Below are 288,358 nucleotides of genomic sequence, written 5' to 3'. Positions count from 1 at the left end.
GAAAAAAAAACAATGTGCATTAGAATACGACATCTAATATTGACATGTAAAGGTGTGAAAATATTTTACATTTATCTTTCTAAATGTTGCAGTCTCCTCAGCAGACTTCCCAAACACTAAGGGGCGCGCTTTTAAAGTTTATTTATTAGGGTCATAAGTAGTCTTGCATTAACACTGCAATGAAGTTACTGTGAAAATCCCCTAGTTGCCACACTCCAGCACCTGTTCAAGTACACTGAGGGAGAATTTAGTATGGCCAATGCATCTAACCAGCATGTCTTTTGGACTGTGGGAGGAAACCCATGCAGACACAAGGAGAATGTGCAGACTCTGCACAGTCACCCAAGGCGGGAGTCAAAACTGGCTCCCTAATGCTGTAAGGCAACAGTGCTAACCATTGTGACACCATGCCATCCCAGCATGTGAAAATAAGTTTCCTGTGGTCTTCCAAATGGAGATTCTGACCATGGAAGAGGTGCATTTGCATTGCACAGAATGTTTCTGACCTAGGAAAAGGAGAAGTGGTATGATGTTGAAAAGACAGAGGAAACTTGCTTTTTCCCAGCAAAGTTTAGCATTCCACAATCCAGCTTCCATCTCCTCCGGAAGATAGCAATCTGGCCCATTCATTTTCAAGTGAGGAGCTTTAACAAAGAGACTTTCCTCCCTTTAAGACTCAGGTTGTCTCCCATTCCAAGACATTTGTGAGAAGTTGGTACCAGCCAAGCCTCCTTTCTATGCAGACCTCCCCTTTCTGATTGTTTGACCTGGAATATCAGAGGAAAGCATTCTAATGTTTTGAACCATGCCAAGGACTTGGCTAAGTATCTTACATGTTGCAACCATTGTAAGAATACGTCCAAACTGCCCTTGGCTCAGATTGGTAGATTTATAGGCATGAATCAACATCACACTGTAAGTGGAAGCAAGACACTAAATCACATGCAATTATACTTCAATCCATCACTAGTGCCAAATGTCAGATTTGTGTCTTCGGATTAAGAATGTAAACAACAATTCTTACATAAATATTTCCCAAGCATTCTTTGCTGCTTAGAAATATCTTGCACAGAAAGTAAAATAAACAGACCGGTGCCTTTCTCAAAATAGTTGGCAAAATATTATCACATGAGGCATCTCTCAGCAACCAGATTGTCATCGCCTGGTTGAATTTATTTGACCAATTCTTGAAATTTTAAAAAATATTCATTATTTGGTCACTGGAAATTATCAGTTTTGCACTTTTATGAAAAAGAAACATCAAGTCCTTTCTTCATAATGGGAAATATGACATTCATCTGAAGATTAAGACCAAAACGCTAACCCCTGACCACAAAAAAATGTAGCTCCTAACTTTATAAGTAAAGTTCAGTGCTACTAATCAGTTCACATGAACAAAAATAATAAAACTCTTGCTTTGCTCATTTCTGTAGATGGTAATCTATTAATTCATGAAGCAATCTAATTTATACAGAAAGTAATCTATTAATCTATTAAGTAATCTACCTTCTATCAAAGGTCTTATCAAGAGCAGCCAGACAATAATTTGATTTTAGAACATTGATTCAATGCCAATTAACTGAGATCATGAATTGTCAGCTTACTTTGAAACTGCTAAACAACAGTAAATGAATTGTTAACTTAGAAAATAAACTCAAAGAGTAGTTGTGTTGTACGAAGCCATGTTATGAAAATCAATCACAATTTTAATTGGGAACAGTGACCCAGATTTTCTGTTCCCCAAGGGATTTCTGGAACTACCCCAGAAGATGTGCTGTGGTCCCACACCCATAAGACCGTAAGACCATAAGGCGTTGGAGCAGAATTAGGCCACTCAGCCATCAAGTCTGCTCTGCCATTCAATCATGGCTGATATTTTTCTCATTCTCATCTTCCTGCCTTTTCCCCATAACCCTAGACCCCCTAATTAATCATGAACCTATCTACCTCTGTCTTAAAGACACACAATAAATTGGGTTCTACAGCTTTCTGTGGCAAAGAGTTTGATAGATTCACCATTCTCTGGCTAAAGAAATTCCTCCTCATCTCTGTTTTAAAAGATCGTCACTTTAGCCTCAGGTTGTGCCCTCAGAAGTCCTCGCCTAAGGACTGTACTGGGAACCATCCGAAACTCCAATTTCAATCAGGGACTTTAGATGGTTCAGACTCTCTTAGCAGAATAGTTATCCCAGAAAAGTTAAAAGGATTAAAACCACTTTGAACTCCAAGGGAAACTCCCCTGACTACTGCTCCATGCCCTGTCCCCTGGCTTTCTCCCCACTGACTAACCCCTCCAACTACCTCTCCCAGCCCCATGTCACCCAAAGCTCTCCAACCCTTCGACCCCAACGACCCTCCTGACACCTGTCTCCCCCTCCCCCCCTCCTCCCCTCAAGAAATGGTCCAGCAGTGAAAATAGAATAGAGATAAATCTTTTCCTAGCCCCGAGTTAAAGGCTTCTGTCTTAAATATGCTATAATTTGGCATGGCTCTGAGTCTTCGCATGATTCTGCTGAGTATGCATGTAGGCCTACAGGTAACAGCCCCTCATATAAAAAGGCCCACCAAATTAGGCAAAAGGGCAGGGCAATCCACACTGGGGGCCATTTTGAGATGCTTGCGTTATGGTGTGAAGAACCAACATGGTCACCAGGACTGCCCAGCAGGAATACTTGCAGTATGGCAAAACTGGACTTTTAAAGCATTTCTGAAAATCCAACAACTTTAACCGAGGTAGAAAACAAGAGAATAGTTATCTGAATAAAGCTATTTGGAACATCTTTGGAATGATAGATCAGAAAGCAATGGAATCCCAGTAGTCCAGAAAGAGGCCATTTGGCCCATTGACCTGCACCAACAACAATCCCATATCCACATAACCCCATGTAATTGCCCGAAGGAGTAATTTTAGCATAGCTAATCAACATAACCTGCACATCTTTGAAGTGTGGAAGGAAACCCACTTCTACAGGTTTAGCCAGTCACCGCACTGCTGCCTCACAGCTCCAGGGATCTGGGTTCAGTTCTGGCCTCAGGTGACTGTCTATGTGCAGTTTGCACATTCTCCCTTTGTCGGTGTGGGTTTCCTTCAGGTACTCTAGTTTCCTCTCACAGGGGCAGCATGGTGGCACAGTGGTTAGCGCTATTGTCTCACAGCACCAGGCACCCAAGGCCGGAATTGAACCCAGATCCCTGGAGTTGTGAGACAGCAGTGCGTTGACTAACTAAACCTGTAGAAGAATAAAAACTAAATAAGGAGGCTCTCGGACAAGTAAAGGACAGAATGACAGGAACGAAGGAGGATGTCGGCAACAACTCCTCATTGTAGAGCGCTCTGTCTGAGTGAAGGCAATCATGATGTGGAGATGCCAGCGTTGGACTGGGATAAAGCAGGCAGTGAAGCAAATCTCTTTCAATAAATACTGGTGCATCAAATCACAATGGGGCTGAAAGACATTTGCCGTGAAGTGACTGGGTGAGCTTAGGCGATGATGGCAGAGAGTGGCGAGCAGGGTTTGATAGAAGCTCTAATGAGAAAGGAGACAAAAAAGAAAGCAAGCTTCCCCAAAACAATCAAAATCAATTCAAGTTTGCAGAACTAAAGGTGTTTTTTTTATTCTACGACTTGCTCAACATGTTTTCATCATAACAGGCCATGTATCTTCTTTACTGTCTATTGGTAAACATGAAGCTCTGCATTTTCTGCACACCACAAAATATGAATTCCCTGATGAAGGGTCACGTTTGCTGCGTTCTCTCTTGCCTTGGAGAATGTGCCAATCAGCAAGTGAGAAGTTGTGATTAGAGCTGTAGAGAACCATTCCTAATTACAAAATGTTTATATTTTTTGGGGGGAGGGGGGGGAGACGCTAAATGTGAGCTTTATGAGGTGATTATTTCTGGTTGGTTTTCAAGTTAATACTTAAAAATGGGATTTTGTGTCAGCCTCTCAAAAAAGCTGAGGCTGCAACAGCATATTTTCATAATATCAAACAGTAATAACTAGCTGGGAAGCACACAATAGTGCATGAATGGGTCTAAATGTAATTTTTAAGGTTATAAAAAGTGCTTTAGAGCATGCTTTGTTAAAATTCAATGTGTGAAACTGTATCCCAATAACAATAGCAATTTCCTGTACTTTCCAGCCTTTGAATACCATACCACGGGGGCTGAATGCTAAAGGGTTGATATACAGTCAGAATAATGGATTGAGAGCTCCCTTGCTCTGACAGTTGTGGGAGTTCTAATTGAGGTCAACATGGAAGCTTTGAGCCAGTTGCCAGCAGACATGAACCACACTAACCAGTTTTAAGCTGACAGTTATTGAACTTATCAACATTTCACAAGAGGAATCAAGGTGCTGAAATTAGGCTTTGCCAGCAGCCTGCGAAAGATAAAACTGAACACAAAACAGAGCAAGTTGTAGGCAGCACACACAAGATCAGCCGCTTTGTGTCCACGTTCTAGTCCAGCTTCACAACACAACCACCATCCCGCAAACCCCCCCCAACTCCCCCTCCCCCCCGCCCCCGACCCCCCCAACCCCCCCACCCCCACCCCCAACTCTTTAGCATGAAGAGGTTTGAATGTTGTCAAAAGCCATGAATAAAAGATAGTCACCTTGAAGTGTAGGAGGTTTAGGGGTGATCTTATAGAGGTCTATAAAATAATGAGAGGCATAGATCAGCTATAGATGTCAATGAAATAATGAGGAGCATAATCAATTAGACAGTCAACATCTTGTCCCAAAGGTAGGGGAATCTAAAACTAGAGGGCATAGGTTGAAGGTGAGAGGGGAGAGATACAAAAGGGTCCAGAGAGGCAAATTTTTCACACAGAGGATGGTGAGTGTCTGGAACGAGCTGACAGAGGTCATAATAGAGATGGGTACAATTTTGTCTTTTAAAAAGCATTTAGACAATCACATGGATAAGATGTGTATAGAGGGATTTGGGCCAAATGTGGGCAATAGGGACTAGCTTAGTGGTAAAATAAAAGTGGCATGGAGAAGTTGGGCTGAAGGACCTGTTTCCATGCAGTAAACTTCTAAGAATCTAAATCCAACAGGGTATTCAGAAGAAACATCTTGACTCAAAGAGTGGTGAGAATGTAACACTCTTTCACTGGGAGAGGCTGAAGTAAATTCAGTACAAAAGATATATTTAAGGAAAAGCTTGACAAGTATATGAGGGAGAAAGGAATAGAGAGTGACAATGATAGATTTCAATGAGAAAGAATGGGAAGAGGCTCAAGTAGAGCATGAACACTGGCATATATGGCTGCTTCAACGCCATGCATCCAATGTGACCTGATGTAATGTAGACCAATCACTTAGAAGGCATGGCTGAAGTCTTCGAACCAATCATACCAATTAGAAGGCAGACAAAACACAGGCCAATCATTAGTGGGTAGTCTGTGCCATCAGTTAGATTTCTCGTTGGAGCCACCACATAAACCTGAGGCAAAATAATGAGAAATGAGTGGCTGGTTACTGGGCATTAATGTCTTTCCATACAACCATGGCATGGTGGCACAGTGGTTATCACTTCTGCCTCACAGTGCCAGGGACCCGGATTCAATTCCCAGTTTGAGTCACTATCAGTGTGGAGTTTGCACATTCTCCCTGTGTCTGTGCATTTTTCATCCAGGTGTTGCGGTTTCTCCCACACCCCAAAGATGTGCGGGTTAGGTTAATTGGCCATGCTAAATTGACCCTCAAAATCAGGGGGCTAGTAGGGTAAATAAGTAGGGTTATGGGGATAGGGCCTGGGTGGAATTGTAGTCGGTGCAGACTCAATGGGCCAGAGGGCCTTCTGAACTGTAGGGAATCTATGATTCAATGATTCAACAACAACTTGCATTTATCTAGCACCTTTAACATAAGAAAACACCCCTTGCTGCATCACAGGGACAAAATTAGACAACAAGCCACTTAAGGATTTATTAGGACAAGTGATTAAAAGTTGTTTTATAGAAATGTCAAACAGCAAACAAACAGCAAACTTAAAAAGTTTAAAAAGAGGCCCATGTCCACTTATTTTCTTCAACAAAGGTTAAATTTCATCAAAGATAGCTACAGTTATAAACTTTACTGTTGTGTAAATGACTTTTTGATTTGAATTGATTTGATTTGATTTATTGTTGCCACGTGTATTAGTACACAGTGAAAAGTATTGTTTCTTGTGCACTAAACAGACAAAGCATACATAGAGAATGCAGAATGTGGTGTTACAGTCATAGGATGCAGAGAAAGATCAACTTGATATAAGGTATATCCATTCAAAAGTCTGATGGCAGAAGGGAAGAAACTGTTCTTGAGTTGGTCGGTACAAGACCTCAGACCTTTGTATTATTTTCCTGACAAAAGAAAGTGGAAGAAAGTATGTCCAGGGTACATGGGGTCCTTGATTATGCTGGCGGCTTTTCTGAGGCAGAGGAAAGTGTAGACAAAGTCAATGGATGGGAGATTGGTTTACGTGATGAGCTGGGTTTCATTCACAACCCTTTGTAGTTTCTTGTGGTCTTAGACAGAGCAGAAGCCATACTAAGATGTGATACAACCAGAAAGGATGCTTTCTATGGCGCATCTGTAAATTGAATTTCCTTACCCTCTTGAGAAAGTAAAGGCATTGGTGGGCTTTCTTAACTATAGTGTCAGCATGGAGGGACCAGAACAGATTGTTGGTGATCTAGACACCAGAAATTTGAAGCTCTCAACCATTTCCGCTTCATCCCATTGATATAGACAGGGGTGTGTCCTCCGCTATGCTTCCTGAAGTCGATGAGTACTTTTTTTGTTTTACTGACATTGAGGGAGAGACTATTATCGTCACACCAATTCACCAGATTCTCCATCATTTTCCTGTACTCCATCTCATCATTGTAGGAGGTCTGACCCACTATAGTGGTGTCACCAGCAAACTTGAAGATTGAGTTGAAGGGGAAGTTGGCAACACAATCATAGATGTATAAGGAGTTATAGAAAGGCCTAAGGACACAACCTTGTCCAGTGTTGAGGATGATTGTAGAGGAGGTGTCATTTCCTTTCCCTACTGATTGTGGTCTGTGAGTTAGGAAGTCTAGGATCCAGACACAAAGGGTGGAGCAAACCCCTAGGTCACAAAGTTTGGGAATGAGTTTTGTAGGAATAGCGGCATTGAAAGCTGAGCTGTAGTCAATAAATAGGAGTCTTATATAAATGTCTTTGTTATCCAGGTATTAAATGTATTATCTGGTTTTGCTTTAGTATGGCTGTGCTTATGAAAAGACCAGAGGATGGGAATAAAATAGAAAGTAGGACTGGGACTTTTACTTACTGTAGAGTCTTTCAGAATCATTATACGCATTAAGAAATGCAGCAAATCAAGGATATAAAATACAGTGAATATTGATACCATTGTGGCAGCCAATAGGTTTGAAACAGAAGCAAGATTATTTCAAATACAGATCCTCAAACTCGTAGAGAATCTATCTAATGTCTGCACATTCCACTTACGTCATTTTTAAATCCACCATTAGTGCCAACTCTGTCCTTAGGTCCCTTACTCTGCTATAACGCCCTTAATCAGGTTTGCTGTTTTGTCCGTTCTTCTAGAGTTGTGCCAATGTTTGTGACGTTGTTGGTCTATTTTTGTCACATATCCAGATTGCAACGTGTGAAGAATTCACACCAAAAACACCATAAAATTAGATACAAAATTGACCCAAATTGGCAATCTCCCACAGAGCGACCACAAAGCTTGCGAAATAGAAATTTCATAAAAGTGTAATAGATGAGGTAAGATCTTCTCCTGTAGTAATGCTGTGCAGGAAATGAATTGGGAATGAGTTTCTGCCTGCCAGTGTGATCACGCTCTAACACGACCGTATTTACCTTCTGTGGATGAATCAGCATCTTCATGGCAGTCTCCCAGTGCTCTGTGAACTCTCTTTTAGAAAATGAGCTCTGGAAAGAGGAAGACCCTGTAATGCTGCAGTGTTTAGAGTGGCACGATGGCCACAGAGCAATGGCAAGTAGACACCTGGAAGAGTGAGAGCTCAAGTTCTCACACTCATCTATGAGGGGGTTTTATGGATGCCAGGTCTGAAAGAAAGGTTTGAGCACAGAAAAATGAAAAAAGAAATCATACAGGCCCAGTGGAAGAAAGGATCCTTGATAATCAGAACACCTAACATGGCCTTTCAGTGTGAGAAGAAGTTCAACAGTCTCATTTGCCAAAAGAAGGCAGTCACACATAGAGCAATGCATGTTAGTAAGAATAAGACCATAAGGCCATTACACATAGGAGCAGAATTAGGCCAGTCGGTCCATCGAATCTGCTCCACCATTCAGTCATGGCTTATTTCTTTCTCATCCCCATTCTCCTGCCTTTTCCTTGTTTTATATTTCCACAGTTTCCTTCCCTGTGTTCTACATCATATACTACTTACCAGAAATCAACAAAACCACTCAAACACTTTCTTTTCAGTGCATGTGTTCCTTTCCCCACATCGAATCATGTAGAAGAGCATTAGAGGCCTCAGGATTTGTAGATTCACACGATTTATTATTCTCCTGTTAAGAAATGCTTACTGATAACTGGGCTACAATTCCTAGCCTAGCAAAGGGCCTTCACACCATCTGCATTCATCTTACAGGAAAAGATTTGTCCATAATCAGTGCCAGGAACACCCATTTTCAGATTCTTAATCTCCACACTCTTGATGTCAAGCAGACTCTTGAACAGGAAGGTGCTAGAAGGAGCGAATGGCAGATTGCAGGGCAGAGGCCAACTTCAGGTAAGTCACCAATTTCAACCTCTTTGTTCCTGTAACACACATATTGTTTGTCACTGTCACATAGGAATTGGTAGACAAAGAAAGACCAAGATCCATCTAGTATGCTTGCTACAATCCTGTGGGAATTGTCATCTCCTAATCCATTGCCTATTGATCAGGCTAAAATACAAGTGCTTGACTTTGTATATATGAACACATGGGCATCAGTAGGTGGCAGCTTCATCTACCCTGTTGATCCTCTTAGGATTTATTTCCCTAAATTGATATACAAAGTAACATTGTTTGAATATCTCAACAAATTAACAAAGAACCCTGAGGGCACAATGTGCGATGCTAAACCTATCATCAAGGTTCAAATGGAGACATAAGATCATAAGGGCATAGAATCCCTACAGTGCAGAATGAAGCCATTTGAGTCTGCACTGACTCTCTAACAGAGTATCTTACTTAGGCCCAACCCTCCTCCTCCCCAACTCAATCTCCATCTCCTCTAGCTGAGAATCCAGCTCCCACTCTGTGTAGTAACCCTTATTAAGTTTCTATGAACTTTTATTTCCCTACATTTTAAATAGATAGTATTTTTGCTGAAATGTATTCATTTTGGGAGTTCAAGGTTCAGATAGGAATTCTGAAGAGCACTTTGGATTACAGTACTCTTTCTTTCTACATTTCAAGTTGATAGCAGTCCCTTCCTTTCACTCCATTCACAAGTGACTTCGACAATGGTGGGTTTGGACATTCCAGGAATTCACAAATTGATCAACATTATGGAATGGAAGGATATCCGTTCGCTTAATTACTGTCCCAATTACATCAACCACAGGTGTTCCCAGCATTATTACAGCACAATTTTACACACTGTTACAACTTGATTCCATTAATTAACCTCTCCTTAGGTACTCATTGCTGCTGGGATATAGTTCCTTGGAGATTTCCTCTTCCCATGCCAAAGGTCGCTGATTCCAATCCTATTGCACTGACTGATATCAGTTAGCTCAGTGCAGATTAGCAATAGAATCTAGGACCTTGTAGCTGAAAGCTTAGTATCAAACCAAATAGTATCTTGATCCATTGAGGATGCTCTAGAATTAATACAGCTTTAACATCACTGGCAAAAGAACCAGAGGATGACTTGTGGAGAACTCTTTTTACACAGCAGATTGTTGCAATTTGGAATGCACTATCTGAAGGAGTGGTGGAAGCAGGTTCAATAATAACTTTCAAAAGGGAAGTACATAAATACACTGTACAGGTTAATCCCCAATGGACATTGGTTCAAATCCCACCACAGCAACTGGTGGAATTTAAATTCAATTATTATAAAGCTAGCCCAGTAATGGTGACCATGAAACCATCACCGATTGTCATAAAAACCCATCTTGTTCACTAATGTATTTTAGGGAAAGGAATCTTCTGCCCTTACTTGATCTGGCTTACATGTGACTCCAGACCCACAGCAATGTGGTTGACCCTTAACTGCCCTCTGAAATGGCCTAGCAAGCCACACAGTTCAAGGGCAACTAGGGACGAGCAACAAATGCTGGCCTTGCCAACAATGCCCACATCCAATAAAAGGATAGAGAAATAAAATAAATAAATATGTGAAAAGAGAATGAAATAGCAGGGACATGCAGAAAGGTCATAGGGAGAGGCCAAGAGCCGATGTGGGCTGAATGGTGCTGTAAGATTCTCTGATTCTTTTAATTTTAATGGAAATGAAAATAATACCCAAAGCAAATAAAAAGAGTGAGATTTTCTGATATTAGGTCTGAGATAAGTATCCAACCAATGAGTATGTAAATTATTCAATGCAATTTCACAGTGATTCGCCAAATAGCAGATGTTGCAGCTTGCTTTCAGGACTCATTCAGAGAAGGAAAAGCTCTTCTTGTGATACTGTGACATCATGACGTCAAAGACTAGTAATTGTTTTTTTCTCTGGTGTATCTAATGATACAACAAACTTGTGTCAATATAATGCTTTTGACCCGGCAAAATAGCTCAAGGTGTTTCATGGAAATATTATCAGGGAATATTTGATAGTGCGTTACATTTGGATTTAGAAAAACAGGTGGTCGAAATGACAGTCAAAGCAGTAGGTTTTTAAGGTCCAGGAAAAGGAGAGAAGCAGAGAGACAGAGAGGGAATTTCAGACCCGAAGCCATGGCAGTTTTCAACATTCTCTAATACTTGTCCTCGTGAGAGAAGGCTAGAGGGAAGTTAATTATCATTTTGGCATCCTTTCTACTATTGTTGAAATTTGTCCTGTTCCCTTACTACCCTGATTCTTTTAAATTCAATATGAAATCAATGCATGATTATCCCGTAGTTGTATCTACATTGTCATGCGTAGATTATTCTCTATCTATAACTATTGTGCCCTTGAAATTACTCTGGGATATTAACACTAGAGCACTAACACACATTCAGACAATAATTTCAATGGTTGATTTGTTTACTATACGTTGGTAAAATGGCACTTGAAGGAACAAATATCACACACATCCATGTGGTAACATTGCAGTGTGTAATTTTAAGGCGATTATCATAGAATTCTGACAGTGCAGAAGGAGGCCATTCAACTCCTCAAGCCTACATCGACCACAATCCTATTCAGGCCCTGTTCTGTCAACCCTACGTATTTACTCTGCTTATCCCCTGGACACTAGGGTCAATTTAGCATAGCCAATCAATCAAACCCACACATCCTTGATATTTGGTTTAAGTTTTTAATTGGATCTCAACTATTGACTTTCACGATCAAATTCCCTTTAGTAAGAAGATAGATCCAGTGTACCAAAGATCAAAACTGGACAAGGGTTACTACATCACAAATAGACTTTAATGCTTGTTTAATTGATGATAATAATTCATAGCAAGAGTAAATAATGAAATCCTCCCTCCATATCACAGGATAGGCACCTTCTTTTTTATCATAAAAAGCGTTTTGATGTTTGGCTTACAAGTTAGAATTTTTCAGACAGCGTGTTGCAAAACCAGACTATCCAAACCACAACTGGATAAATAGGCTGCAGTCCCAGGTCAAACTGTCTTTGGCTGTAGAATTTGTTCTAGTCTTTGTCAACACTCACTCGTTAACAGCTGAGCCCCAGTTCATATGGGGAACGGTGCCATCAGTATTTCCTCCTCCCCCCCAACAGTATGATAGTGTTTCATTGCGGTAAACTGTTCCACCTAGATGCCAAACAGAGATACTGTAAAGTTCAGCCTAACAAAGGAACAGCATCAAGTGATGATCAAAAGCAATCCCTGAATTTGTGCCTTCCGCTTAGATTTTAACACTTAGAGAACTCACATGTGACATAATCATTGTCATTTTAAAGCAAGATGACATATGAGACCTAACACATTGATTCTTATACCTCAGGCCATACCAGGAATGTTTGTGAACTGGATGGTTGCTGAGTAATAAAGGATACTCGCTGCAGAAATGTTCCTTGACAGCGGTTCACAGTCCTAAGATTGAAGTTGAGCATAGCTATAATGGGAGATACAACATGATAAACAGGACCAGTGAATTCAGACTCAGTTGACCCAATCTCTCCTCTTACGACAATCCCGCCATCCAAGGAAGTCTGGTGAATGTTCACTGCACTTCCTTTATGGCAGGCATAACCTTTCTTAGGCAAGGAGACCAAAACTGCACACAGTACTCCAGGTATAGTCTCGCTAAGGCCTTGGACAGCTGCAGTATGACACCTTTGTTCCTACACTCAAGTCCTTTTGCAATGAAGGCCAACATACAATTTTTTAAAGTTTAAGTTGTTATTAGTTACAAGTAGGCTTATATTAATAGTGCAATGAAGTTACTGTGAAAATGCCCTAGTCACCACACTCCGGCACCTGCTCGGGTACACTGAGGGAGAATTGCAGTGACTGATATTCAAGGACACCCAGCTCCCCTTTGTATGTCAACAAATTCTCACTTTCTCCAATCTAGGAAGATCCAGTGACATAGAAACATGAAATGGCCTCATTGCCATTGGTAGAGATGGGTTAATGGTCATGGACCAGCAGCTCAAGATATTGATTCTGGAGGGCAGCAGGATGTGTAATCATTTTTCAAATTGTCATCTTTATAGCCTCAAATACAAAAGTCTGGATCATTGTAATTTAAGGTGTAAATAGCCACATTGTGCTGTGCCAGCTCAACCTCCTAATAATCATTCTTTTGATCTTTATTTTCATTCTGTTGGTGAAAAGCCACAGGGCTGCAGAGGGAAACTCCACTGAATAATGAGAACCTCACCAAAATTAATCAGCAGAATTTAGTTTACATTCGTAGGGTGACACTGTGGTACAGTGGTTAGCACTGCTGCTTCACATCACCAGAGACCCAGGTTCAATTCGCTGTCTTAGGTCACTGTCTGCGTGGAATTTGTGCATTCTCCTCCTATCTGCGTGGGATTCCTCTGGGTGCTCCAGTTTCCTCCCATACCCCAAAGATGCGCAGATTAGATGTATTGGTCATGCTAAATTATTCCGTTGTGTCAAGGGGACTAGCAAGGTAAATTCATGGGGTTATAGGGATAGGACCTAGATGGGAGTGCGATCAGTGTAGACTCAATGGGCCAAAAGGCCTCCTTCTATACTGTATGGATTCTGTGATAATTTTTGGTGACAAACAAGCAAGTGCCTCCTGTATGAGCCTTTAAAAAAGAATGAAACAAATATTTTCAGGGCAGCAAATTAAGAAGTGCCCCTGGTTCAAGGACCACCATACTGTGTATCACCATGACAGTATTTCTTGTTGACAATAAGAGGCAGGAAAAAGGGATGCAAGAGGAATTTATGCCCATTATCCTAGCTTAGTAGTCACACTTTCACCTGTTCCAGCCACAGGAACATAAGAATAGCACTGGCCTTTCATCATCGAATGCATGTATGTCAATGATATATTCTGCAAATGATGCACACTCTATTTAATGCAATATATGAACCTGGATGTGCGTTCATACCATTTTTCCGGACTGTGAATTTCCAGTTCCTGTTGAAGAAAGAGTCATCGCAAAGGCCAGGTGTTTCCTTACACGGGGAAGGATCAGTGGAGGATGAATCACCCAGCTAACCTCCCGAGTGGTTAGTTATAGAATGTCACATTCGCTTGCCCTCTTGACTGATAAGAGGAAGAAAATACATTTAAACATGTTTATTTTGGATGTTATTTCAGAAAGTTTGTTGTTCCAACTCATGCAACACAACGACTTGACAATGCAGAGTTGCATATCAAAGTCATGATATCGAGCTTTTCTATTTATAGCAAAGATGTTCATAGACTTACCATGACTGAGGTACTTGCTTACACTGTGAAATCCACCTCTCAAGCAAGACAAGGATTATCCTGTGGATTATCCTACCTTCCCAAACAGGATAGAGGTAATTGCCAAAGGTAATCTCTGGAAAAGTTGAGGAATTGCAAATATCGCATTTTCAATATATATGTTAAATCATTCGATATGGTTTGATGACAACAACAATTGTACAACATTTCTCGTGCAATTCAACAATTAACATTGGGCTTGAAGGAGCAGGGGAAGAGAGGTTAGAGAATATGACCTTAAGCCCAGTCAAAGAGGTAAGTTTGAGAAGTCCATAGAATCATAGAATCCCTACAGTGCAGAATAAGGTCATTCAACTGATCAAGTCTGCACCAACCACAATCCCATCCAGACGCTATTCTCATAACCCCACATATTTACTCTGCTAATCCCCCTAACACTAGTGTCACTTCAGCATGGCTAATCAATCTAACCTGCACATCTTTGGACTGTGGAAGGAATGATGTGCTTTATATGCTCTGTCTGAGGCCAGAACTCTCCATTCACCTGACGAAGGGGGTAACCTCGAAAGCTAGTGAGTTTACTATCAAATAAATTGGTTGGACTTAAACCTGGTGTTGTCAGACTTTTTATTGTGGAAGGAATCCAGACGAAACCCACGCAGTCGCGGGGAGAATGTGCAAACTCCCCAAAGGCACTAACCCAAGGCCAGAATTGAACCCAGGTTCTTGGCGCTGTGAGGCAGCAATGCTAACCACTGTGCCACTGTGCTGCTAACTTTTTGAAGAAGACAGAAATATGGCAAGGAGATGAATTTTATTTTTTCGCAGGAGGTGGCCATTTCTGACAAGGCCAGCATTTGTTGCCCATCCCTAATTGCCCCTATAAACTGAGTGTCTTGCTCAGCCATTTCAGAGGGCAGTTAAGAGTCATCCAGTGCAAATCATTTTGGTTTGGTGTCAGCTTAGAACCTGAAACAGTACCTCTGGGGCCAAACTGAGCACAAAGTTTCTCTGGGTGAAAAAAAGTCATGTAAATTCTAAATTATGCAGCAACAGCACCATCTGCAGTTCACAATGAATGCAGCACTTATACATCTTAAAGGAAAGGTTGAAGAGAGTTCCTGCATTGCATTTTCCCTTGTCTTCCCATTTAGATCAATTACTCTGATATCATGACACTACTCATGTCATGAACAAAGAGAAAGCAGATATTATATCACAGTAACTCTGGGATGTATTTACTCGACTCAGTACTTGCTCTGAAGTTAACTTGAGGTTGTTTGTTTTCATAGAATCATAAGAATCTCCACAGGGCAGAAGGAGGCTATTTGGTCCATTGAGTCTGCACTGACTACAATCCCCACCCAGGCCCTATTCTCACAACCCCACACATCCATGCTGCTAATTCCCCTGACACTATGGGGCAATTTATCATGGTCAATCAACCTACCCACACATCTTTGGAGGAAGCCCACGCAGACACAGGGAGAATGTGAAAACTCCACACAGACAGTGATCTGGAATTGAATCCAGGTCCTGGCTCTGTGAGGCAGCAGTGCTAACCACTGTGCCACTGTGACATGGGGCATCATTACATGGATCTGTCCTGAATGATTTTGTACACTGTAGTCAAAGTCTTAAACCAGCAAAGCCAAAATACAATTTAGGGATAGTCACAGTTTTTATTTATATGTGTATGAAGATTCTCACATTTTCTGAAGCTGCATTTACCTTTTATTGAACCTGGATACAATGATACTGAGGTATTTGGTCCAGTTAAGGGTAAGTTAAGAGTGAGCTGGGAACCATACACTTTGGGAGTCAGGGGACGTTTTGACCTTATGCAGTACAGCGGGTTCGAAAGAGTCTCAGGGTCCTGTCTGCACAGGGCTGCATCATTGCCTTCGACAGAGATCAGATTGAACACAGGAGAATCATTGAGTCATAGATAGAGGTTTACAGCAGAAAACAAGCCCTTTGGCCCATGCTGCCCAGTTTTTAACCGGTAAGCTAGTCCCAACTGCCAGCGTTTGGCCCATATCCCTCAATACCCATCTTACCCATGTAATTGTCTAAACACTTTTTAAAAGACAAAATTGTATCCGCCTCTACTACTATCTCTGGCAGCTCATTCCAGACACTCACCACCCTCTGAGTGAAAACAATTGCCTCTCTGGACCTTTTTGTATTTCTCCCCTCTTAAACCAATGCCTCTAGTTTTAGTCTCCCCTGCCTTTCAGAAAAGATATTGACTATATAGCTGACCTGTGCCCCTCATTATTTCATGGACCTCGATAAGATCACCCCTCAGCCTCCTACGCGCCAGGGAAAAAAGCCCAAGTCTATCCAGCCTCTCCTTATAACTCAAACCATCAAGACCCGGTAGCATCCTAGTAAATGTCTTTTGCACTCTTTCTAGTTTAATAATATCCTTTCTATAATAGGGTGACCAGAACTATACATAATATTCCAAGTGTGGTCTTATTAATGCCTTGTACAACCTCAACAAGACATCCCAACTCCTGTATTCAATGTTCCAACCGATGAAATTAGACATGCCAAATGCTTTCTTTACTACCCTACCATCTGTGACTCCACTTTCAAGAAGCTATGAACCAGTACTTCTGGATCTCTTTTTCTATAACTATCCCCATGCCTAACATTAACTGAGTAGGTCCTGCCCCGATTCCATCTACCAAAATGCATCACCTCGCACTTATCTACATTAAACTCGATCTGCATTCATCGGCCCACTGGTCTAATTGATCAAAATCCCATTGCAATCCGAGGTAACCTTCTTCACTGTCCATTACACCACCAATCTTGGTGTCATGTGCAAACTTACTAACCATGCCTCATAAATACTCATCAAAATCATTAATGCAAATAACAAATAACAGTGGACACAGCACTGATCCCTGAGACACTCCACTGATCCAGTTTGAAAAACTCTCTAAAACGACCCTCTGTCTTTTGTTGTCAAGCCAATTTTGTATCCAATTGGCTACCTCACCCTGGATTCCATGAGGTTTAATCTTATGCAACAACCTACCATGTGGTACCTTGCCAAAGGCCTTACTAAAGTCCATGTAAACAATGTTAACTGCAAAGCCCTCATCTACCTCCTTGGTTACCCCTTCAAAAAATTCAATCAAATTCGTGAGACATGATTTTCCACTCACAAAGCTATGCTGACTGTTCCTAATCAGTCCTTGCCTCTCCAAATATCTGTAACTCCTGTCTTTCAGAATACTTTCTAACAACTTATGGGTGGCATGGTAGCACAGTGGTTAGCACTGCTGCTTCCTAGCTCTAGGGTCCTGGGTTCAATTCCCACCTCGGGTCACTGTCTGTGTGGAGTTTGCACATTCTCCTCATGTCTGCATGGGTTTCATCTGGGTACTCTGGTTTCCTCCCACAGTCCAAAGATGTGCGGGGTTAGGTCGATTGGCTATGCTAAGAAATTACCCCTTAGTGTCCAGGGATGCACAGGTTAGAGGGGATTAGTGGGTATAGTATATGGGGGTTGGGCCTGGGTGGGCTTGTGTTTGGTGCAGACTTGATGGGCCTCTTTCTGCACTGTAGGGTTCTATGATCTATGAACTTACCCACTACAGATGTAAGGCTCACTGGCCTGTAGTTCCCAGGCTTTTCCCTACTGCCCTTTTTAGATAAAAGGCACAACATTTGCTAGCCTCCAAGCTTCACTTGTGGCTATTGGTGATTGAATTCTCTGCTAGGGGACCTGCAATTTCCTCCCTAGCCTCCCACAAAATCCTGGGATATGTATCATCAGGTCCTAGGAATTTATCTATCTTGATGTGCTTTAAAGCTTCAAATGCCTCCTTCTCTGTAATACGTACACTCCTCAGGACACCATTATTTATTTCCCCAAGTTGCCTAACGTCCATGCTTTTCTCAACAGTAAATACTTTTGAGAAATATTCATTTAGGATCGCACCTTTCTCTTGTAGATCCACACATAGATGACCTTGTTGATCCTCAAGAGATCCTACTCTTCCCCTAGTCATTCTTTTGCCCTTTATATATTTGTAGAAGTTCTTTGGATTCTCCTTTGCCTTATCTGCCAAAGCAATCTCATATCCCCTTTTTCCTCTCCTGATTTCTCTATTAACTCTATTCTTACCTCTATACTCTTCAAGGGATTCACTTGATCCCAGCTGCCTATACATGTCATGTGCCTCCTTCTTTCTGACCAGGGCCTCAATATCCTGAGTCGTCCAGGGTTCCCTACTTCTACCAGCCTTGCCCTTCACTCTAAAAGGAATGTACTTACCCTGAACCCTGTAAACACACTTCTGAAAGCTTCACACTTACCAGATGTCTCTTCGCCAGCCAACAGACTCCCCCAATCAACTTTTGAAAGTTCCTGTCTAATACCATCAAAATCGGCCTTGCCCCAATTTAGAATTTTAACTTTTGGGCCAGACCTACTGTTCTCCATAGCTATCTTAAAACTAGTAGAATTATGGTCACTGGTCCCAAGGTGATCCCTCACTAACACTTCTGTTACCTGCCCTTTCTTATTTCGCAAGAGGTCAAGTTTTGCCCCTCTCTAGTTTTGCCATACACATACTGAATGAAATTCCACCTGAATGCACTCAACAGATTTCTCTTCATCCATGCCCCTACCACTATAGCTGTTCCAATCAACATTGGAAAAGTTAAAATCCCCTACTATCATCACCCAATTTTTCTTGGAGCTATCTGTAATCTCCTTACATATTGGAGGCCTGCAGTGCAATTATTTTTCAGTACTACTCATTGACAGAAAATAAAAACAGAAAATGGTGGATAAACAAAGCAGGTCTAGCAGCATCTGTGAGGAGAAACAGAGTCCAAATCGGGGCCCCCTCATTTTTTTGCTCCAGACTCCAAGGTGCAAATGACCCTTGCAAAGAATCATTGATCGTTTGTGGCCACATTCCCAGTGAAGCCATTCTTTAAGGTTGACCAACCTTTACTGGAGAAAAGTATTAATGGCCATTCAGCAAAGTCAGGCAGATCAAATTAATGGTCTAAGAACCACAGCTTTTTGAGTGGCACAGAGACTGAATGGCCGACTCCTGTTGCTACGTACTCATGAAGCTTCTAGCTATATAGGTGGGAATGTCTGCATTGAGTATGGATTTCTAGGAAAGGAATCAAAACTATCTACACATAACCCACCTACCACATGTATATCACCTATCTGTGTTATGGGGAAGGTTGTGTTAGGGGTAGGGACAAGGAAGGAAGAAGGCATCTTTGTATGTCTAGCAGTGACTGCTCAATTGTTTATGGGGGGAGTCCCATCATCACCGGGCAGTTTTGAAAGCACCAGCATATGCCTAGTGCTGCAAGAATTGAGAATTATGGTTTTTGTAAGCGCTGGGGTTAATCAGAATATGCGTAAGTGTGCTTTTCTGACCACAGCTCCTCAAGGGCTGAATTTGTGAAGTGGTTGTGTAGCCCAGTGCATCCAATATATTGTCTCAAATAGACTCCTTTGCCTTCTGCTGCAGGTTTGCTTGCATGGTTGTCACCATCCATCTGCTATCCCCCACTCTCTGCAAGCATATGGCAGAAGATTTGTTCCTAAGCTTCCTTTAGATTTTTCTGTGTTGTCTAATGGAGTGTGAAGCAATCCACTTTGGTGGGAATAAGAAAAGGCAAAATAAAGGGTACAATTCTAAAGGGAGTGCAGGAACAGAGGGAATAGGAGGTATAGATGATCACATCATTAAAGATGGCAGGAAAATGGTTAATAAGGCATTTCGTTCTTTGTTCTTACGTGGGATGAGGCCAGCACAGGCAAGCCGAACATTTGTTGCAAAATCTCTAATTACTTTTGAACTGAAAGGCTTGCTAGGCTATTTTAGGGGACACTTAAGAGTCAACCACGTTACTATGTGCCTGGAGTCACATGTAGGCAAGACCAGGTAAAGATAACAGATTCCCTTTCCTAAAGGAAATTAGTGATCCAGATGGATTTTTACAACAATTGATAATAATAAACATAACTGATAATAGCTACCATGGTCACCATTACTGAGACTAGCTTTAGATTCCAGATTTTAATGGAAATTAAATTCCAGTCAGAACAGATGGAGAGAAACTGCCCCCAGTGGAGACAGGAGCAAAAAAAAAATGACAGGACACCGATCTAAGGTGATTGGTAAATAAGCAATGGTGATGAGGAAAATTTTTTCATGCAGAGAGTTTCGAATCAGTTAGCTCAATTGGCTGAATGGCTAGTTTATGATGCAGAGCAGCACAAACAGCATGAGCTTGATCCCTGTACTGGCTGAGGTCATTCATGAAGGCCCTGCCTTCTCAGCCTTGCCTCTCGCCTGAGGTAGAAATATAAAATCACTACAATGCAGATGGCCACTTGATGGCCATCAAGTTTATACCAACTCTCCGACAAAGCATCCTACGCAGACAGTACCCCTGTAACCCCATGTATTTACCTGGCTAATATCCCTAACCTATACCTCTTGGGACACTATGGGATGATTGGATGGCCAATCCACCTAACCTGAATATCTTTGGTGTGGTGATCCTCAGATTAAAATCAGTCAGCGTATAGTCATTTGGGATTATAGTAACTTTTCATTAAGGGGGTGGCACAGTGGTTTTCACTGCTGCTCCAGTAACCCGGGTTCAATTTCAGCCTTGGGTGACTGTGTGGCATTTACACATTTTCCCTGTGCCTGCATGTGCTTCCTCCAGGTGCCCTGGTTTCCTCCCACACACCACAGATACGCAGACCACTGTCCGCTAGTGTCCCAAGATAAACTGCAGGATTACAGGGATAGGATGGGAGCGGGGGACTGGGTAAGATATCAGAAGGTCAGTGCTAATCTGATGGACTGAATGACCTTCTTTTGCACTTTAGGGATTCTATTATTTAATGAATGATTACGCTCTGGAATGCATTGCCTTAGAGTATGCTGCAGGCAAATTCAATCATTGATTAAGTTTCAGGGAATTGAATATAGTTACCTGAAGAGAAATTGCAGACAAAGGAGCAAATCTGCAGAGATGAGCAAGAACTATACAGCGGTAATGTAAGAACATAAGAAATAGGAGCAGGAGTAGGCCATCTAGCCCTTCGAGCCTGCCCCGCCATTCAATAAGATCATGGCTGATCTATCGTGGCTCAGTTCCACTTTCCCGCCCTCTCCCCAAAACCCTTAATCCCCTCTCTTATCAAAAACCCATCAACCCGCGTCTTAAAAATATTTCGCGAGGCAGCCTCCACCACTTCAACGGGCAGAGAATTCCAGAGATTCACCACCCTTTGAGTGAAGAAGTTCCTCCTCAACTCCGTTCTAAACCGCCTCCCCTTTATCTTGAGGCTGTGCCCCCTAGTCCTACTGTCTTTTTTGAACGGGAAGAGTCTCTCCACCTCTATCCTATCCATCCCATTCATCATCTTATACGTCTCAATGAGATCTCCCCTCATTCTTCTAAACTCTAACGAGTACAAGCCTAGTTTATTCAGCCTCTCCTCATAGTTCAACCCCCTCAACTCCGGTATCAGCCTAGTAAACCTCCTCTGCACTCCCTCCAAGGCCAAAATATCCTTGCGCAGGTGCGGCGCCCAAAACTGCACACAGTACTCCAGCTGCGGCCTCACCAATGCCCTATACAGCTGCAGCAAGACCTCCCTACTTTTATATTCAATCCCCCTCGCTATGAAGGCCAGCATCCCATTCGCCTTCCTGACCACCTGCTGCACCTGCAAGCTGGGTTTTTGCGACTCATGCACAAGGACCCCGAGGTCCCTCTGCACCGTCGCCTGCTGCAGTTTTTCGCCACGTAAGTAATAGTCCTTCCTACCATTCTTCCTACCAAAGTGGACCACCTCACACTTGCCAACATTAAATTCCATTTGCCATTTCCTGGCCCATTCGCCCAGCCTATACTGGGGGACTTAAATTACGCAAATGTTAGTTGGAAATATGTTAAAGGATAAGGAGAGGGAGAGAACTTGATTTATCAGTGTGTTCTCAGCCCACCTAAAAAGGAGGCATTATTGCATCTGGTACTGGGACAGGAGGTGGGCCAAGTGGACCAAATGTCTGTGGGGGAGCACCTGGGTAAGAGTGATCAGTATATCAAAGTTTAGATTAGTAAAAGAGAAAAGTAAAGAACAATACAACATCTGGATTGGAAAACAGCTAATTTCAATGCAATGGGAATGTACTGACCAAGGTAAAATGGAATAAAGATCGACATGACAAATTGTAACGGAACAATGTGATCTTCAACAAAGACATACTTCAGGTACAAGTTGGGCACATTGCAACAAAAGTGAAGAGTAAAGAGAAGGAAAAACATGGCTCTTTGGATGACAAGGGGGATTGAGATTATGATGAACAAAAAAAAATGCATGTCAGGTGAATTCATCAAGTGAGAACTTGGTCAAGTACAATAGGCTGAGAGGAGAGGTGAAGAGGAAAGTAAGACTGGCAAGGATGCCAAGAATGGCAGTCAACATAGACATCCTCCCAACCCAGGAATCAGTCTGGTGAACTTTCGCTACACTCTCTGTAGCAAGTATACCTATTCTTAGGTGAGTTCCAAATGTGACCATCTGGATTGATACATTTGTCCTAAATTATAAGCAGTGGATTATTTGATAAACTAGAATTTAAAAAAACATCTCTGACATTGATAATTCCACTTAACTATGAGAAAGTCTTCTAGAACCAATAGATGCGCTAGTGAAGGACTCAAATGTTAGGTTTGTGATCTAACTGACAGTATCTGAAAAAGAAAAGGGGTGGGGAGTGAGGGGGGAGGACAGTGCTTTCATTTCCAATATCCTCAATATTGAAAAGGACAATTACCAGAGTTTCTCTGTCCAAGATGGAAGGAGGGAAATTTTATACCAGTAAGCCAATGCTTGGTAGTGGAAAAACTTCCAGAAGTCACAGGAAAAAGAAAACTAATCTTCACTTAAAATGGCATAATCAAAGATGACCAAGAAATTCTGTAAAGACAATTCACAGTTGCAAAATACAACTGAATTTAGAAAATATGCATGCAGTTGATGTTGTGAATATCGATTTTCAAAAGGCATTTGATACTGCAAAGGTTTGTTGATAAATATGAAACACTTGATGTTAAACATTAGAGGTTAAAGGACATTTTTTTCAGCCCGCAGGATCATTGCTCTCAATGTGCGTGTTCTGGACATTATAATGCAGAATCAGCAGACAGAACAAAACTGGGGAAAGTAATTGAGACAAAAGAGTGAACATGTCAGGAAGGATGCACAATGATTGGTAGATCAAAATCAGGTTTAATGTGGAGACATTTGAGGCAATCAACTCTGAAAGCAATAATAAATGGCAAAACTTAACAGATTAGAGAAACAGCGACTCTGAAGTGTTCGCACAAATACATCTTAAAAGGGGACAATAATATAAAGCTGAAAAAAAAATTTAATATCTTAACATTTCATAGAGCATAGGGTTCAATTGCAGGGGTAGTCATACTTACCCATAGTTACCAGGATAAGGTTGTATATATTAGTCAGGCTTGGAATGGTCACAGGGATGCTGCAGAAAAGACTGATTATGATAACAAAAACAAAGACTGATTATGATAACTCGGTGCTCTGGCAGCATTTGTGGAGACAGGAATAGAGTTAATGGGCAGGATTTTATAATGTGGGGTGGGTGAAAGGATTGCCCTAATGCTTTTGAGGTAGGAGGGGTCCTCTGTGTCCATGATGTTGGGGGGAGGGAGGGGAAGTTGACATTTCAGCACATTTTAAGGTGCCCTTAAAAGATGGCACCCTGTGGCCAGTTCAGTCAGGCCCTGCCAGACTGCCTGCACAAACCACGTCCCCAGATTCTCTGTGCACTGAGTGTCAGAAAATCTGGAGTGAAAACTCAGCTGAGCTGTCGGCGAAATAAATGCCAGTTTTCAGCCCAAAACTGACACACTGACAAATTTTGGAACAATTTTACCCAATGTAAACTGAGGAAGAGAGTGTAGAACTTCAAAAGGCATAGACAAGTTGGTGGAATGGGCAGATAAGTGGCAGATGAAGTTCAATTCATTTTGGTAGGAGGAACATAGAAAAATAGTATAAATAATATACAGGAGCAGAGGGGCCAGGGTGAATATATGCATTAGCCATTGAATGTGGCAGGGTAAGTTAAAAATGCAGTTAATAATGCATACAGTATCCTGGGCTTTATTAAAAAGGGTTCAGAATACAAGTGCAAAGAGGTTAAGCTGAACTTCAATAAGACACTAGTTAGATCTCAGCTAGAATACTGCCTACAGTGCTGGACGCCACACTATAGGAAGGAAGGATGTGAATACATTGGAGAATTGCAGAAGAGGTTTACAAAAATAGCTCCAGGAATGAGAAACTTCAGTTATGAGGATAGAGAGGAGAGGTTGGGACTATTCTCCTTGGACAGCAGGTGAAGAGATGTGAAAAAGATGTTCAAAAATCATGAGGGGGCTGGACATTCATAAAAGGATCTAAGACGAGAAGGCACAGAGTTAAAGTGATTTACAAAAGAAGCAAATGTTATGAGAGAATAAATTTTTTCACATAGCAAGTATTTTGGATCTGGAATTGTGGCGGAGGCAGGTTCAATGAGGCATTTCAGAAGGTATTAGATGATTATTTGAAGAGAAACAATGTGCAATGTTGCAGGAGAAGGCCATGAAATAATAATGATCATTCTAGAGCAGACATAGTGGGCTAAATGGTTTCCTTCTGCACTAACAATTCTGTGAATTGCAAAATACTGTGGAATATGACAATCTCATGTCCACAACAATAAGATTCCTGCATTAGGGCTCTACAAATGTCAAAAATATATTTCTACAAATTCTTGTAACATCTCTGGAAAATGAAAAAATTACTAATTACGGGCTACAACACCCATTTTAAAACATTGTCCTGGTGTTATAAACACACCTACTCATTTTTAAAAAATACATCAAGCCCCAACATTTTAGAAGGCATTAAAATAATGCCATACATCATTGTAACTTATACAGTGGACTTTGCAGCGTGCTTTTAAATTGGTATTTTTTTTATCCTTTACTCCTTGTTTCACACACTAGTTATCTCACACAAAGATAACTGGCAAGACAGCTTCTTTTGATATAATCCAATTATAAATAGGCTCAGCCCTATTTTACTTTGACTGGTTTATAGATTAGTGTCTCATCTTCATGCACAAAATCCCAGCTAGTTTTAATGAAAGTCAATCACCACTTGTGCTTGAATCAATCTGCTTAAGACACTTTTTTTAATGTTGTGTTAGATCATAGCAGTACAGATTGAAAGTATCTCCACATTGTTTATCCTTGCTATTCATAAGGCGTAGTCGATAGTTGACAATGTGTGATTAACAGTGCATGACACGGCAGTGACTCAAAGACATTCAGAGGACATCAGATCATAACAGTAAAACTCAGATTTGTTATCAGAACTGCTTATATTGTCCTTTTGGCAGGTCTGGAACTGTTAAGGGAAAATATTTCCTTTTGGCAGGTCTGTTTTTTCTAATACTGCTGATTGATGTTGTAACATCCAGCCTCACTGAATAGCAAGCTGCGAGATAGGAAACCAACAGTGGAATAAAATGCAGGAGGTGCTACTAACATTGGTCCAGGTAATTTCTGTTGACAGAGAAAAGTAAACCGATAACCCTAACAAAAAATAAATATCAATTGCTCAAATATAATTGCATGTATATATCTTAAACAGTCAAAATTTTGTACAGCACAATGGACCTGAATGTATATGGACCTTCTTAAAATCTTTTCTGTCACACACAAGCCATTGTTTTATATTGAAACTGATGAATCCAACTAAGATTAACACTGAATCAGCCATTATAGCTCTTCAGCTTCATAATGAAAGCAACAGGCAAGACCATGAGACACCTTTAAATACAGGACATATCCCCTGAGACAATGCAATTGTGTTTTTTTTTGCAGAGATTCAACACATTTCTCTCTTTTGGAAATATAATCTTCACCAGAATAAGCTGACAAAACAAACTAGGCTCATCGCTGAAACTTCCTCCGCCTCTTTCTACATTGTTTGCTGTCCACCTCCTCGACAATGTCTGGTGGCTCTGGTACAACAAACCCATTGGTAAGCTGATAATACACCACGGTCGAGTCCGAGTCAACAATGGCCAGGGTGAATTCCTTTGCACTTTGGTCACAGATGCACTCCATGATTCTTCTAATCCTAAAAACAAAAGCAACAAAATGTTAAGATACACTGCTTGCTTAGTCCATGCTAGAAATTAAAACATAGTTGTCTTAGAATCCTATGAAGGCAGCCATGCAATCCATCAAGTCTCACTGACCACAATCCCCATAATCCCATGCATTTAACCTAGCTAGCCCCCCGACACTAAAGGGCAATTTAACATGGCTAAACCATCTAATCCGCACATCTATGTGGAAGGAAACTGGAGCACCCAGAGGAAACCCACTCAGACATGGGGAGAATGTGCAAACTCCACATAGACAGTAACTCAATTGGGAATCGAGCCCAGGTCCCTGGCGCTGTGAGGCAATAGTGCTAACCACTGTGCCACTATCTACCCCTTTTTGTGTTTTTATAATCATACAAAAAGCACTAGGGTGGTCAGGAAAGCATCCATTAAGATACTTTCATGATGTTAAGACATGTTAAGCTTCAAAAACCTGAGACCCTCTTTCTTGACCCAAATAAATGGTGACAAACCTCTAACACACCCCAGTGGGAGAAACGCTCGGAACACAGTAATCTTCAAATTAACCAAGCTCAGATTTTTTTTTAACCTTTTTGTTAAAATCATTCATGGGATATGGCTAAAAAGTGAGGAGAAAAAAGTAATTCAGTGTATGTTCCTCAAAAATACGGCCATCTGGATTGATATATCTTTCCTAAACTATAAGCAGTGGAATATTTGGTAAACTAGAATTAAAAAACATTTCTGATATTGATAATTCCATTTAAAAAGAGAAAGTTCTGCACAGGTTGTAGAATCTTTCATTGATTTCAGAAAAGGCAAAACCATTTGCATTTCTTATAGGATTGACAGTGCAACACTTATACTGGAAGGGTACAGACACTGCATTAAAGGCACGGGCATTAGAAAAAAAACTGTAAAAATGAGCTCGCTGGACTGACTCCTCTGACTGACAGAATTTACTGGTGACAGATGTTTACAAAAGCATTCACAAGAGATGGATCATAAGAATGACAGATGTGAGAAATTGAAATTCCATAATTAACAATATGGTCTCTCGTGTTTTGATTCTGATCTCGTCTGCATCATCAAATTTCTTCTTTTATTGTTCAGGAAGGAGAAGGGAAAACATACAGTGGGATGTCAATTATAAAGAAAACATTTATTGGTTTACTTTACATGAAGTATTGTACACAAGTGAACAGAATACAGTTTAAGATGTAAAGTGAAGCAGTCGAGGCTTCCTCATTGAATGTTTTTAAGGCAAGGATAAATAAATATTTGAACAGTAAAGAAGTTAAGGGTTACCGTAAGCAGGTGGGTAACTGGAGCTGAGTCCACAAAAAGATTAGCCATGATCTTATTGAATGGCAGAGCAGGCTTGAGGAGCCACTTGGCCTACTCCTGCTCTTAGTTCTTATATTCTTAACTTGAGACAATCATCCATTCATTCTGACCATTCCAAATTCAAAAAAACTATTTAATTCTGCCTTTTCCCATAGAGAAATTGAGAGATTGAAAGAGGTAAAAAAAAAGAAAGTAAAATAATTAACTGACTCTCCACAGCTCCCTGCATTATGATTGGCTCACCAAGCTGTCAATCAAATACTACACAAAATAAAAAACATCCATTTTGTATTGTCACATATATTAGATTACATTGAAAAGTATTGTTTCTTGTACTATAAAGACAAAACATACTGTTTGTTGAGTAGATAGGGGAGAAGGAAAGGAGAGTGCAGAATATAGTGTTACAGTAGTTAGAGTTCAGTTTTAAGAGCATAGAATGCGAGTAAAAGATAGAATTGGGAGTATGCTGAGGACAGCTCACAAGAAGTCACCTTGCTCTGGCACCATCTTGAAAGTGGAAGCTAAGGCAGCCATTGTTAACTTGGCCCCCTGCTAATCCCCAAGAATTAAAAGTATTCAGACATTAAAGCTGCAAATATTATGTTGGACAACCCTCACTGAATCAAATTGCTTTAATGTGAGAGAATATACAATTCAAAGAACTTGTTCTTCCTGTATCCTGATTAATTTCTCCTATAAATTTCTGCACATCATGTTTTCTCAACGTAAGTTACTTTGCAAACCATAGTTAATTTTATGACAACACAATATAAATCAAACCAAATTCTCTACTTGGTGAAATACGCAAACATCTTGAAGCATTGCAGCTTAACAACAAAACAAAGTCTCAGCACCTGCTCTGGAATTCCCTCTTTGGACAGCGCCACCTTTTTCTACAAAATAACCGCTTCAAAACCTACCGCTTTGATGAAGGTTTTGACCACCTTGTTTGACGCATGTTTTCAGTGTTTTTTCCCCAGATTAGGTAACATGCATCGATTATTGCATTCCAAAAACAGGCTGACTCTTTATCTTTTTAGAAACTGAAAAAGGTTAACTTGCTTCTCATTTTGCAGGGTATTCCTCTTCCTACAACCCTCAACAGGTTTGCTGCTTTCAAATTCTGTTAGTTTAAAACAGGCTTGTCCAACCCATAGCGTACAGGCTCCTGAAGCCTTTGTAACCAGCTCATGTTCAAACTACAGATAGGTTCAATAAAAGATTCTGCAAGAAGTTATTCATCCAATAGGGTTGTACTATAGGCCCCTAATAGTCTGCGGGAAATTGAGGAGCAAATATGTAAGGAGATTACGGATAGCTCCAAGAAAAATAGGGTGATAATAGTTGGGGATTTTAATTTTCCCAAAATTGATCGGGACAGCCAAAGTAGTAGAGATTTGGATGTAGACAAATTTGTTGTGTATTCAGGAAGAATTTCTCATTCAGTATGTGGATGGCCTGACTAGAGAGTGGGCAAAACTTGACCTTTTCTTGGGAAATAAGGAAGGGCAGTTGACAGAAGTGTTAGTGAGGGACCACTCTGGAACCAGTGACCATAATTCTATTGGTTTTAAGATAGTTACGGAGAATGATAGAACTGGCCCAAAAGTTAAAATTCTAAATTGGGGCAAGGCCAATTTTGATGATATCAGGCAGAAACTTCAAAAGTTAATTGGGGGAGACCATGGGAAGGGAAAGGGACATCTGTTAAGTGGGAAGCTTTCAAAAGCATATTAACCAGTGTTCAGGGTAAGTACATTCCTCTTAGGAGTGAAGGGCAAGGCTGGTAGAAGTGTAGAACCCTGGATGATTCGGGATATTGAGGCGCTGGTCAAGAAGGAGGAGGCACATGACACGCATAGGCAGCTGAAATCAAGTGAATTCCTTGAAGAGCATGGGGGTGTAGGAGTAGAGATGAGAAAAATCAGGAGGGCAAAAGGGGACATGAGACTGTTTTAACAGATAAGGCAAGGGAGAATCCAAAGAGCTTCTACAAATATATAAAGGCCAAGAGAGTAACTATGAAGAGAGTAGGGCCTCTTAAGGATCAACAATGTAATCTAAGTGTGGATCCAAAAGAGATGAGCAAGATCTTCAATGAATATTTCTCATCACTATTTACTGTTGAGAAAAGCATGGATGTTAGGGAACTTGGGGAAATAGTGATGTCTTGAGGAGTGTACATATTACGGAGGTGGTGGTGCTGGAAGGAGGTCCTTGGGACCTGACGCATATCCCAGAACATTGTGGGAGGCTAGGGAAGAAATTGAGTGCCCTCCAGCAGAGATATTTGAATCATTTATAGTCACAAGTGAGGTGCCTGAACATGGTAAATATTGTGTCTTTGTTTAAAAAGGCCTGCAGGGAAAAGCCTGGGGACTACAGGCTGCTGAGCCTCACATCTGTGGCGAATAAGTTGTTAGAAGGTATTTTGAGAGACAGAATCTACCGGCATTTATAGATACAAGGAATGATTAGGGACAGTGAGCATGACTTTGTGAATGGAAAATCATGTCTCATAAATTTGATTGAGTTTTTTGATGAGGTAACCAAGAAGGTAGATGAGGGCAGTGTAATCCATGTTGTTTACATGGACTTTAGTAAGGTCTTTGACAAGGTACTGCCTAGTAGGTTGTTGCATAAGGTTAAATCTCACAAGATCCAGGGTGAGATATCTAAATGGATACAAAAGTGGCTTGATGACAGAAGCCAGAGGGTGGTTGTAGAGCGTTGTTTTTCAAACTGTAGGCCTGTGAACAGTGGTGTGCCTCAGGGATCGGCTCTGGGTCTACAGTTGTTTGCCATTTGTATTAATGATTTGGATGAGAGTTTAGGAGACGTGGTTAGTAAGTTTGCAAATGACACCAAGATTGGTGGCATTGTGGACAGTGAAGAAAGTTATCTTGGATTGCAACGGGATCTTGATCAATTGGGCAGATGGAATTTAATTTTAAATAAGTGCAAGGTGATGCATTTTGGTAGATCGAACCAGGGCAGGGCTTACTCAGTTAATATTAGGGCGTTGGGAAGAGTTACAAAACAAAGAAATTTAGGGGTACAGGCTCATAGTTCCTTGAAAGTAGAGTCCCAGATGGACAGATTGCTGAAGAAGGCATTTAGCATGCTTGGTTTCATTGGTCAGAACACTATATGCAGGAGTTGGAACGTCTTGTTGAAGTTGTACAAGACATTGGTAAGGCCACACTTGGAATACTGTGTACAGTTTTGGTCACTCTATTAGAGAAAGGATATTATTAAACTAGGAAGAATGCAGAAGAGATTTACTAGGATGCTACCTGGACTTGATGGCTTAAATTATAAGGAGAGGCTGGAAAGACTGGGACATTTTTCTCTGGAGCGTGGGAGGCTGAGGAATGATCTTATAGAGGTCTATAAAATAATGAGGGGCATAGATCAACTAGATGGTCAATATCTTTTCTCAAAGGTAGGGGAGTCTAAAACTAGAGGGCATAGGATTAAGCTGAGAGGGGAGAGATATAAAAGGGTCCAGAGGGGCAATTTTTTCACACAGAAGGTGGTGAGTATCTGGAACAAGCTGCCAGAGGTAGTAGTAGAGGCAGGAACAATTTTGTCTTTTAAAAAGCATTTAGACACATGGATAAGATGGGTACTGAGGGATATGGGCCAAATGGGGGCAACTGGGACTAGCTTAGGGGTTTGAAAAAAGGGTAGCATGAACAAGTTGGGCCAAAAGGCCTGTTTTCATGCTGTAAACCTCTGTGGTTCCAATCTAAAGCCAGTTCTTTCCCAATTTTACTGCTGATCAACACACAGGAGTAGAACAGTTTCGATTTGAGGAGCAGAGACAGGATACATGGCTTGTATGTTTCCAGAACATATGTTCTCTCTCTAGCACATCCTCCTCCACAAGCACCAGCTCCAGAAAAGATCACAGTAGTAAAGATGGCAGGCTGGACTAGGGAAGCTAGGAGCAAGAGCATCAGCCCTGTCTGGGGCAAATGGGGTCCCAGACAGGGTGGATGCTCTGGTCGAGAAAGCTTGTCTCCTTTCAGTATCCAAATTCATCTTTGGCAGAAAGACGTCCAAACCTCCCGGACCCGGGTGACGAGTGAGTGAGGCTATGCAAGAGAGTGTGTCTGGGTAAGTGGGTGGGCGAGAGTGAGAACCCAGAAACTGGAAGTGAGCCTGTAACACACACACATAAACCCTCTTGTCCTCCTGCTCCCTTTTATTAACGTAGCCACAAAGCAGGCTGGATGAGGAGGAAAGGCCAAACTGAAAGACAATCCACTTCTGATCCCCACTTTCATATGAATTCCACCGACGCTAGCTCAGAACGTGTGCCACCAAGGTCAGTGTGAGTTAAATGTAACTCTTCGCTTCATCCCTGGTGACCAGGTCTTGGGACCTAATCTGTCTTTTTAGCCCTTCTTCTTAAGCTAAAAGGCAAAAAATGGTTTAGTGGTTAGCTTAGGTGCTTAGCACGTCAATAGTCATTTTTATTAAATTACTTTTTTTTTTCCAAATGAACTTATTGCTTTGGCTTTTTTTTAAGTTCATGTTTGAAATGCCAAACCTCATCTTCCTGAAATTTGCTCATCAGGCTCTTGAGTGAGAAGAAATATTGAACTTTGATCGTTTCTCGCACCCCCCACATGGAAAGGCTTGACAAGCCTAGTTTAAAAGTGCTCTGCAGGCACGATATTGGGTATCGAATTTAATTAAAGATTAGCACCAGAGTGATGGGCATGTCCCAGTGCACTGGGTTTACTACAGAGCAGATTGCCTGCCATTAATATGCATTTCACAAGAACCAGATGTCTGCTCAGTTATGAAATGTATCATCCAATTTGATATCAAACATCAACTTCTTTTGACATGTAAATATCCATCTGCTGTGCTTGGCATTGGCCCAAAACTAGACTAGCACAAAGCTTTGAAATCTTATACAATTATTTAGTGTTTGCAACACAAACAGGCCATTCAGCCTGACTGGTCCATGCTGATTTTATGCTCCATACAACCCTCCTTTTTAACCCTTTTTATCTAATTCTAACAGCATAACCTTCCATTTTTCTACTTCATGTGCTTAAACACAGGAATACTGTTCATCTCAAATCGGAATTCCATATTGTAATCACTCTCTGGGTAAATAAGTTCCTCCTGAATTCCTTACTGAATATTTATAGCCCTCCATTTCGTTCTCTACACAAACTAAAACAGTTTCTTGATCTATGTCCTATCAACCATCTTTGTAATATTAAAGGCCTCTTATCACGCTGGCCTTACTCATGGGTCTACAATGCAATACTTTATCAAAAGTGTTTTGGAAATCCAAATATAATCCAGGTGAAGCAGGTGTTTCAAAAAGACAATGGGGCTCCAATCTTTGGCATTGTTGTGTATTTATATTAAAAAAATAGTATATGCAATGACCAAGATGAAGGCTTAATTGTTGGACAATGGATAGTTGTTTTGTCAAGTATTCCCAGGTCAAACATAACAGGTTAAATTAGAGCAAAGCCTTCTCTTTGTCACCTCTAATAGTGTGTCCATCCAAATTTAAGACAACTCGTACATGGCCTGAGTGAAATTTCTAACTCTCTACCAAATGTGGCACATTATTACATTCACTATCATACAAACCTTTTGCCTTTTGTCCTTTCCTATCCCCTTTCTCTGGCAGAAGTTCATCTCTTGCATCTTCCAGCATCAATGGAAGGTGATTAACCTGAAATGTTGATACTGTTTGACCTGATTATTTCCAGCATTTATCTTTTATTTCATGTTTCCAAGTGTTTGGTGCTACATTTATAGATGGTTTTGGAACCATATTCACTATAAAATTAAATCCACCTTTCTAAGCTTTATAGTCAGTGGAAAGATGAGACTTTATATGCAATATAATGTGGATAAATGCAAGGTTATCCACTTTAATGGCAAAAACAAAAAGATAGATTATCTGAATGGTAGCAGTTTAGGAAAAAAGTGCAACGTGACCTGGGTTTCACGGCAGAACAGTCACTGAAGATTGGCATGCAGGTACACCAAGCAGTGAGGAAAACTAATGGCATGCTGGCCTTCATAGCAAGAGGATTTGTGCATAGGAGTAAGCATGCCTTGCTGCAGTTACATAAGGTCTTGGTGAGGCCACATGTTGAGTATTGTGTGCCGTTTTGGTTTACTAGTCTGAGGAAGGACATTCTTGCTATTACAGGAAACCAGCAAAGGTACCAGACTGAATCCTGGAATGGCAGGATTGACATGGGAGAGACTGGGCTTGCACTCACTGGAATTTAGAAGAATGAGGGGGGATCCCAAAGAAACATAAAATCCTGATGGGATTGGATAGGCTGGATGCAGGAAGAATGTTCCTGATATTGGGGAAGTGCAGAACTAAGGGTCACAGTCCATGAATAAGGGGTAAGCCATTCAAGACTGAGATGAGGATGAGCTTCTTCACTCAGAGTTTTGAACCTGTGGAATTCTCTATCAAGGAAAGCTGTTAGGACAGTTCATTAGTTATATTCATGGCCCTTGTGGCTAAAGCGATCAAGGAACATGGAGAGAAATTGGGATACTAAAAAGTGCATGATCAACCATGATCGTATTGAATGGTAGTTCAGGCTCGAAGGGCCAAATGGCCTACTCCTGCACCTATTTTCTATGTTTAAAATCTATCAAGCTTTTGGTCACCTCATATCGTTTCATGGATTGATATCAAACTTTGAAGCTAGTGTTTCTGTGTACCTTACTGGAACATTTATCACATACAGTTCTCCATTCCATACATTCCTTGAACACAAGTTGGAAAGTAGTAAGGGAACAGAATGTACTCTGGGTGGAGGACTTCAATGTTCATCATTAAGAGCGGCTCAGTTGCACGATTATTGACCAAGCTTCGAAAAACATACCTGTCAGACTGGGTCTGCAGCAGGTGGTGAGGGAACCAACCAGAGGGAAAAATATACTTGAATCACCCTCACCAATCTGCCTGCCACAGATGTATCTGTCCATGACAGAATCGGTAGGAGCGACCACCACACACCCCTTATGGAGACAAAGTCCCAGCTTCACATTGAGGATACCCTCCATCATGTTGTGGGGCACTACCACCATGTTAAATGGAATAGACTTAAACAGACCCAGCAGCTCAAAATGGACATCCACAAGTTGCTGCAGGCTATCAGCAGCAGCAGAAATGTATTCAACCGTAACCTGTAACCTCATAAGGTGGCACATCCCTCACTCTACCATTACTATCAAGCCATGAGATCATCCCTGGTTCAATGAGGAGTGCAGGAGCATATGCAAGAAGCAGCACCAGGCATACCTAAACATGAGATGCCAACCTGATGAGGCTACAACACAGGGCTACCTGCAAGAGACAAAGCAATACAATCCCACGACGAACAAATTAAATCAAAGCTCTGTCACCCTGCGACATGCTGTCACAAATGGTAGTGGACAATCAATTAATTGACGATTCATTTTGGCCTCTTCCAGAGTCCCCCAACATCACAGATGCTACAATTGGTTAAATTATGCCTTAAATGTTACCTCTGGTATGAATCATTCACTTGACATTACTAGTTGAGGATGGCTGCAAATGCTTCAGCCTAATCTTTTGCACTAACATGCTGAACCATCATCACTGAGCTACCTCCTTTCATTGCTTGTTCAATTGTTCATCATCATTCACGACAGGATATGGTAGGACTGCAGAACTTTATCTGACCCACTGGTTGAGGGTATTGCTTAGCTCAGTTTAAAGCATGCTGCTGCCACTAATTTCATCAGGTTGGCATCTAAATTTTTAAGTATGTCTTGTATTGCTCAAGGCATGCTCTGAACACTCCTCATTGAACAAAGTGTGGGCCACTTCCTTGATCATAAAGATAGAATGAGGGATTTGCCAGACTATGAGGTTACATAAGAACATAAGAAATAGGAGCAGGAGTAGGCCATCTAGCCCTTCGAGCCTGCCACGCCATTCAATAAGATCATGGCTGATCTGTCGTGGCTCAGTTCCACATTCCCGCCTTCTCCCCATAACCCTTAATCCCCTCTCTTATCAAAAACCTATCAACCCGCGTCTTAAAAATATTTAGCGAGGTAGCCTCCACCACTTCGACGGGCAGAGGATTCCAGAGATTCACCACCCTTTGAGTGAAGAAGTTCCTCCTCAACTCCGTTCTAAACTGCACCCCCTTTATCTTGAGGCTGTGCCCCCTAGTCCTACTATCCTTTCTGAGTGGGAAGAGTCTCTCCACCTCTATCCTATCCATCCCATTCATCATCTTATATGTCTCAATGAGATCTCCCCTCATTCTTTTAAACTCTAACGAGTACAAGCCTAATTTATTCAGCCTCTCCTCATAGCTCAACCCCCTCAACTCCGGCATCAGCCTAGTAAACCTCCTCTGCACTCCCTCCAAGGCCGAAATATCCTTGCGTAAGTACGGCGCCCAAAACTGCACACAGTACTCCAGCTGCGGCCTCACCAATGCCCTATACAGCCACAGCAAGACCTCCCTACTTTTATATTCAATCCCCCTCGCTATGAAGGCCAGCATCCCATTCGCTTTCCTGACCACCTGCTGCACCTGCAAGCTGGGTTTTTGTGACTCATGCACAAGGACCCCGAGGTCCCTCTGCACCGTCGCCTGCTGCAGTTTTTCGCCACTTAAGTAATAACCCTTCCTACCATTATTCCTACCAAAGTGGACCACCTCGCACTTGCCAACATTAAATTCCATTTGCCATTTCCTGGCCCATTCGCCTAACTATCTAGATCCTTCTGCAGACTCTCCACACCCTCCGCGTGGAATACAATTCTGCCGTTGCCTCAATAGTATAATTTCCTCCTTTATGGCTAAGGCCTAGATATTAACATTGGCACAAAGTGAAAGGAGCTAGCTGGCTGGTCGGGTGCCAGAGTAAGCTTTTTCTTTCCTTGGAACATCGTCAACAAGGGACAGTACTGTAATGATTTAATACCAGTGCAAGGAGTGCCTTTCCTTCCAATTTCAGAGTTGAATTTTCAAAAAATTGAAGCTAGCTGGCACAGATTTTTAAATACATTTGTATAAAATGACAGTAAAAGTTGACAGTGAAATCACAACCTTTCAAAGTTTTTACTGTGTTCCCCAGCCAATTTAATGCATTTCAGTGGGCATCAGGTGAATTATTGGTCCAGATGTTCCCATCAAAGGCAACATTGTGGTTAATGGTGCACAGAACTTGAGGCAGGAGCAGCAGCAGATGGGAGGTAAAAATATCCAATAGCTGCAGTCTGAGCTGCACCACTCCATTAGCTTCACAAAATGGCATCTCACTGGTTTATCACTGCCATGCACTGAATGGCATGAAGTTGCTGTATTTGTGTGGTAAATATAAAAGTTGGTCTGTCCATTTCAATACAAATACCTCTTTAAAAATACAAACAAAGAATAAAATCAGCTCGGGAAACAGGCCCTTCGGCCCAACGAGCCCGTGCCGCCATCTCAACACCACCAGTCCACCTCTCTACCCACGACCCCTGTCTAATGTTTTATGGCCATCTAGATTGAGGGAACCTGAATTAGGGACAATTTATTCCTGCCAATCAGCCTAACAGCACATCTTTGGGGTGTGGGAGGAAACTGGAGCACCCAGAGAAAACCCACGCAAGCACGGGGAGAATGCGCAAACTCCCACAGACACCGGCCCAAATCCATGTGTCTGCACAGCAATCAGCGATAGTCACTGAGCTGTCGTCTTGCCCAGTATCGGCACACACTAACGACATGAAGCACAAGGCCAATCTCGAACAACCAAGAGCAGCCCCAGTACGACCCATCGTGTGTATGCCCCTTGTTGGACACGGTGTGTGTTTATTAGAAAATTCCTTTAGACATTAATTGCCATTGAAGTTTGGAAAATATCAAACATTTTTTTTAATTTCTCTCATCAACCAATCTTGTTTTCCCCCTCACTATTTGTATCTAATTTGACATTGAATTCCCCTACTCTAAAATACACTTCCTTTTTAGTCCTTGCGCTGTTCCTGCCACAATCCTCCAATGTGATTCATTAAGATGATACGCGGTTACTTTCCCTCTTCAAGCAGGTCCCAAGTACCATCACTATGACATTCATAGCTTACGCTTTCAGGAACATGCCTCACTAAAAGCTTAGACTTTAACATGCAAGGGCAAATCTAACTAATGGCAGATATCTTTAGATCTACCATGGCAGAATCTGTCTCACTTAACAGAACAGCAAGAAAGAGGTTTAAAATCAAAACCATCTGATGTAGGTCTAATTCAGGGAAAAGTGTATATTGCATAGACTTTTTTTTAAGAAAGGAGTGGAAAGAGGTTTACTTCAACTTGAACCTGTGAACGGAACAAACCTGACCCTGTGAAATAAAAATCAGAGGCCACATGGGGTGGCACGGTAGCACAGTGGTTAGCACTGCTGCTACACAGCTTCAGGGACCTGGGTTCGATTCCCAGCTTGGGTCACTGTCTGTGTGGAGTTTGCACATTCTCCTTGTGTCTGTGTGGGTTTCCTCTGGGTGCTCCGGTTTCCTCCCACAGTCCAAAGATGTGTGGGTTAGGTTGATTTGCCATGCTAAATTGTCCCTTAGTGTCCTGAGATGCGCAAATTAGTGGGTAAAATATGTAGAGATATGGGGGTACAGCCTGGGTCGGTTTGTGGTTGATGCAGATTTGATGGGCCGAATGGCCTCTTTCTGTACTGTAGGGTTTCTATGATTTCTATGACTGAATAATCAGAGAGGTTCTCAGTTCCATGACACCTGTTGCATGCAATACAATGGACTGAGTCTCCAGATGGTCAGGAAGTTCTGGGAATTGGGAAGGACATTTTACAAAGAAACTCGGGGGTGGGGGAAAAAAAACAAAGGTCACAACCATAAAGAGCAAGAAAACAGCACAATTTAGGAACTTCAAAAGGGGAAAAAAAACTCACACGCAGTCGTGATTCACCGGGAAGCTTCGTAAAAGTTAAAGAATGAATGGCTTTAAGATTTCTTCCTGAATTGATCAGATCCTGTATCAAAGAATGGATTTAAACATCAATTAAGAATGCAGGACGCAGTGGCCTATCTGGAAACAGAACATTTAAAGGAATGCAAAGCCTCACTGGGCTCTACAAAGCACAATGTCCAATTGTGGATATATTCTATGGAGCAGCTACCTTAGGCTGAAATTAAAACCAGTAGCTTGAAGAGGCATGCTCACTGTGCAGTTAAATAGACTACCGACTGATCGTAAACCTCTTAGTGAAATATTACATGAATCTTCTTCTGTTACACTATGTCTTTATGCTTCCAGCTTCAAATATTTGACAAAAGCATACTATGTCTTACTGCTTCCAACTGAAAATGTTTGACAAAAGCAACTGCTTTCAAATTACTGTGGACTTAAAAATATTGTAGAAATAAATCATGTTTAGACAGAACTGAGTGGGACACGTTCTGGAATGAAAGCATAGTGCAAATATAAAGTTGGAGGGGAAAAGAGATGTTTCGTTTAAGAATTCCATTCCATCTCTCTTCCCATACATGGTAGTGCACTAAAGCAGATTTTCATCTGGGTCCATAGTAATTCCTGGAGCAGGTCGCTAGGCAGTTACCAGGAGCTTACAGCTTGAGGTGCCCCACTCCATATTAAGCGTACCTGACCAGGAGTCTCTCCCACTCTTACCACCAGCCACTGGCACGTTGGAAGGTTTTTTCAGGTTGAAACACTCAACCTGTTTGACCACGTTATGAACACATATTCCTTGGCCATTAAGTCCATCAAGGAACCAGAACTTCTGGCTCAGAGCTAGGGACACTATCCACTGTACCAGAAGACCTCACTTAAAAATGCAACAGCAAAATTACTTATTAATGAGATGGACACAAATAAAAAGTGATTGGGCTGAATGAGGTTAGGATAGTGTCCATTCACAGTCTTTCCGTGCATACAGCTGGCAAGCTTAGATGTGGTCTTCCAACAGAATGGTGTACAAGCTATGTTGCACCTGGAGCCAGTCACTCAAAGTTTGTACGTGGTGAGTTTTGGAACATGAATCATAGGAAGCTGAAAGTGATTGTGGACTGATTGCCATAAGGATAGTAATTACATGGAGATAAGTATAAAAGGACATTCCTTTTTGTGATTTAAAGTACAAGTTGCGAACAAAAGTAGCATTTAGTTAATAGTGTTTTTAATCATTTGCTACAGCAAAAAATTTAAATTGTGAAATATTGTTGTCATATTTTGCAGCTAATAAGTGGAAGTTCATATATCTTTTTAAACATTATTGATCTCTACAAGATAGTAATAATACAGAGCAAGACAAAACAGGCTGAGTTAGAGTCTGGAACAAGTGCTGAAGCTGAAGGAGGAAATCTTGCAAAGGAATTGGAGGCTGGAGAAGGATTTTAAAGAAAGTGAGAGTGTTGGAACATGGTGAGATGTCTGACGAGTAAGAGGGAGGAGATCAATAAGCGACTTGGGAATATGGTTCACGTCACTATCATGGCGGTTTCAGCAGAGCAGGCAATGGAAGTGTAGGCAGGCGGAGAGGGTTCATTAACAACTCATGTTTATATATCACCTTCAATATAGTAAAAATTTCCAAGGCCCTTTACCAGGAGAATGATCAAACATTATGACACTGAGGCACAAAAAGAAATATGAGAACAGCTGGTCAAAAGCCTGATCAAGGGATTTTAAGGAGGACCTTAAAGGAAGAAAAAAATGTAGAGGCCCACAAGTTTCAGCCAGAGATAAAACGTCAAGAGCCTTGTTCACAAGTGAATGGACATTTTGAAGGCAATGTCAAAAGTTGATTAAAACTATATAACTACAGCATTCCTACAGTGCAAAAAGAGGCCATCAGACCCATCAAGACTACACCGACTCTCCAAAACAGCATCCCAACGTGCCCTCCCCTCTGCCATAGCCCCCTAACCCCACACATTTGACATGGCTTATCCACCTAACCTGCACATTTTTGGACAGTGGGAGGAAACCAAAACACCCAGAGGAAACCCATGCAAACAATGGGAGAACGTGCTAGCTCCACACAGTCACCCAAAGCTGGAATCGAACCCAGATCCCAAGCACTGTGAGGCAACAGCGTGAACCATTATGCCGCCCAACCAGACATTTTTTTTCACTGAATTGAAATTTAGCTGGAAATTGAATCTGGTCCCCAGAGCATTAATTACTTAATCCTGTGACAATACCACTGCGCCACCACCTCCCAAATAGATTAGTGATTGTTGATTGCCTGAGAGGCCAAAGAGGTAGTGGCAGGAGAGCAAAACGTCTAATATTTGTTGCCTCCTATGTATACTTGGGGCCTATGCTCCCTGACCAGAAATCTGTTCCTTCATCTCCTTAGCAGAGTTCCTCACATTTTCATAACATGGCTGGTAAAGTGTCCTTTGGTCAAATGTCTTTAAGCTAAGCTCTCCCAAATCTGGCATTGTATTAACAGACTTTGATGTTTATATTTATATCAATTATAAACAGCTCATTAGCTCCTCACAAAGCACTAATGAATCAAACCAGAGGTGCACTATGATTAGCTGTCATTTTATCTCCATCACCATTAATTAAATTGCATTCTCATAAGTCAAACTTTTTGAGACAGCAAAATAGGGCCCTACCTAGCTGGGAAGACAGATTAGAACGTCACATCGCATAACATTTTGTGTAGAAATCTTGTTCTGGATTTTAGTTATTAACTATGGGTGGACATAGATATGAATAAACAATTCGGAACAGCAGTAGGCCATTCAGCCCCTTGGGCCTTAGAAAAGTACGGCTCCACTCAGTGATATAAATATACTGTGCAGCATTTCCATTGAATGTCAGTACCTGACCACCACCAAAATTCATCCTCAATGCATGGTGTGAAGGAAAACAGTTGTATTATTCAACACAATAGGGTGGTATTAATTCTAATAGAGCAAAGGGGATTTACACCATATAAAATTTATTTGGATTTACTAGTATTTTGTTTCTGTTTTGGTGTTTAATTCACTGTCACACCTCTTCCAGGAATATCCATCTTGAAGTTCTATTTCTTCCTCCAATGGAATTTCCATTTGCTGCTTATTTAATTTTGTTCACCTTCATTACTTTTGGTTTCTCTACTCATGTTTGATCCCTTTGCTCAACACCACAGTATTTTGTTCACTGGAATTTAGAAGGGTGAACCTGGCCTCCCAGTTTGTTTTGTTAACTCAATTAATCTTTACCCAACACTGCTGGAAATTCCAAACATCAAAATCTAGTCTAATTTCAAACAAAATATTTTTGTAACCCCCCCCACCCTCAATTAGACTCCCCCTCCCGATATAAACCATGCTGAGAAACAAGAAACACAGACTATGCTGAAGTCTCTTGTAAAGTTTCAATATTTTCATGTCACTTTGAGCCAGAAGAGCACTGCACCATGAGTATTTAAGAGGTAGAGACTAGCATTTCTATTACATTTTTCACAACCATTGGATGCCTTTGAGGCAAATAGCATAGCTTTACTAAGGAAACGCTAGAGAAGCACTGAAGGGAGAAAGAAATGGAAGGACGTGTTGATTAAGTGTGAATAAAAAGATTAAGGAACTCAGTGTGGAGCAGCATCTCCATTATGGATCTATTGGGCTGAAAGGTCCGCTTTTGTGCTGCAGATGCCTTGCAAACTCATGTTATGTTTTTGCAACAGCAGCTCGGACATGTGTGAAGCTTCATGATATATACACAACAGCATCCTCCAATGAATTTAGTATGCACACGAATCATATAGTCTAATAAGCCAGAAATAAACTTGGCTGGGAAGACTGGACATAATTACAAACGTACAAATAAGCAGCAGGAGTAGGCCATTTAGCCCCTCCAACATTTGGTAAGCTCATCTGATTGAGTCCTCAACTCTACTTTCCTATTTACTCTCTAAACCCTTTGACTCTCTTGTCGATCAAGAATCTTTCCAGTCAGCCTTAAAACTATTCAGTGACCCTACCACCATTGCATTCTGGGGAACAGCAAGCTGTTGCACATGATTGAACCATTATTCAGCAGTACTCAATACCCAGTAGATACGTATATAGCTTTCAGCCCCAAAAAAGTGAGGCTAATAACTGATCAGGATTGATAACCATTATAAACAGTTCAAGCCATGTTAAAGATAATGATTTTACAGCAGAAATATTCATAAATCAATGTGTTTTGTTGTAACCAGAGTCGGACCTCCGACAAAAACAATAAAGCACTGCGAGCTTCTCCCCAAATGAAACACTGGCTTAAACACAAAGGCCAGTGCAACCAACAAGCAGATAGTACTATACAAGGTACTTACATTAGGAAGCTTAGAATTAAAAATATAACCTTTACTAGGTACTGATGAATTAGCAATGGCAAAGATCCAAAGGCACAGATTCCAACAAATTAAACATGCATTATAAATGCATACCCCGTGTCCAATTTCCCTCTGCATAGGTGAGCAGGCACATTTGGAGTATAAGAGGTTTGTGCTCCTATTGTGTGTGCTAAGTTCAGATTACTTTAATGGACCAGTAATTGGATCTTCAGAGATCTAAAGATTGTTAAAATCCCCATGGGGAACCCATAAACCAAAATAACCAAATTTACTGATTGACCTCAAAGAGCAAATCTCCAACAAGATTTCACTTTTTGTAGTTTTTACATCAACACAAACCAAAGCCAATAAAAATTTCTCACGGTATTAACAGGCAAATGATACCTTGAGGTAAATTTTAACTTAAATACTTGATACAACAGAAGATATGTCTGACCACAAGCTTTCGTTTGCACAAATGTGGCACCATATAGCTACACAGTTCCACAATAGGCTGTTCTTTATTCACGCAGGGCAGGAGAAAAGTCCTATCTGACACAGCTTTCACCTTTTAGTTTCAAGAGTCCAATTATCATCAGCAAGATACATTTCTACGAACAATCCCTACTTCTGATTGTGACAGTCAAGTAGGTGCAGCTCTCTAAAGTTAATTTTCTATTGATCAATCAATAATAAGCTGGTTCGAGGTTTAGCCGCTTCTGGGGAAACACCCAGCACTTTAACATCTGAATGCTCATACAGCTTTCCAGGATTTAGGCTATTTTAACCTGCTCGCACAGTGCCTCCGATATGTCCTGCGGTCTTTTCTGATCCCTTCCTAAGAATGATTTGTTGCTTCTCCTCAGAAGTTGTGTGTTGTCCTTTCTATCTGTCAGCTTTCTCTTTGTGTCTGCATCTGTGAACTGATAGCCTTCATCCACCAGCTCTTTGTGCTTGTAGCACTCCTTTGCATACGAGTCACACGGCTTCTGGTCATAACTTTCTTCCAGTTGGTATTGCTCCTCGGTCAAAGATTGCCAGGTCACATGGACCATTATTTATTATCCAAGAAAACTGCAATTGATCCCACTACAATTTGTGCAAACTCTTGTGGCCAAGTGGCTGAGCAACTCAGCCCAACATAAAGTTGGACACTTTTAATAATTCCAAAGCTAAACAGCTTCTGCAAGCAAAAAGGCCTAATGGAACACGGACAAGATCTTGTCTGTCAAAAGCCAACAGGGGCCCACCCAGGCCTGTCTTGCGTATTGAACAGAGATGCTTGAGCTTAATAATGGGGGAGTCATTATGATCCAAAACCCATCAAGACATACCCAGCCAGAAGAATAGAGAAAGACAATATATTTGTGTATTCAGCAACTGTGGGGAGAGAATAGAGCCAATGTTTTGAGTTTGGATGACCCTTCATCAGAGATCTTCACCAGCTCTGAAGATGGGTCATCTCGACTCAAAATGTTGGCTCTATTCTATCTCCATAGATGCTATCAGACCTGCTAAGATTTTTCAACATTTTCTATTTTTGTTTCAGATTCCAGCATCCCACAGTATTTTGCTTTTATGTTTGCGTATTCTCCAGTTTCAGCCATGCTCCCTTCTATTAACCACATTGTGAAAGGGAATACATACACCCAGGATGACCAGGCCAAACCTCACTGGATGCTGTGCTCCGATTGGCTGAAAGCCAGAGAAATGCCAGAAGGGCTCAGAGAGGGGACTAAACTGGACATCTTGAGACAAACCCCAGTGAAGACTTGACTGGCCTGATGCGGCCCATGATAATAGAAGAGGGCATGGGAGATCCACCTTCGTACCAAGAAAACATTGAGTTCATCCATCGGCTCCAACAGCCCAGTCAACTTCACCAGAATGGGTGGTACATGTGTTTTTCAGGCAGTCAGCCTAGTTTGGAAGAAATAAGTTAATTTATTGTCTAACAGTTGTTTCCTTACCTGCGAGTGTCTTAATAAGTTTGAGATACAGTCCTTTGTCTCTAAGTAAGAGCACTTGGTAGACATGTTTTTGAGTATTAAAAATGGTCAAAGTGTCTGCATAGAGTATTTCACAAGTAATACTCTTCAAAGTCTTTTTCAAAAATTCTTAAAAATAGTTACAGATTCCACAGACATTTTAAAGATTATCCTTACTGTTCTGCTTCAGGCGACAAAGGTCGTCACAAAATTTGTTTTGAACAGTTTTTTCACAATTCATCACTTTGAATCAATTAATGTGATACATAGCTGCCAAGGAGAAGATTAAGGTTTTTCCCTGAAACAATACTCCCCCATACATTGGAGAATTAAAATACATGGTGAGTGTTCCATCCCAGGGAAGATTTTCAATTCATTTACCAATGTAAATATAGAATTTTCCAAATATTAAAACAGATAGAGAAATGGAAGGCTACAGCATCACACAATCATTATGGCGCAGGAGGCCATTCGGCTCATCTTGTCTGTGTTGCCTCGCCAAATGAGCATTACAATTTTGTGCCATTCTCCTGCCTTTTCCTCATACCCTTGCACGTTGTTTCTGTTCAAATAATCACCTAATGCCCTCTTGAATACCTTGAGGGAACCTGCCTCCACCACACTTCCAGGCAGTGCATTCCAGACCCCAAACTACCCTGTGTCAGGGAGCTCTTTTTTTCTTGTATCACATTTGCTTCTTTTGCCAGTCACTTTAACTCTGTGCCCTCTCACTCTCCTTTTACAAGCAGAAACAGTTTGTCTACTCTGTCAGCTCTATCGTGATTTTGAATACCTCTATTAAATCTCCTCTCTTCACCTTTTCTCCAAAGAAAACAGTCCCAACTTCTCCATTTTTTCCTAATTTCTGGAACCATTCTTGTGAATCTCTTCTGCACTCTCTCCAATCCTTCCTACAGTGTGGCACCTAGAACTGTACACAATATTCCAGCTGCGATCTAACTAGTGTCCTGTATGATATTGGTCTTTCTTTAAAAAAAAGTGTTCCAAAATACTGCTGATATTATATTTGACTTGATTTATGCTGCTGTGCTTTGAAATGCATAATGAATAAATTGCGTTTATGATGCTTTTATTCCCATTTATGCTGCAGTATATGTTGAATTAAATCAATGCTATAACAATGCCATAACCTGTTCATCCTGCTACTTAATCTGATAATTACATCAGATATATAGAAGGAAATAGATAATAAAATCGGCAAAGTGGAAATCTGCAACATAACTTCTGGTGTCCATTCAATACTGAAGTGCTATAACTTATGTTTAACATACTGCATTCCTTGCTGCCAGAACTTCTGTGGACTAAAGCTCCAAAGCCAATAACAGTAAGGAGGTTACGCTGAATATGCAACCAAACATGACACGTGGAATGATACAGCAGAGAAAGAGGCCATTTGGCCCACTATGACACGACAGATAGCTTCTGTCCCATTTCCACATGTTGTGTGCTGACACTCCCCAATGTCTTACATTTGTTTTGCTGCTGGAACTCCAGCATATACATTTTTTCCAATGAGTAATTTCAGATATTTTATTTCTGAATGAATCAAATGAAAGGTGAAAAAAAAACATCTTGCTGGTTTGTAAGCAAGTACCAATCTATTCACCAATCATATCATTTAGCTTTCTTTCAGTGAGCTTTGTGACTGGTTACAATTATCAACTTCCAGCCACCATCAATAGTCTAGCAATGTTACTGCCTTTTAGAATTCAGTTGCTCTGGTTAACATTTGAAGAAGAAAAAGGATACACAGCAGTACAATGTGAAAATTCCATTCCACGGTGGATTATTGTATGTACTTACATGCATGGAGACATTTTTTTAAAAAGTCACCTTTATTTCTGCAAACCAAGTCCTACTTCAAAAGGAGGATGAAACATCTTTTCCCAGGTTTGTTTCATTGGTGCTCCACAAGAACTTGCTCACAGGGACTTATTTCTAACATTGGCCCAGCATTACATTTCTATCCACATGTGGTAGTTGGTGGGGGTAGGGAGAAAGAATATGTACACAAGATTAATTGGACAGCAATTAACTGGTCAGCTTCAATCATTTATGGTTTGGTGCATTTTTCAAATACCACAGAATGTCTCATTTAACTGCAAAATTAAATAATTGACGGCGTGCAAAAATTGCACAGGTCATCTGCTATGTAAAGTTTGCACAGTGTTTGCGAAATATTTCTAACGCAGATGAAAAGCTAAGAGATTAACCTTGCTGCTGCTCTTCCTCCTTGTGCAGTGCCTGAAGCACCTTTTCAGCCTTGTTCAACCACCGGTTCAGCGCAATCCTGAGAAGAAGCTTGCTGAATATAAAAACATTATGGGTCACATTCCAACAATACATACCCAGTATCTGACGAGTAAAACTGAATGCCAGCTATTCCCCAAGTGAATACATTACAACAACCAACTCTTGTGCTCCAAGTCCTCATAAGTCCTGTATTCACTGTGTCAAATATTGAAGCAGGAATCGTTCAATTTAATGCCTTTCTAAATATTGCACACTCATACTTAGCTAGTATTAGCCAAATAACTGAATTATGTAAAAAGAAAAATACCTCCTTGGAAGCTTGCATTAATGATTTCAAAAAGCAGGACTCTAATTAAGAATTTTCTTCTAAATTCCAAAGCGGTAAAATAATCGGATTACTCAACTTAGAGAATCCAAATAATCAAAGTAATTGGTTATTTTGCTAACCGATTCAGCAAACAAGGTGAATAGCTCAGTATCCTTCATTCTTCTTCTTCAGATTATTTGAGAGCTGCTGAAACGCAGCTTATGTTATGACTATCTCACAAGGCAGACCTCAAGTCTACTTCAGCTAGAATGGGAATTGAACCCCATAATACTGATCCACCACTACCCATCTAGCCTACTGAGCTAACAGGCCCTCCAATTCGTAATAGAGTTGTTAACATTAAGTAGTTAAATGTGGAACTTCCCTTCCACTTCTCTCTCTATGGCTGCATTGTACTCTTCCTTGCTTTTTATAAATTCAAGCAAGTGCAAGGAATGAGGTGATAGTATCGGCTGAGGTAACAGAACATGTCCAAACTGAATTCATACTGAATGCAGATCATAGTTTATTCCAACAATTCAGGAAATTGCCCAGCTCAAACCGTTGCATATCAATTGCAAGGCCACACTGCATTAAACAAACCAAATCCATAGAAACAGATGTGGTTTAGTTATTGAAGAAGCCTAATATTCAATTTGAACAGGAGGATCTAATTGATTTTTTCGAGTGGAGCAAACAAAATGGATTTCACCAAATTTGTGCTCTCGAGATAGGAAAATACAGTGCTGTTAGGTAAATAGAAGACCATTACTCAGCGAAGTACCAAAAACGTGTAAGCAGTAAAAGCACATTACCATCATTGAATCCGCCAACATCAACATTGAGGATTATTGTTGACTAAGAAATAAACTGTACTGGTCATATAAATAACGTGTCTACAAAAACAGGTCAGAGGCTAGGAATAGTGCAGCAAGTAACTCACTTCCTAACTTTCCAATGGTCTGTCAACCATCTACAAGGCACAAGTCAGGAATGTGATGGAATACTACGCACTTGCGTGGAAAACTGCAGCTCCAAAAACATTCAAGAAGCTTGATACCACACAGGACAAAATCAGCTCATTCGATTGGCACCCCATTCACAAACATTCATTTCTTCCTCCACTGATGCACAGTAGCAGCAGCTTCAGTGGCAAGATGCACTGCAGCAGGCTCCTTATGCAGCATCAAGTCATGACCACTATCATCTAGAAGGACAAGGGCACCAGATACATGAAAACACCACCATCCGGAAGTTCCCCTCCAAGACACTCATCATCCTGACTTGGGAATATATTGCCATCCATTGTCCTTGACACCATCCAGGACAAAGCAGCTCGCTTGATTGGCATTACGCTCATCATTTACAACCTCCACAATGGCAGCAGTACCACTGCAGGATGCATTTCAGAAACTCACCAAGGCTCCTTCAATAACACCATACAAACTCACAACCTCTGCCACTTAGAAGGACAAGGGCATCAGATGCATAAGAACACCACAACCTGCAATTTCCCATCAAAAGCCATTTACCATCCTGACTTGGAACTATGTTGTCACTCCTTCATTGTCATGCGGTCAAAATCCTGATGCTCTCTCCCAGGAAGCACTGTGGGAGTACTTACACCACACCGACTGCAACGGCTCACTACCACCTTCTGTAGAGCAATTGGCAATGGGCAGTAAATATTGGCCTAGACACCAACATCCCATGAAAGAATAAATAGCATTTTTAATGTAATGTCCCATGACGTTTCATGGGAACATTATAAAACAAAGTATGACACCGAGCCACATAAGGAGTTATTAGATCAGATGACCAAAGCCTGGTCAAAGGTTTAAAAAGTGTTTTAAAGGAAGCAGGCAAGACAGAGGGGTGTAGGGAGTGAATTCCAGAGCTTGAGGCTGAGATGACTAATGTTGGAGCAATTATGATTCAGAATAAGATGTTAAAAAGAACATATACTTACAAAGTTACTCGCAAACTGTGGGAATATTCTATAATTTCAGGCTTATGAGTGGAAGCATGTGGGCAGGATAAAACAATTACACTTTCTAAGCCAGATTCTCAGGTACTAGAGAGTGCACTGTCTCAATTTAACACATTCTCCAACCCCATCTATGGGCAGTTCTACATTTGTCTTTAAAATACTTGCCCAAGAGCTGAAGGCATAAGATCTTAAGAGCTATTGCAAAATATCTCTCAAGCATACGATACACAGAGTACATATAATGCATCTTAAAAACTGCACTGCATATTACTGAGGAAAGAATTGAGGTTACGGTGCCAGTGATTAGTCCAGCAGTGGCACGTCACAAGGGGCTGCATTCAGCAGTTCGATTTACCACAGACCCCAGGAAAACGCTAAAATAACATTAAAAACTTACCCAATTCAGAATATTCCCATTTCCTCAAATGGTAAAAATGGTCAAACTAAACAGTTCTTGAAACTTAAAACGCACATGACTAAAATCGCAAGTCAAAAAGGCAGGTTACCAAACTTTGTGCAGACTAACAAGTTCCTAAACCAAAACAAATATGAGGCCCATGTCTAAATCCATATAAAGTAGCATTACATAATGGAACAAGCTCATTTACATTCTAAATAAGCACCCTGGCCATCAGTACCTCACAAAATTCCAAAAGAAACTTTGATTAAATAGCTTGTTTACAGGTACATGGGCAATAACTTCAGAGGAACCACCTTTTAAAGTTAGTGAGCTGAATAAGTTAAAAAAACTAAGATGCATATTACCAGGGTTGCCTCAACTTACATTGTGAGCCAGATCATAGCTAAAGAGATGAGAAAAGCTCAAGTCTGGAAAAGTCCTGACTCAACAGGCCTCCAAGGAAACGGCCCCTCACATACTGCTAGAATACAGGAGGGTGACGGGGGTTCTGAGATCCTGCACATTGAGCTGAATGACTCCAATGAAGTCAATGACGACAAATGACGAACACAAATGTGTGTGTCTTTCCTTGGAATGCTGAGAATGTGATACCTGCTGCTACCTGGAGTGCGTGTTGTTAATAGATGGTTTTATTTAGTTTTCACTGAAGTATACAAGTAAGGAGAAACAAAAGGATAAGTAAGGTGAGAGGAGGCTTGTTGAAAAATAAAAATCAACATAGACCAATTGGGCTGATTAGCCCCAAAAGAACTCCCATATCAATTAATCGGTAAGTTCAGAGTGTGTGGATTTAAACTGCACAAAGCACCACAGCCGCTGATTTGTACTTGTAGAACATTTTTGCATGAGAGGTCCCCAGTTCCATTCCCAATTGGTCTCAGCTGGGGCAGCAGTTGGAGTGGTACAATTAGTTTCAGCAGCCTAGAGTGGACAGCAAAGAATCAATTATGGATCACGTTATCCAGGGGTGCCTGGTGGACAGTATTCCAGTTTGTTTCTGGTGTACCATGTCCAAATAATTTACCATAATATACAATCTCAGATTATGCATTAAGTACTTTTTAAAATTCATTTTATGGGATATGGACATTGCTGGTTAGACCAGCATTTATTGCCCATTCCTACTTGCCCTTGAGGTGGTGGTAGGGATTGAACTGTTGCAGTCCATTTAGTGTAAGTACGCCCACACTGCTGTTAGGGTGGAAATTCCAATACTTACATCTAGTTACAGTGAGGGACAGTGATATATTTCCAAATCAGGATGACTGACCGACTTGGGAGGGGAACCTCTAGGTGGTGATGTTCCCACATGTCTGCTGTCCTTGACGTTCTAGATAGTAGATTCAGTTAGGAATCTTGCAGCCTACAGCACGTGGTTTTTTGTTTGTTTTTAAAGTGTTGGAGATTTAAATAACTTAAGACACTTATTGAATGCTGATCTAGACTCTGAAACAAACTTTTCCAATTTCCATAAGTACGTATGCCTCCTCCATAAATTCGCCACTCTCCACACTGCAGGAAATAATGGACTTCTCCTTGAAAGGAAATCAATGTACAAACAAAAGCATCACCCCAAAAATGAGAAATCCAAAGCCCTCGAGCCAATACATTACGTCCCACTCTCCCCCAAACCAACCATAATATCAAGCAGCCACCATGCCCCATCCACATCTAAACCTCCTGGTAGAGAAATCCTAGAAGTAATTCATCCTTCAACCCACTTAATGAAAAATTTGAACATTCCCTTATCCACTGAGGGCAAATTCAGTTCTCTCCACCATTTGTATTGCTTCCAATGGATGTATTATATTGTGTAAATATAGTATAAATACATCCTTCCATAGTAATCTAAGCACTCTGGCCATTTAGCGAGAACCTGCAATCTCCAGAGGACAAAACTGGTCTACTAATACATTTCCAGACAGCAAAGACATTCTTGTCTTGCTCCAACTTCTTGCTCCAAACACTCAATAATGATGCTCAGCCTTCTCCCATTCCAAAGAAATAACTTTTCCATTTACTCTCTATGTATTGCTCTTTCCTGCATAAATGTGACCTTTTCCTTTCCTACTCAAGATGACCGTCCCACGCACATGCCCGAATTGAACTCTGCCACTATGTCTATCCCTAACCATGCTCAGTAATTGGCCTCCACCCACTGGAGAAGTGGGGACACACTCAAATGCACACACATATACACACTACCCAAATCTAACCCAGAACAGCTTCCCTTTTCCAAAAGGAAAACTGGCCCAAGCTCACTACTGCCCCTTCAAAATCTGCCCCTCCACTGCCCTTGAAGGAATGGAGCCTGGTTCAGTCCTTCACTATCTTCTGTTGCTATATCTTCTCCTGCCCTATCCCACTCCTTCTCTCATCTGCTTCCCCTCTCATCCATCCCATTGCCTTCTAACCTGTTTGGCTCAGGCACTGGATATGGCTTAGTTCCCACAGAATATCAACATACTGTCTTTTATGTATAGTACAAAAATATACTTCCAGCATAGTCTAACTAATCGAGCCATTAGAACCAATAAAATACCTACAGGACAGGTCATAAGGGAAAGGAGTTCAGAAGAAGCACAATGTTGCCTTGCATACTATCAAACTGAGGAATGCTACATTTATTTTCCTAAAAAACTATCCTAAATAAAGATAGCTTTCTGGTGCCAGCTTTGCATTGCCAAACTCTTGAGACAGGTTACAGATTCCTTCAAGAATGCACCTATTTGACAGCTGCATTTCATTATAAATTACTGCAAAACTGATTGATAATTGAAAATACTGTTATCACTAAGTCAAAGCGGCTGCTCCACACATATTACTATTTAAATGAATTTTGCACATCTAAGCATCTAAATGTAGGCACTTATCCAGTTTAAAATAGTAACCTTTTCATTCTTTGAAGGAGAAGAAACGTCCATTTACTGAGATCTGGGAAAGAATTCATTGCATGTACAGACTTCTCAAATGACAGAAATAGGATTCCTCTGAAGTTGTTTTTGTGCCTCAATGGACTGATTGTTTGAAAGCAAATAACGATGAGGGAGCATTCGCTTTATCAAGGTTAATGCATATACAAATACACTATAGGAGGCATTAAGTTTTCCTGCATTTTCATTAACAAACGATCTGTGTATTCAATGGTTAGCCTGAATGGATCCAGCTTTCAGCACCAAGCGAACACTCTCCCCAAGCCTGTTTTCTCTTGTCATTACTTCATATAAACGGATACACTGCTGAGTTTGATATTCCAGCGTTTAAAACACACAGAACAGTGGATTAACATAATAAACCACACAGAACAGTGGATTCTTCAAGCTTTGCAGTAATTGGTAGCTTGCGCATCTACACCAGAAACAGCATGAAACCAGGTCTCAAGGTGACACAAAGCATGTGATCACAAGAGGACCGGACTTCACATGCCACTCAGTTGACTTAGCTCCCAACCAGACTGGTGAGTGACAGAGAGAGTGACAGAGAGAGTGACAGAGAGAGTGACAGAGAGAGTGACAGAGAGAGTGACAGAGAGAGTGACAGAGAGAGTGACAGAGAGAGTGACAGAGAGAGTGACAGAGAGAGTGACAGAGAGAGTGACAGAAATAAAAGGAGAAAATAAAAGAAAAGGTTCCTCGAGTAAGACAGAAAGGAAGTAAGTGTGAAAAAGAGTGGTGCACCTACTTATTATTTAATGGACTAGGACATTCTGCAACACAGTTTGTCCTTTCTGCCCACCTAGAGAAGGACACATGGCAGCAGGTGGTAGCAATGAAAACCCAAACAGTACCTGTTTCTGCTCTGAATGCAGTTAAGTTGTTTAGGGCGAATAACGTTCTATCAGCAATTCAATACACAGGAGCTAAAATTCAGACAGTTCAACAGAAAACTACATCAATTCCCTCTTCAAAAATCTGACATTTATAGAAAAACCCATCATTGTTGCTGTGAAATATGCAGCACCATGAAGAATGACGACAAAAAAGGTGATACGAACAAAGGTATCTTTCTACAATATAGAGTATCGATCTCAAGTAGAACCTGCCCCAGAAGACCTTTTTAATTATATACGGTAAAAGATTTCTTTTTTAAAAATGTTCTCCTTTTGTTTTAACTAAATAAATCAAACTTCCACAATATTACTTCATAATCTATTCTAACAAGAACAAAATATTCCAGTTAATATAAAAATGGTCAAACTTACAAATGATAAAAGGATTTCCAACTGGCTCATTTTGAAGGACTGCCTAGTAGGTCAATAATTATATCGCAACAACTCCATTACAAAGCATATCTGAGATCCTCACTGCCTAGACTAAAATAGACAATTATACACTCAGTATAATATTGATTTGGATTGCACAGTTGGAAGATAGTGCTGAAACTTCAAGATATTCACAGAGTGGAAAGTATTTGGAATTAGAATTTTTTAAATCTATGTTTTGTCACCGGGCATTTTTCTAACCACTGTGAACTTCTGTTCACTTCTAGGACTCGTACTTAATTCTCAGTGGAAATGTTACAATCAATTAAATTCATAAACATAAAACCTCAGCAGTCAAGGTCAAGTCTTTCAGAAATTGGTTTCATCCGGCGAAAAACTGCTAGCTTGCATTTCTCTTCAACACCAGTGTTACTTCTTAGTGTTGCAGAAGTTCTCTCAGGGCACCATGTCCTATGGGTACATCAAGAATTTTCTGCATGGCAATGAGGCAAAATGATGAGAAGCTGTCAGATTTTTGTACCCCCATTACATCCAGAAAATTCAGAGGCCCTTTCCCAAATTTAATTTTGCAATAATCGGTAGTAGCGTGCAAAATTAAGAATTAATGCTGTAGAGTTGTAAGAAGTCACAGCCCAATTACGATTCCCCAGCTGACGTTATTACTGGGCAAATAAGATTCCAGGATGGAATCCAGCCTGATAGATTTTAATTTTTTTTTGTTTAGATACATGAATGAACAGTCACAGCATTGCCAGTGAATTGTTAACAATAAAACATTCATTAAACAAGATCATCAATAATACACGACTCCTTCATCCCAGTTACACTGTTGCATATACAGATGTGTAAAGATAAAATAAGTTACAATATCAACTGTATAATGTTCTAAGCACAGTCCATATGAAATAAAGTTGGTCAGGGCACACTATCTGAAACCAAATTACAGATGCCACCCAATAAAACTGGCTCATTTTGAAGGACTGCCTGGGAAGTCATTAAGTATTTTGTAGCAACGCCACTACAAAAGCATATCTGAAGGTGGCACAGTGGTATAGTGGTGAGCACTGCTGACTCACAGCACCAGGGGCACGGGTTCAATTCTGGCCTCGAGTCATTGTCTGTCTGGAGTTGGCACATTCTCTGTGTCTGCGTAGGTTTCCTCCTATAGTCAAAAGATGGGTGTGGGTTAGGTTGACCATACTAAATTGCCCCCTAATGTCCTGGCATGCGTAGGTTAGAGGGATTACTGAGGTAAATACGTGGAGTTATGAGGTTAAGGCCTGGGTGGGATTGTTGTCGGTGCAGACTCGACAGGCGGAATGACCTCCTTCTGCACTGTAGGGTTTCTACAAATACAATTTTTGTGGATTTCTCATCAATACCCTCTTGAAGCTTGTCACACTGTGAGCAAACTGGGTTCCTTGGAGTTCTTTCTTCCATATGAGGGTTTCTTATCTCTGCACTCTAAGAACATGCCTTGGAATCTTCTTCAAAACAATGCTTCCTCTTAGATGCCTTCACAAAAGGATCCACCTCCAGGATTTCAACCTCTCCTTTCACTATACCTCTGCCCTAGATCACCACACGCATTCAAGCTTCTTGTACAATCCTTCAGATACCCAAGCATGGCAACAGAACACCACTGCTTTGCAGGCTTCGTTAAAGGCACTGACCATTCGATCACTTAGAATAAAACCTCATTCTCATATGACCAACTTTAAAACTGGTTCCTGCAACTGTCCCTTTAATTCATAATTCTCTCTCTGCAGCTTATTTTAACTTCACTGAACAACACCTTGTTCAACGTCTTATCCTTTGTTTCTTTGGCTTTACTGTACTTGAGATATTTTCTGTTCTCCAGTTCCTGGGACTATCTACTCTCTGCAGCTTGTGGTCTTGCGTCCAGCTTTTTGTGGCACTAGCAAGGACGTGCAACTGTTTGTTCGTCTCACATTATAAAGTTAGTTACCTGGCGCAGACGTTTGTACAATACATATAGAACGAGCAAGTGACTACCCACTAATGCAACGTACGATCTGCCACCCTGTCACACTCACAAATTTGGAGAGAAATTCACCAGTAGGCCTAGTTTCAGAGCAACTCCTCACCTTTCATGACTCAATGTCATATGAACTGGCATTGGCACTACCACTTCCATTTCCTCTTGCTCTCCTGGGCAACCCTGTAGATAGATCAACTGAAGCTCTTCTGATCCCTTGTACGTCACATCTTTCCAGTTCCTGGCTTCAAAAGCACAAGAGATGGGTTAGCTTAAAAACAAAGATAGCAATCACCTGTTCCTCAGAATGAAACCTTTGCATAAAAGGGAAATATGAGAACAATAATTTTCCACATTTGGTAAGTAATGTCAGCATCAAAGCCAGCTGCAAGATGTATCTCATTCTATTTACCTTTAATGTGGTGATCAAGTTCAACCTTGGAAAAACCTCAAGTTTAATTTGCTACTTACATCTTTTCCATTTCAAACAACTATTGCCTCTGCATCTCCAAACAAGAATATCAGTTTTGTGCTAAGTATAGACAATTCTGTTCTCATCAACAATTGCATTAAAGGGAAAAGAATATTGGTCAGGAGAAAAATTAAAATATTAAGTGATTACAAGATTCAGATTTGAAAATCATATTCCAAACTACATTTGGGGTGACAGACTTGTTAGCACTGTTGCCTCACAGCGCCAGCAATCCAGGTTCAAGTCTAGCCTGGGGTTTGCGTGGAGTTTTCACATTCTTCCTGTATCTGAGTGGGTTTCCTCTGGTTGCTTTGCTTTCCTTCCAAAGTCCAAAAATGTGCAAGTTAGGTTGATTGGCCATGATACATTCCTCCTTAGTGTTACAGCGACAAATTAGGGCAAGGAAAATTATGTGGGGTTACAGAATAGGAGCTGGGTGGGATTGTCATCGTTGCAGGTTTGATGGACCCAGTGGCCTTTTTCTGCACTGGAACAATTCTGAGATTGTGAAGGCGCTCCCCAATTCAACTAAATCATGGCTGATTTGCGCATCAGTTCCAATTACGCTCCTTACCTTCGTATCTCCTGATAGTCACACCCATCAACCTATTAAGCTTAGTCCTGCAAGCTTCAACTAACCCAGCATCCGTAGCACGGGGAGAAAATTTGCAGAACCCTCAGCGTGATAAATTGTTTTCTGATTTCCCTCAAACTGACTGGCTCTATTTTTAAGATCGCGTCCCTCATTCTATTTTCCATTCCTCTCCCTCCACCCCATCCAAGCACCTGTACTCACTTAATCAAATCTTAACATTTTAAACACCTTGTTCAGATCAGCCACCTGCTCCGTAACCCCTCTTCCGCTGCCCAACTTAAGGGGCCATGCAATCCAAGTTTAACCAGCCTGCCCCTTAATTTGTCCTTCTAAATATTGCCAATTTGCATCTTCGTTGTCTTTGACTCACTACTTTCAGGATTTATTCAGCAATTTGATTATGGAGAAGACTTGAGGGGGAACATTTTGATGCTACACCATTACAGTCTTTATAAGAAACACACAGGGATTTTGGTGCTCCTGCTCACAACACTTTTTCACTGGGTTTACACACAGCAAGCAATGCTAAATGTAAAAAACAACAAATTCGTAACAGTCATTTTGGAACTAAGGACATAAGCATTATCAGGTGGTGTTAGGCCTTCTATTTTAGTCAGCCCAGGCAAAAGTGGTTCTTGCTGTGACAAAGCCCAGACAAGCACACCTTATTTTCTTAAGGCTTCACGTTACATTCAAACATTTTCCATGAAGGTTGCAGTGGTTAGAAAGATTGACAACTTCAGTACTTTGCAAAGAGCATTCGAGATAGAGCAGATTCTAATGTACAGGAGAACAGAAGGATTACGGTGTCATAAAAATACCAAACACAAAAGATAATAATATGGCTGCGAAAGTGTTTCTTGTCACTCAAAAACTGTGCAGTGTTAAATGCTGCTTCCAACAGAAGAATGTCACACAACTGTGAGCACTGAAACCCTGCCATTTCGGTCTAATAGTTGTGAAAAGATAGCAATGCAAATGATTCTGAACTAATTCAGTATCAAAATCAATTCTCTCAAAGTTGTTTGCTCATCTCCCCTGATTACTTCAGCTATATCAGGGTGCCATGTGCTGCAGGTGACAAACACTCAACTCTAAAATGGCAACACATGTTGTAATGATCAGAATTCAATTAGATAGAATAGTCACATCGCCTCCCCTTCCGCCTCCTAAGATAAACTTAACAAGGGTTAATGGATGCGATTTCTCCCTCAGTTGAATGGGGAGGAAAACTATCAGACATTTCCACCTAAGATGCCAAGATGGATGGTTACACCACAACAAATATTTGCTGGATGCTTCTGCAAAAGATCACCACAACAGACTTACGGATGAGGAATATCATTGGCCCATCTTAATTCATTCATCCAATACTATCCCACATTTCCCTCATTCCTGCATTCATGTTAAATAATTCCAGAGATCTGTCACTCTGCCCAGAAGTCCATTCCAAGTATCGATTACACTGCTTGTCAAGAACTTCATGAAACTGGTTCCTAAAATTTGAATCCTTGACTTTCTCCCCTGGGTTATTGTGGAAGAACATAGAACATTACAGCGCAGTACAGGCCCTTCGGTCCTTGATGTTGCGCCAACCAGTGGAACCAATCTAATGACCCTCTAGCCTAAACTATTCCAATGTTATCCATATGCCTATCCACTGACCATTTGAACACCCTTAAAGTTGGCAAGTCCACAACTACTGCAGGCAGGGCATTCCACGCCCTTACTACCCTCTGAGTAAAGAACCTACCTCTGACATCCGTCCTATAAATTACCACCCCTTAATTTAAAGCTATGTCCCCTCATGTTAGCCATCACCATCCGGGGAAAAAAGGCTCTCACTATCCACCCTATCTAACCCTCTGATCATCTTGTATGCCTCAGTTAGGTCACCTCTCAACCTTCTCCTTTCTAACGAAAACAACCTCAAGTTCCTCAGCCTTTCCTCATAAGACCTTCCCACCATACCAGACAACATCCTGGTAAACCTCCTCTGCGCCCTTCCAGTTCCAGATGAACAATATTATATAGCTCCATAAAATCAGCTCTCGAATACTTTTTGTGCAGGCTGATAAAGTCCAGGCCGCCACAAAGAAGAAAATGACTAGGATGTACATAATGTCTGACAACTGTAGGACAGTTCAATGCACTTCATAACTAATGAAATACATTAATCATGTAGGAAACAAAACACCCAATTTGAAATCATACTCTGAAGACAACAATTAAAGAAATGATCCGGTCGCCTATTTCAGTGATAGTGGTTGAGGGATAAATACTGGTGAGGATACCTTGTTTTTCTTTGAATAGCGTCACAAGATCCTTTACTTCCACCTAAGCAGGATGACAGTGTCCCAGTTTATCACCTCATTCAAAAGTAAGCACCACTGACAATGCAGCATCACCTCAGTGCTGCTTACTATTACAGTGCTGGAAGATTAGAGAAAGCCTTGTGGTTGATCTCTGCACTTCAGTGCTCTTACGTCTCCATAAACATGATGTCTGACAAGAGCACTGCAGTCTGACCATGACGTTCTCTCACTTGTACTCCAGTAGGTAGTTTAATGTTCTGCTGACTTTTAAGTGGTGCCAATCTAATAAACTTTTTTTTATATATTGTACTTTGAGTGTATCAGAGAGTCTGGGTCTCTTTCAACCAGATCATTTCAGCAAAGCTTCTGCACGGAATTTAAGAAGTACGTTACACATTTTGTGCATACATGCTAAATGCGCTGATGTGGTTCAGTGCAAATGGCTTCAAAAGAGTAAAGTTAGACATACAAGGCAATCTCCATTGAACAGACCTTTCATACAGACCAACACTTGCATTTCAACAGTTTAAATATGCAAAATTCAACATGGAAAAATTCAAAGACAAACAGATCATATCTGACTTTCATCGGGATGAATGCTGAATACTGATACCTATCATGCTCCAAGAATGCTGCTGCCCTGTATAACATTGTTCTATCCTCAAAACATTTGTAGACTGATCACAAAACAGAGTTCTATGCAGCATCCTTGCATAGTTCCTCCTAGCCTTTAGAAAATTATTTTACTCTTGGAATTCCCTATTATGCTCTCAATAAATGAAAAATGCTGCTCAATCTCATCTCCTTGCCACTGGTGATTTAGTTATAAAACTAAACTGGCCAGGAAATCCTCATTTCCATTCTAGTTCTATGATCTGTAGTCCAATCTCAGGAGGACTGTTACAATTGGCGTCAAGATCCCCGGTCTTGAATTTGGAGCATTTTGGGGTGGGGCCGGGTAATGGTAGACAAGGTATGAAATAACGTAAATAGTTACAATTTCATGTTTGAAGGGTGTAGCTTCATGCAAGAAAAGATCTATTGAGAATTCAGGATAGGAAGTCAGCATATCCAATTCACAGCTCGCACATGCAATGATCTGAATATCTGGAACTTCCTCCCTGTCACTAACCATTTCAATTCCTCATCTCACTCCCACTATAACCATTAAATTGCTTCAATGAAGGTGCATGCAAGATCAAGGAACTATGCCTTATCTTTCAATTTTCAACCCTCTAATCTTAATATTCAGACCTCAACAATGACAACCACTTTCACTTCAGCAGTTGGATGTGTCAGTGTACCTGAGTTCGAGCAAGCGTGGTAGTTGGGGGGGTAGGGACCCTCTATTTGAATATAATGCTGGTCAGTGCCCTTAGTTCCAGCATGCTTTTCTTTCCTTCTCCCAATAAAGCTTTTCCCAAATTGCAGTTTTTATTGCTTCCAAAACCACTTACCTCATCTGCCCACGTTCTCCGTCCTCTAAAAGCTTTGATTTATTTTATTGTGCCTATTATCTCAAGTTAATATAATTTCTGTACTTTGATCATTATCCCTTTGTCAGTCATGCATATTACAGGCTGATCTTTTGTGTATATTGGTACATGTTCTCGTCTTCCTTTGTTCAATTTATTAGCGGTTCATCCAGTTGTGATAAAGTGTGCACATTTGAAACATCCACTATTCCTCTCACCACTGTTGCTGACTTACCTGTTGAATATTTCCAGCATTTCCTACTACTGTTTCAGGTTTGCAATACTTTGCATTTTGTTTATCTCTGACGTTGAGCCAGATATGGATAGCTGCCACATTTTGTCAAATCTGGTACTCAAACAGATCTGAAAACATTTTATAAAGTAATTTGTGAACAGAAAAACTATCCTGCTTAGCTAGAATTTGTAGTAGCGAGGCAAAAGTGGAGGCTTTTGACATCAAGGCAGCATATGAGTGGGTACACCAGGACTGGAATCAGCGGAAATCAGAAGGAAAATTCTCCACTGGTTGGAGTCATAACTGGCACAAAAGGAAAATGGTTCTGATGATTGGAGATCCATCATCTCAGTTCCAAGGCATCACTGCAGGAGTTCCTCAGGTTAGTGTTCTTGACCCAGCCACTTTGGTTGCTTCATCAACATTATTCAGCACCATTCATAACTCCTCAGATACTGAAGCAGTCCATTTCCAAATGCACCAAAACATGGACAATATCCATGCTTGGGCTGGCATGTAGCAAGGATCATTTGCAACACACAAAGTCCAAGCCATCTCCAACAAGAGAAACTAACCATCACTTCATGACTCAATCATCACTGAATCCTCCACAATCGACATCTGGTTTCACTGACCAGAAACTGAACTTGACTAGCCATTTAAATACTGTGGTTATAATAGCAGGACAGAGACTAAGAATCTTGTGGCAAGTAATTCACTTGCTGACTCTCCAAAATCTGTCCACCATCTACAAGACACAAGCCAGGAGTGTGATGGAATACTCACCACTTGCTTGAATGAGTGCAGCTCCAACAACACTCAAAGTTCAACACTATTGAGGAAAAAGCAGGCCACTTGATTGTTTGTGGAAGGGGTGCCAATCAATCCTACCATCATCGAACAATGACAGCATTGTGTACCATCTACAAAATGCACTGCAGGAACTTGCCAAGTTTCCTTAGACAACACCTTCCAATCCCACAAACACAACCATCTAGGTGAACAAGGGCAGTAGACACATGGGAACATCATTGTCTGAAAGTTTGCCTCCAAGTCACTCACCATCCTGACTTGGAAATATATCACCATTCCTTCATTGGGTCAAAATCCTGGAATTGCTCCCTTCATCCCCCCTACGCAACAGCACTGTGGGTGGATTTATACATCTACATCGCATAGACTGCAACAGTTCAAGAAGGCAGTTCACCTCTCAAGAGAAATTAGAAATGGGTAATAAATGCTGGCCTTGCCAGCGATGTTCACGTCCCATAAAGGGAATTGAAGAAACATCACAGACTTACCAACCTCTCCAATTATGGATTGTTAACCATCAGCAAATTTGCAGAATGTTATTAAATATTATTTCATAGCACAACATTTATAAATTTAAATTATAGTTTTTGCTATACAATCCCCGCACCCTGAGAATGCAGCCATCTAGGTCCAATGCTCTGGAATGCTTCTCTGAAATTCTTCGCATTGCTATTCCTTCGCTTCCTTCATGGCCCTTCTTAAATTCCACCTGATGACCAAGCTTTTGGCCACCCTTTCTATTATTTCCTATGTGGCTGTTCATAGATGGAATTTTTTGAAGTGTTGTGTCGATGGGAGAAGCAGGAGGTGGCGTGTCACTACCTTGCTGGGTTTTCCTGCTCCCCAAAATATTTATTTGTGGCTCAGAATAATAATACTTCATCACTAGAAGCTCCAAAGCAACGGAACAAGATTCCAGTCTCTCAGATATAAGGTTTCCAGCGAAGTAAGAGTGGGCCATATCAATCATCTTCCCAATGACGACATGTCAACAGCATAGAACTGTGCAACAATTAGGAAGTAATTAAAAATATCACCCGCAGCTGATGTGTGAAAATAAAATAAAAATGATAGGTATCCTTCCGAAGGTAGGATTATATGCATTGTTGAGAGGAGTACAGAAAGTGTCATTCTGCACCTCAGTAGTTGAGTAAGCTATTAACTCTGACAAAGAGTCATCCAGACTCAAAACGTTAACTCTGTTCTCTCTCCACAGAAAGTTATCACTTCTACATTCCAGACTGGATACAGTAACAAATCTGGTTCGTCAACAGATAATTGGTCCTTCAACTCCACTCTCCATCCTCTTCCTTTCCTGCCTCCACTTTGTTGTTACTTTTGTGGTTAGTGTTGCTCTGAAAATGTTATGCTCCCTATGGTCAAATGACCATATACACCCTGCTAACCCTCATGTCAAGAATGGCTTGTCAGCAGCCAGCCATGCTTGAAGAGTGGGTCAGGAAGATTCAGTGTTCTCAGGATATGAGGAAGATAAAAGAAAGGGAGAAAATAAGTGCAAAGACAGATAATTAATCACACACTAATTACCTTGAAAACTACCTGAAAAATGGCAAGAAATTCCAAATACATTATCTTACCTTCCAAAAGATCAAGGAATACCAGAAATGCCGTATATACTTGTGCACTATCTGCAACGTCCAAAGCCATCATCTCAGTGTACTGAAAATAAAAATAAGACAATGATGAGTGGAGAAGTCGGTGTTGGACTGGGATAGGGCACAGTAAGAAGTCTCACAACACCAGTCTAAAGCCAACAGGTTTAGTTGGAATCATGAGCTTTCTGAGCATTGCTCTTTCGTCAGGTGAATCTTGATGAATAAGCAGTAGCACGCAAGATTGTGATTCCAACTAAACCTAAACTAAATCCAGCTAGCATCATCACTTTTCTTTATAGTATTGGTAAAACAAGAAGAACAGAAGCATAACTATATAAAAAGGGGCACAAAGCTCAGATGCATCAAGCATGCCCTAACTAGACCTGAGCTACATGTGCTAGCGATCCATCCTTAAGTCACATAATCTCCTGGAATGGGAACATGAAAAAAATAGAAAAAAAAACCTACAGTCGATTTTGGAAAAACCCGAAAATTCATCTTGTAATTGCTGAGAACGCTCGTGCAAATCTCCAAGGTGCTACTACAGCAACACATCGATCCTCCAAATCCTACCCAATACAATTGGAAGTTTGCATTTCCTTCAAGAAATTGTCTAGGTCCCTGCTGAAAGACTCCAGGGAATCCATACGTAGGCAAACTGATCTGGGGAATGATTTCTCTTTTAAGAGATCTATCTCCAGAAAACTAACCTCAGTAATTGTACAAAATTTGACACCAAGTCACAATCCAACAATCCCTGTTTATCTCAATTAAATCATCTAACTGGAAAGACTCGCTCTCCTTCATTTTAAACAACTCAATCATATCCCATCAAAGTTTGTACTTCGGTAACAAAAGTAGTTCCAACATCTTATCCTGACAATTAGGTGCTCAAAGACCAGGGACAATCTTAGTAGTTCTTGGCTCAGCCTGTATTGGATCTCTATATAACTGGACAGAGCACCAGCTCTAACAACACAATACTCCATCCAAGATGCAGTGGAGTGTTGGCCAACATATTTTTAGATCAAACCCATCACAATTTGACCAAACCACACGTGTGCTGTCAATTAAGCCAGGCTGACATAGGAAAAAAAGTCAAGGCAATCAGAAAAGAAAATCATGTTTAACCAATTTATTGGAGTTCTTTGAAGGAGTCACATGTGCTGTGGATAAAGGGGAACCAGTGAACATACTATGTTTAGATTTCACTTAAGAGGAGAAATTGTTTCTTCTCAGACGATTGAGAGTCTCTGGAACTCTCAAAAGCAGTGGAAGCAGAGTCTTTAAATATTTTTAGACATAGCGAGATAGATTCTTCATTAACCTTTCACCCACTGTTATCGGGGGTAGGCAGGTTTGTGGACTGAAGGTTACAATGAGATCATTCACGTTCTTGTTGAATGACGGAGCAGTGGCCTACTCCTGTTCCTAGTTTGCATGTTTGCTACACCATTGACACTTCTGCAAGCCTGACATTAGTGCCTGCATTATTCATTTAAATTCCTTACTGCTAGTTATAGAACGAGGGATGAATAACACTGTATTCAAACAAAAAAATGGCCAGCCTGTCTAATGTAACCTAGACAGATTTTCCTTTCATGGATATGCAATTCTCACAAGGGATCCAATTGAAATAAAAGATGGTTTTTATATGCTAATATTAATCAAGTGCAGAAACCCAGGGCTGCACCTGTTTTAGTACATCTTTGCTGGCTTTCCAATTATTAGTTATTATTAAACTGGGGACAGATTTTTTTCTGCAACTGATTATGAATGACAGCTGAGTGAACGAACAGAGGGGAATATTTTCTTTTGCTCTGACAATGTTCAAAACAGTTGGCACATGTCCAAGTATCAAACTACCGAGATCATGAATCATTGGTTGACAGCTTTATTTGAGGTGACGACATCAGATTGGTGAACATGGGCCAGGTTATTGCTCTTATTGACAGCTGACTGGAGTTTTTGGGACTGCCCCTGACTAGCCAGCCCATCCACAACACACACAGAAAGGGAGTTAGATAGTTTTCAAAGCTGTACAATGCATCAAAAAGACAGATTTAAAGGTGATAAGTGGAAGGAACCAGAAGGGGGATGAGGAAAATTATTTTTGTTATAAAGCAGTGAGTTATGATCCTGAACGCACAGCCTGTAAGGATGGTGGAAGCTTTCAGTAGTAACTTTCTAACGGAAATTGGATATATATTGCACTAGAAATCCAGGGGCCCGGACTAATGCTCTGAGGACACAGGTTCTAATCCCACCATGACACTGGTGGAATTCAAATTCAGTTAATTTTTTAATCCCAAATTTATTAGTGAATTATCATAAAAATCCATCTGCTTCATCTGATGTCTTTTAGAGAAGGAAATTACTTACGTGGAGAAAAACTGCAGCAGGCGACGGTGCAGAGGGACTTCGGGGTCCTTGTGCATGAGTCGCAAAAACCCAGCTTGCAGGTGCAGCAGGTGGTCAGGAAAGCGAATGGGATGCTGGCCTTCATCGCGAGGGGGATTGAATATAAAAGTAGGGAGGTCTTGCTGCGGCTGTATAGGGCATTGGTGAGGCCGCAGCTGGAGTACTGTGTGCAGTTTTGGCCGCCGTACTTACGCAAGGATATTTTGGCCTTGGAGGGAGTGCAGAGGAGGTTTACTAGGCTGATGCCGGAGTTGAGGGGGTTGAGCTATGAGGAGAGGCTGAATAAATTAGGCTTGTACTCGTTAGAGTTTAGAAGAATGAGGGGAGATCTCATTGAGACGTATAAGATGATGAATGGGATGGATATGATAGAGGTGGAGAGACTCTTCCCACTCAGAAAGGATAGTAGGACTAGGGGGCACAGCCTCAAGATAAAGGGGGGGCGGTTTAGAACGGAGTTGAGGAGGAACTTCTTCACTCAAAGGGTGGTGAATCTCTGGAATTCTCTGCCCGTTGAAGTGGCAGAGGCTACCTCGCTAAATATTTTTAAGACGCGGGTTGATGGGTTTTTGATAAGAGAGGGGATTAAGGGTTATGGGGAGAGGGTGGGAATGTGGAACTGAGCCACGACAGATCAGCCATGATCTTATTGAATGGCGGGGCAGGCTCGAAGGGCTAGTTGGCCTACTCCTGCTCCTATTTCTTATGTTCTTATGTTCTAAATCTGCCATATGTAACTGATCTGGCCTATTCATGACTTGAGACCAACAGCAATGTGGTGGACTTTTAAATAGCTTGACAATTTATTCAGTTATATCAAAACCACTAGAAAGTCTACAAAAAAGGAATGAAATCAGAAGGATCAGATAGCAAACCCAGCCCTGCAAAATCCTCCTTACTAACATCTAGAGGTTGTGCCAGAATGTGAAAGCTATCAAGTCAGTAACAGCTTGACACAGTCATACCTTACAGAAAATGCCCCAGGCACCACCAACCCCATTCTTGGACAGACCCATCAACGATGACAGCACAGTGGTACGCAGTCAAGACAGAGCTCAACATGATATTAATGATCTGGACAACAATGCGGGAGGTATGATCAGTAAGTTTGCAGATGACAAAAATTGGTGATGTGAGGAGAAAAGCCTTAAATTACAGGACAATAGAGGCGGGTGGATGTGCAGAACAGCTGCAAATGGAATTTAACCCTGAAAAGTCTATAGTGATGCATTTTGGGAGGAAATTCACAATGAACAATAGGACGCCAGGAAATACAGGGGACCAGAGGGAGCTTGGGGTGCAAGTCCAAGGATCCCCAAAGGCAGCAGGACAGGTAAATAAAGTGGTTTAACAGGCACATGGGATACTTGCCTTTGTTAGCCAAGGCATGGAACACAAGAGCGGGGGTTATGATGGGGCTGTATAAAATATTCTTTCAGCCATGGCCAGAGTACTGTGTGCGATTCCGGTCACCACATTATAGGGTGGATGTGATTTCACCGAAGGGAGTGTGAGGAGATTCACCAGGATGCTGTCTGGGCTGGAGTATTTTAGCTATGAAGAGAGGCTTAGCCAGACTGGGGTTGTTTAACTTAAAGCCGAGACAGAGAAAGCTGAAGAGGTCCTGACTGAGGTGCACAAAATTAGAAAGGGGTGATATGAATAAACATTTCCCTTTAGGGATTAATAACGGGCAGCACTAATCAGGAGGAGATTTATAGGGGGTCTTTTTCACCCAAAGGATGGTGGGAATCTGGAACTCACTGCCTGTAGAGCTAGGAACGCTCAACATTTCAATGTCAAGCTACGGACCAAGTGCAGGAAAATAGGATCACAATAGATGAATGTTTAAAGGCTGGTGCAGACAAGATGGGCCAAATGGTCCCTTTCAGTGCTGTAAAACTTTCAGTATGACTCTGGACTCCATGAAGTTACATGGCATCCGGTCAAACATGGGCAAGAAATCCGCCTGTTGATACCACCTACCACCCTCCCTCAGCTAATGAATCAGTACTCCTCCACATTGAACACCACTTGGAGGAAGCAGCAAGAGTGGCAAGGGTGCAGAATGTACTCTGTGTGGTGTCTATCACCAAGAATGACTTGGTAGCACCATTGCTAATCAAGTCCTGAAGAACATAGCTGCCAGCCTGGGTTTGGGTGAGGAAAGAAGAAGGAAAAGCCCACTTGATCTCATCCTCACCAATCTACCTGCCGCAGATGCATCTATCCATGACGGCATTGCTAGAAGTGAGCACTGTCCAATCGCTGTGGAAATAAAGTCCTGTCTGCGCATTGAGGATACTCTCATTGTGTTGTTTGGCATTACCACTGTGCTAAATGGGATAGATTTCAAACAGATCAGGTAACTCAAAACTGAACATCCATGAGATGCTGTGGGCCATTGGCAGCAGCAGAAATTAATATAATCACAATCTGTAACCTCATGGCCTGGCAAGTCCCCGTTCTACCATTACCACCAAGCTGGGGGCATCAACCCAAGTTCAATGAAGAGTGCAGGAGAGCATGTCAGGAGCAACATCAGACATACCTAAACATTAAGTGTCAACCTGGTTTAAAACAAACACAGGACTATTTGCATGCCAAACTTCGAAAGCAGCATGCAATCGGCAGAGCTAAGCAATCCCACAACCAACACATCAGCAGTCTAGCCACATCCAGGCATGAATGGTGTTGAACAATGATAAAAACGGAAAAGAGGCTCCACAAAAACCCCCATCCTCAATGACTGGAAGCCCAGCACATCAGTGCAAAAGACAAGACTGAAGCATTTACAACAACCTTCAACTCAAAAGGATGAATGGATGATCCATGTCATCCTCCTGTCCAGTTCCACAGCAACACAGATGCCAGTGTTTAGCAAATTTGATTCGCACCAGGTGATATCAGGAATGGCGGAAGGCACAAGATACTGCAAATATTGTCAGAGCCAGTAGGCCCTGACAATATTCTACTTGTGCTCCTGAACTAGCTGTGTGTTTAACCAAATTGTTCCAGTACAGCTAGGACATGGCATCTACCTAGCCATGTGTAAAAATTGCCCAGGTATGTCCTGCACACAAAAAGAACAAATTCAACTCAGCAAATTACTGACCCATCAGTCTACTCCCAGTCATTAGTAAAGTGACAAAAGGGATCATGACACTGCATTCAAGCACCACTTACTCAACAATAACCCACTCACTAATGCTGAGTTTGGGTTCTGCCAGGGCCACTCAGCTCCTTTTGGCAGCATGGTGGCACAGTGGATAGCACTGCTGCCTCATTGCCAGGGACCCAGGTTCAATTCCAGCCTTGGGTGACTGTATTGAGTTTGCATGCCCTCCCCATGCCTCCGTGAGCTTCCTGCAGGTGCTCCAGCTTTCTACCACAGACCAATGATGTGCAGGCTGGGTGGATTGGCCATTCTAAAATTGCTCCATAGTGCTGGAGGATTAGTGGGGAAAATGCCTGGGGCTACAGGATTGGGGGGGGGGGGGGGGGGGGGGTGGAGAGCTTGTGTAAGGCAGCCTAGGTAAGATGCTGTCAAAGAGTCAGTGCAGACTTGATGGACTGAATGGCCTCCTTGTGCATCGCAGGGCTTCAATGATTACAGCTTCTCTACTAGTTGGAGTTATACCTGGCACAAAGGAGCTCCTCAGGGTCGTGCCTAAGATCCAACCATCTTCAGCTGCTTTATTAATGATCTTCCTTCCATCATAATGTCAGAAGTAAGGTTGTTCGCTGATGATTGTACAATGTTCAGCACCATGCACAATTCCTCAGACACTTCAGAAGTCTAGGCCCCAAGACCTGGACAACATTCAGGCTTGAGCTGATAAGTGGTAAATACCATTCGCAACAGAGAAGTACCAGGCAATGATTATCTCCAACAAGACAGAATTCAACTATCTCCCCCCGACATTGAGTGGTACTCATGATATGGAGTTGCCGGCGTTGGATTGGGGTAAACACAGTAAGAAGTCTCACAACACCAGGTTAAAGTCCAACAGGTTTATTTGGTAGCAAACGCCACTAGCTTTCGGAGCACTGTGTGAGTGCTGACGTCACCAGAAGAAGAAGCAGTGCTCCGAAAGCTAGTGGCGTTTGCTACCAAATAAATCTGTTGGACTTTAACCTGGTGTTGTGAGATTTCTTACTGAGTGGTACTGCCATCACTGAATCCCCCATTATTAACATCTCGATGGTTACCATTGACCAGAACCTGAATTATACCAGCCATATAAATACTGTGGCTACCAGAAAAGGTCAGAAGCTAGGAATCCTGTGGTGAGTACCTTCACTTCTCGCCTGCCCACCACCTCCAAAGTACAAGTCAGGAGTGTGATGGAATATTCTCCATTTGTATAAGTGCAGCTTCAACAACACTTGAGAAACTTGACACCATCTGGAGAAAAACAGCTTGTTTGATTGGTATAACACCATCTCCAACATCTACTCCCTCCACCATCGACGCACAGTAACTTCTACAAGATCTACTGTAGTAATTCATCAAGGCTCCTTAGCAATACCTTTCAAACCCATGACTTCACCCAAAAAGTAAGGGCAGCAAATGAGTGGAACACCACCACCTGCAACTTCTCCTCCTCCAAGCCAGTCAACATACATCACCATTCCTTTACTGTCGCTGGATCAAAATCCTGGATGTTCTTCCTAACAGTACTGCGGGTTACCTACACCACACGGACTGCACAGTTTTAAGATGGCACTTTCTCAAGGGAAATTAGAAATGGGGAAAAATTTCTGGCCCAGCTCTTAACAACTCTTCAAAACAGTGAGCAAAGATACAATGAGTCATATTACCTTGTCCTGAGGGTTTCTACATATCATGAAGAATGCATACATTTTTAATATCTATTAATTTGCACAGCATGAACTGGGTTGCACAGAATGAGACTTGTGGGACAACACAAGCAGCGTTTTGGTCAGTTACTGATGCAGCAGGAAGTGTCAGAGAAGTCAAGGGTGAACACAGACCACCGAGGTTCAGTGAGACAGTTGAAAATGAAAACGCTAAATGTTAATTCTCTAAAATGTTTGCTTTCAGTGGAGCTCAGAAAAGGTTAGGGTGATCCAACTGAGGACATTGCCTGCAACAATTTGTCCTCACATTTGCCCCTGGGTCATGAAAATCTCTCCCCCAGGTCTCTGAGCCCCCAGCCCACTGCGCACCCCCTCCCCAGGTCTCTGAGCCCCCTCCCCACTCCTCCTCCTCCTCCCCCAGGTGTCTGAGCCCCACCCCCCGTCTCTGAACCCCCTGCCCTTCCCGGGGCTTCTGAGCACCCTACACACACACACACACCCCCTTACTATGGGATGATGCAGCGGCCGCTCCTTTCCCGGTGCTGTCCCGCGGATCTCCCTCTCCTCCGAGTCCGCCGACTCCCCGCTCTCTCCCACCGCCTCCATCACCGGTGCAGCTCCGACTTCACTCCGCCGGTGTCACATCAAACCCCGGCCAACCGGCCGAGGAAGCTGCTGCCGCCTCTCTCTGGTTCCGGGGACTCAGCACAGTTGCTGCTGAGTGAAACATCTACACCCAGTATCTGGACTCTCCTCACTCTCACTGCTGAGTGTTGCTTCTTCCTGCAGCTCTGGTACATCTGGAATTAGATTTATCTTTTATTCCCATTCTGAAAGGCACTGGTAATTTTCACATTCATTTAAATCGTAATCTCAGTTCTATCCACCGCCCCCCAGACCAAGGTGGGGACATGGAGTTTCAATGTTACAGCGGAACATTTTAACACAGTTCCTGGTTATTAACCCTTTCAACACTTATGCAGTTTTCATCAGGAGGTCCATTTCATAAGAACATAAGAAATAGGAGCAGGAGTAGGCCATCTAGCCCTTCAAGCCTGCCCCGCCATTCAATAAGATCATGGCTGATCTGTCGTGGCTCAGTTCCACATTCCCGCCCTCTCCCCATAACCCTTAATCCCCTCTCTTATCAAAAACCCATCAACCCGCTTCTTAAAAATATTTAGCGAGGTAGCCTCCACCACTTCAACGGGCAGAGAATTCCAGAGATTCACCACCCTTTGAGTGAAGAAGTTCCTCCTCAACTCCGTTCTAAACCGCCTCCCCTTTATCTTGAGGCTGTGCCCCCTAGTCCTACTGTCTTTTTTGAGTGGGAAGAGTCTCTCCACCTCTATCCTATCCATCCCATTCATCATCTTATACGTCTCAATGAGATCTCCCCTCATTCTTCTAAACTCTAACGAGTACAAGCCTAGTTTATTCAGCCTCTCCTCATAGCTCAACCCCCTCAACTCCAGTATCAGCCTAGTAAACCTCCTCTGCACTCCCTCCAAGGCCAAAATATCCTTGCGCAGGTGCGGCGCCCAAAACTGCACACAGTACTCCAGCTGCGGCCTCACCAATGCCCTATACAGCTGCAGCAAGACCTCCCTACTTTTATATTCAATCCCCCTCGCTATGAAGGCCAGCATCCCATTCGCCTTCCTGACCACCTGCTGCACCTGCAAGCTGGGTTTTTGCGACTCATGCACAAGGACCCCGAGGTCCCTCTGCACCGTCGCCTGCTGCAGTTTTTCGCCACGTAAGTAATAGTCCTTCCTACCATTCTTCCTACCAAAGTGGACCACCTCACACTTGCCAACATTAAATTCCATTTGCCATTTCCTGGCCCATTCGCCCAGCCTATCTAGATCCTTCTGCAGACTCTCCACACCCTCCACACAATTTGCCTTTCCCCCAATCTTGGTGTCATCAGCAAATTTCGACACCCTACACTCGGTTCCCTGCTCCAGATCATCTATATAAATGGTAAATAGCTGAGGCCCCAGCACCGACCCCTGGGGCACCCCACTAGTCACCAACTGCCAATCCGAATAGCACCCATTGACCCCCACTCTCTGCCTCCTATTTGACAACCAATCCTCTATCCACGCTAACACCCTATCCCCAACTCCATGTCCCCTGACCTTCTGCAATAACCTCTTGTGAGGTACCTTGTCAAACGCCTTCTGAAAATCCAGAAAGACCACATCCACCGGCTCTCCTCTATCCACTGCCCTAGACACATCCTCATAGAACTCCAGTAAATTTGTCAGACACGACTTCCCTTTAATGAAACCGTGTTGCGTCCGCTCTATCAAGCAATTCCCTTCAAGATGCCTCGCAATTTCCTCCTTAATGACGGATTCTAACATTTTACCTACCACAGACGTTAAACTAACCGGCCTATAATTCCCCGCCTTTTGCCTGGCACCCTTCTTAAACAACGGCATAACATTAGCCGTTTTCCAATCTTCCGGCACTTCCCCGGAATCCAGCGACGTCTGGAAAATTTCCTTCAATTATTTCACCCAAACTGAGGACGGTACATTCCAAAGTATCCTGCAGCTTCTGAAGTACTTTGGAAGTATAGACGTTCTTGCAATAGGAAGGAAACACGGCAGTTTACTAGCTCACTGCAATGTAGGACAAGATTATGAAATGAATGACCACATAATTCGTTCATTGAAGTAAAAGCAAAATACTGCGGTTGCTGGAGATCTGAAATAAAAACAGAAAGTGCTGGAGAAACTCAGCAGCTCTGGTAACATCTGTAGAGAGAGTCAGTGCTTCAAGTCTGTCTGTGACGTCTTCAGAGCTGACAAAGGATAGAAATGTAATTGATTATATAGTTGGGAGGGGGATGTTGGAGAAGGTGGAACAAAATAGGTCAGAGCCACCATTAATATCCACTTTATCTTGCGTCCGTGACGTCTTTGTCAATCTTTCCTCAGCCTGGCCTGACCTTCTATTCTGCTCCATCTTTCTCTACAACTACACAATCAATCACATTTCTACCCCACTTCAACTTTGAAGAAGTCATAAGGACTTGAAACATTAACTGTGTTGCTGTCTTCACAGATGCTGCCAGATCTGTTGAGTTTATCCAGCATATTCTGTTTTTACTTGTTTCATTGATCTTGTTTGATCTAAATTGGGCAGGACATTGGGGAGAATCTCCTTGCAGTTCTATAGGTACATGGGACAATGTGATCTATTCTAACACCTGAAAGGGCAAACAGAACCTTCGTTTAAAATCTCTTTGGAAATGTAACATGTCTAACAATCCAACAATCTTTCACTGCTGTATTGAAATATTAGCCTAGTTTATGGGCTCCAATGACTGGAATAGGATGTAAACATACAAATATTTATCTCAAAGGCAATAGTGCTACCGCTAAGCCAATGCTAAGTATAAATGTCTGACTGGAAGGAATTGCGCAACATTTCTAGTTTTAAGACTTCACTGTAGCAAACAAACTAATGACAACATTGATTAAACATTACTTAGTAGACAACTCATTTCTAACATCCTTATTAGTGCCTTAATGCGTGCAATAATGTCCCCTCCTGACACACACACACACTCTTATATATACTTTTCAACTCCACAGGATCACAGTCTTTAACAGATACAGTGCTGAGTCATTCCCAGCTCCCTTTGGGTTCACACTCCCCGTTTCAACATCAAGTGACCATCAAAAGACACTTTCCTCAGTTTTCAAATCATTTCCAAACTGACCACCAACAGTAAAGCCCATCCTAGCAAATTGTCCCCCAGCCTTGCCTAGACAAACCTCTTTGTCTCTATGACAATAGACTATTTTTGCTCTTCCATTCTGCCTGTTGTACACTCCTCCCTGCCGACCACACCAGCTGCATCCATCTGTCTTTCTCTCTGTCTAAAAAAGCTCATCTGAGGTAGAAAGTCTGCCCCCAGTTATCCCAGCTTTTCCTGTCCTTGTTTCAGGTGTAAATGTTCTGCACCTTGCTTTCAGTGAGTTTCAGTCTGAGAGAGCCTGTGGATTGTGCCTCTTAAAGACAGTAATAATGGTTGTATTATCTGTAGTTTATGGGGTCCTCGATCCCTCTGTACCCTTAGTAAGCAAAGCATTGAGACTTGTTATCAGGCAGAATTTGGAACAGATCATGTCTCTCTCTTCACTACGCTATTTTATCTTGAAGTAAAAACATAATCCCTAAACACCTTCAAAAAGCTTATGTTCCTAAAACTTCCCACATAAAAGATGGAATTGATTGTGGTAATAATTTTCTACACCATGACCAAAATAGAATTTACTACATACTGTACATGTGATCTTATTTCTCTTGTTGTCATATTTCAGCTTTAAAAAATTCATCTTGGCAGCATGATAAAGCCTAACCCATCAAACCCAATTTCATGTGACAGTTAGAATTTGAAATTCAATTTAGATCAGTGCTTAGAATTCCAATTTTCTTCCAAAGTAGAGTTCATTGTACTAGTGGCGTCACTTTCTATCATTTGCCATTGAAATGCCCCTTGTTCATTTCAAGTAAGCTTTACAGCTTTCTCATGCCCTGCATTAGAAAATCATATATCTGGGTCGGACCGGTTAACTTTGTCAAGGATAATATTGGTATCAAGGTGTTCGCCTTTTAACACAGTCTTTGAACTAACTTGATCAGATTTTAACTCCAAATCTCCATTCTCTTTCATGGCCACAGTGTTTTTAATGCCAAAATCTACAAGGAAAGTCTCAGCCAACCATATATATGGGTTCTTTCTTTAAGTTCATTCCTATAATTTAAATTTGTGTGTTCTTCTTCTGGAGATGTAGGTTTAACACTGCCTCCTTAGCTGATTAAGAATTTCATTAAGCTTACATCAATGTTCAGCATAAAAATCTCAATATTCTTTCTTAGTCAGTTCATGAATTCTTGTAAACCTGTTTATTTTTTCTTTTCCCAATTAACACAAACTTTTTCCAATTCTTCTCTTTCGAGAGAAATAATTTAATCATTTTAAAGTTTTAATTTATGTTCAAGGAAAAACCTTTCTTTCCTCGTAGGTCTATAGTATCTGTATCAGTTACAGCAGAGTCATTTGGTTTTAAAATATTGCTTTCATTTGTTCCATCATCAATTTTGAGTGCATCTGCTTCAACATTTTTTGCTGGACATCTGCATGCAGGTTTGATTCAGACAGCTTTAATTCATTGACAGTCACTATTAACTCTTTGCTGTAAGTCTGATGTTCCCAGTGTCTCGTTAACCTCAGAAGTCTTAGTAGTCAAACTTAATAGCAGTTTCCACAATGGACATACAGATATTCATGGATTTCTGTACGACAATTGATTTATCTTGTACATACACAATTTCAGTAGTTGCATTAGACTTCCGATATCAATGAAGATGAAAATACTTTATATCCAGTGAGATCATTTCCTTGTATGAGATCAATAGTCTTAAAAGGCAACTTCAAGGCAATTCCCACACTATAATCCCAGAAACTAAACCACATTTTAAACTGACTTTATTCAACAGAGCAGTTAAACAACTCCCATTGATACTTTCAATCAATACATTCTTAAACAGTGTACCTTCTAAATCCCCATTTATACCTTCAATACATTCTCAAACAGTGTACCTTCTAGAGGGAGTTCCTCTCCATCCTTATACTCCAGTCTTTTCCATTAGAAAATACGTTCAAAGCCAATGGTTTGTCACAAATGTGACATGTCATGCTATACATGCCCACAAATGAAACTGTTTCGGTTTTTATTTTCCAACAATCTGACTTGTTTTTCTTATGGCAAAAATAACTTGTTTGATCATACTGATCCTCTATAAGGCCTTTCTTACTTCGATAAGGAGTACTTGTTTTTACATTTCTCCTATCATCTTTACTGTTACCAGCATTCTGTTAACTATCAGACCTCTTATCTCTTGAGTTCCTGCTTGGGTTTGCATTCTTTCATGACATGTAAAGGTGAAAAGGTAGCAACGAGTTTCATTCTTGAACCGCTGCAGTCCACCTGGCACAGGTACAACCACAATGTGATGACGAGAGCTCCAGGATTTTGACCCCACAACAGTGAAACAACTATTCCAAGTCAGGACAGTATATGGTTTGGAAAGGATCACACAGGTGGTGTTGTTTCTGTGCATCTGCCGCCCTACTGGTAAAGGAGTCTTGGTAAGTTTTTGCAATGAATTTTGTAGATGAGACACCCTGCTGCCACTATGCATCAATGGTAGAGGGGGTGAATATTTAAGTAGCTGGATGAGGTGCAGGTTGAGACAATTTGCCAGCTAACTCTCCTGTCCATAAGATTTGCTTTACTTTTGGAAGACCACATACATTCTAATGAAGTTCCAGAGATGTTTAGGCCTGCTCAGGAGCAAACGCACATCGAAGAGAGTACACAAGCTGGAACACCACCTACAGGAAAATAATTTCCTACAGTAATAGCAGGACAATCATCATCTTTTCTAGAAATATTCTTCATCCTTCTCCTCTTCCATCTGATTTATTATGGCTGAATATTACTTAGTACTGTGTTCTTTGCAGCTATAGTGGTTTGTAGACATCATGCATCTTCACAGGAGCTGAATGAACTTCATTCTTCTCAACATGAGCAGTAAGCTTTCCCCAAAGTATAAAGAAAGAGGGAAACAAAAAGAAGAGGGAAAGGAAGATTTCTGTTCATCGCCTTTATACTGTGGACCAGAACAAAAATCACAGTCTGACAAGGTTGGACCCTTCCAAGGAGAAGATTTGAAAAAGCATACATCCTATACATCTCCCAAGACAGCCAAGAACATGGTGGGAGATGGACACCACCAACACAAGAGATTGTGAGGGCGAGGTGTGGGAGAATATCGCTATAATAGTATCGGGATAAAGACTTGGGAGATGCAGAATAAAGGATTAACTCAAATGACAGGTATTGAGTATGTACGTAATGAGATACATCTCAGTGTTGTGTGTCACCGCGGAAATGAGTATAAAGTGTCTCAGAAAATAGCTCCAGCAAGGTATGGGTCTTGTTTAACATTTATAGTTAGTACATAAATAAATGTTTTTGAAGAAAATGCCATTGTGTCCAGCAAGATCTCTTCCAGAGCAAGTAGCCAATGAGTCCTGAGGAAAAAAAAACACAATAACAAAATATTCCATCACAAGATGTGTGACTCATGGACAGCCTTTGGGGAGTCAGGAGATGAGTTAATTACCTCAGAATTTCCAACGTCCAACCTGCTTTTGTAGCTACAGTATTTATATGGTTGGTCCAGATCAGTTTCTGATCAAGAGTAGCACCCAGGAAGTTGATAGTGGAGGATTTGGAAATGGTATTGTTATTGCATGTCAAGGGGAAATGGTTAGATTCTCTTTAATTGGAAGTGGCACTTTTGTGATGTGATTGTTACTACTGCTGCTGCTCATATGTTTCTGAGACAAGTCATAGTGATCAGCCATATTTGCAGCAGCCCTAATCTTAGAAACCTTGTGGCCTTCTATGTGGGACCTTATTCCTAAAAGGCTATTATTTTTAAATCCTTCCATTAGCATCCCACTTTTAAGGTTTTCAAAATCTGGCTTAATCTTCATCGCCTTCATTGGAAAAGCTGACATGGTTGTGGTCTAATTTCCTGGAGAAAAGGAAATGACAGCTGACAAAACAATGTCTATAGACCTTCAGATGTGTCTAAATGTCCCACTGAAGTTACCTAGCATGTCGGAAGCATTTCCTAACACAGAGATGGCTCTCATTGAATCAGTCTATGGGTAGTCTCCAATGTTTTCCTCCCAAGTCTCAGCGTTTGTTCATCATCTATAAGGTATAGGACAACTGCCTTCAGCATGGTGTTGGGATTACATTGGGCCAATGAGAGAGTGTTAGCCACCTTGATGTTCTCGCTGTTTCAATCCACTTAGCAGGCTCACTCGCCCACCAACTACAGCATGGCAAATGGCAGAGGATATATTCATTTTGGGATCAATTCTCCTTCCTGGTTACACAATCACAGTTTGCCTTTACACAACATCTTCCCTCCGTGAAACAACTTCCTTTCCTGACTGAAATCTACCTCATGCCTTGGTGATGGATATGATAGACCTTGGTCCATACCTTTTCAATGTCTTAATTTTTTAAAAAAATCATTTGTTGAGCAGGGACCATTTTTCTGTGAATCTCTCCCTTGAGTGGTGTAACTTTTAGTAATGCAATATTGACTTGATTCTGATAATTCTACCAGTAAGGGAGGCCCACATTAATTCCACATGTATGAATTGGATAAAGTTAGTCAACAGGTCCTGACAAAGAATCCTTTGATTACATATTTAGGAGTTCAGAGACCCCCCACCCCACCTTGGCCCCCACCCTTTGCGAACGTTTTGCTTAACACCAGCAACAAGCTTCACATTAAAGGATAAAATGAAAATAAAAATGAATCTATATGTTAAATTGCTTAAAATTGTGTTGCAGGGTGAGTGGGATTTTTATAGCGGGGGCAAGAACCCATGACCTACCCCTTTGCAAACAGGATCATGGCTCTGATAATCTCTTCTGTTATCCAGTTGTGATTTTGCTGACCTCACTCTCTGACATATTCATGGCCACTTAAGTGAAGTGTTAGGTGATTGCCCTATGCCAGTGAATCTCAGTACAACAAGAGCCTTAAGGTGAAGAGAGAAAGGATGGAAGGTTAGAGGAGGAATACAGAGACCAATCTTGCCTCTGGTTTCTGTTTGTAAAACACGAACTACCTGTTGCACTGTGCTGTTGTTGTGAGTTAAGATTTCTGGGTGATCGGGCAAGTGTGCATTCTAAAGAGAACGTTGGTCATGCAAGGCCTGTTTGCTCTCTGAGCAGTAAGACGTGGATTATTGGACAGACGTGCATCCATGCAGCTTAGCATACCCATGTATGCTATAAGGTATATATTTATCAAAGCCCCCTGGTATTTATTGACAACATTTTTTGCTTCTCTCAGCACACCTGAAGTTGCATAAACAACAACATAACTTAATAGGCCCATATCTTTTTGTAGCAGGACATCTAACAACGTCTGCAGGTGGTTAGACTTGCCCTTGCATGTTGAGATCTTTAAGTTTTTTGCATAGCATGTTGAATACAGGCTAAAAACATCACTGTGAGGGAAACAGAGCTTCAGAAACCTCTCCGAATAGGGAGGACATGCAACTGCATCAATCAGATTGAAGGATCATGAAATTAAGAGTGGGAATCTGAATAAGGAAGTGTAAATTAGATTCAATATTACTTCAAGTGCAAAAAGAGAAATGAGACAACAAGAAAAGCTGGATTAAAAGAAAAAAGAGACAGGAAAATTGAAAAAACATAATTAAAATTCTACACTTTTAAAATCCCCGACAACTATTAAAACTCAAACGACCGAGGCTCGGCAATTGTAATTGTAAAAGTTCAGTGCCGTACAGGTTGATTGTTATAAGGGTCCTTCAGCTTGTCATGTTAAGAAATAATTTTCTGTGGTGCGGTTAGTTCATATCAACCACCCAAATGCAACAATTTCTTGCCATTCAATGCATTTCAAAGATCAGGCAGACAGCAAGATGCTGTTTTCAAGAAGCAAATGGAGCAACTCAGAGAGCAACTTTTGGATTTCCACATTTTACTGTGCGCATGCTTGCCCTCAAAAGTTCATTGAAGTCATGATGAGTGTTACATGAACTTTGCCATTATTTTGACAGCAAATTAGAGGGCAATGTGATTTTTTAAGTGAATAAAGATAAACACTGGATTAAGCAAGAAATTTCAACAAGATGTTGGAGCCAACCGATTTGTACAAGCCTTGTTAGATAGAAATAACTGATCCTTGACTGGTAATTTGTGGTATTCAGTTTTTATAATTGCAAGAATCACAAACACTGTTTGAATTGGTAAGCACTTCATGGGTGAATGTTTTCACAGTGGAAAATGGAAGAATCATGTGACGTCTGTAGTTAATTAGAAAAAAGCGAAAATGTGACATTTGCAATTAGCTTGGTCCCATGATTTTGTTAGAAGGCTGTTGTTTTTGTAAAACAGTACAGGGGTGCACAGACTGACAGGCTGCAATGTGAATACATCTTCTATAGCTGCAGGCATCGTTTTATATCAGCTGATGGAGCGGTTATGAGATACAGTGGGCTTATTTAGTAGGCTTCCACAACTCACCAGATGCAACTGTTGGATGTCAGCCCGGAATGTGACCAGATGTTGATTGAGGAACAAATATTGGTCAGGGGACCAGGGAGAACTCCCCTGCTTTTCTCTGAATAGCACCATGGGATCTTTTGCACCCACCTGAGAGGACAGTCAGTGCCTCAGTTACATCTTTCACGCAAAAAAAAAGAACCTCGGATACTCCAGGATTCCCTCAAAGTACCAGCATAAATTTTGTACTCAGGTCTCTGGAGTGGTGGTTCGAACCTGGGACCACCTCACTCAGAATCATAGAATCCCAATAGTACAGGAGGAAGTCATCGAGCCTACACCAACCACAAACCCACCAAGCTCTATTGCCATATCCCCTGATATTTATCCTGCTAATCACCTTGGCACTAGGATCAATTTAACATGGCCAATCAACCTAACCCACACCTTTGCACTGTGGGAGGAAATCCATGCAGACATAGGGACAGAGACATGTGCCATGACTGACACATCATTTTTCAGGTAAGCTACAGATTACAGTTCTCATTTCCCCGCCTGCTCAATTCCTCAAAAGATTTGGCTGCAGAGCTCCCTTACAGCTGCAGTGCTTTTCCCCATGTTAGGCCTTGTGTTGGGAAGGTCACCACCTGTGGCTTTAGCTCTGTGAGAGTTCCGTGGCCATCTTTCACTGTAAGTCATATAAAGAAGACAGGACAATGGAATTGAAGGCTGGTCAGTATCTTTCATAGACTAGGTTATATGAAGCCTCAGCAGCAGGGAAAGGTAGCTATATCCAGTTAGAATGACTTGTTTTGTGATGGACAGAAGCTTTTTTATTCATTCATGGAGTTTAAGTGCAATTTGGCAATGCCAACATTTGTTCCTGATCCCCAGTTGCCCTTGAGCAGATGGTGGTGAGCTGCAATCCCTGTGATGTAAGTAGACCCAGTAAGAAGTTTCACAACACCAGGTTAAAGTCCAACATGTTTACTTGGCAGCACAACCTTTCAGAGTCCCGCTCCTTCATCAGGTGAGTGAGGACTTGTGTTCACAAACAGGGCATATACAGACACAACTCAATTTACAAAATAATAGTTGGAATGTGAGTCTTTACAGGTGTTTACAAGTCATCACTTCAGAGTCAGACTTGAAGGTTCGACATAAGAACATAAGAAATAAGAGCAGGAGTAGGCCAACTAGCCCTTTGAGCCTCCCCCGCCATTCAACAAGATCATGGCTGATCTGAAGTGGATCAGTTCCACTTTCCCGCTTTCTCCCCATAACCCTTAATTCCCTTGTCTATCAGAAACCTATCTACCCGTGACTTAAATATATTCAGCGAGGTAGCCTCCACCACTTCAACGGGCAGAGAATTCTGGAAACTCACTATCCTTTGAGTGAAGAAGTTCCTCCTCAACTCCGATCTAAACTGCACCTCCCCCCCCTTATTTTAAGGCTGTGCCCTCTAGTTCTGCTATCCTTTCTAAGCGGGAAGAATCTCTCTACCTCTATCCTATCTAGCCCTTTCGTTATCTTTTATGTCTCTATAAGATCCCCCCTCAGCCTTCTAAACTCCAATGAGTACAGACCCAGTCTATTCAATCTCTCCTCATAGGCTAGCCCCCTCATCTCCAGTATCAGCCTAGTGAACCTCCTCTGCACTCCCTCCAAGGCCAATATATCCTTTCGCAAATGTGGTGACCAAAACTGCACACAGTACTCCAGTTGCTGCCTCACCAGTGCCCTGTACAGTTGCAGCAAGACATCCCTGCTTTTATATTCTATCCCCCTCGCTATAAAGGCCAACATTCCATTTGCCTTCTTGATCACCTGCTGCACCTGCAGACTGGGTTTTTGTGATTCGTGCACAAGGACCCCCAGGTCCCTCTGCACTGTAGCATGCTGCAGCTTTTCGCCCTTTAAATAATAATCCCTCCTACTATTATTTCTACCAAAGTGGATAACCTCACATTTGCTAACCTTATACTCTATCTGCCAGGTCCTCGCCCACTCACTCAGCCTAGCCAGATCTCTCTGCAGACTTTCCGCGCCTTTGCTTTGCTTTTCCACTCATCTTCGTGTCATCAGCAAATTTCGTTACCCTACACTCAGCCCCCTCCTCCAGATCGTCTATGCAAATGGTAAACAGTTGAGGCCCCAGCACCGATCCCTGCGGCACTCCACTAGTCACCAACTGCCAACCAGAATAGCATCCATTGATTTCCAACTCTCTGCTTCCTATTAGACAACCAATCCTCTATCCACACTAACACCTTACCCCCAACTCCGTGCATCCTAACCCTTTGTAGCAACCTTTTGTGAGGCACCTTATCAAACGCCTTCTGGAAATCTAAAAACACCACACCCACCGGTTCCCCTCTGTCAACCACACTAGTCACTACTGTTTTATTCGGACAAAGCTTTGGGAGAAGCGCTGGCACTCCGCACTACAGGCAGTCACTTCTCAACTACACAACGGTAGCTGAGCATCTTTTATACGTTGTTAGATAATAGACAGTATGGACATTAGCCAGTAGCACATCGTTACATGTTGAGTAGGCCATACGCACATCGACAGTTAGCACATTGTTGTACATAGAGTAGATATATTTATGCAGTTATGTCCCCCCATCAGTGGCTGATCTTGTTATCAAACTCATTGTTCTGGGTCTGCTTTTATCTCAAGTTTAAGGTGCCTCAAGGTCTGACCTGTTTCCTGCAGTAATTTAAACAATACAGGTTTTAACTCTTTGTGTATTGTCTGTGCCCAAAGTCAGTGCCTCTTAATGTCTTTTCAGGTAACCATTTTGTGTCCTTTAACTTTGGTTTCACTCCAACACAGGTAATCAAGTCTTAAAGGTACAGACAATGGAGAGAGGGCCAAGAACAGGTTAAAGAGGTTTGTATTGTCTCTAGCCAGGACAGTTAGTGAGATTTTGCAAGCCCAGGCAAATCATGGGGGTTACAGATGGTGTGACATGAACCCAAGATCCCAAGATTGTAAGTAGACCCACAGTGCAGTTAGGAAGGGAGGGCCAGGATCACCCAGTAACAGTGAAGGAACAGTGACATACTTCCATGTCAGGATGCTGTGTGACTGGTAGGAGAACTCACAATTAATGCTGTTCCCATTTGTCTGCTGTTCCTGTTCGTCTTTGGAAGGTGTTATTGAAGAAACCTTGTCAAGTTGCTACATTACATCTTGTAGATTGTGCATATTTTGCAAATAGCCAGTGAAGTAATGACAGATGCAGGGGTCAGTGATTGAAAATCCATCCTGGAGCACCATATGGGTGATGACCCATTTAAAAGGAGAAGAAATGAGAAAATTTACATTGTTTTAATGTTTCAAAATATTCAGTCAAATTATGACATTTTTGAACAATTTGATACAATAAGTGTTCATGAGAAAGCTTTGAGTGACATTTCTGACTTTTCTGCAGTAAAAGTTCTTATCCTGATATATTTATTCAGGATAACATTATTTGTTTTTTGGCCTTTTCTCTTACTAGGCTGTGTTTCCACAGGCGCCAGCAGCCTTCCCCTACACTTAAGAACATAAGAAACATAAGAAATAGGAGCAGGAGTAGGCCATCTAGCCCTTCGAGCCTTCAATAAGATCATGGCTGATCTGTCGTGGCTCAGTTCCACATTCCCGCCCTCTCCCCATAACCCTTAATCCCCTCGCTTATCAAAAACCCATCAACCCGCGTCTTAAAAATATTTAGCGAGGCAGCCTCCACCACTTCAACGGGCAGAGAATACCAGAGATTCACCACCCTTTGAGTGAAGAAGTTCCTCCTCAACTCCGTTCTAAACCTCCCCCCCTTTATCTTGAGGCTGTGCCCCCTAGTCCTACTGTCCTTTCTGAGCAGGAAGAGTCTCACCACCTCTATCCTATCCATCCCATTCATCATCTTATATGTCTCAATGAGATCTCCCCTCATTCTTCTAAACTCTAACGAGTACAAGCCTAGTTTATTCAGCCTCTCCTCATAGCTCAACCCCCTCAACTCCGGCATCAGCCTAGTAAACCTCCTCTGCACTCCCTCCAAGGCCAAAATATCCTTGCGTAAGTGTGGCGACCAAAACTGCACACAGTACTCCAGCTGCGGCCTCACCAGTGCCCTACACAGCTGCAGCAAGACCTCCCTACTTTTATATTCAATGCCCCTCGCTATGAAGGCCAGCATCCCATTCGCCTTCCTGACCACCTTAACCTAATGTGAATGTGAATAAGTGAGCATCGGGATGTTGCATAACCATTGCCCAGTTCAATCTTCCTCTTACCCAATGTCTATGCACACAATCACATTCTGACAGAGATCTTTGGACAGTGCCATAGAGTGAAGGAAATTTCCAAGTCATTGCCCTGGCAGGGATCAACCAACAACCAGGAGTTTCTGGCCTCTTTGCCTCTGCACCATTCTGGGACACAACCTATGCAATGAGTGCTACCAGAGGAGTTTGGACAGTGCTTGAGTAAATTATCCTTTCAATGGGTCTTTGAGATTTTCCATTCAGATGGTGTAATATTTAATTACCAGTTGACAGATTAATTATTACAGGTTATGCTCCAGCCTCCCATCCATTGACACTCTCTACACTTCTTGGAAAAGCAGCCAACATAATCAAGGACCCCATGTACACTGGACATACTCTCTTCCACATTCTTCCATCGAGAAAAAGATACAAAGTCTGAGGACGCGTACCAACCAACTGAAGAACAGCTTCTTCCCTGCTGCAATCAGACTTTTGAATGGACCTACCTCGCATTAAGTTGATCTTTCTCTACACCCTAGCTATGACCATAACACTACACTCTGCACTCTCTCCTATCTTTTTCTATGAACGGTATGCTTTGTCTGTCTAGCACGCAAGAAACAATACTTTTCACTGTATACTAATACATGTGACAATAATAAATGAAATCAAATCAAAAAAATCAAATTGATTGAACAAAGAAGAGCTGATTAAAGACCAGTTTTCAGTTTGAATGGAAATACAGGATGTCACCTTTGGAATGCAGTTGGTCATGCATGAATCATGAGAATCATAATGTTACTCAATGTGAATGTGAGAAACGTGTGTTTACTTGCGGGTACGCACCTCCCTCAGGGGATTAGTGCTGTCATTTCTCTGCGATTTTCACTCCAAAATAACCTCACTGCAACAAGTATCCTGTTTGAAAATCATAGCACTGCACCTATACAATTGGTGACCTTATCCATCAAAACACATCCAACTTCAGCAGTACTGCCCTCATTCAGACCCACTCAAAAGGGTGGGGACTGAACATTAGCAGGGTATTGGATTTCAAGGGTGTAATAACCATCACTGATTAGTCTCCTGCTCTGTTTTTACGCAAAGTGTTTTATTATGTTTGTGTTCGTATTGTGTTCACAAAGCAACTCCACCAACGGTTCATTATATACTGGCGGGAATGTGGGTGATATTAATCAGAAACCTCCCAGATCTGGGTCAAGTTGAGTTAACTGATCTTGGGATAGACAAAGAAGAAATTCTATCAGGATCTCTGCTCCTACTTGCTATTTTTAGTGATTTATTTACAATTGATTTGGCGTTTGACAAGGTACCTCACAAGAGGTTATTGCAGAAGGTAAGGGGGCATGGAGTTGGGGGTAGGGTGTTAGCATGGATAGAGGATTGGTTGTCAAATAGGAGGCAGAGATTGGGGGTTAATGGGTGCTATTTGGATTGGCGGTTGGTGACTAGTGGAGTGCCCCAGGGGTCGGTGCTGGGGCCTCAGCTATTTGCCATTTATATAGATGATCTGGAGGAGGGAACTGAGTGTATGGTGTCGAAATTTGCTGATGACACCAAGATTGGTGGAACGGCAAATTGCGCGGAGGGTATGGAGATTCTGCAGAAGGATCTAGATAGGCTGGGCGAATGGGCCAGGAACTGGCAAATGGAATTTAATGTTGGCAAGTGCGAGGTGGTCCACTTTGGTAGGAAGAATGGTAGGAAGGACTATTACTTACGTGGCGAAAAACTGCAGCAGGCGACGGTGCAGAGGGACCTCGGGGTCCTTGTGCATGAGTCGCAAAAATCCAGCCTGCAGGTGCAGCAGGCGGTCAGGAAGGCTAATGGGATGCTGGCCTTCATAGCGAGGGGGATTGAATATAAAAGTAGGGAGGCCTTGCTGCAGCTGTGTAGGGCATTGGTGAGGCCGCAGCTGGAGTACTGTGTGCAGTTTTGGTCGCCGCACTTACGCAAGGATATTTTGGCCTTGGAGGGAGTGCAGATGAGGTTTACTAGGCTGATACCGGAGTTGAGGGGGTTGAACTATGAGGAGAGGCTGAATAAACTAGGCTTGTACTCGTTAGAGTTTAGAAGAATGAGGGGAGATCTCATTGAGACGTATAAGATGATGAATGGGATGGATAGGATAGAGGTGGAGAGACTCTTCCCTCTCAGAAAGGACAGTAGGACTAGGGGGCACAGCCTCAAGATAAAGGGGGGGCAGTTTAGAACGGAGTTGAGGAGGAACGTCTTCACTCAAAGGGTGGTGAATCTCTGGAGTTCTCTGCCCATTGAAGTGGTGGAGGCTGCCTCGCTAAATATTTTTAAGACGCGGGTTGATGGGTTTTTGATAAGCGAGGGGATTAAGGGTTATGGGGAGAGAGCGGGTATGTGGAACTGAGCCACGGCAGATCAGCCATGATCTTATTGAATGGCGGGGCAGGCTCGAAGGGCTGGATGGCCTACTCCTGCTCCTATTTCTTATGTTCCTATTTCTTATGATTTGGGTTTGAATGTGCAATTTCAGTTTTTGCGAATGGCACTAAATTTGGGTGGGGTTGGGGGGGAATGTTCGTATATGTACTAGTCAGTGAAATAGTTAGCAGAGTTAGGTATAGTTAATGCAAAGGAGGACTGTCATAAAACACGGGAAGACATTAATAAACTTGCAGAAGGGGAAAGTAATTGGCAAATTAACTTCTATACAGATGGACATGAGGTAAGAAGAGTAAGGAAGTCTCACACTCCTTATATAACTGTCTATACTAAGTAGTAGAACGGAGAGATCTGAAGTATAATGACACGAATCACTAAAAGAAGTGACACAGTTTGATAAAGGCATTAAGAAAAAGTGCACAAGTAACTCGGGTTCATTTCAAAAGGGATAGCATTCAAAAGCAGGGAAGTTAAGTTAAATCTGTATAGAATCTTGATTAGACAACACTTTGAGTACTGTGAACAGTTTTGGTCTCAATGTCATCAAAAGCATATTGAGACCTGGGTGAATGTGCAAAAGTAAAAATACTAAACTGACATCAGAACTGAGAGGTTATATCTTTCAAGAAAGATTGAGTAGCCTGGGAGCTTCTCTAGCAAGGAAAAGATTGAGGGGTGGTGTGATCAAAGTGTTTAAGATTATGAAAGGGTTTCCTTGGGTAGGTATAAAAGATGTTTCCATTTATTGGTGAATACAAAGCTAGGGACCATCAGTATAAGACAGCTGCAAATAAATCCAATAGGAAACTCAGCAGAATCTTCTTTATCCACAGAGTGGTAAGAATGTGGTACTTGCTTTAACAGGTAGAAGTTCAGATGAATAGTACAGATGTGTTCAAGAGAAAACTAGATAAGTAAATGAGGGAGAAAGAAATTTGCTGAGTTCGTTCAAGAGGGATTAGCAGGAGGCTTTTGTGGAGTATAAGCATCAGTATAGACAGAAAGATCTATTTTTGTGCAGTAAATAAGCTGTAACTTTGCGATTCATGCAAGGATCTGTAAATGTGAATGGTGAATGAGGAGAGACTTGGTCTTAGCTATGACTATCTGCATTAGCAAACATTCACTTTCCAGACTCACACACAAAGTCTCGAGTGTAATGGCAAAGAACCGCTACTGACCATGTTAGTAACTCTAAAATGGATGAGAACTTGAAGCGGTTGAAAAATAATGCATGAGCTGTGAAAATCAGCTACAGAATGAATGTCCAACTGTAGATAGTAGGTCTGAGGTTTGTGTGATGTGAATACATGGTTCAGAAGAGAGGAATCCCATTTGCAAGATTTTTGTGGGTTAACCAAGTATTTTGGCTGGCTGTGTGAACCATAAATCTATGGCAAAGCTCAGTACCTTATATCTCAAATTGGAGTGGAAAGTTAGCAAATGTGTCACATTTGTATTCTCTCTGTACATTTCAGTGAAAACTCATGCAGCTGTGACTGCTCCTGTTTCCCATTTAAATTTCCAAACAGCAAACAATTAGCCCAACTACCACAAGTTGAAATGGAGCCACACCTGGTTCTCGTGGTATAGTAAAGTGATGTAGTAGACACTGTGGTGCAGACATTGATGACATTACAATTTTCCTGATCATTCCCACGTGGATTCAGATTTTAGTTTGCAATCTGCTTGATCCAGCCTCTTGTGTGTTTTTATTTAATTTATGCCAGTATTGAAGGAGTGCAGAATTTGATTTTGATTTGATTTGATTTGATTTAATATTGTCACATGTATTAGTATAAAGTGAAAAGTATTGTTTCTTGCACATATCGTTCATAGAGAAGGAAACAATAGAGTGCAGAATGTAGTGTTACAGTCATAGCTAGAGTGTGGACAAAAATCAACTTAATGCAAGGTAGGCCCATTCAGAGTCTGACGGCAGCAGGGAAGAAGCTGCTCTTGAGTTGGTTGGTATGTGACCCCAGACTTTTGGTATCTTTTTCGGAGGAGGAGGACGTGAATAGTTTGCCGGGTGTAAGTGATGGAAAGATGGTAGGAGTGGAGGGCCTGAATGACATTAATGTTACTAGAGAGGCAGTGCTCGACAGACTGGAGGGACTGATTGTGGACAAGTCCCCAGGACCGGATGGAATGCATCCAAGGGTTCTGAAAGAAATGGCGGAGGTGATAGTGGATGCCTTGATGATTATTTTCCAAACCTCGCTGGATTCCGGGGAAGTGCCGGAAGATTGGAAAACGGCTAATGTTACGCCGTTGTTTAAGAAGGGTAGCAGGCAAAAGGCAGGGAATTATAGGCCAGTTAGTTTAACGTCTGTTGTAGGTAAAATGCTCAAATCCGTGATCAAGGAGAAAATAGCGAGGCATCTTGAGGAGAATTGTTTGATAGAGCAGACGTAGCACAGTTTTGTTAAGGGGAAGTCGTGTCTGACAAATTTATTGGAGTTCTATGAGGATGTGTCTAAGGCGGTGGATAGAGGAGAGCCGGTAGATGTGGTGTTTCTTGATTTTCAGAAGGCGTTTGATAAGGTGCCGCACAAGAGGTTATTACAGAAGGTTAGGGGGCATGGAGTTGGGGGTAGGGTGTTAGTGTGGATAGGGGATTGGCTGTCAAATAGGAGGCAGCGAGTGGGGGTCAATGGGTGCTATTCGGATTGGCGGTTGGTGACTAGTGGAGTGCCCCAGGGATCGGTGCTGGGGCCTCAGCTATTTATCATATATATAGATGATCTGGAGGAGGGAACTGAGTGTATGGTGTCGAAATTTGCTGATGACACCAAGATTGGGGGAACGGCAAATTGTGCGGAGGGTGTGGACAGTCTGCAGAAGGATCTAGATTGGCTGGGCGAATGGCCAGGAACTGGCAAATGGAATTTAATGTTGGCACGTGTGACGTTGTCCACTTTGGTAGGAATAATGGTAGGAAGGACTATTACTTACATGGTGAAAAACTGCAGCAGGCAACAGTGCAGAGGGACCTCGGGGTCCTTGTGCATAAGTCGCAAAAACTCAGCCTGCAGGTGCAGCAGGTGGTCAGGAAGGAGAATGGGATGCTGGCCTTCATAGCAAGGGGAATTGAATATAAAAGTAGGGAGGTCTTTCAGCAGCTGTGTAGGGCACTGGTGAGGCCACAGCTGGAGTACTGTGTGCAGTTTTGGTCGCTGCACCTGCACAAGGATATTTTGGCCTTGGAGGGAGTGCAGAGGAGGTTTACTAGGCTGATACCAGAGTTGAGGGGGTTGAACTATGAGGAGAGGCTGAATAAACTAGGCTTGTACTCGTTAGAGTTTAGAAGAATGAGGGGAGATCTCATTGAGACGTATAAGATGATGAATGGGATGGATAGGATAGAGGTGGAGAGGCTCTTCCCGCTCAGAAAGGACAGTAGGACTAGAGGGCGCAGCCTCAAGATAAAGGGGGGGCAGTTTAGAACGGAGTTGAGGAGGAACTTCTTTACTCAAAGGGTGGTGAATCTCTGGAATTCTCTGCCCGTTGAAGTGGTGGAGGCTGCCTCGCTAAATATATTTAAGACGTGGGTAGATAGGTTTTTGATAGGCAAGGGGATTAAGGGTTACGGGGAGAAGGCGGGAAAGTGGAACTGAGCCACGACAGATCAGCCATGATCTTATTGAATGGCGGGGCAGGGTTGAGGGGCTAGATGGCCTACTCCTGCTCCTATTTCTTATGTTTCTTATGTTTTGCAATGGAAGAAGGTGGAAGAGAGAATGTCCGGGGTGTGTGGGATCCTTAATTATGCTGGCTGCTTTGTCAAGGCAGCGGGAAGTGTAATGAGTTAATGGATGGGAGGCTGGTTTGTGTAATGGTCTACGCTACATTCATGACCTTTTGTAGTTTCTGGTTGTCTTGAGCAGAGCAGGAGCCATACCAAGCTGTGATACACCTAGAAAGAATGCTTTCTATGGTGCATTTGTGAAAGTTGGGTGAGAGTCGTAGCTAACATGCCAAATTTCTTTCGTCTTCTGAGAAGGTAGAGGCAATGGTAGGCTCTCTTAACTAAAGTGTTGGTGTGGGGACAGGACATTGGTGATCTGGACACCTAAAAACATGAAGCTGAAGGAACAGATACGGTTGCATAGGAAGGCAAGGCCATAGAGGAATTTAAAGCCAATATTGAAAATGTTAAAATTGATTAAACTCTCATTATATACATTGCTCCATGCATCCACCCTGACTTTGAATGCTTCACATGCAGATTGCAATATGAAAGGGTCAATGGATTTGAAACATTAGCTGTTTCTCGCTCAGCAGGTGCTGCCTGAGTTTGTCCAATTTTTCTGTTTTTATTTCCAATTTCCACTACTGGCAGTATTTTGTTTTTATTACAATATAAAAGCAATCTGGGTAGTGCCTTTCAACTGGGATTGTCTCACACTCACATCTCTGCCTGGTTTTTAGTATCAAACAGGCACATGAAAAGGGGACACCATCAAATAAAGTCAATAGAGTAACCGGAAACAACTCCCAAGCATTCAATTTTACATAGAAGTAGGGCAGCTAATAAACATTAGACAAGGGCTGATTGTTCAGTGTAATAGCTATCCGACAAAAGGACAATGTCCTGGAAAATTCTTCCATCTATTCATTATACCCTAATCCTTTTCCATTCATTGGTTGAGGAGTTAATAACATGATAGTTTTGCGTTTGCTGAATGGACTCAGGAAGGAAACAGATACGCAACCATCTCCACCACTTCAAAACTTGGCTCTGTTCCTGTAACCTATTTTATTCCTGGTTCCACTTCATCTCTGTTCCATTCTCCCTTGTTCACTCTCATGCCACCTCTTATCATTTTCCATTTAGCACTCCTTTTTTCTTTTATCTCACTTAGTTGCAAAAAGAAACTGCATTTTAAAAAAATGTTCTTACTCCAGACCACATACATGACACAACTGAGGTGGGGGTGTGTGAAATGAAGTGCTTTGAAAATCTAGAAATCTAATAGATTTGATTTTAAATTCATTCTCAATTTATGGGCATCGTCAGATATTAATATAAATGTCCTGCAAATTGCATGACTAAGTTTGCGGTTGTAATTTGTGTTAAGAATTGGCAGTGTTTCGCAGCTGGTCTGCGTCCTAAGTGTAAGTTGAAAATATGTATTCTATCTTGGTTTCCAGGTTGCGGCATTTGCTGTAGAGCTGGTGTATGACGTGGTTGTGGAGTGTGAGAGAGATGCGATGGCAAAGTCTCTCAGCATAGTCTGTGTTATAAGTTGACCTTAGTGGGTTCGTGATCTGTAATCCTTTCAGTATCTTATCTGCTTTCTTGCATTTTATAGAAACTTGATGTCTGTGTTGATATGTGCGATCTTCTTGGAGATCTTCCCCACTTGGAGCCAGCAGTTTGCGGTGTCGGTGATAGTCATGATGTGAAGATGCCGGCATTGGACTGGGATAAGCACAGTAAGAAGCCTCACAGCACCAGGTTAAAGTCCAACAGGGTTATTTGGTAGCACAAGCTTTCGGAGTCTCGCTCCTTCATCAAGTGAGTAAGGAGTTGTGTTCATCAGCAGTGCATATACAGACATAAACTCAATTTACAACATAATAGTTGGAGTACAAGTCTTTGCAGGTAATCAAGTCTTAAAGGTACAGACAATGTGATTGAAAAGAGGGCCAAGCACAGGTTAAAGAGGTGTGTATTGTCTCCAGCTAGGACAGTTAGTGAACCCAGGCAAGTCGTGAGAGTTTTCTACGCCACCACACCTGTCCGTCCCAACGTATCAGGCAATGAGACCCTGTGTGAGAACTTCTCCGGCATCCCGAAACCCATTGTATAAAGAACCCCCAGCTTGTCGCAACACTACCAACTTCCTATAGAAACTCAGCACACATGGAGCAGTTGAACCAGGAGCACTCCTCATCACAATGGATGTCTCGGCACTCTAGACCAGCATCCCCCACGACAACAGTATTGCTGCAACTGCCTCAGTACTCAACGCCAACAACTGCCAATCTCCAGATACAATTCTACAACTCATTCGCTTCATCCTGGACCACAATGTCTTCACCTTCAACAACCAGTTCTTCATCCAGACACACGGAGCAGCCATGGGGACCAATTTCTCGCCTCACTATGCCACCATCTTTACACATAGATTTGAACAAGACCTCTTTGCTGTACACTAGATGCTCTACACTAAATAAGATCAGTGACATTTTCTTCCTTTGGACTCATGGTGAACAATCATTGAAACAACTGTATGATGACATCAACAAGTTCCATCCCACAATCAGACTCACCATGGACTATTCTCCAAAATCGATTGCATTCTTGGACACACACATCTCTATCAAGGATGATCACCTCAGCACTTCATTGTACTGCAAGCCCACGGATAACCTCACGATGCTCCACTTCTCCAGCTTCCACCCTAAACACATTAAAGAAGCCATCTCCTACACAAGCCCTCCGTATACACAGGATCTGCTCAGATGAGGAGGATTGCAACAGTCATCTACATACGCTGAAAGATGCCCTCATAAGAACGGGATATGGTGCTTGACTCATCGATCGACATTTCCAACGTGCCACAGTGAAAAACTGCACTGACCTCCTCAGAAAACAAACACGGGAGACGGCAGACAGAGTACCCTTCATCGTCCAGTACTTCCCCGGAGCAGAGAAGCTGTGTCATCTTCTCCGGAACCTTCAACATGTCATTGATGAAGACGAACATCTCGCCAAGGTCATCCCCATGCCCCCACTTCTTGACTTCAAACAACTGCACAACCTCAAACAGATCATTGTGTGCAGGAAACTACCCAGCCTTCAGGAGAACAGTGACAGTGACACCACGCAACCCTGCCACTTCAACCTCTGCAAGACGTGCCAGATCATCGACACGAATGCCATCATCTCACATGAGAACACCATCCACCAGGTACACAGTACATACTCTTGCAACTCAGCCAACGTTGTCTACCTGATATGCTGCAGGAAAGGATGTCCCGAGGCATGGTACATTCGGGAGACCATGCCAACAACGCTTGACAATCACCAGGCAAGAGTGTTCTCTTTCTGTTGGTGAACACTTCAGAGATCACGGGCATTCAGTTTCTGATCTTCGGGTAAGCGTTCTCCAAGGCAGCCTTCACAACACATGACAATGTGGAATCGCTGAGCAGAAACTGATAGCCAAGTTCTGCAACATGAGGACAGCCTCAACCAGGATCTTGGGTTCATGTCACACTACCTGTAACCCCCACAACTTGCCGGGGCTTGCAAAATCTCACAGATGTCCTGACTGGAAACAATACACACGTCTTTAGCCTGTGCTTGGCCTCTTTCCACTCACATTGTCTGTACCTTTAAGACTTGATTACCTGTAAAGACTTGCATTCCAACCATTATCTTGTAAATTGAGCTTGTGTCCGTATTTGCCCTGTTTGTGAACACAACTCCTCACTCCCCTGTTAAGGAGCGAAACTCCGAAAGCTTGTGCTACCAAATAAACCTATTGGACATTAACCTAGTGTTGTGAGACTTCTTACTATAACTGTGGAACAACAGGAAAGAAAGAGGGAGATGCAGTCAACCTCAGAACTGCAGCAGGTTGGCAACTATAGTTTCCCAAATGTAGCAGCCATTTTGGAACCAGAGAATCTCTACTGTGCAAAAGGAGGCCATTTGGTCAACCGAGGCTGCAATGACTCTCTGAAAGTCAATCTTACTCAGATCCATCCCCATCTCCACTCTAGCCCTTTGATCAAGTGCATTTACCATGGTTAATCCACCTAACATACACATTTTTGAACTGTAAAGGGTGGTCAATCCACCCAAACTGCACACCTTTGAACTGTGGAAGAAAACCAGAGCACCAGGAAGAATGTATAAACTCCACACAGACCGGAACACAAGGCCAAAATTGAACTTGGGTTCCTGGTGCTAAGAGGCAGTAGTGTGAATCACTGTCCCTCTGTGCCACCCTATTTTTCTACCAGAGGGCTATTTCCCAGACGTGGCCACCTTAACTTGATTGTGGTAATTATTTGCTGGATTTAGCTTATAGGGAGATTAATATTGGATGTTGTTTGGGAAAAGGGGTGTCTTGAAGCTTGGGTAAAATGTAGATAGTTTTGGGGACCAAGAGACTGTTTCATATAAAATTGTGTATAGCCATCAGTATCCATTAGTGGGGTAGAGCATAATAGTCCTTCTTGTCATGCATATTTTGTTTTCTTCTAAGTTAATAAATATTCTTTATTAATTGTTCACACAATGAATATTTCCTCACTGGGTTATACATTATCCTCACATTATATGAAAACAAAAACCACTATGAACCAGTGTTCTAAGATACACTTTGGGGTTTTGGGATACACTTGCATTTAACATCAATGTGGTTAATAACATTTGTGTTGGAACGATTGCATTTGCACCAATTACATTACATGTACCTGTGCAATATTTGCATGTGCTCAGGCATGAACAGCATTGTACTTTTGTGCAGTTTTATTCAGTCCAGTTATTCATAGGAAAGATCGTAAATGGAAGGTCAGATAATGGTTGAAAGGCAGAAATTGCATGGGGTGCTTCTGAAAGAGAAAGCCAAGGTAACCATTTGGGAGAGAACCCTTCATCAGATAGAGGATCCTAATCAAAAGACTGCATCCTTAAGGTACAGGCTGACTTCTGCAAAAGGTGACCACGTAAAGCCCCAAAAATGTATAAAATGTAACTCTCTTTTCAACTTACTCCAACACTGTATCCCAATTCTTCAATTTGTTCACCCTTGATTCTACTTGACTTACATTTAAAATTATAATGCTCCTTTATAAAAGCAAATTCACTACACTACAAACTTTTGCTATTGCTGAAAAATTACATGTATCAGTGACTCTGAAATCTCTAAAATGATCTGTGCACAAGGCTTAGTATTAGCAGAAAGGCACAGTGTATTTGGAGGAGCATATGTTTGTATTTTGGCTTTATGACTATTAAACAACATTTCACAGGATGTTATGTGTTTCTTTGGAGGGGTGGGGTGGGGGGGGGGCATGCAAGGATTGCAACTTTACCTCAATAAAGGTTTGCAGATTCTGGTTCAGCCAGGGTCAAAAATATTGATGATTTGCATCTGATGTGGAGTACATCTTTTATTTCACTTTTTAAATGGAAGAACTTGCAAAAAGCTGTCTGTTTTTTGTGAAGATTTAACTTTGCTGTCATGAGGGTATTAATCTAGACTGATTCCCTCTGAATTTACAGCATCCCATTCCCTCATATGCAACTCCAGCATTGTCATTAATCCTGCTGATTAAGGGTGGCACAATTTCTACTCCCATGCCCACATGTCTGTCCTTGGCCTGTTGCAATGTTCCAGTGAAGCTCAATGCAAACTGGAGGAATAGCATCCCATTTGCCAGCTAGGCACTTTACAGCCTTCCGGTCTCAACATCAAATTCAACAACTTCAGATGATTAGCTCTACCCCACCTCAACTCCTTTGTTTTCATTTTATTTAATTTTTAACTGTTCTCCACCTATTATTTCTTTATTCTCTTTCTTCATTTGTCTTTCACCCACACTTTCCCCCTATTTTATATCCCCTTTCCATACCCTTTCTCCCCCTTTACTCCTTTTTCTCAATTTTACCTTTCTTCCACCCATCCCACTCCCCCCCGAATCTTCATCTGTCACAGCTTACTCTCTTATTTCTATGACTCATCTTTCATTCCCTCACCCTGCAGTATGAATGTTCCCACTTTCTATGCCCTTTAGCTTTGATAAAGGGTCATCTGGACTCAAAATGTTGGTTCTTCTCTCTCCTTAGCTGCCAGACCTGCTGAGATTTTCCAGCATTTTCTCTTTTGGCACTATAGCTGTTTGGCGAACTGACCTCCACCTTGAGGGGGTTGACCATCAATTCTATTACAGCTCCTCCCATTGTCCTGGGGTCTGTCCTATTTAGACTTGCTTTCTTATCTCTTTGTTTGGCACATTGTATCAATGCTATTTCCTGCTCTCACTGCAAACTGGACAATGTTATCAATTTTCTTGCAATTTCCATTGCTTTCACATGATCCATCTCCCACTCTTCCCTTTACCTTCCTCAATTTCTTTCTCTCTATTTCTGGTGATAGGCTGTTCAATATTTTTTATAAACTCTGTGACTGCCACAGCTACCTTGACTGCACTTCCCTGTCCCCATGATTTCCATTTTCACAGTTCCTCTGTTTCTTTTATATATGTTCTGATGAATGGCGGAGGTTATAGTGGATGCCTTGGTGGTTATTTTCCAGACGTCGCTGGATTCCGGGGAAGTGCCGGAAGATTGGAAAACGGCTAATGTTACGCCGTTGTTTAAGAAGGGTGCCAGGCAAAAGGCGGGGAATTATAGGCCGGTTAGTTTAACGTCTGTGGTAGGTAAAATGTTAGAATCCGTCATTAAGGAGGAAATTGCGAGGCATCTTGAAGGGAATTGCTTGATAGGGCGGACGCAACACGGTTTCATTAAAGGGAAGTCGTGTCTGACAAATTTACTGGAGTTCTATGAGGATGTGTCTAGGGCAGTGGATAGAGGAGAGCCGGTGGATGTGGTCTTTCTGGATTTTCAGAAGGCGTTTGACAAGGTACCTCATAAGAGGTTATTGCAGAAGGTCAGGGGACATGGAGTTGGGGGTAGGGTGTTAGCGTGGATAGAGGATTGGTTGTCAAATAGGAGGCAGAGAGTGGGGGTCAATGGGTGCTATTCGGATTGGCGGTTGGTGACTAGTGGGGTGTCCCAGGGGTCGGTGCTGGGGCCTCAGCTATTTACCATTTATATAGATGATCTGGAGGAGGGAACCGAGTGCAGGGTGTCGAAATTTGCTGATGACACCAAGATTGGGGGAAAGGCAAATTGTGCGGAGGGTGTGGAGAGTCTGCAGAAGGATCTAGATAGGCTGGGCGAATGGGCCAGGAAATGGCAAATGGAATTTAATGTTGGCAAGTGTGAGGTGGTCCACTTTGGTAGGAAGAATGGTAGGAAGGACTATTACTTACGTGGCGAAAAACTGCAGCAGGCGACGGTGCAGAGGGACCTCGGGGTCCTTGTGCATGAGTCGCAAAAACCCAGCTTGCAGGTGCAGCAGGTGGTCAGGAAGGCGAATGGGATGCTGGCCTTCATAGCGAGGGGGATTGAATATAAAAGTAGGGAGGTCTTGCTGCAGCTGTATAGGGCATTGGTGAGGCCGCAGCTGGAGTACTGTGTGCAGTTTTGGGCGCCGCACCTGCGCAAGGATATTTTGGCCCTGGAGGGAGTGCAGAGGAGGTTTACTAGGCTGATACCGGAGTTGAGGGGATTGAGCTATGAGGAGAGGCTGAATAAACTAGGCTTGTACTCGTTAGAGTTTAGAAGAATGAGGGGAGATCTCATTGAGACGTATAAGATGATGAATGGGATGGATAGGATAGAGGTGGAGAGACTCTTCCCGCTCAAAAAAGACAGTAGGACTAGGGGGCACAGCCTCAAGATAAAGGGGAGGCGGTTTAGAACGGAGTTGAGGAGGAACTTCTTCACTCAAAGGGTGGTGAATCTCTGGAATTCTCTGCCCGTTGAAGTGGTGGAGGCTGCCTCGCTAAATATTTTTAAGAAGCGGGTTGATGGGTTCTTGATAAGAGAGGGGATTAAGGGTTATGGGGAGAGGGCAGGAAAGTGGAACTGAGCCACAACAGATCAGCCATGATCTTATTGAATGGCGGGGCAGGCTCGAAGGGCTAGATGGCCTACTCCTGCTCCTATTTCTTATGTTCTTATGTTCTTATGAAGCAACCTTCCATGCTAGAATTTCCGATATATTTTCCTTTTTTCCTCAGCTAGGCATTCCCTTCCATAATGATTGGCAGGGTTCCCCAATGTGCCCATCCCATTCCCATATCTCTACTCTCACTGGTTTGTCTCCACCCTAGAGCAACAATAGCATTCCCCTCACTCTCACCAGACCCTCCATCCCCATCAGCATTCACAGTCACCAGATCATACTCCGCCATTCCCATCACCTCCGATATGACGCCACCACCAAACACACAATCCCTTCCCTTCCTCTTTCAGTATTCCAAAGGGACCATTTCCTCATGGCAGCCTGATCCGATCTTCAGTTATCCTTAGCAATACTTTATGTTCCCTGGCACCTTTCCATGTAAGCACAGGAACATTTGTCCTTTTACCTTTGCCCTTTATAGTGTCCCATCCCCAAACACTTCTTCCAACTGAAACCATGATTTATTCATGCCTTTTTCAAATTTATTAAGCTCAGAATTGAACCTGTCTCTATTGCAGAGACCACACCCTTTCCTGTGTACCTCCATTCAGTTCACAAGCATGACTCTATTTAGTTATCATTTTAATTCTCTGGTCTATTTCCAGTCTGACCTCTCTGTCCTTCGCCTCATGCACTATTCTAATGACATTCAGCATAAGCTTGAGGAACAGCACCTCATGTTTTGATTAGACACTATACAGCCTTCCAGTCTTAACATTGAGTTCAACAATTTTGGGTCATAACCTCTGCTGCCATTTTCTTTTTCAGACAGAAGCTGTTGGTGACAATCCTGCTGTTTCCCATTCAGACCTCTTCAAGACCTTTTTTTTTACTTATTCTATTACCATCCCCTTTTACCTTTTTCCATCATCCATTTTGTCATTTAACCACTCATGCCTCTTATACAAGCACTTTTTTGTTTTTCCTCAAAAGTCTCACTACCACCTTGTCAAGGGCAACCAGGGATCAGCAGTAAAAACTTGCCTCGCCAATGATGAAAATGTATAACTAACTTAAAAAAAAATTTGAAAATGGGACCCCCATGTGATTTTGTTTCTCCTTCTATTGCCTACAGACACTGGGGAAGACTTTAGCAACTCCTGGATAAGGTAACCCACAACCAGCCTCCTGTCCATTGACTCTGTCTGCACTTCCCACTGCCTCTGAAAGCGGCCAGCAGTATCAAGGATCCCACGCACCCTGGACATACTCTCTTCCGCTTTCTTCTGTTGGGAAAAAGGTACAAAACTCTGAGTTCACATACTAAGCAATTCAAACACAGCTTCTTCCCTGCTGTCATCAGGCTTTAGAATGGACTTACCTTGCGTTAAGTTGCTCTTTCTTTACATCCTAGCTATGGCTGTAACACTACATTCTGTTCTCTCTCCTTTCCTTCTCTATGTATGGTATGCTTTGTGGTAATATAATCAAGGCCTAGTTTTAAGGCTGATTAAATTGGATATCCTAAATTAAAGAATTGGGCATATTAAAATCAAACACAGTCAAACTTCAGCTAGGCCAATTGTATAAATACACAAACATGTCTGGACTTGGCCCACCAAAGATCATTGCACTCTACTGAGACCCAACAGGAAATCATTGCACCCCATTGAAATGCACCAGCCTATTGTTAGAAGCCCAGAGCGGGCCAGACTGGGTCTAGAGTTCCTGCAGTTACCTTATTAGGCAACAGTTTACATGTAAACAACAGCACTGAGGTAGACACCTGGGCGTGGTCTCCGGTGTCCTGTCAGACAGACATCAAAAAACCCAGTGGGTATTGGAACCTCCTCCTGGGACCTCCTTGGCTGGAAACCAGAGAAGTTTCTGGAAAGGCAAGGGGATAAAGGTACAAACCAGGAACAAAGACTCGATGAGGGAGGCGACCTTGACAATCCGGAAGATTGACCAGAGAAGGAAGGAAGGAAGAACCTGCCATCAAGACTCATCTTCATGATGACGGACCAGACAGATCAGAGAATAGGGCCTGCAGTTTAACCAAACCATCTTTGCGGGTAGCATACTTGCATCTGGTATATTCTCTTGTTTTATGTGGGTAATTAAGGGTTAGTAGTGTTATTATTAACAAACTTATTGAACCTTTACTTGTGTTTGTCCTTTGTCCATCTTGAATATGAGGGCACCCGGGTAAAACCTTGGAGTAAGCAAACTGGTCAAAAGTGTCTGAGAATTAACAGGTACAACAGCTTTATCTGTATAGTGTGCAAGAAACAATACTTTTGACTGCATACTAATACATGTGACAATAATAAATCAAATTTAAAAGAAGTGGTAGAATAGATTTCTAGTTGACTTCAGGATAGGGAAGAGCAGAGCATGGGAGTAAAGGGTAATTATTCAGACTGGCAGAATGGGAGGTGGTGGTTAACAGGGATCATCACTGCAACCGCAATTTACAACAATTATTTGAACTTTGGAATGAAAAACTAAATTGGGGGAGAGGTTAGACAGGACTGAGGACTTCTACAAAAAGAAGTCTCACAACACCAGATTAAAGTCCAACCAATGTATTTGATAGTAAACTCACAAGCTTTCGGGGTTTGCCCCTTCGTCAGATGAATGGAGAGTTCTGGCCTCAGACAGAGCATATAACAACAGCACAGACAGTTTACAGATTACTGAGTAGAATGCAAGTCTTTACAACTAACCTGTTATTCAAGTCTTAAAGATGCAGACAATGTGAGTGGAAAGAGCATTAGGCATAGGTTAAAGAGATGTGTATTGTCTCCAGACAGTACAGTTAAGTGAGGTTTTGCAAACCCAGGCAAGATATGGGGGTTACAGATAGTCAATTACTGTACTGTCTGGAGACAATACACATCTCTTTAACCTATTCCTAATGCTCTTTCCACTCACATTGTCTGCATCTTTAAGACTTGAATAACAGGTTAGTTGTAAAGACTTGCATTCTACTCAGTAATCTGTAAACTGTCTGTGCTGTTGTTATATGCTCTGTCTGAGGCCAGAACTCTCCATTCATCTGACGAAGGGGCAAACCCCGAAAGCTTGTGAGTTTACTATCAAATACATTGGTTGGACTTTAACCTGGTGTTGTGAGACTTCTTACTGTGTCTACCCCAGTCCAATGCCAGCATCTCCACATCATAACTTCCACAAATTACAGGGGGATCAGATAAAACTTACAGAAGGGTCAAAAATTAGCAAATGAAGCTCCACCCAGTTATTTGTGAGGTAGTACAATTTGTCAGGAAGAATAGCGAGGCCACTTATTACTTGGAAGATGTGCATTTTGCTAGGGTAGAGGAGTACAAGTTCATCAATCACTAAAAGCTGTGCCACAGCTCAGCAAAAAGCTAACAAAGTTACATTAAACCTTGATTAGACCACACATACAGTATTGTGTGCAAATCTGGTCACCCAAATTGTAAAAATTTTTATTGAGATGGGGGAGAGAGTTCAGAGAAGACATACAAGAATGCTACCAGAGATGTCTGGATATGCTTATCAGGAAAGGATTGACTGGCTGATTCTATTTTCTCTTGATAAGAGGAGGCAGAGCCTGAACAAATAGCGATCTTGAAAATTATGAAAATTTGGTGGAGAGAAAATGTTTCTTCTTGCGGGAAAGGACATAACTCGAGACCATCAATATAAGATAGGCACCAAGAAATCCAAGCAGGATTTCGATACCACATTGAGTGGTTGAAACAAATAATATTGATGCAATTAAAATGATGTGAGAAAAGTCTCTTTCACACAGTGAATGGTCCAGGTCTGGAATGCACTGTCAGGAAGTGTGGTGGAGGTGGGTTCAACCAAAGCATTATTTGAATAGTAATAATGTGCAGAAGTACGAGGAAAATGCAGAGACATGGCACTAAGTCAAAATGTTCACTTGGAGAGCCGGTGCTGACATGATGAGCCAAATAATCTCTTTCTGTGCTGAAAGAATTCTGTGATTCTCTGATTATGGAGAAAGTAAACAAACATATAAGTGAGATGGGAATAGAGAGTTCCGATGATAGGTTTAGATGAGAAAAAATTACTATTCAAATAAAGCATTTTTTGAAAGTTTATTTATTAGTGTCACACATTGGCTTACCTTAATGCTGCAATGAAGTCTGGCACCTGTTTGGGTACACTGAGGGAGAATTTAGCATGGCCAATGCACCTAACCAGCAAGTCTTTTGGACTGTGGGAGGAAACCAGAGAAAACCCACAAGACATGGGGAGAACGAGTAGACTCCACACGGACAGTGACCAAAGCTGGGAATTAAATCCGGGTCCCTGGCATTGTGAGCATTGCTATCATGCCATCTTTACTGATTATTCATGTATATGGGGGTCCTATATGACAGTGACCCAGGCCAGGAATAAAAGCCAGGTCTCTGGTGCTGTGAGGCAGCAGTGCTAACCATTGTGCCATTATGTCCCCAGTCTAATTAAACACTGAAGGGGACACCCAGATTTGAACCAAGGGTCTCTTGATCTGCAATCAAATGCTCCACCACTGAGCTATATCCACTTAATCATCTAATGATCTAAATAATCATCTAATGCTCTATTGATTAGAGGTTTGAGCAGAGAATAAAAAGTTGGTACAGATTGTTTGAACTGAATGACCTTATCTGTGTCCTACATCCTATGTAAACTTACCCTGGCTTAGATCAGCTATCTCAGCACAACTCAAGAACTGAATGTGGGATCTACCTGAGCAACATGTCTCAGTGCCACACTATGGAATTCAACTACCCAGTGAACTATTTAAAAAGGGCATCCCTTCTCCCATAATCTTTTTAAAAAATTGGTAACATGTATTAGTAATGCAAGAGAACAACAAAATGTAGTTATATTCATCTATTTCATGCTGTGTGGTTTCTGACTCCAAAGTGCTGCATGCAGCCAGTATACCCTGTGATTGTAAACACAATATCAACAGTGTCAATCTAACCTTAACACTAGATCAAACATTGTTTATATCAGGCTAATATCGGTCAAATAAAAGTAAAATCCTGCAGATGCTGTAATCTGAAACAGAAACAGAAAATGCTGGAAAAACTCAGCAGGTCTGGCAGCATCTGTGGAGAGAGAAACAGAGTTAATGTTTCAGGTCCTTATGACTCCTTCAGAGTTAAAGAGAGGATCTGACATCTGTCAAATCTCCCCTAATAAGACAGAAAATGGATGGATGAAGGAGTCAGTGTGGAATTCGGGAAGAGTGTTAAAAAGCAGAAAGGTGGGAAGAATGGAAAGAAGTAAAATAGAACGTCAATCAGAAAGGGTCTGGACAATAATGGTGACACAATTGTTTTACAAACAGAAACGCAAACTGGCACTGAAAACCAAAGATGTCAAAAAAGGTACGTGTGAATAGGGTTTGACATGATTTGATTTATTATTGTCACGTGCACTCGTATATAGTGAAAAGTGTTGTTTCTTGCGCACTATACAGACAAAGAGAGAATGCAGAATGTGAGTGTAAAAGTCATAGCTAGGGTGTAGAGAAAGATTAACTTAATGGAAGGTAGGCCCATTCAAAAGTGATGGCAGCAGGGAAGAAGCTGCTCTTGAGTCCACCGGCACATGACCTCAGACCTTTGTATCCTTTTCCTGATGGAAGAAGGTGGAAGAGAGTATGCGTGGAGTCGTTGATTATGCTGGCTGTTTTGCTGAGGCAACAGGAAGTGTAGACAGAGTCAATGGATGGGAGGTTGGTTTGTGTGAATGATTGGGCTACATTCACAACCCTTTATAGTTTCTTATGGTTTTGGGCAGAGCAGGAGCCATACCAAGCTGTGATACATCCAGAAAGAATGTTTTCTATGATCATCTGTAAAAGTTGGTGAGAATTGTGGCAGATATGCCAAATTTCCTTAGTCTTCTGAGAAAGTAGAGGCATTGCTGGGCTTTCTTAATAATAGTGTCAGCATAGGGGGACCAGGATGGGTTGTTGGTGATCTAGACACCTAAAAACTTCAAATGATCAAGTAGGAATTGACAAAGCCACCTTGAAAGATGAAATTATAATTACTATGTAGGAAGATAGTTTCTATGAGACAATACTGAATTTAATTCTATCTGTGTTTGTCACTTTGTAAATGATGCCTTACAAGAATTGAATCAAAAATCCAATCCAGGTGTAACTGAGGGCAGAGGCGCTAGGTGACAGCAGCAATTCAGTTCTAAGGCGACAACCTGCTGTTCCTTAAGAATTTCTATTTAAGGTTATTCTTTATCTTTCATGTGTAATGTTTCAGACAGTCATTTCTCATTACACATTGTTCAAATTTCAATAGACTCCTGGGAGAACTTCCTCTGCCCTATCACTCGGTTCAGGCACTGAATTCGTTTGGATGGAACCTGAGCAAATTAAAATTCATTCGGCATTTTAGAGATAACTCCCAAACACTGGGGTCCAAAACAATATCAACTTAATGGGAGGGGGGAAGAAATCAACGAGAAGGAGAAGGTGATCAGTGCAAGAAGGAAGACAAATGTGTACTCATCTGAGTGTTCAGATTTATTCTGGGTTTGGAGTTCAGAATTAAAAAAAAGTTTGGAATGCAAATCCTCCAGGTATTTAAATACAATCAGCAAATTATATCACAGGATTGGATTCCTTGCGGCAGGTTTGGCTGTCGGATGACTTTATAGTAGATCGCCGGGTGATAAAAGTCAAGAGAGAGAGAGAGGCGGCAGGGGGACTCGTATCTAACAACCAGCAGCAGCACAGTGCCAGTCGAGGCAGGACAGGAGAGCCTCGCTTTAAGAGCACCTACACTACTACAACATGGCTGCGTGCACACATCTCCCCAGACCTTTCATCTGCCTGCTACTCTCACTGACAGCGATTGCGGGCGACGGGGCTCATTTTCCCGAGGAGATAGTGGCGGAGGAGTCGGCCTTGCTGAGACCCAAGGTTCTGCTGGCCATCATTGCCCGGAACGCGGCGCACACGCTGCCCTATTATCTGGGCTGCATCGAGAGGTTAGACTACCCCAAGGACAGGATCGCTCTCTGGTGAGCAAGTGATTTATTTCCAGTTAAAGATTAATCATTATTACCATCAAATAAATAGCCGCCTTCATTTGATTGACTGTAATAGGCAAACATTTATCTCTGATGATTTGTATGTATGCATTAGGAAAGGCTCAGGGTGAGCAGGGAGGTGAGTGGCACTTATTGAATTGTTGGTTCACACCGAGGGATTTATGTCCTCGATTATACTGACTCAGTGTGGACCTTGCTAATATGTGTACCGACAGCTTCCAAACCCCCTTTTCATAATACACCATTCGCCGCACGTTATCAGGCATGCATTTTTCTATGGAAATGTGTAATTTTGTTTTCAGAAGCCTTATTTTAGACAGACACCTGTGTGTGGACAATATTTCCAGCTGTGGTGGTGAGTGAGCCGGTGGGAGGGCTGCTGGATGGTTTCATTGATATGGTGGGGGTTTTATTAAAGTGTGAATTGGTCAGGGGGAACTTGGGGACATATCCTTTTGCTGGCTGTAAGTGTCCCTGTGATTTCCTCCTGCTTCATCAGAGAGAGTAATTCATTCAAATACTGCCCCCCCCCCGCCCCACCCCCCCATTCATTCTCGGAATGGGATTGATACAAGCCCTGCTGCTTCCGTTAACAGCGGGTGATATGATTATAAGACAGGGGCACGAAACCCTCCGGAATTTCCTGTCCTAGTTTGAGTTGTGGGGTGAATGTATCCCAGTGTGGGAGACACACATAGCCCCTTTCCCTGGGTCAAAGCGGCGGGATGTCTTAGCGCCGCCCCTGCTGATACACGCATGCATAGGGGCGGATTTAAAACCCCCATCTCCTCCCCTCACGGTGTATAATCACGCCAAACCAACAGCCCACACACCCCCTATCCTGCCATGCATCTCACTGTTTTAGAGAATGTGATGTTATACAATAATCCAGAGGTTTTTTTTAACGAAGGAAAGTGTCTGGGATTAATGTGGTAGAGCAACCAGCCAGATTGACGCTGTGTGTTTCCATTAAGTGTGTGTGTGAAATGAATTCCCCAATCCAGTATTAAAACCGGGCTGAATTACTGAGGTCAGGGCAGTGGCGGAGAGTGAGAGGCCAGTGCGTTTGGCTGTAATGTCAGGAGTTTCCTGCAATGCTGCCCAGTGGTTAGCAACGCTGCCTGACAGTGCTAGTTCCCCGAGTTCAATTCCCGGCTTGGGTGACTGTCTGCACGGAGTTTGTGCATTCTCTCTGAATGTGCGTGGGTTTCCTCCCACAGTGCAAAGATGTGCAGGGTAGATGAATTGGCCATTCTCAGTGTACCCGAATAGGTGCTAGAGTCTGGCGGCTAGGGGATTTTCATAGTAACTTGATTGCAGTGTGTAAGTTAACCTGTGACTAGTAAATACACTTTAGCTTGACCAACTCCCTTTCAGTGAAGTTTGTGTTGGAGGATTTCCAGGCCTCCACTATTGTCCTGAGCCTCCAGGAATTCAAAATGTTTCTCACCTACACCGCTACGAGCCAGGAAAGAAATTACAGTGACAGTAAACAGTGTGCATAGTGTGATTTCCTCAACAACACATTTGTTTATTGAATGCAAAACTGAGTTCAGGATGGCATGCACAGTGGTTAGCACTGTTGCCTCACGATGCCAGGGACCCGGGTTCGATTTCTGACTTAGGTCACTGTCTGAGTTTGCACGTTCCCTCCGTGTCTGTGTGGGTTTCCTCCGGGTGCTCCAGTTTCCTCGCATAGTCCGAAAGACGTGCTGGTTAGGTGCATTGGCCATGTTAAATTCTCCCTCAGTGTACCCGAACAGGTGCTGGAGTGTGGCACATAGGGGATTGTCACAGTAACTTCATTGCAGTAAGCTACTTGGTGAGAATCATAGAATCGTTATGGTGGGCCAAATGGCCTAGGAGAACCTAGGAGCCTCACAGTGCCAGGGACACGGGTTTGATTCCGGCCTTGACTGTCTGTGTGGAGTTTGCACATTCTCCCCTTGTCTAAGTGGGTTTCCTCCGGGTGCTCTGGTTTCCTCCCACACTCCAAAGACGTGTGCGTTAGGGTGATTGGCCATGCTAAATTGACCCTAGTATCAGAGGATTAGCAGGTTAAATATGTGGGGTTACCAGAATGGGGCCTGGGTAGAATTGTGGTCAGTACAGACTCGATGGGCCGAATGGCCTCCTTTTGCACTGTACAGATTCTATGAACCTTTGGTGAGAATGAGCGGTTCGACATGATGTGCTGAAACCCCCGCATACACAGCTCCAGAAGGCAGGGTTCAACACACCTGACTTTGATTTTTACTTCCTCCCTTCAGCGTTTTAGCGATCAAATAAGATTGAAAGCGCGGTTTGTGTGAAGAGGATTCTGTGTAGTCTGGAGTTTAGCAGGCCGTACTGATCTGTTATTGTTGGGAGCTGGTCACCTTCGCGGCAACACATACACAGTGTGAAAGTCAGTCAGTGAATTCCCAATGATATTTACAGAGTTGGCCAGTTGAGAAAGTTGGAGGCTGTTCAGCAGCAGGGCACAGTGTGTATGTGTGTGTGTGTCTGCCTCCCTCTGCATGCATGTGAATCTTCCTTGTTGCGACTGTTATTCGGCTTTCCCTTCAAGATTTTTCTCTTTGAATGAAACTGAAGGTCTTGGAGCTTGTTAAGATACCAACAACCCAAGCTGCCCGTTTTGTACAGGGACTGGCAACGGGCTGTGTGGGTGGAGTTTATTTATGTCACTCCTGCCTGCAGTTAACACAACATTCATCATTTTGCATCAACTGGAGGCGGAGGAGATTAGTGCGGATTTTAATTTAAATCTTCCCTTTCTTTTGCTGCAGTCAAAACTGCCAATTTTATTCACTCAACAATAAGAATCGATTTTTTTCTGACCCTCGGAGATGAGCTAGCAATTATTTAACCACTTAATGTGTCCTAATTTGTAAACATCGCGCTCCCAGAATCTCCAGCAATGAAGAAACACATACAGTGTGTCCCCAAAATGTAACAGCGACTGGTCACCCATCCCCCGGTAGTAGTGATCCAGGGCTCTGGGTTATGGTGAACATGCCCCCAGTGCGTGTAAGTGTTGGTCACATCTTCTTACTCAATTTCAATGACTAATGGCTCAGGAACACTGCCTGATGTTGGGCAGCCGATCAAGGTGCTGTGTGTGTTGCCTATTAGACTCTGGGCTGTGGCACATTCCTCTCTTCGCCTCCTCTGCATTTCTCCGGATGTCAGGCAAGCCGTGTCCTCACTCAGCCCATCCCCAGCTTGGTAACGGTGGAGCGCTCGCCATCCATTCAAACGGTGCCTGGGTGTCCAGGCGGGCTCCGGAGGTTACTGCCTGACGGCGTGGAGAGAAACCCAGGGTCCAGGCACCAGAGAGAGAGAGAGAGACTTATTACACAGCATGAAGAGATCCCACCCCCGCTAGCCTCTCCCCTGCAGGCGAGATAGTTATTAAACAGGGTTTGCTTATCCCCGCCAGCTTCATATCCAGTTTAACCTGTAGAGATTGTAACCCAGTGTGGCAGACAGCGCTTTACTGAACCTAGCGGGCAGGGCTCTTTTAGCACCGCCCCACGGCCGTGGGGGCGGATTGAATCCTTCAAAATCCCCCTCCCACCCGTGTGTACATAAGCAGCTCCAACTAACAGTTCACACCATCTTGCTAGCTCTCACTTTGTATAGTGACTGACAGAATAACCAAGAAATGTTTGGGAAAATATGTCTGGGATTATTATGTACTAGGGGACATCGTGCTTTGCGTTTCAATGTGTGTATGTATATAAAAAGTTTCTCAGTGCAACATGAACGCGAGTTGACTGAGTTCAGAGCTGTACTTAGACAATGAGGGATCAGTGCAGCAGGCAGCTGCCAGAGCCAAGAGCAATGCTCAGGGCTCCCACACGTGCCTCCTACATTCTTTCTTTAAACATCTTTTCTGCACTAAATAGCACCCGAGCTTCCCATATCCTGCAGAGTTTTATATCCAGCAGATCCTGACTTGTTTCTGTAAGGAGATCTCTGATTCAGGTAGATTTGTGCTTAGCCTAACGTGCACTTCCTTAACTGGAGAACCTCTTTGAAACAGTAGGTGGTGGTGAGGAGTCACCCAGATTAGGCTTGGACGACCTTTCTTGGGGTTTGATTAGACAATGTTCAGGTCACTTAAATAAGTTTATGGTCTCTCTGTCTCTGTCTCATTAGAGTCTAGTCCAGACTCGGGTTTTGCATGAAGGTGGCAGCTTTGAACTAGGAGCCTCAGTCAGAACCAACCTGAACTTGACTTCTGCTTGGCACAGACTGACCTGAACCAAGTGGATGATATTTGGACCACTTCAGGTTATTTGGCCCATCATGTCTGCACCATAGCGGTTCTGTGATTCTCACCAGACATGTCATCCTGAACTCAGTTTTGCCCACCGGCCCATACTCAATAATAGGGACCTTTCACAGAATGCTCAAAACTATAGTAAAGGAAAAGGCCATTCAGCCCCGAGTGTCTGCAACACACCGACTCTGTCTCCCAGAATTGAGGCTGCAGCATTGTTGTTTTTGAGGCTAATGAATAATGAAGCTATCTCGGTCAAGTCACACTGCCAATGAAGAGGTGTGAGTAAAATCTGAGAGCAAAAGAATTTTGCTGACCAAGATCAGGAAGAAGCAATTGGGAGTTTTTTAGGCAGACAACAGAAACCTATTATCCATAAAGCCTGATGCTGACAGCAAAGATCAATGGTAAAATTGATTGGATAGACAAAGAATGATCTTTATAAAGACCCTCAAAAATTGGGAGAATGTACCACTAACGAAGATGATCCAGAGCTAAATTAACATGGATTATAACCATGATCACCAACACCCTCTTGTGTTAACTGAAGAGAGATAAAGAGATATTCCCTATACATGCACATCATATCTAAATAAGTTACTTCTGAATCTGAGATCATTGCATTTAGTGTTGGAAACATTCTATTAATATATTGTGGGCAAAATTTCCCATGCCACCCACCAGGGGAATCATAGCAGGTGGGACAGAAAATTTGGCAGATTACACAAAGATCCGTTGGCCTCAGGCAGAAATTTCTGGCCTTGGGGCAATTGCAGCCAGAAAATCCCACCCTATGACTCTGTGTATTTACTGTCAATTTTTTTTTCTTCATTAATTCTCATGCTCACTATGATGCAGATAGCACTTATTCCTAATCTCAAAGAAAGCAAACATCAAGTAATCTCCATGCCATATATTTCTTCTTTCCCAATGCCAGTTTGAATCTGACATCAAGTCAACAGGATCTCCAAGCGTTCAACAGCAATGATGTTATCAAGCAGGGTAAATAGCCAATCATTTTCAAGTATTTTCACGGACAGTAATCCAGGAAATGAAATGTATTGATCCTCTTTAGCTGCTTATCAAACTAGCACAGACCTGCAAAACATTTGCAGTCAAATTGGCATCTTTTTGAAACATGACCTCTTAAAAACATTTCCAGTTATTCTTTCATTAACTATTTTAAGAGAATTGAAACTTCTTATTCCAAGGGAAAAAGCTACTTAAAAGATGTTTTCTGGTAAAAACAGACCTAGGAATATAAATACAGATTTTGTCAAGACAATTATTTCAACAATGGCTATGACTTAGCACTCTGTTATAAACCCGGTGACACCACGTTAGCAATGTGTCAGGGAGATTTTAACATTGATATTACAGAGTAAAAGGGCAATTTGGGGTGCTCTGGTTTCCGCCCACTGTCTAAAAGATGCACTGGTTAGATGCATTGGCCATACTAAATTCTCCCTCAGTGTATCTGAGCAGGTGCTGGAATGTGGCAACTAGGTGATTATCATAGTAACTTCATTGCAGTGTTAAAGTAAGCCAACTTGTGACACTAATAAATAGACTTTAAACTTTATTTTTCAATAGTTTAGTGATTTCTAAATGATTGCCATTTGTGGAAAGTTCAACAGTGCACCCCCAGTGGATCTCCATGTCTAACTATACACACTCCAGAAGTTGCTGCCTGTTTTAAAGAAGTAATGATTCTGATTGCAAACAGTTTTGACTCATAACTTCCACAATTCCAGGGCATTAATGATGAATTGTTTCCATGTAACCCTGTCATGCTGTAATAAGTCTCACCCGCCAGTGGAAGCAGCGCAACACAGGAGGGTGTTATAATGTGACAAGTTTACATGGACAGTTTTATGCTACAAATTTGAGCACTGGAGTTTAAACTGGAAATACCTAAAAGTAAGAACACAATGTATGAATTTAAAGCAGAAATTGAATGATGTTTGCATGTCCTAACCAAATTATTCTGCATCATATAACTGTGCTACATCTGTAAGAACATAAGAACATAAGAAATAGGAGCAGGAGTAGGCCATCTAGCCCTTCGAGCCTGCCCCGCCATTCAATAAGATCATGGCTGATCTGTCGCTGCTCAGTTCCACTTTCCCGCCCTCTCCCCATAACCCTTAATCCCCTCTCTTATCAAGAACCCATCAACCCGCGTCTTAAAAATATTTAGCGAGGCAGCCTCCACCACTTCAACGGGCAGAGAATTCCAGAGATTCACCACCCTTTGAGTGAAGAAGTTCCTCCTCAACTCCATTCTAAACCGCCCCCCTTTTATCTTGAGGCTGTGCCCCCTAGTCCTACTGTCTTTTTTGAGCGGGAAGAGTCTCTCCACCTCTATCCTATCCATCCCATTCATCATCTTATACGTTTCAATGAGATCTCCCCTCATTCTTCTAAACTCTAACGAGTACAAGCCCAGTTTATTCAGCCTCTCCTCATAGCTCAACCCCTTCAACTCCGGTATCAGCCTAGTAAACCTCCTCTGCACTCCCTCCAAGGCCAAAATATCTTTGCGCAGGTTGCATATGGCCTTGATTTTCGAGCTGCATTGTCATGGGGGGATTTGCTGGCGCAGTAACACAGAGCATTGTTAGCGAATGTAAATGTTGCATACATTACACAGAAGGTACTTCAAAGAAACAGTTCATTTAGCCCAACTAGGAGATACCAGTGCTTAGGCTCCACACAAATCTTCATCAAATTCTAACAGCATATATTTTTGTTGAATTCTGCTTCATGTTTACCGGAGTCTAATTTTCCCTGAAATAGATGAATTTTCATCATTTCAAGTTTCACCATCTGTTGTGATGGGTTTCAAACCTGGACCCCCAGAACATTACACTGGATCTCTGGATTACAAGTCCAGTGATGATACCACAACACCACTGCCTCCAAATGCTTGCTTGCTGAAGCTGCTTGGGAACTTCATTGGTTTGAGGACAAGGACCACACAAATCCTTCTGAATCCCAACCTTTTTGAGTCCTTCACCTTTTAAAAAATATCCTGTTTTTCCATTTCCAAGTCAGTCTTGTACTTCTCTGTATTGTATTGCATTTACCATCTTGTTGCCCAGTCACTCAACTGCTCTGTATCCCCTTGCAGCTTGCCTTTCTACCTAGTTTTATATTTTCAGTCATCCTGGATGAATTACATTCAGTCCCCTCATCTAAGTCATTGGCATAGATTGAAAGTAGCTGAGGCCTAAGTACTGATGCTTGTGGCACCCCACTAATTACAGCCTGCCAACATGAAAATGACGTGTTTATTAGTACTCTCTTTTTTTCTATTCTTTAACCAATCTGCAGTCCATCTTAATATATTACTCCTAATACCATCAGAAGATTTTTCTAAATTTCCTACTGGATTTAATTGTGACTAATTTATATTTATGGCCCATCTTTTGGCCTGTTTGACACATGAAAACAACTTTTCTACACCTATTCTATCAAACACTCACATAATCTTAAAAGATCTCTATCAAGCTCAGTCTCAACCTTCTCTTTTCGAATAAAAGAGGCCCAGCCTGTTCAACTGATGCTAGTTGTTATAACCTCACACTTCTGGTAACCTTCCAGTGTGTCCTTTTTGTACTAGTGCCTCTATCTCCTTCATGTAAAATGGAAACCAAAGAAAGTTGTTCTGGTCTAACCAAGGTTTTGCATAAGTTTAGAATAATTTCTCTATTTGTTTGCTTTCTTTAATGGCCTCATTAACCTGCGTTGCTACCCTTTATACAAACGCAAAATGTTGTGGGAGCAGGAAATCTGAAATAAAAACAGAAAATGCTGGGAAAACTCAGCAGTTCTGGCACAACATGTGGAGAGAGAGAAACAGACCTAACATTTCAGGTCTGTGACTTTCCATCTGAGCAATTGAGCATTTTATGCTTTCATTTTATATGTTTTATCGAGATTCGTGTCTCCATACCGCAAAAGTTGTTTGACCTTTACTATAATAGTTCCATGTGATTTAACTCGACCTTTAAAAGCATGTCACCCTTTTTATGTTGCAAGGGCTTTACAATTTACTGTGTGTCGTGGTACAGTACACAATGTGTACCTCAACAGTACACCTTGTGTGACGCCAGAATGAAATAATAATTCACGTGATAGTGCATGTTATGGGGGGCAAACATAATCTGCAAATTGGCATAATTAAAACGGGGAGAGTTAAATTAACTGCAATCCATTGAATCATTAGAAGAAGACAGACATTAGAATACTTTTTAAACAAATGGAGATCATTCATGAGAGAAAAAAATGCTGGAAAATTTCAGCATCTGGCAGCATCTATAAGGAGAAAAAAAGGCTGACGTTTTGAGTCCAGATGATCCCCAAAGCTTTGACAAAGGGTTATCTGGACTTGAAATGTTCTTTTCTCTCCTTACAGATGCTGCCAGGCCTGCTGAGATTTTCCACCATTTTTTCTCTTTTGGTTTCAGATTCCAGCATCTGCAGTAATTTGCTTTTATGGAGATCATTCATGTTTCTTAACTTGGAGGTTTGGGGGTGGGTGGGACATGTTATCTCTGGAAGTTAATTTTGTATCAAGAGTTTAAGATTAATTAACATGGAAATAAAATCTGCTGTCTATAGATAATTTAGCTCATCACCTGAAAGATTGCTTTAAAAACATGAATGTCAACCAGTATTCAGTTTCAGGCATGTAAACCTGATACTTAAATGAATACTGAGCCTTAACTGTGTAGTTTGTTAATTTAACACTATGCTCAAGGAAAATCATGACTGAGGGTCCCTTATTCAGTTGCAGTTCTGGTCAAATGCTTGCTTGTGCTCAGAATGTCTAAATACAGTCTCAAGTTTGAAAGATATTGAGAAGTCACTTGGGTAAAGTATTTAACATCTTCTATGCTGACAGAATTATTCCACAGTGTAAGGTAATGTAGTTTCTTGTACATTTTATGCCTAATAGTGGAAAGATGTTAGTGTAAAGTGACATAAGTGAAAAGCACCATGGGCTAACTAGTGTAGAGGGTACAACACACGTCTAAAACACCCAAGTCTGGATTTTATGACCTCACATGGCATGTCTCCCTCTCCTCCACTCTCCACCATGAATGCGGCAGGCCACTTAAATTGCCGCTTACTTTGGCGGGACTGTAAAATCCCATTCGATGGAAGGGGCTGTAAAACCTTGGCTCTGTTAGTAAGTAAACTGAGCAAGATAAGGTGGAGGAATTAACTGATTTCATATAATCAATGGACCCAAGTGAAAATTGTATCAGACGATTTTTAGCACTATATAAATTTGAAATAGTTAAGCAGGTTTACCATGGATATGGAAGTATTTTGAAGAAAGTACTTTTTTATTCTTTCACAGCCTGTGGGTATTGCTGACTAGCTGGACAATTTGTGCCCATCCCTAAAACCCTTGAGAAGGCAGTGAATGGTGAGTCACCTTGATAAACCACTACAGTCTACGTGCTGTACGTATACCCACAGTGCTATTAGGAAGGAAGATCCAGGATTTGACCTAGTGACAGTGAAGGAACAATGATATATTTCCAAGTCAAGATGGTGTGTGTCTTGGAGGGGAGCTTGCAGGTGGTGGTGTTCACATACATCTGCTGATCTTGTCCTTTCTGGTGGGTTTGGACAATGCTGTGGGAAGGAGTCTTGATGAGTTGCTGTAGTGCATCTTGTAGCTGGTACAACTGCTGCTACTGTGGTGGTAGAGGGACTGAATGTTTTAATGTGATGGATGAGTTGCCAGTCAAGCAGGCTGTTTTGTCCTGGATTGTGTTGAGCATCCTGAGTGTGGTTGGGGTTGCACTCATTCAGGTAAGTGGAGAGTATTCCAACATGCTCCTGACTGTGCCTTGTAGCTGGTAGACAGGAGGTGAGTTACCCTCTGCAAATTCTCAAACCCTGACTTGTATTGACTGTAAGAAGTCTCATAACACTAGGCTAAAGTCCAACAGGTGTATATGGGAGCACAAACCACAAGCTTTCAGAGTGCTGCTCCTTCATCAGGTGAGTCACCTGATGAAGGGACAGCACTCCAAAAGCTTGAGGCTTGTGCGACCAAATAAACCTGTTGGACTTTAACCTGGTGTTGTGAGATGTCTTACTGTGCTTACCCTAGTCCAACGCCGGCATCTCCACACCATGGCTTGTATTGACTGAACAGAGAGACAGTGAGCAGAAGTCGATTTGTTGGGGAGAAGAGTTAAGGCCAGGAAAGTTCATAGCAAGGGAGCAGCTTAAAATTAGTGGTAAGTCAGAGAGAGGTAAGTCAGTTCTTCATGAGGATTATTGAAATCTGGAGCTCCCTCCATAAAACAGTGTAGTCTGTTGTATGTACCACTCATGTGGCTGAGATCCACATTACTCAATGTCAATCTGGGACAATACTGAACTATGCGGCTTCTGGTTGCCATATGTGGTGCATTTACTGAGTGACTATAAGGGAATTTGTTTGCCTTGCTGATCCATCAATGTTTTGATGAATAAAAACCATGACTGATAATTGTTTCTCAGTGTTCTTGCGTGTGATATCATGGAGCCTAAAATAAGATGCATTTAATGCTGACTAAATTGTTGTTTACTGCGTCTGAATGAAAGTTCATCCAATTGGCTCTTGGATGGGCTTAATCTTTTCAATGCAAGAAATTTTCAAACTCAGTGGCACCCAAGTATTGTGTAGATCAGAATATATGAAAAAAAATCACATTGTTTAATTTTATAAGGAGAGAATGGAAGTAAAATAATATAAAACTTCACTAGTTGTCACTTGGTAGTCACTAATAGAATTTAAAATGGGTTTGTGAGAAAAAAAAATTTATATTAGCATCATTTATAATATTTGCATCAATAATAAGCATAATGAAAATTGCCCTTTAGCCAGTGTGATTTAACATTATGCTGCATGTACATTATCCAAAACCTGGCTGTCAAAAAACCAGACTTATCCAAAAAGCAGATATTTTTCTCTGAGAAGATCTGGGTGCCACCCCCAAAACAGAGTTAGCATGGGAATGATAAGGCTGTTCCCAGGCTGATTCCCGAGGATGGAATCAGTGAGAGTTGTACACGCACAGGACCTTAGTGCTTCAGTTGGTAAAAGCCAAGTATAAATAAGATAAGAGGGTGCTGGGAAAAAAAAACTCAGGAGATCTCGCAACATCTGGAGGGAGAGAAAGCAGAGTTAATGTTTCAAGTCCCTTTGGCTCAGAACTGAAGGGAGGGAAAATGTGTTAGAGACTAAAGTGTAGCTGTGACAGATTGCAACAAAATGTAGCAACTTTATGAACAAAAGGCAGATGTCCTGGTGTGGGACTGGGCAGCGCGGGAGGAGGATGGGGGTGGGTTGTATTGACGCAATACATGTATAGAAAAGGTGGAGGAGAAAGGTCACGACCGAAAGATGCCAAACTCAATGTTGAGTCTCAAGGACTGCAACGCGCCCAATCATTAAATAAGTCTGGGTTCAATTTCAGTTCCAAGCTAAGCCAGCTGATCTCAGAGTGCATTGCTACAGGGATGATACAATTAGCTTCTGGACCTCTAGCTATAGAAATTCAGTTAGAGTTCTCTCTCATAGCGCTGTGCCCTGCTATAATTTCCAGGAGATTCTTTTGAGGGATGAATTGAGTGCTCCTTTGGTGAGAAGAAAATATCTGCTGGGGTGATAGGAAACAAAGAGCTAACTTTTTTTTTAAACAAATATAAATGCAAAGTCTTTCCTTTATCAGAGCCTGTCCAATGAACCAACTGACAATGCACATTTCTCCAGATCTCTAGGGTGAGACTGTCATAGCTTTTATTTAATGATTAGAACAATGGTTACTGTTGTGGGACTTCTTTGATGCTCCACTGGTTAGTGTACTTTGTTCCCTTCAAGTAGCTAGGCAAAGTCACAGAGTGGTTCAAAATGATTTATTCTATAGTTTTTGGATCTGGAAGGTCATCAAGGCAGGAATACATAAACAGACATAGTTTCAGATTTGATTACAAGTAATTAACATATACCAATCAAGGGTCAGGAGCTATCTCTATCCACTGTCTTGATCAAGATTACATCATGCATATGATACAAATGTTAAACAACAATCACTACCATTGCATGCTTGCTTAATTATAATATCCAAGCGTGAAGACTTAACCATGTTAGCTGAACTAATTCATTATTGTTACAAGTTATCATTGATGTTCCAGCTTGTATCTGTGTTTATGGCTACCATTTCCTCTTCACCTACCCAGATGTCTGATTTAATGAGTTCTCTCAGACTAAAGGCTTGACTCTTTGCATCGACTTTTATAAAGTTTTTTTTCTCTCTTATAGCAGCTTGTGATTTTTAAACTTGTGTGGTTATTAACTCTTTCAGTTACATCCTTTTAATATTTAACAGTGTAAAGGGTGAACAACAGGAGCACCTGATACTAATGTTATGGTGTGATTTCACATGACTAAGAGACTGCGATCACAGTAACTTCAATGCAGTTTTATTGTAAGCCTATTTGTGACACAAATAAATAATTTAAAAAAAAACAAACCAAGAAAATATAAGAAACCAAAAAGCCTTGGTAACATTGGGAAGGAAACCTTGTGAGTTAGATTTGGATGGAGACAAAGAACTAGAAAAAGTCTACAACCATCTAGGTGGAAGATACTCTTACAAGTGACAAGAGACTACACTTTGTCCTCAACCTTGAAATGGAATCAAGGCTGGATGAGAGAAATTGGGTCAAAGCACCACAGGGACTAACTTGATGAAGTCTGGCATTTTGCAGGGGGAGGAGTGGGTATGGGTGGTTGTATATAATTTGGATAAAGATTTGGGGAAAGTTGTAAAGTAAAGAGGTAACACCTGATACTGGTAACTCATTGTGTGGCAATTCATGCAGAACCAAAAACTCCTGTCGTGGAAGCTGCTCTATCTTAGTAGATGCTATTGAACTTGGTCCAATTAAGATGTTAGTAATTGCAAGCACAAGTTCCATAGAGTGTAGAGCAATGAGATGCATATAGATTTGTAAATAAGCAAGAATAGTTTTCACAAATAATGGCCTGCAGTAATATTCTTAGGATAACAGGCAAACGCTAAACAGACCTCATTGTGACCCTGAATGTGAGATGAAACAGACAATAAAGGTAAATTTTACTCAATAAGCCTAAAGACAGTGGAATTTATCTATCAACCAGCTGCTTAAAATAACAGATTATCTGGCTATTGTTTCATTACTATTTGTGGGATATTACTGTGTGTAGATAGACTGCTGTGTTTTCTACATTAAAAGTAACTACACTTCAAAATACTTCACTGGCTGTAAAGCACTTTGGGCCACCTCGAGGTCATGAACAGGACGATATAAATCCAAGCTGCTGTTAAATCCACGTTCTTTCATTTTAGATGATGCTGTCAGTGCAAGTTGCTATAAAATTGTAAGCAGCTGCACATAACTATTCAGATTCAGGACTAAACATTGTGATATACTGCTGAAGTAAGACAGTTTGAATTGATTTGATTTATTATTATCACATGTATTGGTATAATGTTAAGAGTATTGTTTCTTGCATGCCACACAGACAGAGGATAACATTCATAGATAAGGAAAGGAGAGAGAGCAGTGAGAAGTGTTACAGATATAGCTTGGGTGTAGAGAAAGATCAACTTAGTGTGAGGTAGGTCCATTCAAAAGTCTGACAGCAGCAGGGAAGAAGCTGTTCTTGAGTCTGTTGGCACATGACTTCAGACTTTTTATCTTTTTCCCGATAGAAGAAGGTGGAAGGGAGTATGTCCGTGGTGCGTGGGGTCCTTAATTATGCTGGCTGCTTTTTCCAGGCAGAAGGAAGCGTAGACAGAGTCAATAGATGGGAGGCTGCTTTGCGTGATGGATTGAACAACATTAATGACCTTTTGTAGTTTCTTGTGGTCTTGGGCAGAACATGAGCCATACTAAGCTGTGGTACAAGCAGAAAGAATGCTTTCTATGGTGCATCTGTAAAAGTTGGTGAGAGTTGGAGCTGACATGCCAAATTTCCTTAGTGTCCTGAGAAATTGGAGGCATTGGTGGGCTTTCTTAACCGTAGTGTTGATATGGGGGTACGAGGACAGGTTGTTGGTGATCTGGTTATCTAAAAACTTGAAGCTCTTGAGCATTTCTAATTCATCCCCATTGATGTAGACAGGGGCATGTTCTCCATTACGCTTCCTGAAGTTGATGACAATCTCCTTCATTTTGTTGACATTGAGGGAGAGATTATTGTCTTTGCACCAGTTCACGAGATTCTCTATCTCATTCCTGTACTCTGTCTCATCATTGTTTGAACTTTTACCCCTGAATATAATAAACGGTAAACATTCCCTTAGGATTGATCGTACAAATTAGAATCTGTCAATTAGTTCAACCTGATTATTTGCCTTTAAGCACAGGGTATATACAGTGATGACTGTATATTTATTGTACAGTCCATTGCTAGAGGAGTTTTTTTTTGAAGCTGAAAATGCTGCTCGCAGCATTATTGTATGTCCTGCTGGTTCATTTTCTGAACTAGTTTGTGTATATAAGCACTAGAGATTCAATGTTAGTGTCTGAAAGTCCTGGGTTGAAGTGCTGCTCCAGGGAATTGGGTCAGATTTTTTGAGCGCACTAATAGGAGGCATTGTTGCAGTTTAGGCCAGTCTCCAAATTTTCCTGTCCCATCTGCGAAGCTGCCCATTGCTAGTGGGACTGGAAAATCATGCCTTTGATTTCAACCTCAGTACTTCGATTCTCTACATATCCTGACACCATTGATGCTACTCAATCTGCATTATTTATTTCTTTATTTCTTTTCTGACAAGGGTTTCAGATAGATGCTCTTCTTATATTCCATCACAGAACTGCTTTGGCCAATGTCACAAGAATACATCGGAGGATTTGACAAATCTTATTTATAAAATTCTGTATTGAATGGTTATATTTCTTAGGTAAAATTTCCTCTGAGTCATAGAATGCCAAGTAATTAGACAACCAAGACTGCTCTGAGTTAACTAAGCGATTGTAGTACTGATACAATGTGTCAGTATTGTCTAAGACAGGGTTGCCATGGGTGAGTCCCATTTTGAATTACTTGTGAAGTATCCAACTGAATTAACAGAAGCCAAGCAAAAAATATTCTGTTCTGTCACGACTATGTTCATAGAGCATAGGAACCTTACAGTACAGAAGAAGGCCATCTGGCCCAAAGACTCTGTATCGACCACAATCCCACCCAGACCCTATTCCTATAATCAGCATTTACCTGCTAATCTGCCTGACATGAAGGGTCAATTTAGCATGGTCAATCAACCTAACCTGCACATCTTTGGAGTGTGGGAGGAAGCAGATGTAGGGAGAACATGCAGACTCCATAGATATCCGGCCTTCCTACCCACAGCCAACAACAAGGTGGGTGGATCTACACATCTACACCACATGGACTGCAACGGTTGAAGAAGGCAGCCACCTCTCAAGGGGTAATAAATGCTGGTTTTGCCAGTGATGTTCGCAGCCTATAATTAAATTAAAAACACATCACTGAGACTTGTCAGCCTCTCCAATTATGAATTGTTAATCATCAGCAAATTTACAGAATATATGTTATTAAATATATTTGATAGCACAACATTTACAAATTTAAAAGTATAAATTTGCTTTATTAGTCACAAGTTGGCTCACATTCAAATTGCAGTGAGGTTACTGTGAAAATCCCCAGATTGCCACACTCCGGTGCCTGTTCAGGTACACTAAGGGAGAATTTAGCATGGCCAATTCATCTAACCTTTGGACTGTGGAAGGAAACCAGAGCATCTGGAGGAAACCCACGCAGACAGAGGGAGAATGTGCAAACTCCACATAGACAGTGACTCAAGCCAGGAATCGAACCCGGGTTCCTGGCACTGTGAAGCAGCAGCGCTAACCACTGTGCTACCATGTTGTTCTTCTGTGTGTGACTGTGATCTTCTTGGAGAATGAAATGCAATAATCAGGCACTCTATAGCAATATTTGGGATGTGCTTTTGCCTTAAGTCCTTTTGCTCTATTTAGCAAAAAAAGAAGCAAACAGTCATTGCACAAACTACAAAGCCCACTGGCATAATTTTCATTGAGAGGCTGCTAGTGTATTTATAGCCATATGTATTGTTGAGTGGTTTGTTGTTGCTGAAATTCTCATTTACTTAGCCAGTGAGACTTGTGCAGAATCAGTGCTCAGGGAATAAATTGCACTTCAGATAAGAATTTAGCAGGATGTTGCACCATGTCAATTCACTTGCCCTAAATGTATGGCAGGATTTCCTCCACCCCGCATTGTCTTATAGCAGTGGAAGCAGCCTGCTATTGGCCAGCGAGGGATTAAATAAAATCACCATTACCAGAGAATTTGTTTTAGGTAAACTAATGATCCCATTATCAAACTGGAATGATATGTATCATTCAACACTGACTGTTTGTTAATTCTTTAGTGAATCCTTTCCATTTTAGTTTTCAAGAGACCATTTGTTTAAGAACTCCACAGATGCCTGTGGGTTCCAAGGTACACCCAACATCTGACCTATTACAAAGTCCAGGGTGTTTTATGAATGCAGCCAGATCAAAGGTTTTGCACTTTGAATTTTGGCACAGGTAAGCATAAGATGTTTCAGTGCAGGTATGATTCTAACAATCCACTTGAGAGCTTTTATCAAACAATGTTTAAGTTTAACAGTTGACACATAGAAAGAAAATTAGCAATAACGTTTACCAATTGCAAACAAGAAAAAATAAACAACCATGATATTGTATAAACCTTACTCAGTGTACTGTCCCAGTGCAGACTCTAGCAACACTAAAAGGATATTGGCTCAGGTCCATAACAAAAAAAATGTTGCTTACAAACTGCAGAGAATATGATTAAAAATATACGTTTTAAAGGCGCAGTGGCACCACAGTCCTCTGACCTTTCTCAGTGACACAGGCAATCTGCAGATCCCATGGCACTATGAGGGGTAAGGGATTTCTCCATAATGTCCTGGACAATTTTTTGTCTCTGAAACAACATCACAAAGAAAAATATATTTTTTATCACATTGGTGTTTGTGGGATCTTCTTGCGCGTAAGTTGGTTGTCACACTTCACCCATTTCAGAATGACTTTCCCATTTCAGTATGTAGAGAATGACACCCCATTTCAGTATGCACAAAATGACTGCCCCATTTCATAATGCACAGTTTGTATAACATTAAAGATTATTCAATTATTACTTTTCCAGGCATCAAGCACCACTCTCCTACTAACCTGACCTCTGTTTTATTGCCTAAACCTTCCTCACCTTTTTTCCTCCCTTCAAAGGATGAGGCAAGGCCACTTCACTCACCCCACTCATTCCAACAAACCTCATGATCTCCAACACTAAATGTATCTAATTGTTCCGTCAACAATTCTGCAGCTTTTGCATTTATTACTTCCACTGGAAGTTCTATTTTTTAACTGCAGACTCGTATTGGAATGCGAGGTGCCAGCAGTTCTTGAACACCTGGTCCAAAACAGCCACTTTTCCAGAACATATTTCGACAGCAGGTGTGGTCTGAACAGACTATTAGATCAGTCATATCTCTATGCAACTATAACACCAAGATAATTGAACTTTATAACCAATAGTTTATTTAAATTAACTTGAGCTTTTCAATTTCTGTTTTGATTTGAAATTAAAGATCTCACCTAAGCCGTTTCTTTCTCCACCTTTGTAAGATCCTCCAGCCTTACAAGAAATATGCTTTTCTCCAATTCTCTTGTGTACTTTTTTTTGACTCTCCCTCAGTATCTGTTCCTTCAGCGAAAAGCAGTTTTTAACCCCTCTCTCCTATTTTAACATGCTCCCTACGTTTTTAATCAAGGTTTCGGCCTGCAATCGTGCTAATAACACTTCGGTGAAGCATCTTAGGGCACTTTACTAAATTGATGACATTATAGAAAATGCATTGTTGTCGTCTAATTCTGGCCAAGCATAACCTCCATAAGTATTGACAAGTATTTGTATGGTTGGATTAACAGGAGCAATGTTGGTCAAATGTAACCAACCTAAGTGGCATATGTCCAAATAAAATAATTACAAAATTATTTCAGAACGTTATTGAATATAAAGAGGGACCAAGATGGCAGGGATACACCTAGTAAACTTAATTGAGTGGTACTGTTGGTGTAAATGACAAATTAGAAGCATTTTCCTTTGGCAGCACCTTCCTAACCCATGGCCTCTGATACGTAGGACAAAAGCAGCAGATGCAAACAAATCTCACTAGCAGAGGTATGGGAACACCACTACAAGTTCCCCTCCATGCCACACTCCATCCTGCTGCATTTTTGCTGAATCAAAATCCTGGAACAACTTCCTGACAACACTGTGGGTGCCTAACCACATGGACTGCAGCAGTTTAAGGAGGTGACTCACCATCACCTTCTCAAGGGCAATCAGAAATGGCAACAAATGCTGGCTTTGCCAATGACCATTTAATGATTTATTTAAATTGACTGTCAGGCATGTATTACAATTTACAGTTGTTAGTTTTTAAAAATAACACGTATTTAAGATGTTATTATTACATGGTTGTGTAACATAACTGAAAGATTAATAAAAGTGAAAATGAAGCTGGATTTACATCGGCTTCTCATCATAATGCAGCCCCACCACGATGCACCTTGGAAAAGACTACAGGCAGAATTTTCCAGCCCATCCTGCCGGCCAGTGGCAACTCCCATGGTGGGTTCCCGAGCAGTGGAGGATGCAACCTACACAAGACCTCATCAACACCTGCAGGACCACAAGATGCCAAAAGGAATAGGAACAGGAGTAGGCCATTCAGCTCTTGGTACCTGTTCCACCATTTAGTAAGATCATGGCTGACCTAACACTCAGCCCATTCCTGCCCTGTCACTGTAACCCATATCTGAGGTCATCTCAGTAAATCTCCTCTGTACTGCCTGCAGTGAAAATATATCTTTCCTTAATTAAGGGGTCTGACACTGTACACAATATTCAAAATGTGACCCCACTAGTATTTTGTACAGTAGTAGCCGCACCCCTTCACTTTTAGAATCCACCTCCCTTGAAATAAAAGCCAGCATTCTATTTGTCCTCCCTATTAACTTCTGGACCCTGTCTGCTAGCTGTCTGGGTTTCATGAACAGGAACTCCAATTCTCTGTGCTACAGCTTGCTGTGTTCTCCATTTAAATAATAATCTGCCTTCTCATGCACCCAAAATGAGCAATCTCACATTTCCCACATTGAATTCTATTTGCCAATTTGCTTAATCTCACTTGATCTGTCCAGATATCTCTGCACAAGTTGTATCTTAGAACCTGCCTTCTCTCCCATCTTTATATCATCTGCAAATTTGGGCACTGTATATAAATTCTGTCCTTCCTCAAAATCATTAATACATATCGTGGAGAACTGGGATCCCAGAACTCATTCCTATGGTATTCCACGGGTTACTGCCCTCCAACCTGACAGAGCTCCCGACCTGAAAAAGTTCCTTCACTTATTGCCACTCGCTGCTTCCGGTTAGTTCTCCAGGCCTCTATCTCTTGTTAGACCCTAATTTTCATAGTAGCCTTTTATGTGGCAATTTATAAAATGCCTTTTGAAAATCCAAATATACAACAGCAACTGGGTCTCCTGTATTAAATCTGGATGATACCTCTAATAAATCTGTCGCACCTTTATGAAATCACGCTGACTCTTCTTGATCAGGCTATGACTTTCCAAATTCTCTCCTTTGATAAATTGACTCTGATATTTGTTCAGTAATTGAAGTTAGAATAACTGGCCTGTAGTTCTTGAATTTAGGCTCCTTCCATTTTTGACATTAGCAGTTTTCCAAACCTTTGGCCCAGTTCCAGAATCCAAGGATTTTTGGAAAATGACTACTGATACAATCCACAATCTGTAGCAACCTCCTTAAGATCCTGGGTGCAAACCATCAGGTTCAGGAGACCAGTCAGCTTTAACCCCATCCAAATCACAGAATTGTATAGTTTTGTAATTCACTGTTCTTGCTTTGTTCTTCTGCGTTCATGTAAAGCATGTTCCTTTAATGTGAAGCAGGTCAAGTGAATAAAAAAAAATTACAGATACCAGAATGTATATACATCAAGAAAAATTGTGCCTTGGGGGTTAATTCCTTCTTGCATTTTACAGCACTGCTACAATGTTCCCTTCTATTCATGCTGTATAAAATAAATGGATTGACAACTGTATTATAGTAGTACAGATAGGAATTGAACATAAACATAATAAGCAGAACAATAAAAGAGCAAGAGGAAAGAAACTTGGGGCTTGTGGGATGGTTTCTTCCATCAAGATGTGTACTTGTTTATTCAGTCGTATTTTAAATACCCTGGGGTCTCCATATGGATAATATAATTAATCAGCTTAGACTGGTTTGTATACAGCTGTGCAACATATGAATTGTTTGACCTGCTTCACATTAAAGGAACATGCTCACATTAAAGAAATCAGATTGCAGAGCACCGGTAATCTTAGGGCAGAATCATAACAGCCAGACTAATGGAGTGATCCATGCTGGTCTCTTGGGCATGTGACAAACTGCAATCCTCCCACACTCTGTCACTTTTTTGCAGAAGTGGGAGATTTGTGCTGGTACTGGATGGTGGGCCTAAATACACCGGACAGCCTGGCTTCTGAGCCCTCGGGCAAGAGCTTTTGCAAATACATCCTGATCTGAGAGCACTGAGAGACCTCCCCCTATTCTTTGGCTGCATGCTTGCCAACACCACCCCCCACCCCCCCGCCTCCTGCACACCTCCCTCCCTGACATGGGTTGCCAGCATCAAGGCCCTTCTGATGGCACCCCACCTCCCCCGTCATGGCCCCCATGCAGGCCCCGCCCCCTCAGCACTGCCCCTGGAATTAGCATTACCTAACTGCCATCGTCGGGCTCCCTGATGGCCACTGCCGGGCACTGCCATTGTGCCAGATGGGCACTTGCCCAGTGAATACTGCCCCAGCCATGCTCCCGACCACCCAGAGGCTTCAGTGGCCTCCCAGTCCCTTGGTGTGACCATCATGTGTAGAGAACCAGGAGCGATTCTTGCTGTTATTGCATCCAAAGGCTGGTGTGTTCCTTACATTGGGATTTGAATAGACTTTGCATATTCAAATGCTACTTTAAATATGCTAATTGGACTTATGCTTATTCTGGATGCAATCTGGTTCATGCTAATAGTGAAAAGCTGGGAGACTCGCAAACTATTTGGTGTGATCTACTAATGGCATGATGTGGTCGGAGAATCACCCCCAAGATTTCACATTAATGTGTCTGCTCAAGCGTATCTCGCGCTTAGCTGATCTTCAAGAACATTTTTCAGGCTCAGGCTAATGTCCTGTAAGATAGGAGAGGCAATTTACATGGAATGTTTTGTCAACTCAAAAAAAAACTGGGCAGTTCTGGTTAAAACTTTAAACAGTTTTAGCAATTTGCTGTAAGCTCCTCTATGCTTCACGGTGAAATTGGGAGACGCTACTGGGGCGCAAACCCTTGCAGGAATCCCATGCTTCATCCCCCTGCGTGATTCCCTCGGCCCCCGTACTTAAAAATTAGCGCAGTGGGATGGGAGAATCATGGCTATCACTTTTTTTGGAAGTCTTCCAATGGCTTATAAATACAATGTCCAGTGCAGCCTTCTTCATTTCTGCAAAGAACACACTGACTAAAGCTCTAGTTGGAATGAATTCTGCTCACTAATGTGGGACTCTTATTTGCCATTCATTGCAGTCATGCACCATTTCTGTCAAGTAATATCTGCTTTATTTATTGTGGTATTGTGGCTGGACTACAGTCCTATGATCTCGGGTCGTCATGTACCTGTTGTTCCTGGGCAAATCTTTTGTGTCCCCCATCAACATCCCGCAGTCATGTGAACTGGCATCAAGATCAGAAGAATTTTTATTCCGGTTTTCTGCCCAGAAGCAGTCACTCAATGTAACTTCCACAGAAGCATACATAGCCACCTGGTTATTCTTCATGTTGACAGTGAATGTCAGCAGGCAGTTTGATTACAGACAATACTTGATGTCCACAGTTCTCAGCAGGGCACGGGGTAAAAGTGGAGCTTGGATGATTTATTTCCTCTTGCATCTAGGGGAAGTTGGCCAATTTGTATCAACAAAATGTGGTTGAACCTGGAAATATTATCGTCCAGGTGATTCTGTATTTCACTGGATATCGTATTTATGAGCCATTGGAAGACTTCCAAAAAACGTGATAGCCGCGATTCTCCCATCCCACTGTGCTAATTTTTAAGTACAGGGGGCCGAAGGAATCATGCAGGGGATGATGCATGGGATTCCCGTGAGGGTTTGTGCCCCACTAGCGTCTCCCCAATGCCGGATTTCCAGCGCTGTCTGCTCCACGCCAGACATTTGCGAGAAGGCAGGACTAGCATTTAAATGATATTTTAAATATCATTTAAATGCTATTAGCGGAACCAGGACTGAAGTCTCGAGGCCTGCTAGCCTCTCCCACTCTGCCAGAGTGTTTCACTGCAGTGGGGTTTCGAGTAGCTACCCACTTACGGGAGCTAGTGGACTGATCCCGCTGGAATGAAGGGGGGACAATCGGTGGTCCTGAGAGGGTCAGGCGATGGTGGGGGTAATCCTGTGCATGGGTACACTGGCAGTGTCAGCCTGTGACCCCTGGCACTGCCCAAGGGGCAAAGTGCCCATTCCCAGGGGCACCTTGGCACTGCCCCTTGGGTATGCACAATGCCAAGGGGATGGAGCCTATAGGCTGGAGCGTATGAGGCAGAACCTAGAGGGCTATTGGTGGAAGTGGGGGGGGGGGGGTCCCTCTGTCATTCTGCCATTGACATCGATAGGGGTAGGAGGGAGGCCAGTGATCGAGGTGGGCTGAGTGGAGGGGGGAATGGGGGTGCTGGGATGATGGGGTCTGCCAGAAGGGGTGATCTGCCTGTGGGGGTATCTGCACTGTGGGAGTGGAGAAGATTGGCACTGTGGGGAATGTGGGGGGATGTGGGGGGCTGGAGATCAGGGCAGTCCAGGATGGGGGGCTGGGGCTAGGCTGGCCTTGGAAAAGTCGGGGTGGAGGGGTACAGTGGAGGAGGGGGGGGGGGGTTGGAGGGGCAGAATTATGGGGGTTGCGGGGCTGGCCTACTGCCTTCAGCTCCCCAAGCGGGAATAGGCCCCATCCTCTGAAATGTAATGATATTCATACTGCTGGCCTTTGCTGTACACAGAGTGTGGGAGACTCTAGTCTGAACTCCCACTGAAAAACAAAACAGTGTGAATTACTCCAATTTTCCCACAAATTCAACACTTAGAATTTTTTTGGGAGAATTCCGCCCATGGTCTTACTGTCGCTCAGTACAAAGGAATAGTGCACGATTGTCAGTTGTTAGGGTTCCAGGTCAGAACCCTAAGGTATATTGCGAAGCCAGACCACACCCCAACAATCTCCTTTTTTGGCAGTGTGAGGAAACGATGCTTTTATCAAAACAAACAAAGTGAACAGCCTAACTGTTAACAATTGATGAAAAGAAACAAGTTAGAAATCACTTTCAGTTCCAGTTAAACAGCATTCTTTTTATAGACTTAAAAGCCCTCTTTAAATATGGTTAGCAATGACAAATATACTTGCTATAATGGGTGCAAACAGCCTTGGAATTTTCAGAGATATAGATCCTTCAGAAGTAAAACTCTCCTAACTTCAACCAACACAGCCAATTTCCAATTCCCGCTTTTCTGCAAAAGCCTGTTTATTTTTCTGCTACAGATCCAGAACTGCACACAAACCACGGCATCACGTGACCCTCTCACTCACTCTACTCTGAAATGCCAGGGGAATTTAAGTAAACAAACATCCATTAACTCTATTAATCATAACTACTTGCAAATAAGTATCCGAGCATCTGAGCTGTATTCCTTCCAGACATGATGACTACCTGTAGAAAACTTTGAAACACTCTCCTGAAACTTAAAAAATGTATATATTTTATATACATTTGAACATAGTCCCTAAGGATACCATTTGTGACTTTGTTTAGATCCATTGCAATACTGTAAAAGGGGCAGACAGCTGATTAGAGAGATGCATGCAAGGATTTGTATGGAAGATGGGCACAGCTTTAGCAGATTACAACACACACAGGGTGACTGGAGATTAACAGAAAGTTGTAAGGATAGAAGGGTCATTTTTTTAATGAGGGGGCAGAAACAGGGGACAGTGCTTGTGGAAGGAGAACTATTTGCTGTCAATTAACATGGAGAGGAGAAGAAAGGAAAATTTAGTGGGAATGGGGTGTGTGTGTTGGCTCTCATGGGCAAGATGAGCTCAAACAAGATGTGATGAATAATGGTAGTGAAACTAGAGAGAAGGGAGTTCAGGAGTAGGAAAGGAGAGCCTAGTCTAGGGGCAGGTCTAGTGGCCACAGTTGGAGTACTGTGTGCAGTTCTGGTTACCTCACTATTAGGAGGATGTGATTGCACTGGAAAGGGTACAGAGGAGATTCACAAGGATGTTGCCTGGGTTTTGACTGGGTAAGCTGGAGTTGTTTTCCTTAAAGCAGAGAAAGCTGAGGGTTACCTGACTGAGGTGTACAAAACTATGAGAGACATAGATAGGAAGGATTCTTTTCCCCTTAGCAGAGGGTCAGTAACCAGGGGGCATAAATAAAGAGCAAATGATTTAGAGGGGATTTGAGGAACATCTTTTTCATCCAGTGGGTGGTGGGAATCTGGAACTTGCTGCCTGAAAAAGTGGTCAAGATAGGAAACCTTACAACATTTAAGAAACATTTAGATGAGCACTTGAAACACCAAAGCAGGATACAGACTATGTGCTGGCAAATGGGATTCGATTAGACAGGTGTTTGATAGCTGGCACAGACATGATAGGCCAAAGGGCCTCTTTCTGTGCTCTATGACTCAATGAAAGAGGGAAAGAGCTGATTCAGCTAAACAAATGGTCTAAAATTTTCCAGCCCTTCTCCCATCACGGGTTCTCCCACGGTGGGGCTGGCAAACCATTGAAGTCTCTGATGACATCGGCCGAAGCTGAAGGTCCCATCAGCATGAAGGGATGGAAAATTCTGGTCAAGCTCAGTGCCAAAGAAGACCATGTTGGAGATGAATGTGGAGCGGGGAAGGGACAGGGGTCTATGAAGAAAGTGAAGTTATCTTTTACTTTTGGAGTGGTTGGTGATTTTGGCAGAGGTGGAGAAGCTGTAAAATTCTCAATATTGTTCTTTTACAGTCACTAGTTCTTGAAAGTCAGTAAATTTTATTTTGTTCCCTCCATGTGAACATCTGCAGGACATTTCAATGTTTGGCAGACCAGGCACATTTGACAATAAGTTTAAACATCAGACAATACTTTTCTCAATTCGTTGTTCGAAGACCATTTGTATCAAGAGACCACTATTAATTTACTAACCTATGATTTGAACCACATTATTATCTTGGAATCTCAGGTCACCTTGTACCAATACTGTTTCAGGATCCATGAAAATTTCAGTCATTTAAAATGAACCTGCATAAATTGACGTGATTGAAAACAAATGAGCAATTTCCCACAAACTGGCAGATGTTAGAATAGATCTGCAAAATTACAGTTTATTTTGTGTTCTTAACAAAATTGGCCACATACCAAACTGGATTGCAATAAACTTCCAAAATTGTTTTGACATTCTGAATGGGAACATTTTCTAAAAGGAATAAATCAACGCAAAAAGCTGGAACACTGCTTAGAAAATATAATAATGTAAAAAAGCACCATCCAATGATCAAAGTAAAGCAAAACTTTGATATTGATCACTTGTCCCGATGATTTGTGTAAAAGCAAAATCCTGCTCCACCTTCAAAAGTTTTTGCTTCAATTGAATCAAATTTTACTGAGCTGCATGAGCACTTCTAACATTGGTTTTTGTGGTTTAATGAACGCTCAGGTAACGTTTCTGTTCATTCAATCACTTTCTGTTTTCAAAATCAGTATCTTTATATTTCACCATATCACTGATGAGGAGACTGTTTGACCCCAGTACACCATTTATGTACTGTCAACGAGATGCATTGCAGGAACTCATCAAGGCTTCTTAGGCAATATCTTCCAAGCCCACAATCTCTACCACCTACTGGAAGTTCCCCTCCAAGTCACTGCCAATCCTGACTTGGAAATATATTAGTACTTCTCACTGTCACTGGGTCAAAATTTGGGAACAACTCCCACCCACCCTTCCCTAACAACACCATGGGTGTACCTAGACCATTTGGAATGCAACGGTTCAAGAAGGTGGTTCCTAATCACTTTCTCAAGGGCAATTAGGAATGAACAATGAAATTATTTTATTTATGAAATATTTACTTATGCTGTTACTTTTTGTCTCCTTCCTTGTCTATCTGTATTTCTCTTTTTATAGATCAGAATATTAAGCTGTGCCTGGTACAATATTGACCAGGGAGACTGCATGGTGATATGTGGCGTCCTCTGTTGCTCCTGGATCAAGTTACTTTCCCTTTTCCACAAGTTTAACATGAGATTTGGAGATCATGTTGGACTTGAGAACCAAAGTCTCCTCTTCATCCTATAGCATGACTGGAGAGGATTATCCACTTTTTATCTTTCTACAGCTGTGGATTCCTGTAAATACTTTATCCAAAGCAGATGCAGAATGCTTGGATGAAGTATGTTTCTTTTTATTTGATGATTCTATTTTCTATCCTTCAGGGAGGGCTGACTTAGTTTAACGTCTCATCGTCTGACAGTGCAGCACTCCCTCTGCAGTGCAGCTCAAGTTCCTGCTGTGGGACTTGAACTCTCATTCTTCACTCGTGGGTCAGAATGCTACCACTAAACTATAGCTAGAAACTGAGCTCAGGGCCTCAATTGCCTGGAAGAACAGGAGGGTTTGAACTTTGGAACAGGTCAGTTAGAAACGTTTAGTAATCATTGCTAAGTTATGTGAAAGTGTCAGCTGAAAGTTTAAAACAGGGAAATCCCTTTCATTCTCCCCAGTGTGTTTCTTAACATTAGCAATCAGAGGACAATACACATTTGGAAGTCAGTGTAATGATTTAAGAATTTTTTTTACTATTCATTCGTGGGCCATGAGGGTCACTGGCTGTTCAGCATTTATTGCCCATTCTTAAATAGAGCAGTGCTGGTCATGGCAGTAAGCAGTCTGAATGTATTAGGGGCATATTGTCCTTCCCAATTCTTAAGTGCCATCAGACAACTAGGGACAACACTGCTCTGTGTCTGGAGTCATATCTAGGCCAAACCAGATAAGAATGGCAGATTTCTTAAAGGGCATTAGTGAACCAAATGTGTTTTTCCGACAATTGACAATATTTTATAGCCATCGGTAAGCTCTTCATTCCAAATCATTTTTATTGAATTCAAATTCCACCATCTGCCGTGGTGGGATTCAAACCCAGGTCCCCAAAACATTAGCTAAATTTCTGGATTAATAGTCTAGCAATAATACCACTAGGCCATCATCTCCCTTAAGTATCTCTTGGACAGCTAACAATAGATAGCAATATATCATGAAAGGACTACAAACCACATTGGAGCAAGTCTAAAGTAAAAGCAAAGTACTGTGGATGCTGGAACCTGAAACAAAAACAGAAAATGTTGTAAAATCTCAGCAGTTCTGACAGCACTTTTTGGAGCGTGAATACAACCAATGTTTCAGTCTGGATGAATCTTCATCAGAGTAAATCTGTTCATAACAGGTCTTTGAATTATTTTTATTTATTTCAGTGGCACAAAGTGCATGCTAGAAGCTTTTTGGTTTTGTGTATTTACCGCTTGTTTTAGCTCCAGTGCTCTGATCTAAGGCCATCTTGTGAATACTCTTCATCTTAAAACTGGCACCTCAGATGTCCCTAATGATTTAGTTACAGCAAACTGAAAGTTGAAAGTCCTCAAGTCTGACTAGAGATTAGAAGGAAATTTTATTCTCAGAAAGTAGAAGTCATTAACAGAACAGTGGGTAAAGGTGGTTATTGCAAGTTATTTCATTGCTGCAGCAAATGGAAGCCCTTAATTGTTTCCAATCTTCTCTGGTGTAGAGCAGTGCTGGTCATTGCAGTAAGCAATCTGAATGTATTAGAGGCGTGCTGTACTTCCCAATATCTAAGTCTCCACTAGCTATCTTGGTTGCATGACAATATTTGTAGTGCAAAGACACTGGCTAGAATTCTCCCATCCCGCCCGTCTCTGGAATTTTATTGGCAGGTTGTGGTGAATGTGAAACACCATTGACGGTTGGGCGGGAATTTCCATCTTTTAGACCAGCGCAGCCGGAGAATTCTGCCCTTTTTTTTTGAACCAAGAAAGCCCTTGCTAAGATTAGAGCTGTTTAGGAATCAACAAGTGAACATTCAGAGCAAGTTATGATCAAATTAATTCAAGTTGTAACTTGTCTGTGTGCAGTAGTACATAATAATGAATACACTGTATCCCCCACTGTACTGGGTCATATTTGATTTACATAAAATAGCAGCATTTTCCTTGAAGCTTGCCCTTATAGCTTCCTTGTAAAAGAGTATCCAGCTTTGCAGCACTCTCTGGGCCTCATTATTCTTCATAGAATTCTGTTTTTTCAAGATTCCACCGATATCTATGTACCAAAAACCTCCAACCACATCCACAGCTGGGATTTTCCAGTGCTGCTGCAGTGAATGGAGTTTTGCCTGAGTACCAAATTTTCCATTCTCCTGGCAGTGGAGCAGGAATGGAGAAAATCAGAAGTCCACCTTATGGTGCTACCTGGCTCACTGGGGTATAACTGGAAAATCCTGCTCAATGTCTCTGCTTCTCGCTGGTATATCTCCTAGGCAGCCAGGAGATATATTAAAGACTTCCAAACACCAATCCAAGTGAAATTACTTGCTACTAAGATGGGCTAACAAATAGAATGTTATTTTGTAGGCTGACAAATGTTATCAAAAGCCTTTTTTTTAACTTCAATAATTAAGAATGTGGAGATAATTTGCTATTTCTACTGCACTCCCCAATCATGAAAAGTGAGACAAGGGCTGGAATTTTCTGATCTTTCATGCTGGCAAGGTTTTCCATCCCGCTGCAGTGAACAGAGATTTGGCTTGTGGCCAGATTCTTCATCTTCGCTGCAGCGCGAGTGTGACATGAACAGGCCGTAAGATCGCAACTAGTGAGTGGGATTTTCTGGCTGCATTTGCCCCGAAACTGGAAAATCCTGCCCGAGATCAATAGATCTTTCTATGGTCCACCCCTAGCCCACTGCAGTTCCCGTGACAGGCAGAGTGGGAAAATTCACCCCATTGTCTTTAGCAATTGTGTTGAAGCAAAAGTAATTGTTATTAACTCGAAGAGTACAAAAAATCTAAAGAGAATATTTTCTGTTTGGTTCCCTCCTTTCTGCCTATTCCTGAAGAAGGGAGATGACAATATGTTTTGTAGCTGAGGGAAAGAGCTGTTCTTTTCCTGAACATTTTCTCAGGCAGATGCAAATAGTTTAATGTAATGTACACCATTTAGCAATTCCTTCCCATTTATTAATATTATTAACATAGCACTGATTCAAAAGCATAAACTGCATAAAAGACAGCCAGCACCAAGACTTTTAAGTGCCTGCAGTGACAGAAATTATTCTCATCCTAACAGTGCTTCATCAGAAATTAGGCAGTGAATTATGGAATGAGAGGTCAAAGACTTTTGATGGATTGAGGTCAGAAGGTGGTCAAAGTTTATTGCAATGCCGCTTCTGCAGTTTAGTGAAGAATTGTTCGCTCAGCTTTACTGGTTCAAGTTAAGCTATAACTCCCAGTATAAATGAGCATCGTGAAGTTGTTACAGATCTCTCTGCTTGCTTCCCACATTCACCGTGTAGAGAATGTTAAGCAGTCTGAACAGATTTCCATGAAGGGTTAGGGCAGCTGATTTAAGGTGGTGTTATTTGCTGCCACCATATGATGCTTAGTAATTGGGACAGATGAGATCAAGCGGGTAGAAAGGCCTGTTTCACCTGACCTTATCTTATGATCTCCAAGTATGTTTTACGTGTAACAGATGCAAAGCAGCACAGCAAGTATTGGATCTATGGACTGTATTCAATCCTGAATGCTATTATCCTTTTTCCCAATCCATTAATTTTTGGTGTGAATTGGGCAGTCACTGAGGGGGAACAAGAGGTTAAGTCCTGCACTGTACATCACAGGCCGCAAATGGCTTTGATCAAAAAGGCTGCTGTGGGAGTTCTATACTTTCCATTTTTGATATGTCTAAGTTGCGATGTCGTACATCTGTTTGTGCATGCTTGCAATACTAGCAAACAATCTGGGCTAAAGCTCCAACATCCCTGGGATGTTTAACAGACTACTATGTAAAGTCAAAGCACATGGGATTGCAGATAATGTCTTGAGATGGATACAAAGCTGGTTAGCAGATAGGAAGCAAAGAGTTTGGCATAAATGGATCTTTCTCTGATTGGCAGTCAATGAATAGTAGAGTTCTGCAGGGACCTGTGCTAGGACCCCAACTGTTCACATTGTACATTAATGATTTGGAAGAGGTAACTAAATATATTATCTCCATATTTGTAGATGATACAAAGTTGGGTGGGAGGGTGAGCAGTGAGGAGGATGCAGAGATGCATCAGTGTGATTTGGACAGGCTGATGCGTGTGCATATGCATGGCAGATATAGTATAATGTGGATAAATGTGAATTTATCCACTTTTGTAGCAATGATAGGAAAGCAAGTTATTACTTGAAGGGTTGTAAATTGAGAGACATGGATTCTCAGCAAGACCTTGGTGTCCTTGTAAATCAGTAGCTGAAAGGAAGTGCACAGGTACAACAAGCAGTAAAGAAGGCAAATGATATGATGGCCTTCATAGTGAAAGGATTTGAATATAGGAATAGGGATGTTTTGCTACAATTGTATAAGTTTTTGGTGAGGCCACATCTGGAGTATTGTTTGCAGTTTTGGTATCCTTATCTGAGGAAGGATGTCATAAGAACATAAGAACATAAGAAATAGGAGCAGGAGTAGGCCATCTAGCCCTTCGAGCCTGCCCCGCCATTCAATAAGATCATGGCTGATCTGTTGTGGCTCAGTTCCACTTTCCCGCCCTCTCCCCATAACCCTTAATCCCCTCTCTTATCAAGAACCCATCAACCCGCTTCTTAAAAATATTTAGCGAGGCAGCCTCCACCACTTCAACGGGCAGAGAATTCCAGAGATTCACCACCCTTTGAGTGAAGAAGTTCCTCCTCAACTCCGTTCTAAACCGCCTCCCCTTTATCTTGAGGCTGTGCCCCCTAGTCCTACTGTCTTTTTTGAGCGGGAAGAGTCTCTCCACCTCTATCCTATCCATCCCATTCATCATCTTATACGTCTCAATGAGATCTCCCCTCATTCTTCTAAACTCCTTTCTATAGAGGGAGTACAGGAAAACTTCACCATGCTGATTCCTGGGATGGTAGATCTGTCACATGAGGAGACTAATTCAGTTCGGGTTATATTTGCTGGAGTTTAGAAGAGTGAGAGGGGATCTCATAGAAACTTATAAAACTCTAACAGGGTTAGACAGGATCGATTCAGAAAGAATGTTCCTGATGGTGGGGGAGTCCAGAACTCGGGGTCATCGATTGAGAATAAAGGGTAAACCTTTTAGAACTGAAGTGAGGAGAAATTTCTTCACCCAGAGCGTGGTGAATGTGTGGAATTCGCTACTGTAAAGTAGTTGAGGCCAAAATGTTGTGTGATATCAAGAGTAAATTAGATATAGCTTTTGGGGCCAAAGGGATCAAGGGATATGGATCAGAAAATCAAATTCAATGATTAGCCATGATCAACATGAATGGTGGAGTAGGCTTGAAGGACCGAATGGCCCATTCCTGTTGCTGGTTTCTGTAGTGTGGTCTACATGTGATCCTAGAGCCACAGTAATGTGGTTGACCCTCAACTGTCTTCTGAACAAAGATAACTAAGAGATGGGCGATAAATGCTGACCAACCAGCGACACCCATGTCTCATGAATGAATGGAAAAGAATCGATCATCTGCCTGGAGATCTTGTACGGATGGATTTGGGGTGGGGGAGGAGGGGGGAAATCTCACCTCCTTTCAGCTGGATTTCAGTGCCCATTCCTCCTGCCTTGTACAGGGACAGGTTGCTGAGGAGAAAAAGCAGCTGATATGCTGCTTCTGGCAGCCATAAAACCCAGACCACAATCACAATATTCCCAAATAGAAACGTTTCTGAATGTAGATATAAATTTTCAATAACAGCTGATTAGCTATCTTGAGCTGTGAACAATAACACGATTCCACTCTAACACCATTGCATTGAAACCACACACAAAAGCCAAAGTAAAAATCACCTTTTGAGCATAACTGGAATTTTTGTGGACAGTTTTACACAATATTATTGAGTGCGACAAGACCACAAGGCAGATATTCCAAAGATTGCAGTCATTCAGAGCAGGTGCAAGAAGAACGGAGCACCACAATGCGGAAATTGTTCATTTGGTTTAATTCTTTGACCCATTGCAACACTGAACGTTCTGCTTTATTATAGCGCCTTTAATGTAATAAAACATTCCAAGGAACTTCGCAGCAGCTTTATCAGACAAAATTTAACCCGGACCTAAATAAGCTCTGACAGGACAGTTGACCAAAAGCTTGGTCAACGGGAAAGGCTTTTAAAGCAGGAGAGGGCTGGAGAGGTAAGGGAGAGAATCCAAAGTTTAGGTCCTAGGCAGCTGAAAGTGATTGAGCTGGCCAGCAAAGAGGAAGGCTGGCAGTTTAGGGCCACTGTACGTGCACAGTGATCTTGAACTGTCAGCCTCCTGGGCGGAAACAGATCCTGCCCCCTGAAATCCAATGATATTCGCGCTGGTGGCCTCTGCATTCCTCAGAGTGTGGGAGATTCTAGAGTGAACTTCCACTGAAAAAAAAGCATGATTTACTACAGTTTTCCTGTGAATTTGACAGAACTTTCTGCAAGAATCCTGGCCATGAACTCTGTTTCTCTCTCCACAGGTGCTGCCAGTCCTGTTTGAGTTTTTCCAGAACTTTGTTTTAATTACAAAATTTTTCAAACCTCTCGCTTTGTATTTTTTGATACAATGTCACAGATTTAGAGCACCTAAAACAATGAACAAATTTGAGACCAAATCAGTTTGATAACTCCAGCATTGTCTTGATGCTTGTAAAAACCTATAGTTAAACTGACTGAACAGCGTCAAATAGAACATGTGTTCTTGATTTCTGGATATGATCTATCAGGCAACAGTAGCACAATACTATTTGAAGATGAGTAGGGAGGTTCCCTTGTGTTCTGAATTAATAATCATTCCTTAGACAAAACTATCTGCTGCAGACCTTTCTACCTGTTTGCTGTTTGTGGGTTCATGCTGTTTTCAAATCAGCTGTTTTGTCGACACAACAACAGAGACTGCTAAAGAAACTCGATCACCTTACTCAACTATCAGGTTACCAGATCAGAAATCTCCCTTGGCCTCGGGCGGGATTTTATAATCTTACCTGAGCAAGGCCATAAAATCCCGCTCTGCATTTCAAATGGTAAATACCTGAGTGGCTAGAAGTGTTTGGGCCACTCAGAGGGCAGGAAAAAAATTGGGCTGGAATTTTTCAGTCTTGCACACCTCACCACTGCTGACGAGAAAATGGAAAGTTGTAGTGGGGTGTTCCTTTGTGCATGCATGTGTCCCTGTGTGTATGTTCCTGTGATTGTTCAGCACCTGAAGCTCTCCTTCCCATTTCCTTAGTGACTTCAACATTCCCCAGGAAAGAATCTAAGCATAAAATTAACCTTTTTTATTTGAAGGGAGTTGGTGGTAGTAGATTGCAGTTCCAAAAGTCATTTAACACTGTTCATGCAATCTCTCTAACAATATCTGCTAAATAATTACAATTTTGATGTTAAAAGTTACTGATTGGAGTGGGTGGAGCCTGAACCAATGGAAAAGGAGAAGGAAGACTGGGATGGGGGATAACCAAAGACTCCTTATGGGGAGCACTCTCACCATGCTTGATTCACAAGGAAACATAAAAAAATTGAAACATTTAACTTGCGTGAGGCCTTTCTGATCATGCTGTGTTTGTACAGCAGCTTCGCTGAGTGCCAGGGAGTCAAACTAAATTAGTTAGTAGATGCTTATCTCAGTGAGAGTCGAGATTAAAAACAGAAAATGCTGGAAAAACTCAGCAGGTCTGGCAACATCAGTGGAGACAGAAACCCTAGTTCATGTTTCAAGAGCAGGTAACTCTTCTTCAAATCTTCCCTGACTTTAACCTACATCTTATCATATTTATTTGAGGATGGGATTTTGAACAAGGATAAAATTACAGCAGTGAGCTACTTAGCTTCTTCTTCCTCACTTAGCCCTGTACATGTCATTTCAAAGGTCTGTTTTTAGACTGTTTCAGATGTTGTCTCTTCAAACTGGACAGGAGTCTCACCGAGGTTTTTAATATTTCCTTGTGAATCAAGCATAGTCAGAGTGCTCCCCACAAGGAGTCTTCAGGTATCCTCCAACCCAGTCTTCCTTCTCCTTTTCCATGACTGTCATTAGTTCAGGATCTACCCACTTCTATCAATCACCTTAACTCAGAGGCATTTCCTGGGTACATGGGGTTTAGAAGGGTGAAGGGGGGATCTAATTGAAACTTACAGAGTACTGAGAGGCCTGGATAGAATGGACGTGGGGGAGATGTTCCCGCTAGTGGGAGAAACTTGAACTCGAGGGCACAACCTTAGAGTGAAGGGATGCTCCTTTAAAACTGAGATGAGGAGGAATTTCTTCAGACAGAAGGTGGTGAATCTGTGGAACTCATTGTCACAGAGGGCTGTGGAGGCCGGGTCATTGAGTGCCTTTAAGACAGAGATAGATAGGTTCTTGATCAATAAAGGGATCAAGGTTATGGGGCTGAGAATCGTATCAGCCATGATTGAATGGTGGAGCCGACTCAATGGGCCAAATGGCCTAATTCTGATTCTATATCTTATGGTCGTATGACGGCGACGTACTCGATTTCCCAACCCTGCCCGCCCTCAATATCACTCCTATTGGCTTCGATCAGGAGGCAGGTCTCAAAGACAGAAATGAGAAAATGATCAGATCATCTGTTTGAGTGATGTAGGTTAAGAGGTAAATATTGCCTAGGACACCTGAGTAGAAATCGACTGCTCCCCTTTGAAAGAATGTCATGGGACCTTCTCCAACCGTCTGAGCAGACTTCGGTTTAATGTCTGATCTGAAAGATGGCACCTCTGACAATGCAGCATTCACGTCACCCTAACATTTGTGTTCAAGTCTCTGGAATGACGGCTTAACCCATGACCTCCTGACTCCGAGGCACCGGTGTGATCCACTGAGCCGTGGCACACAACCATCATTATCCAAAAAGCTGTCCTCCATTCATGAACGGGGCTAGTGGACAATATCAGTAAGTACTTAGACAACTGAGAGAAATGCAGATGTTTTGTTTAAACATGGAGAAGTTCCAATTATTGTTCTTTTTAATGTTATTCCAATATTGCTTATCAGCACCACACTTCTTATTCCATGGCCCCACCTCAGTCGTTTTCATGGACATGGCAAATGGGGCAGAATTGAAAGTTGCCCCCAGCGTTCTGAATAAGTTTTGGAACGGAATTCAAAATATTTGTGAACAGCTGGAGCAGTTTGAAGCAGCCAGCCAGGCCCGGGGCAGAGTTCCTGCACCCATTAATAAACTGCTGCAGATAATCACTTGAAAGGGTCGCTGTAAAAATGCATTGCCCGACTGTAAATAAATGATTATAAACATATGTGAGCTTTGTGAGTGCAGACAGATTGTCTGGAGTGTGGACATCGCCAGCAAACACAGACCTGCTTCTGACCAATGTCCACACGCATACTGTGTCTGGTTAGAGCCAATGGTCAGGAAAAGCCAACTTCCTTCTTTCCTCAGTTACGCCAGGGATGTAGAAAGAACCAAACTGTCCCATCGACTGCCAAGGCTGTTGCAGTGCTGTCTGATCTTTCCCTTAATTTGAACTTCTCATACATGCATTTTCCAGTTGGATCACGAAGCAATGAATATTCCAGCTGGTTTCTTCTCCCTATTTCTGTAACTCTGGCTCACTGCTGCTGATTGTCATACCCATACCAATAAAAGAGTGCTGCCATTGTGATCATGGCTGATCTTGGGTTTCAACTCCAATTTCCTGACTGCTCCCCATATCCCTCAGAGATTAAAAATATTCCTATCCCAGCTTTAAACATATTCAACGATATATTTGGAGAATTTCAAAGATTCACAAACACATTGAATGAAGTAATTTCTCCTCCATTCCATCCTAAATGATCAACCCCTTATCTCGAGACCACCGTCCTGTTTTAGACTCCCTGACCAGGAGAAATGGTTCAATGAGTTCACCTTCCATTGTTCTAAATTCAAGAGAATAATGTCCCAAAGTTCCCAGCCTGTTATTGTGGGAAAGCCCTCTCATTCCCAGTAACCAATCTAGGTAACCTTTATTTTACTGCATCAGATGCAAGTTCATCCTTTCTTAAATATGGAGACCAGGAATACGCACATGCCCTCAGAAGCGATCTCATCAAAGCCATATACAATTGTAACAATCCTTCTTTACTCATGTGCTCTGATCTCCTCTAATAATGATCAACATGCCACCTGCCTTCCTAATTGCCTGCTGTACCTTGTGATGAGATATTAACAGGACAGATCCATTCAAGGGTCAGTTAGTCGGGAACAGACAAAGAGGAAGGTCAGCCTCATGCAGCTGAAATGCTGCCATCAGTTCTGAGGGGGGCTGGGCCTTACAGACACCGCAGAGCCATTGGCAGCTTTCTGCTGCAGAGCCTTGGGGCTCAGGAGGCCCAAAGTCAGTGGTGTTCTACTCAGGGCAACTTGAGTGATGATTGCATTGATCAACTCATTGATGGCTCCGTGAAGCTGGCAGCTGGGGTATAGAAAAGGCTGTATGCAGCAGTTGTCTGTAAGTGAGTTAGAGTTGTCCCAGTGATTAAATGCTGGAGTACAGCCTTATGAATCCAGTGGAAAGCATATATTGCCCATATTTGGAGCTGTGTACTGTCATTGATGTTATGGTATATAAAAGGTACGTATATTTTACCCCGCAGTCAGCTCAGAATGCCTGAAGGGCTCATTAGACTCTGTGAAGGACAAGCAGACAAGAGCTAGTAGAAAGGAGACTGAAAGATCTCTACAGTTAGAGCAGAGATACCTCAAATTTTTTCAGCTGAGCTTGAGTAGTAAAATTTCTCTTGTTTGTTTAAAACCGCAGAATCTTGTACCTTTATTCTCTGAGATTTCAAATTTTGTCTACATTAACAACAAAAGAGCTTACTGATCCTGAACCATATTGTAATAAAATTTGAAGGGCTTGATCTGGGATTGTAACAACCTGCACGCTAACTTTGAGTTTCTTGTACAACATATCCAAGTCTCTCTGACCATTAACACTTCCATGTTTTACTCCTTTTTAAAAATATTCTGCTAATTCATTGCATTGTATAGAGTGGTGTGAAGTTGAGTAACTATAGATTGGTGTTTGCAAAATTGTAAAATGCTAGAGAGAAAGAATTGCGCGGTCCCTTTAAGAGGGTGGTGCTTTTTCTGTGCTTTAAAAAATGCAAATCCCCCTCCCCAACCATTCCCAGGACAGACTCAAGCTAGCCCCCATCTCCAGCCCCTCCCCGGTGATGATCCCCGTCCGCAGTGCTGACTCCCTGGGAGACAGCTCCCCACCTCCTCCACTGACCGGCTGACCCACCCTCCCTTCCCCTCCCCTACACCCGCATCCCAGCAGACTCCCACCGATAGCTGGCCTCCCTCCTGCCCTGACTGATCCCTATGCAGAGTGGCAGCGGGACCCCCACCGATTGCCCCTAGGCTAACCCCATATGCCCCCTGTTGGCACAGCCCCATACCTGATGGGCAGTGCCAAGGTGGCCCCTGGGCATAGGCACTTTGCCCCTTGGGCAGTGCTGGGGGCAGAGGTTGGCGTTGCTAGTGTGCCCATGCCCTGAGGACCACCCCCTCCCTTCCGACCTTTGGAGGGGTGTCCTGATTGCCCCCCACTCTCACTCCAGTGGAATCGTCCTGATAGCTCCCCGAAAGTGGGACCTACTTTAAAACCCCACTGGAGTGAAACACTGTGACGACATGGGTGAGGCTAGCAGGCCCAGAGCATTCAGTCCCGGGTCTGCTAATTACATTTAAATTACATTAAAAACAGATTTAAATAACTTACCTGTCTTCCTGCCCATTTGCAGTGCAGTTCTGACAGAAATCCAGCGCTGGGAGATGTTCTCGCGGCAGGAACGCACACGCCTGGCCGCGAGATTCTCCCACCTCACTGTGCTAGAAAATTAGCTCAGCAGGGTGCGTGAATCACCTCCTACATTTTGGCTGGTATCCTCCACCCTCACCCGTGGGGTTCTCTAATCCTGCTGCTGGGAATGGAGTTTTGGCTGAGTGCCAAATTCTCCGCTTTCGCTGGTGGCGGGGCGTTTGAGATCGGAGAATTCCGGCCCTTGAGCTACACTATCAGTGGGATTTGGGATGGGAAAACTTTGCTTACCACTGGTGGAACCGGAAAATCCCGGCCTATGGCTTTAGTGACTTGAGTGAGGCTTCATGCTTCAGCCGGAAACCTCTCAGCTTACTCTTCAAGGTACATTTACACTTTTAAATAATAGCACCCTTTAAGGTAATGTTAGCGATGCATTCAAGTGGTTTCAACTGTGCTGGTGGAAAGAAAAACCAGGAATTGTCTATTTTAACATGTTTAATGGAACTCAGCAAAGTAGGCTGCTGGATTAAGTTTAGATCCAAATAGATATATCATCTGTCACAGTTAAACATTTAGAGGTTTTTTAAAAAAAACTAAAGGTTCTTGAATTTTAGTATTTGGCAATCATAATCAATGTCTGGATTATAAGTTATTTTAGTTATTCTGGATAAATTATTCTGGATTGTAAGTGATCAAGAAGGCGAATGGAATGTTGGCCTTTATAGCGAGGGGGATAGAATATAAAAGTAGGGAGGTCTTGCTGCAACTGTACAGGGCACTGGTGAGGCTGCAACTGGAGTACTGTGTGCAGTTTTGGTCACCGCATTTGTGGAAGGATATATTGGCCTTGGAGGGAGTGCAGAGAAGGTTCACTTGGCTGATACTGGAGATGAGGGGGTTAGCCTATGAGGAGAGAGTGAATAGTCTGGGCCTGTACTCGTTGGAGTTTAGAAGGCTGAGGGGGGGATCTTATAGAGACATATAAGATAATGAAGGGGATAGATAGGGTAGAGGTAGAGAGATTCTTCCTGCTTAGAAAAGATAGCAGAACTAGAGGGCACAGCCTCAAAATAAGTTGGGGGGGGGGGCAGTTTAGATCAGAGTTGAGGGGGAACTTCTTCACTCAAAGGGTGGTGAATCTCTGGAATTCTCTGCCCATTGAAGTGGTGGAGGCTACCTTGCTGAATATATTTAAGTCACGGGTAGATAGGTTTTTGATAGGGGAATTAAGGGTTATGGGGAGAAAGCGGGAAAGTGGAACTGATCCACTTCAGATCAGCCATGATCTTATTGAATGGCGGGGCAGGCTTGAAGGGCTAGATGGCCTACTCCTGCTCCTATTTCTTATGTTCTTATTTCTGATCAATTTGTGCTGATTTCCCATTCAAACACTGACATGTAGGTTGGGGAAAGTGACGTAATGGTTATGCTATTGAACAAGTAATCCCGAGGCCTGGACTAATGATACAGAGAATGGGAGTTTACTTCCCACCACTGCAACTTGATAGTTTTTAATTTGTTTTTTATTATTTAAAAATCAGGAAATGAAAAACTAGATGCAGTAAAAAGTGTCCCTGATTCTGTCAGGTTGTTGTGGAGCCCAACTTGTTGACAAACGTCCTTCAGGGAAGGAAACCAGTCCTTATGAAATTATGTAGAGACCAGACAAGGTCATTGCAAGCTATTCAGTTGTATCAAAGCACTTACCATCTGTCCCACCATCTTTCCAGGACAACTAGAGCTCGGCGAAAAAATGACAGCCTTGCTACGATGTCCATATCCTTCTCAAGGACAGTGGACATCCTTGGGTTACAATTGACCTGAAACCCAGCTGGATCAGCCTAGAATAAATACTGTCCCTCAAAGAGCATATTAGAGGGTGGGAATTCCATGGCAAGAAGCTCCATTTCCTGAATCCCAAAAAACCTGTGCATCATGTCAAGAGTGATGGGATACTCTCCACTCACCTGGATGAGTGCAAACCCAACAACGAGAAAGTTCAGCATCATCCGAGACAAAGCAACTCACTTGATCTGCACCCCATCCAACACCAATGCACAATGGCAGCAGTGTGTACCATCTGCAAGACATACTGTAGAAACTCACCAAGACGCCTTCGACAGCACCTTTCAAACCTGCAGTCTGTATCCCTAGAAGGAAACATGCAGCAGACACATGAGAACACTACCAGTCTACAAGTTCCCCTCTCAGCCACTCCCCATCCTGACTTGAAACTATATTGCTTGAAGGGTTATGAGCTTATGGTGGAAAAGTGGGGTTGAGGATTATCATATCAAATCAATCATGATCTCATTGAATGGTGGAGCAGACTCGAAACAGCCTATTCTGCTCCTTTATCTTATGGTTCACTGTTACTGGGTAAGGATACTGGAATTCTCTCCCTAACAGCGCTGTTTGATTTGATTTGATTTATTGTCACATGTATTAGTATACAGTGAAAAGTATTGTTTTTTGAGCGCTATACAGACAAATCAAACCATTCATAGAAAAGGAAACGAGAGAGCGCAGAATGTAGTCATAGAGGTTTACAGCATGGAAACAGGTTCTTCAGCCAACTTGTCCATGCTGCTCTTTTTTTTAAACCTCTAAGCTAATCTCAATTGCCTGCATTTGGCCCATATCCCTCTGTACCCATCTTATCCATGTAACTATTGAAATGCTTTTTAAAAGACAAAATTGCACCTGCCTCTACTACTGCCTCTGGCAGCTTGTTCCAGACACTCACCACCCTCTGTGAAAAAATTGTCCCTCTGGACACTTTTGCATCTCTCCCCTCTCACTGTAAACCTATGCTCTCTAGTTTTAGACTCCCCTACCTTTGGGAAAAGATATTGACTATCTAGCTGATCTATGCCCCTCATTCTTTTATAGGCCTCTATAAGATCACCCCTCAGCCTCCTACGCTCCAGAGGAAAAAGTCCCAGTCTATCCAGCCTCTCCTTATAACTCAAACCATCAAGTCCCAATAGCATCCTAGTAAATCTTTTCTGCACTTTTTCTAGTTTAATAATATCCTTTCTATAATAAGGTGATCAGAATTGCACACAGTGTTCCAAGTGTGGCCTTAGCAATGTCTTGCACAACATAAACAAGACATCCCAACTCTAGTATTCAAGTTCTGACCAATGAAACCAAGCATGCCGAATGCCTCCTTCATCACTGTCTCCACCTGTGACTTCACTTTCAAGGAGCTATGAACATGTACCCTAGATCTCTGTTTTGTAACTCTCCCCAATGCCCTACCGTTAAGGCCTGCCCTCAATCTACCCAAATACATCACCTTGCATTTGTCTAAATTAAACTTCATTTGCCAGTCATCAGTCCACTGGCCCAATTGATCAAGATCCCATTGCAATTGAAGATAACTTTCTTCTTGACTGTGTTACAGTCAAAGTTAGGGTGTAGAGAAAGATCAACGTAATGCTAGATTCATTCAAAAGTCTGGTGGCAGCAGGGAAGAAGCTGTTCTTGAGTCGGTTGGTACGTGACCTCAGACTTTTTTATCTTTCTCCTGACAGAAGAAGGCGCAAGAGAGCGTGTCCGGGATGCGTGGAGTCCTTAATTATACTGGCTGTCTTGCCGAGTTAGGTACACTGTGGGTGTATCTACATCACATGGACTGCAGTGCTTCATGAAGGCAGCTCACCACCACCCTCTCTCGAGAAATTAGGGATGGGCAATAAATGCTGGCCTACCCAATGAGGTCTAGATCTCATAGTTGAATTTTTAAAAATTAGGGATGAGCAATTAATGCTGGCCCACTCATTGATGCTCACTTCTCAGTGAAAGAAAAGTTAAGGTAAATGAGATGATTGTCTTGAAACAATGCTGTGACCTGCTGGTACACTAATCTGTCCCACATTTACCTGAAGTTCCTCTCTCACTGTCTCTGCCTGCTTTAAATCAGAGTGTTAATGCATTTATTTTATGCCAGTTGAAACTCTTGGCTCTGAGCAAACCATATTCCAGATTTTTCTTCCTATGTATTTTCCATAGCTTTCCATATATTGTTCAAATTATCTGAGCTGGAGGAGGGAGGGAATGGTTGAAGCCAGATTTAACGAGCAGTTTTCCCGTACAGATAAAAAGAAAAAACCTGTCAGCACTTTAGAGTTTGCCTAACCTCAGGTGTTCTATTTTGTACTATCGTCTCTCCTCCCAAAGTAACATGTGTAGACCAGCTGTGATTCATATTACCCTCATCAAATGCAAGTTCAGAAAGACAGAGCCCTTACAGGAACCATAAAGTGGTATTCTAAAGAAATAAATTGGCGATCGATGGTTGCCAAGGAAATCATTTAGTCCTTGGGTACCGCAGGGGGTTCATTGACTTTGGATGTTAACTGTTTCTGTACTGTATATTTATGGTGGCCACCAGAAAGCTCCGAGAAGAGAAGGGAGAGGAGTGTTCTCCCAGTCAATTCTTGTAACTTCAGCGAAAAAAAAAGTCGTAAACAGCTGTTTGCCAGGGGTTTCCACCAACACTCCATGAAGGACTGGGAAAACATGCAGACATCTTAGACCCAGAAGCTTAATGATTCCCTAAGGAAAAGAGTTCAAAATTTACAAATCCCGGGTCTACATCTGAGGTGGAGATAACCAAGTTTTACTGTTTACTGCCCTCCCCACTTATCTACTGGCTGACATCATTGTATGATGTAGAATTATGTATGATTTACAGTGCAGAAACAAGCTACTTGTCTAACCTGTTATACCCCACCCGATGTCATCTTGCCCCATTAACATAGACTTCTGTTCCATCCTCCCTCGCGTGTTTACCTACACTATCCTCAAAGGCCTCAATACCAGTCACCTCAACTATTGCATGTGGCAATGAATTTCATATCTCCCTGCATTGTTACAAAGGATGTGGCAGAAGTTTCATTTCCCCCACCTCCCCGGATTCAATAGTGGAAAATAAACGGAGGCCCATTTGACAGGATTTCAAATAGGCCTCAGAAGAGGTATCTACCTAATTAATATATTTAAATTAGTGGCCAAAGGCCTGATTGAAAACACAGTGTCTGGAATTCTCCAGCTGTTCACACCAGTGGGGTTCTCTGGTCCCTCCGGTAATGCACCCCTGCCTGCAGGTTTCCTGCCAGCGTGGGGTGACGCCAATGGGAATTCCTATTATAGCGGCAGAAGCCTTTCCGTTGAAGGGCCTGCCAACCCCTCTCACCAATCCAGGATTTGATAAACGGCAGCAATAACAGCAGAAACAATTTCATAAAAAAACACTCGTGAACTTGCTGGTGCCAGTAGATGGGATAACTGACTGAATCCCTTCCCACGCAGGTGAATGACCTCTCCCTGGTGCGAGCTCGCTGGTGTGTCAGCAGTTGGGATGAAGTACTGAATCTCTTCTTGTGCTGAGCAGGTGAATGGCCACTCTCTGATACAAACTCGCTGGCGTTTTCACAGTGTGGATGACCTTCTGAACCTCTTTGCACGATGAGAGCAGCTGAATGGTCTCTCCTAGTGCCTTTCTCACTGGTGGGAAACACGCGGCTGGGAAGCTGGAGAATCTCACCCAAATTTGGATATGATTTGGTGCTGGCAACCAATGCATCCAAAACTACACCCATAAATCTGTACCTGACGGGAATTTCAAGGGGTATTTAAGGGGCTACACGAGTATTATTAGAGACTGTCAAAAAATGAAAGCAATGGTGTATGTGGCAAGCTAATTTTTATATATATTTCAATATGGTACTAGTTATTGGAATTTAAAGCATCTTCCAATAACTCTTTAACTACGGAAATATTCCTTCTCCACAAGTATGAATACCTGGGCCACACTTTTTCAATTAAAGTAATTTAAGTCCTTCCAGGACATTTCATATTTACGTTCCATGGTATTTCCTATTGACTTTAATGTAAATATTCACAGTGACTGTGGAGGAAAATCAACTTTTGGCAGGCTAGCTGCTGAGGATAAGATGCAATATTGAAGTGACCTATAGATGCTATATTATTGATTTGGTTTAATTTTGATTTTCCTAGCAAAGTGCAGTGTAGACCAAAGGCATCCAGCTCATGTACATATGTTGGCTCCTAGTTAGAGCTATCCAATCAAACTCAGTCCGCTGCTCTTTCTCCCAACACTGTGTTTCAATTATATATTTGCCTTACTTTTCAAAGATAGTATTAAATGGGCCTCTACCACCATTTTGGGCAGTCCATTCCAAATCATAATAACCTGCTGCGTAAACAACTTCTCCTTCTTTCCCCTCTTAACCTGTCTGCAATGTTTGGACTCTCAGTTGCTGTAGAGTAAAGGAGACACAAGTCTGCTTCTTCATAAAATACTGTTATTTCTTTGATCCAACTCCACACACAATTTGCCACCATCAACCCAGTGCCATCTGTGGCTCCTTTATATCTCAGCAATTTCTATTGAATAATTGACATCAAATTAGGACTTAATTGGAAGATTTGTTAACTCATTCTTAACATGCCAATGGTTTTAGATCTGCGCTCCCTGGGACTGATTCTCCAGTTATTGGAAACAATTTCTTCCTGTCACTTTGCCACGAACGGAAGCTGAATTCTCCTGTTTGATCCCATTTGTATCTGTATTTGGATTTCCAGAAGGCATTTGGCAACGCGCCCCACCCAAAGACTGCTACATAAGATAAAGGTGCATGGTGTTACGGGTAATGCTTCAGCATGGATAGAGGATTGGTTAAATAACAGAAAGCAAAGAGTGGGGGGAGGTAAATGGATGTTTTTCTGGATGGCGATCAGTGACTAGTGGTGTGCATCAGGAATCAGTGTTGGGACCGCAATTGTTTACAATTTACCTAGATGATTTGGAGTTGGGGACCAAGTGTAATGTGTCAAAATTCGTAGATGACACTAAGACGAGTGGAAGTGCAAAGTGTGCAGAGGACACTGAAAGTCTGCAAAGGGATATAGGTAGTCTAAGTGAGTGGGGCAAGGATCTGGCAGATGGAGTACAATGTTGGTAAACGTGAGGTCATCCATTTTGGTAGGAATAACAGCAAAATGGACTATTATTTAAATGGTAAAAAATGGCAGCATGCTGCTGTGCGGAGGGACCTTGGTGTCCTTGTGCAGGAATCTCAAGGAGTTGGTTTGCAGGTGCAGCAGGTAATTAAGAAGGCAAGTGGAATTTTGTCCTTTATTGCTAGAGAGGTGGAGATTACAAACAGCGAGGTTATGTTGCAGCTGTATAAGGTGCTGGTGAGGCCATGCCTGGAGAACTGTGTACAGTTTGGTCTCCTTACTTGAGAAAGGATATACTGGCACTGGAGGAGATTCACTAAGTTGATTCCAGATTTGAGAGGGTTGCTTTATGAGGAGAATCTGAGTAGACTGTGGCTATACTTATTGGAGCTCAGAAGAATGAGGGGAGATCTTATAGAAACATATAGGATTATGAAGGGAATAGATAAGATAGAAGCAGGGAAGTTGTTTTCACTGGCGGGTAACTAGAACTAGGGAGCATAGTCCTAAAATTTGCTTCCTGTTATTTTGAGGCTGAGTTGAGGAGGAACTTCTTCACACAAAGCGTTGTGAATCTGTGGAATTACCTGCCCAATGAAGCTGTTGAGGCTACCTCATTAAATGTTTTTAAGGCAAGCATAGATAAATTTTTGAACAGACAAGGAATTAAGGGTTATGGTGAGCTGGCAGGTAAGTGGAGCTAAGTCCACGAAAAGATCAGCCATGATCTTATTGAATGGCAGAGCAGGCTCAAAGGGCCAGATGGCCTTCTTTTGCTCCTGGTTCTTATGATGTTCTTATCACAGTGTCACGCAGAGTGAGTGAGGTGAAGACGAGTTTTTATTTCTGCCTCAATTGTTCTTAATTGATATCAACCAACGTCGGGTCTAGAATCTTTTGGTAAGACTGCACAGATTTCAGTTTCTATCACCTTGCCGTATTCGTTCAACTTATTTTGAAATCTGTGATCTAAGCCACTCAGATGCACAGTTTGAGGATAAGGGGCCAATTGTTTAGGACTGAGATGAGGAAGAATTTCATCTCTCAAAGGGCCCTGAATCTTTAGAATTCTCAATCCAGAGAGCTCCATCAGTGAATATATTTAAAGCTGGGTTAGATGGATTTTTGGTTTTTCAGGGAATCGAAGAACATGGAAAGTGGGCAAGAAAAAAGTAGTTGAAGCCCAAGATCAGCCATGATTGTATAGAATGGAGGAACAGACTCGAGGGATTTAATGACCTACTCTTGCTCTTATTTTGTTCTATATGTACTCATTTTGAAATGTACACAGTCACTACATTCAATCTATTCACTGTTTGCCTCCCGATTAGCTGACTTTAAACTTCTGATACAAAAACCCTTTCATAGAACGATGTTTGACAAAACTATTTTTATTTGTTTGCAAGCATACAATGAGTAGATTGTATGGAAACACAGCGCCTTGTACTTATCTGTTGTATAATTTAGAAATTAACATATCTATCAACACAATTCTATGGCTGTTACCACTGTTCACATTGGTGGGATTTTCCCATCCTGCTGCAGTGAACAGAGATTGGGCTGGGCATCAAATTCTTTGGCATCGCTGCAGCGGGATTGTGACATGAGCAGCTGCCAAGATCATGCCCAATTTTCCTGGGAATGCTGATAATCCAAGGACTATACAGTAAATTCGGATTTGTTTTGTTATGTCATACTGAGCCATTTCCTGTCCAGCTCTGATAGCTGATGGATCTTCATTACATTACGAGGGCTATCTTCCTATCAGTTTAAATGCTCTCATTCTGCCTGTGCTCTCATCTAATCTTCACCATTGAACTCAGTTATAAAACCATCTGACTTCATTTGAGTCTAGCATCGAAATCCTACAGGACAGTAAAGGTCTTCCACAGCTTCATTATTAGAATATAATATCTTACAGTGGAAAGCAAAAGCCATTTGGTTCTAGAAGGCTGTGCCAAGTGCCTGTCCTCTCATCATATCCTCCAATCAATGGCCTTTTCATTGGCCTTTTCCAGATAATTTCTCCTCACAAAATCTATTAGATTAACAAGATCATCTCAAAGTCTCTTCTCAAAAGAGGGCAACTTCTTTAACATTTAAGAAAAATTCATAAAGCACAATATCAGCTTAGCAGTTCGGAGCATCTCAAGGCCATTATACTTAAATTACATTTAGATCCTCAAGGTCACCTTCTGAGCTCCCTTCAGTTCTCAATTTGCTACACCTACTTTCTATTTGATTTCTTTTTTATTTTGTATGATTCACTTATAATCCCTCCAGTGCAGAAGGAGGCCATTCGATCCATCAAGTCAGCACCAACTCTCCGAAGGAGCATCTTACCCAGGGAGTCACATGTCCCCATCCCTGCCAAAAACACAAGCTGGTGGAACAGGTAATATTGCCTGTGGGGCTGTCAATATCAGTCTAGGAGGTAGCAGCTTAGAAAAATGGATTTATCCAAGTTTGAATATTTGACTCCCTACCCACACTATGGCTGGGATTCTCCGATCTCGGCGGCAGGGCAAACAAAAATGGAGAATTAAACTGTCAGTCAAATTTCCACTCGCAGCACCAGGCAAGATCATAGAATTCGAGCCTATTTCTACTGGAACCAGCACCTACAAGTCTAGCTCATCTCTACATGCCTATTGCATCAAGGAAGTCACCTTGATTGGAAAGGTGAATTAACCAGCATCAGTCTTCAACCTGCCTATGAAGGAATACACCATTGGATTTTGATTTTAGACTCTGGACATGCCTGTGTCCAATTATTCCTTTATCTGTCTTTGCTGTATAAATCTTTCTTTATTCTTCCTCTTTTGTACAAAATAAGCCATGTCACTGCCCCCGCCACCCCAACCCTTCCCGTTTGAGTTTGCGCAAATAAACTGCCCCTCTGGTGTTATTAATTGCGAATAAAATCATGAGATCATACCAAAACTGAGGGGTTTGGAAAACACAGCACCACTTATTAAGAGGGAAATCAAAAATCCCCTTCCTTTTTTTCTTGGGTAGTGAGAAGAGAAATCGGAGGCTGCTTCAAATTAAACCACCTCCTGTCTGTAACAGGAGGTTGAGAGATCCTCTGTCTGCCGTGCTCTGCAGATTATATCAAACTGCTGCTTGTGGTGTTAAAGATTAAGGCCCATCACTGCCATCTCAATGTCATGATGGGCAATAAAAATCTGCATGGCCAGTGATGGCCATATCCCGAGAATGAATCAAATTAAAAAGGTGGTTTGGATCTTGGACCTAGTTCTTAGGCAGATATTGTGCTATATTTACATTATAGCATTGCTACTGACGGCAGCTCAGACTTCTGATGACATGGACAGACAATTGATGGGGTGACCTTTCCCCACAAAACAGTACAGAGCAGCTGCAGGAGAATGAGAACCACTTGACTACTGTGCCATTAGGTGTTGCTCCATATCCCCCCTCACCCTTCCCCCTGTGTTATATTGTCCTGCACAGACTTTACCCAGACAGCAATGAGGGTTGAAGCCAAAAAAAAGGCTTATACTCGTGTCTTAGAAATAACTGCTCATGCAGGAGTGCACTGATGCACACCTGGTTTAACAAGGGGTGTGAGGCTACACAGTCTCTGGAATGGGTTTGCAATGTAAAGGACATAGTTAGCAGAGCCATAATCATGGTGGCCAGAAGTGGTGCAACTTAAACACACTGTGTTCTAGCTCTGAAATCAGGTGGCGCTGCTGAGCTGACACTTCTTAACCACCTAAAATGTGTACTAGACTCATCAGACATTGAGGCTTCTCTTCCACCACTGATAAGATGCACCATCAGATTTTAAACTGCAAAATCAGCTTCGGTCAACATTACAACTGGATCCAAGTAGTCACCTATGATAATTGGCATTTAGTATGATGTTTATAATTAGCATTGAAAATAACCTCTTAGTCATGTAATGAAGTCAGTTGTGTTCTTTAGACGCTAATTTTCTCACATATTACTTAATGTCAGACTCCCAAGGCCCATAAGTATAGTATCACCATTGTGCTAACAGCTGTGTTGTATTGTCGGCTGTTTCCAGTGTATGCTTGTCTATGAACACAGTCATTTAGCTCCTGTATAGAACGGTGAAGCAGTTTGATTTCTCTGTTTAAATTGGCCTCACAGGTAAGAGAAATTTATTAGCTGTCTGCACAGGCTGTCATTGATCTGTTACAGACAAGTTGGTTAGGCTATCCTGCCTCATACCCTGTCTCTCATTCTGACAGGTTACGACTCTGTGGATAGCACTTCCACCTCAGATTCAGAAAGTAGATCTGGGTTGACACTCCCAATACAGTACTGACGGGCTGCTGCATTGTTGAGAGTGCTGTCTTTTGGACAGGATGCTAAAACAAGACCCTGTCTGCGCTTCATGGATGTAAAAGATCCCATGGCACTAATATTTTCACAGTAATTTCATTGCTGTGTTAATGTTAGCATACTTATGACGCTAATAAATAAACTTTAAATTTTTCAAAGGTGAAACTCACATCCTGCATGGGGGCAGCACCATGCAGTGACACAGTGGTTAAATCTGCTGCCTCACAGCGCAAGGACTTGGGTTCAATTCTCGATTTGGGTCAGTGTCTGTGTGGTTTTCCTCTGGGTACTCCGATTCCCTCCCTCAGCCTGAAAACATGCTGGTTAGATGCATTGGCCATACTAAATTCTCCCTCAGTGTACCCAAACAGGCGCTGGACTATGGCGATTAGGGGATTTTCACAGTAACTTCATTGCCGTGTTAATGTAAGCCTATTTGTGATGAATAAATAAACTTTAAAACTTTACTGCAGTTATTTACCCCCTTATCTATGACAGTCACTGAGGTAGATTATCTGGTAATGATCTTGTAGTTGTTTGTGGGACCTTGCTGCATGCAAATTGGCTGCAGTTTTTCCTACATTACGTTAGGGGCTACAATTAAAACTACTTCATTGGCTGTGAAGTATTTTGATTGTCCTAAGCTTGTTAAAGTTGCTATGTAAATGCAAGTCCTTCCCTTTCTATATCTCCTCTCCTCACCTCACCTTTCCTAATCCAATCATAGTCCCAACCTATTCCTAGTATTTGACCCTGAGCATTGCGGATCCCCGGGAGCTGTCACCATTATTCATCTCTATTGAAAGTCCACACTTCCGCTCCATCTGTCTGATAAGATTTGAATTGTTAAATTGCTAATTATGAACTTCCAATTTTTGCAATTACTACAAATTGTCCCTCTACCAGAACCCTCCTCTGCGGTTACCTTTCAGTCCTCAGTTACATTGCCAAGCAAGTGTAACACAGCTGTAGCTGTTTCCTATGACTCGGCCTGGCTGTTTGTTCTGACACCAGTGCAGACATGAGAGGACCAAACACACGGCCTCTTATTTTATATATAACTCTTGGTCACTGTTTTGTTAGTGTTTGCACCCACAACATTTAGATGGGTTTTAAAAGGCTCTGTCCCAAACAGGAATATATATATATATATATATATATATATATCAAACTATGTTTATTAAGCCACTTTTGATTTTAAAAACGTTTGGAAAGTTATGATTTCTTTTTCTGTCTATGATCTCATGTCAGCTTACAATTGGCAAGTGAATCAGTCCATCTTGATGAGACTTAAATGAGAATTCTACTTGCAGTGATTCTCCAGCCCTTCCTGCCGGCGCGATCTTCCGGTTTGGAGACTATGGCGATTTACATTCCTCACCGGTGTCTCATCAGGGAACCTGCAGCGGGGGTTGACTTTGGCAGGACCACAAGATCCCACTGGGGCTGGAAAATTCCATCTGGAAGTCTTCAGGCTACGTGCATTTATGACCAGACAGAATGTAGACTAAGTTAAATCTTATTGTATGTTGACCACGCAAAGGAGTTAATGTGACCGTGGTTTTAGAAGTGCGGTTTATTTTAAAGGGACGGGCAATAGAAAATCTGGCCTAGTCAGAAATGCCCACAACCTGTGAAAGAATATATTTTAAAAAGGTTGGATATGATGACTATTATTCCAGATTTTCCTCTGTTAGCTTCCAAACAGGTCACAACTAGTCAGGAAACATGGCGACTAGCACATGGTAAGAGTTTAGCTGCCTTCTATCTCAGCTCTCTCATTGTTTTTAAATCATCTACAGGATTTTGGTCTTGTGGCTAGGCAAGCATTTATTGTCCATCCCTAATTGTTCTTCAGAAGGTGATGGTGAGCTGCCTTCTTGAACCACTGCAGTCCCTTAGTGTTAGGGAGGGAAGTCCAGGATTTTGACCCAGCGACTATGAAGGAATGGCTATATATTTTCAAATCAGGATGATGAGTGACTTGGAGGGGAAACTCCAGGTGGAGGTATTCCCAGATATCAACTACCCTTGTCATTCTGTGATGTGGAAATGCTGGTGTCAGACTGGGGTGGGCACAGTAAGAAGTCTCACAACACCAGGTTAAAGTCCAACAGGTTTATTTGGAATCATGAGCTTTTGGTGTGCAGCTTCTTCATTAGGTGAGTCAAGGTCTTTAACTTCTTCCTTCCCAACCCACCCTCCCCTCACAGGATTGGAAGCTCCCCTACGATTGAACCCTCAATTCCCCCCCTCCCAGTAATGATCGATCTACTCTTTTTTCCAATACCTCCCTATATCTTCACTTGAAGAAGGAGCAGTGCTCCGAAAGCTCATGATTCCAAATAAACCTGTTGGACTTTAACCTGGTGTTGTGAGACTTCTTGTCATTCTAGATTGTAATAGCCGTGTGTTTGAAAGGTCCTGCCTAAGGAACCTTGATGAGTTGCTGCAATGCATCTTGTAGATGGTACACGCAGCTGCCACTATTCACTGGAGGTAGCGGAAGTGAATGTTTGTGAAAGGTATAGCAATCAGGCTGCTTTGTCCTGGATGGTGTTGAGTGTTGTTGGAGCTGAACTCATCCAGACAAGTGGAGACTATTCCATCACACTCTTGACTTGTGCCTTGGAGATAGATGGTGGACAGCTTTGGGGAGTCAGGAGGTGAGTTACTAACTGCAGGACTCCTAGCGTCTGACTTATTCTTGTAGCCACCATAGTTACGTGGCTAGTCCAGTTCAGTTTCTGGTCATTGGTAACTCTAAGGATGTTGAAACTTCAAAGTTGGGTGAATTCCTGATTTCTTAAGATTTTAAGCAATAGAAGCAGAAAATTAGCTCTGAGTAGGGCAAGGAGATCTGCACTAGTCAGATTCTGCACAAACTGTGGAAGTTTAAATTCCACTGTGTCCGAGTGACGTCACTGACTATTTGACTGGCTTGGATTCCAGTTAGGCAGGAGTTTGGGCGGAGGATGCAGGACAAAGTAGGTCAATGATCCCAAAAGCAGACATTTTGAGGTATAGGGAGAGAAGATCAATCCTTTCTGGGAGATGGAGGGGTAGGGGTGGGGGGTAGTGAGGGGGAGGCAGGGGGTTGTAGGGTGGGCGGAGGGTGATGTTGGGAATTCAATCGTAGAGGAGCGTCCAATCCTGTGGGGGGAGGGTGGGTTGGGAAGAAAGACATTAAAGGTCTCGAGCAGGTGGATGAGGGGATCTAGGGCTTTGGCGGGAGAAATTAGAGGTCTGATAGGGCGGATGATGCCTGGTGAAAGCTTGTGTGTGGTTGGAGGCCTAGGAAGGAAGTTGGATATGCTCAGGGGACGGTGAATCAGAGGCTACTTGAAGGGAGAGCTGTGGGTCTGTCCCACCATAGGGAAGGTGTGGGGGGTGGGGGGGGGAGCAGTTGGTGGGGTGGGGTGGGGCTGGAGGTTTCTCGGGTACACATGCTTGTCCCAGCAGGTGGGTATAAAGGCATATGTATCTACTGGATTTCAGTCCTATCTGGGTGTAGCTATTGGAATCTGTCACAATTCCAAAGTTCAATTTAAAACGTTGAATTAAGGCTCTGGTTTCACTTTGTTGGAGTGCCAATTTTGCCTCCTCGGATTGGGTTAGCTGCCTGGCCCACTAGCCTGCCTCGATTAAAACTGATCGTGGGCAGGTTGGCACCTTGAAGTTATAAAAATCAGCACCTTAAGCAAATCCCTCCCATCTGAGCCAACTCTATTTTTTTGTGATTTCAAACTCTCCTCCTCCCCCAATCGGTGTATTTGGCCAATGATCTCTCATCTGAACTGACTCATGTTATAGATGTAACAGGTGTTAAGTAAATAGAGAGTCTAGGGAAGAGGGAGGGGAGGAAAGAACAAAGAAATGTGTTAGGATTGGAGGCAGGAGAGATTAGATAACAAAAAGGGTGATAATGCAAAATCCTTTTGCACCAGGATTTCAAGTATTGTGTGTTTTGCAAACAGTTCTTGCAGTAGAGCTCAGGGGTTTATTTAATGAATAGCCCAGAGCAGTAATCCTTTAATCTTTGCTGAGTTAGCTGATCTCTGTGAGAGTAGTTGTGAGGGTTGGCCCTTTGGGCAAGGAAGACAGAAGCTGAGCTGTGGCTGCTGCTTTGCACGATCACCATCTGGCTGCTCATTCCCGGAAACACACAAGCCTGAGGAAGATGAAATGAGGGCTCGAATCATTTCCACAGATACCAGCGATCAGATTGGTGCTCATTGAGGCACATGGCAGCAAAGCTGCAGCAGGAAAGGAAGAGTGGGGCAAATAATGGTGGGCGGGGCAAATAAATGAGGAACAGGAATGGAGAGGGGGCATTGCAGTAAATTAACTACATCAGTTGTGGCTCAGTGGATGGTGCGCTTTGTGGATTATGGGATACAGACTAATGGCCCGTTTCAGCTGTATGTCTCCAAGTCACAGGTTTCCACACAAGTTGCATGCAAGTTGGCCTTTTTTCTAAGTTACTATATCTGTGACCCTGCAATCAAATTTCTGTGACCTGCACATTTACACTAATTGGTTGTGCGCTGCAAAAATACAAATGAGAGGGTACACTGAGTCTCACTCCAGGAACTTGTGCACAACACCTATCTTATCATTTTTGTGTTACTGAGGGTCTGCTGTACTTTCAGAGGTGCTGTCTGTCAGATGAAATGTTAAACTGAGGCCTTGTTTTGGACGTAATAGATCTGACTAAGAATGACGGGGATATCCCTGGTGTCTTGGCTAATATTTAGCCCACAACCAACATCACTGAGCGATTATCTTGGTTATTAATTGATTGGGATCTTGCTGTATGAAAATTAATTGCTAGCTTTCCCATGTTGCCTCAATTCAATAATACTTCCTTGGCTGCAAAGTGCTTCAGGACATCCCGGGGTTGTGAATGGTGGCCCAGTGGCACAGTGGTTAACACTACTACTTCACAGCACTAAGGACCTGGGTTTGATTCCCGGTTTGGGACACTATCTGTGTAGAGTTTGCACATTCTTCCTGTCTGGTTTCCTCCTGCAGTCTGAAAGATGTGCTGGTTTGGTGCATTGGCCAAGCTTAATTCCCCCTTAGTGTACCTGAACAGGCACCAGAGTGTAGCAACTGGGCGGTTTTCACACTAACGTCATTGCAATGTTAATGTAAGCCTTCTTGTGTCAATAGTAAATAAACTTTAAAAAGTCCTTCTTTTTGAATGTTTAATATATTTTTAGTGAAACTTTGGAGCAGGAAGTAAACCAGTCAGTGCTTTTTTATTTACTCATGCAATCAGGCTTGCCCGTTGTAAACATTGGTAATATTTTTTCCTAGAAGAGTGGATACATGTGCTACTGATTCAGTGCAAGTGATCTTTGGAAAGTGCTATGACAAAAGGAGTTAATAGTTGCAAGCCAGAGAGTCTGATTCACCCCATATTGGCAATGCTGACATTGGACCAATTAGAAAGCAGCCAAATTTATTGGATGAAAGGAGGGTGGTAGCATAAGCTGTTTTACAATGGTGTAAAAACAAGATTGTTAAACCACTTTTATCCTGACATATAAAAAAGGTCCCTTTAAGCTTTAGTTCAGTAATGCATCATGACATAAGACTGTAAGCCTGTGCAGCCAGCCTGGAATATCAGCGCTGATACAACATCTGTACAATTAAGTAAATAACAAACGATTTGATTATTTTCTCTATTCATTGAAGTTTGAATACATGGAGATTTAACCATTTCCTCAAGTAAATTTAACCATCCCACAAGTACATGGATCCTTAACCCATTCGCTCTAAGAATACAGAAATTTAATGAGTCCATCCGTGCTTGAAGATTTAACCAGTTTTCTCTGAGTGTGTGAAGAAGGTATGGATGGCACAATGGTTAGCAATGCTGCCTCACAGCTCCAGGGACCTGGGTTCGATTCCCAGCCTAGTCACTGTGCGGAATTTGCACATTTTTCCTGAGTCTGTGGGGGTTTGCTCTGGTTTCTTCCCATAGTTCAAAGGCAGTTGATTGGCCATGCTAAATTGCCACTTAGTGTCCTGGGATGCATAGGTTACAGGGATTATTGGAGCATGGGGATAGGGCCTGGCTGTGATTGTTGTTGGTGTAGACTTGATAAGCTGAATGGCCTCCTTCTGTACTGTAGGGTTTTTATCTTTAACCCATTGCATCAAGGACATTGAGATTTAACCTATGCCTCCCCACACCACCAGTACAAGGAAATTTAACCCATTCTGCCTGTCTGGAGATTTGACTCATTAAATTTAAATCTGAACATGCAGTTTGAATGGGTTTGCTCTCCTTACGCTTGAGGAATTCTCTGTGCTTAGTGAGTAGATTCAAACTCTTAGGATCTCAGGGAGAATAGTATATATATGCTGTACTCAAGTGAAATCCTAAAGATCCATGTTATGTGTTAAATCACATGAACAGTTAAAACTTGATGGTTTCCTACTTTAACCTGTGGCGCCTGGACCTCACATTGAATGGTGAATACAACAGGAGCATTTATGATTTTTCTAATCTAATGGGATCACAATTTGGAACAGTGTAATTAGCTTATCTATTTTAAAATGGATACATTTTTACATACTTCTTGATATGAAAGTGAGTTAATTTTACACCAAGCAAAAATGATTTAACTGGGAAAAATTGAAGTCCCATTGTTCATCAGTGCCTGTTCATTCCCATTGTTTTTTCAAAGGGGAAATGTATTTTATTGAACTGCCTCAATTAGCAGGTAGTGTAGTTAAGTTCTACCTGAATACATGGATGTTTCAGTCATTCCCCCTGATTACTCAGCATTCTGATTTGGAAATATTTCACCATTCCTTCACTATTGCTGGGTCAACATCTTGGAAATTCCTCCTTAACAACATCAGATACAGTGCAATGCTATTGAGGATGATGGGCTTCCATGAGTCCATAAATGGATGACAAAACTGATTCAGGATTTGCGTGCGGACTTTGTGGCACACGGGGGATGGCTGAATCATAGAATCCCTACAGTGCAGAAGGAGGACGTTCAGCCCATCAAGTCTGCACAATCTACAATCCTACCCATGCCCTATCCCCATAACCCCATATATCTACCCTGCTAATCCCCCTGACACTGGGATCAATTTGGCATGGCCAATTAATCTAACCCGCATATCTTTGAGTGTGGGACAAAACCAGAGCACCTGGAGGAAACCCATACAGACTTGGGGAGAATGTGCAAACTCTGCACAGTGACCCAAAGCTGAAATTGAATTTGGGTTCCTGGCACTGTGAGGCATCAATGCTAACCACTGTGCTGGTTGTGTGTTATTAGTTCGCACCCACTTTTTTCTTTTTCATTTTGTCATCGCTGTGGCTCAGAATGCTGGGATTCTGCCCATTGACTCTGCCATCCTGTTCACTCCAGGGAGATGGTCTTCCAGGAGTTGATGTCAATGTTGCATTTCTTCAGGTTGGTTTGCAGCGCATCCTTGAAGTATTTCTTCTGTCCTCCTTCTCTGCTATGTCTGCCCTGACTGAGCTGGGAGAAGATCTGCTCTGGTATCTGACTCCCAAACAATATGATCAACCCAACAAAGCTGATGGTGCATGATCATTTCCATAATGCTTGTAGTGCCAGTGATGTTAATGTTGGAAGATATTCAGTCTTCCGACTTAATGTGTAAAATCCTCTGAAAGTAGCATTGAGGACACAACTCCAATGCTTTTAGGCGCCTCCTATATGCCATTCACCTTTCACTCCATACAGCAAGGTAGAGATTATGATCGCACTGTAGACATTGAGCCTAGTTCCGGCTTTGATGTTACAATCTTCAAATGCTCACTTCCTCAGGTGGCCAAAGACTACACCAGCAGATTTTGCAGCATGTTGGGTTTCTTTGTCACTGTCAGCCTTCTGTGATAGATAACATTTTCAAGGTACTGGAAGTGTTCCACAATTCCCAGGCACTCATCATGAATCCTACTCAATGGAATTGGGGTGTGTGCATTTGGATCTTGCTGATGGATCATGTAGGTTTTCTGAATGTTGCATGCAAGTCCCATCGCCTGTAAATATGTCAATGATTCACTGGAGATCTATCTCTGACACAGCACTTACTGCAGCGTCATTGGAGCTCAGTGACTTGAGGTCAGCGAGGGCTTGGTTTTGTCTGGAGCCATCTAAGACAAAACAATTTGTCATCCATTTGATTAAAAAAGCTTCAGTCCAGCAGGGAGCTTGTCTCAAATTACTCAGAGCATGGCAATGAGGTAGATCAAAAAAAGAGTTGGAGTGATGACACGACTTTGTTTGACTAGAATCACCAGAGGCTATGTCCTGGCCCCATCCACTCACCCCAGTGCTCCAACTGCAGCATGACCTCCCTCCCCCACTGTTGATTGATGTGACCTTGTCATACATGTTGTCACTTTAAAGCTCAGCCCCCCTCCCCCTTGTCCTCCCAGTGAATTGTGAGCCGGAGGGAGACAAGGGGGAGAAGAAAATCAGCTGCACTCGCAACAGGTGCTCAGGCTGCCAGTGCAAAGTTCATTCACTTCCTTATTGGAATGTAGGAATTAAGAACAGAAGTAAGCAATTCAGCCCTTCAAACCTGCCCCACCATTCAATCAGATCATGGCTGATCTCTTCCTGGTGTCAAATTCACCTCCCTTCCCCCCTTAGTGAGCTTAAAAAAAACTGGCCCAAATATTATGGTGTCTCAGGACTCGCACAGTGGCCACCATTACAACCTCGGGGTTCACGACCCCAAAATTCCATTCTGTGACCCCATCAGAAGACATGAGCCACAACATTTCCAAGTTTTGAGTTAAGCATTCATTTTGAAATTATGTCTGTATGCTGAAGTTCAGGTCATTAGTATATATCAAAAAGAGCAATGTTTCTAAAACCAACCCCAGAGTCACACCACTGTATCTTGTTGAAAGAGACGCAGGGGGTAGTAGATATGATGGTCAATATTTCAAACGAATGCAAAGCAACAATCAATAAAACAGACAACATGCTGACCTATAAACACATATTAATGGTGGCACGGTGGCACAGTGGTTAGTACTGCTGTCCCACAGCTCCAGGGACTTGGGTTCAATTCCCAGCTTGGGTCACTGTCTGTGTGGAGTTTCCACATTCTTCCCGTGTCTACATGGATTTCCTCCTGATGCTCTGAAGTCCAAAGATGTGCAGGTTATTTTGATTGGCCATGATAAATTGTCCCTTAGTGTCCAGGGATGCGTAGGTTAGGGGAATTAGTGGTTAAATATGTGGGGTTATGGGGATAGGGTCTGGGTGGGATTGTTGTCGGTGCAGACTCGATGGGCTGAATGGCCTCTTTGTGCACTGTAGGGATTCTATGATAATTCTATGGTAACATGTAAGCTGGAGAAGGTTCTGGACACAGTTTTAAAGTGCTCAGTTCATTTCTCACCCTGAACACTGGGAGTTTTGCCTCGAATGAGGAAAGGTTGGACAGATTACATCCACAAGAGATGAGTGAGATCCTAAATGAATATTTTTCATCAGTATTTACTGTTGAGAAAAGCATGGATGTTAGGGAACGGGGGGAAATAAATAATGATGTCTTGAGGAGTATACATATCACAGAGAAGGAGGTGCTAGAAGGCTTAAAGCACATCAAGATACATAAATCTCCGGGACCTGATGAAGTGTATTCTAGAACTTTGTGGAAGGCTAGGGAGGAAATTACAGCCCCCTAGCAGAGATATTTGAATAATCGATTGTCACGGGTGAGGTTCCTGAAGATTGGAGAGTGGCAATTGTTGTGCCTTTGTTTAAAAAGGGGTGCAAAGCCAGGGATCTGCAGGCCAGTGCGTCTCACATCTGTGGTGAGTAAATTGTTGGAAGGTATTTTGAGAGACAGGATTTACAGGCATTTAGAGACGCAAGAACTAATTAGGGAAGTCAGCATGGTTTTGTGAGTGGAAAATCATGTCTCACAAATTTGATTGAGTTTTTTGAAGGTGTAACCAAGAAGATAGATGAGGGCAATGTAGTTGATGTTGTTTACATGGACTTCAGCAAGGCCTTTGATAAGGTACTGCATGGTATGTTGTTGCATAAGGTTAAATCTCACGGGATTCAGGGTGAGGTATCTAAATGGATACAAAATAGACTTCTTGACAGAAGCCAGAGGGTGGATGTAGAGAGTTGTTTTTCAAACTGGAGGCTTGTGACCAGTGGTGTGCCTCAGTGTTCAGTGCTAGGTCCACTGTTACTTGTCATTTTATATTAATGATTTGGATGAGAATATAGTAGGCATGGTTAGTAAGTTTGCAGATGACACTAAAATTGGTGGCATAGTGGACGGTGAAGAAAGTTATCTTCAATTGCAACGGGATCTTGATCAATTGGGCCAGTGGGCTAATGAATGGCAGATGGAGATTAATTTAGACAAATGCGAGGTGATGCAATTTGGTAGATTGAACCAGGGCAGGACTTACTCAGTTAATGGTAGGCACTGGGGAGAGTTACAGAACAAAGAAATCTAGGGGCACGTGTTCATTGCTCCTTGAAAGTGGAGTCACAGGTGGACAGAATGATGAAGAAGGCATTTGTCATGCTTGGTTTCATCAGTCAGAACATTGAATACAGGAGTTGGAATGTCTTGTTGAAGTTGTACAAGACATTGGCAAGGCCACATTTGAAATACCATGTGCAATTCTGGCCACTCTATTGTCAAAAGGATATTATTCAACTAGAAAGAGTGCAGAAAAGATTTACTAGGATGAATTGAGTTATAAGGAGAGGCTGGATAGACTGGGACTTTTTTCTCTGGACTGTAGGAGACTGAGCGGTGATCTTATAGAGGTCTATAAAATAATGAGGGGCACAGATCAACTAGATAGTCAATGTCTTTTCCCAAAGGTAGGGGAGTCCAGAACTAGAGGGCATAGGTGTGTGAGAGGGGAGAGATACAAAAGTGTCCAGAGGGCCAATTTTTTCACACAAAAGGTGGCGAGTGTCTGGAACAAGCTGCCAGCTGTAGTAGTAGAGGTGGGTACATTTTTGTCTTATAGAAAGCAATTACGCAGTTACATGGGCACGATGGGTATAGAGGGATATGGGCCAAATGCAGGCAATTGTAATTAGCTTATGGGTTTTTAAATAAAAGGGCGGCATGGACAAGTTGGGCCAAAGGGCCTGTTTCCATGCTGTAAACCCCTATGACTCTATAGGTTAGGCTTGATTTCATTGGACTTTGAGCTGACTTGATTGAAACCTTTAAGGTCCTGAATGGCCTTGTTAGGTTGAGTGTGGAGAGGATGTTTCCTCTTGTGGGAGAATCTAGAACTAGAGGTCACAGTTTAAAAGTAAGGTGTTGCCCATTTCAGACAAGATGAGGAGAGTTCTTTTCTTTGAGGGTTGTAAGTCTTTGGAACACTCTTCCTCAAAAGGCATTGGAAACAGTCTTTGAATACTTTAAGGCAAATTTGTATAGAATTTAGATTAACAAAGGAGTGAAAGGTTATCAGGGTAGCCGAGAATGTGAGGTTGAAGTTACGAGGAGATCAGCCGTGATCTTACTGACTGGCACAGCAGGCTCAAAAGGCCAAGTGGCCTATTCCTGCTCCTAATTCGTATGACTGACACTTGGAACAGGCACACAAGTGCTAGAAGTAGCAACAAGAAGAGTCACAAAGTGATCCCTGCTACTGGAGGTCAAAAGATATGAGGAATGAATGAAAAAACTTGAGCATTTCTATCTTGAAATAGGTGAGGGTATTGGGAATATTTAAAACAGTTAGTGGTACAAAAAAAATGCCGAAAATATCTTAAAACTAAAATTAATGGAAAGGGAATGTTGGTCTAAACAGGTGAAAGATAAATGTTGGTTCAATAACTCACACACTGAACCACACTTTGGCATAGACAGGATGTATAGTCAGAGGCTTTTTCCCCAGAGTGGAATTGTCAATTATAAGGGGACACAGGTTCAAGATGAGGAGGGGAAAGTTTAAGGGAGATATGCAGGCAAAGTTTTTCATGCAGAGGGTTGGGTGCCAGAGGAGGTGGTGGAAGCAAGCACATTAGCAATTTTTAAGATGTGTCTTAAGATGGGTACATGAGTAGGGAGGGAATAGAGGGATATGGTCTGAGTAAGGGCAGAAAGTTTTTTTTAGTTTAGTTAGAGCATCATAATCGGCGTGAACTTGGAGAGCTGAAGGGCCTGTTCCTTTTCTTTGTTCTTAATGGACGTTCAGAGGAGTACTGGCAGAGACTTGAATCACTTTAATTACAGTAAGGTGATTTCAGACTCTTTCTGGCTACTGACACTTCAGATGGGTTGAATGCTCTTCTGCATTTGCAAGGACCTTGGGACCATGTCCACTTTGTGTTCTGTAATTTCTTCAGTACTCCCTCAGGCCTTTTCATGTTCAACTGTCTCAAAAAAATACAACTGTGCATACTTATGTAAGCACCCATTATACTTGGCTGTTGCACATCTGTAATGGGTACATGCTTAGAGAGCAGGCAGCATAAATAATAATGTGGGTGATTCACTCTCCCTTATGATCACATCGCTTTTGGCCCAATCACAAAAGTCCCTTTTGATCCCGAGCTGCCAGATGTCTGGATTGGTCAAAGGAACTTTTGAGGTCCAAGTGGCAAGACTGAGTGAACAGGAAAGCTGAGACGGCTAGAATGACCTGTGTGGAAGAATCTGTTCATCATGGCTACCTATCCATATCCAGACATTACTGAATTGTTAGTTATTTAGCATGTTAGCATGCAAGATTTTGCCAACCCCTGCCCCCAAAAAAATGCCACCTTCATTAGTTTTAATTGATGTGTGGCTCTCTCAGATGATTGAGAAGTTTTCTCCATCCATCTATAATCTTATGACAAGATCATGTTATGCAACTGGCACCATCCATGTTCCAAACTGTTGTTCCACATTTTAGACAATATTATACTGCACTAACAACAAAAGTTAAGTTGGATTCCTTTCAGCATTTTCCTTTCTGAAAATAGGGGGTACAGTAAGAGTTTAGTTTGAGCCCATTTCATGTGGTTCTGCTTATAGCCCCAATTATCTGTCCTTTCTCTTGCGCTGAAAGTGCTGACCATTGTCCCCAGTAAGCCGTGCAGCATTCTGTTAGCCCCTGCAAAGACCAGGCACAATTAAGCCCGTTTTAGATTCTTTGTATATATAGCACCGAGTTGAGGATCATTTCCTGCCCTGTGTAATCCTGGAGAAAAATAGACAGTAAAAAAAGTTTTTTTGTCATTTTATTTGAATGTTTGTCTTTACCAGATTCAAAAAATTGGCTAATATGTCCTTTTATGCTTTCCAATTGGCGTAGGAAAACAATGTGCCATGAGAATGGATGTGTTGGCAAACTAATGGCTTGATTGTGGGGGAAAGTCATAATGAAACCGCCAGGAATAGGTTTTTTTTGTTCATTCATCAAGGGACATGAGCATTGCTCATTTATTGCCCATCCTGAGTTGCCCTTGAGAAGGTGATAGTGAGCTGCCTTCTTGAATCGCTGCAGTCCATGTTCTATGGGTTGAGCCACAATGCCATTAGGGAGGGAATACCAGGATGTTGATCCAACGACTGCGAAGGAACAACAATATATTTCCAGTCAGGATGGTGAGTGGCTTGGAGGGGAACTTGCAGGTGGTGGTGCTCCCATGTACCTGCTCCCTTGTCCTTGGAGATGGAAGTGGTCATGGGTTTGAAAGGTGCTGTCTAAAGACCTTTGGTGAATTGTTACAGTGCATCTTGTAGATAGTACACTGCTGTTACTGAGCATTGGTGGTGGAGGGATTGAATGTTTGTAGATGTGGTGCCAGTCAAGCTGGCTGCTTTGACCTGGATGGTGTCAAGCTTCTTGAGTATTGTTGGAGCTGCACCCATCCAGGCAAGTGGAGAATATTCCATCACACTCCTGACTTGTGCCTTGTAAATGGTGGATAGGCTTTGGAGTCAGGAGGTGAGTTACTTGAGCAGTATTCCTAGCCTCTGATCCTGCTCTTGTAGCCATTGTGTTTATATGGTGAGTCCAGTTGAATTTTTGGTCAATGGCAATCTCAAGGATGTTGACAGTGGGGGATTCAGTGATGGTAACACCATTGAATGTCATGGGGCGGTGGCAATTGGCAACCCTAAGCCTATGTAATAGGCAATTCTATGTGGAGGCTCCTGTGAGAATCTGATGGGATTATTACTAAATTATTTATCAGAAAAGAGAAAAATTCAGTGAGATACAATGTGAAGTGGATTCAGATTAAAATTCCCACCCAAAGAATTTTACTAGCCTGATTAGTGACTTCTTACCATGAAGATAAATAGTTTTTTAAAAGTGACATACAAATATAGGATGCCGTTCAAAATCTTCAAGCAATGAGGTATTTTTGAAGTGTCCTCACCATATGGTTGGAAACAAGGTAACCAGTTCACATACAAAGAGATCCTACCAGCAATGACACCATGATGATGTTAATTGAAGAATAAATACTGACCAGGATATTAAGTAAAAAACCTTTGATCTTGTTCAGATTGTCACCATGGGATCTTAAGTTTAAGTTTATTTTAATGTTTATTTATTCATGTCACAAGTAGGCTTACATTAACATTGCAATAAAGTCACTGTGAAAATCCCTTAGTCACCACACTCCGGCGCCTGTTCAGGTATGCTGAGGGAGAATATAGTACGGCCGTTGCACCTAACCAGCACATCTTTCAGATCTTTTTATGTCCAGCTGAGAGAATGGACAGGACCAGCTGAAAGACAGCACGTCCAAAAGTCCAACACCCTCTCAGGACCGAGCTGTACTGGCGCCCCAGTCTAGATTAATGCACTCAAATCTCTGGAGTAGGATTTGAGCCCACAACCTTCTGACTGGAAGGTGAGAGTGCTATCAACTGGAACTATTTATACTAGATTGAATATAAAAGTAGGGAGGTCTTGCTGCGGCTGTATAGGGCATTGGTGAGGCTGCAGCTGGAGTACTGTGTGCAGTTTTGGTCGCTGTACTTACGCAAGGATATTTTGGCCTTGGAGGGAGTGCAGAGGAAGTTTACTAGGCTGATACCGGAGTTGAGGGGGTTGAGCTATGAGGAGAGGCTGAATAAACTAGGCTTGTACTCATTAGAGTTTAGAAGAATGAGGGGAGATCTCATTGAGACATATAAGATGATGAATGGGATGCATAGGATAGAGGTGGGGAGACTCTTCCCGCTCGGAAAGGACAGTAGGACTAGGGGGCACAGCCTCAAGATAAAGGGGGGGCGGCTTAGAACGGAGTTGAGGAGGAACTTCTTCACTCAAAGGGTGGTGAATCTCTGGAATTCTCTGCCCATTGAAGTGGTGTAGGCTGCCTCGCTAAATATTTTTAAGAGCAGGTTGATGGGTTTTTGATAAGCGAGGGGATTAAGGGTTATGGGGAGAGGGCGGGAATGTGGAACTGAGCCACGACAGATCAGCCATGATCTTATTGAATGGCGTGGCAGGCTCGAAGGGCTAGATGGCCTACTCCTGCTCCTATTTCTTATGTTTTTATATATATATATTTTTACCCATTATACTCAATTTTATTCCTGAAGCTTCTTAGTGTTTGCTTTGTGAACTTCATTGCATTCATTAAAATGCTTTTAATCAGATTTGGGGCATTTCGCTTGAACTGCTGTTGTGTCATGAGGGATTTGTCATGGAGTGCAACTGATTTTGTTAAAGTGCCTTTCGAGAGTGATTTTGATGGATCATGATAACAAGTTGGCCATTGTTACTGCATGGCACAGACTCAGTTCAATAGAGAGTACTGTGTGGATATGCAATTTTCATAAAACACCGTATTCTCAAACAGATTGAAAGGATGGTGAGACTGCTGAGCGATGAAATCACTGTTTTTGCTTGTTTCTTTATAATTTAGTCATTCACATGATGTGCCTACACTCACTGCTGCTTGCTTCGCTCTGTAATGGCTAGTGGAGTGCTCCTGTGTGAATATTGGTAGATGTGAATTTAATGAAAGAGCACAACACTTGTATTATCATTATAATGTAGAGACGATCATTTAATAAAGCGAAAGATTTTCAAACTGACCCAAGTTTCTGTCTTGACCCGAATGTCTAGATTTGAACCTTACTGACTTGTAAATGCACAGCATGAGGGAAAGTCTATTGCAACCCAGTTGCAGGGTGTTAGACCTAATATAGTATATTATGTACCTGCTATAACTGTGGTGGCACAGTGATTAACACTGCTGCCTCACAGTGCCAGAGACCCGGGTTCAATACTAGCCTCAGGTCACTGTCTGTGGAGTTTGCACATTTTCCCCGTGCATGGGTTTCTGCTGGATGCTTTGGTTTCCTTCCACAGTCCAAAGATGTATGGGTTTGGTGGATTGTCCATGCTGAATTGACCCTAGTGTCAGGGAGATTAGCAGGGTAAATATTTGGGGTTATGAGAATAGGCACTGGGTGGCATGGTGGTCGGTGCAGGCTCAATGAGCTGAATGGCCTCTATCTGCACTGGAGGGATCCTATTCCATGATAATCCATCTATATTTTGTAGTTTGCTGTGAAGCTATGGAAATTACTGTACTGCAATTAAACTAGTCATGGACCCACTTTCACTATGAATTTTAAAAGTTAACAATTACTTCAGTTTTTAGAGAAATTAATTTTACAATATTCACAGTATTTGGCTCCAGAGTGCCTACATTTCTGCTGCCACAGGTACCGTTTTGCATCCACAATGCCATCCACAATGGCACAACTAGAATGCTTTAGTTGGACCAATGCGTGGCACAGGCTCGGAGGGCCGAAGGGCCCATTTCCTGTGCTGTACTGTTCTTTGTTCTTTGTTTACAACAAGCATGAGTAGTTTTGGTGTGGACCACATGTGATGCCAATTTGGGAGGTTGGTAGTGTTGGTGTTAGTGCACTGGAATTCGGCAAAGTTGCTCACCATTTACCTGGTGGTGAGGCCTATGCCGTGTGGTGGCAGGGTCGTGCAGTGATAAATATGGTACATGCTAGGGAGAATGCACCAACTGGTATTGCTTCATTACCACAATGGCTGACATTCCATCCGTGAAGATGAGGCGAAGCTAGGATTGTGTGGTATGAGTCATGGTTGTCAGATATTGTTGACAATTGGGTGAAGGGGGTGTTCTTAGTTGACAGTGTGTGTGGCAGATGATTGCAACGTAAGGATATGGCATTTGAGGATAAATTTGCTGACCTTGACAACTTGTGTGAGGTTATTACAGTTCTTACTGCATTGCATCAAGGTTCTCAGGGCTATACTCCTGCATTAACAGGGGTGGCTATCTGCTCCTACTGCCTTCACAAAGTTTGTAAGGAGGGCATCTTGGTTCCTTGTGGATAGAGGAGCCCCTGGCTGCTCTATCTCCTGCACCAAGGCCTCCAGTGCTGTATCAGAACATGCTGTCTACCCTGTTGCTTCTTGCATCTCAAGAATTTTCCACAGTCACTTCCAGCAGCTTCTGCAACTGGCCTCCACCTCCCCTTTAAGTGGCACAGGCCGGCTTTAAGTGGTGCGAGCCTGGCATGAACCTGGGTCCCCAGCCGAGGTGTGCAGCCACACAAAAAGCATGTTTAGTATTAGTCTGACACCACTAACATTTTAAATTAGCAGGCAGTATGAAGGCTTAATCCTGTGATTCCCAAGTTTGTTTTTGGGGGCTCTTGAACTTTGACCCCTGAATGCTTCACGCTCCCTTTGGTTTGCTCTGTTGTTATTCCAGGTTAGGAATAGCTGAATTAATAGTGGGGAGAGAGGAAAACGAGAAATTGTTTGCAGATGAAAACTAGTATTTATATTCAATATTGTTTTGAGCAGCAAGCAGAAGGCTGACGTTCTTATTCATTTCCTGTAAAGAGTTCTGAATTGGCATGCGAATTGTTTCCTGAGTCTGCACCGCAAGGAAGTCAGATTTATGTGTTTAGTGTCGTGTACCTTTTCTTTGTGTTTGAAAGCTGATCAAAATGTTATATTTCATACAAAAGGGGTGATCGTAGCCCAGAGTAAAACAATGGAAATCTAGTGCAGTGAGCTCTTAATCATCATCCCTATGGCTACTGCTGGGGATTCATCAGTGTTGGGAAGGAATCTTATACGACAAATGCTTCATGGGTTCAGATTCTGGGGTGGATCCAAAGTGACTGTGGGAGCCAAAGGCTGACATTTCAACACAGTCCTGATCTAACACTGCTTTGCTGGAGATGCTATCATTTAAATTCAGAGCAGGGAAGATGTCGTGTTCAACATTCCTTCCTCAACCATCGCCACATAAAAAAACAGATTCACTTGTTCCTCATCCCATTTTGTCCCATGTGGGAAAAAGGATTAACCCTTCATCTGTGCACAGATTGAATTTTGCTTTTGTTGACATTGCAACAAATACCTTGACTTCAAAAGTAATTGATTTGTCATGCAGCATTATAAGCTGTCATGGGGATATGCTGCAATGTAAACTCCTTCCTTCTTCCTTCCCCCTCCCTCCTCTCCTCCACATCAGTTGCGTCATAAGAACATAAGAACTAGGAGCAGGAGTAGGCCATCTGACCCCTCGAGTCTGCTTCGGCAGTCAATAAGATCATAGCTGATCTTTTTCGGGATTCAGCTCCACTTACCCTCTCACTCACCATAACCCTTAATTCCTTTACTGTTCAAACATTCATCTATCCTTGCCTTAAAAACATTCAATGAGGTAGCTCAACTACTTCACTGGGCAAGGAATTCCACAGATTCACAACCCTTTGTGTGAAGATGTTCTTCCTCAACTCAGTCCTAAATTTGCTTCCCCTTACTTCGAGGCCATGCCCCTAGTTCGTGTTTCACCCTCCAGTGGAAACAATTTCCCTGCTTCTATCTTATCGATTCTCTTCATAATCTTATATATTTCTATAAGATCTCCCCTCATGCTTCTGAATTCCAATGAGTATAGCCCCAGTCTACTCAGTCTGTCCTCATAAGCCAATCCTCTCAACTCCAGAATCAACCTAATGAATCTCCTCTGCATCCCCTCCAGTGCCAGTATATCCTTTTTAAAGTAAGGAAACCAAAACTGTACACAGTAGTCTAGTTGTGGCTTCACCAGTGCCTGATACAACTACACAATAACTGGCTGTTTTTAAAACAACATCCCTCTCCATTGGCCTTCTTAATTACCTGCTGCACCTGCAAACCAATTCCTTGAGATTCCTGCACAAGGACACCCAGGTCCCTCTGCACAGTAGCGTGCTGCAATTTTATACCATTTAAATAACAGTCCATTTTGCTGTTATTCCTACCAAAATGGACGACCTCACATTTAGCAACATTGTACTCCATCTGCCAGACCCTCGCCCCACTCACTTAGATTATCTATATCTCTTTGCAGACTTTCAGTGTCCTTTGCACACTTTGCTCTTCCACCCATCTTAGTGTCATCTGCGAATTTTGACACATCACACTTGGTCCCCAACTCCAAATCATCAATGTAAATTGTAGACAATTGGGGTCCCAACACTAATCCCTGAGACACACCACTAGTCACTGATTGCCAACCAATAAAACACCATTAATGTTCAGTCAAAGGCAGACATGCCCAGTTCTTTTTTTTATTTGTTGTTGGGATTTCAGCATCATTGGTGAGGCCAGCATTGATTACCTATTCCTAATTACCCTGGAGCTGCCTTTCTTGAACGACCATGTTTTGTGCAGGTGCACCCACAGTTCTGTTAAGGAGAGAGTTCCAAATTTCCAGCGATGGTGATGATATAGTCCCAGTCACGATGATGCTGAATCAACTAGGCTTGTACTCGTTGAAGTTTAGAAGAATGAGGGGAGATCTCATTGAGACATAAAAGATGATGAATGGGATGGATAGGATAGAGGTGGAGAGACTCTTCCTGCTCAAAAAAGACAGTAGGACTAGGGGGCACAGCCTCAAGATAAAGGGGGGGGCGGTTTAGAACAGAGTTGAGGAGGAACTTCTTCACCCAAAGGGTGGTGAATCTCTGGAATTCTCTGCCCGTTGAAGTGGTGGAGGCTGCCTCGCTAAATATTTTTAAGACGCAGGTTGATGGGTTTTTGATAAGAGAGGGGATTAAGGGTTATGGGGAGAGGGCGGGAAGGTGGAACTGAGCCACGACAGATCAGCCATGATCTTATTGAATGGCGGGGCAGGCTCGAAGGGCTAGATGGCCTACTCCTGCTCCTATTTCTTATGTTCTTATGTTCTTATTATGTGATTAGAAGGACAAGGTGGGATTCCAAGGTGTCTCCTGCCCTTGTCCTACTAGATAGTAGAGGTTGCCAGTTTGGAAGTTGCTGTTGAAGGAGTTAGTGAGTTGCTGCATTGCAGTACTGCTGCCACTGCGTACTGGTGGTGGAGCAAGTGAATGGGGTGATGGGCCTGTCTCATTTTGGATGGTGTAATTGTTCCTGAGTATTGTTGAAGAGGCACTCATCCAGGCAAGTGGAGAGTATTCCATCACACTCTTAATTTGTACCTTGTGGTTGATGGACATGCTTTGGGAAGTCAGGAAATGAGTTATTTGCGTCAAACTTCCAAGCCTCTTACCTCCTCTTGAAGCCACTGAATGTCTGGTCCAGTTCAGTTTCTGTTCAATGGTAACCCCCAGGACATTAATGGTGGAGGATTCAGTGATGGATTCATGTGGCCTTTAAACATCAAGGGTAGATGGTTAGATCCTCTCTTGTTGGCAGTGGTCATTGCCTTGCATTTCTGTGGTGCAAATATTACTTTCTTTTTATGAGTCCAATTCAGTTGTGATAAATGGTATACTACCTTTTACCTGGAGGCTCTGCGCACTGATAAGAATGAATAAAATTCCTCTCAATCACACCTCTGACAGTGCAAAGAAACCTGCGGACATAATGATGTGAAATTAATTAACTCACGTTTGGCAGTACAATTGGCTTTAGGCCATTCAAACACAAAACTCCATGACTAGGTTACCAACACTCTAGGATAGGTCTGGTGTCTGCAGGAATTAAAAATCCATCTCCAGGTCCCTGCCATGTACAATCCTAGAAAAGTATCATTAGGATGTTCAGAAAGATTGTTTATTTTGTCCTTTTCTTTGAAGAATTCTCTTCACCAGATATAAAAATGTTGAAGACTTGATTTATTATTATCACATGTATTGGTATACAGTGAAAAGTATTGTTTCTTGCACTCTATTCAGACAAAACATACCACTTATCGAGTACATAGGGGAAAAGGAAAGGGTGCAGAATATAGTGCTACAGTCATAGCTAGAGAGTCATAGAGAAAGATCAACTTAATAAAAGCTAGGTCCATTCTAAAGTCTTTTCAGAGAAAGTGGGAAGTGCAGACGGAATCAGTGGATGGGAGGCTGGTTTGCGTGATGGACTGGGCTGCATTCACAACCCTTTGCAGTTTCTTGTAGTCTTGGGGGTGAAAGGCTATTTGTGGACAGTCAAGTACCATCCAATTGCTTTCCAATTGGCATGGAAGGGCAGTGTATCACAAGGATTAATGCGTTGGCTGACTATTGGCAAGAACATGGAGGCAAGTTATGTGAAAAACCTTCAGCAATGCATGTAATCACAGCTGACAACCTTGTAAAAGACACAAATAAATAAGCATGTGGAATATTTACCCCCCCACAATCAATAACAAACCAAATCAATGTCACCTAAATGAAACTGAGCCACTGATTGTAACTTTTCTGCATTATATTAGTTTTACAGAGAGGGTGCATGGGCCCCATTGCCCCATAAAGTGCCTTTACTTTTGAAATCAATAGACTTTCATCAGGTCAAAAACATAAGTATTTCAAAACGTGTTTATTTCCTAAATGCTTTGGTAATTTGTAGATTTTTGGAAATACCCTGGCTACCACATGGAACTGGAAAGAAGCGAACTTCACCATATTTGGGAGTGATTGTTACTCATTTTCATTTAAACGTCCACTAAGAAAACGAAAGGAATAACATTTGCGATCTGGAAGAGTGACATATAATAGAAGGGCAGTAAAATTAATGTGGAGAAGAAAGTGCTCTGTGTTTCTGTGGTTCATCGAGGAAACAAGAAGGGAAGGAAGGATAAATCTAATAACTGTAGACCTGTCAACATCAATTGTGGAGAAGTTGAATAAGAGTCTATCTGTCATCAGAGACAGTGTCTGAGTACTTAGTTAAATACCAGCTATGGGGAGGCAATGGTCTAGTGGTAGTATCGTTAGACTTTTAATCCAGAAACTCAGCTGATATTCTGAGGACCCGGGTTTGTATCCCACCACGGCAGATGCTGGAATTTGAATTCAATAAAAAAATCTGGAATTAAGAATCTACTGATGATCATGAAACTGTTGTCGATTGTCAGGAAAAACCCATCTGGTTCACTAATGTTCTTTAGGGAAGGTAATCTGCCATCCTTAACTGGTCTAGCCTACATGTGACTCCAAATCCACAGCAATGTGGTTGACTCTCAACTGCTCTCCAAGGGTGACAAGGGATGGGCAATAAATGCTGGGCGGCCAGCGATGCACATGTCCCATGAATGAATAAAAAAACTAATGAAAGCAAATCAGCATGGATTTGTGAAGATTTAGGTCATGTTTGGCTAATTTAGCTGCATTTTTGATTTGGAGGTAACATGGATTGCTGAATGTTTTAGAGATTGGAGACAGAGGATATGGATGAAGGGAACATTCTCTGATTAACGGAATATGACAAATGGTATTCTCTAGAGATTTGTATTGGGGCCTCAACTCTCACCAACTTTTACAGATGCACCATAGAAAGCACTCTTTCTGGTTGTATCACAGCTTGGTATGGCTCCTGCTCTGCCCAAGGCCGCACGGAACTACAAAAGGTCATGAATGTAGCCCAATCCATCACGCAAACCGGCCTCTCATCCATTGACTCTGTCTACAGTTCCCGCTCCCTCGGCAAAGCAGCAAACATATTTAAGGACCCCATGCACCCCGGACATTGTCTTTTCCACCTTCTAGTCTGAGGTCACATACCAACAGTTCAAGAACAGCTTCTTCCCTGCTGCTGTCAGACTTTTGAATGGATCTACCTTGCATTAAGTTGATTTTTTTCTATACCCTAGCTATAACTGTAACATTACATTCTGCATCTTTTGTTCTCTATGAACGGTATGTTTTATCTGCATAGCGTGCAAGGAACAGTACTTTTCACTGTTTGTTGACACGTGACAATAATAAATCGAATCAAATTAAAATTCTTTCACCACACACATATGAATGACTTTGAAAAAGGGATAGCAAGTTGCACATTCAAATTTTTAAATCATGTTGTGTTTAGTTAGGAGACACAACAAGTAGTATAGCTGGGAACAGGAGTTTACAGAAGAGTGTAAATGAGGTGAATGGGGAAAAGGTATGACAGACAGGGTTCATTGTTGAAAGCCTGAGGACCTTGGATCTAAAAAGACAAGTCAAAATATTTCCTCAGTGGTGCTAGACTGGAGATTAACAATGGGATTTAAGATTCTGTTGGGTACCGGTATTGAGGAGTGTGAGATAAAGGCAAGTAAATTGTGTTCAGATACAGATCACCTTATTGAGCAATGGGATTTAAGGGACTGCTGTTGGGTATGGATGTTGGGGAGCGTGAGATAAAGGCAAGTAAATGGAGTTCAGATACAGAATAGCCAATTGAATATGGGTGCAGGCTCCAGAGGCTGACTGGTGTATTACTAATAATATGTAAAATCTTTTGTCCAGGAAGCAGCTTGTTTTCAAGATTAAGTCACATGAAATAATTTACATTTTAAAAGCAAAATGAGTGGCTGTCACTTAAAATAAGCTGAGCATAGCACATCTGGGAAGAAAGCGTTTCAGTTCCTGCAGCAATGAAACTAGTTAAAGCATTCTGCACGCTACTGTTTCACAATAGTTGATCAAGATCTTTTGATATTGGGACTTTGTTCTAATAGAGCACCATCTTAACAGATACTAAATTTCACATGCAGTTCTGAATAGAGGGTGCATGCATTTCAATTCCAATAAGTTTGCCTTGTTTTGGGGCTGGGGCTGAGGTCGGTCATGGGTGTCAAGTTTATCAAAATCCATCAAGACTGCGATCTGGGGAGGAGCCAGTAATTATCCATCAGACTGTGATGCATTTCAGGAATGATGGGTCAAAGTAGGTCACTAGCCCAAGGGCCGGAATGATATCGGAATATAAATGGCCAAAATTCTGTGTATGTAAGTCTAAATGAATTTTCACAGTTCTACAAATAATCCATCACTGTTAGTAATATCTGTGTGAAAAGTGGTGATGTATCATTCCTCTAATATCCTTGCCATCAGGAGTGTAAACTATTAATGGCACTAAAGATTGTCTGTCTGAATGTTGCTAATCCTCTATTAGGGTTCCACCAGAAATGTAGGGGCTTAATGGATGGAAACTTGAGTTCTGCTGACTATGGGAAATGAGGCGGGTGGGTGCACTTAATTTTGTGGGAGGCAAAAGGTTAGGTTCCTGAGGTGAAAGTAAGGATTTAAGCTTGTGATGGATTGAAGGCGGGCCAAACTACCTTCTGGCAAATGATGGGAAGCTATTTTTAATGGATTAGCATGTCATTCATACTCGTTAACTCACCATTCCATCACATTATACTTGGTACCTTGTAATTAACACTGTAACAACCGAGAATCATGTGCTTTCAAGTTCACAACTGGGTAGGTAAATATCTACATGACTCTGGCATGCTAAGTCACTCTTTGATATCACAACACTCTCCCCATCCACCCACTCCTGCCCTCATTCATCCCTCCCTTCCCCCGGCCCCCAAACCACCACCACTCAGCAATTGCAGTTATGTCTCCTGAAGGACAGGGAATACCCATTGGAGATCTTGTTTGTGACCCAGAAAACCCAGCAGAGAATTAGTAGAATGCCATTTACACCTTAACACAGCAAACAATAGAACAAACTATTGGCATACTGAAGATGGGTTTCACTGCCTGGGCCACTCAGGTGGAGCGCTGCAGTATGTACCCCATAGACTCGAACTCTACCACCTCATGCACCCAGAATCAGAGCGGGCAAGAGTCTCACAATGGAAATTTCCATTGACCTCGGGCGGGAATTTCCAGTCTTGCTCAAGTGAGGCCAAAAAGTTCCAGTCAACGTCTGTAGGGCCATTGTGGTTGTAGACCAAGCGATCACATGATGATATGATGATGCAGTTACTTAAGAGGTCATGTGACTGAAGTGCGGGAGTTTTCCCTGGAACGTTGGCAGAGTACAAGCGTTCAATAGCTGCTCAGTTAGTGAATAAATTATCATTTATTATATGTCCTTGGTCGCCAGTCTTTGGGAACCCAACATTTCTATAGTAGTCTGCTGTGTCCCACACAACTTTGCACAGCAAAGGAGCAAGGAATTTTCAGACAGGGACTTGCAGGAGCCAGAGGCCTCCTTACATGAGAAAGAAGGAAGAGGAACTGACATTCATGACATGATGGATGATGTGGTTCCAGCTGCAAATGCCAAGGTATTGAAGCAGCACACCTGAGAGGCCCATGACAAGAGTTAGGCCCCTGCAATATCTCTTAATCCCCTCAATAAATGTTGTGGTGTAAGTGCCAGCAGATTCAGCACACTTCTAGACTAACCTACATTCTGGCACCTGGAGAGAAAAATACTACAGGCCCTTGGCCTAAGCAAGCTCAAATGCATAATTTAATCAAACATCCAGAGGACTGTGATTTGCAAAAAGCTGTACATGATTCAGTGACACACTCTTCAAATGTTGGCAATGTCTTATTAAGAATTTGATGCATTCACCTGCAATATATGGATAGCCTCAGCTCCAGATGCTGTTTAGCCAGGGATGATAAGGGGATGAGAACCACATGAGGAGTAATTTTGCTAAAATAGAAATCTGCATATCTCTGGAGTCTTAGATGCCACTATTACTGAGGCCACAAAAGAAAGTATTTCTATAGACCGACATCACCCAGCAGTGATAGTCAACAAAGTGATATGGACCTGTAAGTTTGCACAACTCTCAGTATAACAATCATTCAATTAATTATGGGACTATCGAATCTCTGTGATGCAGAAGGAGGCTATTCAGCCCATTGAGTCTGCACTGACCACAATCCCAACCAGACCTGTGCCTGTAGCCCCATGCATTTTACCGTAACTAGTCCCCCTGACATTAAGGGGCAATTTAGCATGGCCAATCCACCTAACCTGCACATTCCTGGACTGTAGGAGGAAACTGGAGCACCAGGACAAAACCCACACAGACGTGGGGAGAATGTGCAAACTCCACATAGACAGTGACCTAAACCAGGAATTGAACCCAGGTCGTTGGTGCTGTGAGGCAGCAGTGCTAACCACTGTGCCACCATGCCACCCTAATGATCACAAATGAAATGATTACTAGATTCCTGCAACACAGAAAGAAACCCAACAAACTATTTATAATGTTTAAAACATTTTATGCTATTTTATTTTAAACTGGGCTTTTTCTGCTGAATATATAAACATTAAGACGGCTGTTACAAGTCACCTGATCACAGGTTTGGCCCTCTGGGAGTTATCTGCTGTAGTTTCAAGAAAAAATAAACATTTTCTCACTTTCTGGAATTTCACACTTCATTGTACAAACAGCATCTAATCAAAAGAAGTGGAGGATGTGCAGACAAACTGGCTCCTCTACCCTGAGCTATCACAAAGAAGAAGAATAGAACCTTATTACTGGAAGAGATGTGAATCTCCAAGACATCTCCTTTCAAAGGAGGAACAATGGAACCCTGGTCAGGAGCACTGAAACTAATTATTAAGAACATAAGAACATAAGAAATAGGAGCAGGAGTAGGCCATCTAGCCCTTCGAGCCTGCCCCGCCATTCAATAAGATCATGGCTGATCTGTTGTGGCTCAGTTCCACTTTCCCGCCCTCTCCCCATAACCCTTAATCCCCTCTCTTATCAAGAACCCATCAACCCGCTTCTTAAAAATATTTAGCGAGGCAGCCTCCACCACTTCAACGGGCAGAGAATTCCAGAGATTCACCACCCTTTGAGTGAAGAAGTTCCTCCTCAACTCCGTTCTAAACCGCCTCCCCTTTATCTTGAGGCTGTGCCCCCTAGTCCTACTGTCTTTTTTGAGCAGGAAGAGTCTCTCCACCTCTATCCTATCCATCCCATATTAGGCTGTGATTAGCCTTCAGTAGACAAGCCACATGACCCCAGCCTCTAGCCTTTAGGACAATTTAATAATACATCATTGGCAACAGACAGCCAGACTGCTGTTTTTAACATTGATTGGATAGGAGTCCAGGAACAAAGGCAGGTAAGTAACCTCAATTCCACGAAGCCTGCTTGAATCTAAAATCTAATTTCAACACCTATCAAGTGGTTTTATCACAGAAAAGCCCATCATGCAGCAGCATCACCTGTAACAAGGAATTTTAAATCATTTAACCAGCTAGAAACACATTGCAATGGGAATCCCACCATGAAGGAAACACCCATGTGGACTCTGACTTTGAACTCTGGAACTCACATGAATTAATATTCATATTCTGCGGTCCTATACTGGGTAATTCATTCCTTCTACCCCACACCTTTACTCTGTGTCTGCAGTCTGGGATGTTGCAAATACTCCATTTTTGCTGAGTTGCATGTGTGAAATAATGAATCCTAACTCAAGTTTGCTGTGGACATTTAGTAAAATTGGATCACAGTAAAACAAAATGAGGGGTTAGAAAAACACACGACCGCCTGTACTTTATAAAGTTAACTTGAAAAACATACTGGAGCTGCACGGTGGCACAGTGGTTAGCACTGCTGCCTCACAGCACCAGGGAACCGTGTTCAATTCTGGCCTTGGGTAACTGTGTAGAGTTTGCACATTATTCCCATGTCTGTGTGGTTTTCATCCGGGTGTTCCAGTTTCCTCCCACGGTCCCAAGATGTGCGGGTTAGGGCCATGCTAAATTGCCCCTTTGTGTCCCAAGATGCGTGGGTTAGGGGATTAGCTGTGGTAAATTCACCTCAGAATGATAGGGAGTGGGATAGCTTGACCTTGGTTTTGGACAAAGCTCGGCACAATATTGAGGGCTGAAGGGCCTGTACTGTGCTGTACTGTTCTATGTTCTGCGTTCTATAAATGTGCTGGGTTACGGGGATATGACAGGGGCAAGAGCCTGGATAAGGTACTCTGTCGGAGAAAGTCGGTGCAAACTCGATGGCCCAAATGGCCTCCTTCTGCACTGTAAGAATTCTATGATGCTATGATAATGCTTTTGGATATGTGTTGAGAGGAAACCAGTCTGTCCCTCTCTTATGGTAACAGTGATCCAAACCATCCATTTACACATGACTGGTAATATCTATAGAATTAATATACGTTCGTGACACCTCTGTGCCATCAGAATTTTTTTAACTTGCATTTCCTAATACTTTGCTTTGGTACAACTCTGGCATTCACAGCTGAGTTAGAGGTAGCCTGCTCTAATGCTTCTGACTTGTGTTTTCTACCGATTTATTTGATAGTAAACTCGCAAGCTTTCGGGGTTTGCCCCTTCATCAGGTGAATGGAGCATTCTGACCTCAGTCAGAGCGTATAACAGCACAGACAGTTTAGAGATTACTGATTAGAATGTGAGTCTTTACACCTAACCTGCTATTCAAACCTTAAAGAGGCCAACAATGTGAGTGGAACGAGCATTAAGCCCAAGTTAAGGAGATGTGTATTGTCTCCAGACAGTACAGTAAGTGAGGTTTTGCAAACCCAGGCAAGTCATGGGGATTACAGATAGTGCAACATGAACCCAAGATCCCTGTTGAGACCGTTCTCATGTGTGCGGAACTTGGCTATCAGTCTCCGCTCAGCGACTCTGCGCTGTCATGTGTCGTGAAGGCTGCCTTGGAGAATGCTTACCCGAAGGTCAGAGGCCGAATGCCCATGACCGCTGAAGTGTTCACCAACAGGAAGGAACAGTCTTGCCTGGTGATTGTCGAGCGATGTTCATTCATCCGTTGTCATAGCGTCTGCATGGTCTCCCCAGTGTACCCTGCTTCGGGACATCCTTTCCCGCAGCGTATTAGGTAGACAACGTTGGCCAAGTTGCAAGAGTATGTGCCATGTACCTGGTGGATGGTATTCTCACGTGTGTAATGACATCAGCACTCGACAATCACCAGGCAAGACTGTTCCCTTCCTGTTGGCGAACACTTCAGTGGTCACGGGCATTTGGCCTCTGACTTTCGGGTAAGCATTCTACAAGGCAGCCTTCACAACACACAACAGCGCAGAGTCGCTGAGCAGAGACTGATAGCCAAGTTCCGCACACATGAGAACGGTCTCAACAGGGATCTTGGGTTCATGTCGCACTATCTGTAACCCCCATGACTTGCCTGGGTTTGCTAAACCTCGCTTACTATACTGTCTGGAGACAATACACATCTCTTTAACCTGGGCTTAATGCTCCTTTCACTCACATTGTTGGCCTCTTTAAGACTTGAGTAGCAGGTTAGGTGTAAAGATTTGCATTCTAATCAGTAATCTGTAACCTGTCTGCGCTGTTATACGCTCTGTCTGAGGCCAGAACTTTCGAATCACCTGACGAAGGGACAAACCCTGAAAGCTTGTGAGTTTACTATCAAGTAAATTGGTTGGACTTAAACCTGGTGTTGGCAGACTTCTTACTGTGTTTACCCCAGTCCGACGCCGGCATCCCCACATTGTGTTTTCTACGCACTGGTGTCGCATTGTTTGATTTCTTGTAATTTTATTCACATTGTAAGCTATGCTGAGCTCTGTCAGTTTGAAATATTTCTCAGTCGTTCCCTTGAGTATCATGTGATTTTCATGCTTAATTCTTTTGAGAATCGGTCTTCCTCTGCAGCTTTAGAAAGCAGCCTTGCCCTTCTCGACTACGTCCCTTTCCAAATCTGTGACCAATATCATGTAGAAAGGCAACAGCAGTGAACACAGTAAAATGTCTGACAACACCAGGTTTAAGAACAACCGATTTATTTGATAGTAAACTCACAAGCTTCTGAGTTTACTATCAAATAAATCGGTTGGACTTAAACCTGGTGTTGTCAGACTTTTTACTGTGTTTACCCCAGTCCAACGCCGGCATATCCACATCAGAACAGCAGTGAATGCAGGGAGACACCACCACCTCAGTAAGAACAGAATATGCTGGAAAAACAGCATGTCTGGCAGCATCTGTGGAGAGAGAAAAACAGTCTGTCTGACTCTTCTTCAGAGCCACTCGCAGGTTCCCCTCAAAGCCACGCACCATCCTGACTTGGAACTATATCACTGTTCCTTCACAGTCACTGAGTTAAAATGCTATAATTCCCTTCTGAACAGCACTGTGGGTGTACTCACTCAGAGATTGCAGCATTTCAAGAAGGCAGCTCACCACCACCTTCTCTAGGGCAACAAGGGATAAGCAATAAATGCTGGCCTGGTCAGTGGCGCCCCCATCCCATGTATGATTTTTTTTAAGTGGGGACTGATTGGCATCTTATATGAGCAGTTAAGTCATTTTTCCATCACACCACTTGCTCTTGTTTTTTTAGAACAGTTGGCAGGTCTGACAGCTGTGGATGGTTGTTAACTCTGAATGTGACACAGTAGATGGATTCTCATGAAGTTAATGCAGTTGCAGGGGATTTAAACAATACGTGGGTCAAGCATTTGGGAGTTGGTGGAAGTTTCCTAAAGAATGAATAAGGGCAAGTGATATTCATCTACAATAATGAGTCTAAAGTGGAGGGCCAGACATAAAAGAATAAATGTGTGTGATCCAGTTCAAAGTAGCATCAAGGATTCAGAAGGTCCAAATTTTGCAACATTGTAATATAATTATATATAACTATATATCCTAATATAACTATGGAATATAACTTCATATATCTTAATAAATCTATTTAACTATGTATAGACTAATACAACTATATATATCCTAATATAACTATATTAAACTTATCATTTTTTCCAGAAATGTATTCTATTCATATAATTTCTTAAAGTCGATTACAAAACATTCTGAAAATTGAAAATTGCAGAGTGCAATAAAATGCAACTTGTCTCAACACAGTATGTTTCACCGTGAGGTGCCTCAATACATTTGTAATACTATTGATATTTACGGTATGCATTCCATGTCAGGTGTACAGCCCAAGGGCAAAAACGTTTCAACTTGATGGTTCCAGAAAGTGCAATCGAATTCATCTTGACTCCACACAGCATGCTGCACTCACTATTTCAATAGTCTTGACATTTACAATGGACATCCCTTGTCAGGCACACAACCAATGGGCTTTACACAGTTTCTGGCCCCTCGGCGTACTAACACTGAAAAGTCTTGGACAGCGACCTTTCTGCATCGCGCCATTGTGGTAGCTGCACTAAGTTTAGTTTAGTGCATCCCTTAGCACATAGTTCTGGACCTTGGAATTAAACTGTGCATACTAGCATGCATTGCACAAAATGATTCGTGTTTTGATCCAAGACCATCTCATGAGAAGGTATACAGAGATCTTCACACGTGCTTTCTGAGTACAATGGCCAACATAGGCAAAGACTAGATTTCTTCAATCATTCATTCTTATACTTTCAATCTTCCCAAAGGTTCATTGGTTAAGTGCACTGAATGAATTCATACAGTACAGATCAGGGAGGTTCCAACATTTAGCTCCTGGTCAGTAGGAGTTAACTGCTGCCTGACAGAGTAATGACCAGAATGGAGAGGAAAATGAATCACTGTTGGTGTTCCTGATTGACTTTCAATAACCCTGAGGGTAAGTGGATGTCAAATAAAGGCAGGAGCATGTCTGTGTAATGGGGTCAGAAGAGAAGAACAAGGCTTTTCTACTCTTCCCTTTCAAATCAGTTGGTTCCACAATTTCAACATCCTTTCCTGTTTGTAGGACTCTGTCTCATTCAGTTAGACAGGGAAACCATCCAGCTGCAGATAAAGCAACATTTATTTTGCTCTAGCAGTAGTTTCATCAAGGATAACTTTTAAAAAGTGAGGACCAAATTATCAAAAAGATTAAATTACTTAGTATCTTTCTTAAATCAATAACTCAAATTTTAATTGCTGTTCCACTTATTTAACATAGGTAAGATGGATTTAAAGGTTCCGAAGATGCTATTTTGAAGAAGAGCTGGGGAGTTATCTCTGGTATTTATTGAGATCATTGATAGAAACAAATTGTCTGGTCCTTATCACATTGCTGTTGTGGGAGCTGGCTGTGTGCAAATTTGCTCAGTAAGAAGTTTGACAGAGGCCAGAACTCTCCATTCACCAGAAGAAGGGGCAAACCCCGAAAGCTTGTGCGTTTACTATCAAATAAATCGGTTGGACTTAAACCTGGGGTTGTCAGACTTCTTACTGTTCACCCCAGTCCAACGCTGGCATCTCCACATCATGCAAATTTGCTGCCATATATCCCAAGTTGTAACAGTGGTCACACTTTAAAAGTAATTCACTAACTGGAAAGTGTTTTGTGTGGTCATCCTGAGGATGTGAAAAGTGTTATGTAAAAGGATCTACTTAATTTAAGATTTTATTCACAACTCCCCTTGCAAAGTTTATTCCTTTAAGTTGGAGCCTTTTCTACTTTTCTTGTTATGTGATCTGTCAGCTGAGCCTGAGTAAAACAGGTGCAAGTTCCCCAACCATTCAGAATAAAAGAAAAATTAAATAAACGATATTTTAAGTGCCCATATAAGAAAAGAAATGAACGTCCATTTGTATGGTACTTTTCAGAAGCAGACCCCGATCATACTGCACCAGCCTTTTAACTCTCATCTCATTTAGCAACTGGTTCAAGTGACAATCACCCCTGCTGTGTGTAAATGCACTCTGCCCCCTTATGATTTGAAATTGTGTCTCTCACTCCCTCCCATATAAATTACAGAGCTCTGGGTGAGGTAGGAATTGGCTGCGATTCCCACCAATCAGTGACAGGATAGGCAAGCAACACTTCTTTCAATGCTTTCATGAGTTGGACAGATGTTAGATTTGGGAAAGCAAAGTGTGTTTGGCTAATTCCTAAATGTCAGTCAATCAGGAGAGAAATGTCTGTGCATGGTTTACAATTGGCACAAGAGGGTGGGGCACTGCAAGACAAGATATGTCTGGCAATCAATTACAGGAGGGTGGGGGGGTCAGGCAGGTAGAGGGGAGGAGGTCATGTGATGTCATATGCTGGGATGCATCAGCCTGACTGAGTACACAGCCATGGCTTAGCTGTGAGACTGGACACTTGGACAAGATTCGAGAGGGTATCACGTGTCTGTTGAACTGTATCCACTGGAGGAAACACCTCCAGATTTCCCATATCTATGAAATCAGTGTGTAGGCAATTCCTTTTTAAGTGAAACAACTATATTTTGATTTGATTTATTTTTGCAACATGTATTGGGGTACAGTGAAAAGTATTGTTTCTTGTGCACTAAACAAACAAAACATACCATTCGTGAAGTACACTGGGGAGAAGGAAAAGAGAGGGTGCAGGATATAATGTTGCAGTTACAGATAGGAATAGCCATATATAAATATACATCCTGCCCTCCCCCAAGGATAATGGGTATCGTCTTAATTTAGACAAAGATTTGTTGCTCTGGATTCCCTTATCTCTTAAGTGAACTTTTTACCTCCCTAATTTATCTTTTCACAGTGTAGATCAGCATGTGCCTCTAGGCCACAGCTAATCCACAAGTAATAGCACAAATGGATATGATCTGGTGGCCATTACAGAGACGTGGCTGCAAGGCGACAGGGACTGGGAGCTGAATGTCCAGGGGTATCAAGTGTTTAGGAAGGATAGGCAGGAGGAAAAAGGGGGGGGTGTAGCTCTGCTGATTAAGGATAGCATCAGGGTGGTAGCAAGGGATGATATAGGAACCAAAGAGCAGAAAGTGGAATCGTTGTGGGTGGAGATTAGGAACAGCAAAGGGAGGAAGACACTGGTGGGTGTCGTCTATAGGTCCCCGAATAATGATCTGGAGGTGGGGCGGGCTGTTAACGCGCAAATAAGTGCGGCGTGCAGGAATGGGACGGCGGTAATTATGGGGGATTTCAATCTACATATTGATTGGTCGACCCATGTTGGACACGGTGGGCTCGAGGAGGAGTTCTTGGAATGCTGCCGGGATAGTTTCCTTGAACAGTGTGTGTTGGAGCCGACGAGGAAGCGAGCTATCTTGGATCTGGTGTTATGTAATGAGGCGGGTAGAATTAGTGACCTTGTGGTGAAGGATCCTCTTGGGGAGAGTGATCATTGTATGGTGGAGTTTCTGGTGCAGATGGAGGAGGAGAAAGTGGGTTCCCAGACGCGCGTCCTTTGTTTGAACAGAGGGGAGTACGGTAGGATGAGAGAAGAATTGGTGAATGTTGACTGGGGGAGCGCGTTGGACGGTAGGTCTGCTGAGGAGCAGTGGAGGATCTTTAAGGAGATCTTTCTTGGTGCTCAGCAGAAATTTATTCCGATGGTTAAAAAGGACCGTAGGAGGAGAGGTAATAAGCTGTGGATAATGAAGGAGGTGAAGGAAAGTGTTAAATTAAACGCAGAGGCGTTTAGAGTAGCTAAGAGTAGTGGGCGAGAAGAGGATTGGGAGAGGTTTAAATGTCAACAAAGATTGACAAAGAAGTTGATAAAGAAGGGTAGGAGAAACTATGAAGCTGGGCTAGCGCTTAATATAAAAAAGGATAGCAAGAGTTTTTATAAATATATAAAAAGGAAGAGGCTGGCTAGGGTGAACGTTGGACCCTTAGAGGATGAGAAGGGGGACTTAGTGGTAGGGGATGGGGAAATGGCTGACGTCTTGAATAACTTTTTTGTCTCGGTCTTCACGGAGGAGGACGTGAATAATTTGCCGGATGTTAGCGATGGAAAGGTGGTAGGACTGGAGGGTCTCAATGACATTATTGTTACTAGAGAGGCGGTGCTCGACAGACTGGAGGGACTGATTGTGGACAAGTCCCCAGGACCGGATGGAATGCATCCGAGGGTTCTGAAAGAAATGGCGGAGGTGATAGTGGATGCCTTGGTGGTTATTTTCCAACTGTCGATGGATTCCGGGGAAGTGCCGGAAGATTGGAAAACGGCTAATGTTATGCCGTTGTTTAAGAAGGGTGGCAGGCAAAAGGTGGGGAATTATAGGCCAGTTAGTTTAACGTCTGTTGTAGGTAAAATGTTAGAATCCGTCATCAAGGAGGAAATAGCGAGGCATCTTGAGGGGAATTGCTTGATAGAGCAGACGCAGCACGGTTTCGTTAAGGGGAAGTCGTGTCTGACAAATTTATTGGAGTTCTATGAGGATGTGTCTAGGGCAGTGGATACGGTGGATGTGGTCTTTCTTGATTTTCAGAAGACGTTTGACAAGGTACCTCACAAGACGTTATTGCAGAAGGTAAGGGGGCATGGAGTTGGGGGTAGGGTGTTAGCGTGGATAGAGGATTGGTTGTCAAATAGGAGGCAGAGAGTGGGGGTTAATGGGTGCTATTCGGATTGGCGGTTGGTGACTAGTGGAGTGCCTCAGGGGTCGGTGCTGGGGCCTCAGCTATTTACCATTTATATAGATGATCTGGAGGAGGGAACCGAGTGTATGGTGTCGAAATTTGCTGATGACACCAAGATTGGTGGAACGGCAAATTGCGTGGAGGGTGTGGAGAGTCTGCAGAAGGATCTAGATAGGCTGGGCGAATGGGCCAGGAACTGGCAAATGGAATTTAATGTTGGCAAGTGCGAGGTGGTCCACTTTGGTCAGAATAATGGTAGGAAGGACTATTACTTACGTGGCGAAAAACTGCAGCAGGTGACAGTGCAGAGGGACCTCGGGGTCCTTGTGCATGAGTCGCAAAAACCCAGCCTGCAGGTGCAGCAGGTGGTCAGGAAGGCTAATGGGATGCTGGCCTTCATAGCGAGGGGGATTGAATATAAAGGTAGGGAGGTCTTGCTGCGGCTGTGTAGGGCATTGGTGAGGCTGCAGCTGGAGTACTGTGTGCAGTTTTGGTCGCCGCACTCACGCAAGGATGTTTTGGCCTTGGAGGGAGTGCAGAGGAGGTTTACTAGGTTGATACCAGAGTTGAGGGGGTTGAGCTATGAGGAGAGGCTGAATAAACTAGGCTTGTACTCGTTAGAGTTTAGAAGAATGAGGGGAGATCTCATTGAGATGTATAAGATGATGAATGGGATGGATAGGATAGAGGTGGAGAGACTCTTCCCACTCAGAAAGGACAGTAGGACTAGGGGGCACAGCCTCAAGATAAAGGGGGCGCGGTTTAGAACGGAGTTGAGGAGGGACTTCTTCACTCAAAGGGTGGTGAATCTCTGGAATTCTCTGCCCATTGAAGTGGTGGAGGCTGCCTCGCTAAATATTTTTAAGACGCGGGTTGATGGGTTTTTGATGAGAGAGGGGATTAAGGGTTATGGAGAGAGGGCGGGAATGTGGAACTGAGCCACGACAGATCAGCCATGATCTTATTGAATGGCGGGGCAGGCTCGAAGGGCTAGATGGCCTACTCCTGCTCCTATTTCTTATGTTCTTTTTAAGTGAAACAACTATATTTTGATTTGATTTATTTTTGCAACATGTATTGGGGTACAGTGAAAAGTATTGTTTCTTGTGCACTAAACAAACAAAACATACCATTCATAAAGTACATTGGGGAGAAGGAAAAGAGAGGGTGCAGGATATAATGTTGCAGTTACAGATAGGAATAGCCATATATAAATATACATCCTGCCCTCCCCCAAGGATAATGGGTATCGTCTTAATTTAGACAAAGATTTGTTGCTCTGGATTCCCTTATCTCTTAAGTGAACTTTTTACCTCCCTAATTTAACTTTTCACAGTGTAGATCAGCATGTGCCTCTAGGCCATAGCTAATCCACAAGTAATTGTTTTATTTCCAACAGGTAGGAGGGTTAAGTAAAACTATTACCTGCTGGAGAACAATCCATGGTACAGATTTCAACAATTTTCCAGTAGTTTGTGTTTACATTCCTGATACTTGCTCTTTGACTTTATATTCTATCTCTCAGGATCCTGGAATTTACTTTATTAGTTATGCTTACTTTCATGTTGAAATAGGTACACATACGAGGCCTCCACCAGTCATCGGGTGATTTACAGACTAAGGCCAGGTCCACAGTCGCACCAACAAGTCTCCAAGTGCAGACACATCGAAAGTACTTCATTGAAGAATTTAGAAGTTTTAAATTGTCCTTTGGTACATCCACTTTGCTTAGGGTCCATACAGATATGTTAAGGCTGTAATATGTTTGAGTTAGGATGTAAGATTAGATGGATTTACATAAAATGTGCAATACAGGAACAGATCATTTCGAACAGCTCGCATGAGCTGCTGCTAAGGCTGCACTTGAAACCAAGGCCCCTAAAAGATCACACAGCCCTCGGGGGCATTTTCCCAGATGTCCCGGCCAAAGTTTACCCCTCAACAAACAATACTAAAACAGATTATCTAGTTGTCGCCTGTGGGACCTGCTAAACAAATTAGCTATCATATTTCTCACATTAAAGCAGTGACTGTGTCATTGGCTAAAAAGTACTCTGGGATGTTCAGAAAGGTGCTATATAAATGCAATTTTGTTTTTTAAGCCTTGGCCAGTGTCAAGAACAAACAAAAAATCTTTCAGTACTTGCTAAGAGCTTCAAACTACTGAAAACAACACTCCCATTGTTACATATGAATTAGTCAGTCAAACAGAATTCAGTGGAAGGAGCAGATTTTGTGTCTTTCTCTCCCTAGTCCGGAAGGAGGGCGAGATGTTCTGGGCACCAGAAATCTCCAGAGCAGCCAGCAGTGTGGCTCCATGAGCCACAGCAGGAGGTTATGATTCAAGTGAAATCATCTGGCAAGAGCAGGAGTCAAGTTCTCTGCTTCAGACGCAGGAATTCCTTCTTCCTACTTGCCAATTTGGAACCATGGCCAAAGGTTGACCAACTGCTTGTCAATAACTAACACCATCCCAGCCTTGGGACCAGCACAGTCCTGGGCTCTGGCATCCCTCCCAGTGCTGTTCCCTGGGATGTCTCTGCCACTGCCTGCTGTGGATCTTCAGCTGTGAGGTGCTCACTAGTGGGTGACCCAAAAGCTCGTCTACTTAGTGAACCCGCTGAGGTGTGAGTATCTGGTGCTGGTGCTGGGTGTGGGTGGCAGCTGTGATGTCTTTTCAACAATGGAGTTACTGGAGTTCAGTAGGTCCAGGGGGCACAAGAATTGTCCAGCATGTTCCAGTGATTGGCCTGTAAGTCAAGGGAGATGCATTACAGAGGATACAGGGAGAACATTGATTACTCGCTTGAGACTTCACGAATGATATCACTTGTGTTGAGAAATCTGATGTTTCTCTTCTGCCTCTACTTCACCAGCAGCGCGGACATAGTCTTCCTTCACCCCGTCCAGGTCGAGGCCCCGCTCCTCAAAACATGTGAGTGTTTTGTACTGGAATGACCTGGATAGGGAGAGTGTAGGTGGGAGTGTTTACGTTTAAGAAGGTGATGAGGTGTGGGGCTTGGGTGGGAGTTGGAGTGTGAGGAGCATAGCTGCTACTGGGGGAACATGGTGATTGTGGGAGGGAGCTGCCTGGTGTTGGCAAGGTCAAGGTGGCTGAGTGAGAGAAAGGGTGGGTTCCACGAGTGGTACAGTGGTTAGCAGTGCTGCTTCACAGCACCAGGAACGTAGGTTCAATTCCGGCCTCGTGTCACTGTCTGTGCGGAGTTTGTAAATTCTCCCCATATCTGCGTAGGTTTCCTCCGGGTGCTCTACTTTCCTCCCACAGTCCAGAGATGTATGGATTAGGTTGATTGGCTATATTAAATTGACCATAGTATCAGGGGGATTAGCAGGGTAAGTATGTGGGGCTGCAGGAATAGGGCCCGGGTGGGATTATGGTTGGTGCAGAGTCGATGGGCCAAATGGCTTCCTTCTGTACTGTAGGATTCTATGGATTCTCTGATGAGACCTGAGATGGTTCAATTACAGTGGCTGAGTGAAGAAGATCATTCATCGTCTTCTGACACAACTGCCCTGTCCTCTTCTGGAGGGTGCTTGTGTTGACCAGGGCTGTCACTGCATCCAGGTAGGGATGGTGACCCTGCTGGAAGGCTGTTTCCTGGAGTGGGGGAAGAGTATGTTCCACCTCTGCTCCACTCTATCTAGCATCCTTCTGAGAGCTTCCGCTGAAAAGTGTGGTGCTGCCCTCTTGCCTCAAGAACATGGTGATTGGACATAGTGTTTGAGTTGGGGTATATACTTCTTGAGGCTGCATCCTGTGCAGTTGTGGGATAAGTGCTGGGCAGCCATTTATATGGAGCTTTCCAGTGATTGCAGTTAAATCATAGCGGGGCTGGTGAATCAGCGGGAACACACGCAGGAGCAATATGAAACTCATGGGCATAAAACTGATGAGGCATAAGATTTGACCCAAAAACACACCGGTGCTGTTGGCGGTAAACACTATTTTTTCATGCAGAAACCAATGCATTGCCTTTTTTTTCGATAAGATTTCGTCCAGAACTATTGTTTCAGGTCAATGACCTTGCCTCAGATTTGGAAGAGGTTAGAAGTTAAGCATTTTAATCATGGACATAAAAAGTAACATGGGATCATTAGTACTGGCGGAATTCTGCATGTTTTTAATCAAAGTGCAGTGGCAGGTGTCGCTGCTGATTGGAATGATGTGAACTTAAACCCCAATTCTGCGCTTGCAACCTCATTAATGATGCACAAGTGCAATCTCTCTCAATCACCAGGTAAGTTGGGAGCTGTTTCATCCAGCAGCTGTTAGCTAGTGGGTTGGAAGGTCCAGAAACCAAATGAAAAGGTCAAGGTGGCTGAGTGAGAGAAAGGGTGGGTTCCGTGAGTGGATCCAGTGGGAGCCGGCATGGTGGTACAGTGGTTAGCAGTGCTACCTCGCAGCACCAGGAACCTGGGTTCAATTCTGGCCTCGTGTCAATGTCTATGCAGAGTTTGCAGATTCTCCCCAATTCTGTGTAAGTTTCCTCCGGGTGCTCTAGCACACTCATATCACTCTTCACACTCGTACCACTCTCTCCCGCCTACCAGTCTTCACCAGACTGTGCAGGATGTTCAGAACCCAGAGGCAAAAGGCTAGCAGCTTCAAGAAGATGTCTGTACCTGACTTAGACTCCACATCCGTGAAGTCTTGATTCGAGTAGTCTGGGTGTAGAGGCATGTCCTCTGTCCAAAGGAATGCACCAGGAAGTACACTGACCTCACCTCTCTGGGAAGCTGTTGGCCAGGAAGTCAGCACAGTTGCCAACCATACCAGAAGCACCCCACAATGCAGGAAGTGGATGAATGATCTCATCAACTCAGCTAGCATAAGACCTCTCCCAGCTCCCTCCACTATCAAACTCTCAGTAAAGCATCATACACTCAGATGGCTATTCTCTTCACGGATCTCACATGTCCAGTAGTGGAGAATACATTTTCTCATGGTCACTTTCACATCACCATCATCCTGACTGTCATGTAGCTCACACTCCATCCTATGACCTTTCTGGGTAAGACTCACCTCTCTGCATAGCCAAGTTGTGAAGGGCACAGCACACACTCCCATGCAGAAACCCTCTCTGGTGCAGAGTACAGCCTGAGCAGTCCAGGCATTTCTTTGGTTTGCTTTACGTGGGAGCTTGTGGAGGCATGAGCAACATTGTACTCCTCCTCCACAGCAGCAGTCTGAGGGCGGCACTCAGCAGCCACTGATTATGTGGGTAGCCCTTATCTCCCAGAAACCATCCCTGTAGATGTTCTGGATCCAGTTGTTGTTGTAGTGAATATCCCCACCTCCCTGAGCCCATTATCTGCAAGTTACCCATGCTGCATGTGGACCTCTGGAGTCTGGATGCATCTCTTTTCAATGCAAGAAGTGGTAACCCCTTGTCTTCCCCTTGTTTGTGAGTGTTTCATGCTGCCTCATTGAGGTCCAGCTTCCTTCCTCTCTGCTTTCCCTTTGCCTTCCATTATTTGTCATCCACCTCACCTCCTTGTACCTCTGCCTGGGATCCTACCCTCGTATCCTTTCACAATCTCCCCTTATCTTGGTCAATCCAACCTCCTCACCTTGCACTCCAAACCCGGTCGAACTTTGGCCCATTGGAAAGGAGGGCCCACAAGTCCCACAGCATAGCTGAAAGGCATGAACTGGTCTGCAGTGGGAACAATGCAGAGCTTGGGCAGGTAGGCTATCTAAGTGCACTCACCTCAAAATCTCGAGTGGACTGACGCCTGCCTTGCATGCATCATTCATTTTCAAATGGGATTGAGGCTGGCATGATGCAAGTGTGGAGGGCCAGACGAGATTTCAGCGAGCAGCTATGTTAATGAGTGTTCACGAGATGCAAATTAATGCAAGTCATCTTCACATCACTGGGCAAAGGAAGCAACGACCTGCCACTGACCGACTGGAGAATTTCAAATTGTTTTCACACCAACGGGTTTCCAACTTTTCAGTTCCTGCTGGATTCTCCGTTCCCACCAGTTGCCAAACACACCGTGGACGGGATGGGAGAATCCCGCTTGCCTGCCACTCACACTGATGGGATTCTTTGGTCCTACTGGTGGCTGCCGGTTTCCTGGCAGTGTGGGATGGCTTCAGTGGGAATTCCCTTTGATGGCGGTGGGAGGAGGGGATCCTGCGCCAATGAATGGCACACTGCTCCTGCCAGCTAGAAAAACGCCGGAGGGGAGGCCAGCGAATCTCGCCCAGTATTTTTACATTTGTGATTGAATAAGTCTGATGGCAGCAAGGAAGCTGTTCTTGAGTCGGTTGGTACGCGACCTCAGACTTTTGTACCTATATTGTCTGTATAATGCAAGAAACAATACTTTTCACTGTATACTAATACAATTGACAAATGTAATTCAAATCAAAATCCTTTTCCTGATGGAGGAAGGTGTCCGGAGTGCATGGGGCCCTTAATTATGCTGGCTGCTTTGCCGAGGCAGTGGGAAGTGTAGACAGGGTCAATGGATGGAAGGCTGGTTTGCGTGATGGATTGGCCTACGTTCATGATCTTTCATAGTTCCTTGCAGCCTTGGGCAGAGCAGGAGCCATACCAAGCTGTGATATAAACAGAGAGAGTGCTTTCTATGGTGCATTTGTAAAAGTTGGTGAGAGTCAAAGCGACATGCCAAATTTCTTTAGTCTCCTGAGAAAGTAAAGATGTTGGTAGACTTCCTTATGGTGTCATCATGGAGAGACCAGGACAGGTTGTTGGTGTTCTGGACACCTAAAAGCTTGAAGGTCTCGACCATTTCCACTTAGTGCCCATTGATGCAAACAGGGGCATGTCCTCCACTTCCTGAAGTCGCTGACTCCGTTGTTATGTTGACACTTAGGGAGAGATTATTGTTGTCACACCAGGCCTCCTTATCAGGCTTTCTGCTTTCAGCTCCACCCACCATGCTTATCTGGAGCCAGTTACGAAGTTCCCTGACATAAAGTGACTTCAGCAGGTGCATTGAGACCATTTGTGGCCTCAGAACCTAATAGGGTCCCAACGTCAGATTGTTGAAGGAAATTTTGGAGGAGCCAGTCCTTGGAACTTGGATGGTGGAGGGGTAGGTTCCTGAGACTGGAGGACCCGGAAGACCCAAATCAGATGTAGGCACGGCTGAATCAGGAGGGAAGACAGGAATATATTCATTGTGGTCTCTGGCCACAAATGGGGGAATAATAAGGAGGTGCAAGTAGGTTAGGGCCATCAGATGGGTGGATGAATGTTCTCCACAGTAATGGGTACAGCTGTTTATTAGCAAAACACCTTCCCTATTGAATGGCGTGCCTCTGGCCTGGGTAGCATGCCAGAGTGGCATTGATGGACTGTGACCCTTTCAAGGATAGCTTCCTAATGTGATGTATAACCTTTGTGCCAGCTGTGCCCCAGAATCCCATCAAGCTGAGGCCATGTTGTGGATCTAATCCGATAGAATTTCCACCCCATTTTTGGGTGCTCCCTTCCCAAGTCCACCAAACTTCAGGTCTACCCATTGCAAATTCTGCCCATTGCATCAGTTACTCTGAAATAAAAATAGAACATGCTGGAAATACTCAGCAGGTCTGGCAGCACCTATGGAGAGGGAATAACGGAATCAACATTCTAGGTCGCTGATGTTTCAGAGCCATTGGATTATTCTGTCTGTTAATGTGAGATCCAGTTGATATCTACTTTTATCCAACCAGTAATGAATATTTGTTTATGAAATTGGTGAGCATTTGGCCCATGGCAGAATCCGCAGAGAACATGTTGTGCGATTGGATTCAGGAAAAGATGGATGGTTTGGGAAGAAATCAACTTGGAGCACTTGGGATTGCTTGTCAGTTAGAGAAAAGAAAGTAACAGTTTGAGCCGTAAACACATTCTGTCGTTATTTTCCACAGAATACGTCAGGTTAGCAGATTTTGTTCTCTAAACATTGAGTTTCCAGGTAAACAGTCAAACGTTGAAAAACATCCTTCACACTATGTTGGCTCCTGGTACACATTTTAACAGCAGCTGCCAGTGTGGAACTCGAGGCCTGATGGAATGTTTCCTACTCCTTCTGACTCTGCGAGACAAGCAACTCTTATGCAGCTATTAGACATTCAGCCAATTTAAAAGGAAGTGTTGTTTAGCTCCAAATACAGCACTGTTTGTCCTTGAAAGGCCTGCCTGTGTCATAATGTTACCAACATTTACCTCAGAGACCAGCCACTGCTCAGTGCACCCCCCTGCATACCTGGGGGCGATTATCAGCCGACTTTCAGTCAGATCAATGTTGACAGGAGATAACTACCTCAGAAGTGTGGTCAGTGGGCTTCCAGCCCTGCTAAAGGCAATGCATCTACGGCTGGGTAAAGGGACCTTTTGCCTTGGGAGACCACAGTTCCCTTTTGTTTCCGAAGGTGGGTTTTTGATTCTGAGACACTATGGTCCAGTTTGGAACATGAGCTCAGTCCTGGTCTGATCTGTAGCCCTTAAATGGACCACTGGAGGCTGCTGCAGAAACAGCCCAGAGTTGCATTCATATTGCTTCTCCTGGCTCCACAGAAGGTCACTGGCACAGCCTCCATTGTTAAAATAAGCTCTCTGATTTGTCACTTTTATACTGTACCATTGTCATTGATGCCATGCTAAAAACTACACTGACAATGGGGTAATTATGTTTCTTGACTAATCGTCCCGAACACATGGGGAGCAATCTTCCCAAAAACATGATATTATGAAAAGAATTGTAAGTGCCAAACGAGCAAGAAAATGGCAGAGAATGGTGCCAGTTTTTTTAAGCGAGCTGCGAGTCTCAATCTCAGTGCAAAAAAAAGCCTGGATGAGGTTCTCGCCAGTAGGGAGAGGTGAGTGGAGCCAGAGAAGCCGGCTGCTGAGCTCTTGGAGTGCCGATCACTCCTTGTGCTGGCTCTCACCCCCTCCTGCCAATTGCTCCCTGCCCCGCTTCCCCCCTGCCCAGATCACTGCCTGTGCCGGTCTCTGTCAATCCCCCCACCACTTATCGATTGTTAGCATCTTACTCTAGTACAGGAACATCTCACGAAAGAGCTAACCCATCAGAGACATAGCAGATGTGGACAAGCAAAATAGCATAAGGCATAGCAGGATCCCAAATCTGCAGTAGGATTACTGACTAGTTAATTTTGTACAAACATAGGAAAAATGATGGACAGTAAAAGAATGACTTGTCTGTTCAGCCTGTCCCACATAAATATCTTGCTCTGTGAATCATAAATTCATGTAACCTCCTGGGAGAGTCAAGAAAACAGATAAAAACCCAGACTCAATGGGGGAAATCTGAGGGGATTCCTGTCCTGCTCCTTCAGGCAATCAGAACGTGTCCAGACCCTAGCTAATGTCAGTAGGTTATCTCCACGCTGGCTCTCACTACACAGAATTCTGTGAATCAGCATTCAATGTACCTTTGGCTGGGAAAAGGGAGAATCTCCTATTTTTCTCTTTACAGAATTTCAGGATGGGATTCCTAATCTCTCCTCTGTCACACATATAACCCCCACCCACGCAGTGACCTATTTAATTTTAACAAAGACCAATGATCTCCACTGGAGTACTCTTGTGAACAACCTCAACTGACCCTAAATAAACAAGATTAACTGTTCATTCATCTCATTGCTGTTTGTGGAGTCTTGCTATGCATAAAAAGATAGTTGCACTTGGTTGCTGAACAATAGTTGCTGTACTTCATTGGGCCCGATTTTACCATTGCGTCAACGGGCGCAAAAACGTGGTAAAGTTGGGTGAGAGGTCATTAACGTGATCCGCGCAGATTGCCACTTTACCAAAACCCGGGAATGGTGGCAATTTGATTCACACCCAAAACGGGTGCAACGGCGATTCAAGTGCTTTTGCATGCGCTTAAATTGAATTAATGAACTGCCCAGCATTTCCCCCTTTACCATCACGTTTGCCAGATCAGTGTGTGGGTAGTTGGGGGGGGTGGATAAGGGGGACAGTGATGTGTATGGGTAGTGGGGAGGTGGATAAGGGGGTCAGTGATGTGTGTGGGTAGTGGGGAGGTGGATAAGGGGGTCAGTGATGTGAGTGGGTAGTTGGGGGGGGGTGGATAAGGGGGTCAGTGATGTGTGTGGGTAGTGGGGAGGTGGATAAGGGGGACAGTGATGTGTGTGGGTAGCTGGGGGGGGCGGTGGATAAGGGGGTCAGTGATGTGTGTGGGTAGTGGGGAAGTGGATAAGGGGGACAGTGATGTGTGTGGGTAGCGGGGAGGGGTGGATAAGGGGGACAGTGATGTGTGTGGGTAGCGGGGAGGGGTGGATAAGGGGGACAGTGATGTGTGTGAGGACCATCAATTCCACTTGTAGTTCCCAGGCTGCTTTCTCCGCTTTCTGCAGCCCAGGGTGCGCTTTTACAAATTTTTTTCTAACTGTGCATGCGTAATTACATGCGTAATTCAGTGCTCCGATCGTTTGGGGCACGCTAAGCCACATCCACAGTGCGAATGGGACTCGCGATGTTTTTTCAGACTGACTGCTTATGGGGGCCCTGAAAGCAGATTTCCAAGTCGGATCTACATTACGCCCAGATTCAGCACTTAGAATGAAAAAGATAAAATCAGACTCAGTAATTTTGAGGCATTTCTGAGAGATGAAAAACCAAATGATGTGAGTTCTTACTATTCATCAATCTAGTTATATAATTCAGGCAGCTTTGTGCAATTCTCAAAAATCATGGCTGTCAAAGACAGATGTGGCTATTTGATAAGAGCTAAACATAGCAGTGGCCCAATGTCAAACCGACTGCAACAGACCTGCTTTTAATCTCTTACAAGGCAAGGGATTGATTAATAAATATTCATTTAGTGGTAACATTTAGGTAACAAATAGGCACAAAAGCTTTTCATCTTGTACCCTCAGGACAACTCGTAAGAGAACAACAATTTATACTTCATGAGAAGAGTGCTGATTGATTGGTTGACATGTGGATTCTTGTTGATATTTGGAAAACATATCACTGGTCATCATTTCAATAACCAAATTGTCAGACATGTTCTATAAATCTCTTGATACTGTTGACATAATTTAATGTTTTGTTGTTAGGCATGTTAGATATTGTGGTATGTTGTTGATGAACTTTCAATTAAATTTTATGGGGAAATAAAGAATTTGATGCATATTTTTCCTTCCTTTGCTGCATTTTTTTGTTCCAATCTGTGAGTCATTTGATGACAAATGTCCTGCAATTTATTTCATATCTACTCTTTCATGTAGTCAGTTAGGTGTGTTACCCAGTCTCCTGTGTGGCACCGTATTCTGATACAGCTGTTGCAAGAATACATTTATTGATTTTTGCACCTAGAAATTGTTCTATTTTGAGAACAGAGGGAGCCAACTCTTTCTCAGTTGGTGTTAACAATCGTCAAGCCAGGTTTCAGAAAACAATTTCGGATTGTATTAACATCTGCACCTGGGTAGTTGTGACATTCAAACATCATGTAAGACGCGTAAAGGCATTGTGAGATCTTCCTTGCCTACATTTGGAGATGTTTGCTTTGTTTGTCCTGTTTGTGGGCACTGCTGGCCTTTATAGGACACCCTATTTTAAACAGGGAGACCCATAAAAACTGTACAGGGAATTGAACTTCTCTGTGTGTTGACTTCAAAAAAGAAAACAGCTTTAATGGAAACTTCCACACAGCATTGAGGTGATGATCCTTTGTCAGTCAAATTACCATACCATTTGTAAATGCAAAACACTACGACATTTGCTCAAAAACTTGAACCAATGGGGTTCATTCAGCAGGTTAACCTTCATGGAGCAATGAATGCCAATGGAAGGACGAAGGTCAGAGGTTAGAGTTGCTCACAGGATAATTCTTTGCTGAGACTGAGGGACAAACTGATTGAGTTAAAAACTGTATAGGGGTTTGAAAGGGTAGACATAGGGAACATGTTTCTGCTTGTGGGGAGAACAATTTAGAGTCATAAATATAAAATAGTCTCAAATAAATCCAACAGGGAATTTGGAAGAAAGTTGAATAACTTGCAGTTATATAGCGTTTTGCTCGAAAACACTTGACAACCAATGAAATAGTTTTGAATGGTATTTATTGTTGTAATCTAGGAAATGCAACAGCCAATCCGTGCCTCTCAGAAACAGTAATGTGAGAATGACCAAGTAATCTGTTTAAGTGATATTGATTGAGGGATAAATATTGGCCAGGACAAAGCGAGGACTCCAATGCTCTTGTGTGAACCAGTAACAAAGAAAAATTGGTGGCTACTGGAGGGAGTTGATGGAGCCTCAGTTTAACATCTAATTCAATAGCAGTTGCTACTAACAGTGCAGCACTCCCTCGGTACTAAACTGATGTGCCAGCCTAGGTTATTTACTGAAATCTCAGGAGTACGCATTGTTATTCAGGAAGTTGCTTCAGGAGCTGTTCCTGTGTTTTATTTAGGATGTAAAACTGCGGGTGACAGACAGTTTAGTTGCTCTTGTTTATATTGTATTCTATCACTTAATGATATTGCCAACGGCAACATATAATTTGATTGCTGTCTAGGATTTTGCATCTCCAATCATGTCCTTAATAGAAAGGAAGTACTGTGGTAAAGGAAACACACAGGACTGAATTTCACCAGCCCTTTGGGGATAAGCTGGAAAGTGGTAATGCTGGCAAAATGACAAGAAAATGCATTGGAGGGCAGTCAGGTTCTGGGGCAGGTGGAAGGGGGTGGTTTTAGTGAAGGTGCCTGGCACCTTTCTACCCATCACACCTTTTTGCCTGAAGTGAGCAACATGGCACATGAAGTCACTGAAAGCCCAATGGAGCCACTTCTCAGCTAATTAAGGGTTTCTTCCCACCTCTACATGGAGAAAGCACCCTTCACTGCTTCGGGAGGCCGCCAGGTAAACTCTGTTGCCCTCCTTGCAGGTTCAAGGGTTAGGAACCTCTTTTATGGGCACTCCATGATCCACAGTGGATTCACTTGGTTGCTATCAAAAAAATATTACCCCAGGCAATGCTGCCCACTAAAATGTGTCTGCATCCCACTGTCAGCGCCAGTGTCCGGACCCCCTGACCTCCACTCATAGGAACTGAGGGAGAGACGAGGGTGAATAAAAACTTAACTTCCCTTTCCAACCATTAGGACAGTTTAGCACTTCATATTACAACAGGGCTGCTGGATTAAAAAGATAAAAAGATAAAGGTGAATTAAAACTCAAAAAATTATAGGCAGTTAACTGACTTGTTGGTTAGGCAGTAGAAGACAAATTTGGGAAGTATTCCAGTAAGATTTATAATGTGCCTCTGTTTATTTTATTTAATGACTTTGGTAACACAACGGAGAGCCATAATTCTAAGTCTGCTGATAGCACAAGATTGGTGGCAGAGTAAGTAGTGTAGGTGCAAGAACTAAATTACAAAACAACATCATTTGTGTGAAAGGATAAAACTGTGGCAGATGGATTTCAATGCAGAGAGATGTGCGGTCATTCACTTTGGACAAAGGTTAGATTTGTTTAAATGTGAAAAGTAAGAAAGAGGGAAGATCCAAAAATATTCAAGAGTTCAAGCAAACAGATCAGTAAAATGTATGAGTTCCCCAAATAAAATCAGAAATCCTGAAGGAATGTGAAGGGCTAGAATAGAAAAGGTGACGGAGTTTTACTACAGTGATACAAAGCCCTGGTTAAACCCTAACTTGAGTACTGTGTACAGTTCTGGGCCTAACATTTTAGAAATAATATACTGGCCTTGGGAGGCAAGCAGCATAAATTCAACCAAAGTGTTACCAAGACTCCCAAGAGTTAGATTAAGCAAAGTGATTCAAACACTTATCTTGTATTCAGTGGAAGGTTAAAATGTAAGGGGTAATTTAATTGAGGTCTTTAGCATTTTGAAATTAATTGATATGGAGGATAGAAAGAAACATTTTTCCTTTATTAGGGAGTCTAGGAAAAGGGGACATTACCTTAAGATCCTGAGCAAGGTCAATCAAGGGAGAAGCTAGGAATCACCTCTTTGTGCAAATATAGAAATGGAATTCTCTGAGCGGTATATGTTTGTTCGATTAATAATTTTAGCTCTGAGATTGATAGCTTTTTTGATAGCCTTGGGCTATTGAGGGATTTGGAGCCAAGTCAGCTAGACGGAGTTGAGATACAAGTCAACCTTGATCTCATGGAAAGGAAGTTCAGGTTCAAGGTGTTGAATGATTTTCCCCTGTTCTGATGCGACAGCATTGTAAGTCGACTGAATGAGTGTTGTGAAGTGAATGAGAGGGTGTGATAAGATGAATAAGTTTTGTAGAGTAATGAGATAACATTGCATGGTAAATGTGTGCAGTTGGTGCTCATCATTGGCCACCAACTATGCCTTTGTTATAATATTTGTTGATGACAATATAATCATTATGTTTGACCCTGTTGTGAAATTAATTGGACAGACAACCAGACTGCAGAAGACTGAGGAACTGACTTTGTTTAAACAGAATTCTTCAGAAGAGTCCCAAGAGTTGAGGTGAATAAACAAGTTATTTTGCAAGTTGCTTTGGTTTATTACAATTGAGTATTAAAGCACAGTTTTTGAGGTAAAATAGTTAAAGAAGCTGTATCAGTGGTTTCCGATGTTTGGCAGAATGATTATTTGAGAAGCAGTCAGTTACTTTCGAAGTTTGATTTTGCTTATTATGTGGCCTTGATCAAATTGACTTTTCATCATAGAATCCCTACAGTGCAATAAGAAACCATTTGGCCCATCGAGCCTTCACTGACAACAATCTCGCCCAGGCCGTATCCCCCTAACCCCATGTATTTATCCTGCTAATCTCTCTGACACTAAGGGGCAATTGAGTATCAACCTAATTCACACATTTTTTGGACTGTGGGATGAAACCAGAGCACCCGGAGGAAACCCACACAGGCACGGGGAGAACATGCAAACTCCACACAGACCGTGACCTGAGGTCGGAACTGAACCCGGGTACCTGGCACTGAGGCAGCAGTGCTAACCATTATGCCACACTTTTGGCCTGAACCTGATTTTTTAAAAATCTCCCATTCGACTCCACAAATCTCAATAGACAGCATCTAGATTCACATATTTTCATAACTCTTACAAGATGACGAGCAAAATAAAATCACAACTTCAACTTAGAATCTTGCAACCACCAGTAGAGTTACTTAAAGGCCCAATATCTGTATTATAAGTATGTAGACAGTTAGGAGACAGGCTTCAGGCCTGTCACATACTGTAACAAGCCTGCAAATTTAGAAAATGCCAAGAAAGAATTAATTCTAATTGTTATTACTGAAAGCTGTGAATTGCTGGCGTGAAATTTTGTGCAGGCTTGGTGCCAAAGGACTCACGGTCAATTGTACGTCGGAAAATTCCATGCTCTTTAAAACCTGTCTTTATTCCATTATGAGTGGTGTTGTTTAATTTGAATGTTGTAGCGATTCACCACGGGGGCCTTACCTGTAGTGGGAATAAATTGTTTCATCTGTTGCCATTCCTCAGGGAGCAGTCAGGCTGCCAACCCAATAAACAATGACAAAAATGAAATAAGAACAGAAGGTGCTAGAAATATTCAGCAGCTCTGGCAAACATCTGAAACAGGGACAGGGGACTGAATCTTCACCTCCCAGTACTCAACAAATTCATGTCAGGAAGATGAAACGGGAGGAGCATTGGACCATATTTTTAAATTTCTCCTCTAATTTCCACCACACTCCATTTTCATCAGGTCAGGAAAATATGACCTGATGTGATATTCATTTAAAGTGGCATTGAGCGCATTATTTAAATGCTTGTTATTTAAATGCCAGTTGCAAGTTCATGTTGGCAACATCTGACTTCAAATGGTTACACATTGGTTTTAACAAAGGAATTATACTTCAGCTATGCTTGAAGTCAGTGGAATTCTCAGCAGGCTCCTTCCAGTATTACAAATATTACCCCAGTGACTGATGAGTTGAGAGGAGCCTCCATTCATTTCCATTATGGATATAATCAAATTGGCCACTCACCCAAATATTATTCTTATGAATGTGTTGTTATACAGCAACTCCCCAGGCAAGGAAACAACGACAAATACAAAATTAGTATCAAGCGGAAAATTATAATTAAATGCAGAAAATTCTGTAAGTTCGCAGCTGTTCAGGTGGACAGAGGGGGACAGAGTTAACGTTTCAGGTCAATGACCTTCATCCTTCCTCAGCTACAAGGTTGATTGCTGTTTGGCATGTCCCAGGGTCAATTAGTGGTTAATTACTTGGATTTAGTTGCTGACTTGCAACTTGAGTATAATCCCCATCATTTTTGCTGCAACCAGCAGGAAGTTATAATCTTTCTGCACCAATATTTGTATGTTTGGTGTGATATACACAGACACACTCTCGGAGTGTCACACTTGCTGCTGGAGTATATTCTGTGGCTCTTGCTTGCTCTCAGTCTTTTGCATTAATTGATAGAGGACTATTGATTCCTTATTGGGAATCATTGCCCCCCTTTGCAAAACTCGGCTGTGTTTTAGTAAAGGCTGGTCAAGGAAAATTTCCGACATGACATCAAAGAATGTGGGACAGCTTGTAGCCTGACTGAAGTGCATGAAAGCTAAACACAATAATAACCCATAGCAACAGCTCTGCTAATTGAAATCATCTGTGCCATAATATCTGAAACAAAGCAACATTAAAGCCAGAGATTAAAAAGGCAAGATAGCCCAATCACTGTAGCAAACATGCAGGCACAGACCGATTGCTTCTCATTCCGGATGTGTCTTATTGAAATGTTGTTTGCTCTGTTGATTATAGTAGACCTGAATCCTACCGTTAAAGAGGATTCTCCTGACAGTTATATTTGTTGCTTTCTGCTTGTTATTGAATCATAGAAACCCTACAGTGCAGAAGGAGGCCATTTGGCCCTTCCAGCCTGCACTGACCACAATCCCACCCAAGCCCTATCCCCATAACAGCATGCATTTACTCTAGCTAGTCCCCCTGATACTAAGGGGCAATTTAGCATGGCCAATCCACCTAACCAGCACATCTTTGTCAGCAAGACAATCAAGCAATTCATCATTAACCTGGGTAAAATTCATTAACCATCGTGGTATTGATCATAGCATGTCTAACGATTACTTCTATAGATTATGGTATCGGGTCAACCCAGCATAAAAGATGACCTCTCATTCCCTGGAGCCAACATGCATGTTTAGGCCTATAACTCAGCAAAGGCCGACACCCATTTTTCAGCTAACAAATGCGTGGTTAGAATTTTACTCCCAATAGGAAACAACTTCAGTTTCTCAGCTTAGAAATACAGATTTAGGATTATACACACCTTATAAATAAATACCTTGGATCAAGCAGTCTGCTTGCTGAGATGTTGAGTGGGAGTTTAAGACATGCCCTCACAGAGCAGACTGTGTATGGCAAACAACAAACATAAATTTTAACACATCTGAAAGTAGCAACCACCTACACTGACACCAATCATTAACATTTTAAATATAAGTTGACCTTTATTTTTGGAGGGATTTTTCTGAAGCTTCAACAGTCGAATTATGTGTCACAATCTACGGTAGTTAGCCAGTGCAATTATCGGTCCCCCAAGAGAGAAGAGTGTTTCATTTTTAAAAAAGCTGGTAATGATTAAGCCCCATGGAGACTCCTTGTATTGAGTCTGTTACCCAGAAACCCTTTACTGAAATATCTCATAAACCTGATCTTACGTCCAGCTCCCCTGAACGGAATAAGAAGCTTCTGGAACACAACTTAAAAACTCAGCGATATTTGATTTGAAATCCTGGCAGGCACTCACCTTGAAATTATGTTCCAGCTACAGCTCTGTTACTGGAGGAGATGCTGATCCTGAGCTCAGTGATTGGTTACCAGAGCTAGGCCTGTCACCTATCCAATCATCTGAGGAGGTCAACCATGAATCTGATTTTGTTTCGGGGAAATGTGTCCACTTCCAGAGAACATTTTCCCATGATTTACTAGTTCCTGAACATTCTGATTCTGCGTGACATTCTGAATTCCTATATCCACGTTGCTCCACTCAAAAAAAATGTACCCACAATCCAATCCTTCAAAATAAAATTGACTCCAATAACCTGTGTTTTGTATAGCACCATCAATACAGAAAGCTGTCCCAAGCTTCTCTCCAGGGTCATGTTCAGGCGCAAATGGACACTGAGCTAAAGGAGATATTAGGAAGGGTGACCAAATGCTTGGCCAAAAAGCTTGTTTTTAAGGAGACTGTTTAAAAGAGAAGGATAGGTGGCAAGATTTTAAGGAACTAGTGCCAGACATTATGGCTTAAACAGTTGAAGGAATGGTCATCAGTTGTGATGTGAAAGAAGGGCAGAATTGGAGAGGTGCAGGGATTTTAGCAGCTCATGATCTGGGGAAGGCAAGGGCTACAAAGAGATTTAAACATAACAATAAGCAGTCTTGAGAATATGGCTTTAAGGGACTGATCTTTCACAACCACCAAACATTTTGAAGTGCTTTGTAGCCAATGAAGAACTTTTGAGGTGTAGTTCCTCATGCTCAACAAAGTCAACAAACAGCAATGTGATAATGACTGAATAATCTGTTTCTGTGATGTTGGTTGAGGGATAAATATTAGCCAGATACTCAGGGGTAACTCTCCTGCTTTTCTTCAAAATGGTACCATGAGATATTTTACATTGAAGCGAGGCAGGCCAATGCAGCCTCAGCTTAACATCTCATCCAAAAGACAGCACTTCCAAAAGTGCAGCACTCCCTCGGTACTGGAATGTCAGCCTTAACTTTTGAACTCATAACCTGGCATGCGACTTAGAACCCAGACTTGTGATGTTGAGACAATGTGCTGCCAACTGAGACATGTGTTTTGAGGGATTAGGCATTGCCAGAGTTAAAGCTTTTCTCTAAAGCTATTGTTCTGCAATAATACAGTGCCTTAGAAAGTTTGTTGACTTGCGGTTGGTGTAGTTTCACATTCTCATTGCCTTGTTATTGTTTAGTTTATTTGTTAATGTCACAAGTAGGCTTACATTAATACTGTGAAAATCCCCTAGTTGCCACACTCCCTTGGGTACACTGAGAGAAAATGGCCAATGCACCTAACCAGCACAGCTTTTGGACCGCGGGAGGAAACCAGAGCACCCAGAGGAAACCCACGCAGACACGAGCAGAATGTGCAAACCCTGCATAGACAGTGACCCACGCCAGGAATTGAACCCAGGTCCCTACTGTTATGAGCCAGCAGTGCTAATCACTGTGCCACCGTGCGGCCCATTTTGCTAGGTAGAAGGGAAAAAGAACTGAGTAAAACCAAAAGCTTTATCTCCTACCATTCGTTATATATGTGGGAATTTCGTAATTTGTAGAAGTATTATTCAATGTAAGTCCCTTTTTGTTATTTTCAGCAATAAGTTTTGCTGAATTACAGTTTAATATTAATACTGTTGGTCAGTTTTGTTACTTCAGAATATTGCTTATCTGTTAAAATTAAGGAAAAAAATAGTAGAATTGAGATCCCATTTACATTAGAACATTAGTGCCCTTAAGGACCTGTCCTGTCATCAGCCACAGACAAACGCAATAATTGTTTGTGCTAAAGCTCAAATCCAGGTAAGGAAGGCCTCTGTGTGGCTATTGGCCATATATATGATACGAACATGCTTAATTCTCTTTTAATTATGTTCTATAACTACCCTGATTATATTTTGTGTAAAGCTTGTGATGCCATTATCACAATACAATGGTACAATGCCAACAGCCTCTTATAGTCTTTAATCTCAATCTAACTTCAGTGCTGCCTGAACCCATAATTAACATTTCTTTAATCTCATCGAGACTATGGTATGGGAATATCAATAGCAACAGGTATAATTTTGTCCTTGTTGGTTTGAGATCTGCAAACAAGTTAAGCTTTGATTTTCGTGGTTTATCCTGTGATTAAAGGGCCACAAGATCGGAAACATCAGTGCCGTTTGGTGTATGTACTGGAGCCACGAAAGTTCTGAATGTGAAAGGTTTAGCATGGATTCACAATACGCTGTCACGCAGCACAGTGGTGTTGAATGACCATGTTGCTAATGTCAGGAATTTCTGCCCTGCAGACCAGGAATTTTCCATTACTGTGTCTAATTAATAGCAGTTCTGGGAAATGGCTGCGGAACACACAGTTGCAAAATTCTAAGTTTCCTCTAGAGATTATATTCCCCCTTTTACAGGAAAGTGTTGCAGTTTTAGGTAAGTGCACAGTTGTAGGTTATTTCTCAGGCTGCTCTATGGGCCACAGTGTGGTCTGGTGGACACATGAGCAGTCTTGTTGCCACAGGGGATATGATCTAACAGAGCATCTTCTCCAGGATATCTCTGGTGTGAGCAGGAAAAGGAAAAAGGCAACTTTTCAGACAATCGGATTACTGGATTCTGAGGGATCTTCCACTCTCGCCAAAGGAGTGCCTCCCCTTCACCCAATCAGAAGGCTGAAAGCATAGCAGCGTCACCATGAGCGCTGGCCGTTGCAATGGCTACACTCGGCTCGGAGGGCATGTTGTTAATTGTACACCTCGCCATCAGGAATATGCAGTCTTAGGGAGCCTGGGCAAGGCAAGTGTGTTGGGGTGGGGGAAGGTGGCCTGTTGCTGCAGGGGTGGCCATTGCTGCAGGCAATGCTTCTATGGACCATGGCATGCCCAAAAGAGAGGCCCTTGAATCAAAAGCCTCCAGACCCAGGACCCAATAAGGTTTACCTGGTGGCCTCTCCACACAGTGACTGACACTCCTGACATGGGTAAAATGCCAGTGGAAATGGGTACACGTTCTTAATTGGCTGATTACACGGCTCAGTTGGGCTCTTGGTTCATGTCTACTATATTTCCCACTGCTGATGAAAAGGCATGATGGTTGGAAGCTTTAGGCATTCCCCTTCTCCCCCCCATCCCCTATCCCTTGCCATTTTGCCAGCTTTCTCACTTCTCAGCCTATCCCCAAAGGGCTGGTGAAATTCAGCCCCATGTGTCTCTTTTACAGCAGTACTTCCTTTCCATTAAGGACATGATTGGAGACACAAAATCTTGGGCAGTAATCCAAGTATATATTGCCATTGGTGATATCATCAAGTGACAGAATACAGCACAAACAACAGTAACTAAACAGTCTGTCACCCACAGTTTTACATCCTTCATAAAACACAGGAGCAGCTCCCAAAGCAACTTCCTGGACAACAATGTGCATTCCTGAGATTTGAGTAAATAATCTAGGCTGGCACATCAGTTCAGTAGTGAGGGAGTGCTGCACTGTCAGCACTACTACTGAATTAGATGTTAAACTGAGGCTCCATCAGCTCTCTCTGGTTGCCGCCAATGTTCTTGTGTTACTATTTCATAGTAGAGCATTGGAGTCCTCCCTGTGTCCTGACCAATATTTATCCTCGTGGAAATGAAGCCCTGTTGAGCGAAGCCCACATCCCACATATATACAGAAAAAATAATAATTGTAAGTGATTTTACTTTCTTCTGAATTCCCTGTTGGATTTATTTGAGACTATTTTATATTTCTGGTCTCCCCACATGTGAGACCATCTTCTCTATGCCTACCCAGTTCCAGGTGCAAAGACCAACAAATTTATTCATAAGTGGGTTGTATCAGAATATGGTGCCAACTAGGAGGTTGGATATATTTCCAAATCAGGACAGGAGATTGGGTAGCAGCACACAAAAAGCAATGTAACATAAACAACAGAACATTCATCAACATATTATTGTCACTCTGACTATTACTCTTACTGCCATGTCTGAACCAAACAGATATTAAAGAGGCTGAAACTTCAACGAATGTGATAAATTATGAATTAACAGTGGAACGTAAGGTTCATTTGCAATGACTTTACTGACATTTACAGCAGTGGTTTCATTTATTTTAAAAATGTTTTTCTGGCTGGTTCTATAACGATTGTCACTATTGCTGAAAAAATACATTTTTTCTGAAGCTTTTCGTCTTGCATTCATCAGCATTTTGCAAGGATACAATGTAAGGGAAATCAATACATTTCTACAGTATGACAAGAGAGTGCTCTCTTCTTGTATAAAATAGATTTGTCAATTTCCCTTATAATATCTTATTGCCGATTGTCCTGGTGAGTGCAAGACGAAAAGCTTTAAAAAAAATTGCTATTTTTCAGCACTGTCAATATATTTGAGAACCATATCACAATTATTTGTGAATTCCTTTGAATTTGTTTTCCCTAACCAGCTCAATTTTCTGGGGTTGAATCTGAATGCCCTGCCCCACTTGGTGTGAACAGGGTGGTAAGGCCCTAAAAAATAGGGCTGCTGACCTCACTGCCCCATTAACAACAGCGACTCAGATAGCTGCAATTTTGTGAAAGATCCACTTCCAGGTGGTCATGGCCCTGGTTTTGGCAATGGGCATCATTTGTTATGGAAATCGGGTAACAATACTGTGATTAGGATCCTAATCGAGAGCAGAATAGGTTGAAGGAAGAACCTCATTGAGGTGTACAAAACCTCATTGAGGGGATACAGGTAAGTTAGACAGGAAGAAAATGATCCCCTTCGTAGAGGGTCAGTAACAAAGCAGCATAAGGGGCAGGAGATTTAAAGGGGCTTTGAAGAAAACCATTTTCACCCAGAATGGATGGGAATCTGGAATTCATTGGCTGAAAGGTTAGTAGAGGCAGGAACACTCACAGCATTTTAAGAAGTATTTAGATGAGCTTGAAACGCCACACCAAACAAGGCTATGGACCAAGTGCTGGATAAGGGGATTAAAATTAGATACATGCTTGATGGTCAGCACAGACACAATGAGATGATTCTGCACTGTAAAACTCTAAGACTATTGGAGTTGCCAGAATGCCAGTGAGTCTCACAACTAATGGAATAGAAGAGTCTCCTAACTAATGGAATAGAAGAGTCTCCTGAAAGATAAATTTGGATTTATTTGTGAATATTGGCGGGGCCCATGGAAATATGGTGGCCATTGCTGCCTCAGCCCATCCCTTGCTGCAATTGTGATCTTCCCCTGCTATGACTTGTATTCCCAAAGATTAGTGGCATTTTCAGGCACCAGTCAAGCGAGATGCATCAGGATGATTGGCCCTCTGCTCCTTGCCTCTTGAGTGAAAGTGAAGTTTTGAAAGCCCAGGAAGTCCACAAACACCCACCTGTCTAATTCCCAACATGCAGCAGTCTCTTCTGTGCTCTGCCCTCCTGCTACCATATGAGAGTTTGGGCAGTGTGCATCAACAGGCAACTTGACCCCTGGGGTATCACTGCAGAGCCCCATCCTGACCTTAAGCAGGATTCACTAGAGCACTTTAAGGCCAGGTTCACTGGAATAGTGATTGGAATTAGGAACACAGACTGCTTTCCCACCAGCCCAGTGTTCTCCAATCCCGCAACTACCCCCTGGTTGAAGTCAGCTGACTGAATTGAAAGTTGGTGTCAGTGGAAACAACCATGAAGCTGTTGGATTGTTGCAAAATCTTACCCAATTCACCAATATCCTCCTGAGAAGAAAGTCATCCATCCTTACCCAGTCTTGCCTATATGTGACTCTCAGTTCGACACCAATGTGGCTGACTCCTAACCATAATCCTGGACAGCTAGCGATGGACAATGAATGCCAGCTTTGCCAGCAATGTTCCCATCCTGAGAATGAAAATAAAGATGTGTATAGTAACTTCAGGAGTCAGCCGTAAAGGAATAGTGCTTTGTTGCACAAAATAAAACCACAAGCCTGTGGCGATCACAGGTCCCAACCTGTCCAATACAATAATGGACCTACTCAAGGACCTGCTTTATAAAGGGCTCAACATAGAATCTCACCTGGTAAACTAATTACCAATCACTAGGTGGCTTGTATTTTACGAATCCTACAAGGAGGTCAATCAGTGATACTCTATGCAAGGTCTAGGGGTTATCACATTGTGATAAAATCTTATAGCACAGAAGGTAGCCATTCAGTCCATCATGCCTTATACTGGTTCCCTAGAAGAGCTTTTAGAATAGTCCATTCCTTCCACGTAGCCCCACGTTAAATGTGGGAATTTCTTTGCCTATTCAAAGTGATGTAGGAATAATCTGAGGGAATGTCAATATTTCTCTTCTCTCTGAAACAATTCCTTTGGCATCAGATTATCAATTCAATAGTATTCAAAATGAGGCATTACAGGACAAGAAACCTGTGAGAATGAGCTGTTTTTAAAATGGGGCCTGATGATAGTATCTGTCAAGGTAATATTATAAATTATTCTCTTCTCTAAGCAATGGTCCAACACTGAGCAGATTTATAAACTGTCCTCATTTTGATTAGTGCTGAGCGAAAAGCAACATTTTTTTTGCATTTGAAGTAAAGCCAATTTGTTTTTATAACCTCCTGATTTTAAATGCTAATTTAATTCAGCTTGGTTTACTGTTGACAATTTTATCTGTGTCTTTTCCATAGGGTTGCCACAGACCACAACATTGACAACACAACAGCAATATTGCGGGAATGGTTAAAGAATGTTCAGAAGGCCTACCACTATGTGGAGTGGAGGCCCATGGACCATCCCAAGTGAGTAATCTCCATCGCATAACCATCTCAATAAATTCTTGTTTGAATCTTCGAAGACTTTGTAGATGGCTTTCAAATATTTTCACGGAAACCTTGCTCAGCCAAGCATTGCTGCAATTGGTGTAGGAACATGCACTTTGAAAGTAGAATTAGAGCAATTAAAGGGACATTGCCTTCACCCAATAAAGAGTTGGGATGCGGGAGTGAGGGTAGCTTGTTTTAATACACTGGAGTAGATCAGATCAGCACTGTGCCATGAACACACAGGTGGCACGGTGATGCCTCACAGTGCCAAGGACCCGGGTTTGATTCCCATCTTGGGCTCCTGTTTGTGTGGAGTTTGCACATTCTCCCTGTGTCTGCGTGGCTTTCCTCTGGGTACCCCTGTTTCCTCCCACAGTCTAAACGTGTGCAGGTTAGGTTGATTGGTCATGCTAAATTGCCCCTTAGTGTCTTGGAATGTGTGTGTTAGAGGGATCAGTCGGGTAAATGTGTGGCGTTTTGGGGATAGGTCCTGGGTGGGATTGTTGCTGGTGCAGACTCAATGGGTCAAATGGCCTCCTTCTGCACTGTAGGCATTCAATAATTCATTTTTACAACAAAAGTGGCCTTTTTCAGTCTCTTTTCCTTTTCAAATATTGATCAGGAATGTGCCAAACATTTTCCCTTTAATGAAGGCAAAGAATGTTGCAAATTTATTGTGCCAGTCACCAATATAACTTTGATTTTTTTTCTAGAGTACACAGTTAATTTGTTTAAGAGCATGGCCTCTTTAAATTTGTTTGCATGACTCTGCATGCAAGGTAATTTAAAGGGGCCAACTTTTGCATAGTGACTCTTAGGGTTGCTGCATTACTGCATAGCTTGAAGGGAACATTCCCAGAAATGGGTGCCCCTGAGTAATACTTGACTCATTTCAAAATCCAAGCTACCTTGATTTGCGCACCAAAGATGAACACAAGGGAGGGATGAGTGTAATCTTAATTAAGAATATATAGTAAGGGGTAAACTCAACAGTCAGATCTAGTGAGAGTCAGCACAAAATCATAATGGTTAGCACTGCTGCCTCACAGTGCCAGGGACCTGGGTTCGATTCCTGGCTTGGGTCACTGTCTGTGTGGAGTTTGCCCTTTCTCCGTGTGTCTGCCTGGGTTTCCTCCAGGTGCTCTGGTTTCCTCCCACAGTCTGAAAGACGTGCTGATTAAGCGCATTGGCCGTGCTAAATTCTCCTTCAGTGTACCCAAAGAGACACCAGAGTGTAGCAACAAGGGGATTTTTCCCAGTAACTTCATTGCAGTGTAAGCGTACTTGTGACACTAATAAATAAACTTTAAAAGATCAAGTTAAGTATTTTTATTTAATTTTTTTGTGGAATCTTAGTGTGTCAGGAAGGACAGGGCCTAATCGGGTAATAAAACTATCAGGCCCAGCATGTAGGTGATTCCAGACCATTCTTCAAAGGCAGCACAGTTGCACCACATTCTGATTGAAGATGGCATACCTTTGGTCCATGTTTTTATTTCCTTCACCAAAATGGCACCCAACAAAGACTGTAACGGAAATGAGTGCACATAGCAGGCATTGTTTGGCACCAAGAGGGCCAGTGTGTTCACAGAACTAGACACGCTGTGGCACTGGCTGTTGTATTCAATGTGACCTGAAAGCATGTGGATGGGGAAGACAGTACAATAAAGAGTATGAATACGAATTAGGATCAGTGGTAGGCCATTCAGCCCCTTGAGTCTTCTGCACCATTCAATAAGATCATGGCTGATCTGTTTGTAACTTCAACCCCACATTCCTGTTTACCCACATTTTGTTCCCTATTATTACAAACCAAAGCTTAAACAGCATGCATAATCCACTGGAACTCTTTTAAAAAGGGAAAAAAATCCTACAAGTTTCAATCGCTTCAAGCCAGAATCTCTAACCTATGCACAACTTAGCAAATTTGTTCATTAGCAGCGGTGGACTTTCATTTTGGTTTTGAAATATGGGAGTGAATTTTACAGTGGGGTGGTGTACTACAGCAACACTTGCTGCTTTCTAAATGCGCCTGAGGAGTTTCTTAAGAAGTTTCTTTAATGATAGGTTCAGGACCCTTACCTCCCCCTTTGTGAGGCAGGAGGATGAGTTCAGGACTGGCAGCAGTAAATCAGTCTCCATTCTACAGCCCACCCACTACCTTCTTGTCATTAACGTGCCCCTGCCAGAGTTGAAGTTCAGCAGCCCTTGAGACAAAATATCAATGCAGGGTCAGTCAGCGTGTCCTTCCAATGATGTTCCCACTGATTCAGCAGCCTTTGTTTGGTTCCCCCAGGCATTATTCCGATGAAATTGGACCAAAACACTGGAGCAATTCCAGATTTGCACATATGATGAAACTCAAGCAAACGGCACTGAAAACCGCGAGAGAGAAGTGGGCTGACTACATACTGGTGAGTAACATTTCAGGTTACTGTCTTTTCTGAAGCAATCAGCATTCTGCTTAACCAATTATTACTTAGGATAATTAAAACTACTTTTCAGCTCAATGGCTTGCCACCTCCATTGTTAGTAGGAAATACGAAGAGACGATACATAGAGTCTCGATTTTCTACTGGGTTTGTGAGATTTTTCAAATTAATTGGGCCGGATTGGGTGAGATTAGCAATGAGGCAGTCAGACACCAGATTGGAAATATAATTATGAAAAGCATTGGGAACAAAGTAAATATTGTAATATAGCTATTGGATTTCCTGTACTATCCACAGGTTGACATTGCAATCTAGCAATATCTGGTGATCGGGTGTGTTGAAGGAGGGAAAGGAGCAACAAGATTGGTAGAGACTAATTGGATCAGATGTCTTATTTCCATATTATATAAACGTAATTGTATGCAATTTTGTTCAGCCTGTCTGAAGTTCTGTTATTCCAATGGTTCTTCTTAATGAGGTAATCTTTAGAATCATAGAACCCGTACAGTGCAGAAGGATGTCATTCGGCCCATCGAGTCTGTACCAACCACAATCCCACTCAGTCCCTATTACTGTAACACCACACATTTACCCTACTAATCCCCCTGATGCTAATTTAGCATGGCCAATCAACCTAACCAGCACATCTTTGGAGTGTGGGAGGAAACTGGAGCACCCGGAGAAAACCCATGCAGACATGGGGAGAACATGCAAACTCCACATAGACAATGACTGTGATTGAACCAGTGCCCCGGTGCCGTGAGACTGCAGTGCTAACCACTGTGCCACCATGCTGCCCCAGCAGAGATTCCTCCCCAAAACCTCCATTCTCTTCTCACTCTTGTTCCCTTCCTGAAAACTCCCATTCCTTTCTTGCCCCATGTTCCCTCCCCGAAACTCTATTCCATCTTCGCATCCCCCTTTCCTTCCAAACTCATCACATTAATTGGAATTGGCTGCTTAAGCTGAGGTCAGTTTGCCATTCCACCGCTCCCCCAACATCCCGTGCCCCCGCCCAAAAATTGTCCTCGGCTCTCAAGGAATTCATTTTTTTGATTTTCTTTTCATTTATTCATGCATGAGATTTTGATGTCACTAGCTCAGCCAGCATTTATTGTGCATCTCTAGTTGCCCTTCAGAAGGTGGTGGTGAGCTGCCTTCATGGATTGCTGCAGTCCATGTGGTGTAGATGCACCCACCATGCTGTTGGGGAGAGTGTTCCAGGATTTTGACCCAACAACAGTGAAGGAAAGGCGATATATTCCTAAGTCAGCATGATAAGTGGCTTGGAACGGAATCTCGAGGTGGTGATGTTCCCAGGTATTTGGTTCTCCTGTCCTTCTTGATGGTAGTGATTGTGAGTTTGGAAGGTACTGCCTAAGGAACCTTGGTGAGCTTCTGCGGTGTTCCTGAGTGGTATTGACAGGATGGATGTGGAAAGGATGTTTCCTCTTGTGGGATCACTGTTTAAAACTAAGAGATTAGGAGTTTTTTTTCTGTCAGTGTTTGCGAGTGTCTGGAATTCTCTTCATCAAAAGGCAAGGAAAACCAAATCTTTGAACATTATAAGGCAGAGCTAGATAGCTTCTTGATTAACAAGGGGGTGAAAAGTTATCGGAGGCAGGCAGGAATGTGGGGTTGAAGTTATAATCAGATCAGCCATGATTTCACTGAATAGTGGAACAGTCTCAAAGGAATTTACCAGGCATCCATTTGCCTGCCAACAGTTTGCCCCAGTCAACTTTTGAACATTCCTGCCTTATACCATCAAAATTGGCCTTGCCCCAATTTAGAATTCTAACTTTTGAGACAGACCTATCATTCTCCATAGCTTTCTTAAAACTAATAGAATTATGGTCACTGGCCCCAAAGTGATCCCTCACTTACATGTCTATCAACTGCCCTTCCTTATTTCCCAAGAGGAGGTCAAGTTTTGCTTCTGTAGTCAGGCGATCCATATACTGAATGAGAAATTCCTCCTGAATGCACTCAACAAATTTTTCTCCATCCAAGCCTTTAACACTATGGCTGTCCCAATCAATATTGGGAAAATTAAAGTCCCCTACTATTACCACCCTATTTTTCTTGGATCTATCCATAATCTCTTACATATTTGCGCCTCAATTTCCCACTGACTATTTGGGGGCCTGTAATACAATCCTATCAGTGATATCCCTCTCCTTATTTCTCAGTTTTACCCATTTAGACTCAGTGGATGAACCCTCAGAAATATCCCCTCTCAGTACAAAGAACAAAGAATAACACAGCACGGGAAACAGGCCCTTCGGCCCAACGAGCCTGCACCGCCATTTTAACATTATGAGTGCCCTCCTCTACCCATGACCTTTGTCTACGCCTATTGGGGAAGATTGAGGGAAGACTAATTTCAGGACAATTTGTTACACTAATCAGCCTAAGAGCACGTTTTTTGGGATGTGGGAGGAAACCTGAGCACCCGGAGAAAACCCATGCAATCACGGGGAGAATGTGCAAACTCCCGCAGACACCGGCCCAAATCCACGTATCTGCACTGATGAACAGTACTGCCACGATGTTCTCCCTAATCAAAATTGCAAACAACTCCCCCCCCCACCCACCCCCGCCCTTACCTCCTGTTCTATCTTTCCTATAACATCAGTACCTTGGTACATTGAGCTGCAACTCCCGTCCCTCCCTTAGCCATGTTTCTGTAATAGCTATAATATTCCAGTCCCATGTACTCATCCATGCCCTGAATTCATCAGCCTTGCCTATCAGGCTTCTTGCATTGAAATAAATGCAGGTTAATACAGACTTCCCTTGCTCTCCGCCCTGCTCTTGCCTGACCTGTCAAGTACTAGAATTACTGACACTGCCTTTACTATTTAATGTGCTCTCTTTAACGTGCGTGCTGTCCTCAAACTTCTCTTCTGTCTCCCTACAGCTTTGGGTTCCACCCTCTGCCAAACTAGTTTAAACCCTCCCGAGTGGCCCTAACAAATCTCCCTGCCGAGATATTAGTTGCCCTCCAGTTCAGGTGTCACCTGTCCCTCTTGAACAGGTCATCCATGCCCCAGATGAGATCCCAATGATCCACAAATCTAAATCTTTGCCCCCTGCACAAGTTCTTAAGCCAGGCATTAATCTGCCTAATCTTTCTATTCCTACTCTTGCTTCTACTTGGCACCAGCAGTAGTCAGAAATTACCACCTTCTAGGTCCTGCATTTTAGCCTTCTTCCTAACTCTCTATATTCACACTTCAAGACTTCATCCCTTTTCGTACCTATGTCATTAGTAACAATGTGTACAATGACCTCTGCCTGCTCATCCTCCCCCTTAAGAATCTCCTGCAACTGCTCAGAGATGTTCTTGACCCTGGCACCAGGAAGGCAACTCATCATCCTGGAGTCTCAATCGTGGCTATAGAAACACTAGTGAGTCCCCCATTACTGCTGCTCGCTTGCCCCACAGCAGAACCAAGTGTGGTGCCATTGGCCTGGCTGCTTCTGGTATATTCCCTAAAAAGGCAATCCCCCTTAACAGTGTCCAAAATGATATACCTGTTTGAAAGGGAAACACCATAGGAGACTCCTGCACTACCCGCTTGTCTCTCCTGGTAGTCACTCATCTACCTGAATGAACCTGTGATGTGACAACCTCCCTGTAACTGGTGTCTTTATCACTCTTTGCCCCCTGTATTCTCCACAGTGTGTCCAGCTGCTGCTCCAACCGAACAATGTGGTCTGTGAGGAGCCGCAGCTGGAGACACATCTTGCAAACAAAATTGTCAGGGAGTCTAGATTGCTCCTTGATTTCTCACATCTGGCAGGAGGAGCATGCCACTACCCTAACTCCTTAACTACCTTTTTACAGTTAAAAAGCTACGTATGTTTGTATGTATGTTGAAAAAAATTCTCTGTGCAAGACATTATACTTAATCATAGATCTTTAGTCAGAACTAAATTGGACAACTTTTCTGCAATTCCTGTTGTGTGGAATGGATTAAGTCAGACTGTGAAAGTTTTATCTAACTCAAGTGGAGGTAATTAACCACTATTATATGGGGAAAAACTAACACCACTAAGTGGTACAAGACAGTCTTCCTTTAATTGTAAATCACTGATGTTGTTCTTTCTCTTACTTTCCTTCCAGTTTGTCGATACAGACAACTTTCTAACAAACGAGCAGACACTGAATTTGATGATAGCTGAAAACTTAACTGTGGTTGCACCCATGCTGGACTCTCATACATTGTACTCAAACTTCTGGTGCGGTATGACACCCCAGGTGAGTTGTTTAAGTCAACAATTCTAAACCAGTTATTAGCAGCAGAAAATATCAGTGTACCAAGTTGCAACCAAACGTCAATAAATAACAATGTAATGTCTTTCTCCTCTGCCGCCCTCCCCACCCAACACCAACCCTTGGAAATAGACAGTTCTGCTTCATGTGATTCATCATCTGGAAACCACAACAATATTGTTATTTCAAAGTATTTCCAATACTTAACACAAAAATCAATTCAATGAGAAGCCTCACCTGTTATGTTTGCAGGGTGGAGCCCTTTAAGAGGATGGATCAAAGAATCATAGAATCCCTACAGTGCAGAAGGAGGCCATTCAGCCCAACAATCCCACCCACGCCCTATTCCTGTAACCCCACATGTTTACCCTGCTAATCCCCTGACACTAGGGGCCAATTAACTGAACATCTTTGGAGTGTGAGAGGAAACCGGAGCACCGGGAAAAAACCCATGCAGACAGGGGGAGAACATGCAAACTCCACACAGGCAGTGACCCAAGGCTGGTAATGAACCGGGGTCTCTGACACTGTGAGACTGCAGTGCTAACCACTGTGCCACTGTGACCTGGGGCGAGGGTGACTTGCTCAGGGATCCACCCGTACAGCCACTCCAGAGCTTGAGTGCAAGGAATACAGTTCATCAATAAATCCTATTGTTCCTGTGGCTTGCCTTTCCATTTGACTTCTTTGGCACTCTCCCCGTTGGTAGTCTCAGTCTTAAAATCACCCTTCCTCAGAACTGAAACTCAATCTTATCTACTAAAAATCTCGAGTTGTCATTTTCACAGGGAGAGCAATAAACCTTCTACCATTGCAGTAAGCACTGAAAATGTTGTGGTCTGTGAACCATATGATTTGATGCTTTCGGAAGTAGCAGAGGATTCCAAGTTTTATTCTTTTTTTAAAAAACCATCCATCAGAGCATGATTAAAGAAGCAGATTACCAGGAAATAGAGCTTAATTCTCACTATGAACTTAAAAGGTCTTTCTTGAATCAAAATAGCATTTTAAGATAAAAAAAGAAAATGCTTTGATTTGATTTGATTTATTATTGTAACATGTATTGGGATACAATGAAAAGTACTGTTTCTTGCGTGCTATACAGACAAAACATGCTGTTCATAGAATACATAGGAGAGAAAGAAAGGAGTGGGTCCAGAATGTGGTGTTGCAGACATAGCTAGGGTGTAGAAAAAGATCAACTTAATATATAATAGATCCAGTCAAAAGTCTGATGACAGCAGGGCTGTTCTTGAGTGGGTTGGTACCTAATCTCAGACTCCTGAATCTTCCCTGATTCAAGAAAGAAAATGGAAGAGAGAATGTCTGGGGTACCTGGGGTTCTTGATTATGTTGGCTGCTTTTCTAAAGAAGCTGTACGTGTAGACAGAATCAATAGAAGGGAGGCTGGTTTGCATGATGGACTGGGCTACATTCACAACTCTTTGTAGTTTCTTGCCATCTTCATCAGAGCAGGAGCTATATCAAGCTGTGATATAACAAGAGAGGATGCTTTCCATGGTGCATCTGAAAAAATTGATGACAGTCATAGCGGAAATGCTAAATTTCCTTATGGAAATACTCAGGTCATGCAGCATGGAGAGAGAAACAGAGGCAGGAGGGGAAAATTTGGAAGCGATGATGCCCACTAGTGTTGAGGCCAGAAACGTTAATGTTTCCACTCAATGGTCTTTTGTCGGAGCTCAAAAATCTTCCCTGTGAGTGCAGACTGACAGCAGCTGGGTAGAAACTGTTTTTGAATCGGTTGGTATGTGACCCCAGACTTTTCATAGAATCCCTACAGTATAGAAAGAGGCCATTCGGCCCATCGAGCCTGTACTGACCACAATCCCACCCAGACCCTACCCCCATATCCCCATATATTTTACCCACTATTCCCTCTAACCTACGCTTCTCAGGACGCTAAGGGGCAATTTAGCATGGCCAATCAACCTAACCCACACATCTTTGGACTGTAGAAGGAAACCAGAGCACCCGGAGAAAACCCCCCTTTGCGCTCAGGATTCAATGTCAACAGTTAGTGGAACTGTGAGGACAACAAAAAATACCAGAGAGACCTTTCCACATTGACTCCCAGATGTAGGGTACCTTCCAGCAACAGAACTAGTGAGAAAGATTCAGAGTAATGACCAGGTGGCAGGGGGTGGCTTGTCAATTGTATCAAATCCTGCACGTGGTTTCACCAAGACAACCTAAGGGCATCATACTAACCCAGTCCTTCATAACACATTCCGATTGAGTTACTAAAATTGTTCCTCAGCAGGTTTACCACTTCATCTTTGGTTTATGCACACCCAAAATTTGGCAACCTTTTTGTTTATCCTAAGTTGCCTGTGAACAAGAACAGTTGACATGTCACTGCAATTGCTGCTCCTCTTTAATCATGTCTTTCTGATAAACATTTCTCCTGAGGTTAGACTTGTGAAACAAATATGAGATCTATAAATTTTAATGTGCATGACAATCATTTAAGATGTTGCATGGACAGTCAGCATTTTGAGGCAGTATTGTCTACACTCCTGGGCAAAAATCAGCAACAACCCGGGCTCCACCATTCAGTGGGGCACTTTGTTCTCCATGTCAGCATCTTGAAAGCTGCTGTGTGCGGTGGGTGGGCAATTCTGCAATATCTTCCAGTATGAAAATGGTAGAAGGTTGGGGATACTAACAGCTTAATTGTCAACATCTCAACTGAGATCAGTAACTTTATTTTTCCAAAAAGAAGAAATCAGAAATCCTAGATTTTAAGTGAAAGAATGAAGCCATGAGATTCCGCAGTTTAAGACAAAATAACTTTACTACACAGCAATCAAACAAAGCAAATCACCTTCATTGTAAAATCCAGAATGAACATAAATTAAGCATGAACTTACAGGCAAACTACAGTCAAATACAAAATATAAAATATTTATTAAATGGCAATCGCTCCATCTTATTAATTGGCTCAGTGATGCACTCAGCAATCTAAGTCACAAAGTCCTTCAAACTCTGTCTTCCAAACCAGCCTCCCATTCATTGACTCTGTCTATACTTCCCGCTGCTTTGAGAAAGCAGCCAGCATAATTAAGGACCCCACGCACCTCAGACATTCTCTATTCCACTTCCTCCATTGGGAAAAAGATATAAAAGTCTGAGGACACACACCAACTGACTCAAGAACAGCTTCTTCCCTGCTGCCATCAGACATTTGAATGGACACATCTCACACTAAGTCGATCTTTCTCTACAGCCTAACTATGACTGTAACAATACATTATGCAACCTCTCCTTTCCTTTTCTATGAACAATATGCTTTGTCTGTAAAGCCCACAAGAAAAAAAAATCAGTGTATACTAATACATGTGGCAATAATAAATCAAATCAAAATAAAATCCTCCGAAAGAATTTCAGTTCATGCTCTTCTAAGATTTAGCCTGATCTCCAGCTGACAGCTGTGCACAATCCACTTCACCAAAAATGGCACACATCTGCAGAACCTCCTCAGCTCTACTGTTTAAGACAGAGATGAGTTTTTTTTTAGAGAGTTGTCGGTCTGTAGAATTTTCTTCCCCACAGAATAGTAGGAGTTGGTCCTTAAATTTATTCAAGGCAGAGTTAGATGGATATTTGATGGACAAGGGAGTCAAGGGTTGTGGGGGCAGATGGCAAAATGGAGTTGAGACCACAACGAAATCAGCCATGATCTTATTGAATGGCAGAGCAGGCTCAAGGGGCTAAGTGGCCTACTCCTGTTCCTAAGGCCTATGTTATATGTTCCTCGGGTAAACCCATTTCCGTCTCCTCATAAGCTTTGGTTTCCAACCTCAGTTTCAGTCTTAGTTTCTACAGAAGCTAAAAGGGTTAACCTCCTTTCTCAGTTTCCCTCTTCAATTTGGGCCTGTCTCAAAAAATAATACAAACTTTGATACCACAATTCCATCACATAGTATATGACGCAGTCACCAGCTGTCCTGTGCAAGCATTTCCCAGAGGCCTATATTCAAAACTATTTTAAGAGTGTCAGATTTTGTATACAGATGTTCATGCATATCATGACACTTTTTTTCTTTTAACCTCCACACCACTCTCGCCTATAACCCTTACAAAACGTTTTGAAATCAATGTTAATCCCAAAGACCAAGTTGTGTCACACTTTGTACTGGGCTCAATCCATTCTCATGCTGATATTAAATCATAGAATCCCTATAGACCAGAAGGAAGCCATTTGGCCCATCGAGTCAGTATCGACTCAGCATCTTACCCATCCAATCCATGTAACCCCTAATCCATCTGACCTACACAACTTGAGACACTAAGGGGCAATTTAGTATGGCCAATCCACATAACCTGCACATCTTTGGACTGTGGGAGGAATCTGGAGCACCAGGAGGAAACCCATGCAGACATAGGAAGAACATGCAAATCACCCCTGAAGGAGTTACAACCCTTATACATCACCACCCCCCCCTCCATTTCTTTGTTCAATCCAAGTACAGTTTTGTGTTTTGCTTTCATCCAGGGCTACTACAGAAGGACTCCTGATTACATTCCAATCAGGGAGTGGAAGCGTACCAATTGTTTTCCTGTTCCTATGGTGCACTCAACGTTCCTCATTGACCTGCGTAGGGAAGCTACGAGAAAGTTGGCCTTCTATCCTCCCCACCCAGACTACACCTGGGCATTCGATGACATCATTGTCTTTGCATTTTCCTGCAAAGTGGCCGGTAATTGTTAACACCTAGTTAATCTCCAGTTTTTACATAAAGAGTCCTTACAAACACCAAAATGTCACAAATGTTGAACACGAGAACTGTTGTAAATGTTTAACATGAAATCTACTTCCTTGAATTATTACCTTTCCATTAACAAGGCTGCTTCTTTAGTGGAAAGTGAATATTTAGAAATCCTACAACTGCCAAATTGTTTTCCCAGATTACTGGCAAGATGTATTGATTTTACTTTCTGGCTTGTGTTTCTCTTTGGGCTCTGTTTAACTGGCAGATATCTTGCTGTGTTCAAACCAAATCATTTTATTAACGTGCAAGTAGCTTGGCACACAACTTCATCTGTATTTTGCCAGTAATAATTAAAGTAACGAGCGACTGGAGGGAGAAAAATCTAAGGGTCAGGGACAAAAGGGGACTGCTGGGAGGAGGAGGAAGGGGGGTGAGGAGCGGAGGCCTCAGCCTCTTAATCTGCATAACAGGTTTGAGGTTCTTGCTTCCACTCTGGAAGAGGACGAGGCAGGTGAGGTTGGTGAGCAAACTGCACACGGTACAGTGATGCAGCAGGACATAGGCAAAGAGAAGGGGAAAAGGAACGTAGTAGTGATTGGAGATAGTGGGGTGAAGAGTATTGACACTGTCCTTTGTCACAATGACAAAGTGCACAGAAGGGTGTGTTGTCTGCCTGGTGCTCGGGTACAGGATGTCGCAGCTGGGCTGCAGAGGAACCTGGAGTGGGAGGGTGAGAACCCGGTCGTTGTAGTACATGTGGGTGCCGGCGACGTAGGCAAAGTGCGGACTGAGGATCTGGGGAGGGAGTATGAGAAGCTGGGAATGGAATTAAAAAGTAGAACCGACAAGGTGGTCGTCTCTGGGCTACTGCCTGAACTGAGTGCAGACGGGCGTAGGATTGACAGGATAAAGGAAGTGAATGGGTGGCTCAGGGATTGGTGTGGGAGGAATGGGTTCGAATTTATGGGGCATTGGCACCAGTATTGGGGTAGGTGGGACTTGTTCGGGCGGGATGGGGTTGGTCTGAATCGTGCTGGGACCAGAGTGTTGGCGAATCGAGTAAAGAGGACTGTAGACAGGGCTTTAAACTAATTAGGGGGGGGGAGGGTGCGAGGGTAGGTGACGCTACGAGGTCTAAAGTTAAGGATAGGGTACAGGTAAGGGAAGAGGCCAAGGATGTCCCAATTGGTGGCGTTACGGCAAATAGGGTCCAGGTGAAGGCTGGGATGAAAGCGCTTTATCTGAATGCACGAAGCATTCGGAATAAAGTGGATGAGCTGGTGGCGCAGATCGACACAAATGGATACGATCTGGTGGCCATTACAGAGACGTGGCTGCAAGGTGACAGGGACTGGGAGATGAATGTACAGGGTTATCAAGTGTTTAGGAAGGATAGGCAGGAGGAAAGAGGGGGTGGAGTAGCTCTGCTGATTAAGGATAGTATCAAGGTGGTAGCAAGGGATGATATCGGAGCCAAAGAGCAGAAAGTGGAATCGTTGTGGGTGGAGATTAGGAACAGCAAAGGGAGGAAGACGCTGGTGGGTGTCGTCTATAGGCCCCCGAATAATGATCTGGAGGTGGGGCGGGCTGTTAACACGCAAATAAGTGCGGCGTGCAGGAATGGGACGGCAGTAGTTATGGGAGATTTCAATCTGCATATTGATTGGTCGACCCATGTTGGACGAGGTGGGCTCGAGGAGGAGTTCCTGGAATGCTGCCGGGATAATTTCCTTGAACAGTGTGTGTTGGAGCCGACGAGGGAGCGAGCTATCTTGGATCTGGTGCTATGTAATGAGGCGGGTAGAATTAGGGACCTTGCGGTGAAGGATCCTCTTGGAGAGAGTGATCATTGTATGGTGGAGTTTCTGGTGCAGATGGAGGAGGAGAAAGTGGGTTCCCGGACACGCGTCCTTTGTTTGAATAGAGGGGAGTATGGTAGGATGAGAGAAGAATTGGCGAATGTGGACTGGGGGAGTGCGTTGGAAGGTAGGTCTGCTGAGGAGCAGTGGAGGATCTTTAAGGAGATCTTTCTTGGTGCTCAGCAGAAATTTATTCCGATGGTTAAAAAGGACAGTAGGAAGAGAGGTAATAAGCCGTGGATAACGAAGGAGGTGAAGGAAAGTGTTAAATTAAAAGCGGAGGAATTTAGAGTAGCTAAGAGTAGTGGGCGAGAAGAGGATTGGGAAAGGTTTAAATGTCAACAAAGATTGACAAAGAAGTTGATAAAGGAGGGTAGGAGAAGCTATGAGGCTGGGCTAGCACTTAATATAAAAAAGGATAGCAAGAGTTTTTATAAATATATAAAAAGGAAGAGGCTGGCTAGGGTGAATGTTGGTCCTTTAGAGGATGAGAAAGGGGAGCTAGTGGTAGGGGATGGGGATATGGCTAAGGTCTTGAATAACTTTTTTGTTTCTGTCTTCACGGAGGAGGACGTGAATAATTTGCCGGGTGTTAGCGATGGAAAGGTGGTAGGAATGGAGGGTCTTAATGACATTACTGTTACTAGAGAGGTGGTGCTCGACAGACTGGAGGGGCTGATTGTGGACAAGTCCCCAGGACCGGATGGAATGCATCCGAGGGTCCTGAAAGAAATGGCGGAGGTGATAGTGGATGCCTTGGTGGTTATTTTCCAGACGTCGCTGGATTCTGGAGAAGTGCCGGAAGATTGGAAAACGGCTAATGTTACGCCGTTGTTTAAGAAGGGTGCCAGGCAAAAGGCGGGGAATTATAGGCCGGTTAGTTTAACGTCTGTGGTAGGTAAAATGTTAGAATCCGTCATGAAGCAGGAAATTGCGAGGCATCTTGAAGGGAATTGCTTGATAGGGCGGACGCAACACGGTTTCATTAAAGGGAAGTCGTGTCTGACAAATTTACTGGAGTTCTATGAGGATGTGTCTAGGGCAGTGGATAGAGGAGAGCCGGTGGATGTGGTCTTTCTGGATTTTCAGAAGGCGTTTGACAAGGTACCTCACAAGAGGTTATTGCAGAAGGTCAGGGGACATGGAGTTGGGGGTAGGGTGTTAGCGTGGATAGAGGATTGGTTGTCAAATAGGAGGCAGAGAGTGGGGGTCAATGGGTGCTATTCGGATTGGCGGTTGGTGACTAGTGGGGTGCCCCAGGGGTCGGTGCTGGGGCCTCAGCTATTTACCATTTACATAGATGATCTGGAGGAGGGAACCGAGTGCAGGGTGTCGAAATTTGCTGATGACACCAAGATTGGGGGAAAGGTAAATTGTGCGGAGGGTGTGGAGAGTCTGCAGAAGGATCTAGATAGGCTGGGCGAATGGGCCAGGAAATGGCAAATGGAATTTAATGTTGGCAAGTGTGAGGTGGTCCACTTTGGTAGGAAGAATGGTAGGAAGGACTATTACTTACGTGGCGAAAAACTGCAGCAGGCGACGGTGCAGAGGGACCTCGGGGTCCTTGTGCATGAGTCGCAAAAACCCAGCTTGCAGATGCAGCAGGTGGTCAGGAAGGCGAATGGGATGCTGGCCTTCATAGCGAGGGGGATTGAATATAAAAGTAGGGAGGTCTTGCTGCAGCTGTATAGGGCATTGGTGAGGCCGCAGCTGGAGTACTGTGTGCAGTTTTGGGCGCCGCACCTGCGCAAGGATATTTTGGCCCTGGAGGGAGTGCAGAGGAGGTTTACTAGGCTGATACCGGAGTTGAGGGGATTGAGCTATGAGGAGAGGCTGAATAAACTAGGCTTGTACTCGTTAGAGTTTAGAAGAATGAGGGGAGATCTCATTGAGACGTATAAGATGATGAATGGGATGGATAGGATAGAGGTGGAGAGACTCTTCCCGCTCAAAAAAGACAGTAGGACTAGGGGGCACAGCCTCAAGATAAAGGGGAGGCGGTTTAGAACGGAGTTGAGGAGGAACTTCTTCACTCAAAGGGTGGTGAATCTCTGGAATTCTCTGCCCGTTGAAGTGGTGGAGGCTGCCTCGCTAAATATTTTTAAGAAGCGGGTTGATGGGTTCTTGATAAGAGAGGGGATTAAGGGTTATGGGGAGAGGGCGGGAAAGTGGAACTGAGCCACGACAGATCAGCCATGATCTTATTGAATGGCGGGGCAGGCTCGAAGGGCTAGATGGCCTACTCCTGCTCCTATTTCTTATGTTCTTATGAAATGCAAGCAGAGATTGTTTAGTAAATCCAAATCTCTTTGGTTCCTCATCCTCTTTCCACTGATTCTTCTGATGGTACAACTGTTTTCGAGACACTGTTTCATGAATCCCAGCTGTGGAATTAACCTTTCTTTAGCTGTAAGCTTGTACACTATTAGAGTGTGGAGACATCATGGTCGAACTGGTTGTTGCTTTTCATGTTGCTCACATGTATTGTAACCATTCAATAAGAAGGCCACTCAACAGCTTCTCAAGAGCAACTAGGGATAGGGAATAAACCGTACCATTGAAGCCATATCCCAAATGAATGTTTAAAACTAGCAGTGGGCACTAGGACGAGGCTCAGCTATGACATGGTGGTGATTGAGGGATAGTTGCTGTGAGGGTTTACACATTAATTATGCAGAGACATAGAAACATAGAATCCTACAGTGCAAAAGGAGGCCATTTGGCCTATCAAGTCTACACCGACCACAATTCCACCCAGGCTCTAGCCCCATAACAACATGCCATGACACTAAGGGGAAATTAAGCATGGCGAAATCATCTAACCTGCATCTGTTTCGACTGAGGGAGGAAACCAGAGCACTCAAAGGAAGTCCACACAGACAACGTGCAGACTCCGTACGGACGATGACCCAAGCTACGAATCGAACCCGGGTCTCTGGCGCTGTGAGGCAGCAGTGCTAACCACTGTGCCATGGTGCCATCTTGAGCTGAGCTTTTGCATTATATTTGTGGATTGCTTGTGTCCTGGTGTAATGTCTGCAAGTTGAACCCTGGCCGGAATTCTCTGATGTCATATTCCCCCGCCAGTGAGAGAGAATTTGGTGCTCAACCAAATTTCCATTCACAGCATCAGGACCGGAGAATCCCAGCCGCGGGTGAAGTCGGAGAATCCAGCCAAGTGCCTGCACTTGTGTAATGATTGGATGCAATTCCAAAAATGTCTCCATCACCTCTCGCTCACTGCCTTACCAGAATATATGACATGAAGTTGTTTTCCTACAATTTGCAGGACCAGCAGCCTTTACCACATGACTGAATGAGTCTTTGGTTGATTCAAAGCAGATAGCAGCAGGAAAAGGTAAACAGGGCAGAAGCAAGAAATGGTACTTGAACATCTCTCTGCCAGCGAAAAGGCTGACCAAGTACCAGTCGAGCCCTTGTTAATTTTAGAAATTTTCAAATAACTCTGAATTGGAAACATGTAGAGATGGAAATTCAGCAGCATAATCAGACCAGAGTGAATGAATGGAACAAGAGGGAATTCCAACATCATTGTATAATTTATATATGGATAATCTCAATGAGCGTGTTGATTGTTACTCTGCAGAAGTACTTATTCAGATCATGCTGATCAGAAACAAAAACTCACCCAGAAATTAATTATTATCTCAGCTTGATTCAGATGTTAATGATACCTCCCAAGGTTTTCAATTTTGTAAAAGAAACAACTTGTTGTCAATAGTCTGATGTGTCTCAAACATTGCAAAGTGTAATGTAGCTCACACATTACAACAATGCAGGTAAGCGATGATAGTGTGTTACAGTTCATTCGGGTAGTCTGAATTGCTGTAGTAACATGAAGTTTTACAGGTATGTTGTAGTCTAGAGCTATGGATAGTAATGGTGGAGGTTCCATCTTTCTTTCTATTGCATGGCTGACCAGGAATCTCTCCTGCTTTTAACACCCATAATTGCTGTGTGCTGGAAGGATTTCTCAGTTAGATTTGCAACCTATTTGCCTGCATCATGAATGCATCTACTCCGTGGCCATCAGCTCCAGGGTTGGAACTTAAACTCAGAGCCTTTTTTTTCCATTCATGGTATGTGGGCATCGCTGGCTGGCCCAGGATTTATTGTCAATCCTGAATTGCCCTTGAACTGACAGCATTTACGAGTCAATCACATTGCTGTGGATCTGTAGTCCGGTATAAGCCAGACCACATAAGGATTGCAGATTTTCTTCTCAAAAGGACATTGGTGAACCAGATGGGTTTTTATAACAATTGACAATGGTTTTGTGTCATCATTAATTAGACTTTTAACTCCAGATTTTAGAGGAGGCAGTGGCATAGTGGTATTGTCACTGGACTAGTAATTCAGAGATCCAAAGTAATGTTCTGGGGATCCGGGTTCAAATCCCACCACGCCAGTTGGTGGAATTTTAATTCAATGAAAATCTGGAATTAAAAGTCTAATGATGACCATGCAACCATTGTTAATTGTCATAACAATCCATTTGGTTCACTAATGTCCTTTCGGGAAGGAAATCTGCCCTTCTTACCTGGTCTGGCCTATGTGTGACACCCCAGCAATGATATTGACATTTAAAATGCTCTCTGAAATGGCCTAGCCAGCACTCAGTTCAAGGGCAATTAGGGATGTTTGCAGCGATGCACACACCCCATGAAAGAACAGTTAAAAAATCTGTTTTATTGGATTCAAATTTTACCATCTGCCCGGCATTCTCCTGGGTTTCTGGATTATTAGTCTAGTGGCAATACCACTATAACATGGCTCAGAAACAGGGATTCTACCCACTGCACCAGAAGACCTCCTTGGGTAGACAGATTGAATTCATTCTATATCTTTTGACACTGATGTTTGATGGCAAAGAATCCACAGGAGAAGAGCTTTGGTGCTGAAAGGCCAGGCTTGAGCTGTAACAATTATTTACCTGACTGTTTTCCTAATCTCCACCACCACACCTCCCCCCTCCTCGCCCCCCCGCCCCCCCTCCCCCCCAAGCACCCCTGAAAGAATGATTGGGACCCTGTAAACTCGATGTAAACAGTTGTTATAGCGGGACATTAGGGATCCCATTCTGATAAGGTTACCTGCTCTTATTGTAGTTGTCAACACTCTCAGATTGTCCTGTAGCCTCCAGGAGTTAAAGATCCAGGAAATGACTACAAGGAAACCAGGAGAGAAATTAAAGTTGCTTTTTTATTTCATTTTCTTTAAGCATTTCTGTTTATGATTGTATTAATACTGCAGAAGATGGTCGAAGCATTTGAAGGCAGGCTGACCCGTGATGAAGATTCCAGGAATGTGTTTGCGAATGGACAACTCAATGATTAATGCGAGAACAATGTTATCGGAGTTTTTTAAACATAGGAATTCAATAAATAAGGCTTGAGCATGAAATTGTCATGACCTAATGTAATTTTACAGACAGTATTTAATAAAGGTCCTCATATGAATGTGATGTTTAAACTGAGATGACAGGAGATCAAAGTTAAACTACTAAATTGGACTGTTGTAACCATCAAATCCCTCTGGGATAAGTGCTTAAATTTCTACCATTCATTATATTCATTTATGACCTTGGTGAAGGCACTGCTGATGGAGAGCTGAGGTGTGCACCATTTTCCAGCATTTTCTACCATTGGCCGTACCACTGTAGGCATTTAATCTTTTAACGTTTACCAAATTGTGAATAAGTTTACAAACCCTGTCCCAATCCTGTTCCCTGAACCACTATTGAGCTCAATGGTCCATTAACAAATCTGACAGACAGTTTTTATGTATTAGAGATTCACTGGTGATATTCCCAGGACCATCTTCAGTTTCTAATTGGCTAAAATAAATGGCAATTGAAGTTAGCTTTTGTCTGTACTCACCAATATTAGTGCTGTTTATTGTCTGAACTGGGGAGTGTTAGTGCTGTGTATTGTCTGAACTGGGGTGTGTTAGTGCTGTGTATTGTCTGAATTGGGGAGTGTTAGTGCTGTGTATTGTCTGAATTGGGGAGTGTTAATGCTGTGTATTGTCTGAACTGGGGTGTGTTAGTGTTGTGTATTGTTTGAATTGGGGAATGTTAGTGCTGTGTATTGTCTGAACTGGGGAGTGTTAGTGCTGTGTATTGTCTGAACTGGGGAGTGTTAGTGCTGTGTATTGTCTGAACTGGGGAGTGTTAGTGCTGTGTGTTTGAATTGGGGAGTGTTAAGGCTGTGTATTGTCTGAACTGGGGTGTGTTTGTGCTGTGTATTTTCTGAATTGGAGAGTGTTTGTGCTGTGTACTGTCTGAACTGGGGAGTGTTAATGCTGTGTATTTTCTGAATTGGGGAATGTTAATACTGTGTATTGTCTGAACTGGGGTGTGTTAATGCTGTGTATTGTCTGAATTGGGGTGTGTTAGTGTTGTGTACAGTCTGAACTGGGGTGTGTTAGTGCTATGTGTTGTCTGAACTGGGGAGTGTTAGTGCTGTGTATTGTCTGAACTGGGGTGTGTTAATGCTGTGTATTGCCTGAACTGGAGAGTGTTTGTGCTGTGTACTGTCTGAACTGGGGAGTGTTAATGCTGTGTATTTTCTGAATTGGGGGATGTTAGTTCTGTGTATTGTCTGAACTGGGGTGTGTTAGTGTTGTGTACAGTCTGAATTGGGGTGTGTTAGTGCTGTATATTGTCTGAATTGGGGAGTGTTAATGCTGTGTACAGTCTGAACTGGGGAGTGTTAGTGCTGTCTATTGCCTGAACTGCGGAGTATTATGCTGTGTATTGTCTGGATTGGGGAGTTTATGCACAGCAAATTGTAAGAATTGTGAGGGTTTGTGCTTGCCATTGGTATCATTGCATAAAGCTGAACTGCCTGTCTCCGCCACTCAAAAGATAAAACTGTGCAGGTGATCTACTGCTCAAATTGTCTGGAGCTGCCGAAAGTGAAGGATGTTTCGCTGTGCCACCTTGTGGGCGGCAGAGTTGCACACTGGTTAGCACTTCTGCATCACAGTTCCAGGGACCTGGATTTGACTTTGACCTCAGTGACTGTCTGTGCGAAGTCTGCATGTTCTCCCCGTACACGTCTATGTCTGTTTCCTACGGGTGCTGCAGTTTCCTCCCACACTCCAAAGATACGCAGGTTAGTTGGATTGGCCATGCTAAATTGCCCCTTAGCATCCCAAGATGTGTAGGTAAATGGATTAGCCATGTTAAATGTGTTAGAGTGGGAGAGTGGGCCTGGGTAAGACCTCTGTCAGAGATTCAGTGCAGAATGATGGGCCAGATGGCCTCTTCTGCACTGTAGGGATTCCATGATTCTATGATTCTCATCCCCTGTGGTGGATCGGTTGCAACTGGGCCAGAAAGTCCTGGTCAAAGTAGCGTAACCAAGAACTGGAAAATGGGGTTAGGCTGGATTGATATTTTTTATTCAGTGAGATGAATAGCCTTTCTCTGTGTTGTAAATTGCTATGTTCTTTGAAGATGTAACAAGCAAAATAGATAAGGGGAATCTGCAGATACATTATATCTGGCCTTCTAGAACGCATTTGATAAGTTGTTGCACAAAAGGTTAATACACAATTGTAAAGTTCTAACTATGTTAGGAGTTGTGAGGTTTACACAAAAAAGACATGGTTTGCACCAATAAATTCAAGCTAACAACAGCAACTTTATTTTAGGAGGTCTTGTCTGTACGCAGTACCAACTGAAAATAAAACAGCACACTGTGCAAATACCTTAATGGCATAACCAACAAATCAAGTGTTGAGCTCTTAAAGCAACCTGCAATCCTTTTAAATATATAACAAGGAAAGATCACATGAGATTAAGGGTTATCGATTTAGTTTGGATAGCGGACTGGCTAACCGACAGAAAGCAGAGAGTCAGGGTGGATGGGTTGTTTTCTGGTTGGCAAGACATAAATAGTGTGGTGCTTTAGTGTTTGGTCCTTGGGCCCTAACTATTTACAATCTATATTAATGACTTAAATGCAGGGTTAGAAGGTACTGTAGCAAAATTTGCAGGTGACACTAAAATAGGTGGAATAGTAAGTTGCAATAAAGAATTAAGAAGTTTACAAATGGATATGGATAAGTTAGGTTAATGGGCCAAAATGTGACAGATGGAGTTTAACATGGATAAGTGTGAAGTTAGCCAATTCAGTCAGAAAAACAGAAAAACAATTTATTATCTAAATGGAGAGAAACTTCGGAGTGCTTCAGTGCAGAGAGATCTAGGTGTCCTCGTGTCAGGTGCAAGAGTCACAGCAAATTGATACACAGGCACAGCAGGTAATTAGGAAGGCAAATGTAAACCTTGCATTTATAGCTAAAGAAATAGAATATAAAAGTATGTAAATATTGCTGCAGCTGTTCAAGCCGTAAGTGAGATTGCACCTGGAGTATTATGTACAGTTTTGGTCCCCTTGTGGAATGTTGGAGGCAGTTCAGAGGAGATTCACTAGATTGATTCCAGAGATGACAGGTATGTTTTATGAAGAGAGATTGAAAAATTTAGGCCTAACTTCTCTGGAGTTTAGAAGAATGAGTGATGATCTAATTGAGATATATGAAATGACAAAGAGGATTGACAAAGTAGACATAGCAAGGATGTTTCCTCTTGTGGGGCAATCTAGAACAAGAGGTCATAGTTTTAGGGAAAGGGGCAGCAGATTTAAAACAGAAATGAAAAACGACTTTTCTCAAAGAGTGTTGAATCTGTGGAATTCGCTGCCCCATAGTGTGATGGATGCCAGAACATTGTGTAAATTTGAGGAGTTAGATAGTTTTTAATTAATAATGGGTTGAAAGGTTCTGGAGAACCGGGCAGGAAAGTGGAGTTGGGATGGAAAGGAGATCAGCCACGATAGAGCAGGCTCCTCCTGTTGCGAGTTCTTATGTTCTGATTCAATTAATGCATAATTAATTTGTGTCACCTTCTATAAAGGGTTAGTTGTTAATTTTTTTATATAATATGCTGTTTTAGAAATAGCTATTTTGTGCAAAAACTGTTGCTGTTAAAGAACCCCTTGTTTATCTTATTCAAAGAATCATTCCATTGATACTGGAAAATTAGACTTAAATATTTTGCCTTCAAGATGTGACTTCTTGTGGGGAAGGGCATTTGTATATATTTACTTAAAATGTCTTGAAGGTATACAGATTATTCATGCTTCTCAGTGAGTAAATGCTGACTATAACGTGACTATTATAAAGATATCTTAAATGTGCCCTTTCCTCTATTCTCCCTCTAACTTTGCGGATGTATGTAGACCTATTAAGTCACTATATATGTTATCAACATTATGGGCAGAATTTTCCCATTCCACCTGCCATGGGAATTGTAGCGTGTGGGACAGAACCACGCAAAGGTCTGTTGACCTTGGGTGGGGTTTTCCAGTCTTGGGTCAAAGCACAGCCAGAAAATCCCACCCTATATATAGAAGCATAGGATGATACTGCCCAGGAGACCATTCAGCCCATTGTGCATGTTCTGGCTCTTTGCTAGAGTTATCCAATTAGTCTCACTCTTGGGTTCTTTCTCCATAGTCCTGTAAATCTTATCCTGTCAAGTATTCAGCCAGTTCCCTTTTGAAGGACGTTGTTGAATCATCTTCTGCCACATTTCAGGCAATGCATTCCAGATCATAACTCACCATGTAAGAAAATGTTTCCAAGTGCTGTCTCATCCTTTTGCCAGTCACTTTAAATATGTGCCCTCTGGACATGCACCCTTTCTGCCTCTGGAAACCGTGTCTTTTTTAGTTTACTCTTATCGAAACATTTCATAATTTTGAACACAAAATCTCCCTTTAACCTTTTTTTTGTCCTAAAGAGAATAACTGCAGTTCCTCTAATCTCTCTACATAATCGCAAACTGTCTTACTTGCTACCAGCCTTGTAAATCGACTCTGCACCTTCTTCAAGGCCTTGATCTCCTTCCTAAAATGTGGTGCTGCTATTCAGCCACAGTAGTCCAGTTGGGGCCTCACCTGCACCGTATAAAGGTTTAGCATAACTTCCTTGACTTTTCATTCTGTACCTCTCTTTAAGCTCCTGGATATTTTTGTGTGCAGGGTGTACACTGTGCCAATATGCTTGTAACCCTTAAGGGATTGCAATTGAATGATGCCTACATATTTATGGATCACAGTATGTTCTTGTTGGTAGATATGGTGGATAACTGAGCTGGGGTATCTGGGATCATCCCTATCCTATTGGACACAGTGACATTCAATACCTTGGATTTGTGTGTCAATTTTTCCTTTTGACATTTGGGGTTGCAAAATATTAGCTGTGGTCCTATGTTTAGATCCATTGCATGTGTTTGTAAGTTTCTTATTACTTTGGAAGACTCCCATAGACTGAACAACATTTACAATGTACAAGCTGATCACCACTTTGCAATGATACACCCAGTAAGTACCCAAGAAGTAAAGTCATTAATCCATTGCCGAAGGCAGCAATTCATTAGTTTGTGAAGGGGTTGCAATAAAAGTCATTACACTCCCTAGGGATAGGCCTATAATATGGCAACAATCAGAGGTCATTATGAATTCACTCACTACAATCATGCTGGTTATACTTAAGCTCTGACAAAAAAATTATCACAGAGGGGCACAGTACCTGATAACTGCAAACAGATGATCAATTACTTTTGTGCAATGCATTTCTTTATGCTAATCCATAACAGATCAATTGTAATGTTTCATTCATGGCTTAAAAATAACATCATAATAATGCCACGTAATGATCAAGGAAAGGTCACTTTGTTCACCTCTTCTAAACCATTTTCAATTTTACACCTATCTTGCCTTTGGCCTGCCATTAACCATGACAGCCACTAGTCTGCACAATTTCTGCCCCCCTCCCCTACCTCACACAATCCCCCTCCCCCCACCCTCCCTCACCTCCATCTTAAATGTCCTACCACCAATATTCTTTCTCATCCTAACCAGTGACCCTCATCCTTGTTCCCTTACCTGGAACACTAAGGGGCAATTTACCATCGTCAATGCACTTAACAGAAAGGACCTTCAAAACCAGTGGCCCAGTCCACATGAAAAACTTCAGGATTGTCCTCAGTTGGCTCCTGGTATGATAATGGAGAAAACAGGGCCATCTGTGGTTTATACCGTCCAAAATTGGATGGTTCTTCTAGAACTGCTCAGCAGACCAGGATCCTTGTGCAATGCAAAGATCACCTGGATTCTTTCCTCCATTACAAATTATGTTCTCAAACTTCTCTCCCCTGTCCTCTCCACTCTCATCTCCAAAAGCAAGGAAAGACTCAGACTATCTATGGGGTGGCATCCCCTACTTCCTCCCATTCCCCTAGTCCCTTTAAGATTCTCCCCTGACCTAGTCCCGAACACACAAGTTCCTCCATTTTCGCTTCCCTCTCTCCTCTTGTCCCTTTCACACTCATCTGAAACTCACCTCCTGCTCCCTCAGCCCTATTCCTAGCAAACTGCTGACCATCCAACTTCCCTTTCTGGTCCTGCATTAGCAGATGTTGATAATGATTCTTTCTTTTCTGTTATGGGTCCTTCCCCTTCCAATCCACCGTCATCTCCTCACTCATTAAATAAAAAACAACCCTTCACGATATCATCCGCAAATGCAACATGTATGCTGATGACACCCTCTTTGGCCTCACCACTACTTGTTTTGTCATGTGCACTATCTCAGGAGTAGGGAGCCCGTCAGGGTGTGTGAACTGGACTGGAGACCTTCGCTTGCGTTGTAAAGCCACTGACACTGGTCCTTCTTGAGATCTCGCTTTAGTAGGGGCGCCAGTCTCTTCTGCTTCCATTTTGGAATCCGTGTCCTCATCACCTGGAGACTCAGGCATGATGTTGAATTCCTGTTATGGCTCGGTGCTGGCAGTGATAATGAAGCTTGCACTGGCACGGACTCCATACTCCTGAGATGGTCTAGATGTTTCCTGACAATTTTGGACCATATAAACCACAGATGGCCCTGTTTTCTCCATTATCATCCCAGGGACCAGCTGAGGCCAATCCCAAAGATTTTCATGTGGACTGGGGCCACTGGTTTTGAAGGTCCTTTCTGTTAAGTGCATTGACGATGGTAAATTGTCCCTTAGTGTTCCAGGATGTATAGGTTAGGGGAATTAGTGGGGTAAATATGTGGGGTTACGGGGACAGGGTCTGAGTGATGGGCCGAACGATCTCCTTCTTCACTCTAGGGATTGGTTAGAACAGGAATTGGTATGTCTTGCTGGAGTTATAATTAGTCAGAACATTGAATACAGGAGTTTGTACATCTTGTTTAAGTTGTAATTAGGACATTGAATACAGGAGTTCATATGTCTTGTTGAAGTTGTACAAGACATCGGTAAGGCCACACTTGGAACAATGTGTACAGTTCTGGTCACCCTATTATAGAAAGGACGTTATTGAACTAGAAAGAATGCAGAAAAGATTTACTAGGATGCTACCAGAACTTGATGGTTTGAATTATAAGGAGAGATGGGATAGATTGGTACATTTCCTCTGGAGTGTAGGAGGCTTAGGGGTGATCTCATAGAGGTCTATAAAGTAATGAGGGGCATAGATGAGCTAAATAGTCAATATCTTTTCCCAAAGGTATGGAGTCTAAAACTAGAAGGCATAGGTTTAAGGTGAGAGGGGAGAGATACAAAAGGATCCAGAGGGGCAATTTTTTCACACAGAGGGTGGTGAGTATCTGGAACAAGCTGCCAGAGGTAGTAATAGAGATGGGTACAATTTTGTCTTTTAAAAAGCATTTGGGCAGTTACATGGGTAAGATGGGTAAAGAGGGACATGGGCCAAACGCAGGCAATTGGGACTAGCTTAGGGGTTAAAAGAAGGGGCAACATGGACAAGTTGGGCCGAAGGGCCTGTTTCCATGCTGTAAGACTCTATGACTCTATGAGGGATTCTGTGATTCTATTCCCTCAGGAATAACTGTGATGAATGCCTAGCTGGCTGCCAGCACTTTTCCTCATGCTCGAATAGAATGGATGTGGATGAATGGTTCACACACAATACTAATTACAAATCGTGCCATTTCAAATAGTGTTTCTGTCTTTTCTGAGCACCTGCCTGCAAGCCTCAAGGATAGTAAGCATGGTTAAACTCCCAGCATGGTCCAAACTACTTATCTTACACTTGTTGGTCACCAGGGAATTTGATCAGTTGGGCTGTAGGTTGAAGTTTCTTCCTGATACCTCAACCAACGTTATCAAGAACACCCTCCGATGATTTTGTTTGTGTGTGAGTTGCTGCTACATTTTTCTGTAGGTAAAGGTAAAGTCACCATAATCACAGGTGACTATACACTACTCATCCCTTTTGAGGGGGAGAGTTGACTGGTGATGATTTAACCTGAGGGTCAGTGCACCTCAGGCAAGGGACAATGTTGAGAAGGCAGCGCCTTCATGAACAATCTCAGCCAGTAAGGGAATTGAGCCCACGCTGTTGGCATCACTCTGCATCACAAACCAGCCATCCGGTCAAATATATTTTCCTGTATTACAATGTTACTACATTTCAATATTCTTTCATATTGAACTATGAGGAGAGGCTGAATAAACTAGGCTTGTACTCGTTAGTGTTTAGAAGAATGAGGGGAGATCTCATTGAAACGTATAAGATGATGAATGGGATGGATAGGATAGAGGTGGAGAGGCTCTTCCCGCTCAGAAAGGACAGTAGGACTAGAGGGCACAGCCTCAAGATAAAGGGAGGGTGGTTTAGAACGGAGTTGAGGAGGAACTTCTTCATTCAAAGGGTGGTGAATCTCTGGAATTCTCTGCCCGTTGAAGTGGTGGAGGCTGCCTCACTAAATATATTTAAGACGTGGTTTGATAGGTTTTTGATAGGCAAGGGGATTAAGGGTTATGGGGAGAGGGTGGGAAGGTGGAACTGAGACACGACAGATCAGCCATGATCCTATTGAATGGCGGGGCAGGCTCGAGGGGCTAGATGGCCTACTCCTGCCCTTATTTCTTATGTTCTTATTTCTTATGTTCTTATGTTCCTTCATTGACTGTAAGGTGTTTTAACATGTCCCAAGATTGTGAAAGGTGCTATATAAATGCAAAACATTTTACCTTTCTATGGTATTTTGCCTAGAAGTATGAATTATGACAAATTCAGTTTGCTAAAATCATGGAACAAGAGATGCAAAAGTACAAAACCCACTGCTAGGGGATAAGGCAGGTGTAGAAAACTGCAGTTGGACCAGTGAAATATTGAGTTTTAACTGTGCTCATCAGCATATCACAGTCATTGTTATTGACTAACATTGTGCTGTTGTCTCACAATGAAAGAAGTAAATACATTTTTGTTTGATCTTTATTTTTAAATTCCTGGTTAGCACTGCTGCCTCACAGTGCCAGGGATCCGGGTTTGATTCCTGGTTTGAGTCACTATCTATGCAGAGTCTGCATGTCCTCCCTATGTCTGCATGGATTTCCTCCGGGTGCTCTGGTTTCCTCCCACAGTCTAAAAGTTGTTCTGGTTAGGTACATTGACTATACTAATTCTCCCTCAGTTTACCCGAACAGGCACTGGAGTGTGGCGTCTAGGAGATTTTTTACTTCATTGCAGTGTTAACGTAAGCCTACTTGTAACACTAATAAATAAACTTTTACTTTTTAAAACTTTAAACTGTCAACCTTCCCCCCGAAAATGATGTTACTGATGATGGTAATGACAAAGATTAAAACCTTAATGAAAGAAGTCAGTAGAGGAGAGGAATATACAAAGATTTCTTACTGATGTTTACATTTGATCCCTGAGTTTGGATGAACAAAATTATTCTAAATTCCACTTAATATTATCAAATTATCAATTCTAAATTGATAATGATGTAAACAGTAAATTGAGCTACCAAACAGAGTGTCATGGAGTGATCCCAAGGGAATGTTCCCAAGGGAATGTTCCCAAGGGAATGTTAATATCTCGTCTAATGACCTTTGAAGGAATCTAGTTGTACAGACTGGTAGGAATAATTTCATGCTCTTTTACAAATATCATGGAATTCCTACATTGCAGAAAGAGGCCATTTGGCCCATTGAGCCTGCACCGACAACAATTCCATCCTGACCCTGTCCCCACGTATTTATCCCGCTAATTTCCCTGATACTAAGAGGCAATTTAACATGAGCAACCTAATCCGGGCATCTTTAGATTGTGGGAAGAAACTGGAGCAGCAGGAGAAAACCCACGTAGATATGGGAGGATGTGCAAACTCCACACAGTCACCCGAGACCAAAATTGAATCTGGGTCCTGGCGCTGTGAGACAGCAGTGCTAACCACTGTGCCACTGTGCTGCCCTATTAAGTAAGTATATTTAAACTCTGCCTCCTGCAGCTGAATGATTGAATGAGTTAGTGCAGAATTTTTTTAGAAGGGGTTTTCTGTCCCCTGACAATAGGTAAAAAGTGATAATTCTGAGGTATTTACTCCAGTTTAGTCTGCATATATCTTAATCGCTTCTACTCTTGCTTGATGTTATTTTAAAATTAAGACTGCAGCCACTAGATGGTGCTGCCGCACTAATGTACGAGACATATAGGGACATAGGACCTGCTAGGTGAAAAAGACCATAGAGTTCACTATCTATCGTGATAGTGTGATGATGTTGCCCTCCTCCTGCACAATCTTTTGTGTTGCTGTTGATGACTGGTAGCAATCAACCATTAAGTCCACAACACACCAAGAACACCACATGAGGAAAACCCCAGAGGTGGAGAACTTGTGGTCAAAATTTTTCTCCAGCTTCTAGTTTGAGATGATTTTTTTCCCATTTTAAATCTTTTCAGATTTCAATGTCATTCCAGATGGTGATTATTAAAAATTAATTTTGCACAGCCATATGTTAAAGGGTTGTTTGTGGAACAGACATTCACAGAAATTTCATTGCAGTGTTAATGTAAGCCTACTTGTGACTAATAAATAAACTTTAACTTTGGTTTGAAATTATCCTTGGCAATCCAATGTGCCAGCCATGGCATCAAATTCATCCTGTCACAGCTGCTTACACTCAGATTGCAATCTTTTTAATGCACCTTATTTTTACCATCTGTTTGAAATTAAGAATTAAAGACTTTTTATGGGATGTGATTGCAGTTAGGAGGTTTCCTGCCTAGTTTAAACTGGGGAATGCTCCCAATCTGGGAGCTGGGAATGCTCCCATTCTGAGTGCAGACTGCAGTTTCTATGGTGCAGAAGGAAGCCATTCAGCTCATCAAGCTGGCACCAACAACCGATCCCCATAACCCCACATATTTATTCTACTAATCCCACTAACACTAAGGGAGAATTTAGCATGGCTAATCCACCTAACCCACCTACCTTTGGTCTGTGGGAGGAAACCAGAGCACCTACAGGAAACCCATGCACACACGGGGAGAACCTACAAACTCCACACAGACTGTGACCTGAGGCTGGAATTGAACCCAGGTCCCTGGAGCTGTGAGGCAGCAGTGCTAACCACTGTGCCATCGTACTGCCTTAATTTGTTGGGGGGGAAGAGCGCCACACATTTTCCCTAGAAAATTAATATTCCCCAGAAAGATCCAGGCCAAAACTCACTAATGAACACAGTTATCTGGGAGATCAGGTACACTATGAGTGCGTTATTACGACCTCGCACTGCCTGTCAGTCAGCGTGGTGAGGTTATAAGGTCACATGAGAAGGAAAAAAATCAGAAATGTGCTCATTTTCACACACGGATCCCATCTTACCAGATACTTTGTCTGGGTGTGAACAGGATTGCTTCCAAAATGGTGAGGTGTCAATATATATGTATTTGAATATATGTATATGCACTTCAATCTGATTAGCAAGTTCGGTACTTATTACCTTTCTCGTAAGATTGCACCCTATGTCTTTAAAGGACTAACAAGCTCAGTTGCTGCAATATATATAGAGAACTAAATAGCATTTTCTAATTGCACTCCAATCGCTAAATATCCATGAACTAAGTGGCTTTTTAGGCCACTTCAGAGGGTCAGTTAAGTGGGGTCTGGAAGGTAGCCTGATCTCTCCCCTCGAACCAGCCTTATTGTTAGTGAACCCCTTAAGGGAATTTTTCCAATGTCAGTATGGCCCACTGCCACATTGCTGGATAAACCCTGGGAGCTTTCCAGTGTATCTTTCTGGGCACTCTGTGGCATGTGGAGCATCCCACATGGCAATGGCACCACCAATGCACCACAATCTACCCCATCCCCACCCTTATCAGCAGGGCCACTGGTGTCCCCCTAACTTGTCTCACCTGTGTTGGAGGGAGCCCTGCCACTGAGGCACCCTCTCCCTGGAGCTGTAACCTCAGCATTGTCCACTACAGGTGTGGACGCTGCTGCAGCTACCAGACTTTCAACTTTCAAACTCCACTATCTGCATTGGTGGGATTCGAAGCCAGTTCCTCGGAGCATTACCCTCTGGAGTACTAGCCCAGTGACAATACCCCCACCTCCCTTTTGGCTGGGGTCAGTGCCTGGTGAGAGAGAATAACCTGTCTGTGGAGAATCAATGACGAGAGGCTCATCTAGTTTAATATCATTCCTGAGAGTGAGTTGTGAACTTAGGAAACATGTCTTTACAGAGAATCATTGGAGCATGAAATGCTTTGTCACAGGCAGTGGTTGAGGCAAAACCATTCAATTTTTAAAGGTCAGATTAAATTTTAAATTTTAAAAAAATTTTAAAGTTTTAAAAATTGATAAAATTGTAGAGGTCAGCAAGGAGAGCAGGAAGATTAGGTTTGGATTGCTTCCAGCAAATCACCAACACAAATGTGATGGGCCAAATGGCCTCTTTTTGAACCATGAACACGCTCCTCAACTTTCTAGTGCTTGAAAATTGGAGCCTTTAAGCGCACATTTCCAAATCTTGGTCAAAGTTTTCTGCAATGAGGCCTTCTCTTAGGCCTCCAAATCTACCTTGAAAACAAGCCACATTTCCTTAACTTTTTCCATGTTAAATAAAATCTCAATACCTCTCAATAGCTTCTCTGTCACTCATGGCAAGCAAACGAATGAGAATAACATTTTCCAGTATTTCGTGGCAAGAATGAGGCCTGACAACACTTCTGTAATAATAATATAACCTCATTTGATTTGTATTTTTGCTGATTTGATTTGCTTGTGCATCTTACTCCTGCTAATTGTTATAAAATATTTTTAGAGATTTAATCAGTATTGTGGAAGTTAGATTACAACAATTGTGAAAATTAAAGTTCCATAATTGTCAAAAGAAAACTCTTGTCAAGTAATGAAAAATGCTCATCAGCATACAGGGCCTTCATTGAAGCCAATGCTTGTATCTTCAGGATAAACTGTAAACTTCACCCTGTGTAAGCCCCATAAACATCTCATTCCCAGTCTTCACCAGAGGATGGAAAATAAGACATTTCTATAACAAAATCCAAAGGGCAAGATATGGGGACATATTATGCTAATGAAGGATTAGCAGGAGATAGTTTTCTATTGGATAAGAAAGAGCAAAAGACTATGCTATGATTGGTGGAACTATTTGCAATTGAAGGATTAGAGAATTACCCATTTCTTATTTGTTGTAATTAACTATAACTGCTAAATTGTTTGTATGTATCAACAGAACACCTTGCAATGCTTTGTGCTGCATTGTGGTCTCACTTGTGCACAAGTTATTGAAGCTTAGAAATACTCTGGTTTTGAGTATTGCCTGTGCCCAAAGCCGATGACAGTATAACCTTTAAATCTTATATTCATTCAGCATGTCGTACCATGAATTTGACAACAACTTAGTTCAATTTGTTAAACTATTGGTCTCTAGTTCCTATGTATGGCAAGAGGTAATTTTAAGTAACATTGTGTATATGAACAGCATTCACAATCTGTTTATTTACAAATATAAGAACATTCCTTGTCTCTCATTCACTTCCAGGCAGGGTTAAGTAATTAGATTTATAGCTGTAAGTAATATCTCTTTACTTGATCTTTTCCCAGTATATCAAATTTGTTTAAATATATACAGTATATTTATACCTATTCCGGGCTTTCCATAAAATATTTGTGTTCAGGACAACACATGATGTTTCTGCTGGTGATGAGTAACCCTCTTATGTGGCACTGGGTTGAATATGCAAAGACCAGAGCATAGAGCAAGCTGTCCTCTATATCTACTTCTGAGACTAAAGATAGGTCTCTTACTATAGATGACAAGGAAACTCTGAGGCTTTGGGACAGCAATTGCTTGGCACAGCCACAGCTGGAAGGTGTTCCCAGGAAACCAAGTATGAGAACATCTCCAGGGTTTTGATGTATATTGTGGCTGAGATGCAAAGAGACAAGCAGCCAGCAAAGAACCACTTCACCGCCAACTGGTGAAGCCACTCTTTGATGGAATAAAATATATGGACATACTTGGCTCAGGAATATGTGGACAGACTGTGCCAGGGACCTGGGCTTGATTCCCGTCCTGGGTCACTGTCTGTGTGGAGTTTGCATGTTCTCCCCGTGTCTATGTAAGTTTCCTCTGGATGGTCCGGTATCTTCCCACAGTCCAAAGATGTGCAGGTTAGGTGGATTGGCCATGCTAAATTGCCCCTTAATAACATGGGGACTCGTTTTGGTAAATGAATGGGGTTGTGGGGATAGGGTCTGGGTGGGATTGTGGTCGGTGCAGACTCGATGAGCCAAATGGCCACCTCTGCATGGTAGGGTTCTATGATTCTATTCTATGATTCTATAAGAAGGATAATGATAATGTACAGCTCCCTATATTACTTGTTTCCTTCAGGTGCTTCAGTTTCCTCCCACAGTCTGAAAGCTGTGCTGGTTGGGTGCATTAGCCATGCTAAATCCTCCCTCAGTGTACACGAACAGACCCGGAGTTGGTGAGCAAGGGATTTCACAGTAGCTTCAGTGTAAATATGCCTACTTGTAAGACTAATAAATAAATTTTAAGTGCCGCTGCTACATAATCTTATTTTTTGCTCAAAGTGTATGGATAGTAATTCTTCTGGAATAACGGAATAGGGGCCTCAAGGTTCCCACTAGTCCCCATCCAAGCTGACAATTGCTGGGATGCACCTATTGAATCGAAATTGTTGACATTGAAAACCAATCGCTTTGAACCAACTGATAGTATTCTGTAGGTGGGTCTGATAGGCATTGGTTTTAATTTGCTCCTCGCTAGCATTGCCTTCCAGAACAGGAAGATGGACAAACTACCTAAGTGGTGGCAGGAACTTAAAATTCAGTGTAGGATTGTTCAAAAATGATGCCCATTTATCATATCAAATTTTTGTTGCTTTTGTCTCATCAGAAGCCATCTTGAGCACTGAGCTTAAATAAAGAATCACAGTATAGATTGTAGTAGGGTCAATCCGCTGCAGTGCCCTTGTTGTAATAAGACATTGAACTACCATAGTCATAACTCGCTCTTTCTATGAATAGTACTCAATGTTATTCAGTAATATTATTTCAATATTACTGAAATTGTAAGAGTGAAATTGGACAGGTGAAATGCTTCTTTCCATTGTAAAACATAGCAACTGCTATTTTTGGTTATATCCCAATGTGAGCATTAAGGTGTGTCTCACTATTCAAGGTCATGGCTTTCCTCATTTCTCTGAATAATTGTTACAGCTCCAGGTTATTGTCTGGGGACCCTCGCATATGGAGGTCCTGCGAGAATTTACCAAAATCTGGTGTGAAAAACCTTGCAACGCCTCAAAGTGAACTGTAAATTCTTCAAGGTTTTAGGATCTTGCACTGTGGCTAGTTTTTCCTTACGATCCATCTCAGTCTGCCACTCTTTCCTGTTCTTTGCAATCCAAGAAAGTCTGCCTCTCTGCACACCAACTGAGATTTTATTTAATGTTTATCAGAAAACCAGCAAAAGTAAGAAAAGGGATTCTAGTTGTTCCTGAGGTTAGCATATGACATGGAAATATCAGATATCTCAGTGTTAACATTTTTAGCGTCCTTTGAAATATTCACGTCAGGGCAGAAAAAAACGATAGAGCTATTTTGAAATCCGGCAATACCGGGAGCTATCTGGTGCAAGTCATAGCTGCTTTGTTCCAATCAGTGTCTTTAATCAGTTCTGAGAAAAAGCCATTAACAAGGTCATTGCAGCATAATGTTCTCTCCTGATAATGGATCGCAGGGCCATGGAATTCTGCTGCTGTGTATTATGCAGGGCTGTAATTTTAATGAGCCCTATAATCAATCGCTAGCCTCCATCCCCCACCTGGTGAATGAATTAGTTGGAGATGGCATTTTGACTAGAATCCCTTGGGTGGGATATTCTGGCCCTTCTTGCCAATGGGATCTTCCAGTCCCGCCGAAGACTCATCTCTTTCCCCCCTCCCTCCCACCACCCGCAGAAGATCTGGCCGATGGCAAGCTGTCTCCGCCACCAGAAATTTTTCTGCGGGTGAGACAGATAATCCTGTCCCTTGTTCTTCCAACAAGGGTACCCGGATTCAATTCCGATCTTGGGTCACTGTGTGGAGTCTGCAAGTTCTCCCCATGTCTGCATGGGTTTTCTCCAGCTGCTCTGGTTTTTTCCCACAATCCAAGGATATGTGGATTAGCTGGATTGGCCATGCTAAATTGCTCTTTAGTATGCGGGTGCTCCAGTTTCCTCCTACAGCCTGAAAGACATGCTGGTTAGGTGCATTGACCCAAACAGGCGCTGGAGTGTGGTGACTCGGGGAATTTCATAGTAACTTCATTGCAGTGTTAATGTAAGCCTTACTTGTGACATATAAATAAACTTTAACTTTAATATCAAAAGATGATAAATGCGCGGGGTTGCGGGGTTTGAGGCTGTGAGCCTGGGTAAGATGCTCTTTTTGGAGAGTCAGTTCAGATTGATTGGCCTCTCTTTGTCCTGTGATGACTCTATGGTTCTAATTCTTTAATAAAGTTAAGAAGATCCAATTTCACTTTATGATCCTAAATTTGCCATTGCTTGTATGGGGGGGCGGGGGGGCGAAGCGGCAGCAGCGGCTGGGGGGTGGCAGCTTGTATCAAGTGTAATTTTATTGCCACAAGGTAGTAACAACATCCTGGTCAGTACTCATGCATGGTTGAAATTTTGAAGTAGAGTTTTTGCTTGGTACATCTCGTAATGAGAGGACAGGTTTAGACTGGTACTAATCCTGCCCCTTGAATAACTGTGACCCTGTATATGTTTCAGCATTCAATTGTCTGTGTATTGAATGCATGCGAATCCCCCCAACAGTATGTTACATACTGGGCTTCCCAAATCTACCCACTTAAGATTTATAATTCTGGAGTCCATAATAATGTAATTAGCTCTTGTTTCAAAGAAAGCTTCAGTAGACAGGATTTCCAGGGCATGCGGGAATTCTAGAGGCCCTGGCTGGGTGTCAGGTAGCCAACCCTGTATGTTATGATCCTCAGGACCCTGAGTTTTATTGCTGGTCCAACTTCTGGGGTGGGATTCTCCGGCCGCACTCGCCTGAAAACCAGAGATTCCTGCCTGACTTCAGTAGGCCATTACATGGGCCGCCCCCTGATTGCTAGAATTCCAATGGTGGGTGGGATGAGAGAATTCTGGCCCTGATCGTTTTATCTGGTTTCTGTTTTTCCCTCTTGGGGACACTGTCCTTTCTCAGAGTTACAAAGCCAATGCATAGAGTGGACAGGACAAGCCCTTCATCCATCCCCTTGGTTCAAAAACCAATTCAAATTTGAATTGAATCCAATTCATTTTCCCCACAAAGGGGACATACTGGATCCAAGCTGACAAGAACAGGCATCACACTGATTTTGGACTTGATCCTGTGCTTGATCTTAATCAAAAGGCCGAGGAGCTTGCTGTTGGGGATAATGTTGTTCCTGCCTGGAGTTTCGCTGATCGCTATTCCATTCATCCAATTTGTATGAGGACCCACGTTTCAATTTTTTCCCACTCAAGGAACAGATAAGGTTTTGCACAACATTAAACATAAATTTTTAAAACGTGCAGCTATGAAATAAAGAAACAACTTGCTGAGCAAAAAAAGTCAATTTGATTTTTTTTAAATTAAGTAATGAACAAAGATGACAATTAGAGTTGATGTATGGGAGGCTGAAAGGACAAGAGTAGTATGACCAGCTCATTTCAGTGTCAGGGTGTCAACCACCTATCTTCACTCCTGTTGAGTTGAGTTGAGTGTCTGTTGTGTCTGGGAGTGAGGATGAGGATGTGAGAGAACCCAAGGATTGCAGTGAACCACACACACACCCACACACAGGCACATTCACTTTCTCTCACATTCACACTCACTCTCTCATGCACACAATCATTCATATGCAATCATTCTCTGACACACACACTCTCTCTCACACATACTCACTCACTTTCTCACACACACACAAACACACACACACTCATTCACTCACTCACTCCCGCGATTCAAGTGGTGAATTGAGGGAAATTGTCATGTAAGCTCTATTGGATTTGTTGTTGTGGATCCTTGAATCAAGGTCTGACACTCACTGTCAGCAAAACACTCCTTGTATACTTAACCTAAAAAAACACGCTTAGATATGAATGTAGATTCTGTATAAAAACTCAGATTCCGTTTTGGGCACGATACCATGGTTAATTGCAATCCTTGCCCATTTAGAATAGAATGGAATCGCTAGATAGAATTGCTACAGTGCAAAGGAGGACATTTGGCCCATTGACCCTGCACCAACTCTCTGAAAGAGCATCTTACCTGGGCCAATCCTCCCCTTCCCCACTCTTGCCCTGTCCCCATAACCCCATCACCCTGTGTATTTACCATGGCTAATATACTTAAGCTGAACATCTTTTTGGGCAGTAAGGGCCAATTTAGCCTGGCCAATCCACCTATCCTGCACACTTTTGGACATAGTTTGGGATTATTTGAGATAAGGCCTATCTCCTCATTAACCCACCTCAACTTCAACCAGAGGAAGTCAGATTTGAGGACACATAAGTGCATTCACTGAGTCTAAACAACCTCCATCTGTCGAGATTATATCCTTCTTCCCGATTGCCTGATAATTTTTTTTTATCTAGATCATAATTTTCCTGGATATTATAAGAGCTTAGATGAATCCCCACTAAATATTTCCCCACTGTAAGAGAACAGGAGACTACTCCATGAATCTTTGATACAGAAGATTAAATAGGAGAAATTAAGTTTTGAGTCTGTACAGATTTTTTAGGAAAAGAAAACTTGCAAAATAAATCACACCATAGAAAAATTCCCAAAAGAAAGGACAATGTGATATCTTACAACTTTTATTAATATTTAAAGATTATTCAAAGACTAGTTCCCCGACAACCTTAGTCAGAGGCAGCGAGACCCAAGGACACATAATGTGATGTAAACGCTGCTTGACCTACAAATGAAGGATTATTACCGCGATGATGTACATTTTAAACACACACAAATTCATTAAAATAGGAAACCATACAATTGAAGCAGTTATACATAAATTGCAAATGAGATGAATCCCGAAAAGAAGATAGCTAGTTCTTATTCCTATATGAGAATCCTAGGTTTAGACTTGTTACAGAAAGAGCATTTCAAAGTAAGGATATTCATCAAATATTAAAGATATATTATCATCATTGCCAAACATGCAAGATTCGCTGGGGTCAGACCAGGTTAATGAAGAAATCTGAAGATGTAAGATTGAGTTGAGATATTCATGATGAACTTTGGGGTTGTATGGTTATTGGTTACATGCATGATGGTCATTTGATCAATAATAGATTCATTAATATCCTATATTTGGTGAGAGAACCACCATCTATGATGAGGGTGCCCATTCAATTTCGAAGAGATGTCATTTTAAATTTATTCCTAAAAACAGGAGGTCACTTAACAGTCAAGGGACAGCGTCCAACAAAATAATAAGACTTGAGGCCCATCTTTCTTATATATGATTGCAGTTTTACTGGCAAGGTAGCATCATATGTGCTAATGTACCAGTAAGAACCACAGAACCCAGTTATTATATTGACTGATTTGATTTGATTTATCATTGTCACATGACTTGGGATATAGCGAGAAGTATTGTTTCTTGTGCGCTGTACAGACAAAACATCCCATTCATAGAGTACACCAGGGAGAAGGAAAGGATTGGATGTAGAATATAATGTTTCAGTTACAGATAAGGTGAAGGGAAAGATCAACTTAATATTTGATAGAGTCATTCAAAAATCTGATGGAAGCAGGGAAGAAGCTCTTCTTGAGTCGCTTGTTACATGTTTTCAAAAGTTTGTGTATTTTTCCCAAATAAGTAGGTAGAAGAGAGTATCTCTGGAGTGTGTGATGTCCTTAATTATGCTGGCGGCTTTTCCGAGGCAGCGGGATATATTGACTCAATGGATGGGAGGCTGGTTTCGAGATGGACTACATTCACAATCTTTTGTAGTTTCTTGCGATCTTGGACAGAGCAGGAGCCATACCAAGCTGTGATATATTTAGCAAGGATGCTTCCTATGACGCATCTGTACATATTGGTGCGATTTGTAGCAGTCATGCCAAATTTCTTTCGTCTCCTGAGAAAGTAGAGGTATTGGTGGGCTTTCTTAACTATAGCATCAGTGTGGAGGGACCAGGACAGATTGTTGATGATCTGGACACCTAGAAACTTGAAGCTCTTGACCATTTCCACTTCATCACTGTCACTTCCTGACTATCTCCTTTGTTTTACTGACATTGAAGGGGAGATTATTGTGGGGGAATTAATTCCAGATGCAGTGAGGGCAATTCTCCGTGACCGCTAGCTGTAGCCAGGATTCCTGGTGCCTGTTGAATCAGACATGAGGACCAAAACAGCACTAAACCCACTCTCCCTGCTCCTGCACTGGCCCCAATCAGATTCGCACCCTTGATGTCTTTCCAATAGAAAAGAGAAACAACACCATCGTAAATTCTCCTGAAGTTTCTTTCGACATGAATTTAGAGCTTTTCCTTATCTTTTCCAAAATCCTTTCTCTTAGAACCATAGAATCCATATAGTGCAGAATGAGGCCATTCGGCCCATCCAGCAGCATCGACAACAATCCCACGCAGGTCCCATCCCAGTAACCTCACGTATTTACCCTGCTAACGTCTCTGACACGAAGGGACAATTTAGCATGGCCAATCAACCTAATCTGCACATCTTTAGACTGTAGTTGGAAACCAGAGCACTTGGAGGAAACCCACACAGACATGGGGGGAATGTGCAAACGCCACACAAATAGTGACCCAAGGCCAGAATTGAATCTGGCTCCCTGTGCTTTAAGGCAGCAGTGCTAACCGCTGTGCCACCGTGCCACCTTAGTGCAAAGAGAACTAGAAAAGCTGTGGTGCTACTATGTGCGTGGCACAGGTAAGATCCGTTTAATATCTGTTGGAACCAGAGTTGTGAACTTGTGCTGCCCATGTTTATGTTTTAAGGTTTCTGGTTAAAAATGGCTATCCATGAATATGTGCCTCATTTCTATAGTATGCTATCCTAAATGTAAATAAATTCTACCGATTTGTTTGTGTAAATCCTTCACAGTGTATGCTTATTTTCAAAATCATAGCTGCTTGTAATTAAACTGTCCATGTATTTCTGGGTAAAAATGGCTACCAGTTAGCCTGTAACCATTTTCTCAATTCTAAAGTACAATGTCCTAATATATGAGTTCTACCTAATACTTATATTTTTCCTATTTGTGTATACCTATCACAAGATTACCCTTCATCAATATCCCACAATAAGTAAAGGATAACTTATTATAATGAATGTCTAAAAAATATTTTGAATTTGTTCTTGAAAACTGGATCTTGGTCAATTTTTCTTTGTTAAAGTAAAGGTTCCAACAAGATAATAGAGCTGGAGGCATTTTGTTCTTTTATCTGACTGCAGTTTAATTATCAAGGCCAGGATTATAAGCTTACATGCTAGTGTTAAAGCAAAAACCTTGGAAAACCAATTTACATGTGTGTATTTCTTACTAGTGAATTCACACCATAAAGGGAATTAACCATGTTGCTTGGCAAACTGGTTTTTGCTCCTGTCACAATATGTTTCACTGTGAGTTTACCCAAGTAACGTGTGATCTAATATTCCTAAATTAATTCTATATTGTTCTTTCACATTCTAACAGAACAAATACTGATTAATTGTTATTTTCTGTTTCATTCTAGAGGTTCAGATGCACATATGCAACAGAGAACACTACGGCTATCTTCCAGTCCCACTAAAGGCCCAACAGTCCTTGCAAGAGGATGTTGAAAGCTTTGTCCACGTTCTTATCGAAAGAATGAGTAAGTCTGCTGGCAAAGACAGAAAAAAAATCTGTATCAGCCATGAGACATTTTCTAATAAATAATTTAAATCCTCCATGCACAGTGGAATGTTTCAGAAAAAGGAATCACCAAATCACAGGCAAGGTGTGATATACTGGCTTATTATAAGAGAAATAATTGGAACGCAAAGTTACTTATTCACCTACTTACCTTAATTAAGTTACGTGGTTAGGAAAGCCACGCAGAATTAGTTTTACTTCATGAATGTAAACCGCTTCAGTAAGAATCAAAGAATTCATTAAATTAAATCCATCCAGGGGACACCCAGAAGTCTTCGACCCATCCAAATCCTCTCTTGCACTAAAGGAGACTCTGGGAAAGCTCCACCAGTAGATGCTTTCCCACCCATTGCTGTGCTGTTCCATTTGACTCACATTGTCAAAGACAGACATTTAACCCAACAAAATATACATGAGTAGGGCAGTGGCAAACTTGAAAATGGAGCGCTTGGACAATTCTGACCTTGGATTGGCATCAGAGCTAATTTTGTATCAGCTAACTTGGTGCACCATCACTGGTGGTCGCTGTGCACACTAAGCCTGGAGCATGTCACTTTTCCAGTTTGTAGCTTGGGGCTGCTGAGGCTCAAGTGTGGCACTTACACCCGCAACAACCGAGGTTGGTCAACTCAATAGAAAACAGGGATCAACTCCAGGGACCTTTGATCTGAATGGTGTAGTACCACCTGATACATTTTTGCACACTGGGCTACTGGGGACAGTCCTGAAGCTTACCAGTTTTACAAATCATTGGCCCTCTCTAGTTAAGTTGGACATTAGGAATCCCTGATGGAATTTGCCGAAGGCTGGAGATTGAGACGAAAACTGAGCAACAAATTCCTTTCCATCTCCACTTCAGGTGCTGCAAATATAAAAAGTAGCAAACTTATGATAACAGTAGAGAGGGTCATATTTCACATGTTTGGCACATCTTGATAATCACCCTGGATTAATGAGCTGGCAGTGTTTAAAGTGTTAAGTATGCATTTGAAAACATGCTTTCACACCATGAGAAGAATATTGAGCCCATGTTAGCCGTCAGCTAGAATGGCAATGTGAGCATAAAATCCTGGGCGAACCAGGAAACGTGATTCTCGCTGGCACGATCACGATTTCTGATTCTCCACACCCCTCATCGCAGATGGAAGGAGGTTGCTATCCGGGAAGTTCGGGGACCTAATTTAGATACGTTAGCATCTTATTAGTGAGTCCTCCCGTTGGGACTCCTCTCCCCTCCGTGAATATTCATTGCACATTGCCATGATGTCATACTGGCACGATCTACAACAGCTGTATAAAAACAAGAATCGGTGACCTCACCTCTAAAGGGGATATCCAAGGTTAGCACTCAGGTCTTCATCACCCTCCAAGGTGCCAATTGCTGAGGCCATACGAGAAAGGATGCTGGGGAACCAGACAGGTGCAATTTGGGGCAGGGGTGGTGGGGGTGGGTGGAGCAGCAGGGGTGTTCATTCCCATATCTTGTGGAGAGTGAGCTTGCTTGAAAGCCCTATTGGCCCTTCATGCTGTGAGCCTCTAGGGTTCTGGTGGCTGCCCTTGACCCCACCCCCCACCCTCTCCCGCACTATGCTTGAGGGTGCCAGTGAGGGATTGGTCTTCAACAATGGCATTTGGAAGTAGGAACATGCATGAATGTGCAACTAATTGGCTCCCACTACTTAACCCTTTGGGAACTGTGGCCTAAGCATTGAACATCAAGGCTCACATTCACCTTTCCATTACTGCATGGTGTCTCACACAAGTTGCCCCTGGTGTAAGATGGTGGTACTCATCAGTCACCCCACCCAGGACATGAGGGGTGGCAATGTCTCATGCTCCTACGAGGTTAGAATACAGATCGGTTGAATGCACTGAGATGTGAACATCTGCTCTGAGGGGCATGGTCAGAGTGACAGCTGTGACATCCCTTCAGTGCTGCTCTCTGAGATGTCTCTCTTGAAGCTGCCCAGTTCTGTGGTGTCCAGAGGGCATGAGGATGGTCCAGGCTTCTCGACTGATTGTGCTTGAGTGGAAGGGAAATGGTACCAGTGCTGGGCAGGGGTACACTGATAGGAGGAAGGTCACTCACATGTGTTCAGGATTCTCCCTTGCCTTGAGCCCTAACCGCCCTCTGCACAGTTGTGATTCTGCTCCTCTCCAGCCAGCTCAAGAGCTTGTTCTTTGAAGGGCATATGGGCCTTGAACTCAGGCATCAATCCGGCTGGCTGTGTCCTGCAATGAGACAGACGGGAAGAATGTGAGCAGGTGTAGTGGCAGGTCAGATGGTCGTCTAGTATGCATGGGGACTGAGTGGGAGCGGGGATGTAAGGAGCAGCAGAGCTACTGGGAGGATAATGGGAAGGGGTGGGTGGGGGTGAGGTTGTCATGACAAGTGTTGAGACTCCACGAGGTGAGTAGGTGTGAGGGGTGAGTTAGCAGATGCAGATTTACCCTTCTTTCGGTCCTGTGGCTCTGTCCTCTTATGGAGTGAGCTTGCCCTCACTATCACAGACACAGCATCTCAAAAGAGGTTGTTGACCTTGCTAGCTGGACAAATGGCCAATTATAGGTACAGGATGTCAAGTCGCTGCTCAACACCATCCAGTAGTTTGCTGAGAACTCCCTCCATGAAACCTGTTGTTGTGTTCCAGGCAACCATTCCACTCGACTGGACTTGGAACAAGGGCTGGGGAGTGTTGGTGGGGTGTTTGAAAGGAACAACCCGCAGATTACAAGTTGTGACAGAGCGAGCAAATCAGAGGCAGGCTGCCACAGGCATGGTGTGAAACTCGTGGAGAAAAAGGTTTTTGGTTGAAGAGGCTAAATATGCAGCAAATATTCTAGCCATCAGCACCGACGGTTTTCTCTTTGTGCAAATGTGCTAATTATTGAAGAAAAGTCTAGCTTTTGTTCAATGTCACAGTTGATATTAAGCATGGCAAGACCATTCAAATGTTGTTGTCCTGAGGCTGAACGGTGATAGTTCTTTACCTGCTTCAACACATTGAAAGTATGTTCAACTAAAGCCACTAATGCAAGCAAACTAACAGAAATAGCCAATGTAATTGTGATATTATGAAGCACCCCAGAGAGTCCAAATTTGAGTATTTCTTGAAACAATTCCTTTGGCTTGCAATGCAGAGTTTTCATTCTTGGGACTTTATGTTGAAAAATTATCCATTATAAAGAGTCACTGTGAATAAATAGTACAACTTCAACTGTGTGCTAGCTCTGCTGCTTTAATATATGTACATACTTGTACCTTCGGCAGTAGGATACGCTGCACAAATGCTGATGATGTACAATACGGAACAGCAAAATTTACTTTTCATTCCTATGTTATTCCCTTATGTGCATAAAAACAAGCTGTGAAATTTATCAAATGCCAAAAAAATTAACAAGTGACTAAATTTGAGGCCCAGGCCAAATGGCTCTACTGGCCTCTCCTCTGACTGACCCTGGGGACACCCACACTGTTGTCAGGCAGGGAGTTCGATGCCGTGACAATGAATGAACAGTGATATAGTTCCAAGTTAGGATGGTGTGTGACTTGGAGGGGAACTTGCAGGGGGTAGTGTTTCTATGCATCTACTACCCTTGTCCTTCTAGATGGTAGAGGTCACGGGTTTGGAAGATGCTGGAAAAGGAGCCTTGAGGCTGTTGCTTGGTGTGTATAAATAATAAATAGAGAGTACACACTGACAGAAGTAAACCCCAGGATTAGATAACTTTGATCAACCACACATTCATTATTTCAATTCATCTGCCTTCCAACACATTTGTATTCAGTTCATCTCCTGAAATACGGGTGGAATATTGCAGCCCCACCTGCTGCTGGGATCATCAAGAGGCAATTGACTAGTCTGCTGGAAAATCCCAGCCATAAATTGTTCCAGTTTTTTTCATTTTCAACCAAATCATAATGAATCATCAATCATTTAAAAAAGAATATACAAAGTTTGTTTGGTTATACTGACAATATATAAACCACAATGAAATGTGTGCATTTTTAATTGCCTGTCTGTTTTGCAGTTGACCATCCTCCCCTGGAACCTTCCAAAAATGTTTCTGCACCTGTCAGACATGCAGACAAGATGGGATTCGATGAGGTGAGAGAAAGGGCTGCATAGCCTTTGCTGAACAATTACTGAAGTATGAAAGACCATGAAGAGTTAGAGTGAAAACTGCCAGCTTTTTTTATCAAACGATCTTTGCTGTACCAAACCAGAACCTAGTTAGTAGAATTTGGCCATAATTATCTGGCCGCACTCGTCCCAAGACCAGAAAATCCCACCAGAGGCCAACAGACCAATGTGTGTTCCGTCCCTGCCTGCTATGATTCCATGATGGGAAAATTCCCACGCTTTGGGTCTAAGTTAGCTTCAGCACGTACAAACTATTGCTCAGAATGAAATTATGTGCCAACTGATTATTCCACAAAGATAATAATCTTTCGGGAATGTAATAGGATTTTAATCTTACTTCACACTGTGAGGTGGAGAGTATCGTGGATAGTACGTATTGAGAGGTGGTCACACTGCAGGCTCAATCTTCACAGGCAGAAAGGGAATGAGCGACCACCAGAGACAGCAAGAGATATAGGCAGCTAATGCAGGAATTCCCTGTGACTATTCCCCTGCAAAGCCCATATACTCACTTTGGACACTGTTGAAAGGAATCACCTCTCAGCAGAGAGCAACAACAACCAATTTCGTTACACCATGGTTGGCTCTGCTGCTCAGGGGAAGGTTAAAAAGTGTGGGAGTGCAATGGTTGCAGAGGATTCAGTTGTAAAGGGGATAGACAGGCAGTTCTGCTGTGACTCCAGGATGGTATGTTGACTCCCTGGTGCTAAGGTCAAGGATGTTTTAGAAAGGTTGCAAGACATTCTGGAGGTGGTGGGGTAAACAGCCGGTAGTCGTGGTGCATATTGGTACAAGTGACATACGTAAAAACAGGATGAAGTCCTAAAAGCAGAATATAGGGAGTTCAAAAGTAAGTTAAAAAGTAGGACCTCAAAGATGGTGCTCTCAGGATTATTACTAGTGCCACATGCTGGTCAGAGTAGAAATAGTAGGATATATTGGATAAATACGTGGCTGAAGGGATGGTGTGAGTGGGGAGGATTTCAGATTCCTGGGACATTGGGATCAGTTCTGGGGGAGGTGGGACCAGTACAAATTGAACAGGTTTCACCTGGGCAGGACTGGGACTGGTGTCATTGGGGGGAATACTTGTTCGTGATTGGGAAGGATTTAAACTAAAATGGCAGGGGAATGGGAGGCAATGCAAAGGGTCAGCAGAGGGGGAAACCAAGAACAAGAACAAAAAACAATAAGGATAATAAGGAAACTGATGCAGAGAAATCAAGGACTGGAATCAAACAGGGCCACTGTGAAAATTAATGGGAACAGGACAAATGATTTAAAAAGCCAAGCCTTAAGGCTTTGTGCCTTAACGTGTGTTGCATTTGCAATAAAGTGGATGAAGTAATTGCACAAACAGATATAAACAGGTATGATATAGTTGGGATTACAGAGACATAGCTGCAGGGTGACCAGGGATGGAGTACCGCAGTGATCAGTGCTAGGACTCCAGCTATTCACAATATATATTTATATAAATGTGATATCTCTAAATTTGCAGATGCAAGGGTTAGGATGTGGAAGATGCAGAGATGTTTCAGTGTGATTTGGACAAATTAGTAAGTGGGCAAATGCATAGCAGATACAATATAATGTAGATAAATATAAGGTTATCCACTTTGGTAGCAAAAACAGGAAGACAGGTTATTATCTGAATGCCTATCGATTAAGAGAGTGGAATGTGCAACTGGGTGTCCTTGTACACCAGTTGCTGAAAGTAAGCATACAAGTGCAGCAGGGGGTGAAGAAGGAAAATGTTAGCTTTCATAGTGAGAGGATTCGAATGCAGGAGCAGGGATGTCTTGATGAAATTATACAGGATCTTGGTGAGGTCACACCTGGAATATTGCGTACAGTTTTGGTCTCCTTATCTGAGGAAGGATGTTCTTGTAGCGAAGGTTTACCAGACTGATTCCCGGGATGGCGATACTGACATATGAGGAGAGATTGAGTTGTTAGGATTATATTCGCTGGAGTTCAGAAGAATACGGGGGAGATCTCAAAAACTTATAAAATTCTAACAGGACTAGACAGGCCAGGTTCAGGAAGGATGTTCCCAATGACGGGGGTGGTGGGGGGAGGGTGGCGGGGGTTGCAGGTGAGTTCAGAACCGGGGGTCACAGTTTAAGGATATGGGGCAAACGTTTTAGGACTGAGATGAGGAGAAATGTCATCACCCAGAGGGTGGAAAGCCTCTGGCGTTCACTATCACAGAAAGCAGTTGAGGCCAAAGCTTAATATGCCTTCAAGAAGGAGTTGGATATAGTTCTTGGGGTGAAGGGGATCAAAGGATATCGGGGGAATGGTGGGATCAGGCTATTGAGACGGATGAGCAGCCATGATCATAATGACTAAAAGGGTCAAACAATCTACCCCTGCTCCTATTTTCTATGTTTCTATGTTAAACTCATCCACGACCATTTTAGCTACAACAATAAAATAATAATAGCATAAAAACTATGTTAACATAAGATTATTGATTGAAAAGGTTATTTATAGGAAGTAAAGGTCATCTTCAAAAGCATGATATAGTACCAAAATGAACATATTGATAGCCTTTATCAGTCAAGATGAGTTTGCAATATCTTAGGAATAATAACAAAGGTAGTTCAGTGCAACAGCATAGCTATTTAATTAGAAAGGGCTAGAGCCTGAACTGTAAGAAGGTTTGAGAATCTTTGTTAATGGATCTCTCACTCTAAGTGGGTCAGCTCCTTGCTGGGGTCAGATGTTGCAACTACTAATCCTGCTGTTCAGCTCAGCTGTTTCTTTAGTTACAGTTTTATTTCTCCATACAGCAGCCCTTCTCAAATATTATGCAAAGGATCATTACTATGCAGATTATTAAAAGGAGAACATGATTATAAATACATGTCTTTACGCGGTCACTGGGGATTGAGAATTAGTTGTTCCACTTCAGTTTGATGGGTTCTAAGATAGCGGATCAGCCACATGAGGGCAGGTGGCACTTCAAGGATTGGATAGATGGGGCGTTTAGAAGTTTGTTTGCTTTTTCCGATGCCTTGACTTGGGCCTCTGTGTGCTCCCAAAGAAGTTGCTTGATGTATTTGGTGCCTTGCCGAATAAACCTTCACCATTTTGGTCAGTCACAAGCCAGGGTCCATGAATCAGCGGGGATGTGTGACATCTCCAGGGATGTTTTGAGGACATCCCTAAAGTGTTTCAGCCGTCCTCCTAGGAATCCCCTGTTGTGACAGAGTTTCGAGCAGAACAGTTGCTTAGGGAGACAGGTGCTAGACATACAAATGGCATATTACAGAGCTGGTTTTGATGTGTAGTGACACATTGGGCACATTGGCATGGGAGAGAGTTGCCCCCTATTGAACTGCCTTTCTTGCCATTGGATTTGGAAGGTCCAATGGAGGTGCTATTATAAATAGAATGGTGCATGAAGCATTAGCTTGGCCCGTAATTGTTTTGCATCTGGAAATGAGTTTGAGAAATTTTGGAAACAAAATCAGTCCATTAATTTAAAAAAGGTCTGACTAATGAACTGGTTAATTAATAAATGCAGTTTATGTTGTTGGCTCAACAGCAGTGAATTCAGATTGAATCTAAATTGATCCCTTTACAGCTCCCTGTAAATATAATAGCTAATGTAGCATTTTTCTTTCATTGCTCGTAATACTGCATCCATAAAATTGCTATGTGTGAAATTCTATCAAATTAGTTACAATTGAATATATCACCCCTGCAAATCCTGCAAAACAAGCAAACTTAATTGCCTCAAACCTAAACAGCAACAAACAAGAGCTTGATGAGGCATATAGGAATGTGGTAAATAACAAGTTTCGTTTTCTACTGGATTCCCCTGCCTCTCCCCACAGGGAGGATCTGCATTTTATAGAATCATAGAATCCTTACAGCGCAGAAGGAGGCCATTCAGCTCATCAACCACAATCTCACCCAGCGTCTATCATCACAACCCCATGTATTTACCCTAGCTAGTCCCCCTAACACTAAGGGGCAATTTAGCACGGCCAATCCACCTAACCCGGACATCTTTGGAGTGTGGGAAGAAACCAGAGCAGGTGGAGGAAACCCACATGGACACGGGAAGAATGTGCAGATTCTGCACAGACAGTGACCCAAGTCAGGAATCGAACCCAAGTCCCCAGCACTGTGAGGCAGCAGTGCTAACCACTGTGCCACCATGCCGCCCAGGGTGGCAAACTTGTCATAAGTATTGCTTCCTGGATAATGATAAAATATTGGGTGATCCAACCAATAAAACCAGCAAAGTGGCAAATTGATTTCTCAAGGCATTGTGCAATAGATGAGTTTGCAATAAATGTATTTGCAATTGCATACATTGTATATACCATCCCACATCCGACCACTAAAACTGTACAGCTAGAGATATTTGCTAGGTTGATTGACAAGAGTCATGCACTAATCCTACTAACTCCTTGATGAAGGAAGATTGCACATGTCCCGTTTACTCATTGATTCACAGAATATTGTGATAATCCAACGGACTCACCAATTGTCGGAGTATTGTGAAATCCCTTTGGGCTCATTGATTGGTAGAGAATGGCCAATGTGGTGTAAGTGCAACATAGGGCAAATGACCTGATCTGCTCTTGCACCCAAGCAATGGCTAGGTACCTCCAACAGTATGGCAGAGATGGAGAAATGTGGTTGAGGGAAAATTTAAATGAGAGACCTATTTCTGACTATGCTGTGGCGCTGCATCTATGTGTTTCAGCAGCCAGTATCACTCTCCATTACCCTTACAGAATCATGGATATTCACTTATCTGCCCTCATTGAAGCCATTGCCAAAAATGGCCCTGATGGGGAGCTGAGAATGCACTGAGCAGCCTGTCCATCTGAATGAGCTTCCAGTGATCACGACTGGGGCCTTACATATGGCATGGAGCTCAGGAAATGCCCATATACCAGCTGTTCCACTACTGTCACCCATCCTGCACCACCACCATGCCAAAACCTATCACCTAGTTTAGAAATTATTTATTAGTGTCACAAGTAGGCTTCTATTAATACTGCAATGAAGTTATTGTGAAAATCCCCTAGTCGCCACATTCCGACACCTGTTTGGGTACACTGAGGGAGAATTTAACATGGCCAATGCACCTAACCAGCACATCTTTCGGACTATGGGAGGAAATCGGAGCACTCAGAGGAAACCCACGCAGACACAGACAGAATGTGCAGACTCCACACAGACAGTAACCCAAGTCAAGAATTGAACCCAGGTCCCTGGTGCTGTGAGGCAGCAGTGCTAATCATTGTGCCACTGTGCCATCCAGTGTGGCAAACTTGTCATAAGTGTTGCTTCCTGGTAATGATAAAATATTGGGCTGTACCACCGATAAAATTAGCAAAGTGGCAAATCAAGGCTTTGTGCAATAAATCTGTTTGCAATAAATGTGTTTGCAATTGCATACATTATGTATACCATCCCACAGCTGACCACTAAAACTGTAGAGCTCGAGGTATTTACTAGGTTGATTGACAGGAGTCATGCACTAATCCTACCAACTCCTTGGTGAAGGAAGGTTTCAAAAGTTCCATTTACTCATTGATTCACAGAATATTGTGATAATCCAACGGACTCGCCAATTGTCAGAGTATTGTGATGTCCCTTTGGGCTCATTGATTGGTGGAGTATGACCAATGTGAAGAACTTTCTGCCTCTTCGTTGAATGACACCAAGGGATCATTTCCATCCACCTAAAGAAATAAAATTCTTTGATTTATTACTTAGTCCTTTGATCTGGTAAGTGGATAGAGGAGGTGTGAATATCCTAAGAATTTCTAACTTGGTTAGTAGATGTGGACCCGCAATCATTTTCCAAAGACTAGTTTCAAGCAAAGCACTGCAAATATTCAAAGCAAAAACAGAAAATGCTGAAAAATCTCATCCGGTCTGACACATCTGTGGACAGAGAATAGAGCCAACATTTCAAGTCTGAATGACCTTTCACCAGAGCAGATGGTTTCACTTGTGTATTAAGAAAAGATTCCCATTGTACTTCATTGAAGGGATAAAACATCAGTGGTATAAAAAAGCCCTCAAAATGGTAGGTATTGCTGCCAATTCAGTATTGGTAATTAGTTCATGTGAACTTGTGTTTAGATCTTCATGATAAACCTCAAACGCAGAACAGACAGGAGACAACGAATGCTCCGCACACTTTATGAACAGGACATTGATGTCAAAATAGTAGATGCTGTGGATGGGAAGTAAGTACTGAGCTTAAAGAAAATAATATATGTACAATAACTCCATATAGATTCTGTTTACCTGTTAAAGAGTGAACTTTTATTGCTTTTCTTCAATGTGTACTGTTTTTGTTAAAATGTTATTTATTGGAGAAAATTGGGGCATAAAATTCTGGTATTGTTTCCACTTGGGTTGCTGCCTGGTTGTTAAAGTGGTTAGATGTTAAAGTGGGCCAGCTTCCCAGTAAAACTCAGGGTTCCTGGGCTACTTGCTGGGAGTTAAAATTAACTTAAAGTTTCCAATACAATTATGTAAGTGTGATAAATAGACGCTATACAATTCTTATATATGCTTGATAAATAGACATTACTTTAGCTGTGCGGTACTAATTTTACAAGCTGAATTACCCTGTGCATTTGGGACCCTGATCAAGTTTGTGCATGGTTTCAGTGAGCCTGCTGGAGCAACTTCCTGTGAGAGGATCATCTAATTGGCACCCCCACGTTTGATGTCTAATTGAGGATGAAGGGTAGACCAGGGGAGTGGGAGGCCCAATAGGAAGAACATCAACTATGCCTGGGCGGTAACCCAGCTGGGAGAGCTGAGCAATGGCAAAGAGGGAAATGGAGGGCACTCGTGATGCCTCACTCTTCCTTGTAAACAAGATGACAAAGGACAATGAGGGGCTTCAGGGTAGAGGAGTGGTCTCTCCAGAAGTATGCCTGTGTTGCTGTTGAATCCTGTGTACATTGTAGCCATGAAAACATAAGACCAAAAGACGTTGGCCATTCAGTGAGATCATGACTGATCTGAGGTGATTATCCTCAACTGCACTTCCCACCTTATCCCCATAACCCTTGATGCCTTTATTGATTAAAATACATCTATCTCGACATCAATATCAACTATCTCACATTAAATTGACCTTTCTCTATGCCCTAGCTATGACTGTAACATTCTGCACTCTTTCTTTCTCTATGAATGATATGTTTTGTCTGTATAGCGTGCAAGAAACAACACTTTTGGCTGTATATTAATACATAGTAACAATAATAAATCAAACCAAATTAAACATTGAACATATTTAATGACCCAGCCTCTACAGGTCTCGGCAGTAAAGAATTCCACAGATTCACTACAGTCTGAGGGAAGAAATTCCTTCTGATACTCCGGATACTTCCAAGTAAATGAACCACCCATGTCCCAGCGACCTCCCAGTAACAGGCTGCCACCACAGAGTCAACAGACTCCCCACATAGCTCCCATCCCCCCAGCCCCTCAACCCCACCTCCAAACCTGGCTAGGAAAATTTAGCCCTAACTCTACAATGATGTGTAAATAAAATTGTCAAAGTACTGCTCATTTTTAGGTAATAATTTATTTAGCATCCTTGTTATTTTTCCAATATTTTCATTTTCAGCTCAAGGTTTCAGTAACAAGGAGAGAGAAGGATAAAAAGGGAATTCTCAGCAAGACATAATAAAAAGCCATGACTCAAGTCAGCTAGAATGTGTATAGAAAGAGATTGCAAAATAAGAATCAGGTTCAGCTTACGGCCAGCTGGGAATGAACTGAGATAATCATGGGATCATGGAATGATTGTAGCACAGAAGAAGGCCATTCAGCCCATTGGACCCATGTTGACTCTCTGTAAATGCAACATATCTAATATCATTCCCCCACCCTTCCCCATAGACCTGCAAATGTTTTTCTCTTCAGATAATGATCCCACTCCTATTTAAAAGTCACAGATGAACCTGCCTCCACCACGGTCTCAGGCAGTGCATTCCCTATATAACCACTCCCTGTATAAAAAGAATTTCCTCATGTTGCCATTGCTCCATACTTTAATCATGTCCTTTGACTTCTGGCCCCTTCTCCAATGGGAACAGTTTCTCTCTATCTACTCTGTCCAGACTGATCATCATTAGGAACACCTCTATCAGATTTCTTCATCTTCTCTTCTCCAAGGAAATCAACTTCATCTTCTCCAATCAATCCCCTATTTGAATTTCCTCATCCCTGGAACTGTCCTTGTGAATCCTTCCTCTATGCTTTCTCACATCCTTCCTGAAGTGTGATGCCCAAAAGTTGAACACAGTTGCCAAAGTTTTACCACCTCTCCCACCTGAAGCTCATAACATCCCACCTGAGGCCAGTGGAGAATGCCGTTCTGTGAGCCCCACCCACCCTGATTCTGGGCGGGTGAAGGGGTGAAATTCAGCCCAATATTCCCGTTGAGGCCAAATCAGTGTTTGTACAAGCCCATTATAACTCCTGTTTTTGGATTCTACGCCCCTACTTATGAAGCCCATGTTGCCGTTTGTTTAAACCGATTTTTAACCTGCCCTGTCACCTTCAACAATATACCTCCAGTTCCCTCTGTCCCTGTCCCCCTTTTAGAATTGTCTCCTTTAATTTTGTTGCTCCACTTTGTCCTTCGTACCCAAATCATAGATTCCCCACAGTGCAGAGGCAGGCTGTTTACCCCATTATGTCTGCACCAACACTCTGACAGGGCATCTTACACAGGCCTATCCTTTCTCCCTGCCCCATTCCCTTACCCCCATGCATTTACCCTGCTAATCCTCCTAGCCTTCCCTGCACATCTTTGGACTAAAAAAGAACAAAGAACAACCCAGCACGGGAAACAGGCCCTTCGGCCCAACGAGCCCGCGCCGCCGCATCGCCCTACACCTATTCTACCCTGCATGTCTACGAATGGGACCCTACTCAGTCAGATTCAGGGAAGAAATAGTGTCAATTTGGTGGAAACCAATTAGCCTAAGAGCACATCTTTGGGGTGTGGGAGGAAACCGGAGCGCCCGGAGGAAACCCACGCAACCACAGGGAGAATGCGCAAACTCCCACAGACACAGGCCCAAATCCATGTATCTGCACAGCTAGCAGTGCTAGTCACTGAGCTGTTGCGGTGCCCGTCTATCGGTCCAGGATCAAGCACACACACCGACATGAAGTACTAGGCCACTCCTGGACCTCCAAGAGCAGCCCACGCACAACCCGCCGCGTGCATGCCCCTCGCCTGACACGAGGCGGACCTCCACCTGTGGAATAAAGACAAAACATATTAGTTATACAGCCTGCCCTTCCGGTGTCTCCCGAGGCTTACCCTATTTAATAGCCCCTACCATATCCCTCCATTCCCGTTTCACTCATATGCCTATCTAACTGCATCTTAAACGAGTCCAACGTGCCTGCCTCCACCACCCTACTCGGTAGCGCATTCCAGACCCCCACAACTCTCTGTGTAAAGAACCTTCCTCTTACCTCCAAATTATACCTCCCCCCCCTCACCCTTAATTGATGACCTCTTGTGTTCGTACCCAGTCTAGGGAGCAGTCTCTCACTATTAACTCTATCTATTCCCTTCAGTATCTTATATACCTCTATCATGTCCCCTCTCAATCTCCTTCTTTCCAAGGAGAATAGCCCCAGTCTCTTCAGTCTCTCCTCGTAACCCAGTCCCCCCATGCCAGGTAACATCCTGGTAAACCTCCTCTGCACCCTTTCCAGAGACTCCACGTCCTTCCGGTAATAAGGTGACCAGAACTGGACGCAGTACTCCAAATGCGGTCTAACCAACGTTCTGTATAACTGAAGCATTAGACGGCAGCTTTTATACTCTAAGCCCCTTCCTATAAAGGCTAACATCCCATAAGCCTTCCTAACAACGTTCTCCACTTGTGACACAACCTTCATGGATTTGTGGACCTGCACTCCCAGGTCTCTCTGTACATCTATACTCCTAATCGGCCTACCTTTTATCACATAACTCCTCTCTGCATTATTCCTTCCAAAATGCATCACCTCGCATTTGTCAGGATTAAATGCCATCTGCCACCTATCTGCCCACTGCACCAACCTATCTATATCCTGTTGTATCACCTGACAATCCAGCTCTGTACCCGCCAACCCTGCCATCTTGGTGTCATCAGCAAACTTGCTGATCACACCACCTACTCCCTCTTCTAAGTCATTTATGTAGACTACAAAGAGGAGAGGTCCCAGTACCGAGCCCTGCGGCACACCACTGGTCACTGGCCTCCAGCCCGACAAGGTACCCTCCACAACTACCCTCTGTCTCCTATTTCCCAACCAGTTCTCAATCCACCTAACTACCTGGCCTCGTATCCCATGCGCCTTAACCTTTTCTACCAGCCTACCGTGAGGGACTTTGTCAAACGCCTTACTGAAATCCATGTAGATGACATCAACGGCTCTCCCATCGTCAACCGTTTTTGTCACCTCCTCAAAGAATTCCACCAGATTCGTAAGGCAAGACCTCCCTCTAACAAAGCCATGTTGCGTATCCCTAATCAGATCGCAACGCTCCAAATGCTCATACATCCTACCCCTAAGTATTTTTTCCATTAACTTCCCTACCACCGTTCCATAACCCAACTCAGAAATAGAGTACCATAATGTGACAGATGTTTTGTATTGACAGAGCCCTCAACACAAGCCATCTGAAAGCCCTCAACATTGAAATGTTGCCAGGGTACCATGACCCTTACTCAGGAAGAATACTGACACGGGGAGAAATAGGCTGCTTCTTGAGTCATTATTACATCTGGAAAGAGGTAAGAAGATGGATTCCCATGTACAGATGCACCTATTTCAAGGCTCTGTAGATGCATTGACACATAAACATGTATCCATCAACCACCAAACATTCTATTAAAGCTCCCAGTGCTTAAAAATGTTCCGTGACATGAGAAAATACATCTGTATATCTTATACTGCTGATATTGAAACATAATTCAGAAATAAAGGCCTGCTGTGCAAAAGGAGGCCATTCGGCCCATCAAATCTGCATCGACTCGTCGATAAAGCATCTTATCCAGACCCACTCCCATTCTATTGCAGTAACCCTGTATATTTGCCATGGCTAATCTACCTAATCTGCACATTTTTGGACTGCGGGAGGAAACCGGAGCATCTGGAGGAAACCCACATAGACACAGGGAGAACATGTAAACTCCACACAGTCACCCAAACCAGGAATCGAACCTGGGTCCCTGGTTCTGTGAGGCAGATTGCTAACAACTGTGCTGCCATGCTCCTTCAGTCTCCAGCGCAATGGAATAAATGTTCACCGATCTTTCAAATGGCAACCTTTTCCTCCTGTTCTGACACTGATTGTAATTTTATTCCATCATGTACATACCACGAGCTATAAGTCTCTTTATAAAACCTGCCAAGGCTATTCAGTACACATTCTGCCTATGCAGTTCTGCAGTGCAGCTCAGACCTCTTGCACATAACTCATCGTGGAAACCTTTTTGAACCAACAGAAAAGTGAACATCAATCCTACAAGATCATTAGTTTGGCTTGCAGCTGTTAGCCATTTTATAGACCCACTACCAGAAAACTGATCTTTTCAATCTCAGCGTGAATCTCAAAGCTGTAATCAAATGTGTATTTAATTTGGATAACGAGAACAGTACAGTGATTGGACACCAGCCAAAACAGAACCAGATATGATCTCTCCATCTGAGGATAAAATGGTTTTTGCTTGGTTGATTTGTATCATTTGTACAATGGGGCATGATGGACAAATCTCCCAGCCCCTCCAGCACTGCCGCTTATGATCTTAGATAATAATTCCTCAGTTATGATGACATTTCCTGATACACGTGTACTGAGCTAACAAGACATGACATAAGTTATGCAAGTGAATGAGCATTTTTTTCCCCAATGCTTGGTGTACAATTAACTGTCTGTTTTGACAGTGTTGGACAAAACATCTGTCTTCACACACTTTCAAAATGAATGGGATAAAAATTTCATTTCCCACATTTTACATGAACAGGTATGGAAGCCCAGACAAATTGTCACTGTCCTCAGTAATTAAATAACTGGGAATTGCAGCCAGAAGATATGCTGTGTCTAAGGAATTGCAAGTAACGACAGCAGGAGTTGATTAATTAAGGCAAGCCATTCTTCAGGGATGCCCGAGTCGGGATTCCTGGTGGCCTGTTGAATTGGGCATGAGGGCCAGATAGGGATTCTTGCTGGGCATCAAACCCATTGCATGTCTCCCAGCCCGCTATGCTTAGCCAAGTCAGGTTCTTACCCAAAGTGGATGAGTACCTGATTCAATGGTCAGTGGCCTCCTGGGATGCTTCTGCCCCCATCCACCTCCCCCCCAACAACAAGTCCCAAGGATGCCAATTGGTCCTGGTCCTGGTCCTGGCCCTGATAATTGGGATCCAGGCATCATAACCACTTATGATGGTTTTCTCATAATTTTCACCATCTGTGAGTGAGATGGTAGGCAGCTGATCACTAGGATGTATGCAGGGGCTGCTATTGGGGGAAATTCTTCCTCCGTGTGCGGGGTGTGTTTGCCTTCCAATGATTAAATGAAATTACTTATGAGGCATTATATGTACTATTCCAAATCTCTCTGCTTTATTATATACAAGCTCAAAACTTTAGTACATTACGCCAACCTGATTCTCCTGCAGTAGATACAATTTCAGAACTACACCTTCTATTATCATGGATATGTGTGAAAGGCAGAACCGTTGAGAAGCAATTGTCATGAGGAAAGCTACGGGTTTGATTCAGTTATATCAGATATTTTACATGGACATTGTGTGGGAGCATCTAATTCGTTTTGTGATTAAGTAAATTTTTGGGGAGCAGTTCTATTGCAGACTTCAATGTTTTGTCCTGGTTCTTGCTGCAGAAGAGACTGTCAGAGGTAAACCCACAGTTCAGAATCATAGAATCCCTACAGTACAGAAGAAGCCATTCAGCCACAATCCCACTCAGTCCCTCTTCCCGTAACTCTCATTTACCCTGCTAATCCCCCAACATAGTTTTAAAAGTTCTGTCTCTATCATTCAGGTTATCGACCGAGGACTGAAGAAGGCCCTCGTCTTAGAAGATGACAATAGGTTTCAGCCACATTTTCGAAGAAGAATAACAAAGCTCATGGAAGATATTGAGGAGAACCAGCTGGACTGGGACCTGATGTGAGTCTAAACATGCAGCAACTGATTAAACACTTAACGCTGAACATTGCAGGTCCTTTCTGTTCTACCACTGTTTTCTACATTTGATTTCCTCAGAACCCATAGCGATGGAGCACACTAACCAATGTGCTGACTGCACATTGACTAGTTTGACTAGAACAGTCCTCTCCTGAAGCACAAACAAGAACATGCTGGAAAATATAGAAAGGATATTAGTAAACTAGAAAGAGTGCAGAAAAGATTTATGTGGATGCTACCAGGACTTGATGGTTTGAGTTATAAGGAGAGACTGGATAGACTGGGCCTTTTTTCCCCGAAAGTGCAGGAAACTTAGGGGTGATCTTATAGAGATGTATAAAATGATGAGGGGCATAGATCAACTAGATAGTCAATATCTTTTCCCAAAAGTGTGGGAGTCTAAAACTAGAGGGCATAGGTTAAAGTGAGAGGGGAAAGATACAAAAGGGTCCAGAGGGGCAACTTTTTCACACAGAGGGTAGTGAGAGTCTGGAGCAAGCTGCCAGAGGTGGTAGTGGAGACGGACACAATTTTGTCTTTTAGAAAGCATTTAGATAGTTACATGGGTACAATGGGTAGAGAGGGATATGGGCCAAACGTGGCAATTGGTCCTAGTTTAGTGATTTAAAAAAAAAAGGGCGGCATGGACAAGTTGGGCTGAAGGGCCTATTTCCATGCTGTATACCTTATGGCTCTATCCAGAATTCAGGAAGCATTAGAGAAGGGTCAAATAGTGCAGATGTTTCAGGTTAATAAGAAGATGTTGGAAACCTAACAGATTTTAAGCAAACACAGAGCAGGGAATGGGGTAGGGGAGGGAGAAGGAAAAAAAGGGAAAAGTCTGTGCGATGTGCTTTTGTTGTCTTTTAGATCCCAAATGTTGGTTAATAATCACATCTTTAAAATTGGACATGTACAAAATGAAGTTGACGACCTTGCTTGCGATGGTAGAAAAACTGTGGCAGACATTCACCACCCATGGGTTGCAGAGGTGCGAGTATCCGATAATGGGCTGATCCTGAAGAGTTGCAGCATGTCATGAGAACCAGTGGTTTTCAATATATTCGAACTGCACCTGACCACCGTGGTCCCAATGAGTTGGCAGTGAGAGCCATCCATAAAGAAACAATCAGCCTCTCTACAAATTAGCCAGGTTCCTGATCATCTATGGAACAACACCCCTGTCACCACAGGTGTTACACCTGCCCAGTTACTAATGGGCAAACATACTAGAATAGGTTAGGTCTGATATTTCTGAATTTGGTGGGAAGGGTGATGGCAAAGCAGAACGCACAGAAAAAACATCACAGTTGGAATTCTACCACCTCCCCTGCCATGGAATTTGCACAGACGAAGGTCCGACAACAGCAATTTCCATTGACCTCAGGTGGGAATTTCCGGTCTTGCCTGAATGAGGCTTTAAAATCCTGCCCCATGTCTCAAAAAGAACTGAGAAAGCAATTGAGGTGGATAATTTGGTATATGTAAAGAATAATGGGGCTGGTCCAAATTGGATCCCTGGAATGGTCATGGCCATTCCAAGTGTGGTATAAAGTAATGTCCAAGGGAAAAAGGGTGAAGAAACACTTGGACCATTTGGAAAGAGGAGAATCGCCTCCAGAACCAGTGAGACAGCCCACTGCTAGTATGTCCTTTCTTGATGTTGCAATGGATGAAACTAATGCTGTAGAAAACTGCTCCAGGGAAATGGAATCTGGAGAATTTATCTGCATCTTTGCAGGTTGAGAGTCAACCCCTTGCGATTCAAACTAAAGGTACCACTGCTGATGGGCACCCATTAATGAATTACAACATTCCCAAAGGATCAAGAAGTCCCCAGAGTGACTTTCCTTACCAGAGATTGTGTTTGACTATATTTAAATGTACCATTGTTACTGAAATGTGTTAGTGTGGAGTGTAAAGACAGAGGGATATGGTAGTGTGCCCCTTTCAGAGCAAGCGCTCCATGGGTCATGTGACCCAGTTGGCCAGTTAGGCATATAGTTCTCAGGACAGAGTGCGACATTTCCCTGGTCGTACAGAGTCTCAAGTCGTAAAGTATAGTCACCTTTTTATCATTCTCTGTAAATAGTTATTTATCTCAAAAAATAATGTATTTGTTAATCTACCGGGTGGTTGCCTGTCATTCGAGATACTATAGTTTTAGTAGTTATAGCTTTATGACTTCCTGCTCAGAACAGCTACCTTCATTTCATTCCTGAGGTTCAAATAATAAGGATTAGTTTGGGAAAGGGGAAGTCAGAACTGAGCACTGCAATATCATAGGCCAGTAGCTAGCCTCAAACAATATGAAGACCAGTCACTATCAGGTCCAAGCAAGTGAGCATGGTAAATACTCAACATTAAGGCCTGTCCATGAATAGCCCCGTAAGTCATCCTATTATTTGATACTATGTCAATTGTCCTGAGGATTTTGTTCAATTACACCTTAGAAATAGTAGAATTTGTCCAATTATACCTTAGAAATAGTAGAATAGGTATAATTGGATTTTGTCCAATTACACCTTAGAAAAAAAGTTTTCTTACCACTCTCATTCAGTTATGTAAGCACCACATTAAAGTTAGGATGCAGGACTATATTTAACCTGTATCACAAAATCACAGAATTGTTATAGCACAGAAGGAAATTATTTGGCCCATCTATCTGTATCCGTTCTCCAAACGAGCATCATGACTTTGCACCATTTCCTGCCTTTTCCCCGTCCTCCTGCACCATGTTTCTATTCAAGTAATCATCTAATGCCTTCTTGGATGCCTCAATGGAACCTTCCTCCACCGCACTTCCAGGCAGTGCATTCCAGACCCAATCCACTAGCTGTGTGAAAAAGTTTATTCTCACATCACATTTACTTCATTTGCTAATCATTTTAAATCTGTGTCAGTCTCACTCCTTCGCACAAAGTCACTTGCAAATTCTGCTACTGTTTTTCAGCTACGTTGGGCGGAAGCGGATGCAGGTGGAACATCCGGAAAAGTCTGTCCCTGGCATTATGAATCTGGTAGAAGCAGATTATTCCTACTGGACATTGGCCTACCTCATATCTCAGCAGGGGGCCAAAAAACTGGTGGCAGCTGAACCTTTTGGGAAGATGTTGCCAGTGGATGAGTTTCTACCCATCATGTACAATAAACATCCAGTGTAAGTAACTAACATAATCCAGGGCATTGGGAAGGAAAGGGAAATTGCAGAGTTCAGCAATGAAGAGAATAGTAGAGAGCATGCTAACCCTTTACCATAAATAGCGTCTATTGAGAAAAATAATATTAGCGATGGATTTATCTGGTGATTTCCACAGTAGAAATGTTGCCTGATAGGTGATCGAGTTGATCCAGCCCATAATAACATTTGGTTACTGGATTTTCATTAGGGAGGCCTGAATCTAAAAGATCTGGTTTAGCAATCAATGACTGACTGTTTGTTCAAGTTGACGTGTTGTCGATCTCACTGTTTGACAGAGCAGTTTTCCATTCACTGGGGTGGGGTTGGGGAGGGGGGAATATTGGCCAAAACATCAGGGGAACACCCTGCTCTGCTTCAGATTATACATTGCATCATTGACATGCAGCAATCCCTTTGTACTGGACTGAATTAACAGAGACTACTGCCAGAATTTGAACCGTCAGCGAAAAGGGGAATAAATTTCACACCCCCCTCCCCACTAAAACAGCTAATGCTTTGAAAATCTGACTTCTCGACATCACCATGGTGCATTCCCAGGCGAGTGCCTTGTCTTGGAACTATCTTGTCAGTCATTCAGCTGTACAAACAAACAATTAATTGTGGATTTAACCAACAATTCTGGCTTTTACACCCAGTTTGAGAGCTGTATGACATTCAAGAGTGTAAACAAGATGGTAGTAAATTGATGGGGTGGCAGGGGAAGGAGTAGGGGTGGGAGATGGCTGGTGGAGGTGGCTGCAATTGAATGAAGGCTGCAGGTTAGGTTGCTGAAGCCTGCAGCCACCGGGAAGAAGGCTTCCTTCCCAGTGGAGCCAGAGGGCAGCAATTACCAATGGCTGTCAAAGTGGTTGTTGCTGCAAGGCCTTTGCTGGCTCTTTGTCTTCTCCTAGCGTTGTGTGCTTTCTCCTGCAAGGAGAGAAGACAGACTCATGACGGGGAGAAATGGATTGTGTAGAGAGGAGGGAATGACACCAATTGTGGACAGTCAGGGTGAGGAATATATGTGGGTGGATCTGTTGTATTAAAATTGCAACTGGCATGCTTAAGCTCTACAAATGGCTTTAACTTGCATTTGCCGATGTTTATTGCACAGTGCATGTAGTTTGATGATCAAATCAGATCTCAAGTAAGATAGCTGTGTTCAGTGGGTCTTGCCTCTTAGTCAAACGGTTGTAGATGGGAGTTTCTCTTCAGAAACCTGAGCACCTGATCCTACCGGTGGTCGACACTGCTGCCTCACACCACCAGGGACCCACGTTCGACCCCTGGTTTGGGTTACTGTCAGTGTGGAGTTTGCACGTTCTCCCCATGCCTGCGTGGGTTTCCTCCAGGTGCTGTGGTTTCCTCCCACAGTCCAAAGATGTGTCGGTTAGGTTGATTGGCCATGCTGAATTGACCCTAGTGTCAGGGGGATTAGCACGGTAAATATGTGGGATTACGGGGATAGGGTGGGATTGTTGTGGGTGCAGACTCAATGGGCCAAATGGCCTCCTTCTATACTGTAGGAATTCTATCTGCCTTCCCAAGTGAAGATCCCATAGCATCATCTGAAAGAAAAATTTATCCCTCAATGGGTACTAGCAATCAGGGGGCCCAAGCTAATGCTTTGGGGACAAGGGGTTTGAAACCCATCAGAGCAGCTGATGGAGTTTAAATTCAATTAATAAATGTGGAATATGAAACTAGTCTTAGTAACGGTGACCATGAAACTATTATCGATTGTTTTAAAAGCCTATCTGATTCACTAATTTCCCTCTAGGGAAGGAAATCTGCTGTCCTTACCTGGCCTGGCCCACATTTGACTACAGACCCACAGCAATGTGATTGATTCTTAAATACCCTCTGAAATGGCCTAGCAAGTCACTCAGTTGAAGGGCAATTAGGGATGGGCAACAAATGCTGACCAGCCAGCAACTCCCACATCCCATGAAAAAATATAAACAGCACTAAAGCACTTTATCTGGGCTTCATCACATGCTTGGGATAATGGGCAGGATTCTTCAGCCTCCTCCGTAGTGAGACCCATTGAGAACAAGAATGGAAAATTTGGCATTCCAACCAAAGCTCCATTAATTCCAGCAGCACTGGAGAATTCCAGCCCTGAGCAAGGATGGAAACATTTGGCCAATGTTGGTGGGACCTTGCTGTGTACAAATGGCTACTGTGTCGCTCCATACAACAATAGTGACTACGTAGTCACAAAGCTGTAATGTGCTCTGGAATATGAGATTGTGAAAGACATGATACACATGCAAATCTTTCTTTCTTCCTGTAGTTTCACTAAGACTCCTTTAGCACAGGAAGTTACAGCTGGTAGCACCAATGTCAATTTATAAAACAACAAGAACAGTGAGAAAGAAGCACAGAGAATCTAAAATAAAATGAGAATAACTGATATTTTAAAGAGGATGTTGTGTTGTTTCATCACAATCCTTTTTTGAATTGTATTTTTGAAGGCCCAATCCATGTAGGAAGATTTAATCTGTAATATAAATTAAATAATTCACATTAAATTGACAGAATCATTCAAATGCCACTGTAAATACTGGTATCAATAAAATATATGTCATCTTGGCTCACTGAAAGATGCTGTTCTGGGATTTTAAGACACTTAGTTGGAGACTTAAGCAAGTGTATTACCATTAGTTCCATTGATCACGTGCTCACCTCCTAGATCAGAAGGTTGAATGTTCAAATCCTATTTAGGAGACTTAATTGCAGAGGTTCTGCTACCGGTGTGATACAGTGTCGGAGGATTGCTGTATTAAAGGGATGCTGTCTTCCAGACGGCACATTCAACATTTCACATTCAAATTCTGAAGAAGGATCATGCCCACACGAGACACCAATTCTACATTTGCTGAATATTTCCAGTACTTTCTGTTTTTATTTCAGGCATCCAGCATCCATGGTGTTTTACTGCTATGATAAATTTGGGTCTTTTCTGTGCTCTGAAGGGGTGATAGTTTCCCCCAGTGGGATTTTACAGTCCCGCCAAAGTCAATGTGCATTTGCGTGGCTCACCACATTTTACTACCCTGCTCCTGGCACGACAGAGCTGTAAAATCCCAGTACCCCCCTTGTGATTATTTGACAATATTTGAAGAAAGACAGGAACTTCTGGTGTGTTGGCCAATACTTCTCTCTCAAATAACATGACTGAAAAAAGAATGTTACCTGAGAGTGTTGCTTGCTCTGTGCAATTTGGCTGCCATGATTTCAATATTATAACAATATCGATGCTCCCAAAGTATTTGTTGATTGTAAAGAGCTTTAGGATAACCTCAATGTGTGTTCCCTTTATTCATTTCTTGTAAGTAGTTAATCCTGTTAACTCAGTAGTCTAGGCAGCAACTTGGCAAAGAGTTTAAGAAGTTTCTACTAACATTGATGAGGTTCCAAGACCCCTGAGTTGGTTTTATGGCAGACAGTAATGGAAAATGCATCAAGTGTTTAATCATTCATTTCATCTTTTAACAGAGAAGATTACATGATGTTCTACGAACCTCGTGATTTGAAAGCCTTTTCAGTGGAGCCACTGCTGATTTACCCGACGCACTACACTGGAGAACCAGGCTATGTGAGTGATACCGAAACCTCTATAATCTGGGACAATGATAACATACAAACGGACTGGAACCGCAAGTTATCGAGAAAAACGAAGGAACAGGGAGAGATCGGGGCAGAAGCGCAGAATACAGAGGCACTGCAGCCCCAATCCCCCATTGATACAGCCTCTCGAGATGAATTGTGATGTGGTTCTGCACTATCTGGCTCTGATCTGTGATCAGAACCAAACCTTCTCTCTCAAACTGATGTGGTTTATGATTTTAAAAAAATGTCTGCTGGAAGGCAACTACAGAAATTTCTTGGGATAATGTGACATAGAATCAGTTGAACGCTCTAGATTCTCTCTTTCTTGGACTCCTTTCAAACGGTGGAACAGCAGCAGCTGAATTAGCTGACCAGTTATCAATTTCTGTCAGATTATTTGATACTTTTGAAGGTATTTATTTCCATTTCTCTTTCTCGCTGCATTGGCTTTCACCTGTTAACGTATCACCTACTACTTTTAATAAAGAGCTCACGAGTGTGGGATCTCCTTTGTGCTGTCCAAAGGACAGTCCTGCTTCTGCCACTGTGCAATATTACACTTGATATCTGCCTCACAAAGGATATGAATCTATGGTCACATAGCTGGTAATGGATGTGAGCAGGGCTCATGACAGAATGGCTATCTGTTCAACTGCTGCAAAATCAATAAGAGCTTATATTTTCAAACTGCTGTTAACATAGAGGGCATTCTTTGATGCCACAAATCAATATTCAGAATAACTCTTAATATTTCTGCTAGTACAGAATTTCCCGTAAGTGGTACTGTTTTTCCCAAGTTTGTTACTTTAAATAATGATATTATGTTTTGTGTGTGTATGTGTGTGAGGTTTGTTTCTATTTATTTTTGTCCCTCAGTGGCTTGCATTTCTTGCTGTATTAAATAGAGGGTGCAAATGACACCCCCCCTCCTTTCCCTCCCTCTCTCCTTCCTTCCCTCCTTTCTTCCGCCAACTTTCTGCAGGAACATTGATGCAGGTTTTCCCTCCTGGTGCAGCTTTTCTCCTGAGGCCTGCGCAAAACTCCTCGGGTTCATTGAAGGTTGCACACTCATGCTGACAGTCAAGTGTCGCCCTTCCATGTTGGTACAATCCGGGAATCCTTTGCTCATGGGATAGACAAAATAACGCTGATATTATTGAACCATTTGAAATAGTTTGACCTGTTTACAAGCTAGTTCTGTTCATATCGATCTCCTGGAATAATACATCAGTCTGACTTTTGGAGGATAGTTTCTGTAAATTCATCATCTCAGCTGATTGCTACAATTTGCCAAAACTATACAGAATGCTAGCCATTTTATTCACAAAACAATGGAATCTTGTGATGCAAAACGAAGTGTGCAGTTCTGATGGAAGTCTAATTTAGTTTTGCTTGGCCAGGAATATGAAGTTAAATTTACATAGAAATATGAGTAGGCCATTCAGCCCTTTGAGCCTGCTCTGTGATTTTGATCATGGCTGATCATCAAATTTAATATCCTGATTCCGTCTTTCTCCATATCCCTTGATCTCTTTAGCCCCAAGAGCTATTTCTAAATTTGTGTTTTTAGAGAAAGGGCTAAGGTCTCCACGAGTTCACTCTCACCTAAGTGTATTGTATTTGAAATCTGCCTCAGAGAATCTCTATAGTGCAGAAGGAGGCCATTCAGCCCATCAAGTCTGCAACGACTTTCCAACAGAGCATGTTACCCAGGCCCACTCACCGCCCTATCCCCGTAACCCGACTTATGTACCCTGCTAATTAATCCCTGTATTTACCATGGCTAATCCCCTTGACCTTTTGATTTAATTTGATTTGAATTAGTGTTGTCATATGTGTGAGTATGCAATGAAAAGTATTGTTTCTTGCATGCTATACCAACAAAGCATACAGGTCATAAAAAAGGAAAGAAGAGAGTGCAGAAGGAAAGGACAGAGTGTTACAGTCATAGCTAGGGTGTGGAGAAAGATCAGATTAGTGCGAGGTCCATTCAGATCTCTGATGGCAGCAGGAAAGAAGCTGTTCTTGAGTTGGTTGTTACGTGACCTCAGACTTTTGTGTGTTTCTCCCAATGGAAGAAGGCGGAAGAGATTATGTCCGGGGTGACAGGAGTCTTTAATTATGCTGGCTGCTTTTCCGAGGCAGCCGGAAGTGTAGGCAGAGTCAATAGGTGAGAGGCTGGTTTGCATGATATACTGGGCTTTGTTCACAACCCTTTGTAGTTTCTAATGGGCTTGGGCAGAGCAGGAGCCAAACCGAGCTGTGATATAACTGGAAAGGATGCTTTCTTTGGTGCACCTGTAAAGGTTGATGAGAATCATAGTGGACATGCCAAATTTCCTTAGTGTCCTGAGAAAGTGGCAATGGGAAAATGCAAAACCTACACATCTTGGGACACTAAGTCGTAGTTTAGAGTGGAAAATCTACCTAATCTGCACACCTTTGACCTAAGGGAGGAAACTGGAACACCCAGAGGAAACCCACACAATATGGTGACAATGTGCAAAGTTCATACAGACAGTCACCCAAGGCTAGAATGGATCCTGGGTCCCTGATGCTGTGAGGCAGCAGCGCTAACCGCCATGCCACTGTGCCACCCCTAAATTCCCAAATTCTGAATTTTCAAATTCTCCTGTGGCCTTTCTTCATTCTCTCTGTAACCTCATTACACCCATTGTATATTCTTTCGTCTTCTGACTATAGCTTGTCACCCTTTTCCAACATTTTATAGCAGAGCCATCTAGACTATATTTCAGACAAACTTCCTCTAATGCCTCCTGAAAGCCTTTTCAAAAGCCTGCTTTCAATCAAGCTTTCTTAGCCTTCTCTCCTAACTCTTCCGAAATATGTGACAGCAATCAATGTTCCCTCTATTTGGCATTTGATAACATCCTTCTCCATTAAGGTGCCTTTTAAATTTGAGTTTTAGTCACGCACTTTGGAGTATTTAATAGATCCTAATTGGTATTAGGTTTGCTTAATCTCTTGCAAAACCCAAGCAGGAAACGACCACAAAGTCACACTGTGCACACGGCCAACAAAAAACATTCTCATTAATCTTTCAAGTGAACTGATCCATTCCAAATAATCGGCTCCCCCCTCCAGCACCCCTATTGACATAGAGATTTCCTTTTAACCAACTGACTGTCTCTGCATTTCTGTCATTTTCATTGAAGTTGACCCTAGGCCACAGTTTTGCATTTTGCAGTCAGATTGAGACTGCTTTTATTGAATTTGATCAATTTTGAACAGTTTGCACTCTATTGTTCCAGAATGGCACCGGATTTTACAAGCTCTCCAGGAATGGATTGGCAGCCATGATGGCCTGTAAAATGGCAGGGGTCAGGGAGAGGGGGGACAAAGGAGGGGCGGTGGTGGGTATAAGGGTGTTTGGAGGGGAGGTGGGTAGCAGTCAGTGGTGTGCCTGTGCCCATCATTTTCCCACTTGGTGGTGCTGCTGAGTTACCAGTCCTCCAAATGGTCAGCTGCTCTCAGGAACAAGCATTCATCTTTTACAGGGAGTGCCAATGGCAACTAATTGCTTGTTGGATAAGCGGAGAATCAGCTAATGGCCCCACAATTGACCGAGGCACGTTGCCCTCATCTTTCTGACCTGTTCTTGCAACCCCTGTAACACCAACAGAAGATTGGATACATAGTTGAAATTTTGCATGGAGATAGTAGGACATAACAGGCAAAGCTTCCTCTGACTGAGCAATACCACTTTGGAAGAGACCTGTTCAAATTGTGCAGACTAAATGTATGTCACAGGTGTAGCTGGCAAAATACCTCAGAGGCTATTGTAGGTGAAGGCATTGCAAGGCCATTAAAAAGGTTCCTGATGGTAAAATGAGCAATTAATGCAATGGGGACATTTTATTAAAAGACCTTTTTAATAATTATAAACTTGAGTATATGGTTGACAATGTGTATTTTAGACTGGGAAGACACAAGACTGACCAAACTCCGAAATAAAGGCTGGGATTTACACTTGGTGGTTAAAGTCCACAACCGCACCACCACCCTCCTCCCCCCATCTCACCGCCTGGTGTAAACGTCAGGAGTGAGCCCACCCCCAATCTGGCAGACTGCCCCAGAACCATCAACCGTTAGTGGACTGTAATTTGGCTTGAAGGGTATTTATGGGGAGCATGCCCTACCTTCACGAGCTGCTGAACAATCAAGTGACCGATGGAGCTCTGGTTCGAGCAGCACTATCTGAAGAGGTGGTCACAGGTGGGTCTGCATGCAGTCCACAATGGCAGTCGCCAATGTAGCCTGACACTGAGGTGAGTGGTGGTGGGTGGGATGGTATTGCTCAGGCCAGCTTGGCAAACCCTGGTGAGGGCATTAATTGCCCACTTAAGGGCCTCAGGTGACCTCTCGACAGATGGGTTGATGAATGCCTCCCTCATGTCATGTACAATTGCAGTGAGGTTGGGAGCAGGAAGTAGACAATGGGAATAGTGCCCATGTCATTGTGCCCAGTTTTGTAACCACTCCCCCCCCTCCCCCCCCACCACCTGTCAACGTGCCCACAGGTAAAATTCACCGCAAAGCCTTATCTAACTATTAAACTTTTTTGGAAGGTACAAAACACCATGAAATATTTTGAGTGTGAGCATGTGAATATCTTACGATTTTGCTTTCCATATTGAGAACACTTTTTGCTGATTTGTGTTATCTGGCAAATATTAAGGCGTGGCTATTTCATAATTTTAGGGCTGGAATTCTCCAACCTTGCCCACAACTGGGATTCTCCAGTCCCACTGCAATGAACAGAGATTTGGCTAAGCGCCAAATTCTCCCTTCTTGCTGACATTGGTAGCAGAGTGTGAGATCAGAGAATTCCAGCTTAGTCCACTCCTCAACTGTCTGTTTACAAGACAGAAGCAACCCAGCCTGTCATTTCTTTCCTAATGTATGTATACCTGTAAATTTCAGGTTTTTTTTTCTACACACACTCCAGTGCCCCTGTACCCTTCTTATAAAATGGCAACCAGAACTGCACATAGTACTGGGTCTAATCAACATTTGATACAGATTTAGGATAACATCTGCTTTTAATTTCTATCCCCTAGAAATATAGCCTGGTGCTTTGTTTGCTCTTTTTATGGCCTTGCTAACTTTTATTGATTGATATATTTGTACTTTGAGGTCCCTTTATTTCTCTGCCCCGCCTAGACTTGCTCCTTCCGAGTAATAAGTGACCTTCTTATTCTTCTAATCAAAATATACTATCTCACATTTATTTTTGTTGAACTTCACTTGTCAATTCTGCAAGTTTAGTAATGCCGTCCTGTAACATGTTACAATCCCCCTCAATATTGACTTTTGCTCCTTATCACTACCCAACAGCACCCACCCCCTCCCCCCACCTCCATCCCCCTCCAATCCCAAAATGATTTGGTTTCATTTGGTCGCCACACTTACGCAAGGATGTTTTGGCCTTGGAGGGAGTGCAGAGGAGGTTTACTAGGCTGATTCCGGAGTTGAGGGGGTTGAACTATGAGGAGAGGCTGAATAAACTAGGCTTGTACTCGTTAGAGTTTAGAAGACTGAGGGGAGATCTCATTGAGATGAATAAGATGTTGAATGGGATGGATAGGATAGAGGTGGAGAGGCTCTTCCCGCTCAGAAAGGACAGTAGGACTAGAGGGCACAGCTTCAGGATAAAGGGGGGACGGTTTAGAACGGAGTTGAGGAGGAACTTCTTCACTCAAAGGGTGGTGAATCTCTGGAATTCTCTGCCCGTTGAAGTGGTGGAGGCTGCCTCGCTCAATATTTTTAAGACGCGGGTTGATAGGTTTTTGATAGGCAAGGGGATTAAGGGTTATGGGGAGAGGGCGGGAATGTGGAACTGAGACATGACAGATCAGCCATGATCTTATTGAATGGCGGGGCTAGCTCGAGGGGCTAGATGGCCTACTCCTGCTCCTATTTCTTATGTTCTTATGTTCATTGAATTGTTAACCAGTTTTGTTTTAAATTAGACAATATTTGAGTTGTAATTTTGTTCTACTTTGTTTTGTTTAAGATTGGGTTCTATATTTTGATGGATGGGTACAAGTTCATATGATCTACATAGCAATAATGTTTCTCAAAGCACTAATTGTCCAGGGCAACAATTAAATACAGAATACAGGCAGCCCTGGACTTGGGAGACGCTTGCTTCATCAAAACCATATCATAAGTCGAAATGTCATGTGTTGGAACTTTTTTTCCCAAAGGAACAATGGGGGATTTTCTATCCCTGTTTCCAGCAGGTGGGAATGGCAGGTTGAATAGAGTGAGAATCCCAAAACAGCTTTCACTGAATCCTGACAGTGCAGAAGGAGGCCTTTCAGCCCATCGAACCTGCACAGGCAACAGTCCCACCTAGTCATTATCCCTGTAACTCCATATGTTTACTCTGCTCATCTCCCTGACATTAAGAGCCAATTTAGCATAGCCTATCAACCTAACCTGTCCATCTTTGGAGGGTGGGTGGAAACAGGAGCACCTGGAAGAAACCCACGCAGACAAAGGGAGAAAGTGCAAACTTTATACAGTCACCCAAGACCAGAATTGAACTCAGGTCTCTGGTGCTGCGAGGCAGCAGTGCTAATCACTGTATCACTGTGCCGATCGGACTTCCTCACTCAATTGTCCCCACCCCTGACCAGTGATGTCATGGGGATCCTGCCATGCAATGATTGGAACCCCATTTAAATTTGTTTAAACATAATTAGTGGGCCACCCTGCAAAAAGTCCTTGTTTTTGTTTTGCAGTT

At 42.6% G+C, this 288,358-nt stretch overlaps 2 protein-coding genes across 4 annotated transcripts; one reads left to right on the top strand and one right to left on the bottom strand.

The window, feature by feature from the left end:
- Nucleotides 1-25,358: 25,358 nt before the first annotated feature.
- On the bottom strand, nt 25,359-71,861 carry tsen15 (TSEN15 tRNA splicing endonuclease subunit). 3 transcript variants are annotated; one of them, XR_013887879.1, is made up of 6 exons: nt 71,495-71,861; nt 63,725-63,806; nt 56,331-56,466; nt 47,243-47,334; nt 44,853-46,992; nt 26,219-26,330 (listed from the first exon to the last, which is right to left on the bottom strand). XR_013887879.1 is itself a non-coding variant. In XM_080195930.1 (4 exons), exons 1-4 carry the CDS (start codon nt 71,591-71,593, stop codon nt 26,141-26,143), a joined length of 507 nt encoding a protein of 168 aa, XP_080052056.1. In that variant the 5' UTR covers nt 71,594-71,842; the 3' UTR covers nt 26,033-26,140. The 3 variants fall into 3 exon arrangements, 2 of the variants coding, with proteins under 2 accessions (XP_080052057.1, XP_080052056.1); XM_080195930.1 differs by lacking the exons at nt 44,853-46,992; nt 47,243-47,334 and having other exon boundaries at nt 26,033-26,330; nt 71,495-71,842; XM_080195931.1 differs by lacking the exons at nt 44,853-46,992; nt 47,243-47,334; nt 56,331-56,466 and having other exon boundaries at nt 25,359-26,330; nt 71,495-71,853.
- A 34,534-nt stretch (nt 71,862-106,395) lies between these two features.
- On the top strand, nt 106,396-282,001 carry LOC145348417 (procollagen galactosyltransferase 2-like). The gene is made up of 12 exons (XM_080196630.1): nt 106,396-106,631; nt 216,638-216,748; nt 219,069-219,186; nt 223,337-223,471; nt 228,006-228,210; nt 257,252-257,371; nt 261,445-261,521; nt 267,681-267,787; nt 272,236-272,368; nt 274,645-274,772; nt 277,744-277,950; nt 281,473-282,001. Exons 1-12 carry the CDS (start codon nt 106,402-106,404, stop codon nt 281,744-281,746), a joined length of 1,845 nt encoding a protein of 614 aa, XP_080052756.1. The 5' UTR covers nt 106,396-106,401; the 3' UTR covers nt 281,747-282,001.
- The last annotated feature ends 6,357 nt before the right edge of the window (nt 282,002-288,358 follow it).

This window comes from Carcharhinus amblyrhynchos, chromosome 9 (genome assembly GCF_965287045.1).
Source record: "Carcharhinus amblyrhynchos chromosome 9, sCarAmb.v2.hapA, whole genome shotgun sequence".
In the NCBI taxonomy this organism is placed as follows: domain Eukaryota; kingdom Metazoa; phylum Chordata; class Chondrichthyes; order Carcharhiniformes; family Carcharhinidae; genus Carcharhinus; species Carcharhinus amblyrhynchos.
The sequence above is the reverse complement of the archived record's forward strand: the minus strand, read 5'-3'. Positions and strand labels throughout refer to the sequence as shown.

Excerpts from the sequence above, each read along its gene's own strand:
- LOC145348417 (XM_080196630.1), top strand. The coding sequence starts at position 106,402 with ATGGCTGCGTGCACACATCTCCCCAGACCTTTCATCTGCCTGCTACTC. Across the intron at positions 223,472-228,005 it reads GGTGCGGTATGACACCCCAG|GGCTACTACAGAAGGACTCC; the intron begins GTGAGTTGTTTA and ends GCTTTCATCCAG. Across the intron at positions 261,522-267,680 it reads ACAAGATGGGATTCGATGAG|ATCTTCATGATAAACCTCAA; the intron begins GTGAGAGAAAGG and ends ACTTGTGTTTAG.
- tsen15 (XM_080195930.1), bottom strand. The coding sequence starts at position 71,593 with ATGGAGGCGGTGGGAGAGAGCGGGGAGTCGGCGGACTCGGAGGAGAGG. Across the intron at positions 56,467-63,724 it reads ATTCCTTGATCTTTTGGAAG|CCAGGAACTGGAAAGATGTG; the intron begins GTAAGATAATGT and ends GTGCTTTTGAAG. Across the intron at positions 26,331-56,330 it reads ATGACATTGAGTCATGAAAG|GATTAGAAGAATCATGGAGT; the intron begins GTGAGGAGTTGC and ends TTTTGTTTTTAG.